This window comes from Trichosurus vulpecula, chromosome 5, assembly GCF_011100635.1.
Source record: "Trichosurus vulpecula isolate mTriVul1 chromosome 5, mTriVul1.pri, whole genome shotgun sequence".
NCBI lineage: Eukaryota > Metazoa > Chordata > Mammalia > Diprotodontia > Phalangeridae > Trichosurus > Trichosurus vulpecula.
In genome coordinates this window covers 62,292,779-62,581,136 of record NC_050577.1, presented here as the reverse complement: position 1 = coordinate 62,581,136, position 288,358 = coordinate 62,292,779, and the positions used below count along the sequence as shown (strand labels likewise).

Here is a 288,358-nt window from a genome sequence, read left to right as displayed (position 1 = left end):
AATAAAATGACGGTTCCTATTCCAGATGAATATTTTATCTACTAGAACCTCCTCACTAACATGAAGTTGGATAGAGATAGTTGTTGACTTGCTAAGGAAGTCCAGCTGTTTGACTTGATATATAGGTGCTGGGGACACCAAGAAAAAGTCCCTTCCCTCAAGGATCTTGTGTCATAGCTGAGAAAACAACATGTACTCATATAATTATAAGTAGAATCATATGGGTGTATTTTTTCCTGCTAGTGAGATAAGAGTGATGACACTTGCAGTACCATTCCACTTCTGTGACAGGGCAACAATTGCCCCTCCACAACTTTTTGTAAGTAACATGAAGAAAACATTCCAAGAGTTAGGAGAGTCAGGCAACATGTGTACACATACACACACACAGACACAGACACACACACACACACACCTAATTCTCCCCCAGGATAATAAGATAATAAGCCTTTTGAGGGCAGGGACAGTTTTGCTTCTGTCTTCATATCCCGAGTAGAACACTACAGAGGGCCTGGCAAAGGACATGACGCATCCCAGATGCTTAATAAACATCTCTTGATCACGTGGTCTTGGTACACATTGTCCTCTGTACTTTACATTATTAGGTTTCTTTTTCTCACACATACTCCCTTCTGAATATATTATTCCATAGGAATACCTTGGTATAGGCTTATTTAGTAAGCTCTCAGATATTGATAGCAAAACTTAAAAACTGCTTGGCTTCCCAAACTCAGGTTCTCAAAGAATTCAAATGAGTAAGTGTGTAGGAAAAACATCTCAGGCCCAAAAACAATTCCCTAAAGAGGTAAAGTAGAGAGTTACTAATCTAGGAACAGATGGATCAGAAATGACCAGCGTAGGGCTTCGGCTATAACTTTCCTTCTTCCAGATTCCATCCACCGTTAAATTGAACTTTGACGTGAAGTAGAAGAGGAAGAACAGTGCAATCTGCTGTTTTATTACCCAAGAGTTTCCAGGAAGATGAATTTAGCCTTGACCACAAAAGGCTAGGGGTTAACTAGAGATAAATATAAACGTAAAGTTAGGCAGAGAATCCACCCACTGCCTAATGTTGGGAATTTTCCTAACTGGGGTCTAGAAGCAATTATGACTGAACTTGTAATTCTTGGTTTAAAATGTGCTCCCTGACGCCAAAGAGAAAGGAACCATGTGGACCTTGAGAGCAAATATGTCATCCCTGGGCGTAAGGTGAGCTGACTGTTGTCACAGGGTGTTGTTGTTGTTGAGTCGTTTCAGTCGCGGCTAACTTTTTGTGACCCCGTCTGGGGTTTTCTTGGCAAAGATACTAGAATGGTTTGTCATTTCCTTCTCCAGCTCATTTTACAGATGAGAAAACTGAGGCAAACAGTGATTTGCCCATGGTCACACAGCTAGTAAGTATCTGAAGCCAGATTTGAATTCAGGAACATAAGTCTTTCTGACTCCAAGCCCAACACTCTATCCACTGTGCTACCTAACTGCCCTAACAGGGCATTACACTTACGTTATTTCTTCTGGTTCTTATAACAATCTTAGAACTGAAACCTGGGAAAGACCCTAATTTAAAAAGGCCAAGATCACCCACTGAATCCTGGGCCAGCACCAGTTGTCTTGACCTTTGTCTTGCCACTGGACTTTGATGACTCTGGAGAAGACAGTGAAGCTGACAACCTTATGCAGCTCTGCCCCACTCCTGTCCAATTCACACATGAGCCAAGATGTCACCCTCATGATGTCATCGGTCCTCTTTGAGAATGAAGAATCGACTACAACAATAAAAACAACCAATGAGACCAGAATTAAAAATATGACTATCTCCTTTTATAAATAAGGAAATGGAGCTTAGAATGGTCACCTAACCAGCAATTTTCTGAGGTACAATTCACATCCAGATCTCCATAATTCTAAGCCCAGCACTCTATACATTCTGTCTTGCTACTCTGAGCAAAAGAAAAGCATCTTTACCTACCATCAAGTTCCCTTCCAACTTATTCTTCCAATCCTCCAAGCTTGAAACTTCAGTGTTACCTTTGGCTCTTTCCTCTTCTACACACCCCACATCCACAATTGATTAATTGCTAAGCACTACTGATTTCATATCCTCAGAATCTCTTCTTGCTGTTATTCAATCATTTTCTAGTCATGTCCATCTCTTTGGGACCCCATTTGGGGTTTTCTTGGCAAAGATACTGGAATGGTTTGCCATTTCCTCCTCCAGATGAGGAAACTGAGTCAAACAGGATCAAATGATTTGCCCAGGGTCACACAGCTAGTAAATATCAGAGGTCAGATTTGAATACAGGAAGATAAGTCTTCCTGACTCCAGGCCCAGCACTCTATCCTCTGGGCCATCTAGCTGCCCCTCAGTATCTCCTATATATTTCCAAAAAGAGAATATATATGTGTGTATGTTGAGGGGAAGGGAGGGTTTTGCTGCAAATATCTTGACAATTGAGATCAAAGTAACTGTGGAAATCAGATTATCCTTTTTTTCCTGGTTCTAATTTCTTCCTCAGTACTATACTTGAGTTTCAAAGCAGTCTCTGGAATGAGGAAGATTTTGAAAAAGTGTAAGGGAAAGGATAGAAGTGTTAAATTACTTTGAATGAATTAGAAAAGGATTAAAAGAGTGCTTGAAGCCAAGGCTGCAGTTGTAGAATACGTATAGTTGGATAGGATACGGACAAAAAATGCTTTTGTGATCCATATCTGATGATTTGTCATGTGCATATTATATATAGTCAGGAGGAAGCTGAAGGAAGTGATGAAAAGGAAATTCCATTTCATTCTGACATTTGATTGTGATTACCATCTGTTCATCTATCTTATATTTTGTGGCAAACAACTAACAAACAACTTTTTTCTCTCCCAAGTTTATCCAGGCACTTTGTGCAAAATCAAAAAGGCTGAGAATTTAAAGCTGACAGTGTCTTCTAAAAAGGGAGAGACTTACACTTATGTTCATCTAAATGAAAGGCACTAAGAAGTAAATCTTAGGGAGACTGAAATGAAGACTTTTCTTTTTTAAATTTATTTTTTATTTTTAGTTTACAACACTCAGTTCCACAAGTTTTTGTGTTCCAAATTTTCTCCCCCTTCCTCTCCTCCCTCGACCCCCCTCCAAGATGGCATGCAATCCATTATAGGTTCTACATATACTTTCACATTAAACTTATTTACACAATAGTCAGGTTGTAAAGAAGAATTATAATCAATGGAATGAACCAAGAGAAAGAAGAAACAAAACCAAAAAAGGAAGAAAAAAAGAGAGATCAAATAGTTTGCCTCAATCTGCATTCAGACTCCACAATTCTTTCTCTGGATGGGGATAGCTTTTTCCATGATGAGTCTTTTGGAGTTGTCTTAGAACCTTATATTGCTGAGAAGAGCCAAGACTATCAAAGTTAGTCATCACAGATACCATGTGTCTGTAATCACGTACAGTGTTCTCCTGGTTCTGCTCCCTTCACTCCACATCAGATCATGAAAGTCTTTCCCAGTTATTATCAAGTCCATCTACTCCTCATGAAATAAGGACTTTTCTAAAAGCAAAAATGAAATTTGTCCCTATTTTAAAGCCTGGTAAGATTTCATGCTGTGGACTTGATCGTTGTAGAATAACACTATAATGAATCAGCAGGAATGTAAACTCCTTAAGGGCAGAGAACACCTCATTTTTGTCTGTATCCCCAGCAGCTAGGATACTGCCTTACACAGAATACAGGCTAACAAATGCCTTTTGAGTTGGATTGAAGGAAGGAAGGATTTTTGGAGAGGGTATCTTTTTTTGTTTAAAATACATTAAATAGGAAGTGATGAAGCAAGGTTACTGACATATTAGGAACTAAAAATATATAAATCACAATTTTTGGTTTGGAGCGAACTTTTATCTTTTGAAATGCTATTTCAAATTCTGTTTTCCTGTTTTTTGAAATCTCGATATCCTCCAACACTTATCTGCCCTTCTCAAAAGCATCTGTTGCAGTACAGATTAAATTCATTAGATTAACATTGAGAATTTCTTCACTGCAGAAGTGCCAAGGTCTGATATACTACTTTCAATTATTTAAGCAGGTTAGATTTTCTTTCAGGTCATGGATACCCAATCAAAAAATTTCAGAACGAGCCCCCTTAACCTTTGCTAAGCGAAAAATAAGAAGATTCCTCTGTCTTGGGATCATGTACTTATTGATGTCCTCCTTTAATGCCGCATCATGGCACGGCCAATTGTCTGGGTCTTTGAGGGCTAATTGCAGTGCAGTTCAAGCTCTGACTAGTTGTACCCAGGTTGAAAAGATTTGACATGTGGTTTGGTATATCTGTTCTCTGAACACCAGCCTAAATAAGTTCTGTACCATGAGAAATTTATCACAAATGGTTCTGTTTTTTCCAACTGAAGAAATATTGAACATGAAATTATTCATAACTTCATTTCCCCCCTTTCTAGAGCTCAGATTTCCCACAAATTTTAACTGCATAGGATAGAGCCATGACCCAAAGTAAGCAGAAAAGAAGTAATAAATCACAAAATTCATACACTTTATAGGAGACATGAAGGCACTGTTAGGCCTAGACAATTGTGTATAAAATAAGACAGCTAATTAGAAATGGAAAGCTGATAGCTGAGGGAAAGACTAGAAGAACTATCAGCATAAAAGGTTGGAGACATTTATTGTGAGGACAAATAGCAAGCGACACCTCTGTAGTCACAGGGGATATCAAAGTATACCACAGGAATGGGTCTAAAATGATGGCCCTTTTTCATCAAGAAAAAGCTTAAACTACGTTTGGTATTAGCTGTTTAGGAAGGTAGCAAAATGTGAGACATTTAAGAAAGATTCCCCCATCAAAACAGAAAAAAATTAAAATTATTTCAGTGTTTATAGTGCTAAATTTTAGTTACTCAGAAAATTACCATGAGAAACACTTTATTCACCAATGAGGCTGAAAAGGTGAGGCATTATTGTAAACCATAATTAGTATAATAAGTGAGCATTTATTGACATTTGTTTTTATAGCTCACCTTTCATTCAAAAACTTAAAGAGCTTGCAAGACATCAGCTAATACACCTGTAAAGAAAGTAGATAATAAGCAGTATTATTTCTCTCTTATTGATAGATAATTCTCTCACTACTTGAGGTTAATGTCTTAAACTAAAGCCCACCAGACTTTTATGCCAGTTAGACAAATGTCAGTGACATTCTAAAGATTTTGAAACTCAAGCATGTACCCCTTTGAATTTTTTGTTTTAGCTTAAAATGCTTTACTTGAGAATTGGGGGCAGTGAAAATCATCATTATGACCCTGGCTATGTAATTCTTTTTTTCTTCCTCAATTAGGTTGAGACCATCACATTTCAAAATTCTGTACATGAATTTGTGTGATACCTAAAGGTTATAGAAAATTTCCTTTGCTAATGGAGGTGGGTAGATTTCTTAAAGGAGAAAATTATCCTGCTTTTAAGGTATGAGTAAAGGTCATTTCAGAAATTTATGCATCCAAGTGTCTATTTTCTACATTTTTGTGGGCATCAAAGTACCTTTTTCTTGGAGTATTACTTGACAGTACACATTCTCAGATTCTTCCAAATGTCATTTCTACAGAGTTATTACTTTTTTCAGTTTGATCTCTCAGTTTTAGGCTTTTCCAAACAAAAAAAAAAAACAAACTTTGAGGTAAGTTAAGGAAGAAGAGCTAGTATTAGAATTCATAAGAACTTGGAAAAGTGACAAAATAATTGAACAGTTTAAATGAAAGTGAAATTGCCTATCTTAAAAGCTATAGATTTTGGAAAATGAGTTCCTGCAAACCCAGAAGTTGTACAATTAGTATACAGAGATTTGGCCCAGGAAATTAAAGATAATGCACAGAATGTTTAGAATACTCTTCTGTATTAGGTTAATGTCTTAAAATCTTTCCAATAGTGCCCTATGTCAAATAGGATTTTGTCATCAGAGAGGTTCTTGAGGAGCTGAGCCCAGCATGAAAACAAACTACTAAGATATTCTGCATCACTTAACAAGTTTGAAATTGCCCGGCAAGCCCTGTGAAAGGAACTAATTAATTCTGACTAGACAATCTGCTTGCACTTTGGATGGCTGCCACCAGGGGATGCCTATTTTCAGATACATACATCTGTGGTTAGGCTATCCATCCTTAGACATAGAAAACCGAAAGAGGCAAACATATAGCTCCAAATCGACTCAATGAATTATCTATGAAATGTAACTATTAAACTATTATGGAGCACAATCTTTTGATTAAACTGTAATTTCTACATTGCCATAATATACAACTTAGAGCAAAGTTCAAAATAGGATAAAAATCCAAGTATAATTTAAGTATACCTGTCATTGAATGTTACTGTTCAACCTTCACTTTTATCCATTTTTATTTAAATGGTTTTTCTCACCTATTGGATTGTCACATAGCTCATTCACATGTCTTTCTTCCTCCTGGCTGCTTATCAGAGTATAGATGATAATTGCCTCCTAAGGGTGTTCTCTTAACTCTGAGCAGCCCCTACTCTATTTGCCTCCTTGTCAGGAATGGAATGCTTTTCTTTCTTTTTTTTCCTGGAGAAGGCAAGACTTTGAGTCTCTCACCTTTTCTATGCTATCTTGTCTAGTAACTCACCCAAGCAATTCCCTCAGGGGAGCCATTTTATATCTTTGCATCAAAGCCATGATTTCCCATTATGATCAACAATTCTCTCAGCTTTTTATAACCTGCATCAGTGAATCTTCTGCAGCTACTTGACAGAAATATGGGATAAATAATTGAGAATTGGAAAGGATTTGAGAAGCCATTGAGTAATAAGATATATACTTAGAAATGAAAGTGATCCAAGAAGAATTCAGAGTCAGTGAACATTTATTAAGCACCTACTATGTGCTAGGCACTATGCTAAGTGCTAGGGATACAAAGAAAGGCATATGACAGTCCTTGCCCTCAAGGAGATCACTGTCTAATTAGGGAAGAAAAATACATTAAAAAGAAGCAGAAAAGTGGGAGGAGGAGGGTAACTAGCTGGGGAGCATGGTAAAATCCTGCAACCAGGGTGGGAAATGATCTGAGGAGGTATGAATTACAGAGGTGAATAGAGCTTGCAGAATGATGAATTTCTGGAGATCATGAAATCCAGGAGAGCAGCTGATAGGAAATGATGAGGTGAATTCCCTGAGAAGCCTCCTTAAAGGATGGAGGATCTGGGTTGAGCTCTCCAAAGTCTACCTTCTACTCTCACCAGTCAGAAGGAGGGAGGGACCCCAGAGGCAGAGCATGTTGAGGACATCGATTTCATCTTGGCAGAATATTGAGTTTCTCAAAATCATGAAATCTAAAAACTGTAGCCAAGATAGGTTATGCCACAGAATCACAAAATTTCAGAATTAGAAGGGACCTCAGAATCCACCTAGCTCAAAGAATACCTGAATTAATGTTCCCTCTACATATGGTCAACAAGTGATCATACAGCCTTTACTACATGCACTCTAGCAAGGGGCAGGGGTGAGGAATTCTGCTCTCTTGCAAGGCAGCCAACTTCATTTTTGGTAAGCTCTAGTGGTTAAGAATTTTTTCCTTATATCAATCCAAAACCTGCTTCTGAACTTCAAATTCAATTTCTGTCTAAGTTTGAATTCATCATCTTCTACCCTCTACCAAACCAAATCAGCTCCCTTTCTGATCTGCCATTTTTGATAGTGGAACAATCATTGTTTTAAAAACTTGTAATTATCTTTGAAATATAATATTCTAAAGAAGTTTATGTTTCCACGAAAATCTATACCAACAGAACTCTTACTCTCAAAGTATTTGTCAAAAATTAATACATAACCATACAAACTTGCCATAAGAATCATAAAGATTGCCAATTTTTCAAGTATTTCAAAGTTTATAAGTCTTTTTATATAGCCCTTCATCCCACAGGGTGAAAAATAAAAACTTTCTAACTCAAGAAAAGGCAGTATAGAATAAAAACAAGTCTCACTGTTATATTATTTTGAACTTAATAATAACATATATTTATATAGAATGTAAAGATTTGGCAAATGTTTTACATTATTTCTTTTTGAATGCAGATCAGCAATAGGAGTAAGAACTACAGCTATTATTATATACTCTTACAGAGAGGGAATCGTGACATGGCAAGGGTTAGTACCTTGCGCAAAGTCATGCCGCTAGTGAAGGCTGGATTCAAAACCACCTTGACTGATAGGACTAGATTTATCACTAGAAGGGAACCTAGACTCCTTCAATTTGAACACCCTCAATTTACAGACAGGGAGATAGTGAAACAGAGTCACAAAGAGGTTAAGTGATTTGCCCAAGGTCACACAGATAGTATCTGAGGCAGAATTTGGATGCGGGTCCTCCTGAATCCAAGTCTATGCTACCTTACTAGCACTCTATCCTTTATGGCATGTTATCACTCAGCCTACATGGAAAAATGAGGAAAGCAGGAATACAATTTCCTCCATAGGAAAACTGAGAAAATGAATTACAAATTCAATTAATTTTTACAGTTCTAAATTAATATGGAGGTGCAATATTATTTCATGGGTGCAGTTATTTTACTTGCAATTATTTTTTGCACTTACACCTTTGGGTCAGTCTTATATAGAATATTTTTGGTGTTCCTCTTTCAAACATCATTATGTCTGTCAGTTAATAATTGTTACTACCATTATTGCATTTTTTCCAGGTTTTGTTGCTTTTATATTTATACATTTCCACATGTCATCAATGTGGATACTCTCTCTGATTAAAGATGGTAAGTTATGCACAACTTCACATTCTGAGCAACTTTTGTCCATGTTCTCCTAACAAATCCTTTATTAAGCACGTAAACAATTGGCTAAGAATATTTTTATTCATTTCTTGACAATTCATATATACCAATAAAGCATCAATCAATCAATACGCATTTATTAAGTGCTTACTATGTGGTAGGTACAACACCACACTCCCCCATACACACACACACATATTCTTCCTACTCTCAAGGAGTTGAATATGTGGGCTATTCATCCATTATCAAGTTATTTCTCTACTCCATCCTATTTTCACCTTAAGCCTATCTGTGTCAGTTGAGTGTTAATCATTAAAATACAACTACAGGTTTTTTATCAGTCTTATTATTGAGATAACTAGCTAATCACAGTTATAAAAATTTGCTACTTAATTTGATGATTCAGTGTTGGCCTCATGCTATTTATTTCAGATATCAAAAGTTACCTTCAGGTTTATTCTACCCTCCACAAATTGCTCAAACTCCCTCAAATGACTATCTTTTGATTTCAGAAAGAATGCTGAGCTTTGCAGGAAAATAGATTTGAAGATAAAGTTCTATGTCTATTAATATTGGATACACCCTATTCTGGCTTTTTAAAAATAAAAAAAAAATCATTGTGCAATTTGAATTTATGTACCTTTTGAAAACATATATGCTTTTTGTCTCGACTGCTTGGTAGTAATCAACTATCATTGAAGTCTTGAAGATAAACAAATGTATCTAGATGAGTTGAATTGGGGTTCATCTCTCTCAGCCCAATCATGTCTCCCCTATCTTGTCCTCATGAAGTTGATTTTTAAAAATCCAAATGTAAAATTTTACTCTGTCTTCCTTTCAAGACTTTATATTTCATCTTATTAAATTCAGTCCAATATTTTAGCCTGTCAAAAGATCTTGATACCTGATTTCTTCCACAATGTTCTCTTCACTTTATTATTAACTAATATATCAAATACACCCTTTTCAGATCATAATGCATAGATTAAAAGTTAATTGGACACTTAGTAATCTAATGCTAAGGAATGAGTGGGTCAAAGAATCATAGAAACAATAATACCATGAAAGAAAATAAGAATGAGACCACATTCCAAAATTTGTGGGATGTAGCCAAAGCAGTACTTAGGGGAAACTTTTTATCTCTAACTGTGTACATCAGGAAGAGAGAAGTAGCTGATCAATGAATTGAGCATATAACTAAAAAGAACTAGGAAAAGAGCAAATTTGAAATCTCCAATTAAACACCAAAATGAAAATCCTGAAAATCAAATGAGTGATTAAGAAAATCGAAAGCTAAAAAAAAAAAGTTGAACTAATGATTAAAATGAGGAGCTCTTATGGAAAAAAATAGATAAACCACTGGTTAATTTGGTTTCTTTAAAAAGAAGAAAACCAAATTACTAGTATCAAAAATGAAAATGGTAAATGTACCACCAATGTAGATGAAATTAAAGCAATTATTAGGAGGTATTTTGCCAGTTATATGACAGTAAAACAAACAATGTAAGCGAAATAGGTGAACAATTGCAAAAATATAAACAGCCCAGATTAACAGAGGAGGAAATAGAATATGTAAATAACCCTATCTTAGTAAAAGAAATTGAACAACACATAAATGAGCTCCCTAAGTAAAAATCACCAAGATCAGATGGATTCACAAATTGATCCTACCAAACATTTAAGGAACAATTAATCCCAATGCTATATAAACTCTTTTAAAAAACAGGTAAAGGAGTCCTACCAAATTCCTTTTATGCCACAAATATGATTTTGATACCTAACCCAGAAAGAGCAGAAAACTGGGAAATAAAACTATAGGCCAATTTCCTTGATGAATACTGATCCAAAATTTTTAAATAAAATACGAGCAAGGTAAATACAGAAATATGCCACAAAGATTATGATTAAGTGGAATTAATACCAGGAATTCAGGACTGCTTCAATATTAGGGAAAACTATCCCCAAAATTAACCATATCAATAGCAATAACAACAAAAATCACATGACCATATTAACAGGTGCACAAAAGGCCTTGACAAAACACTAAATACGTTACTATTAAAAACATTGGAAAGTATAGGAATCAATAGACCCTTCCGTAAAATTATAAATAGTATATCTAAAACCAAGAGCATTATCTGTAACAGGGATAAACTTGAAGCCTTCCCGATAAAATCAGGAGAGAAACAAGGATGTCTATTGTCATCACTATTATTCAGTATGGTTCTAGAAATGCTAACTACAGCAATAAGACAAGAAAAAAAGTTGAAGGAATAAAAGTAGGCAATGAGGAAACAAAACTGTCACTCTTTGCAGATATGATGGTATACTTAAAGAACCCTAGAGAATCAACTAAAAAACTAGTTGAAACAATTAACAACTTCAGTAAATTTGTAATAATAAACCCACACAAATCATCAGCATTTCTATATAGTACCAACAAACCCCATCAAGAAAATATAAATTACATTTAAAATAACTGCAGGTGGCATAAAATACTTGGGAGTCCACTGGCTAAGACAGACCTAGGGATTATATAAATACAATTACAAAACACTTTTCACACAAAGGGAGATCTAAACAATTGGAGAAATATTGTTTATGGGTTGGCTGAGCCAATATAATAAAAATTACTCTTCTATCTAACTTAATTTACTTATTTAATGCCATAACAATCAAACTGGGCAGCTGAGTGGCATAGTGGATACAGTGCCAGCCCTGGAGTCAAACGTACTTGAGTTCAAATCTGACCTCAGACATATACAAGCTGTGTAAGCCTGGGCAAGTCACTTAACCCTGTTTGCCTCAGTTTCCTCATCTTTAAAATGAGCTAGATCAGGAAATGACAAACTTGTCCAGTATTTTTGTTAAGAATACCCCAAATAGAGTCACAATAGGCAGAAACAACTGAACAACAATAGCAAAAAACAACAAAAAAAATAACTACTGAATAGTTCTTTTATAGAGCTAGAAAAATTAGTAACAAAATTCATCTGGAAGAACAAAAGGTCAAGAATACCAGTCAAATCCAGGGAGCAAAAAAAAAGTTAAGGAAGGCAGCCTATCAGTTCCAGATTTCAAACTATATTACATGATAATTGTCACAACAACCTGGTATTAGCTAAGAAATAGTGATAGACCAGTAGAATAAATTAGGTACACAATATACAGTAGTAAAATAACCAAGGAAATACAGTGTTTGATAAACTCAAAAATCCAAACTTTTAGGGTAAGAACTCAACATTTGACAAAAATTGCTGGAAAAAATAGAAAGGAATTTGGCAAAAATGAGGCATAGACCAACATCATCTCACACCATTTACCAACATAAGGTCAAAATGGATAAGCGATTTAGGCATAAAGGGTGACATCATAAATTAGGGGAGCAAAGAAAAATGTACATGTCATATCTATGGATAAGGAAAGAGTTTATGACCAAAAATGACAGAGGATTACAGGAAGTAAAATTGATTGTTCTGATTACATGAAATTAAGAAACTTTTGCATAAACAAAACTAATACAGCCAAAATTAGAAGGAAAACAAAAAATTGGGGAAAAAATTTTGCAGCAAGTTTCTCTGATAGATGCCTCATTTTTCAAGTATATAGCAAACTGAGCCAAATTTTTAAAAATTAAGAGCCCCAATTGATAAATGGTCAAAGGATATGAACAGATAGTTTTCAGAGGAAGAAATCAAAGCTATCAATATTCACATGAAAGAATGCTCTGAATCACTAATGATTAAAGAAATGCAAGTGAAAACAAATATGAGATGTGACCTTATACCTATCACATTGGCTGACATAACAGAAAAGGAAAATCACAAATGCTGGAGGGGATGTGGAAAATTGGAACACTAAAGTACTGTTGGTGGAATTGTGAACTAGTCTGACCATTCTGGAGAACAATTTGGAACTTTGCCCGAAAGGCTATAAAACTGTGTGTATCATTTGACCCAGCATAATACCACTAATAGGTCTGTATCCTAAAGAGGTTAAAAGGGGAGAGGACTTATATGTACTTATAGAAGCTTTTCTGTGGTGACAAAGAATTGGAAATCAAGGGGATACCCATCAATTGGGGAATGGATGAACAAGCTATGGCATATGATTATGATGGAACACTATTTTGCTAGACGAAATGATGAGCAGGACCGTTTAAGAAAAATCTGGGTAGACTTATGCAAAGTGAACTGAACAAAACCAGGAGAACATCATACACTGTAACAGCGATATAGTAAGGATGATCAACTGCAAGATTTAGCTACTCTGATCAAGACAACGATCCAAGACAATTTCAAATCAAAATACTACCCACCTCCAGAAAGAGAACTGATGAATTCTGAGCGCAGACTGAAGCATCCTTTTTTAAGCTTTATTTTTATTGTTTTATTTTGTGTTTTCTTTTGCAACATGCTCATATAAAAATATAAAAATATGTTTTGCATGACTTTACATGCATAGTCGATATCAAAGTGCTTGCCTTTTCAAGAAGGGAGGAGGAAGAGAGAGAATTTGGAACTCAAAGTTGTAAAAATCATTGTTAAAAATTTTACACATATTGGGAAATATTCAATGAAATAAATAAAAATAATTTAAAAAAATTTTAAAAGCACCTATCAGCCATTTCCTGCCCTCAAGGAGCTTCTAGTCTAATGGGGGAATACATATAAAGGGAAAATAGACTAGTAGAGGGGAGAAGGTACCTGGCATGAGGGGATGATTATGATGCAGTCAAATCTGAATAGTGTAGCTGGTGTGAAATGAAGAGTTGCCTGGGTTTCTGAGCCCTCTTTAAATGGAGGCTTTGGGAGGAGTTTTCTGCTCCAATCAAAGGGGAAAGGCAATTCAGGGTACTGATGAGGTTTGAGTACTTAAATAATGGTCCTATTACATTTAGGTGGGTTCAGGCATTCATTTATCCCTTTGGTAATAGGGGCTACATTTGTGAACTTAACAATATTTCTATTTCTGTCCATGTCTCCTCTCTTCCCTTGGGAGAAAGAGATCTGCTCTTCTATGGGCCTACATCAATCAGTAAAATGACCCATGCTTCGAATGATAGAGCATGTTTTATCTGAAATCTAAATAAGAACCATTCATTTCCACTTATATTTTCATATTGGATCTATGGATAACAGGGATTATTTGTCTATTCCCATAGCTGTGGGTACTGCCAGTGTTTTCACAGACCTATATATCAGATCAAGACAGGTAGGGAACACTCGCTGCTGCCATAAAAAAATTAAAATGAAAAAAAAAATAAAGGCTGAGCTTTGAGAGGCAAAAGTCTTTAAATAATTAGCCGACCACCCTTCTGGTGATATCCATCCTGTTCTCCTTATAGAATTCCCTTGCTTGAAAGCGCTTTGCTCTAGTTTCTTGCCTCCTGCTCCTGTCTGGTTTCCTAGAATTTGACAGACCTGAGAAACTCTGGAGGCTGACCTTTCTTTTCTGGTCCTTCATTTGTGCTCACATTTTGAAGCCGTGTCACTCTTTCCCCAGGGCTTCTCCCTCAAGCCTGGAGATTGCCCTAATCACTGGCCAATGGCAGCCACCCCCCACCTTAGGGAAATCCAACATCACCAGGCAAGTGCTGGCACAAGAAAAGTCAAGTAATTGTATGAGAGTGTGAATTATAATATATACATATAAAGTTAACATATACAGGTGATAGATGTGTATGTATATATGTGTATGTGTGTGTGTGTGTTTATACATACACGCCCATAAATACACTTATTAGCAAGATCAGGAATGCAGGCTGAAAAGATAGGGTAGAAGCAACTCATAGTTAACAGAGGAAAGTATTAGCAGTCAAGGTAAGCAAAAAATCCCAAGTCCAGGTAAACAAGCAAAGTCAGATCCAGGACACAGGCTTCTAAGCATCGAGATCTACATCTGTCTCATCAAGGGATTCCCTATATGGAAAAGAGCTTTTATATTCATTACAGAGATGCAGAACTTTTTGTCTTCCTGTTTCTGCTACGTAATAAACAAGACTCAGAGTGGGGATATTGAAAGGGAAAATACATTCTGACAGAGGCATTTCCTGCTACCCTTCAGCTGCTAGCACCACTCCCCCCATTTTATATATATATATATATATATATATATATATATATATATATATATATATATATACATATACATATACATACACACATATGTATGTATGTATATATACACACATATACATATGAATATATACATGCACATATGCACACATATATGTATGTATACATATATATTATATTTATGTATACATATACATGTTCTTTCCCCAATAGATGCTCCTCTGCTCCTTGATGATAAATTCATTTTTGTCTTTGTACACCCAGAATCTAGCGCTATGCCTGTCATTTAGGACAAATTAGTTCCTGGGTAGGTCAGTGGATAGAGTACTGGACCTAGAATACGGAAGACTGGAATTCAAATTCAGCCTGAGACACTTACTATTTGTGTGACCTGGGCTAAGTCACTTAATTGCTATCTGCCTTAGTTTGTTAAAACTGAATGTTAAGGGACACCTAGGTCGTACAGTGAGTAGAGGACAGGCCCTGAGTCAGGAGGACCTGAATTCAAATCCTGCCTCAGATACTTGACACACTTCCTAGCTATGTGACCTCGGGCAAGTCACTTAGCCCCAATTACCCTGCCTTCCCCCCTCCAAAAAACAAACATAAAACCCCAACTGAATATTAAAATTGTTTTTTACATATAATTAGAGAAAAATTAAATATTAAATGTTTTAGCCTCATTTTCTAATCTGTAAAATGAGGGGGTTTGACTCTCAAAGGTCTCTTCCAGCTCTGAATCCAGGGTGCTTTGGGGCTGCTGGAATCTCTAACTAGACCTCCACAGCTAAGTAGGAAGGAAAAAGAAGCTTAACCTCTCAGAGGGTGACCAGAAAGGAAGAAGGTGTGAGAGACATGCTTAGCATAAGCACTAGAGTGTTTTGAGCTACTGAGGGAATCTGGGCAATGAAGGGGCTTTACTTTTGGAGGACGTCCTGCGATCACTGCTGAAAGGAAGAAAAACAGTCCTTATCTCAGGAAGTGAAAGACTGACATACTGTCTTGGCTTCCTTCCCGGGACATATGAAGAATCTGGCCTGGATTTTCTGGGCTCGTCTGTTAAAGTAGGAATTTTATGTGTGCCGAAAGTGTGTTCTTCCTCTGGGCCTGAGGTGACAGACAGTCATATCACATGCCATCTCTCTTTTTTTCTATCCTGGTTCCAAGCTGGCAACAAACAAAATCATCACCCAGTCTGTCTGAGCCATGTGGTTTCCTTAGCCAGCTGAACAAAATATTTTCAGAATGTGGAATGTAAACAAGGTTCCTACTGTTAGCAATCCCATGCAATTTACTTGTGGTTTATTTTATTTTACTTTAAGTCCAATTTAAATCCAAAAGATTGCCAGTCTGCATGTTGCATGTAAACAAATCAGAAATATAGATTAGAATTTGCAAGTGATTAGTTAGCTGTGAAAGCTTCTGTGTAAAAGCAAGGAAGGAAACCTATTATGCTCTTGGGTTATTGCTTCTCCCCAGGAAATTCAATTGTGAAGGTGGTTTTGAGAGCAACAGCTTTAGTCATTTCATGTTTTTGACACACTTGTTACAATAAATGACCAAAGAGAATACTTGGGTAGATCCTCTGTTGTTGCTGAAGTGATAGTACCTCACAAGAGGCCACTACATGGTGAGAAATTCCTGGAAGAAAAAAAATCCCTCCAAAGAGACATTAAACTGTAATCACAATTTATAGGCTGGAAGTCATTGCATTCCTTTTTAGAGACAACACAATTTCCCAGTTCCATCCCTTGCTGTTATTTAAAAGCGTATATCCATAGTGCATGGTGCTGGGTGATCACAATTGTATGAGTACCTGGAGTCCCAAACTAAAACTACATCATCGATCAAATCAGGATCCTACTTTCTAAGTCATCCTGGAAGAGAAAAAAGAAATCTTGCCTCCCCAATTGACAAGAGAGCTAAATGAGGTATGACAATTCTCTAATTTACTGACAGCCTAGTATTGCTACTGTTACTTGCATAATGATAGGATGTTAATATTTCCTAAAATTTAACAGGTCTTTATTCTATCCCCACCTTTCTGTATTGTCTGGAAAGTTATCACATTGGACTAAAATTATCACATTCTCTCTCTCTTTCTCTCCTCCTCCTCCCTCTCTCCCTCTCTCCCCATCTCCTTTCTGAAATGTAAAGTCAACGAGCAGTTCCTAGTGTTACAGACCAGACAACCAGAGGCAGATGTACACCTGTTAGCTGGCTTCATTCTGCCTAGAGTTGCTACTTCCTCCTTCACTCAAGAGTAATTGGGTGCCAGATCAGCCAATTAGTCTCATCACACATTCTGAAGTGATACCAGCTGTATCTTAATTCAAGCAGGAGTCTTCTTTAATAGAAACCCTATGGAATAATGCTCTATGCCCTGCTGGATTAGACACCTGGAGGATGGGAGGAACAATCATCTTGAACCACAAATCACTGGTTGATTTGGCAAAGGAAAAGCAACTTCTTCAACCTGATGAAATTTTTTAAAAATAGGAATAAAAGTGGAGGGGAAAACATCGGAAAAGAAGAAATAGATATCCTAAGAAAAAGTATCTAGGTCAATCTGTGGGTTGGGGAGGGAGGGTAATGCATGTTTTGAGTTCAATTGAGTTTTATGCTTATTCTATACCTATAAGCTTTGGACAAAGAATGATGAAATTTCATACCTAAAAATGCTGAGCCCTTAAATTAGTCGTAAGATGGTCACTGTGTGTGCCAGTGGAAGCTTGCATCTTCTAATACCTTTGCATACCATTTTATAATCACAATAATTATAAAATGTCCATTGAAAATGTTTGGGAAATGGATCATTTATGATCAGCTGAGTTGTTGAAAAAGTTTTTAAGGCTCTCCTTGCTTTTTCTATAGAATCTCAATTATCTGCTTTTGTCCTATCTAGTGCCCCACCTCTACCCTCCCCCCTGCCGTTTTATGCTACCTAATTGAGAGGCAGCAGTGCTGAGTAAAGGACTGACCCTGGAGTCAGAAAGAACTGGGTTCCAGTCCTGTCCCTGACATATAATGGCAATGTTTCCAGGTGCTGTGTGGTTGAGCCAACTCAAATCTGCTCACAAGAAGCATGTTCAGTGTAAGCAGATACCATTGGAAATCAGCACATGTTGCAAATCATGGCATGATTTACACCTTTGTTGACCATCAGGGGTGGGGAACCTGCCTCGAGGTCACAGATTCTCCACCCCTGGTCTAGACTAAAGAACATGATGGAGAAAATGTTAATAGCACATTTAACTTAAAAGTTCTTTTGGCCATTTATTTCAATATCTAAATATGTGTGATGTGTCTCCTGGCTTCACATCAAAAGAATTTTTCCTTGTTCTATTCTTAGGGAAGGATTTTGTCTTCATATATGTCCCTATGTGTAATTGAAAGCTATTTGCTTTCTCCAAAACAATGTCAATGACTCAACCATTTATTTCCCTTGGATCTTATTTTCTGACACTCTAAGTTTCTGTAGCTTATCTCTGAGCTATCTGTAATTTCTAAACTGTGGATATCAGTACTAGACATTGCAGTCTACAAAGATCTCATCAATATAAAATAATTATTCATGATATTACATGATTAATAATTTCCTTTTTATTGTATTTAGAAGACTATGCAGTGCTACAAAATTCTCACCCTCCATCAGTAATCAGCCCATTACATAGCAGCCTGCCCACCATCTATTTTCACACATTGTCTGGTGTAGCCAAGCTGTATGGTAGGAAGCATGGCTACAAAGTAAACATACTGAGGGCATTTCAGTATCCTAATTAACCCTTCTTGCTATTTACTGTTATAAGGATGAGTCACAGGTCACAGCACTGAAAAATATGGAAGAAACCATATTTGATGTTCTTGGCAAGTCAAAGTCTCATAACCATAAAGACCATTGTATCCTACCATTTCTATAGGTTTTTCATTCAATCTCGCTTCAATACGTCTCTGGATGCCATGCTGACACCACACTCTGCCAGCTTCCTGAAAGAGATGCTGGCCTTTGAAATTTGGTCTTCAATTTCTTTTGCCAATTGACCAATTGGAAAGTACGCCACTCAGGGCAAGTGGAAGAAATAAGCTAAAATAGGGTGTGAAAACTCTTTCAAATCCACAAGTTAAATAAGTTTACAATTGCACAAGTGAAAAGCAGCTCATTTTGTGTTTCTCCCCCTTTGGGAAAGAGACAGGGAGAAAAATATTCTACCAATCAAATTTTAAAATTTGAATTATGAAGCATAAAACACTGTAATCCATAATACAACAAATAATTTTCTCTGAGAAAGATGCTCAGAGGAGGAGAAATGAAGGACAAAAAGAATGCAATAGAAAATGAAGAATGAGAGATACACAGAAAAAAGAAGAATGATATGCAGAGAAACAGAGAAAACCAAATGTTCATGGAGTAAAATCTCTATCCTATGGTCATTTAAAACATCGCTTTTAAAGTCATGTTGTGTCTTTGCAACTACAGACATAAGTGGAGATGTGCCATTTGGTGGTTTCTACACAAAGAGCTGCCCACTGTCTTCTGAAACTTATTTTTGATCCTTCACAGACTGGAGAGTTCCAGAACTTATAGAAACAAACTGATAAGTAGATAATTGGTGATAATTGGTGTTAAGATGAGCTGTTGTTTCAGGAAAAAGCTTATGATCATTAAAGGAGCTTTGCAATTTTCTGAAGGTAATCCAGCCCCCTCTGCTCTTCCTGTTTAGTTTTGCACCCAGATCATTGTTGATATATGGTGCCTGTCCCACGTATTTATTTTGGTAAATGGATTGATTCTCTATGTTCTCCATCCAACTGCTTATCACAGTCTGGACCATAAGCATTCATTATCCACTTATTTTTCACTATGTGTTCAGGACAAACTTGAGTGATGCTTCATCTGACTTGGGAAGATCTGTAATGTTCTAGGGTTAGATGGAATGAACACAATGTTGTCCACATACAGGAGCATCAGGAAGATGCTGGGCCTCCTCTGCGACAGTGGCAAATATCTTGTTGAATCTCTATCTCTCTGACGTTTACCTTACTTAATCATAGCAACCAGAATATGTCAAGTGTTGTTACATCCTTCAATATCTTTTATAATAGCTGATTTCTAACATACAAGATTTCTCCTGTTGTGAGTTGCTTTATGGGAATAGGTACCCAAAGGTGGTATGTTGCTATAACATATTTGAATTAATTTTTAGTCAACAAACAGGAAATGTTCTCTACATCTTTCAGTTAATTGCCTGATTGCAAAGATGTTTTCTACTGTGGAATTAAAACTTGCAAGAAGACCTACAATGAAAAGCAAAACGAAATGTAGACTTCACCAGCAGACATACTTGTGTGAGCATTCAGCAGAAATAGATACTTTTAACAATAGAAATTAGGTTAAATATCTTTTATGAAAAACTACATATCATCCAACACTCACACATTTTATAGATAAGAAAACTGATGCACAGAGCAATTATGTAATTGACAAATAGGTTAGAAAAAATTAAAATGTGATAGACTTGGAATTCAAACCCAGTTCACTTGACCTTAAATACAATATTCCTTCCACTATATCTGATTGCTTTCTGGCATGTGTGTGTGTGTGTGTGTGTGTGTGTGTGTGTGTGTGTGTAGGGACTTGCATGCTGGTACGAATGGATAAGGCTGATAGAAGAAATCCTGGAAAAGGCCACATGGTGGGCAAGGGCAGAAGAGGGGTAACCTTTCTAGGTTTACATTAATACTCCTGACTCTTTAAATGGGGAAATCCATCCTTTGGGAAATCAGCATCCTTCTTAAGCATGCTACAAGCAACCATATACCCTTCAGTCTAGCTTAATTTGAACCAGCCTTGTGATGTATAGATGAAATCAAAGTCTTATAATATAGAGAGAAGGTTGAACTTGCCTCATTAAGAAAGTAGACCCCCATGGACCTGAAGGGAACAGCTCAGAATCTTGTTACCATGTAGTCTGACAAAGCAGTTCACTCTGGGCCAACTCCCAGCCAATGAGGTGCCTCTATAAATGCAGGGGAAGTGCAAAGGCCCTTGAGATTATTAGGTTTGGTTCTTGCTGCTCCCTATCTGCCTATCTAAGGGAGAGATACACCCCTCAAAGGGCTCCCTTTGTTCTTTGCAATGCTATAACAGTCAGCACAAGTGAAGTTTCCCATAGGGTAGCGGAGGTGAGAGATGCAATCTTAAATATATGCATACATGCTTCTGCTAAAATTCGGTTCACTTGTTTTTAGGTTTTTAAACATCTCTGCTTTTTCTAATCTGGAGTCACAGGCAAAGGATATATCATCATCCTATTTTGAAAGGCCAGATTTCATTCCCCTCTTTTCCTCCTTTCCTTCCTATCTCCAGTTTTCACAAATCTCTCCCCACCCCTGAACATTGCATCTTGTCTCCTGGAAGTGGCAGCGTTTCATTTTACAGAATTGATTTTTCTTAGAATGTTAGTTTTGGAAGGACGACTATGAAATGTCATTGCACATACAAAGACCAACTCCAAAAGTGAAGAACCACTGTGCCATGAGATTTTAGATCTAGAAGGGAATGTTAAGACATCCTCTAGTCCAGGGATTTCAGAGATAAGGAAGTTGAGGCCCCTGAAGATGTCATGACTTGTTCAAGGTCATACCAGTAGTAAGCAGAGCAGACCTGGGATTCTAACCACAGTCTCCTAAGTGGAGATCCAGTGTTCTCTATCTTACAACAAAAGTTTCATCTGTAATTCTTACAGAGCACCTATGTTTCCCCATTTGTATTTTTTCCATTCTTTCTCTAATTCACAAGTTAACAATAATCCAACTTAGCAAATTAGCCTAAATTCTAAAGAAATAATACTATGGACAAGTAATTTTTTTTTATGGACAAGTAATTTAAAAAAAAATGAAATGTGGACATAATCTCTAATGCCATAGCTTGGTTTTGGTCAGCTCCTGATGCTCACTTTAAATCACTTGGAGGACAGAGATAAATAGGGGAGACACTGAGCTGCTGAGCATTTTGAAGAACAATACATTTTGGCAGGGCCAAAGACTTTCAAAAGCTCTTTGTCAGGTTTAATTCAGTTTAGACAACATTTTAAAGTGTCTTCTACATTCCAGGAAGGCACTTTGCAAGATGCTGAGGAAGCAGAACCAAAAATGGGACCATTATTGTTCCCTCCAGGACTCTATTTTCTATCAAAGGATAGTAAGATGGAGGAATTAATGGGCATTTATTAAATACTATGTTACATACTGGGGATACAAATACAAAGAGACAATGCCTGACCTCAAGGAGCATACAGTCCAACGGGGGAAACAATATATATGGGGAGAGGAAGGATGGCCAGGGAAGTGTATTTGGGTCTGGGAAGTCACAGGAGGGTGTGGAGTCTATGATGTACACACCAAGAGGCATACACTTTCCAGAAGAAACACTAATATTGACTTCATTGCAGTCCCCTGATCAAGAAGAAAGCAAGGCATTGTGGAAGAAATTGGTGGTGGCTATGAGTGTAATGACATGGGAGGAAGATATTTATGGAGCAGAATTGGGTGGCTAGGAAAGCCGAAACATGGGGAACTCTCACCAGTCAAGCAGGATGATGTCAGGGAAGAAGCCAGACCACACCAGGTGGGGGTGGGGTGGAGGAGTGACAAGGTGGGTATGGAAGACATAAGTACAGCAGTAGCAGTGCTCAAATTTATTCAGCTATTTGGAGTTTTATAGTATTTCTAGAAAGGTAAATAAATGCTAACTTCTATTTGAAAAACTAAGGAATGTAACAAGAAGAATTTTTTTTGAAAATGCTTTCTAGCAAACTAAAATTCAGTCACCAATATTTGTGATACTGTGGTCTTGGGATCTGAATATCTATCTGAAACATCTCTGCCACTTCTCTAATTATTGAAATCTTTTTCTTCCTTCAGTGAGGTATCACTTCCTCCATGAATCTTTCCCTAATTATCTCATCCCTATACACACACTAAAAGTGATTCTTCTGCCTTAAATTTCTATTTGGCCTCTTCCATGTCCTTAATAATATTCTATCATGTATTATAATTTTTAACATCCAGAGGTGTATTAGTAAATGTTTAATAACTGTCTCTCCCTCTAGAAAAAAAATGAACAAATGCCGCATTTTAAAATTTGATCTGCTTTATTAACATTTTATATGTCTCTTAAATCTAGACAATCAGCAGAATAATAAATCAAGCCCTGATTTGTAGCATTTGCCAATTTCTGAAATGTAAATGCTCACATTGAAAATTTAACAATCTGCTCCTGAGCCATTTGGAACTAGCTTCAGAACACTTCTATCTGAATCCATCTATCTCTTCACTGCCTAATAAATGATCAGCTCTTTGAGAATAGATTATTTCACTTTTCATCTTTGTCTCTCCCCCAGTGTCTAACTTAAATACTGTGAGTCTTTAGTAAGCATTTGTCACTAATTCTAATGTTCAGGAGAAATCTCTGAAAGTATCAGAACTGCAACTTCTGGTCCCAGAAATATATTGCAAAATGCTGCTTGAAGATAAAAACACACATCTTGTATCCAGAAGCTGATAATATAGCTACATGTGCCAAGTGTGGATGATTTCCTTGATCGTCTTATAAATCCCTAATCATGGAATGTCATTGCTACAGCTGGCTTCCAAGCAGCCTTTGGGTTTGGTGGCCCCAAAGCTAAAACAGGGCCCCAGAAATCAATCTCTAAGTCATCATTTAGGACTCAACTCACAGATCTTCATTCTCTTTGTCACATAACAAGAGACATGGACAACATTATTAGAAACTTTAATGGCTCCAAGAAATAGATTAGAATAGAAACTCCAAGTAGACAATTTGGTTTTCTAAGTCAATATATGGCCCACAGGAATCTATTACTATTTGAGTTTGACCCCACTGAAATAAAGTACACACACATATACACATGTATGTGTGTATATATATATATACACACATTAAATACATACATCTTATAAATGCCTACACATATGTATTATGCATATGTACATACACACATTATGCAGATACATATGTACTTATGAAATGTATGTGTATATGTTCCATCTCTACTCTTCCCTCTCTTGTAGCTTAAGCTCCATTTTCTCCTTTACCAAACTTTCTCTTCTTCTTTGATATCTTTCTAAATGTGTGTATGATTTTATAAGATAACTGGGGTATATGTGTTTTAAGGTAATATTGATAACTTACCCACTGTTTTCCTTAAACTTAATATTCCCTATTCTACATTCCTATGTCATAGTTTTTTCAACAATCCTCCCAATTGATAGGCACCCACTTTTTTTCCTAATTCTTTGCTAAAACAAAGTGCACTGCTCTGAACACCACACTATGTACTGGGTCTTTGTTTCTGTCCCTGATCTCTCTGGGGCATAAGCCCAGTAGTATGATTTTTTTGGTCTAAAGGATGTTGGCAGTTTAGTGATGTTTCTTGTATAATTTCAAATTAATATTCCAAAGAGTCAAACCAATTCACAACTTTCCCAACAGTGTGTTGTAGGCTTGTCTTCCTACGTGATCTCCAACATTGATTGTCTCTGGCTTTTGCCATCTTTGCTAATTTTTAAGATATGATGTAAAATTTCTAAGTCATTTTAGTTTCCTTTTGTCTTACTTTTTGTGATTTGAAGCGTGTTTTCAGATGTCTATCACTTATTTATAATTCTTCTTTTGAAAATAGTTTGTTCATTGTGTCATTTATTTGATTTATATTCTCAGAATCTAGAACAATACCTGGTACATAGTAGGTGCTTATTCACTGACCGATTCATTGATTCACATCCATTGACTATCTTTGGGGATATATATATACACACATATATGTATATATGTGTGTGTGTTTTTATATATATACATACAAACATACATACATATATACATATACACATATAGATATATATGGTTAAAATATAATGCAAGGTATTATGTATGGGTATCAGTTCCCTATATTTCTTAGTTATCACATCAATTTTATGCAAATATTTTATCTATTCTCAAAGTTATATACTTTTCTCTTCATTAATTTTATTCTTTCAAAATATTTTAATTTTATTTAATAAAAACTATACATTCTGTACTATATGATCTCATCTAACCTCCATTTAGTTCAAGATTTTCCTTCTAGCCAAAGTTATGAAAGGTACCTCTTCTTGTTCTCTATTAATTGTTTTTATAAAATAACCAACTATAGTTAGGCTGCAAATTCATTTTGAATACATTATAGTACTTGGTGTAAGATGTTGGAATAAACATAATTTATACCAAACTGCTTTTCAGTTTTCCTAGCAGTTCATGTCCAAAAGGGAGTCTTTAATAATTTATGTTTTGGGTTTATAAAATATTAGTACATGGTTTCTTTATTTAATCTATTTCACTTTCTATCTAATACAAGATAATTTTGACAATTACTGTTTTGTAATACAGCTCGAGGTCTGATAATTTTTATCCTGTCCATTCATGCTTTTTCTCACTATTTTCACTGATTCTAGAACTTTTTATTCTTCAAAGCAAATGTTATTGTTGTTTTTCCAATTAATTGAGTATTAATTGTTTATTGAGTATTCCCCAGGTCAGGGTTCTTAACCTTTTATGTGCTGTGAACCTTTTGGTCGTCTGATGAAGCCAACGAATCCAATGGATCCTTTCTCAGAATGTTTCTAAGTGCATAAAATAAAATGCATAGGATTTAAAAAGAGCCCAATTTTATTGAAATGCCATTATGAAAATAGTTTTTAAAACAAGCTCATCGACCTCATGGTAAAAACCCCTGCCCTCAGTAATTTAATTGGTGGAGCATTGAATCTATTAGTTAATTTGGGGTGCGTTGTCCTATTTTTACGATGATGTGTGGCCAGCCTAATTTTATTCATTTTTAAATCCTCATTAGAATTCTTAAATCATACTGGAAAATGGCTGATGGGTGGGAAGAACTTTGGAGACATATGGAGAATAGTATTCACTAAAGTACTTCAACAGATCTATGATCTCATCAATATGGCTACTCCTTCCACTGGTGCAGATCCCAAATGATCCATGCCTCCTCATTCCATATGGTTCCTGCACCATTTTCTCATAGATTCTTCATGGAGCATCTTGAACATTCCATCCCATTGCCCCCTACCACACATACACACACACACACACACACACACACACACACACACAACATGCTGAAAGACTAATGAAATTCTCCACTTATGCATCTCTTGTCCTTCACTTTCACTACAATACCAGGACATCTTCTTTTATGATGATATGTTTCCTTAAGGCATTGCTTATGCTATATCTTACATCATTGGAAAAATGTTTTAGGCTACTTGTTCTCACCAAGCAAAAATACCATAATAATATTTGCAGAAATGCCAGAAAGAATAAATGTTTATTTCACTGCTGCCATGCAGATACTAAGAGAATAAACACAAAAGACAAAAGTCCATTGTGGCACTCTGGTCATCATGTCATGCTGCTGCAGTCCAGCTTCTGCCCTGGGACCCTGAACTCCTTAGTGGTTAGAGGTCACCTATCTAAACATCCTCAGACCCACTACACTCCACTTCAGCCATCTTCACGTAATGCTGACCTATATACATCCCCCAGTCCCTTCCACCTCCCATTCTGAGAATAGTAATCTACTCAACAATAACACACCTGAGAAGGACATGTGAATCCAATGCCTTTTGACTCCATTCACCACCTCTGGTACTTGCCCAGGCCAAATTATTTCTCCTAGGCAACCTCTCCCACATATATTTCATCTCTGGCTAAAATGTAAGCTCCTGAAGCTGGTTTTATGAGAAAAAACCAATAAAACAGGCAAGCCATTGGTTAATTCGATTTTAAAAAAAAAGAAAGAAGAAAACCACATGACCGGTGTCAAAAATGAAAGGGGTGAATTCACCACCAATGAAGAGGAAATTAAAGCAATTCTCATGAGCTATTTTGCCCAATTATATGTCAATAAATCTGACAATCTAAGTGAAATTGATGAATATTTGAAAAAATACAAATTGCCTAGATTAACAGAGGAGGAAATGAAATACTTAAATAACCTCTTTCAGGAAAAAGAAATTAAACAAGCCCTCAGATGAGTTGGCCAAGAAAAAACCCCCAGGACCAAATGGATTCACTGGTGAATTCTACCAAATATTTAAAGAACAATTAATTATAATACTATGTAAAACTATTTGGGGAAAAATAGGCAAAGAAGGAATTCTTCCATATTCCCTTTACAGCACAAATATGGTGCTGATACCTGAATGATGAAGAGGAAAAACAAAGGAAAACTATAGACCGATTTCCCTAATGAATATTGATGCAAAAATTTTAAATAAAATACTAGCAAGAAAATTACGATAATATATCACAAAGATCATACATTACAACCAGGTAGAATTCATACCAGGAATGCAGGCCTGGTTTGATATTAGGAAAACTATTGGCATGATTGACCATATCAACAACAAAACCAATAGAAATCATACAATTATCTCAATAGATACAGAAAACTTTTTGACCTAGTATGACATCCATTCCTATTAAAAACACTCAAGAGTATAGTAATAAATGAGCTTTCCTTAAAATGATAAGTAGTATCTATCTAAAACCACCAGCAAGCATTATTTGTAATGGGAATAAGCCTATAGAAGCCTCCCCAATAAGATCAGGGGTGAAGCAAAGATACCCGATATCACCTCTATTATTCATTATTGTACTGGAAATGCTACCTATAGCAATGAGGAGAAAAAGAAATTGAAGGAATTAGAATAGGCAGTGAGGAAACAAAACTATCATTCTTTGCAGATGATACGATGGTATACTTAGAGAATCAATCTGAAAACTAGTTGAAATAATTAACAACTTTAGCAAAGTTGCAGGATATAAAATAAATCCACACAAATAATCAGCATTTCTATATATTACCAAAAAGTCCAGTAGCGAGAGATGGAAAGAGAAATTCCATTTAAAATAATTATAGACAATGTAAAATATTTGTGAGTCTACCTGCCAATACAAATCCTGGAACTATGTGAACACAATTACAAAACATTTTTCACCCAAATAAAGTCAGATCTAAACAATTGGAAAAATATTAATTGGTCGTGGGTATGCCAAGCTACAATGACAATTCTACCTAAATTAATTTACTTATTCAATGGCATACCAATCAAACTTTCAAAAAATATTTTATAGAGCTAGAAAACCCCCTAGCAATAACACTATTAGATCTTTATCCCAAAGAGATTTTTTAAAAAAGGAAAAGGACCCATATGTACAAAATATTTATAGCGGCTCTTTTTGAGGTGGCAAAGAATTGTAAATTGAATGGATGCCCATCAATTGAGGAATGACTGAACAAAGTGTGGTATATAATTATAAGGAAATACTATTGTGCTATAAGAAATGATGAGCAGGATACTTTCAGAAAAATCTGGAAAGACTTGAACTGATGCAGAATAAAGTGAGCAGAACCGGGAGAACATTGTACGTAGTAACAGCAATATTGTCCAATGGTTGCTTGTGAATGACTTAGCTATTCTCAGAAATGTAATGATCCAAGACAGTTCCAAAGGACTCAAAATGAAAAATATTATCCACTTCCAGATAAAGAACTGATGGATTCTGGATGCATATCAAAGAATACTATTTTTCACTTTATTTTTTGTGGGGGGTTTTTTGGTCTGTGTTTTCTTTCAGAACATGACCAATATGGAAGGATGTTTTACATAATTGCACATGCATAACCTATATCAAATTACTTGCCATCTTAGGAAGTGGAAAGAAGAGGGAGAGAGGGAGAGAATTTGGAACACAAAATTTTTTTAAATGTCAAAAATTGTTTTACCTGTAATTGGAAAAAATAAAATATTATTCAAAAAGTTTGAAAAGAATAATAAAATGAAGCCAAATGCTGTGCAAAAAAAGAAATTAATGTAAATACAGTTACAAAGGAAATTTTGTTGCTTATATTGATGTTCAATGTTTCTTTTTTTAATTAATTATAAATAACCTAAGTGCTCCCCGGATGGCTTACAATCATCAGGTTTTCCAGGTGTTCAGAAGACAGTAATCTAGAGAGGTTTTAGAGTATAAGTACCACTTGTACCAGGCATTGAAGAAAAGAAGAAACTATATGTTAAGTGGAGAGGAGGAAGAAAGGCTTTCCAGAGAAGGAAGGTGGCATGAGAAAAAGATACATAAGAAGGAACACGCTCCAGTATTTCAGTAGATTTGTTCATTCACTAATGAGGGTTGGATGCTCTGATATAGATGGCAACCCACATACACCCCATCCTATGTTACTCTGATTCACATTTTCCCATCAATTCTCCAAGAGCATCTGCCCAATAGACTAGGGCATCTCAGCATCATGTTCATACTAGCACAGTATAATGGTTGTTCAATTTCTTATCCCCTGATATTATCTGAACTGCCTTCTTCCTTTTCTAAGTCCCTCCTGACTCCCAGTTCAGTGCTCATCAATTTCAAATGAAGGAGCCAAACATGGCAGGTGATTTGCCTGATTCTTAAGCCAAAAGGTTCCTTTGTATCTTTCTAAAATATAACTTATCTCTTCAGTTTTGGGCAGATATTTCAGATAAATATTGGGTTAAGCTGAAATGGAGAGGTCCTAGTAACTCTTCTAGTGCCACATACCAGTCTGTAGTCAACCACAACAAAGTCTAAAAAGGCCTTGCATAGTTACTTTCCTTAGTTTGGTAAGATGTCAACTGCCTGCACCCTAAATTGAACATGACATCCAATGGAAGAAGGATTTTATTTTCCAAGGATTTAAAATGCATTATGGCCTGAGCTTGTCTTGAATGCCCTTGAAGGACATTTCCCCACCAATGCTGACTTCAAAGAGGAATCAAAATAATGAAATTTGCTGCCTCCTGCACCCTGGCTTCTCCCACAAAGTATGGGGCCCAAATACATGATTGCACAACTGTGCAGAAAGTGTTTTACTATTTAATGCAGCTACTGAAATTGTCTCCACAGTAAAAATGTGCTTCCTCTTCAGGATGCAAATTTTGGCAACTGATCCTTTAACTTGTCTTAAAAGGGCAGCTTTGTAGCAAGAGAAAAGGAAGTGGAGGTGGCAACTTTATCTTCATCTGTAGCAACATAGAAATATGCCAAGTGTATTGGAATGGGGAGATGAGGTGTGGCTATTTTTATATTCTGTCTTTGTTATTTGCTCTATGAACTCAATCCAAATTTGAGTATTTATAAATTAACTTCCTTGCATATATATATACTAAGATGTTACAGCTGCAGACACTTTATGACACATAAGAGGGGAATTTTCTGGTACCTAAATACGTTCTCTATGTAAATTTTGTACTTCTCCCTAATCTTCTCACTGATTGTAAGCTTTGCAGTAACTTCGAATGTGACAACTGGAATGTGTACTTCATTGAAATAACATGTAAGCAAATATTCATGAGCTATTTTCAGGGATGATATTTATGAGACTATTAACAATAACTCATTACTTTAGCAATTCCTCTCATAAGTTGACAATTAAAAGAGGTTATTTATATCACTGCCCTCGAGACAGTAATAATTTTGGTTTGGAAAACATTTGCATTTAAGATATATCATGTAACTGGAATCATATTGATTTTTTAAAAGTATACTATACTTCTATAACATCTATGATTAGATCTAATTCTATTAAAGAGCCATATAATGAAGGACCATTATTAGTTTTGTTTTTCTCACGATTAATATGTTTAAAATGTTGTACTTTAAAGAAACAAACATAATATCCATAAGTATTCTCTCCTATAGAGACAGCGTATGCTGAAACTGAAAGAACACAGGATTCAAGCATTGGCTCTGCCACTCAATAAACATGTCATCCCATACAAGTTGCTTCATCTCTCTGAAAGTTTCCTTCCTTTTCCTCATTTATAAAAATGGGACAACAATACTTAACATTCCAATTTTAGAGTATTATTGTGAGAAAATTGCTTTATGAACTGGAAAGTCTTAGAGAAAATTATCATTAATATCACTATCGATAGCTATTGCTTCCATGCTAAAGGCCTAGTCAGACTGGGAAGGAAACGGGTCCAGAATCAAACCGAGTTTGAGAATTCTCTATTCTATATGAGAGAGAAGAGGAGAGAGGAGGGGGAAGCGAGGCTGGTGACTTTGCACAGCCCTCCCTCTCTTAAATCCAGTCCACTTGCATGTCCTTCTTGATGTCATGGTCCTCTTCAAGAACTAAAGACAAACAACAATTCTATAGGAAACCTTAAAACCTGCCTCATTCTCCCCACCCCACCCCCCATTACAGATGAGACTAATTGGGAAAAGGTTAGAATTAACAGGTATGTATAAGACACAGACTTCTCTGTGCTACAAACCTAGTGAGAATCTTCCCAATTGCCCTAGCATTAGTAATTAATTAAAAGCTCTGCAACTATATTGTTCCTGCATTCTTCAAGGTAGGAGCTGTTGGATAGTCATAGTGGATAGAATGCTGGACCTGGAGTCAGAAAGACATAGATTCAATTCAGCTTCAGATTTGGTACTTGTACCTCATCAATACCCCCAATTACCTTTATCCCTCTGATTGGAGGGATGGAGGGTGGAGAAAAACAAACCAACCAACCTCCTCCTAATGCCTCCTCTTAAAGAGAGCCCAGAGGATAGCCAGCTCTTCATTTCCCACCAGCTGAAATGCTTGGTTCTCTCTCCACTATCATTGTGCTCCCCCAGGATAAGCTCATCACCCAGAAATGTGTCACCATAGAGACTGCTTCCCTGTAATCTCAGTGGCTTCTGTCCCACTAATTGGAAGGCTAGAGGGTGAAGTAAAAACTGCTCCCAAAGCCTCCCTTAAAGAGGGCTCAGAAGTTCAGCCAGCTCTTCATTTCCTACCAGCCACACTGTGAAGTTCCAACTCTACTGTCATCCTGGGGTGGGGGATAAGGAGGGAGCGAGGGGAGGAGAAGAGGGAAAGGAGGTGATGGGAGTCTTTCTTCTCCCATCCCACTCTCCAGTTTCTTTTCAGCTTCTTTTTGTGTATTGTCTTGCTTCATTAGATTATAAGCTCCTCAAGGGCAGGGACAATCTTTTTCTTATTTGTATCCCCAGCACTCCTACAGTGCCTAGCACATAGTAGGCTCCTAATAAGTATTCATTATATTACATTGTATTCAAATCCAGCCTCAGATGTTTATTAGTTGTATGACCCATTTAATCTCTCTTTTCTTCCAAATCCTCAAATGTAAAATGGCACCTACCTCTCAGATTTGTTGTGAGGATCAAATGAGATAGTGTTTGTAAAAGCCCTTAGCACATTTATGTTACATAGTAGGCACTATATAAATGCATTCTTTCGCCTTCCCCTTCAAGAAGCCTTTCCCAATCCCATTAATGTTTGTGGGAAATTGTCTTCCATCTACCCTGTGTATTTTTCTATGTATGTAGTTTTTTGCCCATTCCCTCCCTCATCAACTCCTTGAAGGCAAGGGCTGTTTTTGCCTTTCTTTGTATCTCCAGTGCTTAGCACAGTGCCAGAAACATAGCAGGCACTTAATGAATACTTGTTGATTGAATGAATGACTGGTTGCTTTCTATGAGTTGATTTGTAATGATGGCCGATAATTTGCTTTTGCTCTTCAGAAGCTCTGGGCCAATCCACTTAAGATGGCACTAATAACTCATCTGCACCTATCCACACACAAATGTTCCCCCAGTACCTTTAGTGAACAATGGTGCACATTTGTAAGAACGATGATAGGAGCCAAGACTGAACATAGAACATTAGCACAATTCACACCGTCAGCTGTTAGATTAAAAAAAAAAAACAACTGAACTTCTACTGTCATCAAAACCCAGCAAAGAATAAACGACTTCTCGATGCAGAAGAAACAAAAGGAATTTTTAAGCTTTCAGAAAGCAGAATCCCCTAGCTGCACTTCTCATTTTGAGACCCCATTTCCTGTGCTACAGTAAATCATTCCCATGAGACCTTATAGTCCTTTTCAGGGCTAAGTGCTTCTGTAATTCCAGAGTGATGACAAGATTGTACATTAGCTATCTAGGCGACTGCAAAAACACAAGACTTTAGCACTTTCCCCAACAAACAAAAGGTTACAGAAAAGGCAGTGTAGCATCGTGCAGAAAGCCCTGGACTTGGAGGCAGGACACCTGGATTGGCATCCCAGCTTCAATCTTTTTGGCGTTGTGGCTCCACAGACTTAATCACTCTCTGCCTTTGTTTCCTTACCTGTTAAATAAGGATAAAAATACTCTTCCTAGATACTTCCAAAGCTTGTCGTTAGGAGGTAGCTGGTGGCTCAGTAGATAGAGCACTGGGCTTGGAGTCAGGAAGACAGGACTTCAAACCCTTACTGGCTGTGTGACCTTGGACATGTCACTTGACCTCATTATCCTCAACTATAAAATGAGGATAATAATAGCACCTACTTTGCAGCGTTAAGATGAAGATCGAATGAGATAATACTTATTAAAAGTGCTTTGCCCAGTGCCTGGCATGTAGTAAGCACTATCTAAAGGCTACTCCCTCTTGCTTATTTCCCTTTGTTATTAAAAAAAATGCTTTGTAATCTTCAGAATGCTGTATAGACTGGAGTTATTGCTCTCTGCAGGAGAGATGCATTGTGATGTAATGGATAGAGAGCCAAGATTGGAGTCAGAAGACCTGGGTTCAAATCCTGCCTGACATATACAAGTCTTATGGCTTAATCTCTCATAGCCTCAGACTTTAAGTTCTGGAGCAGCTAGGTGGCGCAGTGAGTAGAGCACCGGCCCTGGAGTCAGGCGGACCTGAGTTCAAATCCGGGCTCAGACACTTGACACACTTACTAGCTGTGTGACCTTGGGCAAATCACTTAACCCCAATTGCTTTGTCTTCCCCCCTCCAAAAACAAACCAAAAAAATCCAAAGACTTTAAGTTCCACAGAAGAACATTGTACACAGGAAGAGTAACATCATGCCATGATCAACTGTGATAGACTTAGCTCTTCTGAGTAATACAATGTGCCAAGACAATTCCAAAAGACCCATGATGGAAAATGCTATCCACATGCAGAGAAAGAATTATGGAGTCTGAATGCAGATCAAAGCAGACTACTTTCACTTTTTAAAAGTTCCTTTCTTGTGGTTTTTCCCTTTTGTTCTGATTCTACTCTCATATGACTGATGTGGAAATAAATTTAATTGATTGCATATGTATAACCTATATCAGATTGCTTGCCATCTTGGGGAGGGGAGACAGGAGGGAGGGAAAAATTTTAGAACTCAAAATCTTATAAAAATGAGTGTTGATAACTACCCTTAGATGTAATTGGAAACAATAAAATACTATTTACCAAAACAAAAATTCTTTAGGTTCTAGAATGGTTGAGTAAGTGATATGAATATGATGGTATAATATTGTGCTATAAGAAATGAAAGGACAGTTTCAGAGAAACCTGAAAAGGTTTGCATGGATTGATACAAAGTAAAGTGAGCAGAACCAGAGAACAATTTATACACTAACAATAATATTGTGGGACAGCTAGGCACCGCAGTGGACAAAACACTGAAGGACCTTAGTTCAAATCTGGCATCAAACACTTACTAGCTATGTGACCCTGGGCAAGTCCTTCCAAAAAAGCCACCCCAAAAAACAATAATATTGTAAAGACAAACAACTCTGAAAGATTTAGGAACTCTGATGCAATGACAACTACAATTCCAGAGAATTCCTAATAAAACCTGCTACCCTCCTACTTGACAGTGAGGTCCAGATTGAGACTTGGTTTATTTTGAACATGGCTAATGACCAAAACAAAGCAATTTGTTTTGTTTGACTATACATGTCTGTAACGGGTTGTTTTTCTTTCTTTCTTAATGGATACAGGTATGAGAGAGATAAAAGGAAATTCCATTGACTGAAAAAATAAAGTTTAATTTAAAAATAAGCATTATTATCCTCCCCCAACTAAAACACCACAAGTTTTAGAGGACATTCTGCTCTGAATTGACAGACATTAATGAGATCTTGGGTCCATTGCAAAACAAAAAGTTATATCCTTTATTTATGGCTATACCTACTTCAATGTAGTGTGGAGAGGGCTAAACTTGGATCAAGAATTTCTGAGTTCAAATCCTACCAGTGTGATCCTCAGCAAGTGACTCATTGTCTCTCAGCCTCAATTTCCTAATCTGTACAATGTAGATAATAATAAATACAGGATTATTGTCAAGCTCAAATAATGGCATATATAAAGCCCTTTGCAAACTTTGTGATTAAAGTAGCATACAAAAGCTCTCATTACCATTAAAAAACTATACTACTAATAATAGCTAACATTCATATGGTGTTTACTATGTGTCAGACACTGTGATAAGCACTTTTAGAAATATCTCATTTGATGACTAATAGCAGTTTAATATCTAATCCTCTTTTTCTCTTTGTATATTGAAATATTGCTTGCTGATTAAAAATTTAAAAGTTCAAATGAAAGTTTTAAATATGTACCCAGGCCCTACTACGTCCCAGGGGCAGCTAAGTGGTGCAGTGGATAGAGTGCCAGCCCTAGAGTCAGAACAACCTGAGCTCAAATCTAGCCTCAGACACTTACTAGCTGTGTGACCCTGGGCAAGTCATTTGACCCTGTTTGCCTCAGTTTCCTCAGCTGGAAAATGAGCTGGAAAAGGAAATTGCAAAACACCATAGCATCTTTGCCAGGAAAACCCCAAATGGGGACATGAAGAGCTAGACACAACTGAAACATCTCAACGATAATTATGTCCAAGGTACTATGTTAGGCCCTGACTTGGGTTTCAATATCTCTCCCCTGGATTACTGCAACAACTTCCTAAATGATTGCCTGCTGGTCCCTCTCCTCTGCCCTATCCCCACCCCCATCTCAGAGACCTCTGCCCTTCAAAGTCTCCTGCGCACAGCTGCCAGAGTAACTATCTTAAAGCACAGCTGTGATCATGTTATTTCTGTCATCCTTGCGTCAGAGGCTCTCTCACATGACACAGAGAGTTCTGAGATACTTTGGGAGAACTCATCCCAGTGACTACTCACAGCCACCACCCAGAAAACCTGGGAGTCTCCCTAGATGACCCTATGCCCCTTACAAGAACTCAGTTTGCAAAATGTAAATGAGAAAAGTTTTATCTTAGCATAGTGCCTGGCACAAAGTAAACATTTAATAAATACTTGTTTCCTGCCTTCCTTCCTGTTTATAGGTTGAAGAAAACAAATAGAAGTGACTACAGAAGCTGTGGAAAAGAACACCTGCTGATGAACAAGTGTCCTCCCATAGTCCTGTTCAGCATCAGTCACTTGCTTGCAGTCCTGTGTTAGGTTAGGTGTCCCAATTGGTGGTTTCTCTCATAGGTGCTCAGAGGGTGTCTCCTCCTGCAGTTCTGGGCAGTCTCCAGCAGGTGTTGATGGTGTTACTCTCCTGGATTCTTCTGTTGACCACCTTTCTGTGCCTTGAACCAGAAGAAAACCTTTTGCTGTGCTGGTTCTGGTTCTGGCATTGCATAGGAAAATAATCCCATGTTCCCCAGCCTTGACAGGAGATTAGAGTTCTCACCAATCACAACCTGAATCCAGGGCTGCACAAGAGACTTAAGCTCTAGAGTGGTTCCCTTCTATTATGGTTCTTGCCAAGGTCTGGCCTCACTGAAGCTTGCTCAGGGACTAAGAGCACACCACCCTTCTCAGCTCCTGTCATGGCAGAGTATCTGTCGTGGTTGTTAGGTTCAGACATGGTGACTCCAGACCTGATGTCTTCTCTGCCTCCAGCATTTCAGCTATAGGTTCTCCTCACACTCCAATGAACACTCCCCCAAAAGCCTTAAAATGTTCCCCGGTTGTCTCTAGGATCCCCATGAGTTCCCCTGGCAGCAATTGGGAGGGGTCATTCACCTCAGATGCTGGGGTGGGGCACTCCCACCCACCCATTACCTCATACTGGAAGCTGGATGAGCATAAGCTGGAGAAAGACAGTCTATACTTTTTTGATCAGAAACCTTCAAAGGTATTGACCCTCCCCACCCCAAAAAAATGCAGATTAAGATAATTTTTGTCCTCCACGCTCTGGCACTGACTGCCAGCTACAGTTTTATATCCCAATCTATATGCTTTTTGTTGTTGTTGTTCAGTCAACCCCATTTGGGCTTTTCTTGGCAGAGATATTAGAATAGTTTGCCATTTCCATCCCCAGCTCATTTTCCAGATGAGAAAACTGAGGGAAACAGGGTTAAGTGACTTGCCCGGGGTCACACAGCTAAGGCCAAAGTTGAACTCAGTTCTTCCTGACTCCATGCTTGATGTTGTATCCACAATGTGACCTAGCTGCCCCAGTCTATATCCCTATCCCCCACCCCCTAAACAACCAAAATGAATCATCTTTCCTTAAATGTGCTTTCCTGCCTCCTTGACTCAGGTTTTTCCTCCCTTTAGCTTTCGTCCTTTCCTTTCCTCTCAATTTCCACCTTTTGACATTCTATCCATTCTTCAGTTCTCAGCTGAAATTCTGCCTCCTTCACGAACCGCCCCCCCCCCCTTTTAAAAAACTATCTGGGGATTTATTCCCTTAGAGAATGTCCAAGTTTGGGTTTATTTGCCTTTTCGGGCTTTGATTTTTCTCAGGTAGAACTCAAGCTCTTTGCCCTCGAGCACACAACCCTCTGCTCCGCCGCACTGGCCTGGCCTTGATGCCATGCAGGCCAGGAGCTTGCCCTGCTGGCATTGCTCCTCCACAAGTGAGATGATCTTGGCATTTTTCTTCTGCTCCTCGTACTTCTTCTGGATCTTTTTTGAGCACTTTTTATTTAAAATTTCTTCCTCCTCGGGAGTCAGCTTCGCTCCCTTCTTCCCGCCCAAGGGCAGCACGTACCAGTGGGACTCATCCCACTGGCAAGATAGGGTGCTATCGATGAGTACGTTGCAATTCTTCACCAGCGTCTTGGTTCCGAATAGCTCACTGCTGGATGCGTTGTAGAACACATCAGTGATCCTTGTTTTAAGGTTACGGCACTTGGAGTCCGAGGACAAGTTGCCCACGTCCAGCCTCAATTTGCCTCAGTGGACTCGCACGGTGTGGATGCGGTGGGGCCCGATCTCGGTGTTGGCGGGCGGGGCGGCCCAGCTCATACTTGCATTTCTTGTGGTACGGCTTGCACTTGCCTCCGGTCTTGCGGCGCTTGTGCCAGTTTTTCCGGGAGATTCCCATGGTCGGCATGAGCTGCAAAGAGCCACGAAGCCTACTTGATGCCCTCCTCCCATGCTCCCTGGCCACCTTGTTTGTACCTTTATGGAATTAGAGGTGCCTTAAAGTTATCTATTTCAGTGTCTTGTCCCTACTGTTAGAGTGTATGCTCTCTGAGATTTTTGTTCTCCCCACCCCGCAAAAATAGCTAACATTTACATAGCCTTTAAAAGGTTGTCAGGCATTTTACATACCCCATCTCATTTGAGCCTCAGCATCCCCATGAGATGGGGACTACTGGTGCTATTATCCCCACTTTATAGATGGGGCCACCAAGTCTCAGAGACCTTCTGACCTCAGGGAAGCTAGTTCATGTCAGAAACAGGATTCAAAACCAACTCTCCTCTTAACTCCAAATTCAGCATTCTTTCCAAGGCACCATATCCCTTCCACTTCAGCGCCTAACATGGTGCCTTCCACATAGTGGGTGATGAATATATGTTGGCTGAATTGCATAATTACAAAACATAATTGAATTGTTTACAGATCAGTGCCTTTAAAGAAAAAAGTTACATCTCTCTAATTAAATCAGAGAAATTAAAGAGCTAAAAAGTTAGGCATCTAGAAGGCTGCCTCAGGAAAAAGCCTGCTTGGAAAGGACAGTGAACTCAGATACTTCTAATCCCACTGATTCTTGCCTTCTAAAGAGTACTGTGCAAACCAGGAAAACCTGGTTTAGAATCCTACCTCACATATTTACTAGCTAAATGACCCAAAGCAAATCACATAGCTTTTCTCTCTGCCTCAGTTTCTTAATCTGTAAAATGAGAAAAATAATAGCACCCAGATCACATAGGGTTATTCTAAGAATCAATGAAGATAATATATGCAAGGACCTTTATAAATCTAAAGGCACCATCAAAATGTTAGCTATTATTTTTATGACTTCCTGCTCTGTCAGCTTCCCTCACCCTTCACAGGACTTGACTATGAACTTGGCTCAAACCAATGAAAGAGCAAAGAAAACACAAGGTGGGGGGGGCGGGGAGGAGAAGCCCCTGTGAGAGTTAAACAGGGAGCCAAGTCAGCGCCCAGGGAAACCTCAGATCCCTGAATCTTAGCGGGGCAGGGGGCGGGCAATGGTCAGAGCCAGGAAGTGAGCTCCACTTAAGCATCATTAGAGAGGAATGAGGGTGAAATTGCTTTTTTATCCTACAGTCCCAACCAACTCATCCTTGCAAGTAGCTGCCTGCTCTTTGTCTAGGCGGATTCCACCTGGACCAATCTCTACAACATTGTCATCATTTTGGGGGGATGAGTTTTGTTAAAAAGAAAACATTGTTCCTAATTCTTCTCAATATGTACAGGGTACATGTAAATGAGGAAATACATAAGAAAGTATGGTCATGTTCCTCCCTAAATACCCAGCTCCCTTCAGAGGAATAGAGAAAATATGCTGAATGATTCAGTTTAAGACAAGGGGGGATTTTGGGGAAGTGACAACATTGTGCACCCTGTTTTTCAAACTTTACTGATCTCATGGCATCACTGCCTTATTGATGCATATAATATATAATATAATGGCAGCTAGAAGGCTAGTCCTAGAGACAGGAAGACCTGGGTTCAAGCCCAACCTCTGATACATGCTGATTTTTTTGTGATTTTGGCCAAGTCATTTGAATTCTCAGGGCCCCAGGTGACTCTCAAAGAATCTAAATTTCAGAGGATTAGCAATAGGTGTGGAGGGAGTTCCCAAAACCACCCAAATCACAGGTTAGCACTAAAATAAAGAAAATGGGAACCATCACACAGCAGAACTGATCAATCACCAACATTTGTATCATGCTCATTGTTGTTCAGTTGTGTCCAACTCTTCATGGCCCCATTTGGGGTTTCCTTGGCAAAAATACTAGAGTAGTTTGCCATTTCCTTCTCCCACCCATTTTACAGATTAAGAAACTTAGGCAAACAAGGTCAAGTGACTTACCTAGGGTCGCACAGGTAGTAGATATCTAAGGCTGGATTTGAACTCAGAAAGGTGACTTCCTGACTCCAGGCCTGGCACTCTTATCCACTGAGTCACCTAGCTGCCCAGTTATGCTCTTAAACTGGTATTAGTGTTATGCAGATTTACCAACATTAGGTCCTTCTACCACTTCCCTTATTGTCAAATGATACCTTCTTCCTGATTACCATATCCCTAGGCTTAGAAAACAGAATCATCTGCCCAGATCAGATAAAAATGAAGTTCCCCCATTAAGACAATGAGTTCTCACGAATAACAAGCAAAAAGAAGGAATTTCTCTGTTTCTCAGTCAGCTGCCTGATTGCTCCTGGGGGAGGGTATTACATGTGGATTTTCATGGTTATAGAATATAATTACTATTAATGAACAGCAAGTGATGCTTCATAAAGTGTTTAATTTGTCACTTGACAAACCTAAATCCTGTCACAGGAAGCTTTTAAGTAGCAGATCTATTAACCTCCTTTAAGGACCATTTACATACCAAAGAGAGGAATTAGTCTGTAATGGACAGAGACCTGGCCTCACAGCCTGGAAGATGTCAGCTCAAGTCCATCCTCTGACATGTAAAGGCTGTGTGGCCCTGAGTAAGTCATTTCCCATTGTGCTAGTCAAATCTAAGACTATAAGGTACACACCTTTGTTGGTTGATAAAGTTTCTCCATCTGTGATTTCTATATCCACTAATGAAATAATAGGTCCAAGTCCCTGTCCCAGATTTGTGACAATTTCATCATAACTCATACTAGAATTTTATTAAGCAAAAACTATGGTTCAAAACTCTCATGCATATTAGTGTATAAGATCTCAAAATTGAAACAATATCTTCTTAGTTTAATGATAAGACTATAAAGGTATATATTTTTTAAAATATGCTATTGTACCAGTTTTCTAAAGAAGTGTTTAATAAAACAAATCTATCATTTTATTAGTTAAAGAAATATAAAAATTAAGGCACAAAAACTCAAATGGGAATTCTTGATTTAATCTCCAATAAATCTGTACTTTGTACACTAAGTTTCTGTGTTGTTCTCCCATGAATTCCTAATGTTTCCCCTTATTAAAGACTTGTTAATATTTCTGTTCTGTCTTTATTAAATCTTGATATGTTGGTATAAATTTTTATATACCTGCACACAATGTTAAAAATATTTGTTGGGCACCTATTATGTGCAAGACAAGGTAACACTGTGGAAGTAAAATCAGCAAGATTTCACAATCTATTAAGGAGACAGACACAGAGACAGAAAGAGACAGAGTGACTGTCACTCAAGAGAATAGCCATATCAGTGCAGTGTAGAATAAGACATTCATATTTTAGATGGAGTCAGTGGTTGAGACATTAAAGATGAACAAAAGAAGAGAAATGACCAATAGTGAAGGGTTCTGGAAGAGGTGAAATAGGATAAGATCAAGAACAGGTGTTATCCCTGGAAATGAAAAGGGAGATGTCCAGCCGAGATGGCTGTCTGAATGGGAGGCAAACCACCCAGCTCCCAAACACCTACTCCAGCAAAAACAAGAAACTCATACCAGACTAAAAAATTATCAAGAAAACCAATGAGAAATGAAAGTGAGTGATGTCTTCCACCCTAGAACTGTATAAAACTTCAGGCAGACGTCCATAGGCAATAGGAAAGAGGGCCACCAGCAAGACCAGCACTAGTGGAATGGGCCAGGGACACATATAGCCTGCAAGACCCTCTGACCAGAGGCACAAGTGTATTAGTAAGGCAGTAATAACAATGTAGATGAAAACTGTCAAAATGCCTATGTAGTTCTGTATCGCAAAGTATATGAGATTCTCCACATGGAAGGTAACCATTTATTCAGATACCAGAGAACCGTATCTCACAAGCCATTTATCCAATCTATCAGAGCAGTAAAACATTCAATACACAATATCACAACCTCTCCATCCCAAAACCTCTCTGACTCCCTGCTGGGGTCTTCCCCAAGTACAGTTAAGTCAGGCTGTTCAGTTCTATCATGAGGGTGGCCATTAGCAGTCATAGGTGGCTCTCGGGCGCTCTCTCTCGCTCTCTCTCTCTCTCTCTCAGCATTTCCTGTGACATAACTTCCTTTTCCTGTCAGGAAGCTCCTCCCACCATATGTGACTTAGTCTTCCTGTGATGTAAGCAGGTCATATGGCCTATTAATGGGTGGCAAAGATCTTCAAATCTAAATTGCTACTGCAAGTGGTAATAGTGGAAATCTTTCTCACAAATGCCCTGGAGTGGTCACAAATCCTCAGGGTGGTCAGAAATTTGTAGCTTGAGTGTCAGTAGTTCTGTGCTTTATTTCTCACTGCCACTGCTGGTGGCTTCCCAGGTCCCTGATATTCTTTAGTGGAACAGACTAGTTTTAAGCATTCGTAATGAAAAGAACAAGGCTAAGTGGGAACTTTAAAATGCAAACACAAGAATTAAGAACCTAGAAAAGTCGATGTATTTGAGCAATTTGAAGGGGCTATATAATAGCACGAATTCCAATAAGAGGAGAAGAAATGAGTGCCCCATCAGAACCTGAAGGTATTCAAAGGGTATGGAGAGAGTTAAATAAGAAAAACAGAGAACTTGGGGGTGGACTAGTTCTGAAGAGAGAGAGAAAGGAAGATAATAGGAACACTCTGGTATAGATAGCCAGAAGGAATTATTTTTTATAATTGGGGTGAAGCATGTTACCTTCCTTCTGAGAGAAAGGTAGTGGATATAAGGTATATAAGAGGACATACATATTTGGACATGTCCATTCTGTAAAATCTTTTTGTGTGATCATATATTAAGGATGTTTTTTTTTTCTCTTGAATTTTAAATGGAAGGTTTTTGCAGAGAGGAGAGGTTAACAATGGAACAATGGTGATGCCAATTTTTAAAAAGGGCCATTGAATTTTTTTTTAATGCAGGATTCTGGGAAGATGGCCTAGTACATTAGAAAACTTTCAGCTCTCCAAATTTCCTCCACAAAAAAAGACAGAAAATCACCTCAGAGCAGCAGAAATAAACTCAGGGTAAAGCAGTTGTCCTCCTAAGACAATTTGAGAAGACCCCAGGAAAGGCCCAACGTGGGGGGGAGGGGGAATGTTTGGCCTGAATAGTGCAAACAACTCCAGATTGACTCTGCAGAATCAACAACAAACAGCAAACCTTTGGGGCAGCTGAGTTGAGAGGCAGCCTCAGCCTTAGAAACTTTCATCTCCAAGATAGTATGAGACAGGCAGCTGAGTAGGAGATTGAAGGGTCCTCCATACTGCTGAGCGACACCAAGCACAGCTGTCCTGACCAGACATGACCCAAGCTGTGACTTCGGAGAGAAGGAGCTAGCAAACACCTGGTGAGTGCAGTAGGGAGGGGCAGGGATCCTGTTGGCTATGGGCACTTTTAGGAGAGCAGAGTCCCTGGTTTCAGTTCCAGGGCAGAGAAGACAGCTTATTTTGCAGCCACCTGAAGGACTTCAGGGAGCAAGATCATTTGTGGAACAGTGTGGCTAGGGGCCCTAGCAGTGACTTAAGAGTGGAGAGGAAAGCCCAAGGTTGGGCCCTGAGACAGACCTCAGAAAATAACAGTAAGAAGGACCTGAGGCTTGGGGCATCATTGCCCATACCTCTGGATCACAACTTGATTACACTAATAACTGCTTAAAAAACAAAACAAAACAAAAATAAATAAATAGAGTAAGCAAAGGAGAAAGAACTCAACCATAGATAATTACTATGGGGATAGGGAAGATCTAGGTTCATATTCAGAGGAAGGTAATGGAGCTAAAAAAGCCACTCCTTTTTCAATAAAAAACATCAGAGGGCCCTAAGCACAAAAGGAGTTCTTGGAAGAACTTAAAAAGGACTTTAAAAATCAAATCTGAGATCAAGGAAAAATTAGAAAAAAAAAATAAGAGCAATCCAAGAAAATAAAGAAAATTATAAAAAGAAAGTCAACAACTGGAAATAGAAAATCAAAAACTTAAGGAAGAAAATAATTCCTTAAAAACTAGAATTGGGCAAGGGGAGGCTAATAATATTCTAAGACACCAAGAAATCATAAAACAAAACCAAAAGAATGACAAAAAATAGAAGAGAAAGTGAAATACCTCATCAGAAAAACAAACAATCTGGAGAACAGATAGAAAAGAAATAATGTAAGAATAGTCAGACAACCTGAAATTTACTATTAAAAAAAAGAATCTTGGTACAATATTACAAGAAATTATCAAGGAAAATTTCCCTGAAGAACAAGAAGGCAAAGTAAAAATAGAAAAAATCCATCGATCATCACCTGAAAGAAATCCCAGGAGGAAAACTTAAGGAACATGATAGCCAAGTTTCAAAACTCCCAGGTTAAGAAGAAAATATTGGAAGCAACAAGGGAAAAAAAAAACAATTTATATATCATGGAGCTACAATAAGGATTACACAAGACCTAGTAGCTACTATGTTGAAGGACTGTAGGTTTTAGAATACTATATTCTATAGAGCAAAAAAGCTTGGGTTATGACCAAGGGTAACTTAACCACTAAACTTAACCTAAATGACAAAATGGATATTTAACGAACTCAAAGACTTTAAAGTTTTTGCGACAAAATCGCCAGAACTTAAGGGAAACTTTGACTTATAATATCCAGGAGAAATATAAGGTAAACACTAAATACCAATTTTAAGGCACTCAATAAGGTCAAAATGTTTATTTTGTATATGTGAAAATTTTAGCAGTACTCTTATGATTGTCATAATTATTTGGGTTGCTTGAAAGAAAGGCATGGGCTGAGCTGAGTATGATGGGGTGATTCTAAAAAAAATAGAACTGTGTAGGGAGAGAGAAAAAATTGATACAGAAGTTAGTAGGGGAGAATGTTTAGTGCTGGAACCTTACTCTCATAAGGAATGGGTTAAGATGGGAACAACATATATATCTAGAAAGGTACAAAAGTCTTCTAAATTAAAAAAGAAATAAGAGGCCCAGGTGATAGGGTGGGTGGAGAGGATAAGGGAGGGAATCTTAGAGGGGTGGGTAAGTTAAGAAATAGGAGGGCAAGGTAGCAGGTCAAACTAAAGCAGCATGAGCAGGGATGGAGTAAATAGGGTGAAAAGGATAGTAAGGAAAAATAGGAAGGAGGAAAATACATAATTTGTAAGTATAGCTTAGAATGTGAATGGGACAAATTTACCCATAAAATGGAAACAAATAGCAAATTAAAAATTTGAATTCAATATGTTCTTTCAGGAAACGTTACAAAAATGAGAAATACACACAAAGATAAAATAAAGGACAGGAATAGAATTTAGTATGTTAAAAAAAAAGCAGGGATAGTAATAATGATCTCAGACAAAATTAAAGTTAAAATAAATTTAATCAAAAGTGAAAAATAGAGAAACTACACTATGTGTCAGCACTATTAGTCAATATTGTTTTAGACCATTTAAAATGCCTGAGATATACCTGAGTATATAATACCTGGGTGTATACCTGCCAAAACAGACACAAGAACTATATGAACATAAACAAAACACTTTTTATACAAATGAATGCACATCTAAATAATTGAAGTAATATTTATTGTTTATGGATATGTAAAGTCAATATAATTTTGAAATGACAGTTTTACCTAGCTCTTTACTCAATGTCATCCCAATTAAATTACTAAAAATTTATTTTACTGAGTTAGAAAAAATAATAATAAGGTTCACTTGAAAGAACAAAAGGTCACGAACTTTAAAGAAGCCAGGGAAAAAAGATGTAAAGGAAGCAGATTCGGTAGTATCAGACCTTAAACTATATTATCAGGTGAGAGCATTGTTGAAGTATAAAAAGGATAATTTTGATTATTTTAAATTAAAATTTTCTTGCGTAAATAAAACCTATGTAGCCAAGAATAGGAGGAATGCAGAAAGTTGGGGGCGGGGGGAAGTTTCATAGACAATCTAAGATGTGATTGAGTTGGAATATTGCTGGAGTGTAGAAAACAGTGAGCTGATTGATTTAAAAAACATGGAAAGACTTGACTTGTCAAGATGCTATCCACCTTCAGAGAAACACATGATAGGAGGAAACAAACATACTATGGTTTTACATATATGTGTATAAGGGTATATGCGTATATATATGTGTGTGTTTACAGACATCTTTGTGTGTATATATACATATGTATGTGTGTGTATATGTGTGTGTATGTGTGTATCTCCACACTTAATTGTAGCCTGGTAGGGGGAGGGAGGAGAAAAAAATAAAGTAAAAAATTAAAAGGGTACGGCAGAGAATAAAAGAAAATCAACAAGGAAGCAAAGAAAAGCTGGGTGGCTTTCAAAACAGCATGTAGTACTTATTATATAGGCTTTCCTGAAATGGAAATGTATTGCTTTATGTTGAATACTCTCTTATGGTCTGCTGTGTACATGGCAATGTTTTTTCTTTTTTCATTTTGTATTTAAGTTTAAAATAAAAAAAATATTTAAAAATGCACAGAAGAGAATAGGAGGAAGTTCAGAAGGAAACACAGATAAGCAGGATATTTTGGAAAGCAATATATGGAATCTGTGATATACTTTTAAAAAAGAAAGTGGTATGAGATGGAAATGCATGGTTTCATATACAGTCTTTTTATCCTGCTGTAGATACAGAAATGCTTTTTTGTTATAAAATTAAATAAGAAAGGTATAAAATTAAGTAAAATTAAGACAGGAGAAGGGACATGAGGGAGTAGAAAAAAGTAATAAGACACTGACACATTCTGAGATGGTAAGGAGGGAAATTTCTGGAGCTTCTACTAGATGATCAGGTTTTTTGTTGTTTTTTTTTTTAATTAAAGTAGGAGGTTATTCTACTCTTCTTTGCAGAGATGGGGCATTATGGATGCAGAACCCTACATAAAATGTTGGACTTTGTTGATGTGCTGGCTAGTTTTATTGAATTGATTTTTCCTAATTTTTAAATTCTTTGTTATAAGGAAGAAACATCTCTTTGTAGGGGCGGGGGGAGGAAAGATGTACGCTAGAAAATGTATGTGATATAAAAACAAAATATTTTTAAGAAACAAAAATAATTTAAAGTAAGAGGTGAAAAATTCGGAAATAGCTGCTTCAAGAAATATGAAAAAGAGTTAACTAGACATGAATCGTAGTTAAGACTATTGAAAATAATTGATATTATAATACTTTTTAAAGTGATAATTTTCAGTTACAACACTAATTCTCAAAATGAGTTATAAATGATTACAAAATACACAAGTTTCCTTTATGTTTTGATACCATAGCTTAAAAGTCTAGAGTAAACAAAGTACACCATACTAAAAAAGTCACTTGACCTTAATCAAATACTTCCTGCAGTATTCTGCAGTAGGATAAGGTATGTTGATTCAATGAGGATGTTTCTCCTCTTGCTAGCACCAAGATCAGTCACCTAAATGCTATAGCCATAGAAACACCAGGAAGATCCCACCAGTTTATCTGTCATTTGACATAACTAGGGCAAAAGAAATATTGCCAAGTAATTGAATTTTTGAGGCACAATTCAGGCTTCAAAATTCTACTTTATTATAGGATTTCATTAATATCTTGAAATTTATTGCATTTTCCTAAAATATTACAAATGTCTTCATCCTATTACACAATTTTGGTATGACAGTTTTTTTTAACTTTGTAGAATTCCTGATCATACCTGCTTTAAAAATTTCTTTTAAATATAAATGACAAAAAATTCAGAATGTTCCATAAGTGGACCTGGAAAACGGCTAATAACACTATGCATATTTGTGTGTATGTATACACATATACACACATGCATATATGTATGTATATACACATATCTGTATGTGTATATATTTATTTATATACTTGCTATTATTTTATAGAGATTTTTTCCAGTTTTACTTTTTTTGATGTATTGAGATTTTTCAAGTGATTTATCAATCAACAAATATAAATTAAATACCCTCCATATGCCAAGCACTGTGCTAAGTATTAGAAATAGAAAGACAATAAAGAAACAGTCCTTGTACTCAAGGAGCATGCATTTTTATTAGGGGAGACAATATGTACACATAAAAGTGCATGTCCATATGTAAAATATGCACACATTTCTCATTGAATTAATAAGTATTTTTCCAGGCTTTGCAAACTCTGGCAAAGAGACAGCGTGATGTAGCTGGATTTGTAATCAGGAAGACTGAGAAAAACCAAGGCTCACAACCTCTCTGAGCCTCAGTTTCCTCATCTGTAGAATGAGGGAGCTGGATCAGATGATCTTCCAGCTCTAAATCTATGACGCTATGAAATTCAGAGAGCTGGCTACAAGGGAGAATTGACAGGGTTAAAATAACATTTATTTGGTCAAGATTAAAAAGATTTTCTTCCCTGTCTTATGTCTTTCTTTCTCATTAATATTTGCTGAGTATTCACAGTGAATATATAAGTACAGTAAGCATTTAATTTTGGTTGTATTTTTAACCCAAAAAAGATATGTAACATTCTATGACAAAGAAACTAATCATTTGATTAACAGTTTACCTTTTTCACAGGAACAGCAATGTGCTTAGACTCTTTTGAATGATGGTACAATAATTTATGAGGTTAAATCTGATCAAAATTCAACTATCAGGTAATTGATCCAAGGAAACCTGGTGTTTTGTAGCTCTAGAGAAAAAGCACAGTGCACCGCTTGAAGCATTCTGTCTCCAGGCAGTGATTTCTTGCTTGGTCAGTCATTTTGGGGCAAACTTCCTCAGGGCAAGGTTCAAATCGTAGGGCCTTGACAGTATTAGTGCTCACTTTTTACCACTTTGGATTTTTTGGAGAGGAAGAGTCATCATTTGACTGAAAGTGGCTTGGTCAGTGTTAGCAAGGATTTCTTAACTGCCAGATCTGGTGTCCTTTTCTTGTTCCTTATTCTTTTTGGCCTCTTGGGAATATTTGAGACTACTGATCACTTTCTTCTCCCGGACACTCCCTCCTTTCTGATTTTTTGTGCATCTGTGGTGTCTGATTTCTCTTCTTTGTTTGCTCTTTCTCAGGCTGCATTCCTGGCTTTTCTTTCACATCTCAGCCACTAATCATGGGTCTCTCCCAAGGTTCTGTCCTGAGCCATCTTCTCTTTTCCTTCTGTACCAGGGGTTCTTAACTCCTTTGTGTTTTCTGGACTCCTTTGGTAATCTGTTGAAACCTCTGGGTCTCTTTTCAGAATAATGTTTTTAGAAGCAGAAAATACATAGAATTACAAAGGAAAAAATTATATTGAAATAAATTCATTAAAATATTTTTTAAAACTTCATAGAAGCCATACTAAGAACCTCTGCTCTATACCATCTCACTTGGTGATCTCCTCAGCTCCCATGGGTGCAATAATCATCTTTAGGCAGATGATTCCCAGAGCTACATAAATATCTAGCTCTAGTCTCTCTCCAGAAATAGTCCAATATCACCAACTGCCTTTTGGACATCTCAAAATGAACTAAACCTACCAAAACAGAGCTCATTATCTCTACACCCCCCCTCCAAAAAAAACCCCACCCCTCCTCTCTCCCTTCTCCTCTTTCCAATTAACCATCAAGGGTACTACCATCTTCCTAGTAACAAAGGCTCTAAATGTCAATGTTACCTTCACCTCTTCACTCACATTCACCCTTCACATCCAACTTGCTTTCAAGTCTTGTCAAGTTTTCCTTCACATCATCTCCCATAGTTATTCCCTCCTCTTGACTCACATAACTGCCTCCTGATGTAGACCCTCATCACTGCTCAGCTGGACTATCGTAAGAGACTTTTGGTTGGTTTTCTTGCCTCAGACCTCTCCACACTCTAGTACATCCTGCACTCAGTTATTTAACTGCCAGTGTGATTTGGCTAAACTGTGGGTCTGTTCTTGTCAACCCCCACCCACTCTCCAATTCAAGTCAAATCTACATTCAGGCATGCTTCTTCCTCCTTCATTCTTGAAGAGGACCAATGACATCAGGAGCATGATGTCTTGACTTGTGCATGAGTTGGATTTGAGTAAGGCATAGTTGAGCAAAGTCCTCAGCCTCCCTTTCTCCTCCAGAGTCCCCATTCTGGAGTGCAGACTGGAAAGGAATGAAGACATTCCTGACCTGGGTGTCTGACTTAAAATGGAGGTTCTGGGAGGGATCAGCCAATCAGAGGAAGAAGCTACAGGGGCAGAGGCTACAGTGCAGTGTAATAAGTCCAGGGTGGAGTGAGCTTCTAGGGCAGGGCTGTCCAAAATACAGCCAGTCCGCAGTGCAATTTTATGCAGCCCGCCTATGAGTTTTAATTTTCATGAGTGAAAAAATAAAATGATAATTTGCATGGAATGCCTATTAGATTTTTTAATTCCATCACTAATAAATAATCTTGTTGATGTTAATTTTCTTTGGTGTTTTTAAGCAGTATTATGGATGGAACATATTGCTCGGAATTTTCAATCGATCTGTGGGATGCATCCCGTCTGTACCATGCAGACTAGTCAGTATGCACCCACCTTTATACTGTTATGTTGTCGCTTTGTTGTTTCGTGTTTGCTTTCACGCTTCATGCCTTCGCCTGTCGAATTGATGATGGGCGTTCCCCCACTTTCTATTAGTGTACTGTATTTTTTATTCTGGGTGTGGCCCTCGAGTAAACATTTTATTTTAATGCGGCCCTGAGATAACCTAAGGTTGGACAGCCCTGTTCTAGGGTAAAGAGGTTTCTGTAAGTTCCTTAAGAGCACAGACTGTCTTTTCCCTCTCCAGTGCTTAGCATAATGCCTGGCACATAGTAGGCACTTAATATATGCTTATTGATTGATTGGTAGAGAAAACCCACGAGGAGTTAGGAGTATGGCCTGGAGAGAAATGAAGAAAAGAATATATAATTAACTCTAGTGGCTCCTTATTAGCTCCAAGATGAAATATAAACTCCTCTCTTTGGCATTTAAAAATATTCAAAATGCTACTCCTCTATTCAATAAACTCCAGTGGTTCCCTATTGCCTCCGGGACAAATATAAAATCCTCTGGCTTTTAAAGCCTTTTGTAACTTGGCCCCTTTCTCCCTTAAACCTCCATCCCTCTGTTTACTCTGAGATCCAGGGACCCTGTCTTCCCAACAGTTTCTCATACAGGACATGTCATCTTCCACCTCCACACTTTTTGTCTGGGTCTGCTCAGGCCTGTAATTCGGTCCTCATCACCTCTGCCTTCTGCCTTCTCTACCTCCCTTCAAGTCACAGATAAAGTCTCAACTTCTACAAAAGGCCTCTGCTGGTCCTCTCAATACTAGTGCCTTCTCTCTAAGGTTATCTCTGATTTATCCTGTATAGATCTTATTTGTACATGGTTGTTTGTATGTTGTCTCCCTCCATTAGACTCTGAGGGCAGGGACTGTTTTTGCCTATCTTTGTATCCCAACACTAAACACAGTGCCTAGAGCCTCATAAGTGCTTAATACATGCTTGTCGAAGACCTCAAAACTTGGCTCATTCATAGCTTTTCATTCTTCCTACATGCACTGTACCACCCAGCCCCACTGGCTTACTTGTTGCTCATCTAAAATAACACTTAATCTGGTGTATCTGTTTCTTTGCTTGGCTGTCCCCCAAGCCTGGAATGATCTGCCCCTCACCTCTGCCTCTTAAATTCCTTCACTTCCTTCAAGACTCGGCTGGCATTCCATCTTCAGCAGGGGGTACTTTCCTGGTCCCCCCAGCTGCTACTGCTTTCCTTCTGAGACCACTTTCCACCTACTCTGTAGCTATCTTGTATGTACCTCGTTATTAACATGTTGTCACTTCCCATTAGAATGTGAGCTCCTTGAGGGCATGGACTGTTTTTGTCCCTCCATGTATCCCCGGTGCTAGCATGTAGTAAGCACTTCCTAAATGCTTGTTGACTGATGGGCTGACAAGGAGATTTTCCTGTGGAGAGTGACCAGCATAGGCAGATGCGGATAGGTTTCAATCTACATCACTGACAGGAACGACCACATCAAAAAAGATCCCTACCGTGCTGGAGCGATTGATGTGTGAGCCAGGGCTCAAGTTCATTGTGAATGACTCCTCATTGGTGGAGAATGAGAGCTCAATGCTCTGTGCCTATGTGAGGGGCAGAGTGGACCAGAGCTTGGGAGAGGAGAGATCCTAGTCCTTTGGCTTTAAGAGAGGACAGCCCCAGGCTCTCTTCAGGGTGAGGTCCCTGGAAGGAAAGACTCAAGAGAAGCTAACATGGTGTACAGATACACACTTGCCCACTGGAAGAGGTAGCAGAGGACCAGAAGTTATAGGTAGCATGAAGGAGCAGGCAAATAAATTAGAAGTGGTTATAGATGACAGAAGTTGAAGAAGTCCAAGGAGGCAGCAAAAGAAACATCAATAGTAATAATTCTCCTAAGTTGATGAGAAAAGCTTTTGCTAGTACATTAGCTGCATGGAAGTGGGTAGAAGGCACAGGAGGAAGAGACAAGAGGAGATTCTTTTTGAACCTGAAAACTAAGAAACAATCATTGTGCAAGATTGACTATTACACATGTAAATGCATCTTTACCTAGAAGTAACTTCACCAAATAGTGATAATAATCATAACTTGCATCAAGCTCTATTTTAAAAAGCACTTCCCTAAAAACAACCCTGTGAGGAAGGTAGTGAAAGTATTAAAATCCCCAAATACCAAATGTGGAAACTGAAACCCAGGGGTTAAATGATTTGCTAATGGTCACACAAATCCAACTCATTTGTAAAGGCTGCTTCACGAATATGGCCAAGGAAGTCTCTTGCTTAGCTGTAGCTAATAAACAGCATGTAAACCAACATTTCTTCATCTTTTTGTGTGTGATATAAACCCTTTTGGAAATCTGAGGAAACCTACAGACCGCTTCTCAGTAAAATATTCTTAAATGCATAAAACATATAGGTTTGCAAAGGAAACCAATTATATTGAAATAGTTATCAAAATGTTTTTAAAAAACAAATTCACCGACACAGTGGGTAGAGCACCGGCCCTAAAGTCAGGAGGTCCTGAGTTCAAATCTGGCCTCAGAAACTTAATAACTGTGTGACTCTGGGCAAGTCACTTAACTCCAACTGACTCAAAAAAAAAGTTCACAGATTCCAGGTTATGAATCCCTGTAGGAACTGAGAGGAGAGAACATTCAGGCAGACTAGAGCATCTGACAAAGCTAGACATCATCTAATAAATGGAGAAAAAAACATAACTCACCCAATTTAGTAGAGGTGGAAATTAGCTAGTCAATTCCATGTGGTATATATATATGTATATATATATATATATATGTGTGTGTGTGTGTGTGTGTGTGTGTATGTATATGTGTATATGTATATATACACACATATATATGTATATATGTATATATACACACATATATATGTATATGTGTGTTTATATATATTTTTATATGTAAACATATGTTAAATTTTTAGGTATCCTCAAATATTCTGGAAATGCATTCACTTGAGTTTAAAAGTTACTGATTGTCTGGTTTGGGGGTGAAGAGGTCAGTTTTTTTAAGCATAGCACAGATCCATGAATAAATCTTCCAATATGAAAGGAAAAAGCGTTGAGAGGCAAGCCATATAAGAAAAGGGTATCAGTGACATGTGAGCATGGTAAAAGCTTCTGACAGAATCGCTAAGGCTCTGGTGACTCTAGAGAAGTTCCCCATTGGGATTCTATTTACAAATTTTGCTGGGCACAACAGGCTAATTCCATTTTCATCGCATTTTTAGGCTAATTATAACCTGATATTTTATTTCAATTTTCACATGTTAGGGCAGGCACAGCAGCCTCCAAGTCCCACACTCGCTTATCAAGAGCAGCCACACTCTCTTACATTTAGAGGAAGGAAGCTTGGAGGATAAGAGCCTCCCAGAAAGGGGGAAGCAGAAACATTTAAGAGAATAGGGAAGTGGCAAATTGAGACAAAATTTTCACAAAAGGACAAGAAAGCAAAGGCAGATAAATGAGCACAAAATTAACTATAGACAGACATCCTTGGATTAAAAGAATTTATAGTTTGAGAAAAAAAGCAGACTTATAAAGGCAATTTTATAAATGTTCTTCAACTAAATTAGCTATTTTTGTCCATTCTTATCACCTATTACTTTAGACTTTTAAATCAAATTTTTAAATAGTACTACTACTACTACTACTACTAACAGTTAGTGGGACATTTATGCAACACTTCACTCCAGGTAAATACAAAAAACAAAGGATTTGCCTAGAGTGATGCGGCAGAAAGGGCTTTGGATGCTGAATCAAAAGGCCTGGGTCCTAGTCCTGGCCTTGCTTTCAACTATGTGTCTGTGGGAAAGTCAATGAATTTTTGTGGTTCTCAGTTTCCTCATCAATAAATAAAGGGTTTACGCTACATGATCTCTATTGCCCCTTTTAGCTTCAGCATTTGATGATCTTTTGAAGGAATCCAGATATGTGTATGGTTTACATTCCATTGATATAAACAATGTAGGAGATGGGAAAGTTGTCACCATTGATTCTGCACCACTAAAGCTGGAGACATTTTCTCCTATGTTTGAGTTAAGAGGGTAATAGAACATTTATTTACTTGGAGTATGCCTGGAAAAGTATGCACTAGACTTTTTTCTCCACCTTCTTTTCTTTTTCCTTTTCTACCTCTTACCGCGCCCCCCTCCAAATCTTTAAGTGAGATATAATCTTTAAAGATGGCAATATGTTATTTTATTTTGGAGGCAATGGGGGTTAAGTGACTTGCCCAGGGGTCACAAAGCTAGCAAGTGTCTGAGCTCACATTTGAACTCAGGTCCTCCTGATTTCAAGGCTGTGCCACCTAGCTGCCCCATGGCAATATTTTAAAAACCAACCTGTCCTCCCAGATTTGAGATCAATGACTACTCTCTAAAAATCAAAATTTGTTTTAGGAAACCAAAATAAGATACTCAGAGCATGGCTGTTAGATCCAACTAACTTTTATTTCTTTCCTGCTGATCCTGAAAAAGACAAAGGTGCAAGACCTTGAAAAGAAGAAATAAGGAAGAGAGCTTCCTGTGTCCTGCTTGGTTGAGGATGGATTGTGGATGCAAAAGATGGACACTGGTGAATTGTGGGAAGGTCCATAAGCTGCAGCTGTGGGGAAGCGCTTTCATTTGTTTGTTTTGTAAATGGGCCTCTGTGTCATCCTGACCTTTCTGCAGAAAAGGTTTATAGGTCATGAAAACAGGATCTGCAACTTTCCAGACCCAAGTAAATCATTTCAAGTGGATTGGACTCCAGGCCATGTCCTCAATTACTTAATTTATATCTACTTTTATACTCCTTCAGGATACTATTGTGATCAAAATCTGAAGGGAACCTTGTGTTTATTTCGCATGTAACAACAAATGTACAGGTCATCTTCGCTGATAAAATATAATCTCCTTGAAGGCAGAAATCATTTCATGTCTGTTTTGGTGTCCCTAGTGCCTAGTATAGTACTCAGCACATTGCAAGTGCTTTATAAATGTTGAATTGTGCAACAACTAACTTTGTTAGACTCAGAGCAATGCAATGATCTAAGACAGTTCCAAAAAACTGATGATGGAAAATGCCATCCACATCCATAGAAAGAACTATGGAGTCTGAATGCAGACCGAAGCATACTATTTTATCTTTTTTGTTTGGTTGGTTTTTCTTTCATGTGGATTCTTCTTTCACAACATGACTAATGTGGAAATATATTTAATATGATCATACATATATAGCCTATATCAGATTGCTTGCCATCTTGGGGAGGGAGGAGGGGAAGAAGGAGGGAAATCTTATAAAAGTGAATGTTGAAAATGAAAAAAAAGTAAATTTAAAAAATAAATGTTTGTTGATTCATTGCCTTGATTTTGGTTTTCATATGGAATTACATATGAGATAGAAAAGAAATGAAGTTGTATGGTATCATTGTACTCAGGAGAGCAGTCAGTGTCTAGTGAAGTTTGGAAACAGAAAGCAGGTTAAACACTGAGGCAAAATTAGCGAGTTATCTTCTAAACTTGAGATGAATACTCAGCCTGGGGTAGATATTTTCATAGGAACACAAGGACCAATTACTGCCACAATCACACTCTTGAAAGAATAAAAATTATAACTTTGAAAGTGAACCCTACAATGCTATTTACACCAAATTCAAAAATCGTTACCTAAATGACTGTCAACAAAAAGTAAAAAGTATAAATTACTGTGTCTCTTGATCTAAATTGAGGTCTTATTTATCAAAACAAAACAGCATTTCCTCAGGGTTTAACAAAGGTTATCTTAGCAAAAGACCCTAACAAATAACTAACACATGTGCTTACAAGAGTGTGTATATGTCACAGTCTTATCTAAGGGGTAAGGCTGGATTGTTCAGGAGTCACATTGCTAGTTTGAAGCCTGTCTTTGCAGTGATTCTATAGAAGAGAAGTTCTCTGAGGGCAGGGCCTACTTTTTATAATTTTGTCTCTTCCAGTGATGTTATGTATCTGTGAACCATAGAATACCAGTGTCACAAAGGAATCAAAATTGTCAGTCAAACAAAGGTAATAGGCAGTAGGTATGAACAGTAATCAATGAAGAAACATGTACACAGAATTGCATAGAAGGTATCTCCGGAGAGTTGCATGATCGGAAAAGAAAGGCCAGTCATGTAGCAAGACTGAGTGATAACAGATGGACAAGCTGCATCCTGCATTTTTTAATGATGTGGAGAGAGGTGGAGAAAGGCCCCCAGCATGGGCCACCTGGGGGAGATCTATGAGAAGGGCCAGACAAGAGTTACACAAGATGACGAGGCATGGACAGGTTACAATCTGAACCTTTGGAGGGAGTCCTCGCATTGATCAGATCACAGATAGGTAAGTATTATAATATGCATAGTACTTTGCATGTGTTCTTTGGTCTAGATCTGTGATCAATAATTCCTCTGTAGCTTATGATCTTTGAGAGTTGCCAGGAACCACAGAGTAGTTCAGTGATTTGTTCATGGCCATACAGCTAGGATGAGCCAGAGGCAGAATTTGAACCTGGGGCTTCCTAACTCTGAGGTTGCCCCTCTACTCTCTACACTCCAATGATTTTTAGAGAATAATAAGTGTTGAATTGTTAAAACAGATTCTATGCTTGGATAGAAAAAAAGAACTTCTAGTCTGTGTAGATTCTACTCTTACTGCATGGCTGACATATTTTTTCTCCCACCCAGGGAGAGGATTGAGATATCATCAGAAAAACACATGATTGTTTTAGCTTGAGAGGCAGCATGGCACAGTAGTAACTTCAGTGGCCCAGGAATCAGAGGACTCGGGTTTAAATCCTCGTTCTGATACTTCTTCCACAAAACCTTCCCTGGTCTCCTCCCCCTACACCTACATTGCCACATTGGGAGGAGATCTTTCTTTCTTCTGACCTCACACAGCAATTTGTACTTCTCTCAAAACTTAGTTCTATTCTAGTCTGTTTCGCAGCTATTGTGCATTATATATATATATATATATATATATATATGTATGTATGTATATGTATATGTTTATATATGTGTGTGTGTGTATGTATGTATATATATATGTATATACACACCTCTGGACCACTCCTCCAAGTCACACCCACACTGGTGGGTTGGGTTCCCTAGAAGGCGATTATTACCATGAGTTCTATGCTAGTGAGCTTCCTCTTAACAGTCAACCAGTAGACATAATTAATGGATAGCATAGGCCATTACTAATATGGCACAAGAAGAACAATAGTTATGACACATAAACCTGGGGCACATTCTCCCACAATTACACATACTATCTTTGAGAAGAGTGGGTACAAACTTAGAGTATGATAGTATGGAAGCACACGTAGGGAATATATTAGAGGCAGTGAGGGGGTGCCACAGGGCATTGAGCATGGGACCTGGAGTCAGGAAGACCTGAGTTTAAATACAGCCTCAGGCAGCTTACTAGCTAGAAAAGTCATTTAACATCTGTTTGCCTCAGTTTCCACAACTGTAAAATGGGGCTAATAGTAGCACCTACCTCCCAAGGTTATGGTTAAAAAGGATAAAATGACATAATATTTATAAAGCCTTTAGTACAGTGCCTGGCACATCGTAGGTACTATATAAATACTATCTGATGATGATGATGGTGATGGCAATGACAATGTGGCCAAGTCAACTCCTAAGGTCACATATGGAGCACATTGATATCTTTTCTTTACCTATAGAGTCTTCATAAAGCTCACTCTCAAAGGCATCTTTGCTGGGAAGGCCACACACTGCTGTGTTTCCAGGGTAAGCTCCTTTCTGCAGTTTGACTCTAGCGGCTGAGTCCGTACTTGCTTCTCTTCTTTATATCTAGAATTCACATTCCTTGAAACTGTTTCTGGCCTCGAGTGACTACTTCTCTGTATCTCTGTTTGCCTGGAGAATATGACTCTCCGCGCCTTTAATTGTGTCTCAAAATCTCTTAAACTGACTTTCCAGCTGCTTGGATGGGCTGTTTCCTTCTGTGCTCAGGGCTACATACCATGGCCAGCGGGGGCAGGGTGGAATGAGAGAAAATTCCCATCCCTTCCATACCACACTCTCTTCCCCACCCCACCCAAGAGGTGAAAAGCTACATTCTTCCCTGACTGCTGGCTCTTGACAGAACTGACTGGATTGTTTTCCAAAGGTCAGCCCTGGGTATGGCCAATCATTGTATATCCTATGGCTGTTCGCTTTCTAACTCCCTCGAGGGACTTGTTCATGCCTCATAAGGAGATCATCTAATAGGGCCTTATTTTTACAGTTGTTTGAATGCCTCTGTTAGCCCCTTTTCTGTGTTTAGGTTCTGGGCTTCCAGAGAACAGCTCCATTATATATGGTATTCAAAATGATGAAATCAAAGGTTGTGACAAAAATGGCATATATGTATACATATATACATATACACACATACACATATACACACATGCACATACACACACATATGACATACACTCAAGAATTAATGGGTAAACTATCTTTGAATCTCCCCCAAAACCTGCCTTCTGAGCACTGTGGTCAGTGCTCTGGACATTTGTAGTTGTTCAGTCCTTTCAGTCACTTTCTGACTCTTTGTGACCTCATTTGTGGTTTTCTTGGCAAAGATACTGGAGTGGTTTGCTATTTCCTTCTCCAGCTCATTTTACAAATGAGGAAACTGAGGCAAACAGGGTGAAGTGACTTGCCCAGGGTCACACAACTAATAAGTATCTGAGGCCAGATTTGAACTCAGGTCTTCCTGGCTCCAGGCCCTGTGCTCTATCTACTGAACCACCTATCTGCTCTACTCTGTCCGTGCTTATTAAGTGGTGAAGGAAGACAGGAAGTAAGGAAGGATGAATTATTCACTCAGTGTAATTACAAACAGTGCCTGGTACATAGCAGACACTTAATAAATGCTCATTGACTGATTTTGAACAGTTACCCAATAATCGCATTTTTAAAATGCCATTAATGCTAAAAAACTATTCATAAGAATTATACACTTAGAGCTGGAAGGAACCTCTGAAGACTAGTTCAATCTCCTCTTTTTACAGATAAGGAAACTGAGAGGCTTAGAGAAGTAAAGTAATTCACCAGACATCATACAAGAAGTAAATGGCAAAACCCAGGATCTGAACCCAGGTCCTTTGCCTCCAAATCCATTCCTCTTTTTCAGTGTGCCAGGCTGATTAAGCACTGTGCCTTGTACATTATAATCATATAATAAATATTTGATGAATGAATGGTGTGCTTTGAAGTAGACCAAAAGCCCCATATACCTCAAAATATCATTGGCACCTGAAACTTCAGTCTTTCTACTAACTCTTTGGGGTTAAGACATTAACCACTGGTGGAAAAACAAATATTAAGACAAAATGACAGAGCACATAGTCATTTTCATGTTAGCCCAGACATTAGTTTTAGTTTTTGGTTTTTATTTTTTTTTTCCTGTTCGGCTCCCTAAAAAAGAACACGGCCCTGAAAAGAGAGACCCTGGGGCCAGGAGGCATTAATAATAGGTGTTTGGGCAGGGAAAGGTTCAGAGCAGAAGCTCCTGCTTTGCCCAATGAGACAACACAAGGGAAGACCTTGGGAGGCCAAGGAGGATGAGGCATCGGGCATGTGGGGCAGGAAGACTGGTACCTAACCCTTAGGAAGCAGGAGCACCAAAGACAAATTCCAATTCTGTCCCAATTTTATCAAAATGTCTACACTTGTAAAGGCACTTTGGATTCTCATTAACGTTGCCACTTGATGAAATATACCTGAAGCAGACTGGGAGAGAAAGAATATGGATAGATTTAAAGCACCTCTATAGTAATATAACTTTGAAGTCAAAATCTAGGAAATATGAGCAGCCTCTGTTTTACGCATTGCAATTAGGGTGATTTCCTATCTTTTCCTTGTCCTTCTGAATTGAATTGAATGTAGGGGGCAGCGGCTGTGTGTGTGTGTGTGTGTGTGTGTGCACGCACGCACGCTCGCGCGCACGTGAAATCTTGAAAACTAAGAAAGTGCTTCTTTTGCTGGTGGCAGCATATGCCTGAATAATATGGCCCAAGTTTGCAAAGAGGAACGAAAGAGGGCCAGGGAGGCTCCCACTGCTACCCAGGCTTTTCCCACTTCCTTCTCCTCTCTTTCAGTTCCTGAAACGTACTATTGCAGCACTATTTTCAAACAATGACAGCTCTGGAGCAGCCAGTATGGAAGCCCTTAAAAGATGGTTCTAAACCCCAATGCCTCAAGGTTATACCCTGAAATCTTAAAAATCTATCATTCATTCAACAAACATTAAGTGCAAGGAACTGTTTGAGATGGTTAGGATGGCATGAAGATAATTTAAACATAGCCCCATCTTCAAGAAGTCTATGATCTAAGAGATAATAAGATACACATTGGATAAATATAATACAAATTAGTTAGAGTACGATTATGGATGGGCATAAGCATCTCCAACTCAACACATCCAAAACAGAACTCATTATATCCTTCCCTCAATCCTATCCCTCTTTTGAATTTCCCTGTTATTTTTTAGAGTACCACTCTCATTCCGGTCACACTTGATGGCAATCTCAGAGCCACAGTCAGCTCCTCATTCTCTCGCTTCCCAACATATGTAGGCAGTAGCCAAATCTTGTCATCTCCTTCTCCCCAATACTTCTTGTATACATCACCATCTCCCCATTCCCACAGTCATTATCATACTTGAAACCTTCATCACTTCTCATTTGGATTGTCCCAATGGTCTTCCAAGTGGTCTCCCTGCTGATGAGGTTAGAGTTGGGAGAGCCACTCTTAATATTATTTTTAACTCTTAGGGCACTATTTGTATCCACATCACAGCCTCAAGTCTTTCCCTACTCTGCTCTACTTTGCTCCATTCTCCACCCAGCTGCCAAAATGATTTTCTTTAAGTGCAAGTCTGACCACCTCACACTCCCCAACCCCCACCTAATAAGTTCCAATGACTCTCTTCCAACTCTCGGATCAAAGATCATTCACCAGACATTTTTACTCAGTACCAGGCACAGTGCTAGGAACTGGGGATACAAATACAAAGAATGAAATAATCCCTATGCTTAAGGAATATACATTCTATCAACTCCTCTTTGGCATTCAAAGCTTTCAATAGCCTTGACCCCCTCCTACCTTTCCGGCCTTCTTTCTCATGATTCCTCTCCATGTACTGCACAATCCAGTCATTACTGGCCCACTTGCTATTCTTCACACACAACACATAATTTCTAATCTCCATTTTTATAATCTCTCATCTGTTCCTCACACACAACAAATAATTTCTAATTTCTGTCTGTCTTGTATAAAACAATTAAATTTTAATTTTATTTTACTTTTAATTCATGGAATAAAATAAGCATTTCCATAATAGCATAATTTTTTTAAAAAGATGATTTTAAAAAGATGAAACGGCAAATCTATTATATACAACTTGCCATTCCTTTTAAATATATAATAAAGTTACCATACACATTTCTTTTTTTCTTCCCCCTGCCCCTGACCTAGAGATGGCTACCCTTAGACACAAATATATATAAAATAATTCTATACATATTTCTATTTATCAGTTCTTTCTCTGGATGTAGAAAGTATCTTTCTTCATGTATCGTTGTATCCTAAATGTTCTCGCTCTTCACCTTTGACTCTTGGAATCCTTGGTTCCTTTCAAGATTTGGCTCAAGCCTCACCTTCTGCAGCAGACCTTTCCTGCTCCTGCCTTTGGGGCATGCCTTTTCCTCTAAAGCTACCTTGCCTCTACTTTCTGTGTTTCTTGTATATCTATTTGCATACATATTGGCCATTAGATGTAATCTCCTTGAAGGCAAGGACTGTTACATTTTGTCTTTTTATGATCAAGAATGGTGCCTGGCACATGGCAAATTCTTAGTAAGTGCTTGTTGATTGACAATATAATGTGTTGGAGTAGAGAGAAATCCCCTAATCTTAGACATCTCTAGTGGGAGTCTCCATGTATCTAAGGAGTTTGCTCATTTTTTCATGTATCAAGCCCTAAAAATGAGAGCCCTGACCTTGACTTTTCCTCTAATAATAACAACTCTCTAATAAGGTATTCGACAGGACAGTCTACAGTTCTGGCTCCTGCAGTCACAGCCCTTACAGCACTCCAAGAAATGTTGTCAACGTTGGAGTTATGCCACATCACATCACTGTCTTTTCTGTCACTTCTAAACAAGAACTGGTTGCCATTTTCTCTTGTGTCATGGAATAGTTGTAGACACCTCAGGCTACAAGTTGTCCTTTGGGGACTTTCTTCCCTTTTCAAGGCCCCTTTTTGGTAACCTGATTCCATCGACGTATAATTATTGTGGATTGTGGCTGGGGATGGGAACCACCACATGCTGCAATTTGCCATGGGTGGTGACCTCTATTGTATCAAGTGGGAAACTGTCCAACTTTTTCCATTTTACTGAAGACAAAACTCAGTCTTGGAGAGGTAATTGGCCTAAATTTACATGGTAGCTTATCTGAAGATCTGGTACTAGAATCTCCTACAGATCTGGGGATGGAAAGTCTTTTGGAAGAAAAGGGGCCCCTCTAGGGTTGATTGCAATGTTGCAGAGAAGAGTCTGTTTGGGGCCGGTGGGAGACAGGAGCATTCCTAAGATCTAAAAAAGGGACGTTTTCATAACCTCTCCTCTTGCACTATCTACTTTTCCCCTCATAAATGCAGTAGCTCAGGACCTTTTGAGGTGGGCCTTGTGTTTCAATTTCTTTAAAACCGTAGGGAAACCAAATCACTTCCAGTGTTATTTCAGGCCTTGGTATACTCTCTAGGATTTAAAGATCCAGTTTAGTCTAGGATTTCTAGCACAAATTTAGTCTATATACATATAGATATAAGGCATAAATTGAGGCAAATTAAGGCCGCATAGGAGTGAAACAACACCTTAAAGCAGCTTTAGGGCTGAATTTGGTTTCCTGAAGACCTAGAGCTAGAAATGGACCAGGGACAATTAGGACTATCCGGCCTACAACACAGCTTCTTTGCTGAGACAGAGGGGGGCTATAAACTAAATTCATTCACCATCAAAATCTATTTCAAATCCACCCAAGATTGCTTTCTTGCCCTTAGGAAACTGATGAAAGAGGTTAGCCAAATGCAAACATTTAAAACTATTCCAAGTTGCTAAGACAACTTAACTCTGACAAGCTAAGACCTAAACAACTCCTACCATAAGTGTGTCACATGAGGAGATTGGAATAGACTGTCATTGAAATACAGCTGAAGTTTGACTGGCTCTATCTCCTCAACTGATAAATTATATATTTATCCGGGTATGGGGCAGTTAGCTGGCACAGTAACTATAGTGTCAGGCCTGGAGGCTGAAAGACTTGAGTTCAGATCAGGCCTCAGACACTTATTAACTTGTGATCCTGGGCAAGTCACAACCCTATTTGCCTCAGTTTCCTTATCTGTAAAATAAGCTGGAGAAGGAAATGGCAAATCACTCCAATATCCCTGCCAAGAAATACCCCCTTGCCCCCCAAAAAAGGGTCACAAAGAGTTGAACAAGACTGAAATGACTAAATAACAACAAACTGGGTACACTACATTCCCCAAGAGAATGAAGACTGCTTGAGTCCAAGGACCATTTTTCAGTTTGTCTTTGTCTATCACTAGCTCCTAGAATTTAGAGTTCTTTGAATATTATGGGTACTTAATAAATGTTTGTTGGATTGGAAGCTACCAGATGACCTGAGGGTTGAGCCCCATCCTTTCTGCTGGTATCCAGGGCCTTCATTCCTTTCCCAACTTTCCCTTTCCCCAAAACAAATGCACAATTCTAGTCTCTTCTCCTAAGTGCAAAAATTACTAGTCATGATCCTGAAAATAGTCTCTGCCCTCAAGGAGCTTACATTGTAGTGGGGGAAGAGGTTGGGGGCGGGACAGGTAGCCAACATCAAATGAGAATTGGTTGAAGTAATAGGGCATGTATAGTTTAGTCTTTAGAGAAGACTCAGGAATAAGACATGATACCGATCTTCAATTGCTTGAAGGAATGTCCTGTGGAAGAAGGGTTGAATTTATTCTGTTGGGCTCCAGAGGGCAGAACCAGGATCAATGGGGATCTTGTAAAGAAGTGACCTTGGGTTTAATGTCAGGAAAGGCTTCTGAACAAGGAGGGCTGTCCCAAACCTCTCTGAAAATGAATGATCAGAAGAGGAGATAATGATACTTGTAATAGCTACCTCACGGGGTTGTTGTGAAACACACATGAAATAATGGATTCAAAGTGTTTTGCAAACTTTAAAGAACTATATAAATTGCAGCCATCAATATTATTATGCAGTGAATACAATGACCTTCAACATATTGATCTTGGCTAAAGGAAGCAAGCAGAATGTGGATGGGGAAAGAGATTATCACATGATCCAGGGCATTGGATTCATCAGATGTTCATGCTGACAGAAAGGCAGTGTAACCCAGCAGCAGGGGAGCCCTGACTCAGGTCATTTGTCCTAACACCTTGTTTCCACTCCTATTGAACCCAAGGCTTCTCAAAGAGACTATTTACAGGATGATATAATTTGAGGACTTCTTTGCCTGCAATGTTGGGAGTCCTTCCTTTCTCTGTTTCTATTGGTATTGTTGTTTTGAGGAATTTGCCTATTCAGTCCAGGGCATCTTTTCTTGCTGCTTTCTAAGGGAGCAAGGACCTGGACTGGGATCCTGTTAATCTCATTTTTTCAGGAGTAACCAGAGGAAATAGATTGTGGTTTATCAGTTAGTAAGGCATATCTCCACTAAGGAGAATGGGCCCAGAATACTCTACTTTGCCCCTTGGCTGAAAGTACATTCACATGCAAGTCAAGACATCACCCTTTTGATGTCATTGGTCCTCTTTGAGAACAAAGGGCAAACCACATTTCCCTAGGCTTCCCCTATCTGTATCACATTTGTAGAGGAACCTGAGGAAGAAGAAAGTACCCTTGAAGAGAAGATCTATATAGATATCTTGTAGTTTTGAAATTCTGTGATTCTCAAACAGCTAATTTATTCTGCTTTCTAAGTTATTAACCAAAATTATAATATCTATTTCTAAAGGACATTTTAATGAGTGGTTATTTTGGTTTATTCTGGTTTTGCTAAAGGTAGCTTTGGGTACTTTTCTAGTCATAGATTTCTGAGCAACCCTAAATAATAATAATGAAAAAACCTGACATTCCCAAAGAGCATGGAGTTTTTAAAGGAATAAAAAATGACTAACTCAAAAAGGTTGATCTATACAAGTGAAAGATTTTGCTTACTTGTCTATTATCCACTATTGAAGACTTCCCATCACCTGATAAACACATTGCTAATCAGCAGAACTGGCAAGTATCTAGGAATAAAGGATACAGGAGTCAGATTGTAATGTATCTACACTTCTGTTAGGAGAAGCACATGCCAGCAGCAGGATGAGGGATGTCCACATGCCTGGCCCCTACTGGATCTCTGATAATCAGACTCATTAAATTTACAATACGTCTTATAAACTAGTAAAACCTGGTAGAAGGTAAACTCCACGAGAACACTATCTGGGTCAGCCAAATTGCCCTTCTCGCTTTTCCTCACATGTAACAGTATATCTCCCATCTCTGCCCTTTGTCCTCTCATCTCAATGCTGCCTCTTACAATTGAAAATCTAGAGCTGGAAGGCACCTCACAGAGCAACAAATCCAACTCCATTATTTGAGAAATGGGGAAACTGAGGCCCATTGAGGCAAAATGATTTGCTCAAGGCCACACAGGTAGTAAGTGTCTTAGGTCTAGCTCAAATCCAGGTCCTCTGACTCGAGCCATTGCTTTTTTTTTTTTTTAACTCTACCATGGGTGGCTAAGTGGTACAGTGCCTAGAGTCAGAAATAACAGTTCAAATCTGGCCTCAGACATTTACTAGCTGTGTGACCCTGGGCAAATCACTTAATCTGTTTGCCTCAGTTTTCTCATCTGCAAAGTGGGGATAATAATAGTACCTACCTGCCATGGTTTTAATGAGGATCAAATGAGATAATAAATATAAAGTGCTTGGTAAAGTGCCTAGTACATAGTAAATGGTACACATTATATATACATATACATACATATATGTGTGTATGTATATGTATATATAATTATCTACTGTTACTGTTGTATCATGCTGCCTCTTAAAATCCTTTGTTTCATTCAGATCTCTGGGACATCTCTTACATGAAGCTTTTCCTAATTCTCTCCTAGCTGCTAATATTCTCCCTACCCCCAAATTACCTGGTATCTATTTTGTGTACATATACTTATTAGCATATGTGTTAGTTCTCTCAATAGAGTGTAAGCTCCTTGAGGGAAGTGATGGCTTTATTTTTGTCACTGTAATACCAGTGCCTAGTTCTTCAGTACCTCTCAGATGCCTAATAAATGCTTTTTTGAATATGAGCCTGAAGAATGCTTTATGATTGTGCTTACATTCGTTCCTATGATTTGTACACTGACAACCTCGTGAAGTGGGTCATTCAAGTATTTTTTTGGCAAGGCCTGCATGTATGAGTGCATCAATATTGGAAAAACTCTGTGTAGCAACTCCCTCCACTTATACAGATTGGCAACTTATCAGCAGTTTATCACCTTACAGACTTCTCTGCCACACGGAGAGGGCAGTGTTATGTTATATTCACATACGCTATATTCAGATATGTTATATTCAGATGTTAGGAATTAGAGGAACCCAGTCTTCCTGCCTTCCACTACCTCATGCTGCCTCTGCATCCAAGTATACTATCCCCATTTTACAGTTGAGAAAGCTAAGGATTAGAGATTAAGATCACCAAGCTCAAGGTCACCCAGTTGGTAAGTGGCAGCGCCAACTTTTTGTCATTTAGAGCATTGTAGATATTCATTTGGAATGGTCCATAGGGCTCATCTAATCCAATCCTCTCATTTTACAAATGAGGAATTGAGAAGAGGTAATTTGACCAAGGTCTTTCAGATAGTAAGTAGAAGAACTAGTATTTGAGTCCAGATCTGGGACTCTAGATGCCCAATTCTTTTCACCAAACCACACTGCCTTGGCCAGATAAGTTGGCCCTTCAAAATAGGTGGAAGTGGTTAGGTTTCTATATATGTCATAACATACACATAGAGTGTTTATAAAATCTTGGTACAATTTGTACAATTTTAGTTATACATGTTAAAGCCAACTGCAAACAATGCCCTGAAGCATAATTTGTAACACTGGAACTGAATGAATTGCAGATTTCTAGGCTTTAACACAAACACCATCTTTTGGGAGCCATTTTTCAAGCTTGTTTCCAAGTCACTGGAATCATTTTTCAGTTACTGCTGAGCAATCTCATAAATTACATGCATACTCTTGAACCGACGTTGCTTCAAGTAATGTGGTTTTTAAAAGTAAACAGTATTAGTAGGACCCTCTAAAAGTAGTTCAATGGGACTATGCCAAGTGAAAGAATTTCACTGGGACTTTTAAAAATAACCTATAAAAAAGGTTCAGAACTTTTTGGACCTGACAATTATTTTGTATGTATGGCACTGATAATTTCAAAATCTTCTTTTGAGTGGGTAAATTTGGCAATCATGTTGCTTCAATAAGATTGTTGATATACTTTAAAAAAGCTGTACTAACTATAATATTGCATGTGTTCTATAAAGGAATGACTTTGGATTACTGTTTTAGCCTGAAACAAACATAATGATATGCATATATATAAAACATGTATAAATATAGATATATGTGTATGTGTACACACATATAGCTATTGACATATGATGGATGGAAAGGGACCACATGATTTGTCAAATGCTAATTCTGCACTCTTCACTATGTCTGTGTCTCAAGCATTGTTCTAAAACTATAAATTGCAGAATAGTTTTAGGTATGTGTTGGCAGATACAATTTCTTCACTGGAGTTCTCTATACCTATGAAGTAACAGGCCCAGGTAAAAATGAAATAAAATGAAATTACAAGCAACAATAACATTTATTGGGTTTAATATTTTTCCTGTGTAGTTTGAGGTTCTAGATATAAAAAAGGAAAAGTCTTCTATTGACTGATTAATGACTTAATGAGGTTTTTGGGAGCCTCTTTCTAAAGTTATCTTTGGCTTTTATGGCATACATTCTCCACTTATGCAAGACCATCTGATGACAAGGTGGTTTTAGTTGTCTTCTATGCCTGGCATATGTGCCTTTTTCACCTCTCCCTCTTCCAATCTTTGGTTTCCTTTAAAATTCAGCTCAAGTGCTGCCTTCTACATGAAACCTTTTCTTTCCCTTTAGCTGCTTGTACCCTCTCCCACAGAAATCACCTTGCATGAATTTCATATGTATTTTGTATTTCTTTATATATGTGCATATTATCTCCTGTGATAGAGTCAGGATCTGTTTCATATTTGTATTGGCTCTCCAGCACACAGCACAGAGTCTGTCCCATAGCTGGTCCTTAATAAATGTTTATGATTGGTTACTTAAATTCCTGGTCATAGGATCCAAGGAAAACCTACCTTTTCTACAATCTTCTCAGTAGGTAATAAACAAAGTTCTGAGGCAGAGAGCTCAGCAATGTTAATGAACAGTGTTCCTAGAGTCACAAGACCTATATTGGAGTCAGGGGTTTGAAATTAACTCTGGAATCCTGAGCAAATCATTTAACTGGTCTAAATTATCCTATCTGTAAAATGGGGAAAAAAAACATTTACACTATCTTCAGGATAGGGTTGTTTTGAAGAGGAATGTAATGTGTATACTGTAAAGAAACTTGATTAAATATTTGTTGCATGAATGAATGACTTCAGAATTCCAATGCTAGTTCCATAGCTACATATAATGTACTCCTAAATAGCAAATCCAAAGGAAAGAAGAGAATTATTATGCTTTTTAAAAATGTTAATTTAATTCAACAAACTAGGAGGCAATGTAGTATCTGAAATCATATGACATAGTTTTAAAACCAGCTCTACTTCTTACTATCTGTGTGACTTCAGGAAAGTTATTTAAAACCTCTCTGAACCTCAGACTCTTCATCTGTGAAATGGGTAGGTTTGACTTGATCTCAAGGTTCTATCAAGCTCTAAATCTATGATTTATTTAGTGTGTACTATGTCGAAGGATGAAACCAACTAGAACTTTCATGTTCTTCTGCCTCCTCCTCCTAAAATAGTATAACTTGGCCAACATGAGTCCACTATACTTTAAGTGGAATAATCACCTAGTTTATTTATGGAAAGAAAAAGAAAAACAGAAAATACTGAGTGACTTTCAAATCCTACTAAATACTCCCTGTCTTTTTCTTGGTGAGTGGCTACTGGAGCATTGCTTGTAAGCCTAGCACCCTGGGCATCCTTCTAGGGTGGCAGCATAACACATTTTATGCCAAGAAGTACAATAGCAGGAGGTATAACACCTGCCTTTTTTTGACTCAGTTTCATATCCTTATAGATCTCAGGCTCCCCTACTCTATATTTTCTTCCTTTTGCTTCTCTTTAAAGGAATCCCCTACCCCCGTTTGCCTTTGCATTAAAGAATGTTTGTGCCCTCTAGAAAGGAAATTCAGAAACTTTGTTTGTTATTGACAGTTTTATTCCCCAATCTTTACTTCTTTCATTGCCTGAATAAGTGCCTGAATTAGGATCAGTTCACAGGAATGATTTATCACTTCATGCTCACATAAAATATAGCTAAGAAAGCAGAGAAGACAGTGTGGGGTAGATTGGAATGAGCAGTAGACTTATAGTCCTGGCTGTCACTTAATAGCTATACAGTTTGGAATAACTCACATAATCTATGTGAGCCTCAGTTTCCTCATCTGTAAAATGAAGCTAATAATACTTGGGACTATCTCCCTCCCCACCAGTTCTTACAAAGGGCTTTACAATCAGGAAGTACTAAGTCAATGTTAGTGATTGTGATGACTCAATAGTTAAGCTTAATATATACAGAGGATTCAACCTTCCTGATGAAGTGTCAGACAAAAGAAATCTGGACCCAGTCTAAGTACCCAAGAAAGAGTTTCTTTATTGATAACAGTTCACAAAATGTTTCCATGTGTAGAGAACCTATGTATGTTCCATCAATTCAGGGATTCTTAACACAGTGTTCACGAACTTTTAAAAAGTAGTTTAATAAAAGCATTTCATTATAATTTGTTTCCTTTGTAATCCTATGTGTTTAATTTTAATTTTATGCGGTTAAAAACATTATTCTGAGAAAAGGTCCGTACGTTTCATATAAAGATTCCAAAAAGGTTCATTATATACAATAAGGTTAAGAACTCCTATATTATCAGATTAAATGAGAAACAGTATGTTTGTCTCCTGACCTGTAAGTGAAACAATAACGTAATTACACCGACACTCTTGTTCTAAGGATGCTTTTGTTTCTGTTAACTTCTAAGGATAGTCCTCACCTTTCCCAGCTTCTGCAAATGCTTTGTCTTCCCATCCCCACCCTCACTCTCTGGATCAGAAGTGCAACTAGGAATTCTTGGACCTAGGGCAGAGGGTTTGAAAGAAAGGAATAGGCTTTGACCACACCTATGAGTAAGTGAGAAACTAGAGATAGAGGTCATGGGAGTTGAAGAGGTGGGGGGAGTGTGATATGGATGATAAGCTATCAAAGAAGACTTAGGAGTGGTCAGACAGGTAAAAGATCCAATAGAGAACTGTGACATGAAAACCCAGAGAAAAAGCATCCAGCAGGGAAGGGCACTCGACAGTGTCAAATGCTGCAGAGAGATCAGGAATGACAACTGAGAAAAGATCAGACTTGTCAACTAAGAGATCATTGGTAACTTCATAGGGAGCAGTTTTAGTTGAGTGATGAGGTTGGAAGCCTGGATGCAAAGGGCTGCAGAGCAGGTGGGACTAGAGGAAATGGAAGCACAAAGAGTGTGCTGATAGGCTTTTTCTAGTAGTTTGATGGTGAAAGGAAGGAGAGAGCAGAGATCTCTTGAGAAGATGGTAAAGTCTGGTGAAAGTTTTTAAAGTACTAGATGGAAGGCTCTCTTCTGAATAGCAGGAATACAGTAAGAGTTCTGGTGGTGGTCCGAAGTGGTTGCCCAGTTGGTAAGACCTAGTGAGTTTTGGGATATGGTCGGTAAAGAAGTTCATTTTAGGGTTACTTAGGACAATTCAACAAACATTTATGAAACGTCAACTGTTTGAAAGGGATGGTGTTAGGAACTGGGCATCACAATGACAAAAACTGACACGGTCAGTATCCTAATGAGCTTAAATTTCGTTTTCGTGGATACAACGACCATCCACAAATATAACATATACTACCAAGTTAAGAGAGGCAGTACGGCCTAGTGGACCGGATAGCACACTAACAACTGGGGAGGTTAAAGCTGTCTTTGAGGAGGTTGTGCCTGAAGCTTTGCTTTGAAGGAAGTTAGAAATTCTACCAGGCAGGAGGGAGAAAGGAGTATAACCTAAACATGGGGCATCGTTTGTGCAAAGGCAAAAGAAGTGGGAGGTGGAACACTCTACTTGGTGTAGGGGTACACGTAGGGGTCCAGATCGTCTAGAACGTGGGAGTAGATAAACGGGGAGTAAAATAAAATAGACCGGAAAGGTCAGCGGGAGCCAGCCTGTCTTTGGTCCAGCCAGATGTCAGTAAAACCCCCACCGCTTCGTACTTGCAACGATCCTGGTCTTGGCCACCCTGACATCTTGTGAAGGAGGCAGTGAGGCTTATCTAAAAGGGCAGTGAACTTGGGGTCACGAAAGAGCTGGGCCCGACTCCTGCCTCTGAGTTTTCTCGCGTGTAAAGCGGGGAAGGATGCTCATACCTGTGCCCTGGTCCTCAGAGATGGTGTCAGATAATTATGTAAAGCCCTATAATAAAGGTGCCGGCTGCGATGATTGCGCCCCGTTTCTTCTCCCCTCTCGGGTAGTTTTTCTTCCCCGGACTTAGCCGTGGGGTGGGGGTTTCCTTCGCGTTTCGTCCCCCCCTCCCCCCTAAGCCTCACACCCCCGCCCGGGGCCGCGCGCGCGCTCGCGCCCGCTCTTCTCCCCGCCCCGCCCCGGGGGCGCGCCCCCAGCCAGGAGCGCCACGGATCGGGCCCCCCCTTACTCCCCTCGTTCCCCCCCGCCCCCCCACCCCGCGGCGGCCCCGCTTCCCGCCCGCCTCGTGCGTCATGACGCCAGCGCCCAACGCGGAAGCCGCTCTCGGCGCGCCTGGTCCAGCCGCGGGCTGAGTGAGAAGCGGGCGGGCGGACGCGGACGCAGCGGCGGCGGCGGTTCTTCCTCGGCGGCTGCTGGGGGCCCCCAGTGCGCGCGGGTGCTGGAGCGGGAGTGGGCGTAGGCGGCGGCCGCGGAGAGCGGCGGGGCTCGGGGCCGGCATGCGGCCGCGGCTCCCGGCCGGCGGCGTGTGAGCGAGGGCGGCTCCCCGGCCTCGGCGGCGCGGCGCTGGAGGGGACCGAGGCGGCGGCGGCCATGGCGACCCCCGGCAACCTGGTGTCCTCGGTCATGGCGAGCAAGACCAAGACCAAGAAGAAGCACTTCGTCGCGCAGAAAGTGAAGCTGTTCCGAGCCAGCGATCCGCTGCTCAGCGTCCTCATGTGGGGGGTGAACCACTCGGTAAGGGCTCCGGCCGCGGGGGCGGCGGCTGCCTCCCCCTCCCCCGTCTTCCCTCCGTCCTCCCCCTGCCCCCCCGGCTGCAGGGGGACACCCTTTCCTCCCCTCCCCTCCCCCCGCCTGGCCCGCGCATCCCGGCCCCTGACGCGGCTGCAGATAACGGGGCCGGGATGGCTGCGCCCGCCGCGCCGGACACGCACACTCCCCCGAGCCGGGGCGGGGGGGGTGGTGTCGCGGGGCTGCGTGGAAATGGGGCTGGGGGCTGCTTGGCGCGGGGGAAGTTAGCTGGCGGCGCTTAACCCCCCCTCCCCAGTGTGCGTGTGCGCCCCCACCTCGCAACCCAAGCTGCGGGGGTGGCAGCTTGTGCCCACCCTGCGGGCACTGGTCCTCAGACAGATGGAGAGCCGTCCAGCCTGGGCGCAGTGGAAGCTACTCCAAGGGAAGATAGAGAGATACCTGTCATTGCGCTGGGTGCACTCTGTGGCTTCCTTGCAAGAAGGAAATGCCGAAGTCTAGAAAGACGGGGCTCATTTTTTCAGTTTAAGAGCAGTGCTGTTTAACATAATGCGGTTGGGGGGGGGGGTGCGGGGAAGAGAGGTAAAGAAAAAGAGCATAGGTATGGCAACTGTGTTTTGAGACCCTTCCCATCCTCCACCATCACCCCAAATTACCTTATCCTTCTGTTGACCCAAGACATGCATAGCCAAGCGTTCTCTCTCTCCCCCGACCCTTCCTCTCTCTTCTCCCTCTATGCCCTTCTTTTCTCTTCGGTCTCTCATTTTCTCCTCTTTTTGGCCCCTCTCTTGCTCCCTCCTTTTTCTTTCCTCCTTTCCTCTTTTCCTCTTACCCTCTGCCCTTCCTCAAATAACTAGACCTAAGTCGCGAATTACAGACATCAGCACAGAGGGGTAAGGGTCTTGAGATAATGGCTCCGGGCATACCAGCATCTTGCTTGTTAAATATTTGTTAAATCGTTATCCCTTTAGCAAAATGCTTTAATGTCTCACTTAAAGAGGTAGCCAAGAGAGTAGAAGATGCACTGCTGTGGTCTATGCGGACTGCGGTTTGAGGGTCTGAAATAAGCCTCATACTGATCCTAGAGTGTGAAACTCCTGCAGTTTTAATCTACTTAGAGTGGATCAGGAAACCTGATAGTAGCTGTTGACAGAGCCAGGCAAGTTTAAATGTCTGAATTTTGTTCCTGAGCTAACTGCAGTTAAATAATCTTCTGAGGTGGAAAGTGAAAGAAAGCTCCCCAGAGTTTGAATTTGGGTTGATTTATGTGCATTCCCTTGGATCTAATTGAAGAAAGAAGTAAACAACTTCTTTAGATTGGAAGTCTTTTTAAATGACCCCAAATTACTGAGTTTCTAACTTGCCTTTTTAAGTCGAGGTTAGGGAATATATCCTGAAGCATATATGAATTAATTTCGTGGAATTTGGTGTTAAGGGGTCAAGTAGAATGGTGACTTCTTTTTAGAAGCTGAGGATTTGAGATATGACTAAATGCATTTTAGCCTGACAGCTTTTTGTGTTACAGGTGCGAGATGTCATAGCTTAGAACAGAAAATACACTATTACACAAAAACTCTCGGGTTTCTTCACGAAAAAGTTCCTCCGGGATGAATATAATTCTCTGGGATGATATGTTTTTGGTGGCTGGTCCCTTAATGCCATAGGAGTATCTTGGTAGCTGTGTGGGACTGTGAAGTTTCTACTCATGAGTTTCTAGAGTCTACACAGTAGACTGTATTGTGGTTTCGGTTGTTTGTTGATAGATTTCTCTTTCACAGAGGTTCTATTTTTATGGTTGAGATTGACAGTGTCAATTGGCTTGTTTAACATAGTAAAATTGTAGTAATTTTACTTTGTACTTTGAAGCAATGTTCTTTCATCTCTGAGTCGCCTTCAATTGAAAGGCAACTGTGCCAGGGAAACATTGTAACATTGTAACAATGTTTCTACTAAATGTATTGTAACTATTTATATTGTTACTTTATATTCATATGACTGCTACATTTATTTTGCAGCAAGAGAAATTCACTTGGAGAAAGTTTGACAAGCTTTGAGTTTTCTGGGAAGACAATTTAGCCTGAGGCATTTGATTTTGGGGATCAAATATAGCATGACCTAATTGATGTATAGAAAAATTAATTTTAGTTATGCATTAAACAGCCCCATATTTGTATTTATTACATAAAAATAAAAAATTGCTATGAACGCTAACATTTCTTCATATGTAATACCTTTATTTTGAAAACTTGGCATCGACATAGGAAGAGTTCTTGTGTTTGATTAGGTCTTAGGTTTTTTTTTTTTAAGTGTCAGCCTATTTTCTTTAATTGTTTTAAAAAATGAAAATAGATGAACATACATTTGAAATAGAACCACTCTAATGCCAATTTTATGTCAGTGGATCAAGTAAGTGGTTATTTTGTATTCAAAGTAATTAGTTTTTATAAGCTGGTAAGCATAGAATTGTAGAACATGAGAACTAAGTGGCAAAATGTCAACAGAAGGAATAAAAGAGTAAGAATGGCACTGTCAGTTTGTGGACAATAATGACTGGAAAAGATAGAGCAGGGAAAGACAAATGAGTCTATGAGTAGTCCCTTCTCTACTTTTCCAACATAATTGATATTGATAGAAAATATATTTACTTTAATTGTTTTAATCTGACTGTGTTTTAGCATCCCTGATCCATGTTAATTTGGACTGCTAAAGGAAAATACATGTTTGTTCTTCTGCTCTCATCAGGTGTCAAGTTATAGCAAAAAGTTAAATATACCTGAGCCCTTATGTAGTCTTTGCTAATTTGCTTTGCAGTCTTGCAAATGCCTGGGAAAGTCATTGTGCCTAAATACCCTTATTTATAAATAAGAGGATTGGATTAGATTATTGATAAAGTTCTTTCCAGTTCTAAAATTCTTTGTATAATTTGATAGCTTTAGGTATGTAGTATTATACTAGAAGCCATAGAATACAGATCCCAATCTGTCCTGCTATTTTGAAATGTTGCATGGTTACTTGATATAATCTTGCAGCTACAGTATCTGTAGGAGAATTTGTAAGTCATAAAAAAAAGTTGAACGAAAGCAAGGAAAAACTTGGTGGATTGAGTTAGATGTAACATCAGAGCAGGACAGTGAGTCTATTGACTTAGAAACAATTTGAAATGTAATTGAAATGTAAAAATTGGAATACAAATTTATTTTAGCTTCTTTTAATAGCAAGAATAAACATGGCATTATATTCACTTTGTATGTAACTGCTTTCTAATTTAAAGTATTGGTTAGAGAAAAGATCAGTGCCAACTTTCAAGTATTTTAAGTAGAGAATATAATTAAACATTTAAAGGAAAAGATAACTTGTGGTATTTGTCTTTTTAGATTTAATTTGAAATTAAAGTAAAAATGATCTGGAAATTGAACTTTTGCAAATAAATTTTAATAGTATGTGAAACATGTGAGTGCAGGCAGCAATGTGAATGAAATCTAGGAGCTGTCTTAAAAACAGATTTTAAAATATTTGTATGCAAGGTAATCTGAGGCACTTAGTAATTGGAATTTTAATGAGATTCTTGGTGATTAAACAAAGAGAAGAAATCCATTAGCATGGTAGATATTTTTAAATGTTGACATACAACTTAGAGCAAATATAAACAATGACAATATTTAGAAATCATTAAATAAACAGGGAATTTTTATTTACTAATGTTTGTTTAATTTTTATTGACTAACTGTTCTGTTAGGTCCATTACCTTGCATTGGGCCCTGTAAAAGTATGAGCAGAATGTGAAGACTTTAGAGCATGATAATAACCATTAGCTGTAGTTCATAGGGAAAAAAACAAAACAAAACAAAAACTAGTTATTATGTGAGAGATGGAAGGAAATACACTGAAAAATGGCTATTATAATAAAACATTGGGACTGACTTAATAAAATCTTAACTGGAATATGACTAACCAGAACCCTCAAATAGAACACTTCTGTACTCCATTTTCTCCACTTTGGAAAAAGTGGCACAATACAAAGGAAGTTCTTATAATGGATTTAGTTTAAAAAATAAAATAAAAAAAAATAAGAGTATGTCCTGGTGTCATCACACAATCTCTTCCATATTAGTAATAGAGAAAGATGAAAATTGATGGTCTGAAATATTCTCATCTAGTAGTAATAATAATGATAATAATAATAATAACAACAATAACAACTGGTTTGCAAAGCACTTTATAAACATTATCTCATTTTATCCTCACAACATCCCTGGGAGGTAGGTGCTATTGTTATTATCCTCATTTTGAGGGGAGAATAGATGAAGAAACGGGGGCAGACAGAGTTTGCTTACCCCAAATCATACAACTAGTAAGTGTCTGAGACTGGATTTGAACTCAGGTCTTCCTTTCTCCTAGAGGGCTGCTTCATCAAAAGAAGATCTCCTACAGGGTATTCATATGCTTAGATTAAGAAAAATCTACTTAGCATTTTCAGTGAGTGTCAGGCATTTTCCATGGGTGTCAGGCCTTCAGTTATTTCTGAAAATTCAACGAATCAGAATATCCTAAACCAAACCTTTAATTTGACTGAAGTTTTATGGCCTGTAGTCACTTCCCTAACCACTCAGAGTGCAAAGAAAAAAGGAAAATGATCACTGACCAGACTTTCCTTAGTTACTAGTGGAAAGAGCACAGGATTTGTCATAAGAAGACCTGGGTTGATGTACTGGCTCTGCTGCTGGGTTACCTGTGTGACTGGCCTTGAGCCAGGGAGGCCCTTCATCTCTTAGAGCCTCTGGTTTCCTAATCTTTAACATGAGGTGGCTGAATTACGTGACTTACTAGATGCTTTTCAAGCTCGTGATATTATGAAGTGATGATCATTATTAAAAATTATGAGATGTCATGCAGATTTGAGAATCCTTAGTGAATCTGGGAAAAGACGGACATCTAAGTCCAAATTCAGATGTAGGACATATGATAGAGCATTAACAATAGTTTCTTACAATGCTTATTAATGTGGTGGTGAATGATTTTGACCTAGGACATTTAGTATACCTATGGAAATGGATATTAGAGCTTGAAATGAGATGATAACAGTTTAACCAGATGTAGTGGAAAGAGCATTGGACTTGGAGTAAGATTACTTGATATGACTCCTTTCTCTGCCGATTAGCTAGCTATGTGATCTTGGGCGAGTCTAACCTGTCTGTGCCTCCACCCCCACTCCACCACTCCCTTTTGATCATGGATCTAAAGTGAGAGAGGACATTAGAGACATCTAGTTTAATCCTCTCATTCTGAAGTTGAGGAGACTGAGAAATTAAGAAATAGAAATTAAATGACTTGCCTAAGGCTATATAGGTACTAAGTAGTAGAGGCAGGTTTTGAATCCAGATCCTCTTAGCCAACTGCCTCCCTCTGAAGATAACAATACTTGTACAAAGGAAAACATCGTTAAACTTTTAGTGCTATATAAATACTAATTTGATATAATTTAAATTAATAGTACTGGGAAGTAAAGTCAATTGATCAAAATGAGATTAGGATAAGATGAAAAGTGGAACTTGTGCTGAGCAGTAGTGTGATGTAGTAAAAAGAGCACTCAAAGACTCTGTAATGATAGGACCTGCATTCAGATGCCACCTCTGATACTTCCTATCTAGTGGGTAAGTTACCAAACCTCCTCAGTTTCATCATCTATAACATGAAAAGATTAGATTAGATGTTTTTTAGAGGTCCCTTCCAGTTCTGCATCTATGATTTTATAATCCTATGAAGTTTGGCATTCATTCAACAAGTTTTTATTGAAGGCTTATTAAGGTACTGATACTAGTCGCTGTGTCCAAGTTGCACAGAATTGATCACGGGGAGAATAGTAAGGAAGCAGGGAGACTGGTGTACTACTAATAATTTAGAGATGAAGTGTGAAGACCCTGAATTAGCATAATAGGAATGGGGGAAAGGAAACAGATGCAAAAGAAATTATAAGGAATAATTGACAAATCTGGGTAATTAGAAAAGGGGAGGAGAAGATTTGAGAAGACAAGTCATTTTCATTTTGAATACCAGTGACTAGGAAATGGTGGTGTGATTAACAGAAATGGGGAATTCAGAAGACCCTAGAACCAGGCATTAAGAGGAATGTGGTACTAAATGTTGAATTTGAGGTCATGGTGCATTTGGTTGAAAGTGACTATTAATTGAAGGAATGAAGCACTAGAGAGAGATCAGAGCTGGAGATAAAAATTTAGAAATTTTCTGCATTAGTAATCATATTTGAAGCTGTGGGAGAAAGAAGGCTGGAGATGTCGCGAACACTACTTTCATTCACATTCTTTACCATCACTTATAAATACTACTGCACTACTGTATTTGGAGTCATAAGACCTGGGTTTGAATCCTCCAGCTCTGTCACTATTTTATCAATGTGAATACAGGAAAATTACCTCACCTCTCTGGCCTCCATTTGCTGAAAGAGTGAGAACTAGGGAGTGGGAAAGGCAAGAGTGGCAACTGAGTTGCTGCTCTGTTCACTAAGAAAAACAATATGTAGAAATTGACCTACTACTACTTTGAATAGCTGGGAAGGGAAAAAGAATGGAAGGTGGCATGGGGCATCTTCACTATGACCCTCCAGTATTGCCCATATAGAACTGAAAGCCTGTGTACTTTTTCCCAACTGAAACTGTAATTAATTTTATTTTTTATTTTTTCTAGTCTTCGTAGCCTGTTCCTTCTACTGTGAATTTGAGTTGAATTTTCTGCATTTTAAGCTAAGTGCTAGATTTGAAGTTCATTGGTGGATGTTTGCTCCCCCTCCCCCAAAGAGAAAGGTCAGTTTTTGAAACAGGAAAGTCCTGCTGTTTTTAACAGTTTGCTCAGTTTACAGTTACATGGCTCATAGCTTCCTGTCTTGACACATAGTAAGCATTTAAATGCTTTATCTATCTTTTCTAAGACCTATTATCCTTTTAGAGGTGGTATGTGTGTGTGTGTGTGTGTGTGTGTGTGTGTGTGTGTGTGTGTGTGTATGTGTGTGTGTGTGTGTATTATTATCCACCTCTCTCCACCATTCCAGAAATCTAGAAGGTAAAAGAAGTATCTGTAGATAGTTAGAATATTAGGAACCTCTTAAGAGAATTCAAAGACTGAGCTTTAAGATACCCTTATATTTAGGGTGCAGGAGGAAGAAGAGATCCCAAGTAAGAAGATAAAGGAGGAAGTAGTCCAAAATATGGTAGAAGAATCAGGATGGGTGTCGCACCATAGGCATAACGGAGTTCTAAGAAAGAGTGAGATAGGTAACTGTGCTCCAGAGAGTTGGAACGGATGAGGACTGCTGGGGAAGGCCAGATTTTGTGAAGAGGTCATTGATGAACTCTGAGAGCAGTCTCTGGTGGTCGAGGTGGAAGGGATTAAGGAATCCTTGAGAGATGAGGAAGTGAGGAAGTATTATAAGGAGAGGAAATGAATGCATAGGTGACTTGAAAAAGCTTGATGGTAAAAGGAAGAGACAGAAAAGCAGTAGGTCTTAGGACAGCAGGATTAAAGGAAGAGTTTTTGGTTGGTTTTAGGTTGGGGTGATCTTACAGAGTTGCTTCAATCCTTCCAAAAGCATCAACACCAATATGCAAGCTCTGCTCCTGGACTAATGCAGTATGCTTCCAGCTGATTCTTTGCCTCCATTCTCTGTGTCCCTGCACAACCAACTCCGTAACTGGTGGAGAAAAGAAGTTAGAAAAAATTGTTAAATGCTTTCAACTTGAATCAGGTTTACTCAATGATGTCAGCTACACTTGTGAACTATTTTACCTGTACCCCCAAACTCCCCCATATTGTAATAAAGTTCCATTGTGCATTTGACCACATATCTGTGTCAGATTATAGTAGACAAAAGGATTGTCATAAAAAGTAGGAGGAAAGGCTGAGAACCTGACATAATTTTTGGGAGCAATCTCTATCCTAATTACTCTAACCCTTGCTTTTTTAACCCTTAGGTGGTGGCAACACGAGATCTTCCAGGCTCAAGATAGTTCCGTACCTAGTATTGTTAGAAGCACTAAACTAAAACTGAAGTTCTTTCTCCCTGAAACCTAAATAGTAACAACTATCTTTGTCTAATATTTTTCTTCCCTTGTTTTTAAGAACTATGCTTAAGCAGAATATCTTTAGTTAAAATAGAAGGAAAATATTGTTTGAGCTACTGTTTTTCCTTTTTGACCTGGAGAAAAAACACATTCTCCATTTTTAGTATATGTAGGAAGGAATTACAGAACTATATGATTCATTAATTAGAAATGCTGTAGGGGATTTAAAAACAACATTTTATCATCCACAAGCAAGTCTTTTAAACTCACATTAAAGCTAGCAAACTTTTCATTCATTTATGAGCTTACATGATCCACCTAACATACCTATAAATTATGTAACATGGGAAGTTAATTTATATTTAGAGTCTTCAACATACCAAAAAACAAAATTACTAATACCATTACTTTTTAAGAGTTTAAATTAGTAAGGCTATTACTATAACTGGTATACTTAAATAGCATGAATTGATTAATTATCCAGGACCCTTCTTCCCTCTTTCCTCCCTCATTTGTTCTTTTGTCTTTTTAACTTGTCTTTAGCACCTTCACAAGTATGTTGATTCAACTTATTCATTAGTTTCAGATACCATCAGCATCATATGTGAATTAATGATTCTTTCATCATTCACAATTCTCACTAACTTGCTTAGATTGTCTATTTGGAACGGGAAAAAGATTTCTTTATCGTTATCAGTTGAACTATAAAGTGATTATAGTTTTAAAATAATTTTAAAAGCTATTAGTATATACTTCAAATATGTACAGCTTCTCTCCATTTAAGTGAATATTTCAATAAATTTAAATAATGCATGGTGCCCAGTTTGCAGCTGTATATTTTAAAATAATTCAGAATATGACTTTGCTCCATTGCAGAACTATATGGGACCACTTGGAGGTGGTGTATATATGTGTTTATGTATATTATTTCAGAGGACCTGGGTTCAAATTCTACTTCTGTGTGACTTAATTTGGGCCTCACTTTCCTTGCTTGTAAAATGAGGGAGTTGGTCTGGATGTCTGAGTTCCCTTCCAATTCTAGATCTGTACTCCTAATCCTTCTAAAATAAGAGTCACTTTATAGTTATCCATTTTATTTTTGTTTGTTTTTATTCTAGACCTGTATTTCATTCATGTAAGGAATTCCCATTTGCAAGTTTCCCTCTTTTAACTTATGACTTATTGTCTGAGAAATGAGCTCTCCTGATCATACTGCTACTTTATGTCAGAAGTGTGATTTGAAACTGGATTTTCCTGATTCAAGGTGGCCTCTGTCTCTGCTGTGCCACTGCATGGTGAAAGGCCATATGGCATATGCTGTCTGTTTTCAGAATAAGCCCCGGAAATGTGTTTTGCACATAACACATGATATGTTCAGAGAATTGGTGAGTAACAACAGAATAATATCCAAGAGGAAGACTACAGGGTAGATTGAGATTTCTGATTTGGTGTGTTATCTCTCACAGTTTAATTTGTATAATTCCAGAAGTTGGAGTCCAGAAATAGAGCAAGACAGGAGACAGCAAGGAGGCCGGTATCACTCGATTTCAATATATATTTGGGGGCAGTGAGTTGAGGGGAGTAGGATATAAGAAAACTGAAAAGATAGGAAGGGGCTGGGTTATGAAGGACTTTCAAAGCCATACAGAGGATTTTATATTTGATCCTAGAGGCAATAGGAAGCCACTGGAGGCGACTGAATGTGGAAGCTTGAATGTAGTGACATGGTCAGATTTCCTCTATAGTAAGATCAGTTTGACAGTTGAATTTGGAGGATAGATGAGATTAGAGAGAGACTTGAGGTAGGGAAACCAGCCAGTGGCTTTTGCCAGAGTCCAGGCATGAGGTGTTTGCCTGAACCACAGGGGTGACAGTGTCAGAGGAGAAAAAGGGGCCTGTGTGAGAGAGATTGTGAAGGTAGAATCAACAGGAGAGAAGTTTGGTCTGGACAAATAGATCTGAGGAGTATTTCCACAGAGATGATTGTTGAAACCATGGGAGCACATGAGATCACCCAGCAAAATACTATAGAGGGAGGAAAGAAGAGGGTCCGGAACAGAGCCTTGGGGGATATACTCATAGCTATTGGCTGTGACCTAGATTAACATCTAGTAAAGGAGATTGAGGAGGGGCAGCTAACACACAAGAGGAGAACTAATCCTGGAAAGAATAGTGTCACAACCTAGAGAGAAGAGAGTATCAAGGAGAAGGGTGATGGACCTTGCCAAAAGAAAGCTGCAGAGAGGAAAGAAGGATGAGGATTGAGAAAAGGCCATAGGTTTGGTTATTAAGAGAGCTCTACTAACTTTGGAGAGGGCAGTTTCAGTTGAATGATGAGATCAGAAGTCAGACTGTATAAAGAGTTAAGAGAATGAGAGAAAAGAAAGTGGAAGCATCCATTGTAGATAGTCTTAAGGAATTTAGCCACAAAAGGGAGGAGAGATATGGGATGATAGCTAGCCTGGATGGAAGACAGCTTGGCATGGATAGACAGATCAAGGAAGGGGTTTTTTTTAAGAATGGGGAGACTAGGGCATGTTTCGTAGACAATGGGGATGTAGCCAATAGACGGATTGAAGAGAAATGTCAGAATGATAGAGGATGGAGTTTGTTGAAGAAGATAGAATGGAATGTGACTACGTGTGCGAGTAAAGATGTCTGCCTTGTCTAGGAGAAGGGCCACCCACCTTATTATTTGAGACAGAGTAAAGGCTTCTGGGAGGCAAGCTGAGAAAGGGAGAAGAGGAAGTATTCCTCTGATGACTTCAATTTTTTCAGTAAAATACGAGGCAGTGCTCTAGGCTGAGTGGGTTTGGGATTGCAAGACTAGGAGAAGTGGAATGACAACAGAATGTGAATAGATAAGGGAGTATCCGAATTCATTTATATGGAAATGTTGTTATTTTGGATAATTCTAATCATTAGGAATTTTTTCATTTCTATCAAGTCTAAATCTTTCACCTAGTTCTGCCCTCTGGGCCTATTCAGAATAACTTTAACTTGAAGAATGTAATTTACAGGTCAGAAAGTACTTCCACTATGGGTTAAAAAAAAGTACATTTTTATTCTCCTGTCGAAACTTATTTGCTCCGTAACAAAACTATAGTTATTCTCTGAGAGATATCAAATTCTATGCTTCTTGGAAAACATTCATGTTATTAAATAGTAAATAATAATACATTATCCTTATTTGTGTCATATCTCACCATAAAAAGATCACTCAGGTTTTATAGTAGTTAAGAATTTGCATTCCATCTATCCTTGCCTAGCTAAATCCCAATGGTGGCATGCTATAATGAGGAGTACATACATGCTATGCCAATGGAACAAGGTGAATTTAATTGACCCATATGGGTTTCATACTACCATTTTTAGTACTGTATAATAACCAATTGCAACATTTCTGTTCCAGCGAATTCATAATATGATGTCTATACATTTCATTCGTCTCTGTCTTATGTATAGGAGATGGAAGGGAAAGTGATAAATTAACAATAGTTTAAATCAGGGCTGTTCAAAATGCAGCCTGCAGCAACGTGCGCCCTGCAGTGGCTTATGGAGCCTTATGCAGCTGGCTTACAAGCGTAGAAATTTACATAAATGCTTTAGTAAAGGAAGCTGAGCTACCGCAGAGCTCCCACTAAAATGGCAAATCAAAATAGATAGCCTTGGATAGCCTTGTATGATATAGTCTGCATACCTATCCAGCAAATAGAGTTGTCTGCAGCAAAAATTGCTCAAATAGTAATAGGTCTGTAGGACTGGTCCTAGTAAAGGAGATGGAACTCTGTTACCCTTCTAGATAGAGCTTTATTTTGGTGTGGTATTCAGTGCTACATTGTGAGGCATTTTCTTGTACATGTAAAAAGAACAACCTTTAAAAAGAAAGTACCTCTCCCAATTGTCTTTTTCAGTTTTTCTTTAAAATTTGGTAGAGCTAGATAGATTTTTTGAAATTCACTTGTTCCTTCCATACTTTTAATACTTCTAATTTAAGTAAAACTATTAGTGTCCACTCTGTGTAAGGCACTGTGCTAGAAGCTGAAGGAGATACAAAGATAGACAAGACACAGGCACTACAGTCAAGGACATTATAATCTAGCAAGTAAGATAAGAAAAGTACTCAGATGAGTGGAGTGCAAAGCATAATATAGGTATGAGAGATATATACAGCGTTCTATATATATTCAGAGAGGAAGGTACAGGAGTGTGAATAGGTAGTTTGGAGCATGGAAACCATTGGTAGTTGTCCTTGGATTTTCACGGGTGACATCTTGACTTACATGCGGATTTGGTTTTAAGTGAGACAGAGTTGTCAGCCTCGCTCTCTCTTCCAGAGTCATCAGAGTCCAGTAGCAGGACAAAAGTCAAGACCATACTGGCTATGGCCTGCAGTGCAGTGGATGACCTTGGCATCTTCAATGTCTGAACAAGCTCTAAGCTCCACAGCGCCTGCTTCAGCCACCTTCATGGCCATTGGAACAAATTGTCCTCATCTGCCCATACCACGGGAAATCTTCACATGCTTGATGTTTTCCTATGTCACTTGAAATATTGGTAATGAGGTTCTCGAGAGGGGCAACAAAAAGAGAAGAGGGAAGATAATGCACACCCTACCTGGTTTAAAGTCTGGCTTGGGAATGACCTATATTATGAAGTATCCTGAAAAATATTTTTAACTATTTCATATGGAAAATATGCAGCTTTTTTATTCTGAGAGGTCAAACATCTGCTAGATTTCTGTGGTTCATGAGCAAACATTATTTAGAATAGTTTTTCCTTTCAGCAGGAATCAACTGAGTGATTTTTAGATATTCTTATAATGGAACTAACAGTCTTCATTTATAACCATTTTGAACTATTTTGTGTGTTATAAAAACATGCAAGTTCTCATTCATTGAACAGTGTAACAATTATTTCTTAGCATTCTGGAAGAATCTTAAGAAACAACAGAAAAGGAGCCATAATTCTTTATGAAGATGGGAGAGAGCTTGCTATCTGGCTGAATTCTTCTCCCTTTTTATATGGCAATATTTTATTGTGATAGAAGTAGTTATGGTTGCCAGTTTTTATAAGGCCCAAATTAGTGGTTATTTAAAATGAAAATGAGTTTAAAAGTTAGTCACTTCTTCATGCTCTGAATAACTTTTGATAGAAGTGCAAGGCATGTAGTTCTTCCTCTCATCCATTGTGACCAGGAAATTCAGACTGTTCAAAATTTCCCCTCCACCTCATAGGAGGCTAGGTATAGGTATGTGATTCAAACTATCTGTTTTATCTCCATTTTTCTGTTGAATAGGGTTGATCTTCTACTGCCCGTGAGCCAAATCCAGTGGTTACATCCATTGATTTTTTATTTGTTTGTTTGTTTTTTGTTTTTTTTCCTTAACATCCAAACCCTTCTTAGCTTGAGTGCTTGTGTGCCCTCCTTCCCCTCCCCTCCAGAAGGTTGGGTCTAACTCTAGCCACTTCTTCCATTGTACTCTGACTATTGTTAGTGCTTTGGTCATGTAGTCATTTCTCCTGAGGCCGTATAGTTCCCTGTCACACAGTTGACCATATATCCAGGACCTAGAAATTTCTACCACTGACTCACCCCAGGCACTCCTAGTTGCTGCCATCTCTTTATCGGAGAGATTCTGCCACCGCCTTTTCTACTGCTGCCATCTCTAGGGACCTGGTTGAGGTGAGTGGGCAATGTTCCCTGGGGAGCTATGCCAATGTACGGGCTTTATCCCTGGGGATCAAAGACTGCTCTGGGGTCTTTGATATATATATATATATATGTATCTGACTTGTGGTTTGTTTGTTTTTTTTTTTTTGAAAAGTAGTGGTGATAGCTTTTTCTTTTGATTAAAAATTGTAAGCCAGAATTCTAAAAAATTAAGTCAGAATACTTTTAGTCACAGATTAGAGTAATAGTTTTGTTTTTATATTCCCAAAGCCTAGCCAGGCTCCTTGCACATAATATATAGTGGATTGAATTGCTGACTATGTAGCTACTCCTTATTCTCCCAGACTTGAGCAGAACGGAGCCCCTTCTTGAATCCTCTTATAATGCAAATGATATCCAGAATCTTAGAACCTGAGGTTGAAAAGACCTTATGTATAGTCTAGTCCCATGTTTCTCAAAATGTGGTCTGGGGACCACTGGCAGTCCCTGAAACTCTTTTAGGGGGTCCAGGTGTGCAAGGTCAAAACCATTTTCATAATAATACTTTGTCATTCAGTCATTTCAGTCATGTCTCATCCTTTGTGACCCCGTTTGGGGTTTTCTTGGCAAAGATACTAGAGGGATTTGCTGTTTCCTTCTCAAGCTCATTTTACAGATGAGGGAACTGAGCCAAATTGAGTTAAGTGACTTGCCCAGGGTCACATGGCTAGTAAGCATTTGAGAACACATATGAATTCAGGAAGATGAGTCTTGCTGACTTCAAACCCAGCACTCTATCCACTGTGCCACTTAGGCCACTGTGCCCAAATATTGATGAAACCCACACAACCAAAAGTTCTTTAGGGGAGTGGGGTCTTAAGAGTGTAAAGAGGTCCTGAGATCAAAAAGTTTGACAACCATTGGTCTAGTTAGTCCAGCCTACAACTAAACTGGAATCCTTTCATGCAGATATTTTTAATTCTCTTAAAATGAGAGATTTTTATATCTTACCTTCCTCACTCATTTCCCTTTCTGAAATTCTTCACTACTGCTATTAGCATACTCATACTTTTGCTGCCATGCATATAATCTTGAAATCAGCTTTAACTTTACTCTTTTCCTCTGATTCTAACAATCTATTCATTGCTACATTTTGCCAGTTGTCTCTTTGTAACTTTGACCTTTTTCTTCCTTTGCATTTCCATATCTACTTCTCTAGTCTGGGTGTTAATTACCTTGAAAAATACTCCTTCAGTGACTGCCTGATGGCCCATCTCCTGCTTCCCATTCCTCTAACCTGCTTCAAACAGCACTTAGAATCAATTGCCTCAGTTATGATTGGGGTTGTGCTACTCACTCCCAGCTTTGTAAAATCCTTCGCTGGTTTCCACTTATGTCTTAAATTCAAATGCTGCAGGACATGCTACAGGATGCCCTGACAACCTTTGACCCTTCACAGAGTGGGGGCTGTGGCATGGTAGCCAGGGGCGATGAGAGAGCATTTGTATTCCTTTGGCAGGGAGAAAAACAGGAGTGTAGTACTTGGTTAGCCAGAACAGTTATGAAGGAATTGGCAGCTCATTGCTCTAGCATTACCTTATCCTGGAATTACCTCCTGAGAGCTTGTGTCACAAGAGGTGTCCTACCCCTCCTCTTCTTCCCAGTCCCCCTGCCCCCCCCTCCCACACATAGTGCTTGCCATCAGTTTTGCTAGTTATGCGTCTGTTTCTTATGTTTCAGTTCAGGATTTCTGCTGTAGACTAGCAAACTGAATGGTTTGCTTCAAGAGGAGAATAAAAGTGTGGGTGTATCAGCAAGTAAGTGTTACCTTAGAGCCTATTGTTGGGGGTGGGAGGAGGGGAGCAGCACTACAGTAGGTGGTGAATGCCTTCTAAACCTCTTTATTAAGGCTAGTAATGAAAAGTGGTCTGGTATATTGGCCAAATTAAGCAGATTCATTCTGTAGTTTTATAATCCCAACCTTCAGGTTACCTTTTTTTGTTTGGTTTTTCTTTTTTATCCCAAACTTAAAACCAAAAAAGAGCATTTCTAAACACAGTAGAACACAAAAAGAGGATGTTATATAAATTTCCATTTTACTCCACTTACTTTTAAAAAGTTTGTAATAAATTCTACACGTTACCTTCAAAACCATCCTTCTTATCTGTGCGTCTTCTTGTCCTCTTCTGTGCATTTCAAAAAGTGTTTAATTGGTCTTTTTCTTTTAAATTTTTCATCATTATTGCTACTCTCACCCTAACCAAAAGAAGCCTCCTGAATAGTTGTAGTTAGTTTGAAACTTAATATGATGCATTTTCCCGTATTGATAAGCTCGGAATTGGTGGCAGAGTTTCCAGGCCACTCCTAAAGCCTATTTAACTCAAAATGAATTTGTTTATGATGCCATAGGTTATCTCATTTGAAACTCAGACTGGCTTAGTAGGGCAGGTGGTACTATCATATTTTTCAGATGAGGAAATTTAGGCTGAGGAATTTGTTGAAAGTCTCATAGTTGCTAAGTTGTGAGTTGAGGCTAAAGCTGAGGTTTTTTGATTATGAGTCCAGGATTTTCCTTGCTATTGCTATATTCAGCACTCTAATTATATAACGTAATTGTTAAGTTTGATAAAATTAGTATTAAATTTGGTACGATTAGCATACATATAAACATATAAATATATATAATACATAGACATATAAAACAGTTTTTCTATGGGGAAAATTGTTCGGAGTTCACACTTGGGTTCATAGTAATAGAATGTTGGAGCTAGAAAAGGCATTAAAGACCATTAACTAATTCAAACCAGTGGCAGCCAGAGAGACCAGTAATTTGCCGCTAGTAAAAAAGTTGAGGCTAGAACCTAGATCACTTGACCATTTTCAAATCATTATGATCTTTCTTTTGTAATCATTCAATCAGCAAGCATTTAGTAAGCCCTTCTATGTATCAGACACTGTGATAAGCGTTATGGGATATGAAAACCTTAAAAAACAAGTCTGCCCCCAAGGGACTCACATTCCTATTGGAGAGATAATGTGCAAACCACTGTGTACCTACAAGATATATAGAATATAAATGGAAGGTAATCAGTAATGAGGGGTGGGGAGTGGGAGCATGCCAAGGAAGGGCCCTGGAAAGTTCTGTTACAGAAAGTGGAATTTGAGGTGAGTTTTGAAGGAATCCAAGATACATAGGTGAGGAGGGAGAGAATTCCGGGATTGGGGCAGCCAGCCAGTGTGTAAAACCATAGAATGGGACAATGGAGTGCCATGTGTGAGATTTGGGAAAAAGGCAGGGGCAGAGTATGTAGAAGGGAGTAAAATATAAGAAGACTGGAAAGATAGGAAAGGGCCAGGTTGTGATGGCTTTAAGAGCTAAACAGAATTTTATATTTGTTCTTGTAACAACTAGAGTTTGTTGGGGGTGCTGAACGGAGGATGGATTGGAGTGAGGAGAGAATTGACCCAGAGCTTTGCGAGTGGAAAAAAGGGGACATGTATGAGATATGTTGTGAAGGTAGAAATGACAGGACTTAGAAATGGGTTAGAAAGAGTACTAGACAGAACTTGAGTATGACACCTATGTTCTGAGCCTGGCTGATGGAGGATGATGGCAGCCTCAGCAGTAATAGAAAAGTTGGGGAAAGGGAAGGGTTTTTTGTGTGGGAAAGATGAGTTCTGTTTTGAGCATATTGAGTTTGAGTTATCTATGGGATATTCAGTTTCAGATATTCAAGAAGCGACTGGTAATACTGGATACCTTAGAAGGGGTTAAGGCTGGATATATAGATCTGGGAATTACCTGCATAGAGATAGGTGACCTGGTGAGATCATCAAGTGAGATAGTATAGGGTGGGGAGAGGCTAGGGCCCAGGACTGAGCCTTGGGAAATATCTGAGGTTAGTGGGCATGACCTGGATTAGGAACCATCAAAGAAGACTGAGGAATGGTCAGACAGGTAGAAAGAGAACCCAGAAAGAACCTTATCTTGAAAACCTAGAGGAAAGAGTGCCCAGGAGAAGAGGGTGGTCAACAGTGTCAAAAGTTACAGAAAGATCAACTGGGATGAGAATGGAAAAAAGACAGTCTTCAGCAGTTAAGAGATCATTGGTGACTTTGAAGAGAGCAGTTTGACTTGAATGAGGAGAATGGAAGCCAAACCGAAGAAAGTTTAGAACTGAGTGAGAAGAAAGGAAGTGAAGGGGCAAGTGGCTTTCTTCGAGGAGTTCCACTAAAGAGATGAGGAGACATACAGGATGATAGTTGCAGGGATGGTAGGATTAAATGAGGGCTTTTTTTTTTAAGGCGGGAGGCTGGGTAAGATATATTTAATATTTATAAGCAACTGAGAAGGCTCCAGTAGATAGATTAAAGATTAGAGAGAGAGGGAGATGATAAAAGAGCCAATTTTGTTCATAGGAGGTGAGTATTCTCAAAGCTTTAAACCAGATAAAGCTCCAGGAGATCAAGAAATAGAGCCCCCCAAGCCCAAGTGAAAGGGTCAGGGGCAGTTGGGGCAGTGTAAAGAACTTTAGGATTTGTTTTCTTCTTTGTTTCTCCCATCTTTTAGTTTTCCTTTTTTCTCTTTCTACTTCTGTTCTTAATGAAATGGGAATGGTTATCAATAGGTATTCCTTCCTCAAACCATTTCCCACAAACTGCCTTTGGGGAAGGGTTCTTAACCTTTTTTTTTTTTTTTTGTCTTATGGACTCCTCTGGTAGTCTGATAAAGTTGTGTACTTAGAATGTCTTTAAATGCATAGCATGCATAGAATTTCAAAGGAAACTAATTATTTTGAAATATTTATCAAAATATTAAAAAATAAAAGCAAGTTTGTGGACCTCAGGTTAGGAATTCTTGCTATAGGGTGAGATATGAAGCAGCAAGGATGAGACAGGTAGGCAGGTATGGGATAACTTGAAAGGAGGGAAGAGGAGTTGCTGTGGTCTCCTGGCTGGGCAGCTGTTCATATAAGAGAGGTATATAATAAAATGGAAAGTATGAAAATTTATAGTATTATCTATATCCATTTGCATTACTAATTGGGGAAATTTGGGACCCTGGAAAAATGTGAGGTATATTTTAACAGTTTTTTTAAAACTATGAATGACACTTTCTAGCTAACTACTAAAAAATATCCATTAAAGAGGTTATTTATTAATGTTTTACTTTTTAGACATCTGTAAAGCAGTTGCAGGATAGTGTTTAAATGTGTGGGGTTTCTTGTTTGTTTTGCAAAAACCACCCCAACAAATTCAATTTTTTTGAATATTACTTTTTCATTATATGCTGTATATTAAGAGCATTGTAATAATAAAATCAGCATGATCTTTTCTGATTTAAGACAAGAGACAACATTCCTAAAATATGTTTAAAATGCACACATTTAAAATAAAATATTAGAAGAAAACTTAGCATGACCTTAGGCAAAGAAATTTAGCATGATTCTTCTGGGCCTCTGTTTCCTAACTTATGAGAGTATTGGTCTGGATGATCTCTAAGATCCCTAATTAGCTCTAAATCCAATTATCCTTATCTGATTATAAAGTCTCCCTACTGAGTTGAATTCTTGAAACATCTTGGAAGTGGAACTATATATTTACATGTCTGTATGAAAAAAAATTTACTGTCTTCAATGCTAAAAAATTAAATTTACCAACTCATTAAAAGTAATAACTATGGGAAATTACCAGTATTTAAAAAAGAGAAAATATTTATTGTGACCTTTTAACTAAAAGGATAATAGAAAAAAAGTATAATTAGTCCATATGGAAGATGAGCATTCAAAGTATAGAATAATCTGTTTAAGTCCTGCAAGAGATGGACTTCATTTATTCTGCCTCGGTTTCATGAAAAAAAGAATTTAGATTAGGAAAACGGATTCCTCCCCCACCCCCAGGAATTAGCTGATATTTACTCAAACTTTGGCATTGTATTGACCATATATTTTATATTCAAATCTAGAGGATAATCTGGTCTTTTATATCCTGCCCCTGTTATTACCATGATTTTATATTGTTTCCTAGTAAGGCATGAGTCACTGTATACAGATATTGAAAGGTCATTTGTTAATAAGTGTCATCTCTTGTTAGAAGAGCCTGACTTATTTCATTGATTTCTTTACCTTGTTCGTGAAGAACATTTTTTGCAGTGATTCATTATTATATTAACCTTTTCTGCCTTATTCATTAGTGGTCTTGACATTTGCGGACCCTGATAAATAAGTGCATACCTATTGATAAAGAAGTTCATCTGTCTTCACATGTTGTTAAAGATACTAGTCTTTCAGAAAGAATCCTTTAAAAAGAAGATAGTAGAAATTTAACTTATATGTTATTTTTGTGGGTAGAAAATTTTAACCCAATATCTTTTGGTAAAATATGATTTGATCTTGGTTTGTATTTCCTCTTGGGTTTGCAAAATAGTTATATGTGTAGCATATAATAAAATATTTTTCTATTTTCTGTTTTTCATCAGGCCTATGATTTTATCAATGGAAGTAGTTTGTAGTGAGATACTTCTTCCATGAATGCAAATCTGCACATTTACTGCAATTTATAGTCTTTTGAGGATTGCCTGGGAAGCTGAACTAAGGTTATTTGACCAGGGTCAAATAGTATGCAGTGGAGGCCCAGACCCAGGTTTTCCTGACATGGAGGCCAATTCTTGATCTACTGTGCCACATTCTCTCTCCCTTTTCTGTTAATACTTAGGAAATACAAAGGTGAAAAAGTAGCATCAGGTTTTAATGTGATGCTTTTAAACAGTAATGGGAGGAGATGCGATGTGGTGAAAAGAATTGTGGGCTAGCAGTGCTGAAGCTTGAATTCTAGTCCCAAACCATCTGTGAGACTTTGGACAGTAATTCCTCCATTTCTTCAGGCTTCAGTTTCCTCCCTATAAAATGAGGGTGTTGGCCTCAGCTGGAATTAAGATATTTCTTCACCCTACTCAGCTTTGAAAGTGAAATATCTTATTTGCTATTGTCCATCAGAGGCCTTGAGACTTCCATGTCACACAATCATTGTGATATATTCCAGAGTACCCGTGGCCATATAATGTTGATTTTTCTAGCATTAAACTTGTGTATTTATAAAATATCATGTTGAAAAATTATCCCTAATCTTACCCTTTCCTTCTAGATTTTTCCCTGGTGTTGTGGTACTAGGGGGTTGCGTACTTCCTATACTTGAAGCTCTGGTTCTGGTTGTGTTCAGAGGTTTCTCTATAACTCCTTAAGGGGCAGGGGGGAGAAAGAAAATTGTACTGTAATTTAATTCAAATAAATTCTTTGTTAAAAGTTTAATATCTAACCTTTATATGATCTACATCTTTTGTTTCTCTTGTTTCATTTCCTTTTAGCTCAGTGCTCATTAATGCCTTCACTGAAGGATTGATAAAGGGACTAAAAGGAGATCCAGCTTAAACTATCACTAAAATTATATGTCTTTGGAAGGAGGGAAAGACATGTCTATGCTGAAAAATTATTCCTCACCACCCTGTTTTAGAGACAGTTTTTAGACCCCAGAATTTAAGTAGACTGTTCATGGACAAGTGGATTCCTTTCATACTTTTCTCCCTTTCTGCCTTCTTTCTCCACCTAGGTTGGTACCTGCTCATTTGCAAGCAAGGCACAGTAATCCTCAACTCTGGGGTTCTTACCCTTTTTTGTGTTATGAGTGCCTTTGGCAGTCTTGTGAACATGATTGTCCCCTTCTCAGAATAATGTTTTTAAATGCTTAGAGGAAAAATAAAGTTTAGTGAAAATCAAGATGTAATTATTTTCCCCATTCATTTTCATAGCCACCCTGAAATTGATCCTGGACACTAGTTTAATAACCTCTGCTCTCGTTCATGGGCTTTACCACTGCAGTCTCCCCTCCCCTTGCTTTTGCATTTTGACATTGAGCTTCTTGGAATAGACTTTGCAAGTTGGGAGAAACGGTAGTATCCTGATGAAGCTGTCTCCAAGTGGGAAGCAAAGCTTTAGAGAGGTGGAGGAGGAACTGGGGACAGAATACACACTCTTTGAGGAAAACAGATTGTTGAGGGTCCTTCTGTGTCATTCGGCCTTAATGGTGTGCTCTATCCTTTGGGATCCAAAGGAAGGAGAGAGGCTTGAAAAGGTTTTGTGTCCTTGGGAATTTTAGGGAAGGGGCGGAGGTGAGGAAGGGCCATAGATTTAGAGATGGAAGGAACCTCAGATATCATATAGTATTTCTAGTCTAACTCTTTCATTTCACAGACTAGGAAATGGAGACCCCAGAGGTTAAGTGAATGGCTGGAGTCACATAGGTAGTAAGTGGTAGAGTCAGGATTTGAACCTAGGTCTCTCTTATGTTCAAGTCCAACACTCAGCAGCAAGAGCTCTACCATTGCATGTTAAGGAGAAGGTATTGGTTTGCTGCTGAGGAGACCAGGTAGGCATGAGATAGGTTTTTGGTACTAAGTGTGATCACAAGCCATATTAGATTTTGAAAGTGCAGCCTGTTAAAAGGGTTGGCAAAGATTTTTGTAGGTTTTTAGGTCGAAATGACCCTTATGTTAATCCCTGCTAATGAAGTTAAGGATTGACATAAATAATTAAAAATACAGATTTCTGCTTAGCTGATTAAAGAACATGCCAAAAATTATATCTTGCCCTTTATAGCAGTAAAACTCAGAGGCTCCAACCCACCCTGGGAACCAAAAAAATACTGATACACAGTACAAAGATATTTAAGATGCAGAGAGGTCCTCAGAAAAGCTGGACTAGAGTTGGAGCTTTCTAAGTCAAATTTGTCTGTCACTGGGAGCAAAGCAGCTAACTGGCAGGGGACCATTTAAAAACTTTTCTTTTTCAGTTAACAAGTATTTATTTTTCCCTACTTCTTCTCACCCTAGTAGAAAAGAAAGAAAAGAAAAAAAAGAAGAATCTACCTCACTTCTCTGAAATAAATATACATAGTTAGGCAAAACAAATTCCCGTATTGTCCATGTCTAAAAAAGTGTGTCTCATTCTGCTTATTTAGGCCCATCACCTCTTTGTCAGAGATGGATGACATGCTTGACCATGGGTCTTCTGGAATTATGGTTAGTCATTGCATTTGATCAGTCTTTCAAAATTGTTTGTTTCTACAGTATTTATTACAATAGATATTACTCTCCTGCTTCTGCTTACTTCACTCTTCATTGATTCATATAAATTTTCCCCAGGTTTCTCTGTAGTGATTCCTTTCACCTTTTCTTTTAAACTTCAAAATAGTATTCTATGACATTCCTATACCATACTTTGTTCAGCTGTTTCCAAATTAATGACTCCCCCCATAGTTTCCAGTTATTCATAATTATGAAAAGAGCTGTTATAAATATTTTTGTAAATATGTGCCCTTTCCCTTTTTCTTTGATCTCCATGAGATATAGGACTCATAGTGGTTTAACTGGGTCAAAGGATATGGACAGTTTAGTAACTTTTTGGTTACAGTTTAAATTACTTTCCTGGAAGCTAGCTAGCTCTATCAGTGTGAAAATGTGGCCATTTCTTCTGATCTTCCCAACATTTGTTGTTTTTGTTTTTGACTTTTTAGTCATCTTTGTCCGTTTGATAGGTATGAGGTGAAACCTCTGTTGTTGCTTTAATGTCCATTTCTCTAATTATTTGTGATTTGGAGCCATTTTCCATACGAATATGAATACTTGGGATTTCTTTCTTTGGAAGCTGACTCTTCATATGCTTTGAACATCTATCCATCGAGGAATCAGTTTTATTCTTATAAATTTGAATCAGTTTCTCATATATATGTATACACATATGTACATACATATATATATATACCTACAACACATACATATGTACATATATACACATACATAAATACATACATATATATGAAAGAGGTATGGAAAAAGTGAATATGAAAGAAAATGAAAAAGAATGTGAAAGAAATATATAGACAACTTCCTGCGAAGATTTTTTCCCCCAGATGTTTTCCTTTTCATCTTGGCTTCACTGATTTTGTTTGAACAAAAGCTTCAATTTTACGCGATCAGGATTGTTAATTCTGTCTACCTTGATCCTCTCTTATTTGGTCATAGAACTCTTCCTCTATCCATAGACCTGAAAGGTAATTTCTTCCTTGTTCCTCTAATTAGTTTATGATATGACCTTTTTATCTTGTAAGTTACACAGTCATTTGGAGCTTACCTTGGTATATGGTGTGAGGTGTTTGGTCTACACCTAATGTCTGGCAGATGCTTTTCAGTTTTCCCAGCAGTTTCTGTCAATTATTGAGTTCTTACCCAGGTAGATGAGGACTTTGGTTTATCGAATACTGGTCTGTTGTTGTTTGCTTCTGTATATTGTTTACTAGAGGAAGACCTTTTAAAATACATGGATAATCTGCTATTAATACTTTGGATTTGCACAGTGCCAATCTTCCTGAGAACTCAGATTGCTTTCATGTATATTATTTCAGCCTCAACATCCTTGGTTAATAGGAAAAGACAAATATCCTTACCTCCATCTTATACCTAGATACTAGTCTTTAGAAAACACATTGTTTTTAGGTTGAAACAGAAAATACTGTCCCTAATAACAAAAAGCTTAACAGTTTCATTTAAAGAATTGTAAACTATTTAAAATAAATGGATCGATTATACCAATACATATTTTCAAAAACAGAATATTTGGACTATTTTTAATTGAGAGGGAAGAACTAATTGATTAAATATGATGTGCCATAGTAAGGTGATATGAATAATTACAAAGTGAGACAAACTTTACTATAAGTTTAGAGTAATAGTATTATTAGGATAGCTTAATTAGAAGAAAATATTTTCTCATAAATTAAAAGACATTACAACACTTTTTTTTCTTTCTGCAGGGAATCAACTTTTTTGAAAAGAGTAAGCAAATTCTGGCCTTATAAATTCAGTGATGTACTTACAGTGAACCTGCTTTTGTTCATCAGTCTCTCTTGACATGGAAATGATGTAAAAGAAACAATAAGCATACAGTCAGTGGACCATACCACAGGGTGTAGTAGCTACAGCCAACAGTTTGCAGTATTTTTGTTTAATTAGCTCCTTATTTACTGTTATAGTTTTTCTAAGGTACTTTAAAATATTGTTTAAACTTTCCATATTGGCAGCTTTTTAGTGTTGTTTTCCCATACAGAAGCAATTCTAGTATTTGCTCCCAAACAAGGATCAGTGGTATTATAGATTGATAAACTGCTAAAGAAGAATTCTTTTTAAAGGGACAGTATTTTAAAGTTAGAGATAAATGTACCCTTTAAAGAAAGGTTATGTAGTTTTCTGATCCACTTAATGGTTAGTGTCCACCATTTGTTTAAAAAATGTGGCTAATTGTAATTAGACTGGGCTTATTTATTCCAAGCTCAAAATATTCAGATATTGAAAAGGGAATTCCAGATACTGGAAACTCAACAAGTTTTATAGCATTTAGTTTTCAGTCAGTTGCTGTATTAACCTCAGTTTGTTTAGAGAGCCAGAAAATTATTTTTGTTTTCTGTGAACAAGCATTTTAGCACCTACTGTGTGTCAGGCATTATGCCAAATTCTGGGATCCTTAAAAAGGCATAAAACTAGTCACTGCTCCAAAAGGCTACATTCTAATGGGTGACATGAAAACAACTAGATACAAATTAATGTATATGTGTGTGTGCGCGCACACACACACACATATATATTCACACACATATGTATAGATGCATGCTAAATTGGAGATAAACAACAGAGGGAAGCCACTAGTATTAAGCAGAATTGGAAAAGGCTTCTTGTAGAGAAGTTGGGATTTTTCTGAGACTTGAAGAAACTCAGGGAATCAAGGAGGAAGTGAATTCCAGGCATGGAAGACAGGCAGTGAAAGTATAAGGATTTGCAAGATGGATGTCTTGTATAGGGAACAATAAGGAAGCCAGTGTCATTAGATTACAGAGTACTAGGAGGGGAGAATAAAGTGTAAGGATACTGGAAAGTTAGGATGGGACAAGATTCTGAATGGTTTTCAGAGGCAAACAGAAGATTTTATATTGTAAGGATAGTGGAAAGTTAGGATGGGACAAGATTCTGAACGGTTTTCAGAGGCAAACAGAGGATTTTATATAGGTTCTTGGAAGTAATTGGAAGTCACAGGAGTTTATTGAATATAGGGGGGCAACATGGTCACAGCAGCACTTTAGGAAGATCACTTTGGCAGCTGAGTGGAAGATGGACTAAAATGGGGAGAGAAGTAGGCAGTGAGAAAAAGTGAGGTTTCCAGAAGGGAAAGATAATTTTAAAACACTGAGAGTTTGGAGACTTAACATTATGGTAAATGTTATAACCTCTGTGAATGAAACATGTCACGCTGTGAGGTAAGATGTGGCTTTCTCACAGCGTATTGTAATTACCAACTAAAAAAAAATGTGAGTAAATTCATCTGGGTTATTCTTGGTTATGTGACAAATGTTTAAGCATTATATTTTTGTATTGATTAGGTGTAGTACTTCATTTTGGCTCTGTATAGTGTACTTTATGCTATAACTATTGTGTTATGTCAATCAAATACTGCAGGATTGCTGATTACATGTTTCTGTTTGTACTATCATATTGCTTTCCAACTCCAAAAAGTTCAATTCCCTTAAAATATTTTATACTATTTATGCATTTTGTGAATATTTTGTTAATTTCTAATAAAACATGAACATCAAATTATTCTCAAGTTTACGTATTTTAAATTTTTGCTAAAAGTTCAGGTGTCTTCTTTCCTAAGATTTTCTATAATAAGATTTTCTGGGATTAGGATAGTCTGACATCAGATCATCTGAAATTAACCTTCTCTTAGCCTTTTTATAGATTTAGACAGAGATTTCCTCATCCATTTGAACCTTTTGATTAGCTAGAGTTTTATAGTATTTATGACCTACTCAGGTGTGTCCAGCAAGCTTTTCCTGGGTCTTTCTATTTCAGGTTACCCTTTGAAAGTGCCCCATACTCTTTTTCCCAGAAACTTGGTATTTTAAGTGATTGCTTGATAGTCTTGTGTAAATAAGAAAAGCTAATAGCATATGACATAACAATTAGTAAAATTTTACTACATGAAGTCCCATTGAATCAACAGCTTGAGCTTATAAATGATGAAGCCTCATTAATTCAACCCCACTAAATATAGTTGAGATTTTATGACTATGCTTATGTACCTATATTATGGGATGATCTTAAAATTACTAAAGAGAACAAAGTTTTCCAATATTTTAAAAAATCTCATTACATAAAATGATGCATTATTATGGTAGATTTACCCCCAGTCACTAAGAAAACTCCCTTAAGAACTGCTGTCACCCAACATTTGAATAGTAACACATGATAGTAAGAAAACTGAATTTCCGTAATGATATTATGCACTTCAAACTTCACCAGTCTCTTAGTGATATCTCACCATACTGAGTAGGACAGTTGAAATGCTATTCTCAGTACTTAAATGTGACCTTAGGTAACATGAAATTCAGGAAATAAGATAGTTTCAGAATTACATTTTTAAATAGAATATTTGTTCAGTAATATTTTAAAAATTAATGCAAGTAGCAATTCACATTAATTTTATTGTGTATGTTTAAAAATATGGAGTGATCTTTTAAGTTTTCATATTGTGTCTTGCCAAATGTAGGTTAAAATTGTATTACTCTCTTTTGTCATGAGTCTTTAAAATAGTTAAATTTTAAGTTGGGATAGTCATTTAAATGACCATACTGTGTCTTGCTAAGGATAAGTTAAAATTGTTTCTTTTGTCATATGTCTTTAAATAGTTAAATATGAAATTATAGAAACATTCTGGAAATTTTGAGGGTTTTTTGATGAGCATATTTTATTTCTGCAAATTTATGTCATATTGAAATATAGTTACTGTATTAACTAGCATTTATTGGTATAAATTTTATGTATAAAAACATCTGCTACTTCCAAGTCTATGTGTAAAAAGGTCTTGGAAATCTTTGATAAATAAAATGATTAAGTAAGAAGTCTCCTAACATTTAGTAATAAGTGCAAAGAAGTTTTAAAATTAATCTTTCTGGTCGATGGGAAATTGATATGAATGACTACGATTTAGTATATTCTGTTGTATCTATACTATTATTTTGGGAGCCTGAGATTTAACTTCTTTGAGGATAGTCACCAATTTTGTAATATGCTCCTTGTTTTGTGTTCATCTTAATTCTGTATAAGGCTTCTTCATCTGAGTGTGTCAGGCTGTTTCATTTGCAAGGAAGCAGCCAGAAGTCAGGTGATGATGATAGCAGCCGACATTTATACAGTACACTTTATATACATTACTTCATAGGATCCTCATGACACAACTGTGAAGTAGGTGCTGCAGGTGTCATCTTTGTTTTGAGGCCCAGAGAAGTTAAAGGATCGCCTATAGTCCTGGAGTGTAGGAGGCGGGCTTTGATGGAAGTCAGTTTTTCCTCCAAGCCTAGTGCTCTTTCCATTTTGTCACCAAGTGATGTGTTTACTCTTCACTAGCCACAGCTCTAGTAACTCTATATAGGGATAATTTCCCTCACCAATATTAAAGAACATCCACATTCTTTACAGCCATCAAGTTTTATGACTCCCCTTTCCCTTCCTTCCTTTTTAATATCTTGTTATTAGTTTGCCTGTTTCTGTAAATGCTGCCTTTTTCATCAATTTCTCCTTACCTCATAGCTCTACTTTTGCTCCCTTCTGCTTTCCTTACAATCTGTTTTAAAATGGAAGAAAACCGTCAAAATAATCTGCCCATATCTTTCGGTTTCTCATCTTCTTTGAACTCTTCTTGTTAGCTAAAGTTGGTAGCAAGCTCTATGGGACCAATTCAGTGTAAACCTATTCCATACAGCACAAAAATGTGTTTTGTCTTAATTTTAATTTACGTAAGCCTAGTTCATTTGGTTGCAGAAAAACAGAATAGGAAATGAAGGGGGCATACAGAAGGAAGGCAATTGGCATATTGTCAAGTCATGATAGTGATGGTGATGATAGCTGACATTTATATTGTGTTTTAAAGTGCTTAGTTAATACTTATAGATGAGAAACTCCTCTTTGGTTAGGCTCAGCCCAAGTCAACTCAATATATCTGAAATGTTTCTTAGTTACTTGCCCATTAGCTTGTCACATATCATACTAATTTGTAAATTTTATTATATTATTTCTCCAACAAATTCTACTACAATGCCTCTTTGTTGCATGGAGATGACCCCCAGGTTTTCAAAGGCTATATTTTCTATAGCTGATTGCAAGCTATATAAGACCGATTTGTTGTAACTCCATTTTATACAGCACAAAAATGTGTTTGTCTTGATTTTAATTTGTATAAGGTAAGTTCATCTATTGCAGAGAAATAATATAAGAAATGAAAGGGGCAGACAGAAGTAAGGCATTTGGCATTAATTACTTAGTAAGGCAGTGGAGCCTTGACAAATCCAAATGGATTGTGAGTGAATTCAAAGCTTTTTATTTTTAACAGTTTAGCTATGCTTTTAACTTAAAAAAAGCTTATTATTTGTTGTCAAAGAATTTTTCAAGGGTCAGCGATTTCCTCAATGTGAATTCTCTCTCCACTAATGCAGAACAGTTTCCTCACACCTTGTCTAACCTTCTAGTGGTAAGTCTTTTAGTTGGTATGGTTCTCGAACGACGGGCATGATGTTCTTCTCTAGGTTTTGAGTTCATTCACAATCCATTAGTTTATGTAGATCGATGACAGTAAAAAAATCATTATTAGTTAAAATCATAGTGGAGGAGAGGAGGATCTGAAATATTGTGGAGCTCAAAATGAATTAAAACCATTCTGAAACTTTATTTTTTTTTTTGGAGGGAAAGGCAGGGCATTTGGGATTAAGCGACTTGCCCAAGGTCACACAGCTAGTAGGTGTGTCAAGCATCTGAGGCTGTATTTGAACTCAGGTCCTCCCAACTCCAGAGCCGATGCTCTACTCACTGCACCACCTAGCTGCCCCCTCAGACTTCGTTTTTTTAAAAGACTAAGGTGTATTCAGGGCTTATTTTGAACACTGCAGTGAACAAGTGCTTGAGTGCCTGCTCTATATGTAAGGTAATTTCTTAGGTGATTGACATCAATCCATCAATCATGATAAAGTTCCTTATCAATTCTGTAAGAGTTTATAATTTAGTAGAAGGTAAGACTCATCCCAAAATACTAACCAAACATGGCCCTGAGGAGTAAAGTGGCTTGTCCCAGGTTAGGTCTCCTAGTTTCATCTAGTGCTCTTCCCATCCATGGTATTTGAATGCCTATCCACATTTAAAAAATGAATTTTGGTGTTTAATTTGTTCTAAATTAGTGCAAGAAACTCCTGGGTGAGGAAATTCCCTTTATCAGTACAGTTTGTCTGGAGTGCTGAGAGGTGTGTGACTTGCCTAAGGCAGTAGCCTGTACGTATCAGAAGTGGAACTTGAACCCAGGTCCTCTTGGCTTTGAGGCTCACTCTCTGTTCACTACATATCACTGGTTCTCTGGTGACTAGAAGACTGTGACATCTGAAAGGGTGAGACTACACTGGTAATTTAGTTATGCCTACAAATAAAGATAATTACACTATTAACCAAGCTGTAGAAAGCACTTGGTTGTTCTTGTCCTTCATTTTTTCCACACATTTATGTTATTTTAGTTGACTTTTGATGTTCCCTAAAAGAAGTGAAGGGATGACAGCCATGCTAAATATGAAATCTCAGCTACAAATAACTCTTCCAAAATAGTGATTCAGAATCAGTGCCCAGTTCATGTTTGGTGTGAAAACACGTGGTAAATATGAGATATATTTGTCCGTTTATTTCCAATGTGGCCTGGCGATGAGCATTCTATTATTCTTATTTGCACAATTTCTCCCCCTCAGTGTTGTGAAAAACATTTTTAGTGTACTACCCTAGTTCTCAACCTGATAGGAAAAGAATTAGACAAAAGATACATTTAAATAGTAGAGAGTAGCTAAGATAGCCTAGTTGGAGAACAAACCGAAATGCTGTTATTATTTTGTAATGTGAGACTTAAACTATAGATGTCTGAACTTAGAATAGCTTCTTTAGTCATCTGTGAGAAAGGTAGATTTACTTCAAATCAAAGCAGTTTATATCTTGACAAGAGAAGCATACCTAATGTTTATGTTCGAATTACGTTAATGTTAGCGAGCTCTAATGGTCGTTCTTAGTAGACACTTGTAAATTTTAAAGTACTGCTTTCTTTCACAGTTTTCCAGATTAATTTTACAGCTGCATCACAAAGCACAATTTTGATGCAGTTATTTTATTTGCCAAATTAATTGAAATACATTGAGGCTTGTTGAGTCATTAAGAGGTAAATCATCTCTAATTCAATATGTTAATCTGCTGTTGGTCAGCTCTCAGTGAAAACAAAAGATATGGTTCATATATGCAGGCTTCATTGTAGTTGCTGGAGCCATAACTAGCATTTTGCCCCACTGGGAGGTATTGTGGTACAGCAGAAAGAGCACTGGCTGTTTAGGGAGGAAACCCGGGTTCAGCTCCCACTGGGTTTGCTTGCCCTGGAACCTTGGACAGGTCGTTTAACAGTTTCCACATTTCTAAAATGAGAGCGAGTTGAACTAGATGGCCTCTGAGGATCATTTTAGCTCTTGATCTGTGATCATTTGTATTCTATTTGTTTTTGTCATCTACAAATGTCTACTTCTTGGAGTACACTAGATAAATATATTAAAATTTATTGTGTGTAATTATAGATATGAAATTAAATATATGTTCTAGCCAAATTTACATGATAAACTTAGAATGTTGAAGTATTTAGCTAATTCAATCTTCAACTCCTATCTCCATTCATAGACTAGAAAAGAAAGATGAAATTTCTATTAAAATTCTCCAGTGATTTTCCAATTTGTAATGAAACTGATTTGTTTATTTCTAGAGGAGAAAATCATTCTTCCAACACATGTATAAAAAACTAGTGCTATTTTCAATTCTATAGTTTTCTAACAAATCAAAGTTAACTCTGTCAGTTCATTGGTAAAATTTTGTTTAAGGTTCAATAGCAAACTTATTTTTTGAATGATTCATTTCCATCTGAAATTTTTTATTTTTTATAATTAGCATTATAGTGAAGGAGGAAGGTATTTGCCAGGGCCATAGTTAACTTTGTATTTAGTAGTTAGGGATTGATCATGGTAAGAAGTATTAAGACTATTAGCCATTAAAAGTGAGACAGACTTTGTAAATAATTTATTCATAAAATGTTTACAAACCCATGAATCTCATCTCGCAAGCATTACTTGTGCTAAATTATAAATTATTTGAATATGTCTTATTCGTTTCAGTACTTACCACAGTGCCTGACATTTAGTAGGTGCTATATAAATGTTTTTATTATTTTATTATTATTTCTGTATGTCTAAATTGCCTGGTACATGGAAGGCACTCAAATGTTTGTTGAATGAATATGTGTTATATATGCTATATGTATCTGACTATAAATCATCATAGATCCAGTCGGGGAAGCAGCACCCCTAGTATTTGGAAATTTTGTATTACTTACCTTTGTCTCTTATCTCTGCTACTACTACTATTAGCACAAGTGCCTAATTCCTCTTACCCTGACAGACATTTAGTATACCCAAATAATTGGTATTTTTGTTAGATCAGCAATTGGATTAGATTAGCCAGTACACTATCAGATAAAATAATTGGAGGTAGAATGCTCACTACAGGCATAGTTTATTACTTTTTTATGTTTTCATATATTATTAGCCAGTTTTATGCAGTACTCAAAATTTGGACATGATACCCCTTAGTTATATGTGTCTGATCTCCTGCCCAAGGATCATGTAGCCAGCTCTTATGTTATATCAATTCTGTAGGTATTAATGATAAAAGTGTCTGAAAAGAGAGATTCTATGTTCAGGTGATAGCAAAAGTTTAACTAAAATGTAAGATAATTAATTGCTCTTGATATAAAAGCAAACATAGCAATTTGATGCTGTTGATAAAACAGCTATGTTGTTAAATTTTTAAATATTATTTCTCATGTGTAGAAAATCTGTTAAGCAGATGATCATATTGTAAGTGATTAATGCTATACTGTATATATTTTCACTTGAGGCTTTTTTTCTTTTACCATTTACTTTGATTAAAACATAGGATTTATACTTTGGGTAGTTTTCGAATTACATCAGGAAATTACCATTTCTCTTTTAAGGATGTAATTTGAAAAGTTGTTTCATTCTCAAGGTGATTTTATTTCACAGAAGAGCTGACATTTTCATTAATAGGATGGATCTCTGGTTTGAGAATGGAAAACCATGGGGAAAAAAAGATTCAGTTTACATAGATTTGTTTTATAGGACATTTTACTAACATGCACCCTATACCATCAAGAAAGGGGTTCTTTTACTAGAAAGTTTTGGGTAGCCAAGATGGAATTAATTATTGTGGTAGAGAAAGAGGAAAATCTACTAATCTTAGACAAAATAGTTTTCTTTCTTATACATATACATATTTGTCTGAGTTTTCTTAGTGTTTTTCAAGCACTGTGTGCTTTTGTAAAGTTGAGAGCAGCAGAGTTGTTCCTAATACATATATTCAAATAAAAAATTCAATTAAGCAATATCCATTTGGAATTGAGTGGCTGAATTTATTAAAATTCAGATAACCTAGATAAGCCATTATAGTCTCCAAGTCTAATACAGTCCTGCATGCTAGGGAATGAGCAGAACAACTTTCTTTGTTTAAGAGAGGCTTCTCAAAAACGAACAAACACAAACAAACAAAACAAGAGAGGCTTCTCTCCTCAGTTCTCATTTCATTTAAAAGATTTGTCACGTGAATTGAAAGCTAAACAATTTACCTAACTACTCCGGAAAAAAAGTAGTATGAATCCACAGGAAAAGAGACTTCAAATACAGCAAAAGCTATGCAACAGTTATAGCAAGAGCGACTTGACTTAATCTTCTCATCAGTTTTGTTTTCTTTACTTTCTTCCAGGTGGAAGAATGAGAGGGCTCTATAGGATAGGGAAATGAGAGATTTAGAGAAGGTTTGGGGATGGCTAGTTTTGTTAGCTATGGTTCTGATAAAATTCTGTTTAAAGTCTTATGATATGTGTGTGTATCTGTAATACATATACATATGTACATATGCACACATATATGTTTTTTTTTTCTGTTATACCATACGTGTGACCCTGGGGTTCTCAAAAGCTATGACATCGGAGCTTTGGCAGGTCCTCCTAAACTGGAAAGAATGAGTTTGAGCCCAGTGATGGACCAACTGTGTGTGACCTGTCTCTAGCTAAGTTCAAATAGGTTTATCACTAGGTTGTCCATAATGTGATCGATTGTTTAGCACCCTCCCCCTGCCTCCCCAAGTACTCTACAATCCAGCGACACTGGCCTCCATGTTGTTCCTTGAACAAGACACTCCATCTCCAGACTTGGGGCATTTTTAGTGACTCTCTCCCTTCCCTGGAATGCTTTCCTTCATCTCTACTTCCCGACTCCCCTGGCTTTCAAGTCCCAGCTAAAATCTTTCAACTACATGAAACCTTTCCTGAGCCCTCTTAATTCTGGAGCCTTTCCCTCTACTCTTAACATTTCCAGCTTATCCTGTACAGATCTTGTTTGTACTTAAGTTGTTCATATGTTGTCTCCCCCATCAGACTGTAAGGTTCCCCCAGAGTAGGGACTGTTTTTTTTTGTTTTTTTTTTTTTTTTACCTTTGTATCCCTAGCACTTAGTATAGTGCCTGGTGTATTATAGGTACTTGTTTATTAACTGATTTCTCTGATTTCCTTTCCCAGTGAAATATCTTACCTTCTGCAAGAATTCTCTCCTCATCTCCCTTAATACTAGTGCCTTCCCACTCATTTGTCTTATGTAGATCTTGCTTGTCCATAGCTGTTTGCCCGTTGTCTCCCCTTCATATTGTGAGCTCCTTCAGGGCAGGCTCTGTGCTTTACCTTTCTCTGAGTCCCCAGCACTTAGCATGGTGACTGGACCATAAGGGTCATTTAATGAAGGCCTTTTGACTTGACTACATAAGAAACTCAGTTTGCTAGTAGGGGAGCAGTGGATAGAATTGCTGGACTTGGAGTCAGGAGGACATGTGTTCAAATCCTGCCTCAGACACATATTAGCTGTATGACCCTGGGCAAGTCACTTAAGGTCTGTCATCTATAAAATGGGGGTAACTAACAAGACCACCCACCTCCTCACAGGGCTGTCATGAGGATCAAATGAGATAACGTATTTGCAGTACTTTGTGCACCCTTCAAGCTGTACAAATGCTGCCTCTCATTATTAGTGCTGCCAGCCTGAAGAGGCATAATCGTGCGCATGTTTCATTTAACTTCCATTTATCCACACAGTCAGAGAAAAAGGTTTTTTGTTATGTAAGGGTACAAAAGGCTGAAGAACTCCCAAAGGTATTTTGGACTTAGGTAGTGTAACAGATCATTATAAATGCAATTATAATATAACAATATGATACCTAGCTACATCTTGCTACCAAAACATAGCTTTAAGACAATTTTCTATTGATACAAATGGAATAAAAAAATCGAGGAAAAAAAAAAAACCGGTGTTAGCAGTAGTCTGCAAGGGCTAAGTAAGTCTTCACTCTGTCATACTTTTATTTTCATCTATAAACACTGGTTGCAGCAGATGTGGCAATCAAGGAATTCTCAATTAGCTTTTATCTGTTTTTTTTTTCATAGAATTATCCTCATGCCAGTATTCTATTTATTGCTGTTTGTTGTTGTTCAGAGTATCAGTTTTGTCCAATTCTGTGTGACCCCATTTAGGGTTTTCTTGGTAGAGATACTGGAGTAGTTTGTCATTTCCTTCTTTAGCTCATTTTACTTATGAGGAAACAGAGACAAATGGGTGAAGTGACTTCTTGCCCAGGGCTAAACAGCTAGTAAGTGTCTGAGGCCAGATTTGAACTCTTGAGTTTTCCTGACTCCAGGCCTCCATCCACTAAGAAAATTATCTTAAAGCTGTATTTTGGTAGTAGGATATAGCTAGGTATTATATTATTATATCATAATTACATCCAAAACATAAAATTCAAAGAGATATCCATTCTTGAAGTTGTCTGTTTTTCCTTAATGACTTGTTTGTAAGATGATTCCTCAAATCTTACCTATTTTCCTTGTTAGCTCAGTAAGAACAAAGGTTTGGTTTGATAAAACTTGACTGTAGGTACCATGATAGCAGAGAGGAGTTCCTTAGCTCACTAGTGTTAGTGTAGATGTCATTTTGTATACATTTAGAAAGTCACCTAATCATCATTGCTACTGAAAAAGAAACACTTTTTGAAGTCATTCATTCAATAGTCACTTAGTAATTTAGTGAAAAAATTTTAGTTTTAAATTTAGTGAAAAAATTTTAGTAAAAAAAAATTTAGTATACTCTGTGCTAGTCGGCCCTGTATAAAACTGCTGGGGATTCAAAGAAAGGGTAAAGCAGTCCCTGCCTGCCCACAAGGAGCTTATGTTCTATTTTTTTTTTAGATTTTTTTATTTTTAGTTTACAACACTTGGTTTCCACATAATTTTGAGTTCCAGGTTTTCTTCCCCCTTTCCCCCCTCCCTCCCCAAGACGGCATGGAATCCAATATATCTTCTATGTATAACACACTAGTCAAGTTGTGAAGAAGAATTATGACCAATGGAATGAATCATGAGAAAGAGGAAACAGAACCAAAAAAACCCCCAAAAACAAAAACAAAAGAGAGAAAAAAGGGGGTGGGGGGAAAGGCGAGCATGAAGTGTGCCTCAATCTGCATTCTCCACTGTGAGTCCTTTGGAGTTGTCTTTGCACCTTGTGCTGCTGAGAAGAGCAAAGTCTATCAGGGTTAGTCGTCACAGAATCTATATATCTGTGGTTGTGTATAATGTTCTCCTGGTTCTGCTCCACTCACTCAGCATTATATTGTGTAGGTTTTTCCAGGTTGTTATGAAGTCCCTGTCATCCCCATTTCTTACGGCACAATAGTATCCCATTACCTTCATATACCACAACTTGTTCAGCCATTCCCCAATTGATGGACATCCCCTTGGTTTCCAATTCTTTGCTACTACAAAAAGAGCCACTATAAATATTTTTGTACATATGGGTCCTTTTTCCACTTGTGTGATCTATTTGGGATACAACCCTAGAAGTGGTATTGCTGGGTCAAAGGGTATGAACATTTTTATAACCCTTTGGGCATAGTTCCAAATTGCTCTCCAGAATGGCTGAATCAGTTCACAACTCCACCAGCAATGTAACAATGTTCCAATTTTCCCATATCCTCTCCAGTATTTATCATTTTCCTGTTTTGTCATTTTAGCCAATCTGTGGTACCTAAGAGTTGTTTTGATTTGCATTTCTCTAATCAGTAGTGATTTTGAGCATTTTTTCATATGCCTATAGATATCTTTAATTTCTTCCTCAGAAAACTGCCTGTTCATATCCTTTGACCATTTCTCAATTGGGGAATGACTTGTATTCCTATAAATTTGGCTCAGTTCCCTGTATATTTTAGAGATGAGACCTTTATCAGAGACACTGGTTGTAAAGATTTTCTCCCAATTTTCTGCTTCCCTCCTAATCTTTGTTGCATTGGCTTTTTTTTATGCAAAAACATTTCAATTTAACATAATCAAAATTATCCATTTTGCATTTTGTAATGCTCTTTATCTCTTGTTGTGTCATGAATTCTTTTCTTTTCCATAAATCTGATAGGTAAACTATGAGGAGCTTATGTTCTAACGGGGAACACAACTTGCAAATAACTAGGTACATATAAGATATGTGCAGAGTAGATGGAAAATAACCTCAGAAGAGAAGGTACTGGCATCTGGGGGTGGGGAGAATGGGGAAGGGCCTCCTGTAAAAAGTAGTACTTGAGCTGCCTTAAAAGAAGCCAGTGGAACCAAGTGGTAGAGATGAAGGGGCAGAACATTCTATGCACAGAAAGAAGCCAGTGCCAAGCCTCGGAGAAGGAAGATGGAATGTCCTGTCCAGGAGCTACAAGTAGACCAGTGTAGCTGGATGGCTGAGAACGTGTGGGGGGGCAAAGTATAAGAAGAGGTAAGGGTAGAATGGGATCAGGTTGTGGAGACCTTTAAATGTCAAATAGAGGAGTTTATATTTGATGCTGGAGGTAATGGTAAACCTCTAATTCACTAAGCAGGATGCCACAGCCCAGAGGGGGCTATCCTAGAGCCATATGCCATGGAGGCAGCTTGATGAGCTGTCTTTTAGTACTTGATTTCCTTCTAATGACTCCTGAAACAAAAAATTGAGAAGGTTGACATTAAAACACATACACAAAATTTCCAAGTAGTTAATATCTTTAAAAGTTGGGGGAAAATGTGTAGATATAATGAGAAATTTGGAATTGTAAGGTTCAGAGTACTGATCGCCACTCAGATAAGACTCCAGATGAAAGCATTCTGGGGGTGATGCCAGTTTCAGGACACATTCTCCTTTCTGCTCATAAATACTCTCTGATAATCATGACTTTGTACTTAGTCTAGAGGAAGCCTGGTAGAGATAAGCCATGTGAACAATTGTTTTGGAAAGATGCCATTAACAGACTGTGCGATGAAAAGAAAAGACAACGATCATTGGAAAGGAATAATGGAAGATGGTGAGTCATTTGAACATTTATTGAGCATTCATTGTATGTAGATCTATGCACTAGACCGGAGCACCGAGGAGTCAGGAAGTAGAAGACAGTCTTTGTCCTTAAGACATTGACTGTTGGCAAACAGAGTCAGGGGTATATAAATACATGGAGGGAAAGGGAAGGAGGATAGGGAAAGGAAAGATGGGGGATAGAGAAAATCTTGGGTGGTCAGATACAGAAGCCTTGTCATATTTTGAAAATTCTTGAAGAAAAATATGTTGGTATTTCAGTTGGTAAAATGACTGCTCATTTAGCTGTAATATCCCTTTGGGCTGGCTCTGTGAAATCAATAAAAACAAAGCTAAAGAAAAAGCTATTCTGTTTTAGGCAATATGTAATTAAGCCATAGAAATCAGTGCCATCCAGAATATTACCACACCCCAAAGGATTAAGTACTGGTATGAATAAAAATAGTACCGATTATTGTTCTCACTGGAGTGAAATTATAAGGATTGTCAATCATCCTCTTTCAGGGTAAAGTTGATTATTGGCTAGGTTCAGGAATATCTCTCCTCATTTTCTTATTGCATAAGGTTGGGAGTTTTAGCTTTTTCTCTAAAGGGTGTGTTGGCCTATAATATATAGCATTAGGTTTGTTGCAGCATTTTAAATTAGTCAGCTATCTAGCATTTATTAAGTGCCTACTGTGTGCCAGGCACCATGCTAAGTACTGTGAATATAAAGAAAAATAGAAGATAGTCCCTGCTTTCAAGGAGCTTACAAATGTAATGGGGGAGAGAACACACAATATGATTTATATAGGTTAAATTGGAATTAATCATAAAAGAAAGGCACTGGAATTTAGGAGGATTGGTGAAGGTGAGGTTTTAGTTGGGATTTGAAGGAAGCTGGGGACGCTAGGAGACATTGATGAGGAGGGGTATATTTCAGATCTTAAGGGCCGTTATCCCCCCGGACTTATCTTTCACAGGCATTATGGACAGTCAGTGGAAATGCTCAGAATCTGGGGATGGAGGCCAGTGTCACTGAATAGAGAAGTATGTATGGGGTGGGGTTAAGTGTAAGGTTTAAGGAAACTGCTAAGGTAGGTGGGAGTGATGTTATGAATGGCCTTAAAAGCCAAACAAGGGATTTTAAATTTGATCTTGGAGGCGGTGGGGAGCCATTGGAGTTGATTGAATGAGGGGTAGGGGTGCTATCAATTTGATAGCTGATTAAAAAGATGGAGACTTGTGGCCAGGAGACCAACTAGAAGATTATTGCAGTGGTGGTGGCTGTTTCTGCACCTCTGTACCTTCACTTCTGGTTCTCAGAATTGATGAACTCACAATGGTATATCCAGATAAAGAGAATAAATCATCGAGAAGGTTTGATTGTTATGATGTTGGTCTCCAGTGTTCTCACTGGCTTCAAAATATTAGACACACTTTATAAACCAAGAGTAAAATGTTCAGAATTTTGGAACTTTGGCCATATTTGTCAGATACCAGTTGGAAATTTAGAATCTGTCACAGGTGCTGTATGTAGAGAAATGGTGCATACATAATTTAGAGAAACCACAATATTAGGTTTGTATAAGCTGAAAAAAAGTTGATGCGAAGCAAGGAGTAAGATGGGGATGGAATGAGCCCATTCGCCTGTGTGCCTACCATTGCCTTTTTGAGAAGGATTTTTATCTTTGAATCTTCTTAAATATTTGATCATATATTTACAGATTGATCAAGTTATCAAAACTGTCTCCTTAACTGTGCATGTCAAGGGATTCTTCTCTTGAGTAAAGGGTGTCATCAGTTGAGTAAAGAAGGATGTAAAGCCCTGAGTTTCTCTTCCCTCTTTTGTATATATGCAAACAAACTTCTTACCATGTTGGGTGATTGTCTCCAAAATAGCAATCTGCAATGGGTAAATAACATGATTTAAAGAATTCTTATAGGCCTCAATATTTATATCACAAAGGTCCATTTTATACCCCCTGGGAAATGATGGTGTGATAATGTAAAGGGCAGTAAGTAAATCATTTTTTGTACATATTGTTTCTCCCTGTGTAATTTTAGATTAGCTCTGAATATCACAGAGAGATGAATGTTGTAAGAAGAGTGTAAATGACCTTTACATTTTGTCTATTTTTCATGCACAAGGGACCATCCCAGGGCTTTAAGGCCAGACAAATAGATCTGCACCAATGCAGACCTAACTTGTGAGGGCCCTTGCAAACCCAGGACAGATACAAAATTATGTAGGCTAGAGGGGATAATTACAGAGGAAAAGGAAAGGCAGTCCTTGTGGCATTGAATGTCCATTCTGCTGGCTACCTTTATTCCAGTAGATATGCCAGAATATCCACTCGCTTGTGGATTCTGGAAGGTTTTTGAATCACCCAAGAGGTCAACTAAGTTTAGAGGCTCTTCTTATAGTGTCTAACTTTACTTGTATGTAAATGCACCTTTTAAATAGCTTCTTGTCAATCAATCAATAAACTTTATTAAGTGCCTACTGTGTGCCCGGTACTGTGCTGAGCATTCAGGAGACAATAGGAAGCAAAGTACAATCCTTGTCCTCATAGTCCCCAGGTTCTTAACTTTTTTGGTATGATGGACCCCTTTGACAATCTGTTGAAGCTTATGAATGTCTTCTCAGAATGCTTTTACATGCATAAAATGAAATATAGACAATTATAGTGGAAACTACTTATCGAAATGTGGTTATCAAAATATATATTTTTTGAAAGTTAATGAATCCTAGGACTCAGGGGTGGGGAACCTGTGGGTTTGAAGCCACATGTGGCCTTCTAGGTCCTTGGGTGCAGCCTTTTGACTGAGTCCAAGTTTTACAGAACAAATCCTTTTATTAAGGGGAGGTTTGTTCTGTGAAGTTTGAGTTCAGTCAAAGGGCCACATTTGAGGACCTAGAGGGTCACATGTGGCCTCGAAGCTGCAGGTTCCCCACTCCTGCCCTAGATTAACCTTCCCTCCTTTAACTTGAGACTCAGTTGACTTTGGGAGGCAGGGTAGTAGAGTGTAGAGGACCTTGAACTTGGAATCTGGAAGACCCAGATTGTTGTTCCACCTTGGACACTTACTAGCTGTGTGACCCTATGCAAATCACTTTACCTCTGCCTCAGTTTCCTCATCTCTAAAATGAAAGGGTTAAGCTGGATCACCTCTAAGGTCCTTTCTGGCAACAAGTCCCTGATCCCTAGGATGAAGCAGGTGACTCTACCACAGACCAGGGGGCACAAAACAACAGCCAAGACTGAGTTTGAATATGTCGTTGATTTTCTTTCTAAAGTCATTTCAGATGTGTCTGTTGGAATGCACACAAATATGAAATTGAAGTTACCTTAAAAACTCCTCATAGGACAGCCTTCAAGAGAACTTGTTAGTTATGAAAACATATCAGGCACTGAAGAACTCTATGGCAGCCTTCCTGGGTAGAGGAGCTCGTTGACCATCTGTTCCAACTGTCATCATTGGACAGATGAGGGAAACGGAAGTGTTGGGAAGTAACAGTATTTCTCTGGTCACGAAGGTCATAAGCAGCAGAACGTGGTTCTTTGGTCTCCTGGTCCAACACTCCTTTGTTTTTTTTGTCCTCCATATTGCTGATTGCCATCCCAGTTTGTTAATTTGGGTTAAGGTAGGGGGAGATTTGTAAGCAGAATCCCTGTCCCAAATGGGATATGATTTAGGTGAAGAAGGGTTCCTCTAGAGACTTAACAAAAATGAGTTGTGGTACAGGAAGAGAAAATGAGAATGTTCAGCTGCACCAGGTATGGTGATGCATGCTTGGTTAAGGAAGATGGGATATAGACTCCTCCTTTCCTATCATACGTTGTTGCACATAGCCTGTTAAATAAATGATTGATGAGTGATGGAGTAAATGATTGCTGTAGTCTGGAGCATGAGCATTCTTGAGTATCTGTCTTCATGCTTTACACTTAGGCATTTCAGAAATGGTTTTAATAGTTCTCAGTAGCTTTTTGTACCTGCAGTTTTTCCTTTAGGAATCTTTTGAGTACCTCACAAATTTTGGCAACCCATTTTGGTATCTAACTTAATTTTGTAGGATCCTCTCCAATCTTACATACCTTTTGGTAACAAGGTTACTTCTTTCCTCATTTCCTACAGACTTATTTATTTTCCCATATTTCTAGCTCCAATTGATCTGCCTATTTCCAGTCTTACACCGAGGCAGAGCAAAAATCAGCTTATGGAATATGCCCCTTCCTGCTGAGGTACCTTCAGTGGCTACCAGTTTCCTTTCACTGGCTCCTAAGCAAATGCTTTAAGGCCTCCTCAGTATTTCCCTGCTTTTGATAAGGGTTTTCATTACTCTAAGACTTTCTGTCCCAGCCAAATAAACTATATTTTGTTGTTTTCTTCAAACCTCCTTTCTCTTTTGTACCTGGCATTATGGGATCAAAGATCTCATGTTCAAGAGAGGTGGAAAGAGCCTTAAAGATCATCTAGTTCAACTCCCTTTTTTTTTAGAGGGAACTGTGGCCCATAAAATCAGTTACATAGGTAATAGTAAGTGGCCAGGTGGGGATCGATCAAGCCTTTTCTCCTTTAAGCAAAGCCCGGGTCACATCTTCCTCACCCGCCCCTTCCCCACCCCCTTTCTGCTTTAGGACCAAGTTTAAACTCCAGGAAGGATTCTTCAATGAACCCCACCCATTGATTCTAGTTTTGCAAGTGAATCAATCTCATATGTTTCTTTAAAAGGTTCATAAAATATGCTTTTAAGAAGGCCTGATATATGAAAATCTAAACTTGTAAATCAGATGAATTGCTCTTTTCTGAAGGGGGTGGAAGTCACAGGAAACTGAATAAAAAAAGATCAGAAGACATAAGTGTTCTCTGCTCCAAAGCTGCCTTTCTGAACTCATCAGGCAAAAGAAAATACTTTAGAAGTCATTTTGAAATATTTGATATATTAACTGCAGTCATCAAGGATCATAAAGCTTGGAATGTCACATCTTGTCCCAGCAGCTGTTTGCAAAAGCAATTTGAGACATAGGCCCAACTTACATTGATTCTTTTGTCGTTACTGTTTTTTCATTGTGATCCCATGAGTTGTTTTTTTTGTTTGTTTTTTAAAGAGTAGACCATCAGAACTTGTCATACATAAAATGCTTAAAAAAACAACCACAACACTACACAGGTTTTTAAGCACAGGGATTAGTGAAAATCTAATAAATTATGTCTGTATAATTATTATGTCTATATCCCATCTTCCTTAACCAAGCATATATCACCATACCTGAGTTTTAATAGATTTACAGGGGTGAGGGGAGTGTCTTGGATGGGAAGAAGTTACATTTTTGTTTGCACTAAGCTCTAATTGAAAATGAGCAGCAAATTCAATCATTGAAAAATGTGATTTGGAGAAGGGGTTCATAGGCTTCACCAGACTGCCATAGGGATCTGTTATAGGATTTAACAAAGAAATATTAAAAACCTCTGCTCTAAAGATACCTGTATGAAAGGCTTAACTTTGCCTTTTATTAATATCATAGTCATCAAAATCATCATCATAACCAGTTATTGGGTCAGATAGAGGTCCTCAGCGGAACTGTGCCTTAGGGCTATTGTATAAAGACTTCTTTTTTGGCTATGTTGCACATAGCAGTTTGGTGTCCTTATGTTCATCTATCACAAATCTAGATGAATGAGTTCAGGCACCTCATCTGACTCTGGCATGAGAAAAAGAAAATGGGTTTGGAGAGCTGCATAAAGCTGGATTTTCAGATTATGGTACCACTTTTAATACAGAAGCCCCAAGTCACGATATATTCCTCTGCCTATGGGATCTTTGCTATCCAAGTAGCTATAGCCCTTGCAGAGCCACAAAATAAGGGACATCTGCAAGAGGCTAGTTGCATTACCAAACTCGTAGTTTCTTAAGTCTTTGAGATTTCAGCCCTTCTCTCCTGAATAGTTAGGTAGGGCACATCTCCTTGTTGCCATGGTTGCAGTTGAGTTCTGATATTCATCCCCATTACTGCCTTTCTTGCTTTTGACAGCTTAAATTTATTACCCTTCTTAATTTTTCCATGTATTGACATCTGTTTCACACATGATATTAAAGAAAATGGCCTCAGATTTCTATGCTTCTAATTAAATCTGGTACCAGACCATGGCTGACTCACTGCTAGCAACTGTACTGGAGTTCATATTCCTGAGGCAGTCTGGTTATGTGAAATGCATCAGCTCTTTCTAGGAAACCTTTACTTCCTGAATGCCAGGCTTTCTTCCATTGCAGTCTCAGCCAAAGCTGAGCACATTTGCTTCAGTTTCCTTTTATGCGACAATTGCTTTTTTTAAAATCTAATTAGGAATTTTTTTTTTCTTAAATGGTCTTGTATGGATGTATGACATTTTGCTTGAATTCTTTTCATACCACTTCTTCCAAAATAGAGTAAATCCTTTAAATGTGTACTCCAAGTTCTGAAAAGATCAACAAGGAGAGAACAATTTTTATAAGATTATTTCCAAGGAAAGTGAAGGCTTCTTATACATTATTCATGAGAAATTGCTTAGAAAAAAAGTGTATTTTTATTTTCCTCTCAGCATTTCTGGAAGTATTTCTGAAGGTGGGCATTTCAGAAGGCCAGGCCTTTGAATTGAAAGAAAAAGTTCTTAATATCCTAAATTTCAAGTCAGTTTGAGGATAACTTTGCTTAATGTCCAACCAAAAGAACATTCAGTGAAATCTCAAATTCTTTAGGACAAAGACATGACTAGCAGATTTTCCTCTCTTACCTGTCCCCGGGACAAGTGACAGAAAATATGCCCCCAATTCAGCTGAGATTTCCTAATTATTCTTGTTAATTAAATACTGAGCTCAATTGTTTCAGTGCTGTTATTGTGAAAGTGCTGTCAGTACCCCCTCTAAATTTTGACACCCACGGACTAAGCTCTGGCAGCCCTCCCTAGTTAGGGCTCTGAAGGATCCTCCGATAGGACTGCCATTCACAGGCCAGAGTGGGACTGAAAATAGACTATGTTCTTGTTGGAGGCAGTACAGTGTATAGCAGTGGTTCTTAAACTTTTTGTTTGCAGGATCCCTTTACTGTCTTAAAAATCATTGAGGACTTCCCAAAGAAATTTTATTTGGGTTATTTCAGTTGATATTTACCATATTGTAAATGAAAATGTTTCATAATTATTATGAAAATAGTTTTGATTTCATGGACCCCGCCCCCCCCCAAAAGGGACTTGGAGGGATCTGCAGGGGTCACTGGAGCATACTTTGAGGATTGCCTCTGTGCAGGAAAGAACTTGCCTGTGGACCAAGTATGGAAATCTTGCGTTTGAATCTTGGGTCTGACATTTCCTAGTTTTGTGATCATGGGCCCTGACTCTGTTTCCTGTTTTGTGAAGTAGTGATAATAATCTGACTCTTAGGATTGCTATGGAAAGTGATTTATAAAAATTTAAAGCACCATATTTGTGATGTCATTATCCCCAATGGATCTGTGCTGTTATAGATGTGACTCCTGCCCTCAAAGATGTAGATGCCATTCTATCCATGCTTTTCCGCCCTGTGTAACTCTTATCCATGCCTCCCTATAACTTCACCACAGTATCTCCACATGATTTGCAGGAGACTTTTTTTTGAGCTCACCTGACATCAATTGAACATCCGTTCAACATCTGGGCTGAACACCAGTTACCCCTTGCTTTCATTTCATGACTGGCCCACCTTTTTTTTTTTTCCTGGCAGCATCTTCTTGATGACATCTTTTGGTCTTCGTGCATAATTCTTTGTAATATAGTACAACCTGCTTATGTCCACCATGTGCCTCTTCATTGCCCTTTGATCCTTAACTTAAATTCATTGCTCTTCCAGAGATGTATGGATGCAAGTCATGTAATGCTACATTCTCTGAAAATTTGAGTTCAATATTATTATTATTTTTAGCTCTTTTTCATCCCAAGTGAAGTAATTAAATTTCTTTCTTAGGCACTGGAGTAGGACTGAGCTTAAGATTTTCAGGTGACCTTTTGTCCAACTGAAAGGCTTTCCAGGATTCATATGCAATGAAAAGCACATTTCCTGACTTCTCATTCTGAGCATTGTGTCTTTTCTTTGGCAGTATTCTCTTAGAAGACATTCAGATTAAAAAAGCAAAACAAAACAAATGGAGATGCACAAATGGAATGTTTGCTTTTGTAGCTTTTAAATTTTATTTCAGTGGCTTCGACTTTCACAGCAGAATCTTCCTTCCAACCAAGAGGAGGAGGGAAGATTAAAGTCATGTTACTCAGATCCTCCAGAAGAGATTAAAGCTGAAATTGGTCTTCTAGCTTCAGTTGGCAAGTAATATGCAGCACTCAGGGTAACTGCTTCATAACCACCAAGGGGTTGTATTTCTCCAAGCTAAAAAGCCCTTGAGAAGTTCTTTAAAAAATTAAAAACCCATCTCTTAGACATCAGGATAGTATAAGTAGTGATAAGGAGTAAGGTTTTGAGCTTTATTTCCCAAAGCCATTTATGGCACTACATGATTTTTTTCTCTAGCTATTCCGTCTACTAAATCACTAGTGTTGAGGAAATATGAACTATGGGGTAAGAAGACACCACAATTTCATTAGAATTGCCTTGGCTAATGTGTGAAGGTGATGATAATGAAGGTTATGATTGTTTTGAAATGCTACCAAATGGTATTTCATAGCATACATATGAACCACTTGTTTCATCGGGTAGAGTAATAGAAAGATTAATAGATTTGGAATTAGAAATACCTAATGAAAATCCTGCCACAGATATTTACTAGCCATGTGACCCTGAGCAAATCACTGAAAACTCTGTCTCAGGTTCTTCATTTGTAAAAAGAAGGGATTAGACTCGATGCTTTCTTTTCTTCCCCCCCAAAGATTTGGATTTTTATTTTTGAAGGTAAAAATCCAAGAGCTAACGTGAAGCAAATGAATGGTTTAGCCCATTAAGAAAGCATCTGTTCAGAAGCTAAGAAACAAATCCCACAATAGTAATGAATTTCAATAATGCCTAAGCACACGCATGTGAGCTCACACATGTGTGCGCACGTGCACGCACACATACAATGCTCCTCCCCAAAATAACCTCCCATCCAATTATAATTCTTAAGGCTTCCTTAAATGTTACCTGATCTGTAATTTTCCCCATCATCTAAGAAGGTTGGATGTTAAGTAGATGCCTTAAGTTGTATAGTTTTGTAAATTTTGAACGATACGTACTCTACAGGCATCTCTGGTTCTTCACATTGTTTCTAAGGTTAGACTGTGAGTAGGAAAAAAGGATTGGGAAGGAAGTCGAAAAGAAAACTAATCTCTCTTTTCCCATCAAAAATATTGTCATTTTCCATCATATTCTCCAAATACTGAAACAATCTGAAACCAGAATGCACTAAAAATGAGGTATCTATATGAACACGGATTTTTACATCTTCCTCTTCTCAGTAAGATTTGTAGAAGCATAAACTTGTAGGGTTTTTTCAGTTTCTAACTAAAAGAACACCTTCTGCATCTCTACTTCCCAGCCCCCAAAACTTAATTTTCATGACTTCATCAGATTCGGTGCTTTCTAAAATTGGAAGCCAACTCTAAGTCTATGACGTTGTGATTGATGATTGAATGCCTACTGTATCTTCGGATGGACAGAGGACTGACTCTTGGAGTCAGGAAAACCTGGGTTTAAGTTTTGCCCTTGAAACACATTAATGTTTTAAATTACTCAGTGCTCCAAGGCAACTCTCTTAAGATTTCAAGTGATAGATGAGTTGTTGATCTGTGTGGGCAGAGGGAGTATGTACACCTGGGAATTCCTCACTGACAAATAACAGGTCCAGAATCCTCCCTACTTCCCCAAATACTACATTCTTAGTGCTGCTTTAGGTACTTTGGAGGATGCAAAAGAAATATAATACAGTTTCCTGTATATTACAATATATTTTAGCAGCCAAGACACTACACAAGACTACTACACAGGAGACAACAAGGAAATAAAATATAAGCGCTTAATGGTATTTCTCATTCAGTCATTTCAGTTGTGTCAGACTCTTGGTGACTCCATTTCAAGTTTTCTTGGCAAAGATACTAGAGCAGTTTGCCATTTTCTCCTCCAGCTCATTTACAGATGAGGAAACTGAGGCAAACAGGGATAAGCGGCTTGCCCAGGTCATATAATGTCTGAAGCTGGATTTGAACTCAGGTCTTCCTGATGCTGCACCCATGCTCTATCCACTGCTCCACCTAGTTGCCCTGTTTATTGCATAGTAATGTATGGTATAGTACAGCTAAAAAGTACTAGAAAGTTGCCAGTAGAATGTAAACTCCTTGAGGGCAGGGAACTGTATCATTTTTAATTTTTGTACTGTTAGCATAGATAGGTCTTGCACACTGCAGTTACCTAATGTTTGCTTAATTGGTTGGAATTCAATGGGAAGAGAAATCACTGCAGGATGAAGTGGTCCAGGAAAACTTTTTGGAGCTGATTGGACATAAATAGGATCTGAAGAATGCTTACAGCCTGTTTGGCTATTCTAAGAGTGAATGAATATCCATCTGGTTGTGTCAGATTTCCATCTGACCCATTGTGCTTCTCCAGTGGAATGCTGTTAACATTGTATAATAAGTATTGAGAATGCAACAAGAGACATGGAAGCTGAATTCTCTTAACCTGAACAGGCTGTTAATATCCTTCAAAATTGAAAAAAAAATGGCTATTTGAGAATTATGGTAAGCTGATTACTTTGCTCTTTTATACTCTTCAAACACATGATGTCGAACTACTGCCAATTTAGCACTGTGGTCTGCCACTAAAATGGAAACAATGGAGATGACATCCAGCCCTGTGCCAGGGAAATGCTGCAGCTACCAAACTTTTTATCAGCAAAACAGAACTAAAAGTTGTTACTCAAACCTCCTTCCTGGTGAACCTGCTACTTAGGCTGCATTAGTTGACAAAGACAGAGAAAACTGAACTAAGGACAGCACGTTCTCTGGAGGCTCCTCCTACCCCTCTCCTGCCGGGTGATGTGCTGCAAATACCATGTCACGTACTTTACAAACAATTAAAGCCTGACAAACAGCAATAACGTGCATGTTTGTGACTGGAAGTCCTGGACCTGCCACAGATGTCACATGTCTTCTTGTATTTAGCATCAGCTGTCCGCCTTCTTATCCAACAACAAAAACAAAAAACCCACACACCTCAAATGCTTGATTTTCCAAGCTACCGTATAATAGACACTGCATAAAGACATGATGTAGGCTCAGTACTTATGCTCTTACGTGCAGATAAAGAGCTCATTTTTACATGATACTTTGAGGTTTGCAAACTCTTTTTTGTACCCTTGGAAGTCAGTCATATTAACTGCAGGCTATCTCAAAAGTCTCGGTGCAGTTTAAAGCTACTGACACGTAAGACTTTTGGGATACCTTGTTTTATGCGCATCTTGTTTTATCAGCGTCATTTTACAGCCCAATAAACTGGGGCTTGAGGAGGCTGAGTCACAGCTAGTGTGTAAGAGACCAGACTTGACCCAGTGGGGTTTTTCCTATTACGCCACATGGCTTTTTCCCAGCTTTGACTTTTGTATGCACTTATATTACTGTGATTACTTCATTTGGAGCCTACTTTTCGTACTAGAGAGGTAGCCTGGCACAGTGGACACAACATTGGATTTGGAGTCAAAAGACAAGGATTCAAATGCCGCTCCTGTCACTCGACCACCTGGGCAAGCGATTTGACCTCCCTGGGCTTCCGTCTCCTCATTTTTAAAATGATGGAATTTTATTACACGGCTTCCCACATCTCTTCCAGGTTGAAATCTAAGTGCAGTAAGGGAATAATAATGATAGCAGCTAGTCCCTGTTATATAGTACTGCCATACCAGACACTCTGCTAAGCACTTTACAAATATTATTGCATTTGAGCCTCCCAGCAGCCCTGGGAATTAGGGGCTATTATGATTCCCAATTTACAATTGAGTAAATGGAGGCAAATTGAGGTTCAGTGACTTACCCTAGGGTCACACAGCTAGTAAAGCATCTGATGCCAGATTTGAACTCAATTCTTCCTGACTCTAGGCCTAGCACTCTATCTGCTACTTTACCATCTTCCTTCTGGATATAGAAAGATCTGTGACTTCAGCAGCATGGGACAGGCCTTATGTGGAAATAGCCTCTACCAATATGTATTGAACAACCTTCAAACAACAATTAGGGATCAATACTTTTAATTGCTGTTAAGTTACCGTGTTATGGTGAAAAGGGGGGGCATTTGACATTAGAATGTGTTCTATAACTTGAATAACCTGCCTCCCTAATGGAATCCTTCTCTTCCCTATGTTGACTGTGTTTCCCTGTCCCTTTTAACCTGGGTTGAAAGTGTTCTATTCTCTCTACAGGTGATTTCACCCCCAGCCCCCCTATCCAGTGGGTCTTCAGTGGGAGGTAGTATCCCTTCTGTTTTCAGATTCCAGCCTGGCAGTGGGACCAGAATGTGTCCCTCCCCTCAGCCAAGTCCCAGCTCTGAGCTGCTCATGTTGAGGAGACTAGACTGTTAAACTCCTCTCCACTAGACTGATTTTGTTAAAAATAGCTCTGTATGCCTAGAGGATCTGATAACCAGCGTATTATTATACTGTTTTGAAGGGGGGTTGCTTTAATTTTTGAAATTTCTCTCTTGTTTCAATAGCAAATATATTATTACGTACAGAAGTGAGTCCTGGATGTGGAATCAGGAGAACTTGCTTCAAATCTGGCCTGTTGTACTGTAGCTTAGAGCTATGTGACTGTGGGAAAACCACATAACATCTCTAGGTCTCAGATTCCTGAGCCACAAAATGAGAGTGGCGAAAATAATTGTACTATCTCTCTTGTGGGGTTGTTGTGAGGAAAATACTTTGGAAAGTTAAGTTAATTGGTATGAATTGTTCAGGCATTATTGGGACCACGTTGTCCCTTCACTTCTCTCGACTTGTATTATTTTCCCAAATTTTTCAAGGTTACTCAGCGAATAAGTTTTTGAGATGGGATTTGAACCTGTGTTTTCCTGACTACACTGAGCACATCACATCCATTTCTCATCAATCCTCTCAACCACCTCATTGGATTATCATCCTTATTTTATAGATGAGGAGTCAGAGATGCACAGAGATTAAGCAATTTAGAGCAATGGTGCTTCTCACAGCTAGTAAGTACCAGAGGCAGGATTCTTCTTGCCAACCAACCTGCCTTTTACTTAAAGTATTTCTCATTATTCTGTATTTAAATAGATAGAGTAGTTGTGTTCTGCTTTACTCGCAGTAAAAGCCATTGTGCTGAACCACGAGGGGAATCGATAACGCCTTGTTTTATAGATCACTCTAAACACAGATCATGGAATCATAGATCTAGAGTTGGAAGAGACCACAAAACAAAGTCCAGCATCTTCATTTTACAGATAAGGAAGCTTAGGACCAGAGTGCTTAAAGTTTAAATAGCTGCTTCATAGTTACACAGCTAATATGACTTAGTTTGTACTCAAATTTGTTTTTAGATTCTGAGACCACCCCCTACCCACTGCTTCTCCATTTCTGCTCTTCTCTCTGCCTATATTTTTCACTTATACTTTATTTTCACTTATATTCCTAAATAATGATTGCAATAATTATTTCCTCTCCCCCCGCAGTAGACTATAGACTCTTTGAAAATAGAAGCCATTTCAAGATCTGAATTTTTCTTTTATAGCTGCCTGTAACATGCAGCATGCACACGGTTGGAGTCCAGTAGCTTTGAACTGACTGACTGACCCTTAGGCAAGAAGAGCCTCTGCCCTATTTTTTTCCTTAGCATTTCTGCAAATAATTATGAAATGAAAGCTTCATGATCATGGAAGTGCTTGCTGTCCAAATCTAAGGTGGAAAACATTCCCGATGTCAGACAGCTGCACAATGCTGAAACCTGTTTCCCATTACCTCACCCTAACTTCAAAAATAGCATCAGGCTTTTTCCTATTCAATGCTATTAACTGTATCCACTGTATTATACTGAGGTTTTTTGTTCCTTGCCAACAAATGTTGACTGATCCTCAGAGTCTCCAACTGTTTTATCATCTGTCCGTGTGACCAGGTCCATTAGGCAGTTTGTTTGGTGATGCTATTACTTTCCGGCCTGGAGGCTGTCCTGGATGCAGACGGGTCTTTCCCAAAGCTGGTACTAACTTTAGGACTGAATGATTGATTGGGTAATTTCAGAAATAGCAAGTCAGGGGCTCCCGGCATTATTCTTTAACTAAGCTGAAGAGAATCCTGCTAATGTATTATATTTTCACTCTGACAGCTCTTGAATGAGAATCATTAATGAGAGTAATTACTGAGGAACATCAGTGACTAAGGACAGATGTGATGACTTAGTTGCTAGTGTCACTAGAAGTATGTGTTCCTGTAGTTAAGGTGGACTCTATGGATATGAAAAGGGTTTTGTGTTTTTAGGCAGAAAAAAAGGTTCCATTTTGCAAGGCTAACTGTTGCAAACAAAGCCATTCCTAAGGATTGGTGGATAAGAGCAAGTGGTCCAGACCTGGTGCTTCTCTTCCCTCCACCCACTCCCCTCCCACCTCTTCACCCTCTGCTCTTCCCCTCCCCCCCTCCTCCCTTTACCCTTTTCCCACTGCTGGGCAGTTACTCACGGTGGCTGCAGAGAAAGTAGCTGAGGATGACAGTTAAATAATAATAATAAAAACCATGGGTATGGGCTACCCCTCTCCTTCCCTTGCCCAAAGTAAAGTGATGGGACTGTCTCTCCTCTCTTCTACACACAACCTTCCTTTGAAGACTGCCCTTTTGTTACCTTTTAAAAAAATACCATTTCAAGGCCACTCCTGATGTTCATTTTAAACCTGGTTTCACTTGTATATAAATGTTTGGGGCTCCATACCTCCTAAGAATAGCTATGCTTGAAAAGCAGACTTTTCTCTTGAATAAGGTAACAGGGCAAGGCAGCAAGTCTTTACGATGTGCCAGATGCTGCTAAGGACACAAATCCAAGCAGAGAGAGTTTCTGCCCTAATGAGGCTTAAGTTCATTCTAATGGGAACAGACAACACACAAAAAGAAAATGTAGAGGGATGGTGTGTGTGTGTGTGTGTGTGTGTGTGTGTGTGTGTGTGTGTAAAGATGTATTGTCTTATCCCGTCGATCCCTTTTCACGGTTCTGTTTTGAAGCCCAGAAAGTTAGGAACATTGCTGTGAAGGGTGGCCAGCCTGGGTTCTTCCCCAAAATGGAAACCCCAGGAAGAAGGGGATTAGCATGGCACACAGCCTATGTTCCACTGTGAGAAGGCTAGCTGGGGTGGATGAATGTACCAGGGTAAGGCGGCTCCAGGCACTGAAGGAGGTTCCATCATGAGACTGTAGCTGAGGCATGGTTAAATTGAAGTCCAGAAGGACTTCAGAAGGAGAACCAAGGAGGAGAGTAACATAATATGATCTTGGTCCATAAGTCTCGATGCAGTTTGGGCTGTTAAAGCTTAAAACTGTACCAAGACTTTTGGGACACCCTGTATTTTTAAATCACTTAGCAGACATGCAAGTGTTATGTACATTTTAGTTGTTATTAGTATAATTATTCTCATTAAATCATTGTTGCAGTAGTGAAGGGATTTAAAATTCATCTGTATTTATGAACTGTAAGAATATTTTTCTGATTTATAATATCTTTCACGTTAGTTACCTATTGCATTGTGACCTATAAGAATAGCTTATGAAATCAATACTCTGGAAAGCACCTCTCATCAGTATTAGTTCCCAGAAGAGAATTCACCATACAGTGAATAATGCTTTTTTAGTTTTAATTATATTTGGTGCACTATTTAATTGGCTGCCTTTAAAATGAAATGTTACCCATTCTTCTTGTGTTTAGGCACAGTGATTTTTATTGCAGGTGCACACAACTGTTCTAAGTTTTTAAATAAAGAATAATTATTAATTCTTTAAGTAAAATACAATGTTGGTTGGCATAAAAGATAGTAACCATAGAAACATAATGTTTTTAGGGAAAAAACCCCACAAAATAATATGATAATTTCAGTGGTCTGTAAGATGTAATTACCCTAGCAGATTAGTCTAAAATGTTAGCTGTGTTGTTAGTAGAACAGATGGCTACATTACATGATAACTTGCTTATATAACAGCGTCCTTTTTAAAAGCAGATATTGTACTGCAAAAACAGGGAGGGGAGGAGTTGGGAAGATGAGAAGGAAGATTATTGTTCTAGGTTCCAGTTGTCTTGTAAGTGAGCAAAGAAACCTTGAGGACTTCTTTCTGGAACGAGCAACAAATTCACCCACTGGATCGACTTGCAAAGGCTGGTTTTACCTAATTGACTCAATTAACATCCCTTGAAAATTAAAAGGGAATTTATCTCTAAGGACCTTCTAGATTAGGATTCTTAACCATTTTATTTGTTTGTGGACTCCTTTCACAGCCTGGTAAAGTTTATGGGCCCCTTTGTTTTTAAATGCATAATATACATAGAATTACAATTAAAATAGTTATATCTGTCTATATGATTCACTGACCCTATGTTAACAACCTCTGCTCTAGATTCAGTGATTATTAACCTTTGTGTTTTCTAGGTCCTTACTTCAAAGTTATGTAGTGATTTGCTTCCAAATACCTTGTAAGTGGAAATCAAAATAGTCAAATATTTGGTGTACTGATTTCTAAAGTGTTTCAGCCTTGACCAAATACACCATCTTTGTCATTTTTCAACTTGTAACCAAATCCCTGCCACCCTGTGAACCCTGCCTTCCAACCGAGGCTGCAGAATTTACTCTTTGATTAGGTAATAACTGGAGTCCAGTGGCATTGTAATAGTATGAAGCCGTATTCATCCATATTCATACCTTATTTGTTCAAAACCACCTGTAAACATTTGACTTCAAGTAGTTCCTGAGTCCTCTTGCAGTAAGATTCCTCACCTGTGAAATCAGGGAGTTGGACTCTCTGCATTCTAAGATGCGGCTCTAAATTCATAATCCTAAGTGTTGATAGACAGGCTACTTACATGGTGTAATTTGAGGTAGGTCTCCTCCATTGTTCCTTTAGTCTGAAATTATCACCAGTTTACCCTGTACACGCTTGTATACACATAGTTGTTTGCTATGTTCCTTCTCCCTTAGGCTCTGAGCTCCTGGAGGACAAGGAGGGTTTTTTTTTTTATGACCCCTGACCTTACTTAGCATTGTGCCTTGCACATAATAAATGTTCCTTGACTGACTGTGGTCAACTAACTGTCAAACTGTCTTCTTAATTGATCTGTTATGAAACTTGAAAAAGACTGTCAAAAAGAAAATTCTATCAGAGAAGCATTAACATGGCTTAAGCCATTGGTACCCTTATTAATTTGTTAATAGGATTCATTGAACAGACTAGCTTTCCCCTAGCATGACCTGGAGAGAATGGTTCATGGGATGCTTAGGTTGTTTCATTTTATCATATTTTTTGGAGATAGTGAAAACGTGGGTAGGAAATATGTGGAGTAAGCTAGCAAGATTTCACTGGCACGGATACTTCCTTCACCAGTGTAAACCAACAACCCTGCTACATACCTTAAATGGTTTCAAGAGTTGCTGGAACCAAAAAAGTTTTACCGCCCAGTGGCCAGCTTTCTAGTGATGACCTCCTTGTATTAAGCTTGCCTGGTCCTCAGACAGTGGACACAGAGCTATCAGGTCTGTTCTTGGAGCCTTTCCAGCATGCCTCAGGTTGTACTATGTTAGTGTAGCCTTTGAGAGTTCCTGAACATCTCTGCACAGAAAATATTTGTGTGAAAATCCTTACTGGTACAGGTATTCTCACTTTTGCTACTTCAAAATGTTAAGCCCTGGAGAATTAACCAACAAATACTTACTTAGTCTGCTATGTGCTAGGCACTGTAAGTTTCCTCAGATACAGAGACAAAAATTAAACAGTTCTGCCCTTAAGGAGTTTACATTTTTTTTTTTTTAGAACAGAGACTATAACTCTATCACTCCACATATATTCTATCAACCTGGGATCCGTGACTTTTAAAAAAAAATTTGATAACTGTATTTCAATGTAATTGCTTTCCTTTAAAATCCTATGAATTTTATTTTATGCTTTCAAACACATTATTCTGAGAAGACTGAGCAGGGGCTCATATGCTTCATCAAACTGTACAAGGAGGTCCATGGCCCAGTGAAGTCAGTTAAAACCGTTGCTTTGTAGCCTCTTGTATAGATGCCAGCTAATATTTAATGAATCATTTTGTATAGAAGAGAAATGGATCCTTAAGGCATATTTTCATAGAATCTGAGAGCTGCTAATTAGAGGCTGCCTACTTCAACCCTCTCATTATGAAGATGAGGAAATTCAGGTTTAGAGATGTGAAGTGAATTGTCTAGGGTCATACAAACTAGTAGTAGAAATGGGATTTGAATGGGCCATGCAACTCCAAATCCATTGCCTTTTTGTGTTATTATTCTTCTCCATTCTGTGTACTATCTTAGATTCAGAAGTGCATTGGCCCTTTTTGAGGGAAAAGATTGATTTGACAGCCAGCAGTCAGGTTAAAGTGTGTTAATTTAGAATAATTTTTTTTCAGCTGTGAAAATCATAAGCAAAAGATCACCAGTCTTAGCTTGCAGACTGATTTGATGGTCAATGATAGAGGGGAAAATATTAAATAATTCAAAAGTTACTTGCTAGGTTAATGAATGTATGATGGAACTTTTAGAACCTGGCAAAGACTTCTAGATAATCCATTAAACAAACGCATGTAATGATTATCTGGGAAGATTTTTGGAGAATATTTCATCCTGACCAGATTATAATGTAAAGTATAAACTCAAGTTGCATGGAGGTGAGGAGTGATATATATAGGGCTGAATGATTTGAACTGCATTGACAACATTATTGAATAATTCCTAATAGGGTTTTTCACTTGTGAAATTGGGATTTCAAAAAAAAAAAATAGAGGACCTGCCTCTGAAAATAAGATCCTGTTTGTTAATCACAGCAAGTGTGTGTGGCGGGGTTGGGGGTATGTGTGCGTGCGTGTGCATCTTTAAGGTTGATATGAAGGAATGTGAAAGGAAATGAAGATAGTTACTGCCACCAAGTGCATCAAAGTTTTTCCTGAGTAAACTAGATGCAACTCTTTGGTTCACTTTGTGGATATTTGGGAAAGACATTGGTAACTTGGAGAGCATCTAGAGGAGGGCAGTCAGATTAGTGAAAAGCCTTGAGTTCCTGTCATTTAAAGATTGGTTAAAGGAACTGGGGGTGTTTGCCCAAAGACTTTGGGGGACAGTACAGTAGCCGTCTTCAGGTATTTGAAAGGTGGTCACTTGGAAGATTGGATCTCTTATATTTGGCCCTCGAGAACAGAACTAGCAGCAATGGATGGAAATTTCAAAGGGGGGCAGCTTTAGTCTTGGTATAAGGAAAAATTTTCTGGCAAATGGACCATCCAAAGATGAAAAGGGCTGCCTTGGGTTATAGTGAGTATCCTCTCCCTGGCGTTGTTTCAGAAAGCTTGGATGTGTTGTAAAGGGGCCTCTTCCTTAGGTGTCTGTGCCTCTGCATTGCTGTGCCTCACCATCACCCCACCCCTGCCTTAGAGATGTCACTGTCTCCCAGATCTCCTTCAGGACTCAGCTCAAGCACCATCTCCCTCATGAGGCCTTTCATGGTACCCAGAGCTTGTTCTGCTTACCCAGCCTCCCCTGATTACCCAGTCCTTCCTTTTCAGAAGACTTGTACTAAAATAAAAGATTTTTGCATTACTCTTTGTTTCTTCTTTCCCATTAATGCATCGCGTGTATCCATCCATTATTTGTCAGCTCTTTGTGACATCCATAATGGTTTCTGTTTTAGTGTTAGAATAAAGACATAATAAAGTTAGAAATCCTGATCTTTAGCCAATTATCTAGGATAAAGCAAAGAGAGCTTTGCTCCAGGGCATTGATACCCAGGACTATTCTGTGCCATCCTCCTACCCTTTCCTGCTTTTCAGTTGTTTTTACCCATAGTCCTACCAAATTTCTGGTGTTTCTAGAGAACGACAGCAGTTACTGGTGGATGTCCTTGGGGGAAGGGAAATGAAGAGAGCATGGTGTTGATTTCCAGTCCTGGTTCCACCCACTTCTTATTCTCTATCCCTCTTAATCTTCAAAAATACCATGGCTTCTCCTTGGAATGCTTGTCAACATGGGAGAGAAAGTGGGAGGCTAAATCTCTTTTAACAAGCTGTTTGAAAAACTCCTAGTAACTTCTTTCAGCAACATTTTATTATTTTTTTTGTTAAGTGGTACAATTCTTTAAGCAGATCTCTCCCCTTTTTGAATTGTACCTTAAAAAAAAAAAAACACGCACAAAAACCATTGAGATCCCAAGGGACTACTTGGTAAGATTTTTGCCTCTAGTGAAATCAGGCGAGGAGTAATAGTAATGAAAATAATCATGCAGCCTTGTGTTTATATACTGCTTTTTCTCTGAGAGCAGTAAAAGCCTCTTTCAGAAGGCACTTTTGGATCCTTGTTTGAAAAGAGCGTTCTCAACTGTAAGTGCAAAATGTTATTTATTTTTTATGAGAGAAAATAAACCAGGTCAGATGACTTTTAGGCATGCATTGACTTCTGGATTTCATTAGTTTTTATTTTTTATTTTACTCAGGAATGATGTCACGCAAAAACAAATTTCTCCGTAGAATGATGCCTCTAGACCACCTTTATATTTCTTTAATAAGAGGGTATAAAGCAGAAGACTGTGGATCAAACCTCCGCCTTGTATTTCCAGGAAGCGTTTATCTGCCAGTGAATGTAAACAGAACATAGTCTGTACTGTGCAGATTCAAGTAGGACCCCCTGCTTACCCTACTTAGGGTGGGGGTGGGGAGGGATTTCCTTCATGAGTTATGAACACAGCTTATGTACTATAGCTTTTGCTCCCTGATAAACAGAGCCGGGCATTCCAAACAGTTATTCTGAGAAGAAGTTAGGGGTGGTCTTGATATTTTGCCATCCACACTAGTCTGCTTCCTGTCTCTTAGAGTCTGAAGCTATTTATAAGAAAAATGTGTGTGGTTAAAAAGAACAATTCCTTCTGTCTCAAAACACTCACACATACACACACACACACACACACACACACACACAAACACACACAGATACAACTACTAGATAAGTACAAGATAATATGCAGGAAAATAAAAAATGGTCTTATTAGAAGGAGTCATTCTAAGGTCTTTGTGTAGTAGTACAGGGAAAAATATTTAGCTAAGCTCACATTAGCTAAGTACCTACTACGTGCACAATAGTGTTTGGCACAGAGATACAAAAAGAAATACAAAAAAAATTTCTCACTCAAGGAGATTGTAGGCCCTGGAGTAAATGAAATAACATGTCTAGCTCCTTACTGTCCTTACTGACATTTTATAGAACCTTAAAGTTCTATAAAATGCTGGATTATAATTATTTTCCTTTGGGATATAACATGTATACAAATAAGTTAAAAAATATAATCTGATTTGTTCTTATCACATTTTAAAAGTCCCCTTCATATAGCCTCAATCTACCTATTTTTCACATTATTTCCCATTGTACCAAATTGGACTAAAGTTCTTTGAACTTCGTATTCTGTCTCTGGCCTGTACGCCTTCACACAAGTTGATTCCTCCTGCTGGAATGCATTCATTCTCTCCGTATCAGAAAGGTAGTGTGTTACAGTGGAATGGGGATCCTCTCACTCCTAACAGCTGGAGATGCTGGGGAGCCTCCACTGAAGAAGGAGTGAAGGAGAGAAGAAGGGAAGGAGTGAAGGAAGGAAAGAAAGAAGGGAAGGAGTGAAAGAAGGAAAGAAGAAAGGAAGGGAAGGAATGAAGGAACGAAAGAAAGAAGGGAAGGAGTGAAGGAAGTAAAGAAGGAAGGAAGGAAGGGAAAGAGGAAGGTAAGGAATGAAAGAAGGAAAGAAAGAAGGGAGGGAGGGAGGAAGGAAGGACTTCGTTGATTTTACTCCCCTCATTTTTGTAGAGAGGTTATATGATTCAAGCCCAGATCCTCTGACTCCCAACTCCAGTGTTTTTTTCACTGCATTTTAAAAACCTTTTATTTTCTATTTGAACATTTTCTGATCTTTGTTCCGTGAAAGTAGTTTGCATTATTTACCTTGGGATCATAGATTTAGAAGTGGAAGGGCCTTAGAGGTCATCTACTTTCAACCCTCTTGTTTTGTCGATGAGAAAGCTAAGTCTTCGAAGGCAAAGTGACTTCCTTAAGGTCACAGAGACAAAAGCAAGGATTGGAGCTCAAATTCTTGGTTTCCAAATCCAGTATTCTTTCAGTTGCACTGCCTCGAACTAGAAAAACAATAACGCATATTTATATAACGCATGTTAGTTTACAAAGCCATTGCTTCACAGCCGCCTTGTGAGGTTATCCCTGTTTTACAGGTGAAGGAACTGAGCCTCCGGATCCTGTTCTATGAGGGAAGAATGAAGAGGAGAAAGGAAAATCTGCTTCATGCCTTTGTGACCCTGAGGAAGTCAGCTAAGCTTTCTAGGAATAGGGCTGTAGAGACAGGCTAGGGCTAGAAATGTAGATTTGGGAGATATGGCATAGAAATTATTACTTGACCCATTGTGGCTAATTAGGTTAACTTGTGAAAGAGTGCACAGAACAAAAAGATGACCCAGGACTGAGCCCTGGGAGACTCTGACACTTGGGGGGTGTGGCATAAAATGGATGAAAATTCAGCCGAGGAGGTGCTGAATTCAGGAGACTGAAGCCTGAAAGGTTGGAGACTGGAGGGAGCTGGGGTGACGACAAGACGGAGCAGTCACGAACATCCGATGAGAAGAGAGTGTCCGAGAGAAAATGGTGATGACTGTTTTAACCATGTCAAACATGGTAGAGGATTCAAGGAGGCAGATTTTAAAAAGACCATCAGATTTAGGCAAACTGATCTTTGGTAGATTTGTAGACAGCAGTTTCAGCGGAGTGATTGAGGTCCAAAGGCAGATTGTAGAGAGTTTAGACCAATGAGAGGAGACGAAATGGAGGAACCAATTGTAGACAGCTTTTTTCAAGAAATTTAGCTAAAAAGGAGTGGAGAGATACTGTATCGACAGCTAGTCAATGCCTGAAGAATGGTAATATTTTCTGCCTTATGTTACATTTATTTGTGTACGTGTCTTGTAACTGCAGAATGTAACCTCCCTGAAGGCAGAGCTGGCCTCATTTTTATCTTTGCCTTCAATGCCTAGAGTAGCGCCTAGTATATAGGAGCAAAAAAATCACGGCTTAGTGCCAGATGGAGAGCTTATCTAGTCATGGTCCCTCTTATTAGACACAATAAATATTTGTCTAACTGGATCATTCTCCCTTAGACTGTAAGTTCCTTCAGAGTAGGGTGTGTCTTATTTTGTCTTTGTCTCCCCAGTGCCTAGCCTAGTCACTTAATAAATGTTTTTAAAATTGAATTATATTGAATGGAATTTTGACTCTGAGTCCTCTCCTTTCCTCACAATACTATGTCATGTTGTTTATCAGTTTTTCCATTAAAATTATCATTGAACTGCATTTGAACTTTAGAAAAGTGCTCATTAGGCTTTGTTCTATAATTAAATTGTTAGTGTCCCAAACTACATGAGATCCTCCCTCCACACATTTGCCAGGGAATTGGTGCAAAATGTTTACCAGAAGTTGAGTTTCTACAATGCATGATCCTTGCCTGTGTTTTTTTCCTTGAATATAGTTTGGTTTTGATTAGGTGCTTTTAACAATGAATTGACTAGGAAGTATACACGGTTTTTCTTATCTCCATTTATTCCATAAAACATATTTGCACTTTTATTTCTGCTTAGAATTTTTTTGGCCTCTAAAAAAGATGTTTATGCAACATAAAGCCCAAGTAAATAATTTTCCTTCCCTTTTGTGAATTTTCCATTAAAATATTACTACATAAGGTCAATGCCAGCCAGTTGTGGTGACCTGATTCCATCACATATGATGCACCCTTTTCATTATTTCCTTGAGGGGGAAAAAAGGATGAGTGAGCAAGTGAGCCCCCTTTAAACATAGGTTGTGTGATACTCTATAGGTTTGGGTTTGCAAAGAAAGCCCTCCAGAGCCTGCTTATTTCTTCCTATAAATTTTGCCTGCAATTAGAGTAAACTGCCGCCAGATGAACAGTGGTGACTTGGTTTGGGATTTGTGGTTGGAGCCATTGGCTTGGTTAACAGAAGCAGATTGTTACATTTTCCCACCCAATTATCCTTCTTCTAAAATTAAGAATTATGTTTTTTATTATGATAGCTAAGCCTAAACAACAAAGAATGAAGTAGATACTGTCATAGAACAAAATTTTGGAACTGGGAACACTACTTACAATCTGTTATTTCTGTTTGGTGTAGTGGATAGAGTGTGTTGGACTTGTGGAGTCAGGAAGATCAGGATTTGAATGCTGCCTCACACTTAATATCTGGGTGACTCTTAGGCACTTAACCATTCTTTACCTCAGTTTCCTCATCTAAAGAATGGGGAACAGAGCACCTATCTTTCAAGAAATTGTTGTGAGGATCAGATGGGATAATATGTCATTTTGCAAATCTTAAAGCATTTCAGTGTGAATTTTTCCTTCCTGATGAATACTGAACTGTTATCAGTTTGCATAAGCCTGCTTTCCCTCCCCGCCCCCCAGTTCTAAGTATAATGAATTCACCATCAGTCCCTTGATTTAGAACCCCAAAGCCCTCCCAAGGGCATGCGCATGGGTCTGTGGCTGTATGGGGGCAAAAGGCCTTGCTGCTCCTCACATTTCAGCTCCCTTCTTTTCAGAGCTCATCTTTTCCCTTTAAGGAGGGTGATTACAAAACAAATAGCACATTGCCATAAATCCCAGTGACTGTCAAACCAGTCAGAAAGTTTCTCTCCTACTGTAGATATTTTAGTAGCTTCTTCTTTTATATGATATCAGGAACACATTTTACAGATGAGGAAGCTAAGATGCAGGGAGATTTTTGTGACATGCCCAATGACTTCACATCAGAGGTGGAATTTGAACTCAGGTCTCCTGATTCTAGAGTTAACTGTTTCTGCACTGTAGCAGACTACCAAATTGTAAGCTGAGTGAAGGCAAGTATTTACCTCTCCTGGCGTACAGTACTTTGTATGCAGTATAATAAATATAATGGCTGAATCATTGAGTGAATGAACAATTTACCAGTTGTTATACATTGCTTGAATTTAGCTGTCAAAGTACTATGTGGTTAGACTATTCATTAATTACTCTTTTGGTCAAATTTGATTTTGGATACACACTGACTTCTGGTGAGGGGCAAGTTGCAAAAATCTTAAACTAGAATTTAATGAGTTGGTATCTTTTGTTTTTATATTACAAAATATACATTTCTGAATATATCTCTCCTCTATCTCCATCCCCTTCGTATTGAGCCATTTCTTGTAACAAAGAAGAAAAAAATAGAAAAGAAAAAGGCAGCTCAGCTAAAATCATCAGCACATCTATCAAATCTGACAGTATTTATCCAGTGTCCGGTACGTGATGTGCCCCACCTCTGCAGTGAAGGGAGGGGGGTGCATTTCTCATCTCTTACAGGACAAGCTTCTTCATTATAATTACATAATGTTTTCTTAATTGATTTTGCAGATATATCTTTTAACAACATCTCTAAACAGTTTGATAAGGATTTTTAATGAAGTTAGAATGATTTCCTCACAGACTTTAAAGTTCCTTATGTGATTTCATTAATTACTCTGAAATTTAGAAGCTGTCACATAAAGATGGCTTCTAAATTCCGGATCTGGCACAAAATTTCCAGATCTGTTCCCAGCTCTCATTTTTTAGGCCATGGTGTTTCAGTGCTGATCAATTTCCATCCTCCTGCCATAGTATCATATCTGGTAAAGATTATTTAGGTAAGGAAAAGAGGGAGGTACCAAAAAGACTTCAAATCTATAAAGGGTTTTATATATATAGGATGGTGACTGGTAGTTCTTCCACGTGGAGGATAGGAAAGAGTAAATGTGTTTAAGCTACAGGCTGAGGCATTTGGGTAACATAAAAGGGGGCAGGGAAAAGAAATTTCTTGATTGTGACAATTGCTAAACACAGGCATGAGTTGTCAAGGGAAACCTTGGGGTTATTGGAATTTTTCAAAGGACAATTCAGATCCTCTTCCTGATAGTGTTGGTAGATAGTAGAGTGGATTGCATGATATTTATAGGTCCAGGGGGATCTATTTGTCTCCCCAATAAAATGTTAACTCTTCAAAAACCACAACTATTTATTGTATGTACCCAGAACAGTACGTGTACACTGAGAAGCTAAAAACATTATCTGGAAATAAAATTAAGTTTCTATAAGTTAAAGGTAGTGAAATTACATGCTTATTGCCACAGCCATGTGACCTTGGCCAAGTCACTTTGCTTTTATAAGCCTCAGTTTCCTTTTCTGAAAAATAAGAGAAGACGCCTTTGAGGTCCCTTCCAACTCAAGATCCATGAACCTATGATGTCTCAGTTCCTGACCAGCTTTAACATGCTCAGATTCTTCGATTTTAAATACTTTCAAAGTAAATTATTTAACATGCTGCAAATTCAGAAGGCGAAAGATTTATGGTAGTTTTTTAATTGAACAAAATCTTGTAAAAATACTGTTGGTTGTGGATAACATTTAATAGTATATCTTAAAATATCTGTTGAGATATAGAAGCACATGGGTCATTTATAAAATTATCCATTTTCTAACTGTACTCTGGTTCCCTTAGGATCCCAAGCATCCCTTACTCAGCTGAATCACTTATTCCCCCAGACCTCATTATGCAGCCCTTGCTTCTCTCTTAGAATTTTAAAGATTCTTCTTTCTTCCCCAAAAGAAGATGCATCTTCTGTCTCAGCTGTACCTGGCAACCCAGTCTGCATCAGGGAATGCTGAAGAAAGTGGGTGTGGCTGGCTGCTCCCTAGCCATTGCTGGAGTCCAGGCCTCTGGAGAGTGGAGGGAGTGAGGGAAAAGATAAACAGATTGAAACCAGCCAGAAGCTTGTGTTTGAGGATGACCTTGGAATTGTCTCTTTCAGCCAGACTCCATGAAGAGGGCAGGCAAATCCCTAAGGTGTGGCATAGGTCACTCCATTAGCAGAACCTATGAGCTCTTTCTTTTTTAGGGCAGTGGGCCCTGGACATTTTTGCGGCCCATCCAGCCTGGTCTGCTCTTTATCGGACCTTTACACTTTTCTTACAGCTCATGTAACACTTCATTTCTGGGAACATTATCTATGTCTGTAAGAAGGCCAACTCTCTTTTGGGGAATGAAACCCTTATTTCACATTTCTATAGTAAAATGCTTCCCCTTCCTCCACACAAAGAAACACCATAGACAATATGTTGTCTGTTTATAGAGCACTTGATTCTTGCCAAGGTGTGTGGAGTTTTGGTTTTTTGGTTTTTTGTTTTTTTCTTTAGTAAAAAATGACATGAGATGCAGTAGAGGAGGATATTTAAGATGTGAATTTCCCAGGTGCATCCTAGATACCCTTAGCTCTGTGGTCCCGAGTCCCCATTATGTTAAGCTAAATAAACATTTTCATTCAATATTCTAGAATTAATCAGAAATCCGGTGAACATCATGTCAAGGATTGTGTTTTAATAAAAGTGGTAATTCAAAACACCTGTTTCACTCCCAGCTTTCCATTCCAATCAAAGCCATGCTAATCCTTTACTCGGGACATCCTGAGTATTTTTAGAGAAAGGGAGTAAAAGGGAGGAAAGACAACATACCCATTTGATTGAAATTTGATTCTTCTGATGTGAAACTGCCAGTTTTAATTAAATTTGAAAATTGAAATGAGGCTGGGAATTGGAAGAAAGCTTAAGAATTTTCTTCACACATTCTGCATAAGGTCCTGGGAATTATGCAAATGAAGTCATTCATAGTATTTTAATAGTTCTCACTTCTATGAATTAAGCAAAACTTCCTCATTTTAACCTTTATAAGAATTCTTTTCTGTTTATCATTGTGAAAAGATCACCCATAAGTATATATAAATTTGTATCTTTGGCACTGTGCCTGGCACATAGTAGGCCTTTAATTAATGCTTGTTCACCTGACTTATCTGTTAAGCACTTGTGTGTACAACATGCTGGCTATACAAATGCAAACAGCAAGACAATGCCTGCCCTGAACAAGCTTACATTCTAACAGGGAAAGCCCCACATATAGGAGAGTGGGGAGGTGTGTTTTAGTCCCAGGAATTCACTGGCATGGGGAATGAAGTCACTCACTGATGTCTACAAGCATTTTTATAGTGCTTACTATTTGCCCAGGCTCTACGCTAATAGGCTGAGTAATACCAAGAAGGACCAAAAAAAAAAAAAACAAACCAACCCATCTGCTTTCAAGGAGTATTCATTCTAATGGCATTTGACGTATATTTTCCAAGGAATTGTAGTGTTGATTTGATCATTGTTTGCCAGAGCTTATATTTGGGTGTAATGATTCAGAGATCTAGAGCTGGCAAGAACCTCAGAGGCTACCTAGCCTAACATCCTCATTTTACAAATGAGGAAACAGGCCCAGGGAGGGTTTGTTTTTTTTGTTTTTTTTTTGCTTTTTGGCAGGGCAGTTGGGGTTAAGTGACTTGCCCAAGGCCACATAGCTAGTTCGTGTCAAGTTTCCAAGGCCAAATTTGAACTCAGGTCCTCCGACTCCAGGGGTGATGCTATACTCACTGCACCACTTAGCTGCCTCAAGGCCCAGGGAGTTTTAAGTGGTTTGCCCAAGGTCAGTAATCAGGGTCAGAGACGTCCTAGAATTCAGGTCCTTTGATTCCAGAAGCACACTTGAATGGTAGAGGGAAAGCGTGAGATCATGGTCCATTGAAGCTTCACTTTAATAGAAAATCTCTTTTCCCACTTCTGTCTTACATAGTTATCATAGGTTAAGTAAACTGTTGGGGATCAGATTTACAGTTCCACCTCCACTTGAACCTTGAGCCCCTTTCTTTCTCAGAATTACAAGTAGCAACTTTGAAACTTGAATTATAAAGGTGGGTTGAAATTTGAATCAGAAAGATTATTCAGCCCTATCCTTGCAAGACCACCCCTCCCCCCCAAAAAAATTCTTTTCATAATAAGCAAATTTTGCTGCTAGTAGCCTTTTAGGAATCCTGCAATAAATATCCTAAGGCAGTGAGAGCCACAGATTCCTTCATACAGTGAATTTCTAGCTCCCACATCCCCCATAGGCAAAACCAAACCAAAAAGATCCTCTTTGGCAAGATGTTCATGCTGTGGAGCACAAACAAATTTATGTGCTTTGGACCTTTTTTGGAAATGACCAGAGTCTCATATGAATAACGGTCCTTGGTCATCAAGAGCTCAGAGCACAGACGAAATGAGAGAGTAAGGGACAAACACTATTCCAAAGAGCTGGTGTTCTATTTTGTTGGGGGCTTGAGTGGAAATGGTATGGTCCTTTAGAGAAGGAGGAAATGGGAATAAGAGGGCTTATATTTTTTCCTTCGGTTTCCTGCTTGGCTTAGGGCAAAGGAAGGGTTGGTTGGAGGAAGAGAGGACCCAAGGGGTCAGGGAAAGCAGTTTCTTGAATTCAGTATACTCTCTCCAATTCCCATTAACTGGAATGTTCCTTATCTCTACCTTTTAGAATCTTCCATCTAGTCTTAGTTCAGGGATGCCATCTACTCTGTGTACTCTGTTCTCCATTTCCTGTTCTCTTCCCCCTCCCCCAAATTAGAATTCTCTCCGTTCTCAGACTCTTTGGCTCCTATAAACTCTATATTTTGTATACTTATTCTTTTATATGTCAAATCCGCCTATTGGGTGGTGGGTAAAGATTGTATCCTGCCTTATACTGTACCTTCCTATCCCCAGTGCCTATGGAGTGACATGTACACAGAGGTGCTTAATAGATGTTTATTAGAGAAATGAATGAATGGCTGCAGTACTATAGGAAATTCCACGGAAGGAGATGATGAAAAGCAGAGGTCTAGCATCCTGTACTCTCTATTGCTTCTAGGTTAAAAAACAAATTCCTTTGGCCTTTAAAGACCTTCACAATTTAGATCCTTTCCAGACTTCCTGACTGTTTCTAGACTGGCTTCCCAGTACTCTTCTTCACACAGTCTGCATTCCAGCCAGATAGTCCTATTTGTTCTCTATACAATGCATCCTATTTCTGTAACTTGTGCTCAGGCTCTTGTTCTCCTGTGCCTGGAATGCTTTTCCTCTTCATGACGACTCTTGGAATCCTTAGCTTCCTTCAAGGAACAGTTCAAGGGCCCACATGAGGACCTAATTACTTGATATTTTCTTTATCTGCATTTTGTGAATGCTCCTGCCTAAATCTTCTTTTTCCTCACAAAATGTAAGATCCTTGCAATCAGAGGCTGTTTTATTTTTGTCATTGTATCTACTTTAGACACCTAGTATGTACTTAATAATTCTTTGAGGAAGAGAGTGGTAGCTAATGTTAATGAGCCACCCCTAACTCTTCCTCTTCCCAAAATATAGTTTAACTATATCCATTTATTTTGAACAAGTACAGACAGTCAGGAAGTAGAACCCAGCTCTAAAGAGATTATTACCCAAAATGCAACTCCGTAGGAAGTCCCACTGGGGATCATTAGCAGAAATTCCACTCTAGGTCTTCATTGCTGAGAGGGTGCCCGGGGAGAGGGGTGATCTGAGAGTAAGCAAGCCAAAACACAGAATGGAGGCCTCAGTGGGCCACATTATCCAGAGATTGTGTCCATTTATAGACCCTGACTGTTTTACTTATTTTCAAATTATCCATTTATGAAACCATTATGGGATGTGGAAAAATGCCTCCCAACTACATGGGAGACACGGGAAATAAACAATTCCTGTAGATGCTGTAGATGGAGGCTGGGCATTGGGTAAATGCGTCTTCCTTTTTCCATAGTTGTGCTCTTTACCCTTCCCTAGGCTGTGTTGTTCATCTCACAGGCCACTCTTAGCTGTGACCACAGGCAAACACTGACCTGATATCGTCCGAGGCATGTTGACAAAGGTTTAAAGTGAGGGACTGACACCCTTGATATGCCTCACCTCACCATGTTGCTGCTTTTAAAGCTAACCTGATTGGTACATTCAGCAATTCAGCAGTTCAGGATGAGGGGTTGCACTGGGGCATGTAAGGCATACTTATTCCTTAGCATGGAGAAAAGCAAGACTGTAGAAATGGCCATAGGAGTCGTCAGAAGGCAGCACAGCAGACCTGGACAGCCTGGAAAACTATGCACCTATAGCCAGAGGCAATGCGGTAGGATCGAGGGAGAGCCCTGGACTTGGGATGCATGTCAGTCTAATATCTGCTGAGTGACCTTGCATAAACACTTCTGTTTTCTCATCTGTAAAATGAGGGGCTTGGTGGTTGGATTAAATAGGCCCTGAAGTCTAAAAACGTATCTCAGGATCATAGATTTGGGCTGAAACAGTCCTTAGAGATCATCTGATAGGTGGTGCAGTGCATAGAGTGCTGAGCCAGGAGTCAGGAAGATCTGAATTCAAATCCAACCTCACGCACTTACTAGCTGGGTGACCTTGGGCAAGTCATTTAACCTCTACAATGAGGGTAATAATAGCATCTACCTCCTAGGGTTTCTCTAAGGAACAAATGAAATAATAATTGTAAGGTGCTTAGCACGGTGCCTGGCACATAGTAAGCACTATATTAATGTTAGTTATTACTATTTGACAGATGAGAAAACTGAGACCCAGAGAAGGCATATGACTTACCTAAGGTTACACAAGGAATACAGAGGCAGAGTCAGAATTACAATCCATCTCTTGTGACTCCAGACTTAACCCTTTACATTCAGATTTCTCTTACTGTGGCCTCGCACTGTGCTGATTTGAATAACTGGTGTTTGCAAAGCACTTCGGAGTTGGCAAGGTGCTTCATGTACATTATTTCGTTATAGCCTCACAATCAGTATTTCAACTTTTACTTTTTTACGGATGACATTACTTTCTACTTTTTTACAGATGAGGAAACTGAGGCCGAATGGTTCGGAGGTTTATAGATTTAGAGCTGAGAGGGGCTTTCAAGGTCATCCAGTAGAACCTTTTCCTTTTTGCAGGTGAGGATGCTGAGGCCCATCGAGGTTAAGTGACTTGTGACGTAAGTCAGAGTCACACATAGAGTAAGTAGCAAAGTCAGCATCCTAGGTGCAGTGGTTCCCATGCCGCTTCCTTGCATTGTCTCGTAATACCTCAAAACAATTCGAATACAGCTTGTTTCAGAGGCTGGGTTTGGATTCCCGTGTCTCCCGTTTCCCCTGTACGTGCTACGTGACAAGAGGTAAATACCTTGAGTGCGTAGTATCTAGGTTATGCATTCCTCACATTTCCTTGTATCAAAGGATTTGGTGCTGAAGGAGGCCTTAGTACTCATCTAGGCTTGAGGAGAAAACTGAGCCCCAGAGGAATGGAGGAATTGTCCCAAGTGGGTAGGCCTGCACTTGAACCCACATGCTTCTGTCTCCAAATCCGAGTCTCTTTCCACTAAGCACCCACCGTGAGAACTGGGGTTACATAGAATTCTCTAAAATCAAACATTGAGCATTGAGCATAGATAGGAGAGAATGCTACTCATAGAGAAATGTTGACTGGTCCCGACAGGAAAGAATAAAAACAGCATAAAAAAAAAAAACACAGCAGCTTGAATAGGGAGGATCAATGTAACATGCAGACCCGCCTTGGTTGCCCCGAAGCTCCCTCAGCCTCAAGACTCTGGGACCATTTCCCCACCCCTTCTCCCCCCGCCATTTTTTATTATAGCCTTTCGGTGTCAACAAGGGACTCCCACATCTACTCATAACAGGGCAGATCCAGAGCTAGACCTGGTCCAACCTCATCATTTTACAGAGGAGGAACCTAAGTGATTTTTCCATGATCACATAGCTAGTATGAATCCAGCACATAGTAGACACTTAATATGTGTTTATTAATTACTTGGTTGAAGAATCTGAGGTGAGATTTGAACCCATGTTCTCTGCCTCCAGTTAGTACTCCTTCGCTCCTTCCTGACATATTCTTCATCAAGTAGCCATTTTCCCCTGCTGCCCCTGAAGTGCACTTACTTTCAACTTGTATTCTTAATGAACTTTTCTTCTTTGTGACTTGGTTTAATGTTTCCATTCTATGCCCCATGCATCTACGCACAGCGGTGTGATGTAGTAGAAAGAGGACTTGGTGTCAGGGGCCCTGGGTTTGAATCTTCAATCTCATGCCACCTGTGTAATCACAGGCAAGTGAATCACTGAAGCCTCGGTTTTCTCCTCTGGAAAATGGAGATAAAACTCCTAAACATTTCTAACTCACAGAGCTGTTATGAGGGAAGCATCTTGTAAGTAAATCCTCAGTGCTATCTAAATTAAAAGTTTCCAGAAGGCAGGTACTCTACCGATTTTGTCTTCTTTGTAAGTGTTCATAGTACCACACATGCATGTGCGTGTTTGCTTCGATAATTTTTAATGATAATTAAAGGTAATTTTCTGCCCATTCCTGCCACTGTGAAGTTTCACAGAAAGGGATGGAGCCTCTTCCTTCCCATCTCCATTCAACCAATGAATGCTTAAGAAATACTGGTGGTTGAAAATGATCTCAGAGAAGAAAACACCATAATTGCAAGGGACTTCAGAACCACTCCACCCTGCGTTTGAACAGGAATCCCCGTTGACTTTTCACCCCACCAGTGTGTGTATACAACATGTATAAATAGGTGTTTTCAAGAAAAAATACACCAAGTAAGATGATAAGAAAACTTTGAAATTAAAGTGAACCACTGTGGCTGTTATTAACACTTAATGATTGGAATGGAAATACTTAAAGTGACAAGTGAAAATTTAAATTTCACTTCAGAGCACAAATTGTTCATGCTGCTGGGTCACAGAAATGGTAATAACTTGGTAGATCAGAGGCCCTCAATTGTATAAGAAACATGAGACCTTTTTCCGAGTTAATTTAACTTTATAGTTTCCTAACCAACCTAACAAATGTGTCACAATGTAGGACTTTAAGAATATATATTACATTTTCAAAGATCAAAGAAAATGTAGATCTAATGAAATGGTTGTGCCCATGAGGCATTAAATCATTTTATTAACCAGAAATAATAGAGCTAAAAAAAAGTCTGCTATTACTCAGTTTGAGGGTAATGATTTCCTTCCATAGAAGTTTAAGGTTTCACAGAAAGCTTGAAAACTACTCTTTTTTAGACCTGATGGTCACTTTTAGGACTTGTCGTAGTACTTCTTGATGCATTTGAACTTTGGGAATTATGGGTATCAGTGTTCAGAATACTGGACAGTTCTTAGGTCATAAAATTACAGGCCCCTCTTATTTCATATAGGAAAGGTGTGTGTTTGCTAAACGCACTGTGTAAATCAAACTTTTAGAAGCTGAAACATATAAAGTACTCTAGAGGATCAAACTAATTTTTTAAAGTCTTCAGTGAGATTAAAAAAAATATTATATATGTGAGTAATCACTCTCGAGTTTGTCTTGCAAATTCACATTTTCACTTATCAGTGTTTTATTGTTTTCTTTCTGTGTTGTTGTTTTAACCAAAATGAACATAAACCCAATAATTGTACATTTAAAGTATGTACCTTGCATGAATTATGTCAATGGTGATATGGGGGAAGGGGAAGATAATAGCTCTAGAGTAGGAAGGGATTTCTTGAAGGGGTCAAGGGCTATCTAGTCCATACCTCTCATGTAACATATGAGGAAACTGAGGCCCAATGTGTGACTTGTCTAAGGTCACACAAAGAATAAGGGTCAGAGGTGGGATTTAAGCCCAGGTCCTCCTGCTGCAGAGCTATTGCTTTACCATTTAATCCCTGTGTCACTTTCAGAAATTTCTTCATCTTTCTGGGCCTCAAGTTTCCTCTTCTGGAAAATGAGGATGGTCCAAAAAAAACCAAACAAACTGGGATTCGATACCAAACTACCAAAGAATTATGTTAGCAGAATGGATTAAAAATCAGAACCCAGCAATATGTCGTTTACAAGAAACACATTTGAGAATGAGAGATACACACAGAGTCAAAATGGAGGGTTGGACTAAAATTTATTATGCTTCAGCTGATGCAATAAAGAATTATTCCATAGAACTAGAAAAATAATAACAAAATTCATCTGGAAGAACAAAGGTCAAGAATATCAAGGGAATCAATTTTTTTTAAATGCGAAAGAAGGCAGCCTAGCAGTTCCAGGTTTCAGATGACGTTACAGAATGATAATCATTAAAACAAACCGATGCTGGCTGAGAAACAGAGTAGTGGATGAGTAGAATAGATTGGGTACACAATACACAGTAGTAAATAATCAGAGTAACCTAGTGTTTGATAAACCTAAAGATCCAAGCTTTGGGGGTAAGAACTCATTATTTGACAAAAATTGCTGGAAAAATTGAAAAGCCATTTGGCAGAAACTAAGTACAGACCAACTTCTTATACTATGTACCAAGAAAGAGTCAAAATGAGTACATGAGACATAAAGGATCATATCATAAGCAAATTAGGGGAACATGGAAAATTTGTGGAGATCTGTGACTAAAGAAGGAATTTATGAACAAGAGAAAGAGAGATCATGGGAAGTAAAATGGATGACTTTGATTACATTAAATTCAAAAGGGTTTGCACAAACAAAACCAAATGCAGCCAAGATTGGAAGGAAAGTAGGAAACTAGGGAAACCATTTTATAAGTTTCTCTGATAAAGGCCTCATTTGTCAAACATATAAGGAAAGGAGTAAATTTATAAAATAAGAGCCGTGGTCAAAGCATATGAACAGGCAGTTTTCAGAACAAGAAATCAAAGCTATCAATGGGCACATGAAAAAATGCTCCAAGTCACTACTGATTGGAGAAATGTAAATTAAAATAACTCTGAAGTACCACCTTAAACCTGTTAGGTTGGCTAACATGACAGAAAAAGAAAATGATAAAAATACTGGAGAGGATGTGGCAAAATTGGGAAACTAATGCACTGTTGGTGGAGTTGTGAACTGGTCCAGCCATTCTGGAGAACAATTTGGAGCAATGCCCAAAGTGCTATAAAACTGTGCATACCCTCTGATCCAGAAATACTCTTAATAATTCTGTATCCCAAAGAGATCAAAGAAAAAGGAAAAGGACATATATGTATAAAAATATTTATAGCAGCTCTTTTTGTGGTGAGAGGAATTGCAAATTGAGGGGATGCCCATCAATTGGGAAATGGCTGAATAAGTTGTGGTATATGGTTGTGGTGGAATACTATTGTGCTGTAAGAAATGATGAGCAAAATGTTTTCAGAAAAACCTGCAAAGACTTACATGAGCTGATTCAAAGTATGTTAAGCATATTCCTGGATCAAAGGTTATGCATAGTTTTATACCCCTTAGGGCATAGTTCCAAATTGTTCTCCAGAGTGTTTGGAACTGTTCATAGTTTATAACTCCATCAACAATGCATTAGTGTTCCAATTTTTCCACATCCCTATCCAGTATTTATTTTCCTTTTCTATCGTTAGCCAACCTGATAGGTGTAAGGTAGCACCTCAGAGTTGTTTTAATTTACACTTCTCCAATCAATAGAGATTTAGAGCATTTTTTCATATGCCCATTGAGAGCTTTGATTTCTTCTTCTTGAAGACTGCCTGTTCATATGCTTTGACCATTTATCAATTGGAGCATGGCTCTTACTTTTACAAATTTGACTTTGATGTCTTCTTCTGAAAACTGTTCATATTCTGATATATTTTTGAGGTTGAAATCTATGATTTTATGTTCCTCATTGAATCATGGAGTAGCTTTTTTGTTGTATGTTTTCTCAGTCAGCAGATACTATTGTCTCAGATAGAGATGTCAGACATGCTGCCCGCTAACCACCGTGGCCAGTAAAACTCCCAAATGTGGCCAGAACTAGAATAAAATGTAATTGGGAAATGTTAACAAAATAAGTAAAAATGCAATACAACAACTTTTATATTGTGCTTTTCCTTTCTTTAAAAAAATATTCTTGATGGTAGAACAGTGAATATGTATAGGTGTCTAGATGATGGAAATCAGTAGAGAAGTAATTCTTGTGCCTCCCCTCTGTGGATTATCTCTAATTTATCCTGTCTATATCTTGTTTGTACAGTTGTTTGTATGGTAAACAGGACTGTTTTCCGCCCTTTTTTGTTTCCCCAATGGTTAACACATGGCCTAGAACATAGAAGGGGCTTATTACATGTTTTTCACATTGCCTAGGATACAATAGGTGCTTCATACATATTTTTTGACTGACTACAAAAGAACGGGAAGAAGAAACAAAGAGTATAAAAGGTGAGTTAATACGGGTTAGATAAATTGCAATTTCCATTAATGGCAGCCACGATGAACTGCTCTAGGCCTGACCCACACTGATAATAATACTGAAGGAAGTGAGGAACTGAGAATCCTCCATGATGATTCCAGTTCTCCTTTATCCCATTGGCTGAGTTCTATGAAGGCTTGTGGTTGCACAGGGCCCAGGTTTATAAACCACAAATGTAGAGAACCACCCACTTCAGTGTAAACTAAATAATTTCTCACTTTGCTTTCAGCTGTAAGATTCTGTGATTCCCTAAGATCTGCATCTAAGAAGGATTTCTGAAGTGCTCTTCTCATACGGTTCATCTGGCTGTACATTCAGCCAAGCATTGTGTTGTGGAGCGTATGGTTGTCTTCCCTGACCATAGCCTCTAATGCTAGGGTTGTGTTCCTTACCATCCCAGTTTCCCTTAGTAACAAATTATGAGTCTGTCATACTTGAGTTCATTAAAACTTTTTGTGAAGCTAGTTATGGCTTTTTTTTTTTGATCCTGTAGTACCTCTTGAGGTAACAAGCTCCACAAATTTTCTATTCATTTTTATTTTTCTTAAAAGCATCTCTTTTAAGCATCAAAGGGTCTTGTTGAGATCCAAAAACCTGGAAATTGGTAAACAAGATATTTTAGATTTGTTTAAAAAAATTACATATGTTTAACTTGTTTTTAGATGAACAAATTAGAAGTTTTAGCTATTTTTATGTAAGAAGGGTTAGAAATGTCTTTCTTGGCTATTTGTTTTTTTAATGTGTGTTGACTTTGTATTACCCAATTAGCGTCATTTTATGTGTATGTAAACTTAATAATATATAACTGTGCCAGTGTTCTACAGTTTCTTAGTTGTGTTTTTAATTCCTGGAAAAAAGGGGCTATGAAAATATACAGAGGGTTTTTTTTAACTGGATTTTAGAATTAAGATTCCTCTTTACTTTTTATTTTTTGGGGAAAAACACCCCTGAAAATTATTCTTTTAATTTAGTAAGCTTCCCAGGACAGGGCAAGTACCCTTGTCCCCAAATTCAAGGATTATTAAACAGATTAGTTCAAATTCCATTCAGTTCAGCAGGCATATATATATTAAGTACATTCCTACCATGTGCCAGCTGCTGTCATAGGTGCAAGAGATACAAACACAAATGTGAAAATGATCCATTTGCTCAAGGGACTTTTCTGCTGTGGAAAAACATGTAGACATAGAAAAGTGAAGACAAAATCTATAGAAAATGCTATCAGGGAGTCAGGAGAGCATTGGGATGGATTGAGAAAGGCTCCTTGAACAATTCCAGGAGCGGAATTAAGGGAATGCATGTTTATAATACACTTACCATGTGTCAGGCAATGTGCTAAGCATTTTACAAATATTAACTCACATGATCCTTACAGCCACCCTGGGAGACAGGTGCTATTACCACCCTCATTTTACAGATGAGAAAACTGAGGCGGGCAGAGGTTAATTGAGTTGTCCAGAGACCCACAGTTAATAAGCTGTCTTAGGATGGATTTGAACGTGGGTCTCTGTGAGTCCAGGTCCAGTGCCCTTTCCGCAGTGCCATCTACCCACCTTGAATTAAGGATCCCAGGTTTGAAAGTCTACTTGTGCAAAAGCAAGGGGGAGATAGCAAGAACCAAGCATCATCTTCTCTTTCCTGTGCATGGGAGGCTGCCAGTAAGCCCTGCCCCCTGATTTCTCACAAGCCCTCCCCTCCTAGCCCCAGTCCATTCAAGCACCTATGACATTTTCCCACCCCACAATGTAGTGGTATTTACTGTACTTTAGTAAGTAGGCAAACAGGCCATCACTCGTCAGAGCTGGTAAATCCTTGGAATTAGGGGCCATGGACATTGGGAGGACTCCAGAATGTCTACAAGTACCACTTCAGCTGGTGCCTGGGGCTGCTTTATGAAGGCTGAGTAGTACCTAAAAGTGACAGGTACACACATATACCTTGCATGGCCTTTGTGCTTCAGGTGACTCTTGTGGGACACGGAAAGAAGTCTCTTATTCTAGAGGATGAGAGTGATTCCCATTGCCCATTCTGGCATTGGGGGGATAATCATTCATATCTAATTAAAGGCTCATATTTAGAGCTGGAAGGAAGCTTAGAGGTCTTCTAGTCCATCTGTTTTTCAGACGAGGAAACTGAAGCCCAGAGAGATGAAAAAAATTACCCAAAGTCAGACAGCAAAGCAATGGCTCTGGAACCAGAGTACTCGATATTCTTTTTGTGATGTTGGACAAGGAGAATATTGGGCCTCCTTTTCCTCATTTGTAAAAATGAAGAGGGCTGTATTAGAAGGCCCTGGGTAGCTAGGTGGTGCAGTGGATGGAGCACCACTCTTGGAAGTTCCTGGAAGATCAGAGTTCAAATCCAGCTTCAGATATTTACTAGCTGTGTTATCCTGGGCAAGTCATTTAACTTCGGTCTGCTTTAGTTTTCTAATCTTTAAAATGGGGATCATAATAGCACCTACTCCCAGGATTATTGTGATGAACAAATGAAGTAATAATTGTAAAGCGGTTATCCCTGTGTCTGGCACATGGTAGCTGTCATATAAATGGTAGCGTTTCTATGTCTAGTACTTTTCTCCGGTATGCCAGACTGTGCCTGTGGTATTCTAAAGGAAAACCAATAAGGTTATTTCTGTGCAGCACTGAAGGAATATACAATCTGGCCGGAGCTCCTGGCCTGATGTATTCAAATTGACAAGTGAAAGCAATTCCATTTGCCAAGTGTTGTAAAGACGTATTTTATACTGTTCTAGATTTAAAAGCCATTTAATAATTATCTTTATTTTGAAAGTTGAATCCCTCAAATTGAATGCAGATTCTGTGTGGCTACAACAGTGGGCCCAGGTAGCAGAGTTCTTAACAACCACGTGATTTGCTGAAACCCTGTCAGGAGCCTCAGCTTTAGTGCCTCGGGGCCATGGCATCATAGGCTAGAGAATGAATGACATGATGCAAGGTATCATCATAAACAAGCCAAGTGTAAATCAAGCTGAAAATAGAAACCCAGGAGGAGAAACAATATAGAACCGTCAGCATTGTCACCTCACACATGAAGGACATATTGCAACCTGTATTTGACCCCCTGTTTCAGATGTCCAGATGGATATTACCCAGGTGCAAAGAATCATTTAGGAGTCTTCCAAATCCCCAACGTGTTAGATTTAGGAAGAGGAGCTAGAGAAATGCAAATGCCCCCAAATACCTCTTTTATCACCTAGTTAAGGTAAATTACATTTCCCTCTTAGCTCTCTGGGAAGATATTATTTTCTTAAAATGGAGAAATACTGAACTACACAGAAGACTGTATTTGACTACAGGAAGGAAGTCTATTTCTTGTAGTGAATGGCTATAGTTTTCCATTAGCTAGGTGTAACCACTAGGCTCTGAAGGCTTTGATTACTTCTGAAATAATGATTTCTCAAGGGAGTATGTTCCTTTTAGCCCATTAAAAAGACTTAAGAAAATGAATGTCTAGATATGTTAACACATTATGAAAATGATATACATTTTTAAAAGCTAAATGGGCTAAATTCAGGGGCCATTTACTCAGCAATGAGATTATACCATCCTATATATACATACCTATTTTTTTTACTGCCATGCCCTGGATATTTTTAATATTTACTTCTGAAAAATAAAGCATTTCTTTTCATCTTGAATACTCACAGAAGAGTTATTTTAAATTCACTGTTTGGAATGCATACTTCCGAGACCTTAAGTCTGATAGAGGACCAGTTCAATGTAAATTTGTTTAGTATATACTGAGACACAAGTCAACCATTTAATTCAATTCAACAAACAATTTATTAAGTCTAAGTATTAGGGAGAGGTAACTGGGGCTTTGTCCTCCAGCCTGAAATTCAGAAGGTATAAAAATTTTACAATGATTAAGTCCTTTAGCAGCATAGCATCTAATTTTATTGTAGAATCATAGAATTTAGCACTAACAGGGACCTTAGGGATCTTCTGGTCTAAAGCTGCCCCCCTCCCACTCCCGCAGCTGCCTTTACATATGAGGAAACTGAGGTTCCAGGAAGGGACATCTTTTGCACAAGGTTATTCAGTAAGTATAGATAGCAGAGCTGGGATTATATAAGCCTCAGTTATTTTACTCTAACCCTAGAGGTCTTGTCCCTTTACCATCTACTTAGGGTTTCTGCCATAATCTCTTCCAAAAAAATTTATAGGGAAAAATATTTCTTTGTAATTTATTTCAAGAGCTATATGCTAATAGAAGCAAGTAAATTTCTTGAGAGCATGAGAAACATTCACCCATTTGGAGAATTACTTATTTATTTTGTGAGTTCTGTGTATGGATGTGTGTATGCACATGCATATGCATGTATATGCAAAGATAATATCATTATATGATGATACCATATATGTTACATTACATAGTTTTGTCATAATTACATATATATATATATATATATATATATATATATATTAGTGATTTTAGATTTACAAAGTGTTTTCCAAATATTACCTCATTTTATTACTACCTTTTATGCTCATAACAACTCTGGGAGGTAGGTGTTTTTATTATACCTCTTTTACAAGTGAGGAAACCAAGGCAAACAGGTTGAATAACTTGCCTAGAGACACCCAGCTAGCTAAGTGTCTAAGGCTGAATTTGAACTCAGCTCTTTCTGACTCTAGCTCCATCCAGCACTCTATCCTCGAATAATTCCTAACACCCAACATTCCTCTCCTGGCTGTGCTTCTGAGTATTTGGACTTCATTACCATGCCTCAGTTGTATTCTCACCTTGAAACATCCCTCTGCTGTGCTATCGCTGTTGTCCCATTGGTAAATTCCATTTAGTGTCTCCATTTTGGGGAGGGGCCCATACTGGCCAACCTTCATCCCCTTCTCAGAAGTCCTTCTGACTTTCTGGAGTTCAACACCAGGCTCCCCTTCTTCCCTGTCCCTGCTCCTTCCTGCACCCCTAATTCAGTTCTCTTTTGTGTATTGACTTTCCTTATTAAAATATCAGCTCCTTGGGAGCAAGAACTGTCTTTTTGTTTTTGTGTTTATGCCCAGCACTTAGCATAGTGCCTGTTACACAGTAAGCACTCAATAAATGCTTGGTTTTTTGCCTCGATACCATGAAATAGATACATTAAACAGGGTTGATTTACCAAAGGAACTTTTTTTAGGTAGCAGGATTTGGCTCCCTATATTTACAGAATATTTTATTTTCTCTATTAGTCAGTGTGACTATATTAGGAAGGCAGAATTTATGATTTCAAGGAGAATCTCATATGTGCCTAAAAGGTCCAGAACCGCAGGATATAAGGAATTCTCTAGGCAGAAGGCAGGAGAACTAAAGCATGTATTTACACTCCACAGTAACAAACCCACAAACCAGTGTCCCCATTTTGATATTTTCATCAAAAGCTTCCAGGCCCAATAAGTCCGCCTCACAAGGGTTACCAGGAGGCCACAGAGAAGCGAGATGGTATAAGGCAAAATTGTATACATGCTTCCCCTCTACGGTAAGGAAAAGGAAGAGAGGATCTTCAAGCTGTCCTCTCCCCTCTTATAGAGTTTTTGACATCATCAAGCGCCGCCTGAATGACCAGGGCCGATTGGTTCTTGACTTGGCCCCTCCCCCTAGCGTAGACCAGGTTAACACACCTCCCCTCAGCCAGCCCCATGACTCATCACACAGGAAGTTCTCTGATTCCTGGCATGGTCGCTGGGCTTCCTGCCCTGGAAGAGCAAGCCCCAGTGTCCAGGGAAGCTCAATGAGGTAAGCTGAGTCATTCAAAGAAAACAAAGTCCATTCTGGTTACAATGACTTAGAGGATAGAGCACAGGAAGGCCTGGCACTGCCATTGCTCACCCTTCATCTCTGTGTGACTGGTTAAATTGCCTAACCACCCTTGAGCCTCAGGCAGCTCTCTAAAGAGCAAGGACATCCAGGGATATTATCACCAGCAAGAGCAGGATACTGTAGGACCTCTGGGTGGAGCAGTAAGTATTTCTGGGGCCAATGTAGGTCTTAGGTGAGATGGCCTTGAGACCATGGAGGGAGAAACAAGGAGATTGTGACCATAAAGACATGTTAAGACTCAGGTTAACCCAGATCCACATCCCCCTTCCCAATCCCATACCAAGATCTCTGGGTCAGTTCTACAAAACAAGAGTCCTTAGGAGGTGGAATAGGGCCAGGTGTTTTATGGGAAAGAAAGGGGTCTCCCTCAGATGCCTCTGATTAATTTCCTACCTTCTTTACCATAGAAACATGTAAAGTAGGGAGGTTAGTGAGGGAATTTCTGTTCAATTCTATAAAGTTTTATCTAGCATGGAAAGTTCCAGGAAAATGGTCAGTGTAGGAGTACCAAGCACATAGCCTCTCACTGAAAACAGCAGGTTTTTTTGGATTACCACATCATTCTAGTATTATTAATTTAACTATTGAGTAACCTTACAAAGTAGTGTAATGATTAATCTTCCTGAGTGATTCATATAAATACCAGGATTTGTCTTTGCTAGCCAAATGAACAAATGAATTTGCACTAACAAATACAGGATTTATCTTCACATTCACCATTCATGCAGCCAACATTCATTGAGTATCTGTTTTGTGCAAGACCTTGTATTAGGTTTATAGGATCTTAAATAATAGATTTTTATTAGTTTCTTTTTTTTAAAATGTTGCCTAGATTCCCCCTGTATTCCCTTCATCTTCCCCCCTCTTTGAGAGCCACAAAGACTGATTCAGAAGAGGAAAAGGAGAGGAAAAAAATTCAGTAAAACTGAAGATCAAAGATTTAGAGGTAAAGGAGACTTCACCTAGTCCAAACCCTTTTTTACAGATGAAGAAACTGAGGCCCAGAGAATCTAAATGACTTGCCCAAGATCTCCGATAGTAAGTGGCAGACACAGGATTTGAAACCAGGTCCTCTGGTTTCAGATCTATTCCTCTTTCTCCCGTACCATACTGGATCTGGTACGGGATTGGGGTATGGAGTAGGGGTAGAGTTGTATAGAGAAGTGTAAAAGTGTAGTCCCTGCCCTCACAGAACTTCCAGTCTGATAGAGGCAAATAAGCACAAAAATAATAACATAACACAGGCTTCATCTATTATGAAAATTCAGTTTTTTTCCTACTCTGAGCCTTTCACTTATCTTTTAATATATAGATACTAATGTCCTCAGAAAAGAAGAGAGGGAGCTTTTAAAAACAAAATCACCCACTGCTGGAAAACACAGGCAGGATTTCAAATGAAAAAGATAGCTGCCTCTAGTGAAAGACTGGAATACTTTAGTAGTTTTTGTTTTGTTTTGTTCTTTTAAAGACAATGTTAAAGTAAGTTGTAAAATGTGACTTCCCTTATCTGTCTTTATTTGAGATTTTGGTTGTAGTAACTTCATAGTCTTTCATTTTAGAGATACATTTCTGCCCTTATCTTTGATTAGTAGGAAAAGACACTTCTGCAGTAACAAGCTATTGCCTGTCTCTATTCTGCCAGCACAGGTATTTTTTAATGCTGAGTTAGTGAGGTTAAGCTCTTGGAAGGTTTCCCTCTTTCTTTGGAACAACACAAGTAATTATTGAAAATTGTAATCTCCTGGGATTAAACAAGGGGGAAAAATGATATTACTAAAAAGTGCTCCTAGGATCAATTTGAGATGTAAAATTGAAGAGGGTTTAGTGTTAGAAGAATAGAATTACCTGGTTTTAATTTATTCCAAGAGCTGTTAGAACATGACTCTGAAGCTTGCCAAATGGCATCCTTGTCAATTTCAAACATTTTTCCTAATTTCAGATTACAAATGGCATTTTTCATAGGTTTCCTAGAACAATGTATCTCAAAGGGAAGTCACAGCTGAACTCATTCCTCAGCTTCTGTTAACATAGTCTGTGTGACAGGAGGTCAGAAGGTGTCTGAAAAGAAAAAGAACTGGGATTAATGTGAAAAGAAACTTTCAGCAGAAAGCTTATAATTCAAGAAAGTGTCCTCTTCGTTTATTAATAAGCCTAAATGCAGAATCACTAGATCATACAAGTTTCTGGCTTCATTAGTTAAGAAACCATGTTACTATGTCAGATAACTGTCATTTCATCTGTGGGAAATCCCTCCACCAACCAACTTGTCTAGAACTTTAAGTGTTAGAGGTTAAATGGCTTCCTCCCAAAGAGCATTTGCTGTGGAGTCCGAGGGCCCTGGCCTCCATTTTTTCCTTTGGTGTTTATTACTTCTGTGACACCCTGGGTAAGTTACTTAGCCCCTAGGACTCAGTTTCTTCCTTGCAAAATGAGAGGAGTTAGACTAGGTGGCTGGCCTTTCAGGGCCTTTTCAGCCCTCAAGCAGAAACCTTATGATCTTATTACTTTCTGGGTATTGTTCCGTGGGAGATACTGGATATTAGCCAACTTGTTATCTCCTCTTTAATGAATCTGAAACTGGATTTTTTTACAGGGAAGAGGGGAAATAGTTGGGCATTTTCTTTTGTTTGGGCAGGTTAGATGTGTAAAGATTCTGCTTATAAATTTCAGTTCAAACAACATTTATTATTAAGCTTTTTCTGTGTGTGGGAGGTACAAGGTTTGGACAATAACGTGTCCCTGCCCTCATAGATTTCACAATGTAGCAGTTTATAGCTAGGCATGAAATATACACATGAAATAAAAAAAAAACTCTTAAAACACCAAAAAGGGCAAAAATAACTATTAAAAACAACTATGCTTTATAAAAACAACCATGCTTTACCTTTGGAAAAACAATATAAATCTGTCTCTTATAGAAGGCGTCTGAACACAGTAAAATGTGATGGAAATGCAGTTTTGTTTAAATCTGTAGAGAAATGTTAGAGTCTTCCTGAATTTAATAGTAATCTGTAGCTTTGTGGAACTTTTTTCGGTTAAAAAGGGAAACAGAAAGAATGTGGTCTGGTATGTCTTATAAACAAGATCCCTTTGTTCTGAATAAATTAGCTTTCAACTGTTGTTTGCTAAACAGTTCTGCTTTAGACTGAGTTTAATTTGCTTGTATTAAAAAAAAATGTCCATAAGCTATCTTTGAATGGTCTTTTCAACTGTATTTTTTAATTCCTTGGGTATATATGGTTCTAATGGAAGTGAGTAAATCAGCAGGGCCATAGGCATAGATAGAAGTGTGCCACCCCAAAGCTTCTTCGTGGAGTAGATGTTCGAATTTGAAGAAAGGAATTACTGCATAGGTTGGAGGTCTAGAGGAGCAGTGTGACCCTTTAAACTGGCTTTTCAGCTGTTCTCTGTACATGAAATCTCACCTCTTGCCTTTTGTACAAGTGGTTTCCCTGGTTTGAAAGGTGCTTCCTTCTCACCCGCCTCTAAATTCTTCTTTTCCTCAAAGCACCGTTCTCAACTGCTCTCTTATTATACCAGCCCTTCTTGAGTCCACACCTCCTTCCAGTTATTATTAGCACTCCTCCCGTCTTGAAATGATTTTGTGTGACTTTATACTATTTATTTGTGTGCAAATTGTAGCCCACACCCTCACCCCAGTACAGTAGAAGGTTCTCAAGAGGCAGAGGACTATTTCTTGTTCTTCCTCCACTTTCGTCTGTCCTCCTTGTTCCCTCCTCATTCCTCCTCCTCACTACCCCCCTACACATGATAAATAGGTACTTAACTATTTGTTGAATTTAATTTAATTCTGAATAAACAAGAGCCTGAACTTCACTGGGTCAGTGGCATGTTTGAATTCTGTAGTCCTAAGCAAAACTGACTGAGCCCCCAGCCCACCATCCTTTTGAGACCCTCTCACAATGCCTGTTGAAAGTTCTTTTCCCTTGTTGGTCCTGCCCTCTCCCCAAAGCCCTCATCTCTCCTTGCTTGTTGTGGTGTGCTTCTCACTTTGTCCTAGTCTGTGGAAACTTAATTCCAGGACTGGGAATCGTTGAAGGGTACTGAGAGTTGTAGATGTGTATATGCAGCATAGGCACCATCATTTAATGGTATGGTAATCTTTTCTTTGTTCTTCCCCTAATTAACTGTGTGACTATTAGGAAAGTTGGCCAAGCCCCCTGTACTACTTAACTTCACTTCTGTTATCTGTTCAGTAAAATTTAATCGGCAAACATTTATCACTATGTGCCAACATTCTGCTAAGCACCGGCCAGACAAAGGCGAAAGACAATCCATGCTCTCAAGGGGCTCACAGTCTAATGGGGAAGACAACACGCAAACAGCCATGTACAAATAAGCTACACAGGATCCACTGGAAATAATTAGCAGAGGGAAGCGCTAGAATTAGAGGCGAATGGGATTTTAGCTAGGATGTGAAAGAAGTCTGTTTTGTCTTCCCACAAGATTGTTGTGAAGAAAGATTGACGTCGCTACCTGGTTCAAAACCAAGTCCTTCTACTTATTATCTCTGATCTTATTATCTCCCTTCTCTGGGCCTCATTTGCTTTATCTATAAAATGAAGGAGTTGGACTAGGTTGCAGTAGTCTAGGTTGTTGTTGGGCATGATAAATATTTGAAAGAAGCGTGTGTGTGTGTGTGTGTGTGTGTGTGTGTGTGTGTGTGTGTTAAAGAAAGTCCTGCTCTTGCTATTTGGACTTACCTGCTTTTCAATCAAAAAGAACATAGAAAATATAGGAAACTTGAACTACTTGTATAAGTGCTCAGTCTGTGCTCCTCTTGTGAATTCCATCTCTCTAAGTTCTAGCTACTGATGCCTCAAGTTTCTTGACTTTCAGCCAACTGCTGAGGATGTCAGATGATACCTCATAAAATCCCATAGCCAGGTCCATATGGATTATGAGTAGCTTTCCTAGTAAGCAGAATTCTGAGTTGCTTGGAGTGTATTACTTGTTCTGAGCAATGACTTTTGGCCAAAGATAGAGGGTCCCAACATGTAATTTGATTTTTTGAAAGAGAAAAAAATAACATTCAAGCCAGCCTAAGATCATGGTCAAGATGCTCTCTTTCCCTCAGTGAGCCATGCAGTAATGCCTTCTCCGTCCAGAAGAACTAGGCATAAAGGTGGTGCAGTGGACAGACATTTCCCGCCTCTGACATTGACTAGCTGGCTGACCCTGGGCATATCACTTAACTGCTCCCTGCTTCAGTTTCCTCAACTATAAAATAGTGCTAATGGAAGCACCTACCCTACAAGGTGTTATCTCAAGTAAAACTATAGTTGTACAATGGTTACTTAGCACAGTGCCTGGCACTTAGTAGGCTCTTAATAAATGTTTATTCCCTTCCCCTGATCTAACTTACAGTCATCCATGGAAGCCATCTTTGACAGAGGTCAATAAAGGCTAAAACAGAGTCACCCTTACCAAAATGCCTTTCAATATTTGGCTGGGAACATCTAGAATGAATACTGCCCCTCATTGCCCACACCTGATATGGATGGGAGGCTGTAGAAAACTAGCTCGTGCTCCCTGGTCCCCTTTATGAAAGGTGTCAGTAGTGTTCTGCTTGGAACAATGGAAAACGAAGACCACATTCTTCCAGTTGGAAGCTGACCCACTAAATAAATACTTAAGCTGAAAGGTGCCCTGACGTCAGAGTGAGGAAAACTTGGATTCCAGTCTTTCTTCAAACACTTTCTAGCTCTGAAGCCCTGGAAAAGTAATGTGTCTCAGCCTCAGTTTTCTCTCCTGTAAAATGGAGATCGTCATAGTAATGATGATTACCATTCCTATAACACCTTAGTAAGTTTACCCAATTTGATTTGATCCCAACAGTAACTCTGTGAGTTAGGTGCTATCTGTTATCCCTGTTTTATAGCTGAGTCAGCAGGAGGTAAGTGTTTTGGGGGCAGGGTTTGTATTCATATCATCCTGGTTCCAGACTCAGCATTCTATTCTGTCATCTCTCAGGGTTGTTTTTGAAGATCAAATGAGAATTAGATATAAAACATTTTGTCAACTCTAAAACTGTACATATAGAAGAAATACACAATGGAGTTGTACTTTCATCCAGTTGGAACTCCATAGTGGGGAATTCCTTCCGCCACAGTTGACAGCAGCTGGCTACTATTTATCAGTTCAGTAATAAGGCATTCCCCAAGACACAGTTTCAGTGAATTGCCCAGGGTCACATAGCTACTAAACGTCGGAGGTAGGATTTGAACCAAGGGCTTCCAGATTAAAAATCTGGGGTGGGGAACCTGCTGCCTCAAGGCCACATGTGGCCTTCTAGGTCCTCAAGTACTGAATCCAAACAGTTCAGTCAAAGGGCTACGCTCAAGGACGTAGAGGGCCACATGTGGCCTCAAGGCTGCAGATTCCCCACCCCTGCTTAAACTGAACACTCTATCTGCTACACACAGTTGTCTCGATGATGCTCTATATAAATTTACAGTTAAAAAAAAGCACAGTAAGAGTTATTACATTAGGCGATCTAATTCTAATCACAAATTAATACAGCCTTATCAAGAATTATTTTAAGAAATCATATCTTACCAGTTTTTTTTGTTTTTAATGAAAAGTTCTAATTTCCCATCGTTTAAAAAGAAGCCATGAATACCACTTAAAATGCTACAGGATAGTATTTGTGAATGATTCCCTTTGATTTGTTGGTTTCATGTTAGATTTTTTGGCTCACTGAACATTTTAAAAAATATTGTTCATTTTCCATTTGATTTTGATGAGGCATAGTGTAGTCTAATGAGGCAATATATTGCATTAAAAATCACAACTAATGTGATCATTTGAGCTTCTAAATACTGAAACTGACAAATATTTTGTCATGGCATTTGTATCCACATTGGAAATTAAAATAAGACTTGAAATGGGAGTTGAAACATTTCCAATAACACATTTGTTTTTGCTAGTCATTAATTTAAAGATTGACTAAACGATACTCATTCAACAGAAGAGTCCCTTTAAGTGTATTAATTTGGCCTTTGAATTTATAGTTGCTGAAGTGTAAAACATTTATTGCTTTTCACACAAATCTTACTCTGCTCTGCTTACAGAATAATTACCACTCCATTTGCCCATGCAGAAGAATAATCCAAATGATCCAGGATTTTTTCCTTAGGTATTTTGAATTCATTCATTTCAGGAAAAGGTGATTACTTGAATATACTTGTATATGTTTTATTTAAAGATGTTAACTATGCTTATGATATTATGAAGTTGACTTTTTGCCTTGAAACCAGTGAAAATACATTTTTCAAACATTTTTAACCACCTCTTTCTCCTACCTCTGTGATTGCCTTTTATTTGCTCTGCCTCCCCCACCTAATCCAAACCTCAAAGCCTTCTAATTGCCATTCCATTTACAGCATAAGTTACAATGAAAGACCCACATTCTAATGGTGCAGCTGCAGACTTCTGGGACATCTGGGAATGGGCTTCTGTGAACTTTTCTTTCCTTGTGTGCTCTAACCAATTTTCATTATTATTTGAAATGAAATGAAATACCATAAAATTGCCCCCAAACAGGAACAGGGTCCCCAAATTACTGATTTTTAAAATGAGTTTAGAATATTACAAATGGGTAACACATGGAAGCATTATCAACCAGATTTAAAAAAAAAAATCTTATGCCTAGAATTGCTCTTTCTAAACTTGCTAAAGACATCTAGGGGGAAGCAATACATAGTGGTGGTCCATGTGCTGGGCATTTTCTGTAATACTTTTCTCCAAAGAGCTTGCCTGACATTATCTGTTTTGTCTGTAGGACCTCCCTTCTAGGGTGACGGGGGTGCTATTATCCCCATCATTCCAATAAAGACATAGAGCAATGATAAAATGACCTACTCAGAGTCACAAATCACTGACAACCCCAGGAGTGGAAGCTACATTTCAGATGCCCATTTCTCCCATCTATTTGTTAGATCTTTTTCACTTTCTATAACTGTTTGAAACATGGAGCACTCCCAAGGGCAACTGCATCTAATTTAGACCTTTCTGTGTAATCTGGGTGGTCTCTTCTCTGGCTATTTTTTTACTTAAGATATCATTATTATTATTGTTATCATAATACTTCAGGTTGTCATGTGTCTCTTTAAGTTCTGTTTCTCCTCAGCTGTCTTCTATAATTGACTAGATCTCCCACCAGAAAAGATTGTGTCAAGAGAAGTAAGGGAGCCAGGTTCAAAGCAAATGTGAGGTTTTAGGGAATTTTGCTTGGAGGCTGTCTTTTCCTTTATTTGAGTTGTGGTTTGCACTATTGGAAGGAAGGCCTGTAAAAATTGTGATGCCTGTTGGAATGGCCCTATATCTGTGAGACAGGCTGATCAGGAAGGCAATTCTAATTCAGTCCTCTAGCAAACCTTTGGATTCACAGTCTACTAGAATGAACCTAACAGCTTCTTCTAAGCTTCTAAGTTGCTTTTCCCCCCACATCCCTAAAACGAGTGAATCTAGAGGTTGAAAATTTTTTAAGTATCTTTTTTTTTGCATATGCATTTCATCTCTTGATTAATAAGTCATTTTTCCTATTCAGCATGAACACCCCAATTGTGCATGATTGCACATTTTGTATAGTGTTTTGTACTTTACAGCATACTTAAATAACATCACTCCTGTGAAGCAGGTAGTATATACAGATAAGATTCAATTCACTTCCAAAAGCATGTATTTATAAGACACCAATTATATTCTATCCCCTGTAGCAAGTATTGAGAATACTGATACAAAAAAAGAAGTGGTAGCATAGGAGAATTTATATGAAGAGCAGTAGAGTCCCATAAGGAGTAGTCATGTGTGGTCCCCATTGCCCTTGACTGAGCATAGCAGCACACTGTGGGGTTGCTTTCATTGGGCAGACCATGCTAGCACTGCTCTGGAAGGCCCCAAACCCCTCAGGGATCATATTCCACAGAGAGTTTTAGACTCTCTGGGGCCAGCATGGCATCAGTAGGAGACTGCTGTGTCATCCACAAGAGAAGACAGTGGGACCAGTGAAGCATGAGTATTTTTCTAAAGTAAACAAAGAAATTTTTATTTTACCATTAGACAATAGAGAACCAGCGAAGATTTTTTTGAGTAGGGGATGATCGTCAGATCCCTTTTAGGAATATCAACTTGTTAGCTGTGTGGAAGATAGATTGGAGTGGAGAGAGTTGGGAAGCAAAGAGATCCATTATGAGATTAATGCAGTCATCAAGACTAGAGAGGATGAGGGCTAGACCTGAGACAGGATTGTAAGTAAAGAGATGAGAAGTGTAGGAGTGTTGTGGAGCCATTATGGATAAGGCTTGTCAACTAATTGGATATGGATATTGAAGGAAAGAACTATGGCTGACTCTTAAAATGACAAATGTGGGGCACTAAAAGAGTGGAGAAATTTGGAGGCAAGTTGACTTTGGGAAAAATGTCATGACATTTTTGGTCTTGTCAAGTTTGAGCCATCTCTGAGGCAAACGTGGGGAACCTGCAGCCTCCAGGCCACTTGTGACCTTCTAGGTCCTTTTATTAAGGAGATTTGTTCCGCGAAGTTTGGATTCAGTCAAAGGGCTGCACTTGGGGACCTAGAGGGCCCATGAGACCACAGGTTTTCCATCCCTGCTCTGAGACATTCAGGAGAAGATCTCCAGTAGTGTGTGTCTGGAGGGCTCAAATGCTGGATTTTGGAGTTGTATCATAAAGATACTGATTGGATCCATGGGAACTAGTGATTGTGGCACACCCTGACTTAATAGGTGGATGGATGGTGATGATGATGATGATGGTGGTGGTGGTGGTGATGATGATGATGGTGGTGATGATGATGATGATGATGATGGTGATGGTGGTGAGGATGATGATGGTGATGATGGTGGTGGTGATGATGATGATGGTGGTGATGATGATGATGATGGTGGTGGTGGTGATGATGATGATGATGATGATGGTGGTGGTGGTGATGATGATGATGGTGGTGATGATGATGGTGATGGTGGTGAGGATAATGATGATGGTGATGATAGTGGTGGTGGTGGTGGTGATGATGATGATGATGGTGATGGTGGTGAGGATAATGATGATGGTGATGATAGTGGTGGTGGTGGTGTTGATGATGATGATGGTGGTGGTGATGATGATGATGATGATGGTGGTGGTGGTGGTGGTGGTGGTGGTGATGGTGATGATAGTGGTGGTGATAGTGGTGGTGGTGGTGGTGGTGGTGATGATGATGATGATGATGATGTAGAGCAAGGGAGTGGTTAGTGGTCAGGCTGTCCGGAGGATAACCGAGAGAGAATAGTGCATCACAGAAGCCTCAGCAGAAGTCAGCGCTCTGGGACAGGGAGTTGTAGATCAATGGTATAAAACTCAAGTAGAAAGAGCACCACTAAACCATACATAAGGATCCTTGGGCCACATATTGACTTAGAAAACCACGTATTAATATCATCTACGTTATATTATATTTTAATTTATTTTGTTAAATATTTCTTAATTACATTTTAATCTGGCTCCCAGGCACTCAGCAGTACTGTGGGCCTTGTGACTGACCTCTCTATTTTAGACAGTATCAAAAAGTGTGGATAATTCTAGTAGAATGAGGCCTGAGAATAGACTAGACCTTTGGATTCAGCTGGCAAAGGTAATTTCAGTCAAGTGGTAGACTTTGACGTCAGATTTCTCCTGTTTGATGAGTGAGTAGGAGCTGAGAGGAGTCCCAGCAAGGCTACCTGACTTTTCTCAGGATCACATAGCTAGTAGCATTTATGTAGTGCTTTAAGGTTTGCAAAGTGCTTTGCAATTATCTTATTTGATCCTAACACCGCTGGGAGGTAGCTGTTCTTCTTATCTCCATTTTACAGATGAGGAAACTGAGGCAGAGATTGAGTGACTTTCCCAGGGTGACACTGTCTGAGGTCAAACTTGAACTCAGGTCTTCCTGACACCATTGCTCTATCCAGTGCACTACCCAGCTAGCAAGGAGTCTGAATACAGGTCTTCTGGACCTCTCCGCTATACTGTGCTACCCTTCCCAAACAGTATCCACGCTGGTATTCCTGGAGAGAACAAGCTTTTTCACGGTGCAGGTGAGGGCCAGGAAGAAGGCAGGAAATGTTACACGCTTAAGATTTAGCTCCTGAAGTAAAGGTCTCTGTTGAATCTGGAAACAGAACTGCAGAAGATGTGGAAGGAAGGCTGATGAGTCATATTTGAATAAAGAAGCAGTGGTAGAAACTTAAAGGAAATTGGTTTGTCATTAGTCATTCCAAATAGTACAAAGTCTTTAATTTTTGATTCCCATGAGAGTTGGATTAAAATCATTTATGAAAACATTCCTTTAGGATCCACATCTCCCCATCTATGGCGGTGAGGTTTTGGCCCATTCTCCCCACTCGCCTTCTAGGCCTGCCCTTATGCAGGCCCCCCACCCCCATCTTTGGCTCATCATTCTGCAGCTCACCCCTTTTATTTTTTGTTGTCAAGTTGCTTGTTTTAAGCAAGATCAGGGTGCCTAGCCAGATGTCCATGGCAGGGGCCATTGTTTAAAAGATAACTAAGAATCAGCCCTCCTCAATCTGTTTCTTGTGATGATGAGGTCTGAATGGGGCTCCAAAAGCATCGCTCTTCCCTGGCTTCTTGTGTCTCACACCAATGCAGCTGTACCTGCTGTGACAAAGACAGCTTCTGGCCATGCCCGCACAGAGGGACCAGACGAGGGCTTCGCCTTTGTGCCCAGCCCCCACGTCCTGCAGCCTCCCATGCTGCCCACTTTGTGTTCCATCTCAATATGTCATAATTTGTAGTAAATTGTCTTTATTGTAATCAGATTAAATGTCTCAGTGTCTGCTCTACATGTGAGGCTTTTTTCCCCCTTTCTTACATTCTGACAGAATGAAAATTAATGGCTAATTATGCATTAGCCTGGTAATACAGTGTTTAGGGTGAATATATCTGAATTAAATAAGTGTCATTAATAATGCCTTGCAATTTATGAGTGTATTCGTTGCTTGGCTTAAAATCATATAAATTAGTGAGGTTTATTTAAAAACGTCACAGTGCAAAATGGCTTGGTGAGGACCCCTCTGTGCGCTTTCATTTCTGAGCCTGTTACCAGCTGGGTCTCACTTATTTATTCCTTGTCCAGTAGTCATTTATTGTTCCCATTTTTCCCCCCAGCTTAATTGCAACCTTTGTTTTCTAGCCAGCGTGAGCTCAGTCTTAAATCTGCAGGAGTAATATGAGTTGCAATCAGCAAATCGTACGCACAAAAAACAAACATATGTTTTACAGAGTTGGAGGTAACTTGATTGTAATGTAAATCTGAAGATTAAAACTACAGCTTTGGAACAAACATATCTACTGTGAGTTGGCCTTAACTTTTTATTTAAAAAAAAAAACAGGCCATCATCACAAGTTTGATTGGAAGGAGGCCTAATCATATGTTTACAAACTTCAAATTCTGAACTATTTGCTTTAATAAATACTTCTACTAGATACTATATGTAACATTCTCCAAGGGCACTGATTGTGAATTGCTTGGATTTATGACAAGTGTGCAGCTTGTTCTTGGAGTCATAGACCTTAGAGGTCCCCAAGGCCATATCTCTTCCTTTATTGTTGAGGAAACTGAGGCCTAGAGAAGTTAACAGATTTAGTGGAACAATGATTTAGTGTTATTAAGTTCCAGACCCCAGATTTGAAACCAAGTCAACAGAATGCAAATCCCACGTATTTTCCATTGTATCATTACCTCTTTGGACCAGTTTTAATTAGAAGGAAATAGAAAAGAAAACATTTTTCTCAAGGTAGGCCTTCCTAATTTTAATGTTTTAAATTAAACTTAGATGTGTCTGTCAATCTGTTAGTTGTAGCTATAGTGATATCTCCAAGTAACATTGGTTTGATTTACATCATTTTAGAATGATGTCATTAATACATCATGATTAAACCCCAGCATTGCAAAACCCAACTATGATGGCAGAGCTATTAGTAGGAATTTTTGGACCTGGGGAAGCAACACAAACAGTTACCTTAGAAGAGAGAGAGTGTGTGCATTACCACAAGGTGGGAAGACTTTTGGGCATTGGTATCAAGTTCCTGGGGAGGCAGCTGAAGGGAGAATGAGGACCAGAGCAACCGAGGGAAGGAGCTCACTATAGCACGCCAAAGAAATGCATGTCCTGTTATCAGTGCCCTTTAAATTTTGCACCCTGGACCAAAGCCCCAGTACCCAACTCTTGTTATGGCTTTGTATAATGTAGTTTGGCCATTCACCTGAAATATAGATCAGATAGGTTAGCTATGGATATCATTGTCCCCTTTAAAGTTGTCTTGTTAGTGGATTATGCCTATATTTCTTTTAATTCACTTCATACTATGTGAAAATTATTTTTTTGCATAGCTTCTGTCTTTTGTAACACAATGAACATTATATGAAGTTGTTATGAAACATATAGCTAAAGCAATCAGATTAATCCCAATTCCATAATAATAATAAATAATAAAGATACTTTGAGTGAATCCACAGATGAGTTTATATACTATAAAAGTAATTTTATCCACCTGTAAAACAATATAAAAGACTTAATTAACAACTGTATAATGACTTGCACTCAGATTGTTTCTCACTACTGCGCTAAGGCCTAGGAATACGAATATAAAAAACAAGACAGTTCCTGTCCTCAAGCAGCTTGCCTTCCCATAGGGGAAGACCACACAGAAAGAGCAGCTGGAAAGAAGAGGAAAGCAGAAAACAGTGGTGGGGAAATGACGTGGAGGCCTGGCTCCAGCCAAGGATTCTACCTATCTTCCACTTCCAGCCATTGTCCCACCTGTCAAAGATCCAGAGTGCTCCTAGTTTCTAAAGGGAGGGGGATGAGAATAAAGGCCAGAGTGCAGACAGCATGGTTTAGAAGTGGAGTCTTTCTCCTAATTCAGAATGCAGTGTTCTTTTTACTATCCACATGAAAATGTAATCCAATGGAAAGGACAAACATGTCTTTTGGTTTTTTTCCCTCTTTTCTCTTTGTTTCAAACCTTAAAAAATTGAATTAAAAAGAGCAAGGGAAAATTGATGCACAACCCACATGCTTCTTTGAAATCCATGCACCTTGAAGAGATCATTCCAGTGGAGGTTTCCCTAACACATTGGGTGGATCCCTGTGGTACCTTTATGGGATGACATGGCTGAGGGTTGTACAGAAGGATCAGGCTAGATGGATTGCTATCTGAATCATTGGAGGGAGTACTCGCTCACTGAGGTCACAGATCCCAAAGTATCAAATTGCCAAAGTTATTTCTATTTTATTTAGTAATGATAATAATAACATGTTAAGTATTTGTTGTTGTGGTTGAGTTGTTTCAGTTGCATCTGACTCTCTGTGACCTCATTTAGGGTTTTCTTGGCAAAGATCCTGGAGTAGTTTGCCATTTCCTTCTCCAGCTGATTTTACAGGTGAGAAAACCGAGGCAAACAGTTAAGTGACTTGCCCAGGGTCACTCAGCTAGTAAGTGTCTGAGGCCAGATTTGAGCTCAGAAAGAAGAGTCTTCCTGATTCCAAGTCCAGGGCTCTACTACTGTGCCACCTAGCTGCCCCTATAATAAGCATATTTATTAATTATAATAAATTTGTTATAATTTCTTATACTAATACAACATAATTGCACTAAATTTATTATAATTAATAAATAAAACATTTATTATAATACTGTCTGATGATGATGATGCTTAACATTTACATAGCACCTACTATTTGCCAGGCACTGTGCTAAACACTAGATAAATATTATTTCATTTGATCCTCACGACAACTCTGAGAGGTACTGTTATTATCATCCCCATGTTACAGTTGAGGAGTGGAAGTAGATGGAGGTTAAATGACTTGTTGTAATATTAATGGGTTATGAAAATCTTCCCTGCCCATTAAGGGAAGCTTGCTTAGGGGAGGCTTGTTTGTAGGAAGGCTTCCACACCTTTTGGTATGAAAGCTAATTAGGCACTGAGAGGGTTGTGATGCCTTCTGGTTCCGAGCCTATCAGTCTAAAGAGTATATGTTCTGAGAGGTGAGCTTTTGCTTTGGGGGTTTGCTTATGAGAAGGACCTTTTGATTTCCTGGTCGAGATTGAGTAGCTGTATGTTCAGACCCCTCACTGCTCAGTTGTAAAGTCTCTCTCTCATCCAGTGGTGTATATAAAGTGTATAGCAATATTGCTTTGATTCAGGCAGTCAAAGCATTGTCTTTTGGTCTCTGTGCTAATTTCTCTGCTTGTATTTTCTCTGATGTTCAGGGTGCTGACCTTTCCCCTGAACTAGTGAATGTAATTAAAAGTAAGATTGTTGACCCCTTTAAAGTTGCTTTCCCTTAAAAGCAGATTAAAGAACTTGTGCTAGCAGGACATCCTGGCTATGCTAGGGTGCTTGCTGTTATACTTGCCCAAGGTCATATAAAGCTAGTAAGTGTCTGAGGCTGGATTTGAACTCAGGTCTTTACATTGACTCCCGGCCTAGTGCTCTGTCCACTGAACCACCTAGCTGCCTTTATTTTTAGCTAATTGTAGTTACTCCTTATTTTCATAGTGCATTAATATTTATAAAGCTCTTTCCCCTAAACATGCCTATGAGGTAGCTAGCAACATTATTCCTATTTTAGAGATTAGCAGAGAATGAGTTAAGTGATTTTCCCACAGGCACAGCTAGTAAGTAGGAGTCAAGATTTGAATCCAGTTCTCTGCCAATTCTAAGCCTTCTCACCTTTATTCCATCTGAATATTTCAGTCAGTTCTTAGTCTGTTTTGTAGCGTAGGCTTTCATTTCTTATGCACTTAGAAAAGCTTGGAACTACATTTTTCAGAAACAATTAAGTGCATTGTCAATATTTTTTTGCCCAGTCTGGTATGTTTTAGTTTTGACAACAAAGCTTCTTTATTTTCTATCCTCTTTTGGGCCCCAGCTACATCACTATCAACACTGATGTAAGGATCGTACTTACCCCAGTGCAACAAACAGAAGGTGCTGCTTTGCCCTGATCAATTTCTTTTTAGAAGTGACCAACACCACGTTCTTGAGAAAAGAGAGGGAGCCTTCATGGAATGTTCTGCTAGCAAGCAGCCTTTCAGTATCTCATGGTGCGGTGGGTGTCAGAGCTTCTACCTGATTGTCAGGTTGGATGCCCAGTTTGTTCATTCTCTTTATTTGGGGTTGACATGAATATATCAGTTCAATTACCTTTTAGATTTTTTTTTTTTAGCTTATTAAGTCATTGCTTCAGGACGAATTAATCAATGTGGAATTATAGTCTTTGTGTTTGGTAGGTAATATATTTGCTTACTTTCTTCCTACTGTAATAAGGATTTTAACAGACTTCTAATATATATTTATCACTTTTTATAGGTTGCCAAGGTGTTTATCTTCATCGATTACACTTATTTTGTATTCTATGCACACATACATTTTTATGTGTGTGTGTGTATATGTATCTACATATACATACATACATATGTGCACATATGTGTGTATGTACATATATATTTTGGTCTACTTGAAATCTTCCTTTTCAGGGTTTAAAAATGTACACACTGAGCACAGATGATCTCTGTGTATATTATTTACATACCACATAGAATTACATAGTTTTATAATTGGAAGGGTTCTGAAAGATTATATAGCCTAACTGTCATTTTGTAGGTGAGAAATGGAGGTGCAGAGAGGTGAATTTTTTTTTTTGCCCAAGGTCCAAAAGATTAAGTGGGAAGCTAGCAGTTAGAGTGCTGGGCTTGAAGTCAGGAAGACCCAAGTTCAAATCCAGTCTCAAGACACTTAGTAGCTGTATGACCATGGGCAAGTCACTTAACCTCTGTTTGCCTTAGTTTTCTCGAGGATAACAGAAGCATTGCCCCCCTAGGATTGCTGTAAGAATCTAATGAGTTAATATTTGTAAAGCACTTAGCACAGTGCCTGGCACCTAATAGGTATTTAATAAATGTTTGTGTGTGTGTGTGTGTGTGTGTGTGTGTGTGGTTTTTTTGTTCCTTTAAGTAATTGGCAGATCTGGGCTTCCCTAGATCCTCTACTTCCAAATCTATCAGTCTCTCTGCTCCATCCTGATAACTGTACATATATTTTTCATATGATACAAAGAAAAGCGTATGTGCCTTAATGAAAAACATTGTTGGCAGGGGGTAAATGCTAACAATCACAAGGGTAAAATGGGCCAGAATTAATCTGCTACCTTGTTTGGGAGTAGGATGTATTAATAGGTTGTGTCAGGTAGAAAGCCAAACCATGAAATTAAAATTCTACCAGATACCAAAAAAGGCTTCTCCCAAGCCCCAGAGCTCCATCAAAAGCAAAAATGAACATAAGGGATGGAGAGAAGGGGGAAGAGAAATTCAGAAACTTAAAGCCAAAGTGTTTTTCTGTTAGCCACAACTAATAGAGAGTCAATCAAAATTAATTTTAGAAGCATGAAGGAAATTCGTAGGAAATTTTTATTCATTTTATAAAGATTCGATTTACACATAATTTTTAAGGAGCATATCTGTGATGTAGCCTAAGGTGTTGATGTAATTATTGCTTAGAAAAATAAATTTAGCAACCCACAGGAAATACATGCTTGTGTCTTAGAATAGTCTGATTTACATAGACAGGAGGTTTAATAAAAGTAATTAAGAATGTTCTTACAGAGTTGCCTGCATCGTGAAGTTATTCATTTAGCAAATTATTCTGAAATGGCTCCTTCATCGAACCTGCACAGGGAGGGAGATGACTGTTTAAAAATTCACTAGCATTTATGGAGACAGATAGGTGGCTCAAGGGATACAACACCAGGCTTAGAGTCAGGAAGACTTGAGTTCAAATTTGGCCTCAGATATTCATTAGCTGTGTGACCCTGGGCAAGTCACTTAACCTCTGTTTGCCTTAATTCACCGGAGAAGGAAATGGTAAACCACTCTATTATTTTTGCCAAGGAAAGCCCAGATGGGGTTATGATGGGTATTGCACATGACTGAACAACTTAACAGCAGTAGTATTAATGAGAAGTCATTTAATGATTTTCATGTTGTTGTTGTTGTCGAATCATTTTCAGTTGTGTGCGACTCTCTATAACCCCATTTGGGGTTTTCTTGGCAAAGATACTGGAATGGTTTGCCATTTTCTTCTCCAGCTCATTTTACAGATGAGGAAACTGAGGCAAATGAGGTTAAGTGACTTGCCTAGGGCCACATAGCTAGTAAGTGTCTGAGACCAGATTTGAACTCAGGAAGACGAGTCCAAGGCTGTACCACCTAGCTGCTTATGAGTTTCATATTGCCCTAGAATTTAGACCCTATTTTATTGGCAACTAATGTTTTTTATTATACTTTGTGAAATGCCTCCAAATTGTATAGGAGAGATACTACTAGGAAAAAGTTTGTCTTGGTAAGAATTTAACGATTGGATTATGTGCATTCAACGCTAAAAGGATCACTTTGATTCTTCAGCGTATCTGTGATCTCATCGGTGTGAGCCCTTTTTACACAGGTACAAGTAACAACCCAGTCTCCCATTCAGCTCTTGTCCATGCACTTCCATAATCTACCCAGTTTACCAAAAGGTTTTCTTGTCAGATACCAGTATAATACAGAAGCTGTGCCCTGGTCATACCTGGCTCACATCCATGGCCAGCCCACTTTCTTTTCTGGTCATATGTCACTTGGATGTTAGGCTTTATGCTACGTTTCTCACATACTCCCCTCTTCCAGACTTCCCTATCACTAACTGTCAAGGGCGCAAGCATCTTCCTAGTTGTCCAGGTTTGTCACCTCACTGTCATCCTCAACTACTCACTGTCACCCCACATATCCAACCCTCATCTGATCTTGTCATACCTCTCTTCAGGCAAGTCTGATATGTAATCAGTTCTGTCCACTCACACAGCCACCAACCCAACCCAGGCCCTCATCATCTTTCATCAGAATTGTTGCCTTCTGATTGGTTTCCCTGACCCAAGTCTTTCGCTACTCTACTGCCAAGGTGATCTTAGATCTGACCAGGCCACCTCCCTGCCCAGTGAGTTCTAATGACTCCTTCTTACCTTAAGGAATAAACTCCTCCATAACCTTGCCCTTTCTTCCCTTTCCAATCATCTTACACTTTGCTGCTTTCCAGCTGTACTGGTCTAATGGCCATTCTTTGACAATGACCTGGCATCTCCCACCTCTATACCTTTGAAACTGGCAATCTCCCGTGCATGGAATATTTTCCTCCTCCCCTCATCCCTTGGTTTCTCTGACTTTCTTCAGCATTTAGCTGAAGGCCCACTTTCTGCAGGAGAGTTTTCCTGGTCCCCCACTGGCTAGTGATTTCCCCTCTCAGGTCATCTTCTGTTTACTTTGCTTATAGCTTGTATGTCGCTAGTTATTTGCGTGTTGTCTCCTTCATTCAAATGTGAGCTCCTTGAGAACAGGGACTGTTTTTCTTTTCTTTGTATCCCCAGCATTTAGCACAATATCTGCCTGGCACATAGTCAATAATTAATAAGTATTTGTTGACTAACTACACTTTGTGGTTGGTAATGTTATTACAGACTACTCATATCCACCACGCGTCTCTCCATTGCCCCTTTTCAACTCTTAGAGGCTATAGTATTCTGTGACTTTCACTTTTATGGTATCAGTGAAAGCATATTTTTCTTAGAAAGATGGAGCTTTGTTTCAAAGGTAAGCTTGGGGTAGATAATAACACTGTTCAGCGTCCAAAGCTAAACAATCCTGTTCTCTTCCTGCTCAATTCTAGGCCAGGGGTCATTGTTATCCATAGTGCCTGTGCAAGATAAAGGAACTGAAGAACTGATTTATATGTAATGATATGTATATTTAATATATATTATTGATATATACTGTATGATCATATATGTATATATGCATACATATACATACACATACATACACACACATATAAAATGTATTATCCATCCAATTCCTTATGACAGTGTGGACATTTGACATCCTTTGTTGCCTTCATCTGTGTGTAGTTAGGCCAGACTGTTTTGAGTGACTGATTCTTGTTTAGGATCAGCGTCCCAGGGCTTTATACAATCAATATGATGTCATTTGCTAACTGAAACATCTAACACAGGGGTTCTTAAATTTTGTGTGTGTGTGTGGCTGGTTGGGTGAAGCCTATGAAACTCTTCTCAGAATGTTTTTGAATGTATAAAATAAAATACATAGGAGTAAAAAGGAAACCAATGTGCTCATACAAGATATTAAATAAAGTTCATGAACCCCAGGTTAAGAACCTCTAATCTAGAGAATCTCTGTATTTGGAGGGAGTCTCTTTTCTGTTTGAACTCTGAGCTGGACATCCTCCATGTTTATTGATTGATTGACTATTGTTATTCCTTTGCAAAGAATCTCGTATGATTCTGACATGTGATCTATGCTTATGTACCCAAAGGGATTTAATATTCACTAATCCAGCTGAAAATATCATTATGTATGTGTGGATGTATTATCCAACCAACTCCATAGCAGTGTGGACAACAGACCTCCTTTGTTCATTGGTTTTTTCCTCTGTGGATAGTTTGAGTGATTGATTTTTATTTAGGATCCATGTGCTAATGCATTCCCTTGTATTATAGGGGGACAGACCCTAATGACAGAAAGATGAACTTCCAAAAGTCTTTTGTTAGCTCTTCCATCTCCTTGAGAAGATACCCAGACCTTTCAATGGATGTTCCTAATGTGAAATTTGCTTTATTTTGTAGTTATCTCTGTGTATTTTGTTTTTGCCAGTGGTATCTCAATAAATCTAGAAAAGTATTTACTATGTATTTGTTTATTCAGCTTCTAGGCCTTGTGAGATATTAGTTTGGTATTGACTTTATCTTATCAAGTTAAATAGGTCTGTAGAAAGCAAGTACAGATAGTTGCTGTTGTTCATCTTTTTTTGAAGGGTGCCGATGACATCATGGGGTGATGTATTGACTGGAACACAAATTGGATTTAAGTGAAGCAGAGTTGTACAAAGTTGTCAGCCTCACTCTCTCTTCCAGAGTCATCAAAGTCCAGTGGCAGGACAAAAGTCAAGACACTTGGTGACGGGCCGGGATGTAGCTGATGACCTTGGTGTCTTTGATATCTGACCAAGCTCTAAGTTCTCCACAGTGTCTCCTTCACCCGCCCTCATGGTTGGAATAAATTGTTCTCATCCTCTCATTCTGCTGGTGGAAATCTTCACATGCTTGGAGTAGACATCCCCCTAACTCACCAATGGGCTTGAGGCTTGTTGATTGCCCTCAATCTGGTTTAGCCCATCTACCAAGACAGTTTTTCAGGTTGTGCTGCAGCTTCTTGGAGCCACAGGTGAGAGTTGGGTGACAGGTGGCTACTGAAGGTGGATGAGAAGTCCTGAAAGGGGTTCAGCAAGCCCTCACTCCAGAGGTACTAGTCCTCCCTGAACACCTCATACACTCCAGGTGCAGATTAAATACTTTTGATCGATGGAGGTTTTCTTCCTGACTACTTACCACCTGGGAAGCTTTATCAAGAAGTGATTTTAATGTAATCAGAACACTTGGGCTGGTTCCAAAGTAGAGATAGGGATAGAAACTAGACTTGTGGTTTCATTGATGTGAGGAACACTTGGATGAAGGAACTCCCTCTACTAGTACAGATCGGCACCTTTCCTGCAACTTAGGGTCATAAGAGTAGAGGTTCTGAACATTTTGGGGGCATCATAGATCCCTTTGGCAACCTAGTAAAGCCTTTCCCAGAATAAATGTTTTTAAGTGTATAAAATATATAGGAATTACAAAGGGAACCAATTGAAATATGGTTATCAAAATATTTTAAAACCAAGTTCATGGATCCCAGGGTGAGAGTTCCTGTCTTAAAGACTTGTTTAGAAGTTAAGTGACTTGCCCAAGGTCATAGAGCCAGTTTGTATTAGAGACAGAACTTCAACTCAGGTCTTCCTTGCTCTAAAACCAGCTGTATTCACTCCTGAAGTGGAATGAGTGCTGAATGTGGAGTCACAGGACCTGGGTTAAAATCCTGGTTGCCATTTCCAATCTGTGTGGCCTTGTGCAAGTCCTGTATGGGTCTCAGTTTCCTCATCTGTAAAATGATGGGGTTGGACTAAATGACTTTTAAGATGACTTGCAGCTACGAAAGCCTTCCAGACCCATGATTCAAACCAGAGAATCGAATGAAAAGGAAGAATTAGAAAATAGGAAATGAAATCAAACTGGCCTGATTTATGGTGGTTCATATTAAAGGCTTGACTATTTCCTCAGTCATGAACCTGAAGATATCAGTGCTGATCACTGTGCCAGTATGGTGGAAAGGGCTGGATTGGGAGTTCTAAGAGATGGGTCACAATCTTAGTTCTGTACCAAGCAACTAACTCTGTCAACTCAGGCAGCTCATTTAAGTGTTCTGAACATCAGCTTCCTCATCTGTAGTATTAGGGAGGTAGATGAGAACATCTTATATCCATGAAGGAAGAAAGGAAAGAAGGAAGGAAAGAAAGGATGAAGGAAAGGAATTAAGTGCCTTCTGTGTACCAGACATGGTGCTAAACTCATTCCAAATATCTCGTTTGATTCTCACAACCACCCTGCAAAGTAGGTGTTATTATCCCCATTTTACAGTTGAGGAAACTGAGGCAGGTTAAATGACTTGCCCAGGGTCACATCGCTAGTGAGTGTTGAGGCCAGATTTGACTTCAGGTCTCCCTGACCACAGACCTAGTGCTCTATCCCATGAACCATCTAGCTACCTGTTATTAACATATACACATATGTGGATATGCATGGATACACACACACACCCTATTTTCTCCACCAGATTGTAAGCTCTCATAAAGCTTATCCTTTGTTCTCTGTAACCCCAGCATTTAGCCCAATGCTTTGCATATAGTGTAAGCTCAGTAAATCATGGGAGCATAAATTTAGTTCTTGGAAGTAACCTCAAGGTCTTCTAGTCCAGCATCCTCATTTTAAAGTTGAGGAATCTTAGACCCAAGTGAGTTAAGTGACTTGCCCAAGGTCCCACAAGTAAATCAAACCCAATGAAATTCAGATTTATCCCTGAACTGTATTTAAACCAATACCTTTTAAATCTTTTCCCCTGGATCCTTCACAGAGCTACTAAAAAGAAAGAATTATACTGAATTTTTAGTATTTCAGCATAGTATGGCAGAAAGAGTCCAGGATTTGAAGTCAGAGAACTTGGGTTCAAATCCCAGCTCTACCAGTTTTGACTTGGGTACTTAATGTCTGGGTATTAGCTCTTCTGTAAAATAAAGTGGGTGGACTAGGTGACCATTAAGGTACCTTCCAGGTCTAACTCTTTAATCCTGTGGTCCTTGCTCACCTTCTGGTGGAGAAGCTAATGAACAGAGAGAGGGGAATTAGCTGGGGAAGAAAGAGGAAGCCAGGACCATGGCAAAGCAGAATAGCTAGTCTCTGAATTGTCAAGGTTTAATCCACTTTGAAACTGGGGAAGAGAAGACATCATTAATCACACAGAGCATAATTGTGATTGAAGATAGGACTGTTAAGGAGAGGCACCAGTAAGACTTTCCTGTCATAGGATGATAAATTTTGAGCTGGAAAGGGATCTTACAGGTCACCTGGTCTTAACACTGTTATTTTACAGGTGAGTAAATCTGTATTTACCCAGAGATGGTAACTGGCTAAGCTCATATAGGTTCTAAGTAGCCAAACCAAAATCAGCTCCCAGGTCATCTGGCTCCACATCTAGAGCGCTCTTGTCTGTACTATGTAGCCACCCTAAATTGTTGTAGTGAAATATCCAACGCAGCAGGTACATGCTCCCTTTGTTTTGACACCTTTACTACCCTTATTTTTACATTAAATCCTCCTTTCCAGATCTCCAAACTATTTAAATAATCATCTCTGTAACAGTCTCTTTAATTATAAAGTATATTTTAATTATCTGGCTCCAAGATTTATGTTAACAATTAGCGAGTTCTAATTATGGTTCTTGCGTTGATTTTTTTTAATGTAATCCTTCAAGCTTTTACAGTGCAGTAGTAAAATGAATCTGGAGCAGTATCTATCTGTCTCACAAATTTGCTCTGAGAATTACCCTGTACTGGTAAGGTACTTAAAAGAATAGGGAATGAATCAAAGGAGTTACATAATTTTATATTATTGTTTCAGTTTTTATAAATAGCATCCTTGTGTGTTTAAAGTGGAAAGGAGACTCTGGAGATGCTACACTCAGGCCAAGCTTGTACACTCTCCAGGTGATGTTGGATTAACTTCCCTCTTTGACTTGTGCTGTGATGTTATTTTGGCTTGGGAAGGAGCTGTTGGCACCAGTAAAAGGATCCTCAGAGTAATTTATGGCAGTGAAAAACCAGAGAGCTAATTGTATGGAAAGGTTTTATAAATCAGCAGTCTGTGCAGTGCAAGAATTAATTGGAGAGTTGGCGGTTGTAATTAAGATTGTTTGGGACCGATTTAAGGTTCTGTACAGGTCATCTCCCATTACAGTGAAACCCAAGGCACTGTTCTCATTCTTTTGTTATACTAGAATTTGGTTGTCCCAAATATTGCTTTGACTAGGTCATTGCCAAAGGCTTAGCAATTTTTATGTTTACATTTACATACCTTCATAAAGCTTCTTTGTTAGAATTGTACTTTGTTTTAAATAGGTTTGACCATGCCTAATTTCCAAGCAGCTGTACCTTCAATACTCTGTGCTGAAATGCTTTATAATATGATTTTAAAACAAAGCTTATTGTGGCCAGCAAATTCAGAATTTTTCTCAAACTCTTTACTTCTATCGTTTAAGAATTTGCAGTTTCATTGGTATGACTGTATCCCACACCAATTAATAAATGGCCTAATGAGTTGCTAGGGCCAAAAAAAATTATTCCCTGGTGACCAACCTTCTGGTGATGAGATACTCTGCACTTACCTGTCTTCTACAAGTAAGGTGTCCTCCTACTAAGCCTTCCTGGTATCCTTAGTTGTTAGGACTCTTCCTCCTCTGTTTTACTTTACATATATGTGTCCTGTTTTTACCCCTCATAGCTTCTAAAGCTCTTCACAAAGTGGCCTCTTCCTACATTTCCATTCTGCTAATATACATTATTCCCCTCTATGTTCTCTGTGGTCCTGTCCTGCTGACCTCCTGGTTGTTTCTCTCACAATAAGCTCTATTTTCCATCACTATACTTTTGTGTTGGCCATCCACTATACCTGGAATGCTCTCCTTGCCCACCCCTGCCCCCAAGAATCCCTTGTTTCCTTGGAGACTCTGCCAAAGTGACAGCTGTTGGGGAAACCTTTCCTGGTGCCCTCAGCTTGTATTTGATTTGTACATGCCTTAAGGATGCCTGTACTTGTCTGTGTTGTCTGTTGGAATGTAAGTAGGGACTATTGCATTTTTGTGTTTGCGTCTCCAGTGCTTGGCACCACCTGAGTGCTTGATGATTGATCAAGGGCAGGGACTGTGTAGTTCTTTTGACTTAATGTCCCTTGTACCTATACACATGATATACCTTACATACAAGATCCTTGTACCTTATACATAATATATCCTTGGAGAATTAAATTGCAAGGGTCTATTCTGCATTTTAGAGGAAAGCCCAAGTTGTTCTTTGGGCATCTCCTTTTGTCACCAAAGAAGTCTTTCTTTTTCATTTTGTCCCAGGGTTGGCATGAGGGTGAAGGGCAGTCCTGTGCCATGTGGAAAGGGGAATGGTGAGGAGAGCTGAAATATTGTGAATCAAACCAAGTCAGGTAGTGGGGAGTGGAACGGAGGGAGAGGAAAAGTGGAGTTCCAACTCCCTAGTGAGGAATGGAGCCCACTTAAGCTGGTAATTAGGGACAATTAACAGAAAAAACTCTCTTGGTTTTGGAAATCTTGATTCTAGAGATTAAACTGGGGACTCTTCTGACTCAAGCCAGAGTTCAAAGGGTAACCAAATCTCAGGGGCCAGGCAGAATTTAGAATTTAGCAGTGGTGTTCTTAACAATCCCCAAAATTGGGGAAGTCGAGCCTAGAGCAACTCCATGAGACATTGCACAAGGGGATCCTAAGTGTCAGCCAAACAATTCTTAAGGACAGTGGCTTGTTTGTTTTAGAATGTTAATTTCTTGAGTGGAGGAGTTGCTTCACCTTTTGTTTTTGTATTGTCAGTGCCTAGCACTGTGCCCGGCACACAGTAGGCACTTAATACTTTTTTGATCCATCGGTTAAATAGTGATTACATGCTAGACGTTCCTCCTCATTCTGCCAAAGGGACGATGCCAGGGGTAGCTACTGTGGGGTGGTTTGCCATCTTTTTTTTCCTTCCATTGTCCTTTGCCACTACTAGACCGGTAACCATATCCTGGCATTGATGAGAGAGAGAGGAGAATCAAACACCTGCTTTGGGGAGTGTTAATGTATGGGGCTCAGGAAGTAGCTGTGTGTGTGTGTGTATAGTGGCACCAGGAAAGGAGAACAAGAGAGGAAAACAAGATGTTAAGCGTAGCAGCCGGGGAAAGAGAAGAATTACTGCAGCCCCCTGGCCAATGAGGGACACAGGTGAAGGGAAAATGGGAAGGGGCTTTCCAAGTGATGATGACCACTGTGGAATGTTTATTTTTTTCCCTTCTAGATCAATGAACTGAGCCATGTCCAAATCCCTGTGATGCTCATGCCAGACGATTTCAAAGCATATTCCAAGATAAAGGTGGACAATCACCTTTTTAACAAGTAAGTTCAATTGCCAGTGTTCTCTTGTGCTGGTAGAGTTCCTGGGAGTTCAGTTTTATGAAGTTTTAAAAACTCCATTATTTTTCAATGGGTAGGAGTAAAGTTTTGCTGATTAAGTTAATCCTGTGATAAACACAACCATCTGTTCTGTTCAAAAAAGTAACAGCAGGGCCTACTGGGTAGTATCCTTTTGCCATATGGCATATTGTTCTCTGTGAATATCTTACATGTTAAAAGTCAAATTCTCATTATAATGGGAATTTTTTAAAAGATGCAAATTATTTGGATTTTGGAAGAAATATAAACTTACATTCTACAACGTGCATCCTTAAAAGGGATTCATTTTGGACAAAAATAAAGAGGGTTTATTTTGCCCATGAATAAAGGATGACATGCGTTTTTGTAAAACTTCATAGGAGGCCATATAAAGCACTGAAAATATGACTCCTATCCATGTGAATTTAAATGAAAGAATTTCTAAATAAAACCATTGTCCTGAGTGAAACAGGTGAGTTAGTCCTTATCATGATATATTTTGGAGGCTGGGCTTTCAAGAATTAGAAGGGTAAAAGAAAATCTTAGTCCACTGTTTTGTTTTCTGAATTGAATTTGGAAAGTAGTAAAAAAAAAAAAAGAAGAAGAAGAAGAGGAGGAGGAGGAGCATATTCAGAATTTGAAGTTAGTGTGGGAGGATAGTCTTATTTTTTTTTTGGAGGGCTATAATTCAGTCCTACCACTTGTGAGTAACTGAAAGTGGACCAGGAATGCCCTTCCCACCTTCCTTTCCTGCCCTCCTTTACTTTTCTTCTCCTGTGTTTGTTTCTTTCCTCTTTCCGTCCCACTTCTTCCTTCCCCTTCACTTCTTTTTTTCCCTCCTATTCATGACTTCTCCACTTTCTAAAGCATGAACCAAAAACTGCTAGATGAGCATGGTAGAGATAAGGAAGATCTGCGCTGTCAGAGTGATGAAGGAGGAAAACTATTACTGTTTGTCTCTAAATTACTGCCTGTAAAATATGTACTAGAACAACCCATCAGGAAGTTTTAGTATGATTAGGAGAGGCAGTGGAGAGAGCGTTGAGTTTATAGTTAAGACCTAAATTTGAATCCCAACTCTGACACTCAGCACTCGTGTCTCCTTGGGCAAATTACCCAGCCTCTCAGAGCCTCGGTTCTTTAACTATAGAAGGAAGCTAACGATACCTCTAGTGCCCATGTCATAAAGCTGATGGAACTCTTAAGTGGGATGAATGTGTTGGTAAAATGCCTTACAGACTTTAAAAAGCTACATCAACATTAGCTGTTATATGTGCCTTTGCATCTCATTTTATGGTATTACAATTTCAGAGAAAACATGCCGAGTCATTTCAAATTTAAGGAATATTGCCCAATGGTTTTCCGCAACCTGAGAGAAAGGTTTGGGATTGATGATCAGGATTTTCAGGTGAGTGGAAGCACTTTTAACCTTTGCTTGGGATGGTTATTCTCCAGTCCCTTGGAGCCCCGAGGAGGAAGGAAAAGGTCCTATTTTAAAACATGTTCACAGTTTAGCTCTGGTTCACACCCAGTTGTTAGTTATTAACTGTAAAGAAAGACCTAGCATATACCAGAGATCCAGGCCCATTTGTTTAAATAATTGAGTGTGAAAGAGGTGAAGCTGCCATAGCAAAAACACTGAGTTTTTAGGTACCAGCCACCCCTGGAAATTGCAGTCTGGCATGGTGATAGCAAACTCAGATAGAAACTAGACTGTATGGATCCTTGTGGGCCACATGTTGACTTAAAAATCCATAATATTAACATCATCTGTGTTCTATTGTATTTTTATGTAGTTTGTTAAGTGTTTATTTGTAAATTAAATTTTAATCTGGTTCAGGCCACAATCAGGTGGGCCTTGGGTGTGACAGTTCTGGTCCAGCGCACTAGCTGAGGACTCAGTCACAAAACCAGGTTCTACCGCTGCCTCAATGTTCTTATCTATGAAATGGGTTAGATTGGCCGGGTTTCTAGGTCTGTTCCAGTTCTAGATGTGATCATGCAATCCTGTGTTTATAAAATGGCAATAACAGTACTATCTCATTAGGTTATCTTGAGGAAATGAGTTTATAACCTACCAAGCCCTCTATGAGAAGCCTTATGGAATGGTGGGTAGAGAGCTGTCTTGAACGTCAAGAAGACTTGATTTCAAGTCCTGCTTCTGACACAGACTGGCTTTGTGACAGATCACTTGAATTCTCAGTGCCCCAAATAACTGAAAGTCCCTCCTAAACCCCCTTGTTGTCATTGTTCAGTCTTGTCCTATTCTCTGTGACCCCATTTGGGGTTTTCTTGGCAAAGATACTGGAGGGGTTTGCCGTTTCCTTCTCCAGCTCATTTTACGGATGAGGAAACTGAGGCAAACAGGGTTAAATGACATGCCCAGGAACAAACAGCTAGTAAGTATCTGAGGACAGATTTGAACTCAGGAAGATGAGTCTTCCTGACTCCAGGCCCACATAGCTGCCCCAAGTCCCCTTTCCCCTCCCCAAATCACTGTATACATGTGAACTCATTTTCATAAAAGAAAGTAGAGAGAAGGGGGCATGGTAGAGTGCTGTTCTTGGAGGCAGGAAGTCCTCAAGTCTCTCTGGTGACATGCATTCTGCTAGTTAAACCTCTTATTAAGAGGCTTCATGCTATATTGGAAGGAGCAATAGGTCAAGTCAGAAGATCCATGTTTATTCCCTACCTCTGCCACTTAACTTGAGCAGGAGAGGGAGCCTCTCTGGGCCTCTGTTTCTCATCTATAAAATGAAGGGGTGGCCTAGAGGGACTCTAAGGGTCTTCTGAGTCAGAAAGCCATGACCCCCGTGATCGGTGCGCCAGACCACACTCAAGGGTCATAATCTGCAGGTATGTTACCAGAGGAGGGAGTGTTCCACCTTGGAGTTAAATAGGTGGCCAGGACTCTGCCTCTTCTCCCTCTCCTCTCAGAAGAGGAGGGAACACAAAGACTTTAGAATTAATTAATTTCATTCATAAAGAGGTCATCTTTTCCTTTTAAATAACACACTTGAAGAAATAGATGTAATCTAACCATGTAGCATTAAAGAATCACGATGTAATGGAGCCAGACTCGATGTCTTAGGTATTAAAAGGTTTCACTCGTGTCAGAAGTGAACCCATCAGACCCTTTCAGCTGCTCTTGCTTCAGCCTGGTGTTACTCTCCTGTCCCTACGAAAAGTCCTAGAAATAGCCAGCTCTTTGGCTGCCCTGCCAGCAGCTGAGTCATTTTTATTCTGGTGGTGTGGGGGATGGCCAGTAGGTGCAAACTGACCCTGGAAGGGGGCTGGGCCAGTTGGTGATTCCACAGCCCTGATATCTGGGACTTGCATCCAGTCCTGAGACTTTAAATAATAGAATAGTCCCTTCACTATCAGGAAGCTGGAAATGCAGTAAGAGGATGTCCCAAATGGCTTTGAAGGATGTTTATTTGCAGGATGTTGACAGATATTTAAATTTCCTTTCTAACCTCATTTTGTGAGTAGGTATTTTTGTAGCTACAAGGAATAATGTGAAATTAATCATTGCTTTATACATGAGACCTTTGGTAATCAGAGTGAGGGTTCTGTCACTTCTGTATGTTTCATACACACTGGCTTCACTGTAGAGGTCAGTAAGGAAGTGAGTGTTTTCACTTTGGAGAAAGAGAAATGAAAGGGAATAAAATAATAAACTGTCATGCTGCTTCTTGGACAAATGAACCTTGCTTCCTTAATAAGCAGAGCCACGCTTAGATCTCTGCCTTAAGTGTCACCCATAACTTGTTTGGTTATTTATTGTCCTTTTAACTGCATATTTTCCTTTTATTGAGAACAGCCGTTCAGAATTTGCAAAATGTTTTTTTTTTCTTTGCTGATTTGCTGCTTTCCCATTTGTCAAGCACTTATATTTCTCCTTGTGTTTCTCAGAAAATGGAGATGCTTTGTTGATTGAGGTATTTGTTTGCTGGAGAGTCAGCAGTAGAAAGAGAAGACTCTTGAGTAGGGGACTCTCTCCTTGGTCCTAAGTGCACCACAACAAAATGGATGCTATTCCTCCAGGTGTAGTGGAGAGAACACTGGATTTCTCATTAGAAGGCCTGGATTCTGATAACAGCTCTGTAATCTGCCTACTGCATCATCTTGTTTAAAGTCTCTGGAGTCATGGTTTCCTGATCTGTAAAATGTAAACAGTATCATTGGAAAGTACCTTCTTCCCAGGGTAGTTATGAGTGAAAATGCCCTTTGCAAATTTTGGTGTTATATAAATGTGAGTTCTTATTACTCATTTGTAGTGCTGGGGTCCTGGGTTGAGAGTTTTAAAAAAGTGATGATCATGTTCTGTCCCCAGGGTTGGTTGATGGTTGTTTTTTTCTGATGAAGGGGCCTGGCATTGATTACCACTTTCTCATACTGCCAGCCAAATTCATAAAGATGCCTAAAAGCCAAGTACTTGGGATTACTGCGGAAGCCAAACACCAGACACATTGTCTGCAAGGAGAATGACTGGCTGAAGGCACAAAGTTCTTCAAATCTCATCAGGAGCTTTGCAACTTGAAGCAAAGTTCCTGGATTTCATTGGTATAGGCATTCCCTCCACCAACAGAGGTCCCAACCTCTCAATGCCTTCCTTAGTAAAGAGCCATTATGATTTGCTGTAGCCTCCCAAAATTGTGTCTTGGTGTTTATCCTGGTAAGGAGCCTCTATGATTTTAGCTAGGCCCAGCCCTGGGTGATGGGCCATCCTGGCTGTTGACCTTACTTGAAGCCTTTCCAGCTAGGTAGGACCTGCCAAAGCTTGAGTTCTGCCATCAGAGCCTTTGGGTGCCTGGGGTCGCATCCTTGCCACGATGGAGAAGGAAGGAAAAGATTTTTCTAATATATCCCAAATGGTAAAGCCTGTTTCATCTGAAATTCCTCTCCCTGGTTAATGAACTCTTGTTCAAAATAAAGTACCTTTATTTTGTGCCAGAGACTGTGCCTAGATGCTGAAATAATAAAATTGAAAGTGACCCATTCCTTGCCCTTAAGGAGCTTACATTTGGGGGAGGAAGGGTAAAGGAGGAGGAAAATATAATGTGTTCAGAGATAAATACAGATACATGCAAAACAAATATGTCTATATTGTGATTGGGGTAGCCCTAACAGTTGGGAAAAGGGGAAGGACCTTTTGAAGGTGAAGATAACATGAGCTAAGGCTTGAAGGGAAGAAGGACTTTGGAGAGGTAGATGAGAGAGGAGATTATTCCATTTTCTGATCCTCTATGGCCAGCAGACCCTCCTCACTTATGCTTATTTCACTCAGCTATCTCTCCCCTCCTTACTGTCACACTTTCTGACTTTGTGGATAGGACCAGGAATCATGCTTCCCCTGTGCTGGTTTGATTGCTAGCAGCCTAGCCACACTGGGAGGAAAATATTCCACCCACCAACATTGCCCAGTGATGTCCCTGAAGCAGACCCTTTGCACGAAAAGCTGGTTTTCCTCTCTGTGCCTCAGTGTCAAACTTTGCTCAGATTCTTTAGAAACTGGCTCTTAAATCTCTCAAAACTGTAAAAACAAAAGCAACCACGATAAATATAAGGTTTATACTTTACCTTCAGTCCAGCAAGCAAAATTCATTAAGCACCTTCTGTGTGCAGAGCATTGTGTGGGCAGAGATTCAAAACTTAGAATCAGTTTATAACCTTGTAGAGACAATTAACACAGACAGAAGTAAGCTGCAAAAAAAGGACTCAGAAATGTCCAAGGAAGTCAGTCATGAAGCATTGCTAAACTCTAAAAGTGCCATGTATTATTATGCTCTCAAGATATAAAAAAAAGGCAAAACCAGCCCCTGACCATGCTGGCTATAGGACTGGGTAAAGCATTGTGGAGGAAGTAGGGTTTGAGTTGTGTGGCTCAGATCTAGGGGACAGAGCGAGGTGCCAAGGGTACAAGTTGCCAAGAGACTTATTGGGAAGAAAGACTCCCTTCACAATGAGAGTTTCCTAAAAGTGGAATATGCTGCCTTGGGAGGTATTGGGCTTCCCTGTCTTCGGAGTTCTTCAAGGATTCATTGAGGGCTTTGTCATAGCCATTCTTCTTGTCAAGATGTGGGTGGGAGGCTGGCTTCTGCTTGGGCCTCTTCCAGCTTTGATTCTGATTCATTGAAGGATGGGTAGTAACTTAACTAATTGAAAGAAGGCAGGGCCTTCCAGGCTTAGGAAATTGTAATCAAAGGCATGGAGGTAGGTAAGCACATGATGTATATAAGAGAAGACAAGTAATTTGGTTTTGTGGTAGCACATGGAGAAGAGTATGCAGCAATACTGGAAAGGTTGAACGGTGCCAGACTATGCTAAGGGTAAGAAGCTTGAACTTTACCCACTAGGCAGGTGGGGAGCCATGAAAAGATTTAGGGGCAGGCAAATGACAAGACCAGATATGCAGATCTCAAAGATAGTCTAGTTCTAGTGTTTTTGTTTGTTTGCTTTTGCTTGTTTGTTCATTTGTTTGATTTTTTGAAAAATAATGGGTGTATAAGGAAGTTTTAAAAAGTGAACTGATGAAATCTTAACTTTGTCTGAACTGTGAGGTTAAACGCAGTGGCCATCATGCTCTTAATGACATCTGATAGACTCACTTAGGCTGTTGAAAGAAGGAGATGTTGGCCAAGTTGCCCAGATATCCCTGCTCCATGGACTGGTACCATGATTTTCACTTAGCGCCTCTAGCTTGAATACCATTTAATGTCTCCACAGATGTTTTGCCTCTGCAAAGAGTAAAAGGAAGTGTGCACTCATGAGGATGTGGGCATGTTGGCTTTCTTTCTTCAAGTCTGCAAGAGAGCCAACGTTGAGGTTTGGGCTTTTTGCTCAAAAGAAAACTTTGATCAAAATTTTGAACCTGAAATTTGCAAGGGGGGGAGGGGAAAATTTCCACCAAAACCTTTGAAGTAAAGCATTCCTGAAACAATTGAGAAAGAAAGATTTGCAGGAAGTTGGAAAGAATGACCTCTCTCTTATCCAAACACTTTAATTGCATGTAAGATGTTTTATGAAAATGGCCTCTATGACTTAAAAAGGAGAAACAGAATAAGCAGAAAATGCCTTTGAACTCTGTACAGAATCTATTTGCCTTTTTAAAGGAAATCAGCTTCTCCCCTGCTCACCACCACCACCCACACATTTTCCTACTAAGCCTCCACAGCCCCTAGTTTTAAAAGAATAGCGTTAGAGTCGTATTTTTAACATTGTCTTTGGAGTTCCTGTTGCTTTCAACCCAGTTATAAATAATTAAAATAAAGTCCTTTTCATACTTCCAATAATAACTGCTCTCTTATATGGGGATCAGAATCAGATACCATATAGGTGAATTTCCTAAAATTGCTCAAATTAGTTAGTGAAATAATGAGGTATAGTCCAATTTCCCCTATTTTTAGTAAAAACAAAACTATAGAAGTTGATATTTAAGTAAGAAGTACAAACTGCTGACTAAAAACTTTGGAGGCAAATTAGGCAAATAGAAGAATGATTCACAAGAAACTAATTGGCTTTTCTGTTGAACTCTTGGTATGAGAGATCAGTCTAAGTAGAGTTGAGCCGAAGTGTAATTAATCATTTGTACGCCACTCTTATCTTCTGCTAGCTTCTGACTAGTGCTTTTGGCATTTAAATTGCTGCCTCTCCTTGGAGACTGATTTTTCTATTGTAAAAAGTGTTTAAAGAACTCACTAAGCAGAGATATTTCAGGAACTCCTTTCACCCCACCTCATCTTCTATTTTCTTCGGGCAGTAAGCACAAAAGTTGAGCATATATTGAGAAGAACCCCTGCGTGATCCAGGACAAGATGGTGTCTGTAAACCTTCAACCCATCATGATAAGGCTGGAGGGTGGAAATAGGTGGAAGGCAAAGAGGAGGATTTATAGGTTTCTACAAACATATGTGCACAGAGGCTAATGCTGATGTGAAATAAAAAGGAGAAGACTCACTCTCTGTAAAGAGCTAGCCATCTCCCATCAGACATGCCTCCTTAGTATGAAACAGTTTGAATTTTTTCTTTAGGTCATGCCTCACAAAATGTCAGTTATGTTCACCAGTGTTTTGGGTCCATGTCAAAACCATAAGCTTCTCAAATATAGGGTCCTTGTCTAACTCAAACTTTGGAGTGCCCTGAAAGGCACTTAAATGTTTTTTGTAATAACCCAGCACCAAAACAACCAACCAGCTCATTCATAATCAACTGGTCAGCTTAGGAAGGTGGGAGGTGGCAGGGGTGGGGGAGGAGAGGAAGAGGGAAGGAACCAGTTAAAGGACCAATCTGACAAATAAACCGGATGTTAGATGGAAATGACTGATCCAGTTCCATGGCAGTGATCGGTGTGGGAGCTCCACAGAAGCAAAGTGGAATGACAATCGAGAAAGAATTTGAAGCATGACAGTTTTATCTACCAAAGCCATATGTGTGTATAGGTATACGTATATATACACACACGTACATATATTATTAGAAAACTTTGACAAGTTCATTTGGGGTATGTATTTGTGAATGACAACACCACCAATGATAACTGCAGCTTTGAGGGGTGGCAAAACCAGGAGATAAAGTGGGTGCCCATCAATTAGAGAATGGCTGATCAAATTATGATTGCATTAATGTAGTGGAATACTGTTGTCCTGTAAAATAAAGATGAAGAATTCAGAGAAACATAAGAAGACTTGTATGAATTGGTAAGCCAAACCAGGAAATGATATACATGATAACTAAAATAATGTAAACAGAAACATTAAGAGACAAATAAAGTGATCGATTAATTGTAATGATCAATATCTAGGTGATGAGGGGGTGGCAGGGAGATTACTAATGCAGAATGTTGTATATGCCTTAAGATGTGGTTAATGTTGGTTGTTTTTGCTCATCTGTTTTTGTTCAACTGTTAACTTTGTTCCAAGGGGATTGAGGGGCACATTGAGAAATGACTGGAAGAGTCATCAATAAAACTCTGACAAATAACTGCTTATTAAAAATATAGTTACATTGTCTCATTTGATCCATGCAACCTGGGGGGTAGGTGGGGAGGTACCCAGGGTAATATTCTCATTTTGCAAAGGGAGAAATGAGTGACTTACTATTTTCATATGATTGATAAATGTCAACTGATACATGATAAGTGATTCCTACATCCAGTGCTTTTCTCACTATACCAGGCTATTTCTCACATCCAATTCTTTGATTTCTTTGACCATTTCTGAGTGAGGGAGAAAATGACAATATTGTGTTAGCTGGGTTCACTACGAATTGGTCACATAACCTCAACTGGGTCCTCACTGCTAAAAGGCAATCTTTTTATCCACCTCTAACCATTTTTACTATGGGACACTCAACACAGCAGCTCTTTCAAACCTTTTCTTCCCTTTTGACACCTCCTATTGTTCCCCCTCTCCTTCATGTCTCAGCTGAGAAACTTATTTTTTTTTTACTGAAACTTCTTGTATTTGACTGAAAAAAATTGAGGTTATTTACCAAGAGCTCCTTTTTCTCCACTCCTGTTCACCTCATCTCACTCATATATTCTACTACTATCTGCTCCTTCACCTCTGTGTCATATGAAGAAACGGTCCTTCTCTTTGTCAAGACAAACCTCTCTAAATGCATAAGCAATCCCATTTCATCTTGTCTTCTCCAGCAGATTGCCATGTCTGTCATCCCCACTCTGTTACTTATCTTCAATCTCTCCCTATCTACTGGCTCCTTCCCGACTGCTACAAACATGCCCATGTCTCCCCTATCCTCAAAAACCCTCACTTGATCCATGTATCCCCCCAGGTATCATCCTATATCTCTTCCCTTTGGTGACTAAACTCATTGAGAAAGGATGTCTACAGTAGGTTCCCGTGCTTCCTTTTCTCATTCTCTCAACGCTCTATAGTCTAGCTTTATACATCATCATTCAACTGAAACTGCTATCTCCAAAGTTATTAATGATCTCTTAATTGTTAAGTCTAATGATCTTTCTGTCCATCCTTATCATTCCTGACTTCTCTACAGCTTTTGATATTGTTGATCACCATCTTCTCCCTAGGTTTCCATGACACTACTCTCTCCTGATTCTCCTACCAGCTCCTTCATGGTCTCCTTTGCTGGATCATCATCTACGTCACACTTTCTGACTGTGAGTGTCCCATAGGGTTCTCACCTGTGTCCTCTCCTCTTCTTCCTCTCTATTATTTCACTTAATGGCCAGTTGTCTTGAATAATGTCTTGCCACTGGACTCCAGTGACTCTGGAGAAGAGAGTGAGGCTGATGACTTTACACAGCACCGCCTCACTTAAATCCAGTTCACTCACAAGTCACGACATCACCCTCATGATGTTATTGGTCCTCTTCAAGAATGAAGGACAAACAACAAACAATTTCACTTGATGATTTCATCACCTCCTAAATATTCAATTATCATCTCTATGCTGATGATTCTCACATCTTCTCATTGAGTCCTAACCTCTGTTGACCTTCAGTCTCACATTTTCATGTGCCTATTGGACCTGTCGACCATCTTAAACTCAACGTGTCCAAAAGTGAGAGAATTCTCTTTCCCCGCAAATACACCTTCTTCCTAACTTCCTTTTTACTGTTGAGAGAATCACAATCCTCTCAGTCACACAAATGCATAGCCTAAGTGTCATCATCAGCTCCTCACTCTCTCATTCCTTCATATCCAATCTGTTCCCAAGGCTTGTTGAGTTTACCTTTGTAATATCTCTTGCTTATGCCACCCTTCTCTCTTCTGACACCATCATCACCCTGGTGATGATCACCTCCTACCTTTACTATTGCAGTAGCCTTCTGGTTGGTCTTCCTACCTGAATTCTCTCCCCACTGTAGCCCTTCCTCTACTCACCTGTCAAAATGATTTTCCTAAAGCACAGGTCTAACCTCATCACCTAGCCACTCAAACTCCAATGGCTCCCTAATGCATGCAGAATCAAATTTAAAAATCCCCCTTTTTGCCTTCAAAGCCCTATGTAACTGCCTGTTCCTCCCCCTACCTTTCCAGTCTTCTTACCAATCCCCCTTCCCACTCCTCACCCCAGACATGTACTGTGTGACCTCCTTGCTGTTCCTCTCGACTCAGCTTTTTTCACTGGCTGGGATGCTCTCTCTCCTCTTCTCTACCTCCTGGTTTCTTTAAGTCCCAACTAAAATTCCACCTGCTACAGGAAACCTTCCCAATCCCTTTAAAACTAATGTTTTCCCTCTCTTGACTATACCCTATTTATCATATGTGTATATTTATGTATGTATGTATATACATACAATATGCACATTGTAAAGTATATTGCATACATGTAGATATATAAATTTTGTAGTATATACATGTGTGTATATATATATATACATACATGTGTATATGTGTGTATATGTATATACACAATACACACATTGTAAAATATATGCACACTAATATATATATATATTTTATACTATATACATGTGTATGTGTATATCTATGTGTATATGTATGTATATGTACCTACACAATACACACATTGTATATGTATACATGTATATGTATATGGGGAGAGAGAAAAAGAGTTGTTTGTTTTTACATAATTGTATGTTGTCTCCCTCTTTAGACTGCATTCCTTGAGAACAGGGATTCCTTTTGCCTTCCTTTATAAGACCAGTGCTTAGCACAGTGCCTAGCAAATAGTAGGCACTTAATAAATGGTTATTGACAGGTTGCGACTGGTTTATATATGTATGAACTACCTGTTTAATAAATCGTACATTTAAGTGATTAAATCAGTTATAAGCTCTCCAGCATAAGTTGCTTCAAATGGTCTTTTTTTTCCATTGGATTGTGAAATTAGAGTAACCGGATTGGAGCCTTCTGTCCGTATGTGTATGCTTTGTTTTACTTTGTGGCTTTTTTAAAAAGTGTTTTTTCTTTGTGACTTGGGAGTGGGGGGGGGGCATTGCAAATCAACATGGCTATGAAGTCATCCTATCACCTGGTTTATTTATTATTCAGACCTTTTACATTAAGTTAAAAGGATAAATGGTCCTGATTCTTATTGTTTTTGTTAATGCCTTTTGCTTTACCTGAGAGGAGTCTGTATTGATCCATGGAGACCACTACAATAAAAGTAGAACATGGTAATTAGCCCACTTAATTGACCTTTATCAGAGTAAAGAAACAGTGAATTTAATCGGGCCTCTTAGGCAGAATAGGAAAGACTGCTTCCTGCCCCACTGAATATTTGTGGCTATGCTCTGATGGCTTTTCTCCCTTGTCTTCTGAACGCTTAGATCTCTTTTTTCTTCTTCCTGGCACGGAAAAGCTTTTAAAGACAAATTGAGGTATCGGCTCATCTGCTACTGAGGATTCAGTTTTAAAAACTTCCTCTTAACCATTGTTATCTGCAAAGTGGGTGTCTTTCCTATGCCATTTCCAGCCCTGCTCTGTATTCTTGAACACTCCACAATAGCCGTACCTTCAGGCTGCCTCCGAAGTGGCCCTCGGTATGTCTGTGGGGCTGCTGCTTCAGGATCAGAGACTGAAGTTGTTCCCATCCAACTACATTTCTTTACAGATATATTAAATGCAGAGCCCTGTGCCAGGATGGAGGGATGCAAAGACAAAACAAAACAAAAATAAGTCCCTGACCTCAAGGAGCTTCCATTCTACCATACTTTAAAATGTGGAGATTAATATTCATTTTTTACTTCCATTCTATACGCTTTGATTTAGCACCTGTTTTAAGCAGTGCTGGGCACTGGAGGAAAGTTCAAAGTTTAGATTATACATACTTTCATGGAATTTATACTGTAGCAGGAAGATAAGACACATATATTGAAAATAGTGCCCAGTGAGACATTAGTGCAGTCAGAGAGAGGAAAACAAAATACATTTTCAGGTCCAGGACAAGGAAGATCATCACTAGTAGGAAGGATCGTGGAAAATTTCCTGAGGAAGGTGACATTTTAGTTGAGATTTTAAAGAATAAGTAGGAATGGAATAGGCTTCCTTCCTTTGTAGTCACACTGTGTGGTAACACTGGTATTTAGATCTGGAAGGAACCTTAGAGGTGCTTTTTGGTTGCTGTTCAATCATGTCTGACTGTTCATAACCCCATTTGAGGTTTGTTTGTTTTTTTAAACAAAGATATTGTAGTAGTTTACCATTTCCTTCTCCAGCTCATTTTACAGATAAGGAAACCAAAGCAAACAGGGTAAAGTGACTTACTAAGGTCTCACATAGCTAGTGCATGTCTGAGGCTGGATTTGAACTCACAAAGATGAGTCTTCCTGACCCTGGAGCTGGTGCTCTATCCACTGCACCACCTACCTGCCCCTAGAGGTGGTTAATAGTCCGATGCCCTTATTTTACAGATGAAGAAAGTGATGCCTAGAAATTATATGACTTGCCCAGGGTCATAAACGTGGTATCAAAGGTGGGATTTGAACTGGGAACCTCTGACCCTGAACTGGAGTTGTTAACATTTTTTTTCTGTCATGAACCTCTTCCCAGAATAATGTTTTTAAGTGCATAAAATAAAATACATAGGATCATAAAGGAAACCAATTATACTGAAATCTAGTTGTCCAAATATTAACAACAAAAAACAAAAGTCCAAAGTCCCCCATGTTCTAGAGCCTTTCCAGTATATCACTCTGTAACATAACTATATCTTTTGGTTCTACTGAAGGGATTTTCCTTTTAGTTGTCTCCACTAGACCTTATCTTTAAGGTGTGTGTGTGTGTATAGATGAGAGAGAGATTACTGAACTATTAATCAAAAGAGTATATATGTCTTAGACAGGAAGAAAAGAATCTTTAAGTCCAGTCCCTTTGTATTCCAGGTGCGGAAGCTAAGGCCTAAGTGACTTGCCTGTAGTCAGACAAAGGTAGAGAGGTAAGAAGTAGCAGAGGCAGAATCTGAACCCAGGTCTTGTGATATCAATCACAGGCTGTACCATGTTGCTTCTCAAGTTGAAGGGCTCTTTTGTTGAGCAGAGTCCAGTGCACAGCACTCAGCCTGGTCCTGTAGGGGAACCTTTTCTGAAGCAGCAATAAACTCCTCCTCCAATAAATGACTTCCCACCTGATCAGCAGCCAAGGACAAGGGGCATTAATTAGTAATGCTCTCATGCTTCTCCCTGAGCTGAACTCCAGGCTGGAAGTGATGATGGACTCATGGCTCTTTTCATCTGTAGGCCATCTCCAGCTTACCCTTCTAAAAATAAGCTGCTCAGAATTCCTGCAAGATTGGACTGATCTGGGTAAGCATGAAACTGAATTGCTTGCTACCTGCCACCATTCTTGGAAAGGTCAGAGTGGTCGTTTTAGGGGAAGAAGATGTGGAAACTGTCAGTGAATGGCAGTTATTCTACATCCCAGAAACATATGCGATGCTTGGACCATATGAGCCTATGGGTGCCCTCTTCATACAGAAGTAATACTGGCAGCATGGCACTACAGCAGGAGCCCCGACTTTGGATTCACAGAGCCTGGGTTTGAATTCTGACTGCTGTGGGAAGCTTGGAGGCACTTGGGCAAATCACCTCAGCTTTGTGGGCCTGTTTCCTCTGGACTAGACAACCTCTCAGGGTCCTTTCTAGCTCAAATTCCCATCATCTTCTCAGTGCCCTGAATCTGCTCTTTATGTATCTTCCTGTTCATTTGTCTTATCAAAATAGCTAGAATTGAAACTTGCACCTTTTTAGTCTTGTCCATGTTGGACTGCAGTTCTTTTCTCCCTCTGCAAAGCTAGGTTGACTTTGAGACTCCTGAAATCCACCAAAATCTCTTTTGTCCCTTGGTCCTGTGCTCTGCTGAGGTTCCCCCTCACTCTCTTGCTGGTTTTAGGCAAGGCCCCTCACATCCTGCCTGCGTTGGCTGGGTGCTGCTTCTCTAGCTCCCTCCAACATGTTGAGACCCCTCCCCCTCCAGCTGTCACTCCGAACCCATACTTCCTGGACAGTTAAGTTCCCCAGCTGCTGCCACACTCATCCGACCTAGAAAGTTTGGGCTGTAACACTCATGTTTCCCAAACAAGGGTAGACAGTTGTCCTTGCTACACAGTCCTACAGTCAGGTTGTATGCTGCTTTGCCTAAAGAAAGCTGACTCCTCTGAACTCTAGTAATAATATTCAATGTAAGTTAGGTGACATAATGCTAGACTCAATTCTAAGGTTTCATTCTATAGCAAACTCCCCCCACCCCAATACCCTTCATGATACTGTCACATCTTCCTTATTCACAGATCTGAGCACACCACCCACGTGCTCCGAACCTCTCCGTGGATCCCTGTTGGCTACAGAATAAAGTCCAGACACCTTAGCCATCATCTGAGCCCTTTTACAACATGGCGCCTCCCTATTTTTCTTGCCTTCTATGCACATTGTGCTTTAGCCAGAACGCTCTCCCTGGCTGACATGCACTGCTTTCCCACCTCCATGCCTTTGCTTGTATTTCCCAGTCTTTTTCCACTCTAAGACCCAGGGGCACTTTTTTCTACTTTCTCCTTTTTTCCACACTTCTGTTTTTTGAAATCCTCCCTGACATCCAAGATCAAACTTATTGGATTTGGAGACAGGGAGGACCTGGGTTTAAATTTAGATATCACCCTGAACTCGCTTCTCTCAACCCCCATATCCAGTTGGTGGTCAAGTGCTGTCTTTTCCACCCTTGTCCAGCTCCAAGACACCCCCGCTTCTCTTCTCTGGAGCCACGGCCGTCCTGGTGCCGGCCTTCCTCACCACCGCACTTCTGGACTATGACAACAGTCTGCTGGTTGGTCTTCCTGCCTCAGCCTTCTCCTTGCCCCAGACCATCCTGTACTCAGCCATCAAATTGATCTCCCTAGAACTTGGAAGTTATTTCCCCACCACCCCCATTCAGCTAACTCCAGACTCCCTCTTACCTCTGGGATCAAACATAAAATCCTCTGGCTTTTTAATTCCTTCACAGCTTCGGCCTTTCATGCCTTTCCAGTCTTCTTACACCCTGCTCCCCTCAACGTAGTCTGCAGCCCCATCTCTCTGCTCTAGGCGTTTCTACCAGCTTTCCCCTGTGCCTGCAATGTGCTCCCTCCTCTTCTCCATATTCGGCCTTCCCTGGCCTCACTCAGGTCTCCTGCCTCCTGCAAGAAGCCGTTCTTAGTCATCCCTTAGTCATTAGGGTTTTCCCTCAGAGATCGCCCCCCCCCCAATTTATCCTGTGTTTATTTTGTCATAGCATAATTGTTTCCGAGGTGTCTTTCCTGGTAGACTGAGCTCCTTGAGAGTAGGACCTGGGGTGTTTTTTTTTTTTTTGCCTTTCTTTGTATTTCCAGCTAGGTGGTACAATGAATAGAGTTCTGGGGCTGGAGTCAGGAAGATCTGAGTTCAAATCTAGTGTCAGCACCAACTAGTTGTATGACCCTGGGCTAGCCATTTAACTTCTGTCTGCTTCCGTTTCCTCAGCTGTAAAATAAGGATCATAATAGCACCCACCTCCCAGGTTTATTGTGAGAATCAAAAGACACAATATTTGTACAGTGCTTAGCCCAGTGTCCAGTGCGTAGTATTCACCTAATAAGTGCAAGTTAACTGACTTGGAGTCATGGGTTCAAATCCTACCTCATACATGTACTTACTCTTTAATTTCAACCGTTAACGTGAAGAATTTGGACTCTGTGACTCCGAGGTCCTTTTCAGCTTTAAATCTGTGATCAGTGGTCCAAGGAGTCTTCCTGGGCCCTCCCAGTTAGCTGTAATCTTTCCTTCCTCTGCCCTCGCATAAACACTTTTTAACCTGTTTTGTGCTCTTTTACCATCTCTATTCCAGACTATGGCTTCTGTTTAGTTTTGTGTTTACCATTCAGTATTAGGTCCCTGCTAGATTAAATGCTAGGACAACAGGCACTCTGCCTTCATTTACACTGTATTTCTTTCTGTCACTTTTCACAGTGGTCTCTACATGATAGGGCTTGAGTAATTCATTGTTGAATAAATGAAGACCTTTAGGCCTTGGAGGAGTGAGACACCAGCCCCTCTGCAGCATCTTCCTTCTCCTTGTTGACCATTGTCCTGGATTTTATTTTTGCAACTCATTTTAAAATTATTAAATAGACTGGCGAGTGTGTTTTGTCTTTCCTTTGTGTCGAAAGCCATTCAAGGACAGTGACCACTTTATAGATGTTCCCCGACATTCTGCAAGTGCCCAGTAAAATGTGAATTATACACTTGGTTTTTCTACTTCTGCTCACCAACCAGTCTAACAGACCACATATACTCCCTTAAATGGGATCATTTGGTCATCTCTTTTAAAGCTAGAAGGGATCTTAGATGGCATTGCATTCCTCATTTTACAGAAGAGGAAACTGAGGCTGAAAGAATTGAAGTAATTTGCCCAAGATCACAGCTTATAAGTGTCTGTGGCTAGATTAGAACTCCGGTCTTAGCCCTCTAGCCATTATACCACCTAGTCCCCTACAAAGAAACTTGAACAAAAACATTAATGTTTTGTTATAGTCATGGGCTCATAGATCCAGAATTGGAAAAGGGACTCTTGAGGTCATCTACCTTAGTCCCCTCATAGAGGAAGAAAGTAAGACCCAGGGGCATCAAATAATTCTCCCACAGTCACACAGGGAGTATATGACAGTTAGGATTTGAACCCAGGTCTTCTGACTCCAAATCTACATCCCCATATTTTCAACTGAGAAATTCTGCTTTTCTGGTTTTCAGTACATTTCAGACAGCTTAGTCTTCTGGAAAGAGCGGTTAGCTAAAAGTTAGAAGGCTTGGGTTCTAGTCTTAGTTATTCTACTTACTGAATATGTGGTGTTGGGTAAGTCGTCTTAACTCTGAGATACCCTCAGTTTCTTCATTTGTAAAGTGGTCTTTAAAGACCCAATATCCTCTGATTCAGTGGCCAATGCAGAGGAGCAACATTTAGATTCTTACTTAGAATAAGGAGGCCTGTGTTTTCCCCCCTCCCCAGGCATTTGAAGGAATTATTATTATTATTCTATCAAAGCAGAATCTAAGGGCCTTTTCTTTTATGAGTTGACTCCAGTTAGCAATACTGGAAGCTGTGCAGAAAGGCAGGTTTATTAGAGCAGAGCTTTCTTTTCCTCCCCCTGCCCCAATCATTTTCCATGTAGCTAAAAAAAATACATATTAAAATAGGAGACCAGAATTACTTGGATGGGGAAAACATATGTCTATTAAACATTCAATATACTTAAATGTTCAAAATGATTGGATGTTAAAAATGGGGGGTGAGGGAGTAACAGCCACTAAATCATGACATTTTTATGTGATAGATAAAAGATTAGTGATGAGAATGAACTAATTAAATTGACCTTTCAAATTTCCCCACCCTCCTGGAGGCTCAGCCTAATCTCGGACCTCCCACTGTGGAGATAAACATTCTCACTGTAGACTTAGAGAAGAGAGAGGAAGAATGGCACCATTAATCTCTTTCTTTGAGACAAAGGTAATAAATTTCCAATTATAAATGTCTAAAGACCCATCAAAGAGCAAACCTGGTCTCTCATTCTAAACTGTCATTGGTTGACATGGCCCTTGGGCTCCAAGGGTTGCATCTGGAATTTGAGGTGCATCAGGAAGATCAGCAGTATGTCAGGTTATGAAAATGAGGCTGTGGGACAAGTCCTTACAGACCAAACTTTAAGAATGGGGCCACAACAAATTAGAATGAGCCACACTTTATTTCTGCCAATTCCAGCCTTTTTCAGCTTTGCCCTGGAACCTCAACTGTGGGTCCACTCTATCCCTCTCTGCCCCTTCGTATCCTCTCTCTCCATGTATACCTATAGGTGAACTCTCATTCTCCTCCAGCATTCCAGGGTTCCTTTAAGGGGGATCTGAAACAGATGTCTAAAGTGCCACCAGAGGAGCCCCTGGGACCACTGAGACTATTTTTGAACACTGTAGTTCCTAAGAAAAATCCTTGTTGTTTCCTCAGGTGCCCAGTTAACATTTTGAGGAACTCTGCCACCCTTGATATTGCCTTGTAAGAATTGTTGGGAGGTCAGTCATGGGCATGTGCAAGAATAATGGCAAACATTTATCAGTAAGCGATATCTTTGTCATGGGTTGAGGAGTTGGGGGGATCTGTACTGTGGAGGGCATCACTGAGAGGCAGCATGGGTGATGTGTAGCTTGCTGTACTTGCAGTTAGGAAGCCTGGATTCAAATCCCGTGTCTGACATTTCCTGGCTGTGTGACCATGGACAGCTCACTTATTTTCTCTGAGCCCCAGTAGCCAGCCCCCTCAGTAAAGAGGGGCTAGTAATAATGCCTGTTGTAACTATCTAGCTCACGGGGTTGTTAAGGAGAACAACTGAAATGAGATAATCAAAGTCAAGTGTTACCAGTTCAGGAAAGAATTCAGAGTTTTCTCATTAGCTTTTTTGTGTTGTTGTTTATTTAATAGCATTTTATTTTTTTTCCCCCAATTCTATGTCAAGACAATTTTTAGGATTCATTTTTATGAGATTTTGAGTTCCAAATTTTTCTCCCTTCTTCACTCCCCTCCACTCTTCCTAAAATGGTAGGCAATTTGATATGGGTTATACATGTGCTATCATGTAAAACATATTTCCATATTAGTCACAGTGTGAAAAAGAAACAGATCAAAAGGGGAAAAAAAACTATGAAAAAGAATAAAGTGAAAAAAATATGCTTCAATCTGCATTCAGAGCCTGTCAGTTCTCTGTCTGGATTGTGGTTTGCATTTTCCTTTGTGAGTCCATTGTACTTGTCTTAGATCATTGTGTTGATGAGAAGAGCTGAGTTATCATAGTTGATGTGCACACAGTGCTGCTAATACTATGTACAGTGTTTTCCTGGTTCTGCTCTTTTCATTTTGTATTAATTCATACAAGTCTTTCTAGGTTTTTCAGAAATCTGGCTGATCATCATTTCTTATTGCACAATAGCCATTATATTCATATACCACAACTTGTTTAACTATTACCCAACTGATGGTCATCCCCTCAATTTCCAATATTTTGCTACTAGGAAAGGGGCTGCTCTGAATATTTTTGTACAATGTGGTAATAACGTGATTAAAGATCTTTCCCACCCATTCAGTAGGCCTCAGTGGGGGCCAGTTAAAGGAGGCCTGATTAGAGGCAGGCCTACACCTTTGTGATGCCAGTCAGATTAAAGATCTTTCCCACACCCTTTTGCTAAGTAGATGCTAAGCCTCCACACCCTTTTGCTGATTGGGCAGGAAGTCCTCAGGCCTTAAAAAGAGTATATACACCCAGAAGGTAACCACTGACAACTGAGAATTCAGAAGTCAGAAATCAGAAGTGGACAGTTGAGAATCCAGCTCAAGGAGGAGAAGTAAGAATTCTGAGACGACAGAACTGCAGAAGGAGTGCAGAGTGGAGAGTGGAAACCAGGGAGCTTCAGAGACCAGAGAACTGGGGCGGGGTGGGTGGAGAACACAGGCAAGCAACCAGTTAGGATCCTTGAGTGTTTACAGGGAGGCCCCAGAAGGGGAGAAGGTTACAGGATGACTTGGTTCCTTGCATTGTCTTATAATTTCCTTGTTGCTACATTGAGGTGGGCTTACTGCTTTTGGAATGTAATTACTGCTACATTGAATTGGAGTTATTGGTCTTGGGATTTGATCCTCTGGTATCTAAATAAATGTTATACTTCTTCTGCCTTCTGTCTAGAGAGTTTTTCATACTTTGTGATTCCGAACCATACAGGCATGTTCCTGGTCATCCCTGAGGTCATGAATCTTGCCTTCCTGATACATTTGGTGATGAAAATGGGATCACAGGGTATAAAATCTCTATTTAGAGGCCGAGAGATTTCAGAGGAAGAGATAAATGTTCCAGGGTGGGAGGATTTATCATATTCCTTCCTAGCAAAGGAATGGGCTAAAGGAGCTAGACTCTGTGAAAGCTGGGAACAAAAGCTACAGAGGGGAGACACTAGGAATTTGGGAAAATGTTTGCAAGAGATTAAAATTAAGCCAGGGAAAGAATTGTCAACAGCACTCCTCTTTCTCATCCCTTAATTACGTTTTATGTCATTCCCTCAAATTCACCTTATACCTGTACCCTCTGTCTGTGTATATTCTTTTGAGCTGTACAGTTATTGGTACAATTTTTAAGAATCACAAGCATCATCTTCCCAAGTAGGAATGCAAACAGTTCAGCTCCATTGAATCCCTTATGTTTTCTTTTCCTTTTTTATGCTTCTCTTGGGTCTTGATAATGGAGATCAGTTTTTTTTTTTATTTTGTTCAAATCTGGTCTTCTCTTTATGAAAGCTTGAAATCCTTCCATTTCACTGAATGACCTTTCTCTTAGAGTAATATGCTTAATTTTGCCAGGTAAGGCCAGCTCTTTTAAAGTAGTAACTTTCTTTTTCACCACTTTGATTTTAACTGTTCATCAGTCGTGTCATGTTCTGTCGTGCATAAGCAGTCACTTCATTTTCTTGTAAATCCTATGTTTTTGTTTGCCCAACTTTCCCAGCATGAAGACTTTATTTCACACTGATCATGATTATGAACTACAATGGAAGCAAGATACAAATGGACTCTGCTGGAGGAGTCAGGCAGAATTCTCATTTTTTTAATGCTTGAAAAGAGAATATTCCCTCTTAAAACAAATGCACCTAAAAGATTATCCTGTTCAGTGGAATTATTGGCTGTGTTTTATCCTGACTTGCAAAGGTCTTTTAGTTTATCTCCACATGCTGTGATCCACATGTAGGCACCTTATTCTTTTATCTATCCAGACCTATTGCTTAGAATTTCCCTGGGGAAATAGCCAGATATTATCAATTGAGAAACTCACAAGTATGTCCACTTATTTCCATGGGGACTTTGGATACTTTTTTTTTTTAGCAGTTTTCAAGGTGAAAAGATTACTAGTCATAAAGATGATCATTTCTTAGTTTTTCCTCTTTTTTTCTTGCTTTGCATCTGCCCAGACTAATGGTATCTAGTTAGCTATAATTAAAGAATACATTGAAGGAGGCATTAAATTTAAAGATAAAAAAGACATGTCAAAGCCAAGCCTAAAATAGCCTCTGACTCATAATTTGATGGCTACTAGTAATTGACATATATACATTATTTGTGAATTGGATTCTGGCCTCTGCAAGCCCTATAACAAGTATCTTATATCTGGACTTCTATTATATGAGAATTTGAAAAATAAACCATTCATCAGGCTGGTATCACTTATACAAAACTAGAAGGCATTTGAGGAGAGTCTATAGTCCACAGTGATTTTCTATTAGGGAATCAGCATGTTTGAGTGAATCTAACTTATGAGGAAACAACATGAGGGGGAAGTAACAAATTTTGACTTGTACAAGACAAAGCACACAAATTAGTGCTTTGTACCTGCTTCTGCTGCAAGTAAATGGACAAGTATGGTCATCCATCTTAAGCACTAGGAAACTACACACAGCAGATGGAAGAGGACTCTGAAGAACTGAGAACAAGAAGACAGAATGCATCCTAAAGGTACTGATCTTTTTTCCCCTCAATTTTATTTCCTGTGGTTGTCAATCTTTTTTTTTAATTTAAATATATTTATTTTTAGTTTACAACATTCAATTCCACAAGTTTTTGAGTTTCGAATTTTCTCCCCCTCCCTCTCCTTCTTCCCCACCCAAGACAGCATGTAGTCCGATATAGGTTCTACATATACCTTCGCATTAAACTATTTTCACAATAGTCAAGTTGTAAAGAATAATTATAACTAATTGAATGAACCACAAGGGAGAAGAAACAAAAACAAAAAGAGAGCAAATAATTTGCTTCAATCTGCGTTCAGACTCTGTAATTCTCTCTCTGGATGTGGATAGCTTTTTCCATCATGAGTCTTTTGGAGTTGTCTTAGATCCTTGCATTGCTGAGAAGAGCCAAGGCTATCAGAGTTAGTCATCACAGATACAATGTGTTTGTAATTGTGTGCAGTGTTCTCCTGGTTCTATTGCCCTCACTCAGCATAAGTTCATGTAAGTCTTTGTAGGTTTTTCTGAAGTTCGTCTGCTCCTCATTTCTTATAGCACAATAGTATTCCATTACATTCATATACCACAACTTGTTCAGCCATTCCTCAATTGATGGACATCCATTTGTTTTCTAATTATGTGCCCACAAAAAGAGCTGCTACAAATATTTTTGTTCATATGGGTCCTTTTCCCATTTGTATGATCTCTTTGGGATACAGCCCTAGCAATGGTATTGCTGGGTCAAAGGGTATGCACATTTTTATAGCTCTTTGGGCATAGTTCCAAATTGCTCTCCAGAATGGTTGGATCAGTTCACAACTCCACCAACAATGCATTAGTGTTCCAATTTCCCCACATCTTCTCTAGCATTTATAATTTTCCTGTGAAAATGTCAGGATCTTAAATCTTTTACCTTATTGTTTGTTCTTTGGGAGAAACTATAAAATGATGCCTTTAAACAAGGAGATAGAAGGAAATAGATCCCAGTCCTTCTTTCTAACATAGAGATCTTGATTTTTAAAAATTTTATTAATATAATTTGGTTTATTACCTTTATTTGAAAACCTATCCTTGTCCTTTCCCCTACCCAGGCAGCTATTTTAACAAGGAATAAAAATTAAAGGAGAGGGGAGGCAGTTGAGCAAAACTAGCCAACACATTAAACAAAGTTTGAAAGTATATACAGTAGTGTTGCTCACCCATGGTCTCTCCCACTTCTGTAAGAGGAAAGAGGTGTATTCTCATATATCTTCTTCACAGAAAGGCTTGCTCATTTCTAATTATACTGTGTTCAGTTCCTCTTTCGTTCTTTCCATTTACATCATTTTAGTCACTGTATTTACTGTTTTCATAGTTCTGCTTACCTCCTTTTGTACCATTTCATCATCTTTCTCAGTATTCTTAATATTCATTTTTACTTAATGCAAACTAACATTCCATTACATTCATGTATCAGAGTTTTTCTAGCTGTTCCCCAATTTATGATCATTTATTCTAATTTCTTTGTCTTTTATTATTTTTAGCTTTTCAGTATCATGGAGAGTGACCAGAAGAGCATCATCCCTAGGATTCAAGATGGTGCCTACCCTTAGCTACACCTCTTAAAAGTTTCTATTCTCCACCATCGCCTCCTTAAGCAAAGAAGACATGAGTATGGGTAGTTATCCAGAGGAAGAAGACAGTGACCTGAGGGAAATAGAAATCTTCTGCAAGACCCTCTGCATGTGACTTCATTAAAATAGACATGGAGAAGTGTGCTGCAGTAACCTGGTGATCCATGATGTGGTAGTAGTGCTGAAACTTGAGGCTGCTTTCTAAAGGACCCTTGGGAAAATTGGAAGCCTAGGGAATCCTATAGCCCTACCTATACTACATATGGATCCTATGAATCTAAACCACAGTGCAGCAACATATGGTTGTTTCTCTAAGCCCTTGCTCCACAAACACACATCTGTTTCAACCATATCCTCCAGGGATGACAGCTTCCCACTGCCTTCCCCCCCTTACAGATGAATGAAGAAAAGTGATGAGCACACTTAAAATGATTCACCGATTTATTTGTGTACATGTAAATAAAAGTGTAAATAAAGGAAGGATTCTGTATTTCATTAGCTTTGCTGCCGCCACTGCTATTGTGAATGTTTTTCTGTATGCTTTATTCATCTCTCTTGTAGACATCGAGGTTTGGTTCTCAGCCAGCTGGCAGCTTATCTAAATTGTTATTAAGATGTGTTTGTTGTAACAGAGAAAAAGAAAATCTATATTTAGAAGCCATCGTACACATAAAGACAGGCAGGGCTATGGAACACATAATTATTTACCTGTGGTAGACCTCCATGGCGGTCACTTCTTGACCTTATTTCTGCCGCATATCTCGCCTAAGACTTCCCCTCTTCTCCCCCACCCCTATCCAACCAACCTTGCGTTAATGCTGTAGTTCATGTTTGGCACATAAGAAATGCTTAATAGTTGACTGTTGAATGTCTTTTTCTTTTGTGAGAGAAAAGCAGGCAGTCTTGTAGAAATGTAGCCCTCTGGTCTCAGTGGAGAGTAGGCCATTCTTACAGTGTTCACTAGATAACCATGACTAGATAACCATTCACTGGATAACTATACCCTTCTTCCTTCAGTTTTAAGTAGTTCTTTTTCTTTTTTGCTGCTGTTGTGCTGAACACATCTGGAACCTATGAAATACCATTTTCATTCTGACTTAGGAACTCTTGGCATCTCTCCTCAATTCTTCTTCTAAATGCCCTAAGTCATCACTCTGCCCCTGCTGAGAGGATAGTTAGGTTGTCTTCTGACAGACAGCCTGTGGAAGGAATTCTTTCATCAGCCCTCTCTTGGGAGTGCAGTTCAGTGGTTCCTGAGGCCAACATAAGATGTCTTGGAAGGACAGAATTTTAGGGTTTGAAGGGACTTTAGGCACGAATAACTTCAACAGTCTCATTTTACAAAGAAGGAAATGGAGAGAGAGGCTAAATGCTTTGCCAGTGATTATACTGGTATTGGTGTTTCTGGGTCTTCTGGCTCAGGGTCTTTTTGCCATACCACAGTCTGCTGTGTCTTGCTGTCTCCTACTGAATTAATGATACCATCTTATTTCAAAAGGTCACATTCTAGGATATATGTATTAATGATTATGATTCTGACTGACAGCAAACATTTTGATCTTATTTTGTAAATTGTCTCTTTGTGATCTTCAAAAAATAAACAATGGTCTAGATGGAAGGGGCTTTAGTTAAGAAATAGGGTACCTCAGAACTGCTTATCAACATTGATTGTAACTTTGGGCAAATCACTCAGTTTCTCTGTGCTTTCCTTATTCTTCATCTGCAAAAGAGGCATGATAATACATTCCCCTTCCTTTCTTACAAGGAACTCCTAAAGATCACAATTAAGACATTTTTCCAGTTTATACACACATACACTCACACACACAATCTATCTCTATCTCTATATCTGTATCTATATCTATATCTCTATACATCTCTCTCTACATCTAGATCTATCTATCTATCTATTTCTATATCTTGGATGACAGTCCTGGTGATGGGCTGTTTTCTGAGGTCCAGTCTAAGTCATCAGGAGAGACCCATGTGGTGATTCACTTTTTTTGTCCACCAAAATCCATAAAACAAATGAAAAGTGTGAAGTGGCACCCAGCCCTTTCTACAGTGTGCTGTCAGAGTGTTAAGACTAGGAAGAAGTTGCTGAGAATCATACACTTTTTAGACTATCCATAAACTTAACTACAAATATGAGATCCTTGTTCAGTGACTATAGCTACTCTTGCAAATGAATCATATCATAGAGCTAGAAGGGTCCTTAATTTGGGGCCTCCTCATTTTTATAGGTGGAGAAACTGAAGTTCAAAGTTTAAGTACCTCACCTAACTAGTGTCTAGAGCAGTGGACTTGGATTCGGGAAGACTTGTGTTCGGATTCCACCTCAGATGCTTACTACTTATGTGACCCTGAGTAAGTCACTTACCCCTTGTTTGCCTCAGTTTCCTCACCTGTAAAATGGAGATGATAATAAGAATAGCACCTACATTGCAAGATCAAATGATAAAATAATGGTAAAGCATTTAGCACAGTGCCTGACACCTGTTAAGTGCTCTATAAATGTTAGCTATTGGTATTCCTCAGATTCTGACTTAAAATCTAGTGCTCTTTCTTCTGCATGACGATTCTTATATTCTCATGAAGAATAAAAACAGAAAACAAAGGATGTCTCAGAGTTTCTCTTTGGGAAGGCCAATAAAGGAGTTGGTTTCTCCATGTCCAAAAGGCAGCAAAAAGCATTGAAGAAACAGGGCTCTTGGTTAGTGCTTATGTCAAGCATTTGCAAGTAGACCTAGTGATAATGAGAACGTAACTGAAACATCACTGAGAGTATTTGTTATAGAGGAGCTTTTAGAAGATGACTCTGAAACATTGAACCTAGGGGACAGGAAGAATAATGGTGCCTCCAGTGAAAATAGGGAAGCTTGCAGTTAGGGAGAGTTTAGAAAGTAAGATAATGAATTATTTTAGAGACATATGGGGTTGGAAATGTCTATCTAGAATTCAGTAGAGAAACTGGGGCTGGGTAGAGAGATCTGGAAGTCATTTGCATAGAGATGATCATTCATGGTGGCTGGTGGGCTCACTAAGGGGAAGAATATAGAAAGGAGAGAGCCAGGAGAAAGCCCTGGGAGATTTAGGGAGATTGGGTCATGGATCATGGTCCAACAAAGAGGTCAGACAGGTAGCAGGAGAACCAGTAGAAAACAATGTGAGGAAGACCCAAGGGGTGTGGCGAGAGACAGTATTGTTAACCAAAAACATCAGGGGGCCCCTTAACAGCATTCACTGGTCAGCGGTGTCACTTGCTGCTCAGAATCACTATCACTACCCTTAAGTGAGTATCACTACCCTTAAAATGAGACTTAGCTCACAGGGTTGTTGTGAAGACAAGTACTTTGTAAGCCATCAAGCAATGTGTGGCTATAAGCCACAATAATGATGATAAAGTAAGAGTTAGAAAAGTAACTAGGCAGCTAGGTGGTGCCATAGTGCACAGAGCTCTGGGCAGGGAGTCAGGAAGACTTACCTTCCTGAGTTCAAATCTGCCCTCAGACATTTATTACCTTTGTGACCTTGGGCAAATCACTTAACCCTGTTTGCCTTAGTATCCTCATATATAAAATGAGCTGGAGAAGGAAATGGCAAACTACTCCAGTATCTCTGCCAAGAAAACCCCAAATGGGGTCACGAAGAATCAGACACAATTGAAATGTCTGAACAACAAAGAGAAGTAACTAAACTCAAAAGAAGCATGCATACCTGCTTCTGGAAGGCTTTTTATCTCTCTAGCAGTCGCTGTGCCTGCAAAAGGCATTCTCTGTTGTATTGTCCCTAACAACAGAGGCTTCAAGCTCTGTACACCTCTAAAATGGTTATGGAATGGTTTCAGAATGATGGCTAGCACCCAACAACTGCCGTGATTGAAAGATATGTCCACAGCTAGTCTGCTAAAGCTTTGGGTCACTCATAAAAAAGAGGCCATGTGACTGTGCACTAAATTGTTAATGAATTGCACCTGGCTTCTTTCCTCCAGTGGATGTTTGTTCATAGGCAAACAAAATGAGATTGCTATTCCTCATTTCCCATTCAGTGCTGTTCTGGTCATAAGAAGAATCTGAAAAAAGAAAATGGTGTTTGTCACTTATTGGTTGATGCTTTCAGTGGCATAATGCAGAGAGTATGTTTTGTGCATATCTGAGGTTGCATCTTTGAGAAAGGAACTGAATGCTAAGGGTATTTTAAATGCTATTCTCCTTGGTCAGCAAGGATTGTTCAGCACCCCTGCAGACATATTCACAGTCACAGCTACCTGCCTGAAAACAACCTTGGAAGAGGGACAGTTTTTTGAATTTAGAAATTAATCTGAATGAGGAAACATTTTGTCTAATACTGAGAGATTGGCAAATCCCCTTTGGGAAAATGTTATTTGCACTCCAAATTTAAGGAGTCACATGCTTTTCTCCTACTGACATAAAAGCAATTTTCAAATGCAGGCATGAAGAAGACACACTGTGAATGCCCAATCATCATGTACTATGTAATCTTCAGTTATTGGGCTCTCTTCCCCTTCCCTCCTTCTCTTGCCCCCATGAGCAACTTTTAAGCCTTGACCTTAGTATACTCAATATACCTCAAGAAACCCACAGTTCTTCAAAGGTGTTATCTGACTTCTCTGGCTTTTTTCTTTTTCCCCAAAAGACATACACAAATATTTATGATTTCATCAATTCTTCCCAAGTGTACCTTTTTTTTTTTCTGTAGTGCTGAGCAAGCCTAAAGCAGAATAAGTACAACATTTGTGGTCAAAAGAACAGTTACATATACATATTAAGTTGATATTTGCACATGCATTCATCAGTCAGTCAGCAAGCTTACCATGTACCAAGCAATTTATAATGCACCTGCCTCCATATTAGGTCTGTTGGCATGATAATATTTTTTCTTTGATTTAGGAAAAGAATTGAGTTTGTCAATTGTTTTTTTTTATAAAAGTCCTCTAAGGTATCAGTAGTAGTAGATGAGTTATTTGTTTCTATAAGTTGGTTAGAATAAACCATAGAATATGCAAGTAATCAGAAACTTCAGAAGCGACCCCAGTGATGCATAATTTTTTTTTTGAAAAAGAATGTGTTAACATTGACTGCAATTAGCAGTTGCCTAGTCTTTAATAATCAGCATCAGGAATGTGTCTGGTGCTGGAGATCCAATTCTAACTGCTTGTCTTTGCCCACTTGAGTTTACCTGCAGATCATAGGTGAATTAGTCAAAAGTGATTAGATTGCTGGGCATGCTGCTGATGAAATCTCTACCCAGAGAGAGCAAAGTCGACTGATGTCTGCATATGCATCAAGGCTTTCCCAATTCTACCGTCAAGTAATAATGCCCAAGGGAACCAAATTTTGTTTTAATACAGAGAACATATACTCTCTGTTCTAATTCCATACTCACCAGTCCTGAAATAACTTCATTTTGCATTAACATCTGCAGAGATGCTTTCAACAACAACTTTTTGCAAGTAGAATTTAGCTCAATTGTATTCAGTAAAAGGAATAATAAACCACCTGTCACTATTGCCACTGGAAGCTATTTATTTATGCTCCTTCAAGGAACTATGAAGCTCATAGATATGTGGGAATTTTACGCATTCAGCAATTTTGTTAGATAACATAGATTTTTCTGACTCTGCTCTGAAACATATTCTGATTATCTTTCCCCATTGCTGACCATTTCTTCATCTTATTTCATGAACACATTGCTATATAGATACTTTTTGATGAATAATGTTGTATAAATAATTTCTTCCTTTTGAGATGAAATTTCTAATTTTTAAAACCACTGCCTTGCAAAGAGTAGTTCATGTTATTCCTTTAGAACTCTTTGGCAAAGGTAACTCAAAACTCTTATTAATAATTTGACATAGAGTACTTCAATAAGATCTACCATGGTACTAATGATTCTTGGAACATTGTTCTAGGATACTAACTTAAAATTTGTAGTATTTAAAAAGATAGATGGATGGGATGTGTAACATCAAGGATTTAAGGATAGTCTGTGCTGGTTTATTGTGAACTACCCAAAAAGAGAGTTGCCTTTATTCAGTCCACTGCTTATATTTGACTAAAAGAAAATTGTAGCATTAGGGCACACTCTCTTTTCCATCAATATCACTGCCTAACTGAGCTGTCAGTCAGCATTGGGCCTATGGACCTCAGTATACGTTTGTTGTTAGAACATAGTAGACTAACTGATAGAGAGCCAGTGATAGGGAATATGTTAATTTTGGATGATTCCAGTCATTATTGTTTCTCTGAAGAAGAGACTAGAGCAAAAGCAGACATTTCAGAACCTTCAGAGCACAGCTTTGCTTTCCTTCACTGCCTCATAACTAATTAGGAAGGCAATGGATTTCCAGTTGGGACCAAAAAATTTCCAAATCAGGAAATAGCTTAGTTTGTTCAGTGCCATAGCAGTACACGTTTTACTATCCAGAATTTTTGTTTTGTTTCTGTCACAGATCCATAATATTGAAAAACATTATGTTATAACTTTTGGTATATGTGGTATAAATTATGTATTACATAATGAATTTTTTATTATGTGCTGTATTATAGTTGAGAAATAATAACTCAATACCTTTGGGTTAAGAAAAGCAAGCTTCAGTATCAGCGCAGTTGATGAAACTCAGTTACAGTTACTCTATTCTTTTTTCAAAGAAGTTAGTATTTTAGGTAGTCATGTTTGCAAATTTTTCATTCTAGTTCATATATAATTTGATTGTTCAAGGTTTTAGTTTTCATTTTACAATTCTTAGATTTCTTCAGCAGATTAATATTTGCAAAAATAAGACAGTATTTCCATGGTTCCTTTAACAAAGGCCAATACTTGCGCTAGCTTTTAAATCCCAGTAAATGAATTAAAATGTATACTTTGTCTTCTTTCATTTTGTGTGCATAGGAAGCAATATAAGGGAGATTTACTGAGATAACTAATATAATTGAAAATTAATCTCCCATTAGTATCACCTTTTTTCATACTGAAGTATACCCTACCAAATCAAGTTGATGAATTCCATCCACCTTGAAAATAATTCTAAAATCAGTGGTAGTTACACTGACTTTTTCCTCTTTCTCATTTTGTAATATGATAAAGAAAAGTAACAGACAACATTATTTCTCAGAATTTAACAGGTGTGTCTTACTGTGTTGAAATTGGGAGTCTCTATTTCACAATTGGATTATAATGCCATTACTGCTGCAGTATTTGTCTGAAAGAAATTAGCAGCATGTAGTAATTCATTAGTAAGTACCAAGCCTCTCAGAGCTAAGCCACTGCCCTTTTATCATACATGATAAGCTTTTATCCTATTGATGATATCAAGGAAGGAAAGAGAATAATTGTGAGGATAGAGACTAACATGTAATAGAAAGGGGAAAAATGATCTTTTGTTTAAAATATTTATTATAAAAGAATTCTTACTTCCTGGTGGGAAGGGCTTATCTAGAACGTACATGGTTCTTTAAAGCTTGGTAAGTCAACATTTAATTCAAGTGCCCATTTGGCCCATTGTACCTACAATATAATATGAGGCATGGTAGAGCAATAGAATAAAAGGTTGAAAGAGTGCCTGCCCTTGAGGGGCGTAGGGAGCAGAAAGGACAAAACGAATGCAAATACTCTACAGCAGTAGTGTCAAACTCAAATAGAAAGGAGGCCGCTAAAGTGTGGGCCGTGTATTGACTTACAAAACCACATATTAACATCTATATTCTATGGTATTTTTATTTATTTTGTTAAATATTTTCCCATCACATTTTAATGTGGTTCAGGTTCTGCTTTAGAGTACCAACTTAAGGTAGCCTAATACACACACCTAACCCTAACCCTAAATGCCAAGAGACTATGGAGCCAGACTTGGTGACCAGAATAAGGTGGCATGGGGTAGTTTCATGTAAATGTACTAGGAGGTGAGATAGCAAATTATATGCTGGGGGGGAAATGGTAAAGTTGATTCAGAAGACCTGAATTCAAACCCATGTCAGACATTTTCTACCTGTATAAGTGAGTGAATCATTTAATCTTTTGGGACCTTAGATTCTTCATCTATGAAATGAGGTTGGACTTAATGACCTCTGAAGTTTCTTCCAGCTCAAGGTCAATGATCCTGTAAATTCTGTCTTCGTAGAGTTAAGGATTGTGAGTTGGGTTTTGCCACAAAATGGGGCAAAGGGAAACCTTGGAGTTCTCTGTTCCAGTAGGTTCCAGGATGGTTCTCAGTGCAGCCACTAAGGGAGTCAAAAGGGATAAGGTCCCTCTCATCTCTTGGTCCTGCCCTTATTTCTTCCATCATTTTTACTTCTCTTATGGTACTGACAGTCCACCATTTTGACCGCTGCAGTTCAGCACACACAGGCAGGCCAGTGTGTGGTTAAACTCTGCTGCAATGGGAGGGAATTTCAGAATACAAACTACGTAAATTTGAAGAATATTATCAGCCCAACTTTATGAGATTCAATCAACTTAACTTATGTTTTAAAAGCAGTCAATCGCTTCACCACCAAAGCAGATGACAGACAGTTTAGGTTCATGCCTACTGCAGTTTCTTCTAGATGCCACCTGTTCCTGCCTCTTGTGAAGTCCTTGAGATCTTGTCTGACCTGTGACCAATGTCCCATTCTCAAGCTTCCTCAGGCCTCTATTGTATCTGCCATGCCACTCTTCTTCTCATCCTCCTCTTTCTCTTGTAAATCATAATAATTTGTATGTACAACAGCTCGCTTTTTACAGCACTTTCAAGTTTACAAAGTACTTTCCTCATAGCATCCTGTGAGGAAGCTAGTACAATCACGATGCCCATTTTTGATTTGTTCAAGGTCACAGAGCTGAGGAATCAAAGAATCAGAATTCAGACCCAGGGCTTCTGACTCGAAGTGATAACTTCTTTCCACTACATTGTTTTTCTCCCATTCCCTATGTCCTCAAATCCTGGCTCTGGCACTTGGCATGTAATATATTAACACCTCGAGGCTAGGAATGATTTCATTTTCTCTTGTATCACTCAGCACCTAGCACAGTGCCTAACACCTGGTGGGCACTAAATAAATGCTTATCGACTGATAACTGCCTTGGAACCTTGTGGAGAGCTGCATAGTAAATATGCAGGATGCGGGGTCAGAAAGACTTGGGCTCAAATCCTGTCTCAGATATTTACTAGTAGTTTAACCCCTCTCTGCCCTAGTGTCCTCATCTATAAATTAATGACCTTAAGGTCTCTTCTAGCCCAAATCTATGAACCTTTAAGTCCTGTGGTTCCTTCTCTGTAAATTGAGGGGATCAGACTTGATGTTCTCCAAATCAATGACCACCAAAGTGTGGTGCCTACCCAAGCTACTGATCATTCTGCAAGAATTTATTAAGCACCTACTACCTGCCAGGTGCTGTGCTAAGTACTGGGGACACCAGTCATCTATCAGTGAGTTAGAATGTGTATTAGTTATGTATTTTCCTTTTGACAGAATTTTTCACAGAAAAAAACAAAGAAAAGAAAAATATTAAAATACTCTAAAAAATAATTTGTAGTCTGAGCTAGAAGTTTGAACTCTGAAATTCTGATAATTATTCTACATTTTATAACATGTTGGGGCTTCTCTATCTTAGCCTCTGGAATAGTGCTGTTAAATTGTAAACTCTTAAAGAACCGTGAAAGGAGTTGGGCCCGATGACCTCTAGGGTTCCTTCCAGTTCTTTATCTGTGAACTTGTATTTTGTAGCAAGGTCAAAATAACATAATCATTATTATTATTTGAAAATTGTTAAGATGTTCCATTTTCAAAATACATTACAGTTTTATGTAGTCATCCTCCCCCTGAAAAAAATATCCCACTTAGTAGCATTAACCTCCATTTTGCAACAGAATCAGAACAGAAAAGCAACATCTTCCAAGTTGTAACAGAGCCAGTGGTTAAAAAAAAAAGTATCTGTTTTGGAGGTCTCCATCTGCTGTCTAGACCATAGAATCATGCTATCAAGCATAAGCACTAAGCCATTGCTCAGTGATCGGTATGTAAAAAGGCAATATTGAGAGATGAAAGCGTCAATCACAATTGTTTTGACTACAAATAGAAATTTCAGTAGAACCAGTGAATCTGACCCAGTTTTCCGTATTTGCCACTTCTAACAGAATTCCTTGACAAGAAGTGCACCACTTCCAAATGACTCCCAAGCACGCAGTGGAGCACGATTTCATACTTCCTATGACAAAAGATACATCATCAAAACGATCACAAGTGAAGATGTGGCTGAAATGCATAACATCCTCAAGAAATACCACCAGGTAATTTTTCCTTTCTCTCCCTATCTTTATGTGGAAATCTGAGGGTGGTTATAAATGATGGCTAACTATTATTAAAACTGAAAGCTTAACTGTATATAAATATGTGGCCAGAAAATGATTGTGTAAGGACAGATGTGACATATAAATCTCCTTTCATCAGAAAGTGAATAGGTTTCTTAAGATTAGTGTTAACTTACCCCTATTATTGGCATCTAATATGTGGGATTACTTATACTATAAAAAGTAATGTTTTATATTTATGTAATAGTCTTCAACAGAGTATCTGTTGTACTTTTCAAATGTCAGTAAGACTTCAACAGTTTTATAGTCGCTGCTACTCACCAACCAAAGGGCTTCTGAATCATTAAGGGAGTTTCTGCTAGTGCTCTGTCTCTTTCATTTTCATTGGAATGTTCTCCCAATGTGTCATATGTTCCCCAGTTCTCGTCCTTAGGATGAAATGATCATCCTGAGCTTATGTCATTCCTGATTCAGATGCAGAAAAGGCTGCGGAAGGTTAATTGCTGTTGCCAGAAGTTGAGTTGGCGTTTACAAAATACGTTCTTCTACTCATTCTCCAGATCTTATCTCCTCTATCCTCCCAGTCTTCTCCTATCCCTAAACCACAAGAAGTATAACTTGTTTCCCACTGCAGAGGTTTTTGGGGTAGGGAAAGTAAACCTGTGCATCACATTCTCTGTCTCTTTGAATATCCAGTGTCCCCCTCCCATCCCTTAGTGACTCTTCTCTGAAAGAACCTAGGATGCATCAACTCAGGAGCACTCATCTTTGCTTCTCTGGACACAAACGAAATATGGTAGATTGCACAAAAGCATTGAATAGGGTTACAAGATGGAATGTCACTTACCAGACCCTGATTTGAAGAGTGTCAATCTTTTGCAGATAGAACACTTAACACCCTTCAAATAAAACATAGCTTGAGTCTCAAAGTGTCATGTTGACACTTTGAGTTTAAAACCTTTTCTCCTTGTGATTTTCATAATACTGTAGCTTTGTCTGGTTCATGACATGTCTAGATTAGAAGAAAATAACTAAGTGTTTGGTCTAAAAGGCTTTCTCTTAAAATTCCTATAAATTCTAGTGACTAAGGCTTTGTCTATTCAATGTCGAAACAGTAGTCGAAGAGGGAAAATTTGGGTCAGTCATTCAGTTTTGCCCACAGCCTTTTTGGTGACTTTTTCCCCTGAATTGATTGATTTTTTTCCTACTTAATTGAATGAATCCCCTGGATGCTCTGGTGTCATGTAAACACAAGCTTCATTAAGGGGCACTAAAAGCAGTGTCAATAAGAACTTGAAAGCCTATTTTTGAGGGCAAGTCACAGTGTGCATAATCAAGAGTCGGCTATGTTTTGAAACCATTTTTAAAAATTATCCTATAAGCTTTATGAAGTTTAAATCTTAAATGTGCCCTTCCTTTCAGAGTTTTCAGATTGACAAGACTTTTTGATAGCATAAAAATCTTTTCTCATCGTAAGTTATTTGTCTGGGAAATAAATAATGTTTTGGCTATCCTTTGAATCTAGAAAGTAGAAATTTCTTTTAAAAAAAATGTTGAGTTAATACACCGCTCTTTGAAGATATACCTATAATAAGAATACAACATGGCACAACACAATAGACATTTATTAAAGGTCTGCTCTTGGAGAAGCACTTCAGTGATGCAAAGACAAAAACAAGAGAGTCCCTGCCCTCATGGAAGGCATGCAATATTCATAAATAAGCACATTAGGGAAGGAAAGATCTAGACCTTGTTATAAAGAACTCCTTGTAAGGAAACCCAGTCTACCAATGCAAATCCATCCCCATTCTGTAACTTAAAGTCCTAGAGAATTGCCTGGGACTCTGAGACGTTAAGTAATTTGTGTAGGTCACAAATTTGTGTCTGGGATGGAACCAGAATGCAGGCCTTCCTGACTGAGGCCAGTTCTCTATCTAGTATGCCGTGCTGCCTCTCACAGATGCCCCAGTAAATCCATTAATGTGGAGACTCTCTCCACTTGTAGAGATTGCAGTGCACCTGTGCCTTTTTATCCTTTGAAACTATTGTCTGTTTCAGACTTGCTTCACAGAGCATCCAAAGAGCTGGAAGCCTTTTTCTAGATCTCTTACATTTCATACTTGTCAGTATAGCATTCTGATTGTCTTTCTGCTCTCCCAGACTCTCTCCTATGACTAATCTTCATCCCTTTTCCAATCATGTTTCCTCGGTTATATCTCATACATTGCTCCTTGTGGGCACGTCATTCCTGGGAGTTGATTAGTCAGCTTGTATTCCCCAGCCATCTCTTCATTGCCTTTTGACCCACACACAACTCCGATTGCTCATTGATCATGACACCTCAGAATTTGCAGCCATATGGCATTGCCGGGAGAATATTTATTTTGAAAAGATGAGTTTCTGTGACAGGTCACAGCCCAAGTTTATTAAAAATATTGTGTTATTTCCCAAATGCCTTCCAAAATTTTTTTCTATGTATTAGACCTTGTGGCAAATACTGTTTCATGGGTTTCCATGAGTCTTCCTGGGCCACACCAGGCCAGTGCATGCCTCCCTCCATCTTCAGCCAAGGTGGGAAATGCCTCTCTAAGGAATGAGGCAACTTTGAGGCCATCATTCTCTCATTTTACAGGGGAGATACTTGAGGGCCCAGGAGGATGAACAGGAGATATAACACTTGAGCAGGGAAGAAGGAAGACCCAATAGACCTAGGAGGAGCTAATGAAGGGACTAGACAGCATTTGGGTTGAACTGGGGCAGGAAAAAATAGGAATCCAGGAGGAGTCTTAACAGACCTCTAGGATGGCTTCTGAAGTCATTTATGGTTCTCTTTCTCCTGTTCAGTTCTGGGCCCAACTTGTGGTTCATCCGTAGGGGATATTCCAGATATACGTATAGAACCTATTTTTTATGTCATAGCCAAGACAACATCTTTTCAACTGTTTACCCTTTGGATTGCTCAGATCTCTTTTGAATGATCAGAGATTTCATTAAGGATCTCAGCTGTCAAGATGTGACCATGCTGGAGTTTGATGTAATCCATACAATATCCTTCTCAAACAGGAGTTTTGGAATACCTTACTGTCAATAAGGAATCCTTTGTCATTATTAGACCCTACATGAGAGTTAGACACAGCGTGGTAGAGTGGGAAAAGCTCTGCTTATGTAATCAAAGGATCCTGCCTCTGATCCTTGTTATCTATGTGACTTTAGACAAGTCACTCTCCTCTGTAAAATGAGGGGGTTGTGCTAGATGGCTTCTAAAGTCCCTTAGAGCTCTCTGTCTTTAATCCTGTAGGTTATGGGGAAGCAGTACCCTTAACAGGAGACATTTTCAGGAAAAGTGGTGGCTGTCTCTGGGAAGCACCTATCTCCTTCTTGGAATCCTTGCTTAGCGTGAATAATCCATCATTGAAAAAAAATGACATATAATTACATTTATCAAGGAATCTTATTTGATCCTAATATTTACATGGCAGATTTCTTGTTGGAGGAGAGTCTTTACAGCTGGCTTTTGGCCTAATGTAGTGCTGAAAACCTGTAATCTCTGCTAGATCCCTTGAGTTTGGTAGTTGAGTTGCAGCAGAATAAGCCTAAAAAGATGTTAAATTGCCCAGGTTGGAAACAGAGCAGGTCAAAGTTTCCTGGCTGATCAGTAGTAGGATCAATACTGTGAGTGGCCATTGTACTTCCAGCCTGAGTGAGTCTCAAAAAAGAAAATGTGAAATAAAATAAGATAAAACTGGCCTAGACTACAGAGCCCTTTTTTTAAAAAATAAAAAACTCAAAACCCAATAAATACAGCAAGATCTTGTCATCATTGCCACTTTCAGCATTTACATTATTTTATTTAAAAAAACTTTTAGATATTAAATTTCTTTTTAAAAATATTTCTATTTATTTCATTAAATATTTCCCAATTAGATGTTAAAAAAATTTAGCAATCATTTTTCAAACTTGAGTTCCAGATTCTCTCCCTCCCTCCTGCTCCTTCCCCCTCCTTCAGAAGACAAGTACTTTGATTTCAGTTATACATATGAGGTCATGCAAAATATATTTCCATATTAGCCATATTGTAAAAGAAAACACAAACAAAACAATAAGAATAAAATTTTTTGAAAAGTATGTTTCAATCTGCATTCAGAGTTCATCAGTTCTCTTGGAAAGGAATAGCATTTTTCATTATGGATCCTTTGGAATTGTCTTGGATCATTATCTCGATCAGAGGTCTTTCACAGTTGATCATCTTTCCAGTATTGCTGCTATTATGTACAATGTTCTCCTGGTTCTGTTCACTTCACTTTGCCTGAGTTTGTATAAGTCTTCACAGGTTTTTCTGAAACTATCCTGCTTGTCACTTCTAACATAACAGTATTCCATCAAAATCATATATAACAACATGTTCAGCCATTGCCCAGTTGATGGGCATCCACTCTGTTTGCAATTCTTTGCCACCACAAAGAGAACTGCTATAAATATGGGTCCTTTCCCATTTTCTTTGGTCTCTTTGGGATGCAGACCTAGTAGTGGTATTGCTAGGTCAGAGGGTATGAAGGGTATGAACAATTTTATAGCCCCTTGGGCATAATTTGAAATTGTTCTCTAGAATGGTTGAACTAGTTCACATCTGTACCAACAGTGCATCAGTGTCCCAATTTTTCCAGATCCCCTCTAGCATTTGTCATTTTCTTTTTCTGTCATGTTAACCAATCTGTAGCGTTTCTCTAATCAGTAGTGACTTAGAGCATTTTCTCACATGGCTATCAATAGCTTTGATTTCTTCTTCTGAAAACTGCCTGTTCATATCCTTTGACCATTTATCAATTGGGGAATGGCTCTTATTTTCATAAATTTTGTTCAGTTCTCTATATATTTGAGAAATTAGACCTTTCTCAGAGAAACTTGTTGCAAAGATTTTTTTTCCCAGTTTCTTGTTTTCCTTTATTTTTGACTGCCTTAGTTTTGATTGTGCAAAAGCTTTTAAATTTCATGTAATCATAATTATCTATTTTACTTCCTGTAACCTCTATCTTTTGTTTGGTCATAAACTCTTTTCTTATCCATAGATCTGACAGGAACATTTTTCCATGCTCTTTTAACTTGCTCTTTATGTTTAAATCGTTTATCCATTTTGACCTTATCTTGGTATATGGTGTGAGATAGCACCCATGTTACTGTAAAAATATGATCTGCTGTGAAAAATTGTTTGCCAAAGCTTGTTTCCTTCTTACATTTTCATCAAAAATACCCTCAGTACTCACATAGGTCATTGTCAGATTTTATAAAGATGAGGAAGTAGGACATGAGTAGTGTTTTATATTCTCTTTGTTATTTTTCTTGTACGTTAATAGCACCCTTGATTTTTTTCGTTATTTGAGTATTTTCCCCTATCTCAAATATTTTATATTTTTCTGTTTTATGAAAAGAGAGATCTTGTCCTGGAATTTGAGTTTTGGATTTTTTTTTAATTTTGATAACTGAATTTCAGTGTAATTCATTTCTTTTTTATCCTATTTATTTTACTTTATTCTTTTAAAAATTTTATTCTGAAAAAAGTTCCTGAGGCTTCACTAAGATTGCCAGAGGAGATCATGATACCAAAAGAGATTAAGAACCCCTGATAATCAGGGCTTTCAAGGTTTTGTTGACTCAGCATAGTTTTCCTCAGCATGTACTTGGTCTCCTCCAGTTGTTCTTCTCAATATTATCTTCCTAAGCTCCAATTTTACTTCTTTTCACGTAGCACATCAAGTACTAACTTGTTAGGGTTCAAATGTTGCTACTGATGAAAGAAAAGTTGTAATAGAGATGCTGGTAGATTTATTTGATTTTACATCTTTCCCTGTAGCCACCTTAGCATCGAAGTTACTAAGTAGCACACTATTATTTTAACTTGGTTTTGAATACATTGTTACATTCTTCATAGCATTCCTCTTCATCTTCTATGACAGATATTGGCCGGTAAACTGCAGTTCTCTCCAGAGCGATCTTTTTGCTTATGTTCAATAAAATCAAGTCTCAAGAAGCAATCTGGTTTAGGGGATAGAGAACCAGCTTTGGAGCCAGGAAGGTTTGGGTTCAAGTTCCCTTTCTGACACCTTTTGGCTACTTTGGGCAAACATGAGGTGCGCAAATTTAGAGACATCTCCACTCCAAATGTTCATGTGGACTATTTGTGCCCAACCTGTGGTTGAGTCTTCTGAGCTTATGTCAGTCAGCCACAATAAGACACACTAAACCTCGACCCCAAAATAGTGATGTCATTTTGGTCTTCTTCAAGCACGAAGGACAACATAACCACATAACTCTGGCAAAACATATGTAACCATCCAGTGCTCAAAGCCTAACCTGTCAAATTTAAATAGAAATGGGGGACACTAATCTGTATATATATATCCCAGTGGACTGTATATTGACTTCGTTTTCCAATACAATATTATCTGTTTTATTGTATTTATATTGTAAAACATTTCCCAATTACTTTTTAATCTGTATCAGGCTATACTAGGGAGTATTACCTATCTAGGCAACTTTAGGACTATTAAGTCGTAGAAAAGGTGCTATCCTGAATTGGTACAGGAAGTTTCCTTACCAGGGAACTCCCTATATCAATAAAATCATAGGTCCAGGCCCTAAGCCCTGTCTCTGTCAATAGGAACACTATAACACACAAAGATTGTGTCCCATGAAATGTGACACCTTGTTTCCTTTGGGTGCCTGATGAAACCAATGCTTACTCCCTTGTTTTGTACCCTAAGGAGAACCTGTTAGTTTTCCTTCCATTTAACTGCACTCTGCTTTCGTCTTCTGGGTCTGTTATAAATATTAATGTAGTTCAGGTCCTCCAGTAGTGTGACAATTCACTGGTAATTGGATAAAAAGACCTCACGCTTCGATTGTCTAGAGTTAAATATACAGGTAAACTAAAAACTTGAATTCTTGGTAACCTCTGATCCTTTTCAGCCAGTCCATCACCATCACTATGGAATACCAAAGAGTACATGGGACCATGGAGCACTTTGTATTTTTGTTTTTTTCATGGGTTTCCTGAGAGTCAATGGGGCATAGAACGCAGCAAGACCTGGGTCCAAATACTGCCTATGACCCATACTGGCTGCGTGACCCATGAGTAAATAACTTTACCATTCAGTGCTCAAGGCAGCTCTCTAAGACCCCGAGCCTCAGAGGTATCACCCTACATTGGTAGAGGGCATTTCCTCATCCAAGAGTTCCCTCATCCAAAAGCCATCACTATCTGTCCTGGGTTGCCATGGCCAAAGAAGTCATCACCTAGCGACCAAAGTTTTGAAAATGTGCCTCTCTGTCCTAAGCCTTTGCAAAAAGACTGCCATGAAGACAATTGCAGCTTCTATGCCAACAGCCATTTCAGAGGCTAAGAAGTAGAGAAATCCAATGAAGAATTCAGCAACACCCTTTCAAATTAAATCACTTTAAGAGTATGATCAAACACTTAGGGATGTCAATGCAAAGATGATCATAGAGAGGACAGTGAAAAATATATTGGACAGTATGGTTTAGGAGTGAGAAATGAGAGAGGGCAGAAGTCTTAGACCTATACATCGAAAGTATTTTCTTCATATATAAAGAATTAGACTGGCCGTGCATCAAAATTGGGAGAATGCCAATGGGCAGACCATAATCTTCTTTGGAATTCACACAATGCCAAGAAGAAAGCCCTCACCATGTTAGGTTACCCTCATGAAGAATTTATGAGAGGAAAAGAAGAGTCACATAGAATAAGATGTGGGTGGTTGTGATTATCATCACTGAATTGATGAGATTACAGAACCATAGAAGAGTGTGTATGTGTGTGTGTATCTGTCTTCACATGCACAAATGTGTGTGTATGTGTGTATACATGCACATGTGTGTGTGTGTGTGTGTGTACACACACACATTTTTAAGCTCCTGAGATTTAAAACTACACTAAGATCATTGTGTTCTCCTTTCTATAGTACAAGGATGCTTACCCTTTTTATGTTATACACCCCTTTGGCAATCTGTTGAAGCCTATGAACCTCTTCTCAGACTAATGTCCTTAAATGCATAAAAGAAAATACATGGAATTACAAAGGATATTACATAGGATATTACATATTACATATTACATAGGCCCCCAGGCTAAGAACTCCCAATCTGAAAAAAAAAATTTTTTTTTAAAGATCTTTTGCTCTAGAATTTTTGGTTAAAGGAACATTTTGACCACTCTTTGAAGACTGATCATTGGTGGCTTCCTTTGTAATTTACTTTGTCAAAGTATGTAGGGACAGCCCAGCACAGTGGATATAGAGCCAGAAAGGCTTGGATTTAAGTTTCTGATATACTGGTCATATGACTCTAGGCAAGTCACTAAACCTGTCTCTGCTCTAACAATTTTCTAAGACTAAGTTTGAGAAAAGTTACTGACCTAGCTTGATAGAGAATGTTTCTTAACAAGAACACTTTACACCAATGAAATCACAGGTCTTACCTCTATTTTTACCATAGAGATCCTCCCACAAAGTGTAGTGAGGTAACAAATTGAGATGTGTCAAATGAAAGGTTAGTTTATACTGAGCTTTATTCTGTTGCCAAATCCTTCAGTCACCTTTTTAGAATGGGGAACAGATCAGCTGCTTATGTCAAAAGGTCTTTGATATAGGAGGTATCCCAAAAGTCTTAGCGCAGCGTAAAACTTCGATAACTTATAAACTATCCGATAGCTATTAAAGCTTATAGCTATACTAAGATTTTTGGAACACCCTGCATAGTAGTGGGAATTAGCACAGCCAGCAGTGCTGAATGCCCTTTACAGTCTACCCATTCAGGACCAAAAGGGCATTTGAACCTAGATACAGATGTGTTGTGAGTTCAGAGATTCAGCAGGCCCATCCTGAGGAAGGTAATCAGTACAAGCAATATGAGGAAGTCAGACAGCCATTTGGCATCGGGGAGGTCAGGTAGTAGAAGACAGGTGGATAGCTCAGCGAGAGGGAACCAGACAGAAAGCAACAGATGGAGACCTGACAGCGGGTAGTAAGAATCTAGTTACAGGGACTGGGCAGGGAACCAAGGCAAGGGCTGGGACACAGAAAACAGGACAGACACTCAGTTACTGGGACTGCATTACAGGGCAGGTGTATGGTCACAAGAAACAAGGTAAGACACCAATGACTAGAATTGTGGTATAACCTACGAGCCAAACCAGCAACAAAGCATACTTGTTCCTTTTATCATCTCACTTCCCCTGCCTGGGAGATAGATCTGTCCCAGAGCCTGAGCTGAACAGGAGGTAAAGAAGGTGTATGATGAGTGAGGCAATATGGAAAAATGGAGGGAACATGGGATTAGGAGTCAGAAGACTTGTGTTCCGGTTCCAACTCAGCAAATACTACAAGGTTTGTGAACTTAGACTAATCATAGCTTTCTGCAGTGTAAAGAGTACTAGATTGGAGTCCAGAGGGACCTGGAGTTTGCATTCTTACTCCAATGCTTACTTGCTCTGTGATCATCAGCAAGGCATTTAGCCTCCCTTGGTTTGATTCCTCATCTGTAAAATAAGGATAACATACTAGTAGAACCTACCTTACAGAGTTGTTGAGAATCTAGTGAGATACAACATATAAAGTATTTTATAAACTTCAAAGCCCTATCTAAATGTCATCTATTATTCTTTTTTTTTTTTTTTACTGTTCTATGTAAAATGAGGTGTTTGAGATTAGACAATCTTTAAGGACCTTTCCAACTCTTAAATTCTAGGATTCCATAAATAACCTCAGTTCTGGGCACTGGAGGGATTCTTGCCAAGTTGGTCCTTCACAGAAGGAAAAGGAAAAAGTAGAAAAACAAACCCAGAAAACCATTTACCTGGGAAAAAGATTTGGAAGCATTGAAGACAAAAGTGACAGATCTGAAGGAATGAACAAGGAAAGACTTTAAGAATTATTGGGCCTCCAAAATATAGTGAAGAAAAAAAAGACCCTGACTGGCATATTTCAGGAAACAGCAAAAAAAACATTTTCCAGTTTATCAGTATATCAAAAATGAGAAAGTACAAATTGACCAAATTCACTGGATGCCAAAAGGAGTGAGCACAAAATTCAACTAACTTAGACAAATCATTGTCAAAACTGTAATGACAAGGAAATTGATTTCTCATCTCCGTAGATGATGGTCCTAATCTCTTCCAGTCTTTAGTATGCCATCACCAAATGTCTATTGAACATCTCTACTGGAAGTTCCATTGGCATACCAAATTAAACATATCCAAAGTAAAACTCAGTCTCTTCCACCCTCAAACCTGTTGTTCCTTCTTCAGACTTCCCTCTTCCTTTTGAGGTCATCACCATCCTTCCAATCAGACAAGTGTATGACTTCAGTCATCCTTAACAACTCTGTGGTGGTGGTGGTGATGTCATTTCATTTGTATCTGATTCTTTGGACCCCATTTGGGATTTTCTTAGCAAAGCTTTTAGAATGGTTTGCTCCTTCTCCAGTTCATTTTACAGATGAGGAAACTGAGGTAAACAGGGTTCAGTGACTTGCCCAGGATCACACAGCTAGGAAGCGTCAGAGGCCAGATTAGAACTCTGACACCAAAGCTGGTGCTCTATCCACTGTACTCCCTAGCTGCCCATCACAACTCTACCACTTCTGACCTTGAGAAAATCACTTAACTCCTCTGGGCCTCAGCTTTCTCAGCTGTAAAATTAACAGGTTAGACTCAGTTACCTCTAATATCCCTTCCACTTCAAAACCAATAATCTTATAAGTCCATGACCCACATACTCAATCAATTGTGAAGTCTTATTGATTCTGTCATGACAATATCTCTCCCATCTGTTCTCTCCTTAACTTTATTTTTAAAAATTGGTCCCTTTACATCAAAGTAATTGTACAGTATGCTTCCCTACTTTATTGAATATTCCCTGTAATAAGGGGGGAAAGTTAAGTATAATCAACAAAGGAACTAAGTATGACTAACATTATTATAATCTGTACATGTCCCCCAGCTATCGTCCAAAAGGAGAAATATGTTACCTCATCTGTTCTCCGAACTGGTGAAATCACAAATCCAACCACCTTTTAGTTATATTTCCATCTACATCCTGGCAGTCAGTGTTTATGCTGGCTTTTGAGATTTGTTTTATTTGTTCTCCATAACCCCATACAAATCTTCCTGTTTCTCTCAATTCCTCATGTATATTGTTTCTTAAAGCACAATGATGTTCTGTTACCTTCAAACACAACAGTTTGGTTAGCGCTTCCCAAATTGATAGGCACACTATTTATTTCTAGGTTTTTCCCCCATCACACTAATGCTGTCGAGATGTTGTTATATATGGGGCCCTTGTTTCAGTGATTGGCCTCTTTGAACAAAAATGCACATTAGTCTTCACCTTTAATGGCCTTCATTAGTATCACCTTTCTTATAGTCTATATCCCAGGTCTCTGAATTGGTTTCCCCACTTCCAGTCTTACTTCTCTAGTCCATCCTCCATATAACTGCCAGCATTTTCTTCCCAAGACAAAAGTCTTCCTTGGACACCTCAGTGGTTCCCTATTTCTTCTAGGATAAAATGCAAATTCCTCAGTCTAGTGTTTAAGGTATTCTACAGTCTAGCTCCATCTGAGCCTTGTTTTATATTAATCCCCTTCACAGAATCCATGTTTCCACCCAGAATGGACTGCTAGCAGTTTCCTGAACTTGGCATCCCATCTCTTGACTCCCTGCTTTTACACAAGCTATTTTATATGCCCAGAATGCATTCCCTTTTTATCTTCACCTCTCAGAATCCTTATAGTTCTTTAAAGTTCATCTGGATGAACACCTTGGTTCCTTCCCCTGTGCATTGTGCATATCTATATATGTGCTCACACACATATACATAACACTTACTTGTTAGTGCTCTGAGCCTTTCTTTGTATTTATCTGTGCACATGCACACCTCCACCTCCACCCCTTCTGCTTCAGACAGACAGACAGACAGACACACACACACACACACACACACACACACATTCTTCAAGTTTCTTAAGGGCAGAAATTGTCTAAGTTTGGTCTTCTCATCCCCACAGTCTAGTACCATGCCTTCAGTGTAGTTGGTATCTAATAGATGTTCACTGAATTGAATTACAAGCAGTCGAGGACAAAGGTATCACAGTCAGAAAATGGATTCCAGTTTCACAAGATTTTTGTATAAAAACAAGAAAGGGCAGAAGAAGCTGGAATGTGATGTAGTAGAAAGAACATTGTTAGTTGGGAACCGTTTTTTGCATTAATTCCTTACCTACTTCCATTGTGTTTTAAAGATACCTCTAAAAGATCCTGTCTCTTACCCACTTAAATGTATACTTTCTATGGAATTCTTCCATAGCTCAACGTTAACACTATAATTTTCTTTACCGGCCCATCCTAGCACATCATTATGCTGTTATTCTTGCTATTTATTATTATTATAAAAATATTATGTTGACATATAATATATAAGCTTATGTAGAATAATGATACCTTATATGTAGCACATTTAAGTTTATAAAGTATTTTATATACTTTTTTTTCAACCACCCTGGAAGTTAGGTATTTCAGGTATTATCAACACTGCTTTAAATATGAAGAAACTGAGGTTCACAGGTTAAATTATTTGTCCATGGTCATGCAGCTAGTAGACAGGATCCTGACAAAGGCAGAATTTGAACTCAAGTCTTTCTGACTCAGTCTGGTGCTTTATCTACTTCACCAGAGGGAGCGCCCTGCCCCCACTCTAAGTGTGGCCTGAACCATACCTTCAGTTTGGTAGGCAGCATAATACTACTGCTTCTCTCCCATACTTTCCTTCAGAGCCTTCCAAACACTCAGCTAGCTGTGTCAATGTATGCATCAACCTCATTATCTATGTGTAATCCTTGGATAGTATACTGCCAATATAAGTGAACTTATCTACATCAATCAATATTTCTCCTTTTGCTGTAACCAGTGGTTCCATGTATGGATGGTGTAGTACTGGGTGGTGGAGAACCTGTGTTCTCTTGGTCTTAACTATTAGGCCAAAATTAGCACAAGCAGCAGAGAATTGATCCATACTTTGTTGCATATCTGCCTCAGAGGCTGCATTAAGTGCGTAATCATCTGTGAACAAAATATCATGCATCAACTCTCCCTCCATTTTAGTCTTGGCTTGTAGCCTTTTCAAGCTAAATAATTTACCGTCAGTTCAGTAGTTGACCTTCATGCCATTTTTGTCCTTGTTGAAGGCATCTAACGACATTGCTGAAAACATCATGCTAAAAATTGAGTATGGGAGCAACACACAGCCTTGCTCCACTCCATTGGTGACAGGGAAAACTCAAGAGCATTGCCCTTTACCCAGGACCTGGGCGAGCGTGCTGCCATGAAGCTTAAAGGCTTACGTAGACTGCTTGGCAAGCTACCAGCATCAGCTCTCCTGAGGACAGCAGGAGCGCCTGGTGCAGAGAGAAGCTGACTTCTGAAGAGCTCCCCGACAGCCTTTTCTCTGAATCACTGAGAGTGCTCTACAGAGCGGAAAAGAGCTTTGGAAGCCAAATCAGTAAAGCACCATCACTCTTGGTCATGCTACAGACACAGGAGGGGAATAGCCTAGTTGTTACACTGTTTTCTTCCTTATAGTGCAGAATCGTGAGAGGGAGCCCAATTTAGGGATTAGAGGACCAGCCTTGCAGTTAGGAAGTTCTCGGTTCAAGTCCTACCTCAGACGTGTGCTAGCTGTGTGACTCCATATGACCAAATCATTTAACTTTTCATAGATTAGAATGCTGGGCCTGTAGTCAGGAAGACCCAGATCCAATCTGACCACAGACACTTACTAGCTGTGTGACCATGGGCAAGTCACTTAACCTCTATCTGCTTCAGTTTCCTCAGCTATAAAAGGAGGATAATACTAGCACCTACTTCCCAGGGTTATTATGAGGATCAAATGATATTTGTCAGGTTCTTAGCACAGTACCTGGTACACAGCAGGCACTTAATAAATGCTTCTTTCTTTCCATTCAGTGCCCTTAGGCAACTCTTAATATTGTTAGTTATAAGACAGTGCCAATCTGCATTAGCTATGGGAGTTTCCACACTGGGAATTCCCCATGAATGATATTACAGATGTGGACTCCCCCTTCCCCTGTCAAAGAAAAAAATGTGAAGTCTCATGAACCTCAGCCACTCTTACAAGACATTGCAGCTCTTTGTTGATTAATTTACATGGCTGATGCAATACTATCAAGGTAAAGATAGATACAATTTGGTTAAAAGCATTTCCTTAGACTGTTTTTAAGATTCTATTAGGAGTAACAATCTATGCACACCATAGAATACCAGAACTCCATTTTACATTTTAATTGTAAAAAAATAAATGCCATTTGCATTTATTAAAAACCTTATTTTAAACCAAATCAACTCCTTTTTTTAAAAAAATGAAGATGTTTATTTGGCCTCATCAGAATTTATTTGGCCTTGTAGAATTAGCTTAGTCTGTAGTTTCATTTGGAGAATCATAAGCATTTTAGGGGAGCCTGGTACAGTAGAAAGATCTCTGAATTTGGAGTCAGAGGACCTGGGAGTTCTGATGCCATCTTTATTACTTTGCATTCTCTGACACCTTGGGCAAATCACTTAACTTATTTGAGCCTCAGTTTCTTCATCTGTAAAACAAAAGGGTTGGACTAGATGATTTTTAATATCCCCCCCAGCTCTAGATTGATGATCCCATGATTATCCCAGCACCAGCATTTGTTGATAATTACAGGGAATATGTATCTCAAGCCTGATTTCATTAAGCTGAAGAAAAAGAATAAATTGTTCTATAAATATCAGGCTGAGTAAAAGTTTTCTAAGTATGCTAATAACTCTTAATTAGCTTCAGAAATATTTGAGATAAATGTTGAGTGCTTTTAAGCCTTATACTAGAGACCATGTGTATTCTGTGACTCCATTATGCCAAATACCTCATTGATTGAGCACAAGCGAATTCAATGTGGGTTTGTTAGCTGGAGAGGGAGAAGAGAAAGAAGAGCTGGTCAGTCACAGCAATTAAAAGTTTTCCCTTTTTAACTGGTAGTGGTGGCTATGTATAGACATGGAGCAATTGGTAGTGGTGGCGATATGTAGACACAGAGCCAATGAGTCATTCTAAACACTGAAAGTGATTTAATCTTTTAAAAAATCAAATGAAGCACACATAGGAAGTATTACCTGGATGTGATTCTCCAGTAGTCTGGATGGACTAAGCATGAGAACAGTAATTGCCTATTAGCCAAAATCCACATTCATAATATCACAGAGAAATATTGATAATTCTATATTTTGGTGTATCATTTAAAGTTGGGCTCAATTTAAAGCTCATTTGGCTTTGAATCTTTGAAAGTCCATAAATAGCAAGTTATTGGTTTGTAATGTTGGTCATTTTTGAATGACTGTGGGCTGAAGAGCAAAAGGAAACTGAAGTCGTGAAACGTTGCTGTTTATCTACTTGAAACAACTGCACTTAGCACAGTGCCTGGAACATAGTGGGCACTTAATAAGTGTTTATCGATTAATTGATTGAACTGTGGCATCGACCCTCCACCCAAAGAACTTGTTGCTGCTTTGGTGTCCTACCAGGGAAAACATTCCCCCCTGAGGCCCCTGAAGAAATAAAATCTGCTTTTCTTGATGATTATGAAATCACAAATGAGTTTGAAAAAGAATAAAATGCAGAAAATGTTACCGTTGGAAATTCAGAGATTTGGATCAATTACTTCAGACAAACATTAAGGTGCTCATCCTGGAGAATAGTACAGAAAGAGGCACATGAATCAAGGGAAAGGATCCTGGGATTGTTGTGAGCTGGTGGGAGTCATAGAAATCATGCCATCCAACCTTCTTGTTTTATAGATTAAGCTGAGACTCTGAAAGGGAAAGTAACAATTGACAGAATTAGGATTTGAATCCAAGTCTCCTGGCTCCATATCTAAATACTTTCCTACACACTACTGTGTGGTAGTCTAGTAAGATGCAAAAACAGATCATATGTTACTGACAAATGGGATTTATAGAAATAGACCAAGGAATTATTTCCAATTTATTTGACTAAAGGTATAATAAATGTAGTGAGAATTAAGTAAGGATAAATTCCATTTGAAATAGTGCCTACTCAAAGCCTGCTCAGAGGCTTTAATGATGGAAGAAATTGTTAATTCTTGTTGATCAGTGACCACCTGAAAAGGAGGCCCATACATACCAAGTGGAAGAACTTGGCCGTAGGTCATTCAGTGAGCCTGTGGAGGGTAGAAGTAACAAGCAATCACTGAACTATGAGTGGAAATGTCCTATACTGTGAAAAATGTGGTTTTTTGAATGGTTTTCCTTCATTTAAAAAAAAAACCAAACCTGTTGTGTATTGTCCATATGCTGTGTTTGCTCTCCAAAGAGACTGATTTATCACGGCTGATTTGTGACCCAGAGTTCTGGGCCCTGTTCTCGTCTAGACGATGGACTTTCCTGTGCATTTGGTCCATTTGCTTCCCAGGCTCCTGTGGGACCACCAAGCAGCAATGAACATGATCCAGCAGCCTTGTCTGGGGTCCAGGAAGGAGTCTGCTAGACTGCATTCTGTCACTGCACCTGTTAAGTCTTTAAACTGAGATGTTAATAGAGCCCTGCTTTGCTTCCAACGCCTGCCATCGTGGAATTCATTTGGAAAGAAGCAGCTGGGGAATGCTTGGGATGGCTCTGTCCTCACCGCCGACTGTAAAGAATCCCTCTGCAGCCAAGTCCGGACACTAGCTCAAAGCGGATGTAATATTTGCACTGTTCCTTCAGACCAGAATCCAAGAGGTGACACAAGGGAATGAGTATTGTCCTTTTGTGTGCTGCCATTCAGAAGTGAATCTAAGCTAGTGGAAGAAGAAGTCTCCTTAGTTTGCATGTTCAGAGGCTGCATCCACTGTAGGTGACTGAATCAATGTTTATCAGCCTGCTTTGGGAACCTCCTCCCTTCACCTTCTGTGACTTCGTAGATAAGACCTTGGGAGCTGCCTTTAGGTATAGAGAGGTTAAGGGTCACACAGTAAATGTCAAAGGCTAGATTCGAGCATAGCTCTTTCTGACTGAATGCCCAACAGCACCTCTTTCATTATGCCATGGGCATTTTCATTGGCTGTCCCTTAGCATAAAATGCTCTCCTCCTCATCTTCCTCTTTGGGCTAAAATCCTACCTTCTACAAGAAGCCTTTCTCAATCCCACCTGCCTTCCATCTGTTGCTCATCTCCTGCTTTTCCTGTATATAGCTTGTTGGTACATAGCTGTTTGCGTGTTAGATCTCCCATTAGACTGTGAACTCCTTGAAGGCAGGGACTGTCTTTGCCTTTCTTTGTATCCATAGCACGTAGTACAATACCTGGCACATAGAAGCCACTTTTTTTTAATTGATTCTCTCAGTCATTTAAAATAAAATTGCCTAGGGTATTTTAAAATAATGGATTGTACTGATATAAGTTGTTATAGTTAGTATGGAATGACTTCAGTTTTCTCATCTGTAAAATGGGAAGGTTAATAGATCAGGGTTCTTAACCTGAGATTTATGAATTTTAAAAAATTGATAACTATATTTCACTATGTTTGGTTTACTTTGAAATCCAATTTTATTTTATATAGTTAAAAAAAACATTATTCTGAGAAGGGATCCATAGGCTTCACCAGACAGTGGCTTCCAGAAGGGCCTATGACCCAACAAGTTTAAGAACCTCTGAACTTTATGATGTCTAAATACTATGACTATGTGATTTTATGACTCATTTTCTAAACCTCTTCCTGTTACATCTGGAAACTGTTTATTCATAAGTCGATTCTTAATTTCATTCCATTACTTCTCTGTTTAAGTATATGGAAGAAGGTAGACATCATTTGATCTTACAAACCATGTAAACCAAAAAGGATTTAAGGTGTTTAGCTACAAAATTGGACAGGGTCCCAGGTTTGGTATTAGTGTGACTTGCCGTAAGGAAATCAAGCAAACAAAAATTCAAAGTTTTGCCACAAATAAACTGGGAAGCTGTTCTTGACATTACAGAAGGGCACTGCAAACCTATTGACATAAACATTTTCAAGACCTCATCGATTGCATGAAGTGAAGCATACCTGTGTATACGGGATAAGGATTTAGAAGGGTTTGGGCAGGTTTGGGAAGTGACAAAAAGCAAGTAGAATGAAGTTTAGTAAAAATTCGTGGGTGGGGGGCAGGGGGAAACTACAGATGGGACCTGGCACTCTAAAATGCAGCTAAGAGGAATAGTGCCTAACAAAGTAACCCCAAGTCAGCCAAGGTAGCAGTGAAATTTATCAAGCAAATACTACATGGGGAACTGTGTGTATGTGTGTGTCTGTGTCGGTGTAGCACTGAGATTTACCAAGCAAACACAGTGTGTGTATGGGGGGGAGGCGGGGCTGGGTGTCGGGGCGGATATGTCTGCTTGCCAAGGAGATAGCAAATGGTATTCTCATCATATCAGTACTGCTTAGATCCTGACTCTGAGGACTATGTTCGGTTCTAGACACCACAACTAAATTTGATTCAATTAAATAAATATTAACTTGTCCATCAGTGGGAATACAAAAACAAAAATGAAACAATTCCCTCAAAAGGAGGAATAAATTTAGGGGGTGGGGATGATGATCATTCCATTTTGGACATGGTGAAGTTGGGATCATAAACACCTACCATGTGTCTTGCAATGGAAATACAATGGCAAAGATGAAACTAACAGTTCCTTCCCTCAACAAACTTATATTATTGTGGGAAGACAAAATATGTAGATTAAAAAAAATCAAAAGTTATTGAAGAGAGAGGAGACTAGTAACTGGGGGTATCAGGAAAGGCCTCACGTAGGGACGTGGCACTTGTCAGCAGGGTAACCCGATGGAAACATCCAGCAGGCAAATGATATCATGAAATCGAAGAAGGATTAAAGCTGGGGGTGGAGGTGGGGAGGGGAGAGGGGGAGGAAGAGAGAGAGAGACAGACAGAGAGGAAGAAAGAGGGGAGGGAGGGAGGGGGTGTATTGGGAATCAAGATGGGCTCTTAGCATTTATTCAGCCAAGTGCCCTTGAAGAGTTTGGCCTTTGTTTCCTTGATTAAATTCGGAGTCCTTGATGGCCTCCTTCCCTCAAGGGACAGCCTAGTTTACATGGGTTTGAGTGACACGTTTGTGACATCAGAGGCTTTTAGACCACGTGGGTTTAAGTTGCATTTTTGTGATGATTTTAGGTCACGTGGGTGAGTTGCATGTGTGACTCACCATTGACCCTGAACAAGATATGTAAACACAGAGGCTGGCTTTCTCTTTTTGGAGCTCTGAGCCACAGCAGGAGTGGCACCTGACTCTGAACCAGCTTTGTTGAGCTCCCAGATGAACTCAGATGTTGATGGTTCCTTGCTAACTATGAATTGTATTTGGTCTGTTCATAAATGTATGTTTGTAATTTGTTTGTGTTTGCCCTGAAGTTCAGAGTGCTGGCTTTTTCCCCTGAACTAAGTGAACCTGGGCTTGCAGTGTTCTTGTTGTTGGGCTTGTGTTGGTTTTTCACCCCCACAGCAGCCATTAGCCGAACTGTTGCAATGGGGCGGCAGTGGGGAGAAAGAGAGAGAAACATATAGCTGTATGTAGTGGAAATAATTGAACATGTGGAAGTTGATAAGATCACCTTAGGAGAGAAAGTATAGAGAATAAAAGAGGACATACAGTTGGGAGTTAGGAGATGAATGATGAATCAGCCAAGGAAATTGAGGTCTCCCTAGGCTGGCCAGAGAGACAACAGAGAACCAAGGTCACAGTACCCAAGGGAGGAGAAAATACTTAGGAGGACGGAGGTGGTCAGCAGGAGCCACAAAGAAGGATGAGGATTCAGAAAATGACCCAGGATGGATCAGCTCAGCTTTGGAGAGAGCGGTTCCATTAGAGTTGTAGAGTAGAAAGCCAGACTGTAAGGAGTCAAGAAGCAAATCATGCCAAAGAAATGGAAACAGGAAGAGTGCACGACTCTTTCCAGGGACCTGGCAGTGAAACGATAATGGCCAGCATTTATTTGAAAGCGTGGAAGAAGATGGCTTGAGAAAGGATGGCAGGATTAAGGGTTGTTAGGTCTTTGAAGAGGGACGACATTTAGGAAGGACAAAAGGAAGGACTTGCTTCCTTTTCTAAACTAGAAGCTCAAGTAATTGTGTTAGAATACCCATCCCTAATGACTCCTCTCCTTCACAGACCCCATGCTGTGGTCAAACTGGACTTCTCATTGCTCATAAACATGACTCATGTTTTTCTATCTTAATGTCTTGGCTTCTCCCATTCTTATACTTAGAGTTCCCGCCTGTCCTTTGCCCTCACTGAAATCCTTACCAGCTTAAATACTAGCCCTGCAAATACCCTCCCCGAGCTCCCTAGACAGAAATTCTTTATCTTTTTGGACCCAGCCGTGGTCCTGTCTTTCTTTGGCACTTGTGTTTTACTTTGTATTATAATGATTTGTTTACATGTTTTTGTAATCTCCTTGAAGTCAAGGACTATGTCTTATCTTTGTATCCTCAGTACCTAGTGCAGTGCTTTGCACACCAGATGCTTAATAAATGTGTGTTGAAAATATTGTTGATGAATATTTCTAAGACAATATGTGACCTTCGGTGCCCTAATATTCATTTGGCTTCCAGGTTTATATTCTAAAAACTACATATTCACTAAGCAATTACTTCTTTAATAATATAGTGAAAAAGTTGGTCACCATTTATCTATTTTATGAGCCCAAATGCACTTTTGGATTTTAGAGTTTAGGAGCCAAATTAAATTTAGAGCTAATTGCCCAATTTGGATGAATTTTAAGTCCCTTTTAGAGATGCAATGTTTCTCCCACCCTGTTCTCGCTCCCCCAACCCCATTGTCCCCATCACCACTCACCTGCCCAACCCTTGCCTCATTCCAAAGTAGTACTTTGAATAGTTTAACTTTTTACACCTTACATTATAATTTTTCTATGCTGGGGGAAAAGTAATTTAATGATAAGTCACATAAATTAATCATTTTAGATTTGTATAAAATTTACCAATATTTGTATGGTACTTTAGCATCATTTAGAAGTAGGAAAATGTCTTAAAAATACAACTTCCAGAATGTTTAAAATAAACTAAATCTTTTCAGCACTCCCTAAGTTGACCTTAACTTCACCACACCATTAACAGCAATTTTTCTAACAGGAAAAGGCATTATTCAACAATCATTTCACTGTAGCAACTTTTTCTTTTTTCCCCCCCAATGGCAGATATGTGTCATCTTTTTTACTTCCATAAATATTCTGCATTTATTATGACCAGCCTGAGAAAAAATCTTAGCCTTCTTTTTCATATAAATCATATACCTTTCCATTTTTTCTCTCTCAAGAGGCCAGAATTCTCATATTTAAATTACCTGGAGGCTCTAGGCATTAGCTGACAGTGGTGCTTAGAGGCGTGGGTGGCCATGGAGTATATTTTGAAATTTGTGTTGAAGATATGTGTGTGTGTATATGTTATGAAAATCCCCACCTGGGGCTTAAAGCACAGGCAGAACATTTCCTTGAATAACATGTGATGACATCTGAGAGGACTCAGTCACATTTGAACAGGATGTATTTAAGCAGCTATATGAAGCTGCTTGACATGTTACAGTGTGTGATAACTTACTTGATGACTTACATAGGACATAACTCAGCTCAGTTATTTTTTATATTGTTTCGTTTTAAGCTGTGATATATAATCAGTGAAGTTTGAGTGTGTTATGTTACTGTTCTCTGAAAAAATAATAGCCTGGCTGTTTTTCGTGCAATTTTTGGAGGTTTTCTCCATTGTCATCATCCATAACTAATCTTCATTGAATGTCCAATCTGTGGGATGTTGTACAGAATGTGCTTAAAAATGGATTTCAGTAAAAAGAATCTTTCTGTAGCATCAGGGAATTTGGTTCTAGCATGAATAACACATTGTTTAGGATACACTGATTGGAGCTGCCCAACTAGAAATTTGATGTTTTCTTCAAACATGAGATAATTAAGTCTAACATTTGCAATTTTAAGAGTTTTATGTGTGTGCGGAGAGTCTGCAATTATTGTTACTTTAATGGATCCCCATACATATCTATTACCAATGCATTCTTTATGTCTTTAGGGTGGAGATGAGAAACCTTTTTTTTAAGTGAGAGACTCTACTAATAGAAAAAAATAAACAAAGCCCACATCAAACAAAATTCAATTTAATTTACTTTTTTCTTTTGAGACAAAGAGAAAATGCCCTCCTTGCTTGCTTTATAAATTTATAAATTAGATTGTCCAATAAATACATCTTGCTTCACTAGTTCAAGAATATGTGATTTTTTTTCATGTCATTACTTCCTGTGGCCATGCAGACTCAAATTATCCATGCTTAGTTGAGGAGCCTTGTGAATTCTCATCACCTAAAAAACACATCACCTTGTGGTCAACTTTCTGGTGATGTCTCTCTGAACTTGCTGAGCTGATCATTGGATGATGTACTTTGTATGCTCTGTTACCAGAATCCTGCTCAAAACCTTTATCACATGGTAGGATCTACCAGAGCTTGACATCATGCCCTTCAAGAATGCAGCAATCCAGTGAAGCATCAGAATAGGGTTTTAAGAAAAGTTTGAATAAATAACAGATTTGTTAAAAATTCAGTTCTGTATTATGGCCACTTAAGGGATAAACCGAGACAAAGCTTCAATGTTTGCTAAAGATCTAAGGGGGTGAGAGAGATCAAAGTCATTCTATTTTAGGGGATGGGTGGAGAGCGGAAAAGAGGAATCAAGACTAAAGATTTCTTAAGTGGCTAAACACTGACAGCATTTGCTGTTCCTAAGGTTTAAAGCAGCTTTATTCTTGAAGTCTTTTCCTCATTTTCATTTGGCGGAAAAAAACAACGACCAAGCTCTCTGTTCCAGGGAGTGTAGCAGTTCGCTTTGCAGCAGAAAAGATCTAATTGCATAGAGTGGTATCTGGTGGTCTTTTAGGATATTAACAATAAAACAATTTTAGTTATTGGGGTGTGGGGGGCAACTGTTTGCATAATTTGAATCATCTCTTGATATTTATCCTAAAGACTAGATGAAATGAAATAGAAGGCTGGAGATTCCATTCCCCTGCTTTAGAGTGTGCAGAAGGAAGAGATAGCCGAATTAAGAGCTGGTCTTACCCTCTATCCTCTACCTCAAAGAAATTCTGTCTTTGGCTTTTTACATCCAGAGCCGGCCTATTCAACAGTATTTCTAAGAGTTAGCCACTTTTCCCAGTTTGACCAAGTTCTAGCTCAGAAGCTAGAACCAGAAGTGAGCCTTTTTAATGTTGAGTGTTATAGACTCTTTCCACAAAGTGACCTTCATTTCATCTACTTTAGTCATTGAACCAGGTGTCACTGAAAGCCTCTTAGCTCAGTTTTTAAAAAGGACATTTTAGTGGCATGGTAGGTAGATAAGGTACAATTAAAGTTAATATCTAGTTTAGAGTTGGTACATGGAGAAAGCAAGTAAAGGGGAATTACTTTAAAAGAATTATGGAAAGGACACCATCATTTATGTGTTTGGTAGTTACCTTGTCTTCTGTACAAGATTTGTAACTCTACAAAGCAGTTTGGACATTTTCCACTAAGATAAAACTTCTCTGTTTGGGTGAAAAGGAGTGTAGCTTATTATGTGCTTGTTGTGTGTGTCACAAATTTAACCTAGACCTGGTTTTCAATAACACAAATATAGCTATTTTCTGTAAATAAGCCTTAAGGAAGTCTTTCTGTGTATACACATCAGATGAAAGGGTGTTACACCTTTGATTTTCATGAATATCTGCTGTTTGAATAATTTCTCTTCTCTCTCTCCCCTTTCTCTCCAATAACAGTACATTGTGGAATGCCATGGGGTTACCCTCCTTCCTCAGTTTTTGGGGATGTACCGGCTTAATGTTGATGGAGTGGAAATATACGTGATCGTTACAAGAAATGTGTTCAGCCACCGTTTATCTGTTTATAGGAAATATGATTTAAAGGTGAGAACCATCTTGTGATTCAAGGGTAGTCGTCATTCACTGCTATTCAATTTCACATTTATTAGACACTCGAATGTATGCATTAGACACATGTATAAGTCACAGTGCCAATCTCTGGAGATGCAAAGACAAAACCACCCTTTGTCTGTCCTCAAAGGGGTTATATTCTCTGTCACTTCATCTCCTGAGTCCAAATTGTCAAAATCAAAAATAAATCAGCAAGCATTTGTTAAACACCTGTTATATACAAAGCACTGTGCTCCGTATTGGAAAAGGCAAAACATAGTCCCTGCTCTCAAGAAGCTGACGGTCCAATAGGGGAGAAAACATTCAAACAGCCACGTCCAAACAAGATAGATACAGGATAATTTGAGGCTTATGTCAGAGTGAAGACGCTATCCAGTCTAGGAAAAGGAGAATAACCAATCCTTGTGGGCTCTACCTAAAGACATTTCTACCAGTTATTCATGTGTGAACAAAGGACAGTATTGATTGAAGGGGAAGGCCACAAGCATTTATTTAGCACCTACTGTGTGTCCGACACTGTACTGAGCACTTTACACATACCACCTCATTTGATCCTCCCAACAACCTGGGGGGCAGGTGCTATGGTTATGCCTATTTTATAGTTGAGGAAACCGAGGCAGGAAAATCTTAAATGACTTATCAAGGGCCACACAACTATTAAGAGCCTAATGCTGGATTTGAATTCACATCTTCTTAACTCCAGGCCCAGCAGCCTACCTATCTGTCTACTACCTTGCTGCCTGGGTGGGGAAAAGAAGCTCGCTAAATTAGAGTAGATGCTAACAGATGGAAATGAAGCCACATCTCAATTTTTAAAAAATGAATATTTCACCAAGGTGAAGGGCTGGCAGGTAATGGGGGCTTAATTGTATCTTAATCTTTTAGCTATGGAAAGCCAGGTGGTACGGTGGAGAGTCAGGAAAGACTCACGTTCCTGAGTTCAAAATCTGGCCTCAGACGTGTACCAGGCACCACCAGGGCAAGGCTCTTAATCTTGTCTGCCTTGGTTTCCTCATCTGTAAAAGGAGCTGGAGAAGGAAATGGCAAACCACTCCAGTATCTTTGTCAAGAAAATCCCAAATGGGGTCATGAAGAGTCAGACACAACTGAACAACAACAGATGGAAAGCTAATGTCCATTTTCACTGGCTTCTTGCTATATATAGATTTTAAAAAAAGACTAAGATTCCTAATTCCAGCATCCCTTTTTGTAGGTAGCATAGCTGTGTTGTTTATTTAGTTTCTGGAAATACTTAGTTCTGGCAAAGTTTTCTTAAATGGGATAGAGTTCTCACAGCTCGCACCATTTTCATGACCCAGACATATGATGGAAACCTTTAATTTTACTTGTTTCCTTTCATCATTTTGCATTGTACATTCATTAAAACTTGGCTGAGTTCTCTTCCAGGCACATGATTTGCAGCTTCTTGGAAATGAGGCTTCAGTGAGAATCAAAAACTGGGTATATCTAACCAAAAACATTTGGTTAGATAGCTTGGGATATAGACTGTGATAAAACATGTTTCCCTGTGCCTAACATTATCAGCTTTGTTCAGCTGTTAAAAGCACCCATTAAAAACGTTCAGCTTAGAAATATTAGTTGTTGGGAATTAGAGTGTAAAAGGAGACATTCATGACATATGTAGAAATCTCTAAAGGGAAAAGAAGTGCTACACCATTGCATCTGGATTTTTGGCGTATGTGGAAAGGCAGCCTGATGTTGCAACAGTTGCATTGGTTGCCAAGCAGTCTTTGTTTCCCCCTCTCCTCCCTCTCCTTCCCTGCATAAACACCAGGCCCTTGGACCATTACATGGTTCTTTCAGATGACCGGCGGTCCCAGGAAGCTGAGAATCACTAGGCTAGAGACTTGACCGTGGGTAGCTTCATAATCACATTGCTCCAGCCTACTCTTATGTGAATTATGACGGATCTTAGCTTCCTTATCTGAAATGGAACACAAGGCACTTTACTCCTTTCTTATCAGGTGGGCGCAACTGTTTAAATGGTAGCTGGTAGTTATGTGAACGTTAAAATTAGTCTGAAAAGTCATCGTGGGTTAGTGGACAGAGAGATAGCGTCCGTAGTCAGGAAGACCTGAGTCTAAGACCTATCTCTGAAATAGACAAGCTGTGTGTCACTTGACGAGTCATTCAACTTATTAATGCTCCGGGCAGTTCCCAGTGGAAGGGCAAATGTCCGTGGTGTGGGTTTTAAATTTGCTTCTCTATAAAATGTGGCGTGTGTGCCGATCTTCATGGAAATCACAGGTCAGGTTTAAAAAAAAAGGAGGCCCAAACTGGATTCCCACTCTGATATCTTCTTGATAAACTTCTTGAACAATAATGAAGTTTTCCATGGCAACAAGTTTAGAATTAAGAGAAAGGTGAGAAATCAACTCTCCTCCCCAGTATGTTGGATATCCTCTTAGCTGTCCTGGGATGTATATAGCAAGTGATATGACATCATTATGATCATAATTAGCATTTAGGTAGTGCATTAAGGTTTACAAAGCTCTTTACATATGTGTAAACCACCCTGGGAGATGGCTGTTATTACTACTTCCACTTTACAGATGAGGAAACTAAGTCGAAGAAACTAGATTGGATTTAAGCTCAAGTCTTCCCATTTCCTGTTCCAGCAGTCTATCCGCTGCTCTCTTTAGCTGCCTTTTCTCTGTCATGACCTAGATTCTTTCCTCCAGTCCTCGATAATCTCAAGCTCACCCTTGGCCCCTCAGGAAATAGACCAGAGGTCCAAACCCCTCCTGGCCGCATCATTTCATTTTCATGGCTATTGGCGGCTTATGGGAGCAAGGGAAGCGTTGTCTGAGCGCGTGCCAATTTTCTCCAGCCGGGAATTTCTAATGCCCTATAGCCACTTAGAAACAAAGCATAATCAGTGCCAATTGCAATAAAAGCAAATGAGGGGCTGAGTTACTTTTACCAAAGGAAACAAGGAAGAAAAACTAGCAGATGCTTTTAACTCACCTGGAAAGAAAGAAAGATCAGAGGAAGATAAGGGATAAGCCCACGTAAGGGAGGGTGGTGGCGGACCTGAGTGTGCAACCACAAATGCCAGGCCTTTCTGAAAACTGGTCCATATGTGGCTCCTGGAGTACCAGGGAAAAGCTTCACGGCAGAGTATTGCTGTTGTCCAGTCATATCTGACTCTTTGTGACCCCACTTGGGGTTAATAGAGTGATTTGCCATTTCCTTCCCCAGCTCATTTTACAGATGAGGAAATTGAGGCAAAGAGGGTTAAGTGACTTGCCCAGGGTCACGCAGGTAATAAGTGTCTGAGACCAGATTTGAACTTGCGGAGATGAGTCTTCCTGACTCCAGGCCCAGTGCTCTGTGCACTGTGGCGCCACCTAGCGGCCCCTCATGGCAGAGTATTCGGGCAGTAATTCAGAATCCCTCAGAACCACCTTCTGTGCCTGGGGCATGTTGTACAGGGTAGACCAGAAGAGCAGAGAGCATTGGCTCTGGTCTGATGTTACTACCTATGCAACCTGGGGCAAGTCCCTTAACTGCCGCAACTTCCTCACCGCTAGAATGAGGGGTTTGAGGGGCAGCTAGGTGGCTCAGTGAGTACAGCACCAGCCCTGGAGTCAGGAGGACCTGAGTTTAAATCTGGCCTCAGACACATGACACACTTACTAGCTGTGTGACCTTGGGCAAGTCACTTAAACCCAATTGCCCTGCCTTCCCCCCTGCAAAAAGAAAAAAAATCTAAAAAAAAAAAAAAAAAGAATAAGGGGTTTGAAGGAGAAGGGCCTCCAACGTCCCTTCTGGATCTGTGGGCCTCTGACACACAGCACCCAGGGTCCTCAGAGAATTCAGTGAATGATTCAAGTCCACACAGACAGTGGCCTGTTCGAGACTCGAAATCATGTTTCCCAACTCCCAATTCATTCTTCTCTTCACCATACCATGTGCCCCCACCAAACAGAGATGTCCAAGGCATGAGAAGAGAAGCCAGCAGGAATCAGAAAACACTTGCCCATCAGCTCAGGCTTTCCTCTGGCCCAAGGTCCAACATGAGGTCAGAGAGGAGTTAGTATGCACCAGGCCCTTTTAACTGGCCAATGAACTGTCTTTCATCCAGCACCTCCCCTTCAAAATAGATTTCAGCCCTTATTGGTAGGTGAGGACATTCTGTGCCTCACCCACACCGAGGTTTCCCCTGGATTACCTCTGTGCCTTGCTTGGCCTATGGAAAAATTTTTCTTCTACTATGATGATATCAGGGAATATTACCCTGTCTTAAAATGTGGCCATTGCTTCCCATTGAACATATTTTCATATAATCTTTCTTTTTCAGGGGTCTACTGTGGCTAGAGAAGCCAGTGACAAAGAGAAGGTACAGTAATGTTAAATTTTTTTTTTCCTCCAGTTCCTACCTGGTAGTATGTCTGAAATCGGGTGAAATTGTTCATTATGGTCATCTGACCAATTTCCTTCAATTCCCTTAGCCTTTATCCTTTCTCTTTCTTTTTTCCTTCCCCTTTTCCTTCTCTTTCTCTTTATCTCTTTCCTTCCTACCTTCCTTCTTTGCCCCTCTTCCTTCTTCCCTTTCTCCCTTCTTCCTTCTTTATCTCCCTTCCTGCCTTGCTTCCTTCCTTTTTCTTTTTTTCTTTCTCTCCCTTTCTCTTCTTTCTTCTCTGTCTCTCTCTTCCATCATCATACTTTTTCTTCCCCCCTTCAGCTGTCAGTAGTAAAAACCATTTTATGGAACTGAGCTGGCATCTCATTCCATCACTGCATTACTGAGTAATGAGATTGGTATTAACTTGTAGGTTGTTGGAAGAGCAGGATTTCATATTTAACATACAATGTGCTGATGAAAGCATAATCCCTCCTCACTAGACTTGGGAACCTCATGGACAGGCACAACCCAGCACAATGTGATGAAGAGTCAAATGTCCAGAGGTCCAGCCTTAACACCACTGTGGCAGATCCCTTCTCTCCGGGTGTCACTTTTCTGTAAAATAAAGAAATTGGACTTGATGTTCTCTAACACCCTTCGAACTTGCATCTTCCATAATTCTGTAACATTAAAATAAATGCCTTTTTGTTTGTTTAAAAAATTGGAGGGATACAGACATCTTTTGTTTGTTTTTCCTGGAACATTTGATATTAGATAGCCTAATAATAATAACCACTGACATTTATATAGCAGTTACTGTGTGCCAGGCACTGTATTAAGAGCTTTACAATTACTGTCTCATTTGACAATATGGAAAGGACATCCCTGGAAAGTGGGTGCTGTTATTATCCCTATTTTACAAATGAGGAAACTGAGGCAAACAGATTTTTTTTAAGTGACTTACCCAGGGTCACATAGCTAGTAAGGCTGGATTTGAACTCGGGTTTTCCTGACTCCAGACCTGGAGCTCTCTCCACTGAGCCACTTAATTGCTTTCTACCGTTTTCATTTTGGGATATGTTGCAGCACTATCTTTTCAATACTTCATACAAATGCTAGGCATAAAGTTGTGTTTTCCTTAATAAATCCCTTTTGAACAATATCAGTCATCCATGATCTTAGAGTCTAAATTCACCATTCCTGTGACTTTCCAGTAGGGACCCCTCTTTGGCATTGTATTTCAGTGAGTGCCTCTGCCACTGTGTGTTTGCCCTTGAATCTGCTTGCGTAAATCATATTGACAGCGCTGACATGCCCAAGAGAAACAAACTTGATTGCCCACAGGTTCCCATGCTCCTCTGAGCAAATGTTGCTTACAGGTCCCTCCTGACTCAAGATTTTGATTTTAAACCCATAAGAAATCCAGGAGGATTGGTGGAGTTTTTCCCCCTCTCCCTTTTTCCCAGGGGGAACTGCCTGGACAGTTAAGATCCATAAACACTTTTCAACCTTCTGACAAAATGCCAACCTGACTAGCAGCTCCTGAAGAATTGGGTCCATATTGACACCTGATTGTCTGCATCATTTCCCCTTTTTCTACACTTTATCAAGTCCCTCAAAATCGCAGCTGGAACTGCCATCGCTTGTCTCTGGCCCATTTGTTTTGGTTTCTTAGGTTCTATTAACAGAGGAATGTCTTAGACCGCAGGGAGTGGTGCTCCTTTGCTTTGAAAGGGGGAACAGATGCCGAGGAAAGAGAGTTTACTTGGTAATTAATATGAAAGCTAAAACCAAATGAACAACGTAGAGTAGTGGAGGAGAGAAAGGAGCAAACATTTGTCATTCAGCATAGTTTAAAATTTTCATCTCAAGCAGGATGTCCAAAGATAAAATTACCACTTTTTAGGTCAGGAGATTTTTTTAAGTCCTAATGCCGTATGTGTGCTTTGGATAGGAGAGGGGTATAGGTGGAGCACTGAGTAGTGTGATTAAAAGCTAGCCTTAGAGTTCAGAAGAAGGGTTCAAATCTTGCCTCTTCTTACTATGTGCCCCCCCGGCAAGTCACTTAACTTCCCTTGCTTAACATTGAAAGTGGCAGAGCAGAGGCCCCAGAGTTTTCTTTGCCAATAAAATCACCAGTCTGATCCAAAATACAAATACAGCAAGTGTTCAAATGTAGCACCATTCACATGTGAAATAATGAAGACTACAGCTCTCTCCATCATGCTATTATTGTAAACTTTAAAAAATTCTTAATCTAGAGAACTCATGCCTTAGTGCGTTAAGTCACTGGAGGAAAGGATTTCCCCTCTCCCATTAGTTCCCTTGTCTCCATAGAGAGTAAAAGATAATTGCTAAGATATTCCCAAGAAAAATCCCAGATTTGTAGGAATTAGGTCCAGTACTGCCATCAAGTTCCTTCCATTTTGTTTTCATGTTAAAACAGAGTATTCTGAGTTTTACAGGGAGTGGCAATATTTATCAAAAGGACTGCCTTTCAGGCTTTAAAATCACTACCGCTGACCTGGCAGTAGACTTTAAGATTTCAAAGTACAGGTGCCAGAAGATACGTGGTCTTGAGATTCTCGTTCTGTCCTTCTTTGGCTTGGAAACTTCAAAACCTTCTCTCCAGGACCTCTTACGTTGGGCTGCTGTTTCTCATCATTTTTCCAAGGACTGAAGGGAGATCCCTATTCTGACCATCCTCTTCTAAGGCTCAGCCAAAAGAACAATGGCTGATGGGGGTTATGCTATTGAGGCTAGGGTTCCATCTTTGGTCTGCCAAGAACCAAAGTCTCTTTCTAGCCTTCCTGTCCCAATGTGATCCTGGTTGAACTGTATATGCCAGGATATCCTAGGACTAGCCTCCATTGTAGTGCCCTCCTTACCAGACATTTTGGCATCCTCTTGTGAGAACATGTCGGATTTTATGGAGTTCCATAACAGTTCACTTTGCAGCCAACTTAGCTAGTCTGTTCTAAGTGAGGGCAGCCAGACAAGACATCTCTCTTTGGCTATTTTCAGTGCGGAGCTAATCTATCTTTCTAAACTAACGTCTCCTTGTAATTTCTTATGAAACTCCTTTGCGATGGCTGTTTGTGTACATGTCTTATCTCCCTGACTAGTCTGCAGGCTCCATGAAAGCAAGTACCAGGTTTATTCTGCTCACTTTGTGTCTCCCACAGCCTGTAATGCTCCACCTGGAGCCTCTCTGACGCTGACAGCTTTTTGAATGAAATCTCAATCTTAGAGAACGTCAGAAACCACCTGCTAGTTACTGTGTGGTGGGGGAAGGTTGTTTTTTTTTTCAGCAGTTAAGCCTCACATTTTACAGATGAGGAAGCAGAGCACCAAAGGTTTCAATAGTATTTTGTCCAGTGTAAAAAAGCTATTGTTTTTCAATGGTTAGGCCATACTTGCATTATTGAAAATACATTTATTCCAATATTGTAGTGTAGATAAAAACTACATGATTTATCATTTTCAAATTTGCCAAGTGCTTTCCAAATACAGTCTCATTTAGGTGTTATTATCATCCCCATTTTTAGACATGGGGAAACTGAAGCAGGTAGAGATTAAATGATTTCTCTAGGTTCACACGAGTCGTGGATAATAATAGCAATAGTAGTAGAAGCAGCAGTAGCAGTAGTAGTAATAGTAGTAGTAGTAACATTGATATAGCCATTTAACGTTTTCAAAAGCAATTTGCATAAATGAACTCATTCGATCCTCACAAGATCTCCATGAGCTACATACTGGGAAACTGAAGTGCACTGAGAGAGGTAAGTGATATGTCACAGAATTAGTAATGACAGGGCTAAAACCTTACTTTCACTTGATTTTTCCTTTTTAAGATTTAGTTGCAAATAGTGGGAAATACACTGATAGAACTTTGTAAAAAGTAGTCAAAATAGTGAAATGATTGATTAAAAAGTTGTAAACATTACAAATTTGAAAATAAATGGAAAAATGTTTTGTACCAAAAACACTATTAGTTTAGTGAGAATGATGATGCCCCCCCTCAAAAAAAAAAACCATCCAGAGGGAAAAGGTTAATCAAATCAAGCTTGTTTTAGAAAAAAACTCTAAATTTGGGAGTTTTTAAACAGTAAACAAGCGTTTTGGTACAGTGTAGGTGAAACAGCTGGTTTGTAGGTGAGAGAGGAAAAAACTAAATTTGATTTTTTTCTAAGTGAAAATTTTTTTTTACACATTAATATGGATGTCACTTTGTACATGCAAAAATTCTAAATTTGAAAGGCAGAGGATAAATGTTTTGAAGGTCACAAGTATACAACTTTTTTTCCTTTTTTATTAATGGAGTTTGATAAGATATAGCACTACATGCTTTGGTAATAAAGCCATATTGTTTTAATGATACAGTCATTTGTTTGCAATCTTGAAATAAACATATCTTCACTAATGCGAGCATGACCAAAACACTTAAAAGTAGCAGCTGAAACATTCTTGATACTAAATGATTAATAGTGATATTGAGATGTGAACCTTTATGTTTTAAATTACATTTGAAAACGATTGACAATGTCTTTTACTTTCCTTCTGCATGCTAATTTTCAGGTTAATCTAGCAGCCATTCATTCAAGTGTGTTTATGAAGCACCTACTTTGTGTTAAGTGTTACGTTTAGGGGGAGACAAAGATTAATGAGACACTGTCCTTATTCTGTTCTTCTCTCCTGATCAGTATTCTTGACCTCTAAAGCATCATCATGTTCTCTGTCCTCATGAATAAGATAGAAAACTCACCAAAATGTGTGTTGCTGACTTCGATTTGTTTATCTGAATCATCTTTTCCCTTTTTGCTTTGAGGCTGCTTACAAACAAAATAAAGCCCTCCTCAAGAAAACCAGGCTCCGTTTTAATTACTGTCCCACCATAGACTCCACTGAATTTATTGTCATGAATTTTTCATGGCAAGCCTCTGTGGCAGTGACTTAATTAGTCCTTGGAATTCTCCTTCTTGCTTCTCATTTCTTTCCAATCATTACAACTGTTTCATGACCCAGTACTTTTAGCTTGTTGATGACAAGTTCTGAAACTGTCATTTCAAATATTTGGTGATACCGGTGCAGACAAGCCCCGTCCCAGCCATTTCCACTTGACACGTCATTAGTGTGATTTGCATTAGCATAATAATAAAAGGGAAGCTGATGAAAATAAAGAAATGATATTTCAGCAATGCAGGGATCGCTTTCGTGGCAACAAGTATCAGAACTTGCATGTACAGATGTCTTGTATTAAATTTTTTTTTAAAAGGCAAGTGTAGGGTGTTTTTTTTTTAACAGTTGTCAAATTCTGACAGCTGCTTTGACTTGTTTTATTCTTTTAATTCTTTTCTTTTTAATGGAAGGGCATCTTCCATTCATGGCTCCAGCAGTTCAGCCCCCTCTAAATGAGACAGGGAAATGCGTTGCTCCCCGGTGGTCGATCTTTTCACAGTTGTGCTGCCATTCCAATGTGACATCAAATTAGTAATTATAGCTGAGCGGACTTCTTTTTACAAATGACAGTCTTAGCATGCTGCCAGCCAGCTAGCAGCTCAGCAGGGGAGCCAGGCAAGTAAAAAAGAAAACATAACTGGACTCACTTGATTTCTGGGAGATTTGACCTGCTGCTTTAAAATAAAAAAAAAAGCCATGTTCTCAGGGGTTTAGACAAACAAGCTTTCTCTTCACCCTCTACTGTGGCTTTTCTCAAAATAATATCTGATTTTATTAGGTAAAATAAAAGCCATAATAAAACCCTAGGGTCGCATTAAGAAAGTTCTTTTGAACGGATAACCAACAACCTAGAACCCATTTGAAAGAAGCCAGCTGCCCCGAAATTGGCATATATCAGCAATAATCATTGTTGACACTTTACGAATAGGTTTAAAAAATGCCTCGTCAATTCTTATGCATTGTAAATTGTGCCAGCGATTAAAGGACTGTCACAGCCTCTGACACTTTACCTATTACTGTCTGAAGGTTACAGGAGAATTAGTGGCTAATAGCATTACAGCTAACAACACTTTCCTAAACCAGTTTTCAGCATTTCTTTTGTGCTCCTTAAATTGTAACAAATTATAATTAATTACTACCTTAATCTGATTCTTTGGACTGCCACTGAAGCCAAGGTAACAAGGATGGCAGCCTCCAGGGCACAATAGCACAGCAGTGGATCCTTGGGATCTTTCTTTCTCTATCAGTTAAAAAGCATTTCACATTTCCCTGTCAGTAGATGATTAGTTAAAGGGAAACTGTCAAGTTTCATAGTCCTAAATCCAACCTAAACCTTTTCTCCCCCCCTTCTTATTCTCTGGCGTTACATTCCTGCAAAGACAGAACTTGCCAGCTGGTCAATAAAAGCACCTATCACACTGTTCGGAGTTCTCAGAAACCTTCCCAGAATTCCCCGCCTAACCCAGTCATTCATTCAGCAAAGATTAGTTAAGCTTGTATTATGGACAGGGCACTGTGCTAGGGAGGGAGGATATGAAGACAAAAATTGTGGAAAAAGTCCCTGCCCTCAAGGAGTTTAAATTCTATTGGAATCATGAACCCCGCCTGTCTTGCTGTCACTAAGTTGGAGACACACACTAGTAATATTTGTCAGTAGCTTGAGACTGTTAAGATTCAGTTCATGTTTTTGAAGGACGATCCCTGGAAGGCTGTTATTAATTGGGGGGATGGGTGGGGGGTGGAAAGGCCCTTTATCAGCAGTCTAGCCCATGATGTGAACTTCATAGACAAGGCAGAGTTGACATATAATCAATTAATCCACAAGCGTTTATTAAGTGCTTACTATGTAGACGCAAAGGAATTATCAGAAGGTGAGAGGAAACTCTATGGTCTTCCATTTTCAGATTTTCAAGACTGACTTCCAGAATTTTTACTTATGTAACACAAGGGGCCAGAATGAGGAGTGAAGTGTAAGGAATGTTGGACGTATCTCCTAGTTTTGTGTCCAGATGGTACTGCATCTAAACAGCATTCATCAAACTAGCCAGCATTGTTGTAAGGTCCCATTGCTAAACAGGAAAACTGTTGTCATTAAGAACTACACAACCAGAGGTATCTTACACTTGGTAACTTTACAGCTCACAAAACTAAATAACTGATAGATCTCTTTTTGCTAGCTCTTCCTTATTGTCCCTAAAACAAATCCAGTTAATAATGTAGAGGCGTGTCCTCCCAGACTAGTTGAATTAACACTGGGCCTTTATCACTAGCCACTTGTTACATCATAGGCACTTAATAAAGGTTGGTTGATTGATTGATATTTAATTTGCTACCCAATCATACCCTTCCAGTGAGCCAGTCAGGCCGATTCAGATGGACAGCCCCAGGCTGTCTCCAGCATCTTGGCAGTGGCATCCAGTGCAGTAGGATAGACTGCCCCTTGGCTCGGACACTGGTGTGTGTGTGTGGGAGGGCTTTTGTTTTTGCTGTTTAAAGCCTAACCACTTTCACAGACTTGTTCCAGCAACAGCAAGGATAGAGAAGTTATTGAGGAAGTTTAAGTACGGGGTACCAAGGGCCAGAATTATTTTTAGAAAAGTTGGCCAAGCAGTTACAGACCATTGTCGTTTCTTTTTCTTCTCCTTCACAAATTTAGGATTAACCCATGATCCGTAAGGCAGTAACAGAAGCAGACTTCCTTAGTCATCAGGCATGATGTTGCCTAGATTTTCTTTCTGTGCACTAGTATAACAAAAAATCTTCAGAAATGATAATAATGAACCTATTTTGTGTGTTTTAGTTGCAGCTCAACTTGTCCCAAGAAATGCTTATCCCAGGAGCCCAAACAGTGATGTTACCTCTTAGAATGAGGCAGTCATCTCCTTAAAAGCCTGACAGTGTTGGCATGGAAGGCTATTAATTGTAAACATTAATCCCCATAACTGACATTTCTATAGTGCTTTAAGTTTTGCAAAGTACTTTACATACATTATCTCAGCAATAGCCCCATAAATTATTATCCCCATTTTTATTATTGGGGTAAATGAAGCAACTCACCCAAGGTGACACTCTGAGTAAGTGTTTGAAGCAGGAGTCAAAGCCAGCTCTGCTGGACTCCAAGCCTAGCATCGGCCTACCATGCCATACTGCCCCTCATAGTTAGATTAATTAGGGATGACAAGGAGCTAACATATAGTTCCACCAGATGTAACTATAGCAAGTTGTAAGATTACAGGAAGCTCTCAGCTGTTTTGTGTTTCTCAATGATATCATGTTGGAACCAACATTTAGGAGGGGGTTTACGTTATTTCTATAGTTGTACCTGAAGAGACTTAGGAAAGACCTGAATTAAGAGGCTCTGGGTCCCCGATGCCAGTCGACAAAGGACATGCACTTATTCTTTTGTGAAAATTAGGATGAATCAGTGAACTGTCGGGCTGTTGCCCAAGTCATCATTTTGCCTGTTTAGGCATGCTTTGCTTCTATTGTGAAAGGAGGGTGTCATGAGCATTTTCTTTGGGGAAACACCTGTTATCCCTAGTGCTTCAGTATGAACTTTCTCCTGCTTTGCCAGTTTCCCACTTTATGAATTAGGCTTGTGGCTGGGATTTTTTTTTTGGAGCTCATTATTGTAAACCTTTAGCAATCCATACTGCCTTCCAATAGCCCCTATGTGTATGACGCTGTTAAATCAGATCCTCTTTGTACCAGGTCCAGAATAAGTTACCTAAATGTGCTCCATTATGTGAATAATTCCACATTATATTTTAAGTGCAGCAGATTCTGATTTTTATAAAGACTCTTGGCAAGTCTTCTGAATGGCTGCATTCCAATTTCACATTTGATTTATCCTCTTTTATAAGTTTATTTTCATTTGCGTGAGCTTGGAAAAACACTTAGATCGGGAACATGAGCCATACCTAACATCAGACAATAATTAACACATATTTTATATGTTGTGCATGCAGCTCAATCTGTCACAATAACAGCCCATCAAAGGGACACTAACCAGTGATCTTTGACATCGTGGCTTACAATGAGACTTTTCAGAAATGGGTTGCCAAGTGAACACATGGAACAAAAATTCATTTCTTTCTGAAATCTGAGTCCTTTAATCACAATGCATCATGATATGTATTATCCTTTGCATTGAAACCTTCTGGTGGCAAAATCTTGTTTGCATTAAACACTTGAGTGTGACAGGAATGAGGCTCATTTTCCATTTAGGTTCCCTTCCCAACTGCAGGCCAACTGGGCCTTGCATTCTAGGGTTATATGCATGTCACAAGCACATCCTTATATATTTTCAAACTGATTTTTTTTCCTACTAGTCCTTTTGCATTCTTCAGCACAAGATTAAAATAGTGAAAATTCAAAACAAAGTCAATTATTAATTTAGTAGAATGCTGGTACGTTGGGATTTTCTGATGCTTTTCAATGATAAACTGTTTTGCACTTATGCAATTGGAATATTCTCATTTTATAGTGAGAATTATGCTATTTTAAAATATTTGGGGCTTATCCAAAAGTTACTGAAGGCACTAGCCTCTCCAAATTTGGATCCCTTTATAATTTCCTATTGATCTTTCTCTTTATTCTAAACTGAACCTTAAAACATGCAGCATAAATTCAATGCAAATAGGTGTTTAGGTAATACATGCCAACTAATAGTAATTTGAAGTTTTAAAATTTTATTTTCTTTAAATCCCAAATAAGCTGGTTCCTATAACTAAACACATCTGTTATCTTTTTTCCCACTTTTAAAATCTATTAATAATTTCAGTGGTAGTAATTTTTCCGCATATAGGCAGTAAAATGACAACGATAATTAGTATACTCAATATAGGAAGGAAGGGCACATTTTAATGCACAGTTTCTTTCATCTTATTACTTTACACCCATTTCGAATAGACAGACTGTGGGGTTCTCCTGTCTCTTTTCTGGAAACAGCCCACTCAATGGATTCCATGACTTTCGCTTGGCAACTGCCTTCCATCTACAGGCCCTGCTTTGCTGACTCAGCCCACAGAGCCGCATGGTCATTTCAGAAATGAGAGCAATAAATTTCACAGCTGTTCCTTTGAAAGTGTGTGTGTGTGTGTGTGTGTGTGTGTGTGTGTGTGTATGTGTGTGTGTCCTGTTCTACCCCAAGCCCGGTCCTCTGGATAATTTATATCTGCTCTTGAGCTCAGAAAAGTAACCATTCAGTGTCTGGCTGTGCCCGAAAACATTTTTACCTCTCTTTAAATCATCCTCATTAGTTCTCTTCAGGCCCTGAGACGGTTTGAATCCCATATCCAGTTTTCTCAGGAAGCCACATCTATGTTCACTTCTGTTCCCATCACATGCATCTGCGATTCTCCTTAAGCTACAATCGACAGTGTCATGTGGTTTTCAGTTTAATAATGACAAGACATACAGTGCTTCCAAGTTTGCAAAACACCTCTCATAAATATCTCATCAGTCCTTCTGGCAGCCCCTGGACATGGCGGGAAGGGAAGGAGGCAGGCAGAAAGGATGGAGGAGGAGCACTACAGGTGTTGGTGTTGGTGCTGTTGCCACCACCACAGTTTACAGAAAAAGAAACTAGGGCTTAAGGGGGCTGTAATGACTGTCGCAGTCACACAGCTAGTTAGTGTTGAAGGTGTGATTTGAACTTAGTAGTCCAGTACTCCTTCCATCACACAAACCCATTCTCCCTGTTTCCCATATGCTATGAACAATGGCCTTCTTTGGTACTTGAAAACGTTTCTGTATCTCTCTCAACCCTTTGCCTCATTTCTTACCTGGCCTCAATCACGGAATGGGAGTTGCCTCAGACAAACTGAGACCTGGGAAAGACCTTAGCTTAAAGAGCCCAAGGCTTCCCACAGCATCTAATCTTACTCCAAATGATTAAATTCAAGCAACCTTCCTCATCACTTGTAATATTAATATGTGCATAATTAAATTGAAAATATGCCCAGGGATTGGTGGTGATGCTTTTTGTTCCTTCAGTGCTGTGGTCTCTCTTCAGGACACGTACAGTCTGTGGAGTACAGGATGAAGGAATCAACCAAGCATATTGCTTAGGCCAAAGTACACACCCCGAGGGGCATTTATCCGATACACTAAGAATTATGCTTGGTTGCTTCCTTCATTCTCCTATAGAGGAAATATGGGATTTTAGAGCTGAAAGGGAGAAAATCAAGGCCCAGAAAAGTTGAGCCTGCCCAAGATCAAAAGGATTCAAAGAGTAGAATGTGACAGAATCAGAATTTGAACCCAGATCTGCTGACCCCAAACTCATTGTTCTTCCCACTGCACCATGAAGTTCCTGAAACCTCGAAGGGAAAAAGCAACAGCCTGAGCTGTGGCCCTGGAATAGCACATGCCATGCAAGAGGGAGGGAGAGGAAGAAGAGTTTTCGTCTCCTTTTTTGCTTGTCTCTTCCAAGGAACAGATCAACCCATTTTCCAGATCCTATTTTTTTTTCTCTTCCAGTAAAGTCCTACATTAATGCCTTATCATGGCACGCAGGTGCCCTTGGATTATTAATCGCTTTGCCAGTTGATCACAAGGTCTGCTGGGTCCTACCAAGTTGTAAAGATTTTGAGTATCTACCTGGCAATGAACTCTCTGTCTTTCATATGATGACCCAGTCTACCTGAGTTTGGAGAAGCCTATGACCAGAAAGCTGATGACCATGTGGGTTTATTTCTAGCTCCAGCAATTAATGGTGATCAACTACTAAGGCATGGAGGGAGTGCCCTCACTGATGAGATCACCAATTCTTCTAGTATTGTCTTCTCCATAGAACTATACTCAGACATTGACACACTTACTAACTGTGTGACCTTGGGCAAATCACTTAACCCCAATTGCCTTGCCTTCCCCCCTCCAAAAAAAAAAGAAATGTAAGCATGTTACATTTCAGTTCTCCTAATCCTAGAGTTTCTCACCTAGCTGCCAAATCTTAGAAGCCTAAGGATACCCTGAATTTGCCCTGTATTTACTTTGTACATAATTTGTGTCTTCCTTGATGTGTGTTTGTTGTTTCTCCCTCTTGCATGAAGTACTTCTGCTGGTCTAGCGCCCCAAATGGCATTGGTTTAATCTTTATGAATTTGAGTTAATTGTATTGCAAGCACAGATCTAATTTGTAACTTGCCGTCTGTCTTCCCTACATCCCAGCATTCATATTTCCAGGTTTCTTTAGCTGACCAAAAACCAGATCCTACCACTTTCCCTACTCAGTGGCATATTTTCTTATGTAGACAACATAAAAGGGAAAATTGCAGCAATTTTCCCAATAATTCAAGTCCCACCTGCCCCTTTCCCCCTCTTCCCTTCCCCAAGAATCACTTGAACAAAAGTGTCTAAATTATCTGGACTAAGAATGACCTCACTTCATTCCTCTTTCTGAGTGGCCATGTGTTTGTAAACATAGCTTGTGGGCTTTCTAATGAGTTTATTCTCATTTTTAATTTTTTGTTTGTCATCTTTTGGATCCTCTCTGGTTGCTTTCCTTAAATTTCAAATGCTGCACTCCATTCATTGTAAATCTTCACTGTTGATTTAGACCAGGGAGGGAGTTTTCTTGTTCAAGTACTTTATGGAGGAGGAAACTGAAAAACTAAAGGTGAATCATTCACTGTTTGCAGTTCTTTAAAAAAAAAAAAACCACAAAATTCATTTTTTTTGTAAACTTGGCTCTTAACCACTGTGAGCTTAGTCATTCTCTGACTGTTTAAATTATGTTTATCTTCTCTACATAGTTTTACAAGTATTCATGGCCAAATTTTAGAGGTTAAGTTGGCCTGGCCCACCTTCACGCTCTGTGCTTCCAGTATCTCCCCATTTCTCTTTCTTTGCTGTGTCTCTGACACTGCATAAATGTGTTGCAGAAGCAGGTCTATGTTGGGTTTTTTTTTTCATCAAAATCTCCCTGTTGTCCATCTTTGAATGTCCCTGGCTTTGCAAGGATAATTATTTTGGCAAGATCTTTAATATAATCAAGAATATAATACCATTTCAGACTTTTCTCCTCAGTAAATTTAAACCCAATTAGTAGGGTTTACCAAAAGTCAGAAGTGTATTTTTTTTAATTAGCAGCCCAGGATTTAGGGAAATGATTTAGTGAATCCATCCAGTGAGTTTTCTTTTGTCCCTTTAAGTGTTTTTATTTATTTATTTTTAAATTTGATGTCACTTTCTTGGAGAAGGAAATCTTTTCAGGAGCAATTGTTTTCCTTCAATTTATGTGTCTGAAAAAAGAACAATGTTCAAGGGTTCCTTAACAATACTATCCAAGGTCACCGACAGTGTACTGAGTTGGATTCCTTCCAACTAAAGGGAACAGGCGATGGCCAGCTAAGTTGTTTGAATTTTAATTTATTTATTTATTTTGCTGTTTCACTCCCCTGGAATGCTTGTTACATTCAGTGAAATGGAATACTCCAAACAGGTGTTTTAAAAGATAGGACTGTTGCACAATGCTTTCATATATGTGCATGTGCTCATCATTAATTATTCTACTCACCGTTAGCCTCACTTTTCCAAGCAGGTTATGACAGTCATCCTTAGCCATGCATTAGTTTGCTTGAGTGGAATCGAATTGCATTCTGAATCCCTTATTTATTTGTGGGGCTGGACTTCTGCCATCTTGAAATGTTTCCATCTTTCAAAAGATGCCGTTTTCTCGAACACTGTCCAAATCGAATTAAAATTGCCTTCTGGGTGAGTTCTACCAAGACCTGTAAGAGTTGTATAAATCATCCCAAACTGTGCATGTTGGCTCTGACTCAGGCAGCTGATTTTTGGCACCAGGCAGTAATGCTCGTGGATGAGTTTGTTGTAGCTGTTACTCATTTCTTGCACATAGAAACATGTTTGTGAGATGTACCCAGCGAGAAGGGAGTGAGGTAATAGAACATTTCTGGGGCGCTGCTTCGGTGCCAATAAGAAAATGTGATGATTCCAGATGTCCTCGCGGTCCTCCAGCTAGAAGGCTACCCTGGCAACTGGAAAGGAACCTAGGACAACAATCAGCTCCATTTCTATGAAAAAGTTAACAAAGAGGAGGGAATATTTCCATGATGTTCATTATGTAGTGGGGCCCGTCCTCCATTCCAAGAGGTTATACTTCCAGTCCTTGTAGCTCACTGGTGCCCCCTTGCGGTCTCCAAGACACTTTGCTACCTTTGTGTTCTGCTGTTAGCAGGATAAGCTTAATTTTTCTGTGGAATCGAATCAAGGAGGAATGCATTTTTTTTTAAAAGCCCCTGACCCATATTTTTGCTTCTTTGTCTTAGGCCAAAGAACTGCCAACTTTAAAGGACAATGATTTCATCAACGATGGCCAAAAAATATATATCGATGACAACAACAAAAAGATGTTTCTTGAGAAACTTAAAAAGGATGTGGAGGTAAGAGGAATCAGCCTTGTAGGTGGCTTAATTTTATTTGCAGGAACATTGCTGAACTCTGAAAGATCTTTTTAACTCTCTGGGACAAAAGTCTGACTAAACCTTTACCAGAACTGTATGTTTTGCAACTTCATGGAAAATGAAATGTGCTGCTGCTTTTGTGCTCTTGAAATTAGATAACCAACAACAGTTAGAAACTAATAGCATCAGAGGACCTGGGTTCAAATCTCCCCTCTGACACTTAGTACCTGCATGACTTCAGCATCTACTTTGGTCTCAGTTTTCTCATCTGTAAAATGAAAATGTTAAACCAGAGGGCTTCTAAGCTCTGGATCCAAGATCCTATAAATTGCCTTTTCTAAGTTAAGGAGATTTATCAGGGCACTATTCTCTACCCTCATTTGCCTATATATTATTTATTATTTTAGGAGCATGGCCACCTAGTAAGTCAGGGTAGGCAATCTGATGAAGGCTGCGGTTACTTTACTGGAATAATGTTTTTAAACACACAAAATAAAGTACATACAAATATAAAGGAAACCGATTTTATTGAACTACAGTTAGTGAAAAACATTGAAGTTCACAGAACCCAGATTATGAATCCCCGTATTGAGGGTAAGTCAGGCTAGCTGTACTCACAGAAACCAGTGTGTGTGGTTGAATAAGGGAAATTGAGTTCAGTCAAACAATTGTTTCAAAAGGAAATGATTGGCTACTTCTTTGAATCAATTCTGCCTTTGTTTTGTTTTGTTTGCTCAGCCAAGTACTGTAAATTTGGCATTTAAATGGCCTTGGTATATATTCTGTTCCCTTAATTCCAATATACTCAGTTCCTCAAATGGTCCAGGCCAGCCTCAAGTACATTTTTCATGTGAGTCCATGTGAGCTGCCTGAGAGAAATCTGCAGAGGAAAACAAAGGACATTTTGGAAAGCAGGGAAAAGGGAGGCCAAGAAGGAAGCAGCATATCAAAATGGGGTCTTTTTTCTTTCTGTCTGCTTTTATTTGAGTGCTTAGTAGACATGGCAAACCTTCAGACTGCCGAACTGAGAGAGAAAATGTCTGTGTTAAGGCAGAAACCTCTTTCCAAAGAGAGTTGGGGTTAGTTTTTTGGTTTTTGGTTTGCTTTTTTTTCCCTCTGACCTTTTCTCTTCTTTAGCCCTACTCCCGACACGTCCCTACTACATCTGGCAATTAATACATATTTGAAGAATCCTCTTTCAAAACCTTCCTTATTTTCAAGAAAACTCAGAAGTGTTTTGTTTACTTCTGTATCATTTTGTTGGTTGGGGAGGTGGTGGATATCGTAGCTTCTCTTTTCTACTCCCTTTTGAAAAACAGGTGGAAAATATTTAAGAAGTAAACTGGGACATTGTTCAGAGCATGCATTTTCTTCTATTTTGATGTGTTCCAAGATAATTCAGAGAGAGTTCCAATTGAGATGATCATTATGCCAAGTTGTCCTCAGCTGAGTTTACATATTCTCTTATTAAACAACTTTTTGGAATAATCTTTGGTTCTGAAATAATCTTTCTTAGACCAGAAAGCATAGTTGTACTTAGAGGTAGGTAAGTCTAAATTAGGCTCTGCTTTTGAAGGTCTAAGAGGTAGGTAGCTTACATTCCATTTCTTAAGACAGAGAGATAGTTATATGCACACACATATGTATATGTATGTGTGTATGTCTATATGCATACATATCTTCATATGTGTATACATATACACACACCTCCTCTAAGCAAACAAACCAAGAAATAATAAAGCCCGATTCTTTTAAGCCCTAAAGAAAAAGTCAAGCGATTCACTTGGAAAGGCACAAGGCCTTGGTATATTAGACTTTAAACTCCACAAAGCCAGGAGCAGTGCCTGGTATTTGTTGTTGTTCAGTGTATCCAACTCTTCGTGACCACATTTGGGGTTTTCTCAGCAAAGATACTGGAATGATTGGCCTTTTCCTTCTCTAACTCATTTTACAGAAAAGGACACTGAGGCAAAGAGTTATTTGCTTTCTCCCAATTACCTCCCTATCATCCCAGCACCTCATAATATATCCATATAGAGATGGTCATTTCATAAGTATTGAATGATTAATAATTTCATAAGTATTGATTAATAGAGGTTTATAAATACACTTAGAGCATAATTATTTTTCATGTTATTTTGTTTATATCCTTGAAATAGTTTGAATAGTTACTTTGGATGAATTTTGTTGAATAATATTAGCTAACATGTATATAGCACTTTAAGGTTTACAAAGTGCTTTACAAACATGATCTCATTGGATCCTCAGAACAACCCTGGGAAGTGCTGTTATTATAAGCGCTATTATTATCCCCATTTCACAGAGGCCAAAGAGGTTAACCGACGACTAGTTCAGGGTCACTGAGCTAAGTGACTGAGGTAGAATTAGACCTCGGGTCTTCCTTTCTCCAGGCCCAGTGCTCTCTCCCCACTGGGCCACCTTGCTGCTAAAGACTTTTAGTTGTCAGTTATTGGCAAAGGGCAAATGTGTTTACTTAAAAAACTCAGTGCTATATGTTTTCTCAGCCTCTCTTTAGTGGAAATCAATCTTCATGTTTTCAATGGCTTATTATCAACTATGTCTATCCGATTATGTGTCATTTTCAAATACTTGTGTTCCACTATGATGACCAACTTTCCCTAAGAGAGGCAGCAAGGCATGGTAGACAAAGGGCAGAATGGGCCGAGAGCCAGGAAGGCCTGATTCAAAGACCACTTCCAACATTGACCAGTTTAGCTTTATCCTCTGGACATAACCTCCCTTGCCTTCAGTTTCCTTATCTGTAAAATGCGGGTTAATAATACCTTCTACTCACAAGATTGTGAGGATCAAGTGCTTTGAAAACCTTAAAAGCTCTGTACAAATAACCTATTAGTCATATGCCATTTATTGTTTAATAAAAAAGTTTCACATACGTTATCTCATTATATTGCCATAATCAGCAGAAAACTAAGAACTTTGGGGATAAAGTGATCTTTTTTTGGTTGGGTTTAATGGCAAATTTCTGGATCTCCCACATGAGTTTCTTGCCAAATGAAATTGTACCAACAACAGTAACAAAGATAGTAACAATAATATCCTTTTGTATTTATAAAGAACTTTAAGGCTTACAAAGTACTTTACATCCATCATCTCTTTTGATCCTAGGCAAAACCCCACGAGATAAATGAGTGTAGGTATTATCCCCATTTTACAGATTAAGGAAACTGAAGCCCAGAGAGACAAGGACTTGACCAAGGTCACTGGGCTAGCAAATATCAGAATAAGGATTGAAACCCAAGACTTCTGACAAGACCAGTGCTTTTTCTCTAATGCTGTTCATCCCCTCTGTTAGAATAAATTTGTAGTTTAATTTCATGAGTATCTTTTGATACTTTCAACAGGATCTAGCTCTGTATTTGGTTGGTTGAGTTGGGTATTTTTAATACAAAATATGACTACTATATTATTGTTAAAAAATTAAGGCCAGGTTTATAAAGAGTTCCATCAAAAACATCCTAAAGGACAAAGCATCTACTGGGTTTTGAAATTCATAGGGCAGAAACATTAAATTTGTATGCAGACAATTAGAGTGAAAGAGTCTGTCATTCAGTCCTGATAATGAGGGGTCAGAAGTGAAGGTTCATATAAGAAGGAGGAGTTCTTATACTAGGGGCCATGAACTTTAAAATATACATACATACATACATACATACTATATTTCACTAAAATTTAGTTTCCTTTGTAATCCTCTATATTTTATTTTGTACTGTTAAAAGCATTTTTCTTAGAAGGAGTCCATAGGCTTTACCAGACTGTTTCCAAAGTGATCCATGACTCAGAAAAGGTTAAGAATCTCTGCCCTAGAAAAAGATATAACAGTCAGGTAAAAAGTAATAATATTTGAAATTAGCTCAATGATAACTTTTACTCCATTTTAAGAGTAAATAAATTATACTAACATGTATTAGGTATGTATTAAATATCCACTATGTACAAGGCTCTGTGCTAAATGTGTAATTAGACAGCCTTTAAAAAGCAAATGAAGAAAGCCTAGACATTAAATTTAAAAAAAAAAACAAAAACCTGTAGTATAAAAGGAGAAACTGCACAGTGAAAACTGGAGTGGGTGGACCTGTGTAGGAAAGACTCAGGTATTGGAGGGGCTGAGGAGGTCACAGTCGAATCTCATTTTTTCAGGTAAATTTTCTAAAGGATGATTATTTTAATTTTTAGCAAATCTCAATCAGATTGATTGCCACTTTCATTCCAGACCCCAGATGTGCTTCCAGGAAGGCAGCACTAAGCAACATATTATAAATCAGTAAATAAACTTTCAAATTAAGTCTCTTCTAAAAGGTAACCCTTCAGCTGCTCTCCTGCCTTGTACTTCTCTGCTCATGACCTTGGCAACAGTCTCCTCAAATAGGCCCTTCTGGGGTTCAACTGTGATCTTTAGGACTGGACCTTCTAAGAGATTTGGGATTAAAAGGAATTAGAGTAGGGGTCCTTAAGCTTTTTTTCATATTTTAATAAGCACATTTCAATAAAACTGGTTTCCTTTGTAATTCTATGTATTTTATTTTATGCATTTGAGAACCCTATTCTGAAGAATGTATAAACTTCACCAGATTCCCAAAGGATTCCACAACACATCAGAAGGTTAAATACCCCTGAATCAGAGGGTAAATGGGGACTAGGCGGGATAGTAAGAAGGAAAGGCTTGACAAATAATTGTTAAGAAGATGAAGAGGGAGAAAAGGAGACTAGAAAATTCTGAAAGAAAACAACAACCCCAAACTAGTGTGTCTTTAAAAACAAACAAACAAAAAGATGCCATAAAGTCGAGGCCATTACTTCAAGGGGTCAACTGAAAAACAGTTAGATTTTATTAGACATCCCTGGCTAGAAGCAGAGCTCCACTGGGCCGAATCAGCCTCCCAGCAGCTCTTATAAGCTGCCTTTGTCCTGCCTTTCTTCCTTGTCCCCTTGTAAGCTCCCTAAACTTAAGCTTTCAATGTGCTGTGGTTTGGGGATACCAAAGTTTTAACCGAAATCTTCAATTTACTAACAGCATATTCATTTTAATGAGATCCAGAAAGGGTTTTGCTTTCTTTTTTTAAGTTGACAGGAAAAGAGCTATCAAGCCAACCAACCCCCTTGGCTATGTTCTTCTTCCTATACCTTTGGTTTAACGTTTTAAATGTAGATGTTTGTTGTAACATTAGAGCCTCCTTTGGAGTCAGGAGACCCCGAATCCCTTCCTGCTTCAGACACTTCTTAGCTGTGTGGCCCTGAACAAGTCATTAATTTCTCAGGGTCTCACTATCTCCCTCACTTTTTCTTGGGCTCATAGATATCTCCAGAGGGGTCCACACCACACCAAACGGTTAAATACCCCTGAATTAGAGGGTAAATAGGGACTAGCTGGAAGTAAACCTAGAAGCCACCTAGACCAAGCTTCTCATTTGACAGAGGAGGAGGCTGAGCCCCAGGTAGGTTAAGTGATTGCCCCAAGGCGATGAGTGACCGAGGGAGGATTATTTGAAGGAAAGCCCTTCTCAGAACCTTAAAGTGATAGATGTAAATGGGAGTTATTATCATTTCTATCCAAATGCTGGGTAAAAAACAGCTCTCATGTTTACACTGGCATGTTTTATTGCTGTTTTCCTTATGACCATATTGGAAAAAATGCCATGTTTTACCCTGTTGAGAACAAGGAAATACTGGATTTTCTACCTATCCTGCTGATATCCGAAGTGAGTCGTGGGGCACCAGAGAAAGAGCCAGAAGGGACCTCAAAGAACTAATAATTATAATATCATCCAGTTTCACCCCCTCATTTTACAGGGAAGGAAACGTTACATAGGTAGTAAGTGATTATGGCATGATCTGAATCCAGGTCTTCTAACATGAAATCCATTACTTTTTCTCCTCCACCAAAAGTGTTTTTCATTCCTTTAGTGGTTTAGTGGATGTGCCTAGGAGGTAACTACACTTTTATTAATTAGGTTACATTTTCTTGCCAAAAGAGGCTGTCCAGAAGTGGTCCAAGCACAGGCCTGAAAGCGGGGAATGAAACTTCCAGACACATGTTACTAAAGTAGTGACAGATTTTTTCTGTTCCTAGCACCAGGTAGTGGTAAATGTCCCCAGTTGGGGGTCCAGACATAGGACATACCACCACCATGGTACCACTGTCTTTGTTTGAGCCCAGTCCCAGACATATTGCCCTGAAAGGGGCTGGAGGCAAGGTGGGGCCAGGAATGAGTAATAATAACAGTAATAGCCAGTATTTACCTAGAACTCTGTGGTTGACAAAACATGTCGCATATATTATCTCATTTAACCCTCACAGCAGTCCTGCAAGCAGGCGCTGTTATTACCTCCATTTTACAGATGGGAAACTAAGATGGAGAGAAGACAGGCAGCTATTGTCTTCTGGACAGAGCAGATGCTAAAATGCCCTCTCTCCCTTTAAGGCGACTTTGAGAGAGGTGCCACTATTTAGCATTGTATAGACTCAGCGGTTCATAGCAAGGTGAAAGCAGTTCTGTGATTTAAAGCTAGAAGCCAGCTTGTCTCCTGCTCTTTTACATTTTGCAGGTTTACTGAGGCCCATGGAGGTCAAATTATCTCTCCAGTATTATACAAGTAATTTAGAATTTGGACCGATTTGGTCTCTGTCTTCAAACCCAGTGTTCTCTCCACTTCATGATTCTGCCTTTACTGTAGACTGAAGGTTCTTAACCCTTTTTGAGGGTGGGGATCTTGTACCCCTTGGGTAGTCTGGTAAAACCTGTGGACCTCTTCTCAGAATAATGTTTTTAAATGTATAAATTACAGTAGATAGGATTACCAAGGAAACCAATTACATTAAAATAACAGTTATCAAAACATTCCTTAAAAACTTAAATTCACAGACCCCAGGTTAAGAACCTTGGAATAATTGGGTTCAAGTTCCTCATCTGCCACTGATGAGCAGTGTGATCTTGGGCAAGTTTCTCTGAACCTGATTCCTCATCATATTATAAAATCAAGGCATCATAGAATTGGAAGGAATATAAGAAGTTATCTAGCCCAACTCAAGCCTAACCAGGAATCCCCTCTGCCAGGGGATCTACCTCTACATCCCCAACCAGCTGTCCTGCAGCCGCCATTTGAAGATCTCTAGTATTGGAGAGCACATACCTACCAAGTTCATCCATCCCGGTTTTGGACAGTTTTGGTTGATAAAAAGTTATATTGATCTGAAATCTTAGTCTCTGAAACTTCAATAAATAGTTATTAAGTGTTCCTTGTGTTCATTTACACTTAGTTCTGCCCTCTGGCAAAACAAGTGTAATCCCCACAAGCAAAACAAGCGTAGTGCTTTTTCCACATGACAGCCCTTCACATACCTAGAGGCAGCAATCATGTCCCTGGTAAATAGTTCATTCAACCAGTTCTTACATGACATAGTTTCAGGTCCCCTCTCCATCTGGTCTTCCACTAGGCTTGCTCAAGATTGTGCCATTCTAAAATGGCCTTCCCTTAATAGGCAAGACTTTAGACATAGTCAGAACATGGCAGAGTACAAAGACACTATCACCTCCCCTTCATTATGGACATTATGCCTCCATCAGTGTAGTTAATTATAGTGCTCGCATGATCTACTCACATGGGTTGTTGTAATCATTGAATGAGATAATGTATGTAAAGCACTTTGTTAACCTTCAAGTACTAAGTAAATGGCAGTGATGATGAGGATTAGGATGATAATTAATTTTCTACTTTTCAGGGGGATATTTTAGCTTTGTTTAGACCCAGCTCCAGATTTTTCATCTAGCTGGGTCTCTGTGCCTGCTCCATCTTGGACAAGGCAGTCCACATAGATATGTGCAGAAGATCCATGAAGGACCTATGATTTCATCAGTGGGGACAAGAATGAATCCTGTCACTCTGGGCAGTGGTATCAAAACCCAATTGAAGTGGGACCCATTACACCCTACATAAGGATCTCCATGGGCCACATATTGACTTAGAAAAGCCACGTGTTCACATTATCTCTGTTCTGTTGTGTTTTATTTATTTTGTTAAATATTTCCCAATTTACATTTTAATCTCGTTCTGTTGTACTTCCCTGAATGATGGACATGTCTGATTTAAGGCATGTAGAAAGATTGACTTTCCCACAGCCAGCGAGCATCAGGTTTACCTGACTCCCAAGTCCAGCACAGTACAACACAAATATATGTATTCCTAAATTGATCCCACAGGGGAAATGCTCTTAAGATTTCTAGGTGGGTATGTAGCAAAGTGGATCGAGCACTGGGCCTGGAGTCAGGAAGATGTGAATTCAAATATGACCTCAGATAACTTCCCAGCTGTGTGACCCTGGGCAAGTCACTTAAGCCCTGCCTTAGTTTCCCCATCTGTAAAATGTGGTTCATCGTAGCCCCTACCTTCCAGGCTAGTTGTGAGAATGAAATGAGATGCTAGTTATAGAGTGCTTGGCACAGTGCCTGGCATGTGGCTGTTCAGCTGTGTCTGACTCTTCCTGACCCTGTAGACCATAGATACCAATGCTGTATATGTGAGGTTTTCTTGGCAAAGATACTGGGGTGATTTGCCATTTGCTTCTCCAGTGGATTAAGGCAAATGAGGTTAAGTGGCTTGCCTAGAGTCACACAGCTAGTAAGTGTCTGAGGCAGTATTTGAATTCAGGTCCTCCTGACTCCAGGGCCAATTTTCTATCCACTGAGTCTCCTCACTGCCTGACACATAGCAGATGGTATATACATACTTATTCTCTTCCCTTCCCACCCCCACCCCCCATTTCATTCAAGAGTGAATCAGATAAACTGGGTTCAAATCCTAGCTTTGCTACTTTTTCTCACTGTGACCTTGGACACATCACTTAACCTCAGATTCTTCATTTGTGAAATGAGAGGATTGTACTGAGTGATCTCCAAGATCCCTCTCAGTTCTAATTTTATTATCTTAGGAATAAATAAATCAGCCAGTAAAAATATTGGGTAAGGGAGAAGGAGGTCATCAGAGCATAAATATAGAACTGAATGTGTTACTTCTTGTAATTCTGCAAATGTTGTTGTTCAGTCATTCTCAGTCACATCTGACTCTTCACGCCTCCATTTGGGGTTTTCATGGCAGAGATACTGGTTTGCCATTTCCTTCTCCAGCTCATTCTACAGATGAGGAAACTGAGGCAAACAGGGTTAAGTTACTTAAGTCACACAGCTAGTAAGTGTCTAAGGCCAGATTTTTAACTCCAGATCCAACACTTTATCCACTGTACCACGCAGCTGCTTAATTTGCTAATATGGTAGCCTAGAAAAGATGAAGGGAAGAGAAGCCAACTTCACCTCTTCTTAGGAGAAAGAAATCGGACAAATTAAATTTGTGTGGTCTTTGCTTGAATATGCTTTATCTGTGTCATCATGTTAAATGCTCTTCATTCTTGGTAATAGACAAATGCTTTTATCTGTTAAAAAATAGACTTCCACTTGGTTTCAATTAATCACTTTTATAAAATTTGTGTATTCTATTTCTTTCCCTCCTCCCAAAAGCATTTAAAATGATAATGTGGGATTTCATGGTTGAAGGGCAAAAGTATTAAATAGAAGCTAAAATAAGAATTAAGAGAGGAGAGAAGAGGAGAGGGTTTCTAGGGAACAATTTGTGGGATCTGTTCTCCCTTCTAAGAGTGAGGAAAGAAGATGAGAATCGATATGGCCTTTGAGTTCCTCTCCTAACCTTCTTAAGTTAGGCTACTAGGTTAGGTGGGAGTGGTTAGAGCACCTCACTTGAAGTCAGGAAGATGAGGGCAAATCCTGCCTTAACCTCTTGTATTTTTAGTTTCCTTCTCTGTAAAATGAGGGTAATAACAGCGCCCACCTCCCAGAGTTGTTTTGAGGATCAAATGAGATAACACATGGAAGCCCTTTGCAAATTTTACAGCGCTGAATAAATGTTAACTCATATTATTAGCTTTTATCATCTTTAGATTATAAGGTGGGTCTTGCTTTCAGTTCCAAGGCTGAGCTTCCTCAGTATTCAGGGAATTCCAAAAAAAAAAACAATACAAAAACCAAAAAACACCCAAGAAATAAAAGGCTGTTCATTCCTTCTCTCCTCTTAGCTTTCTCCCAGAGTCCCAAGCCTTGAAAGCTCATCCCTGTACCTTTACTAAGAAAGTCAATTTTATTTTTCAACTTCTAACAGTAGAAACCTGAGGACAGTCAGCTATTGTGTGTCAGCCTAATGGGGTGAACAGTCAGTTCTTCAAGGTCTGGGTCAAGTCCCGTGTAGGGCCATGTGCATAATGGTCAGAACCTGAGTTGGAACCCGTAAGCAGCCAGCCACCAGAGGATAGAACAGAGGCTTGAGTGATGTAGCCTAGATGTTCACCTTCAACCAGCAGGTAGGCAGCTGTACCTTCGTTGTTCTGTGTTATTTTTTAGAATTATCAACCTATGCCTAAGACCAAGTACATCTACCAGAACAAGTAATGTAATTCCAGCAAATCCGGATGAATTAAATAGTGAGGAACTACATGGCCAGACTTGGATCTCTTTCTCCAAAGTCACTTCCATTTCCCTCCGTTCACCACACTTGGCCTTTGTCAGATTGCTGGATGAGGATTGGACTGGGAGGGAAAGAAGGGGTATGGTAGAGCTGCAGTCCTCAGAAGAAGCAAACCACTTTCAAATCTGAAGGGAAACCATCAGAATAACTGCTTAAAACCACATGTTTGCACTATAATTTAGGACATTTGGGCTTTTACTTATTTGCAGGGAGTATGTGGGGGAGGATCTTAACCAACAGCATAAGGATCTGTCCTCACTGGGGTTTGCGATTGCGATTAAAAGTAGTTTCAAGTGTAAATGGTGCAAGCCATATCAAGAGACTCCTGGCCCAAGCTACTTGGGAGGTCCAAGTTCAGTTGCCATTAGTAATTCTTCACTAAGAAGAAGGAGGGGAAAAAAATCTCATAAGGGGGAAAAAATCGCATCTCTTAATGTTTCTTCTGTGGCAGCCTGGCCTTCTGGGCATTGTTGTAATCCAGCCTACATGTGACAAATGTATACATTGCAGTGCCCAGGTTTTCATTTTGGAGGAAAAAACACCAGCTCTGAGCCAGCCGGAAGTGTGAGGCAACATTCTTGGCCAGTGAGACAACCTCAGAAGCTAAGAGCTCTCATAAATCAAAACATGTTCAGAGGCTACTCACCACCTTCTAGGGAAACACTCATTTTGCCTCAGGAACTGCTGTATTCTCACCTACTCCCACCCTCTTTAAAGTAGTTTTTCCTCAGCTATTGGGTTTTGTTTTGTTTTGTTTTTCAGTCTTGATTTTTTAAGTTTTTAAAAGCCCTTTTTGTTCATACTTGGGTAACTCACAATGGCGTAACATCGCCTTTCACTCCTTCTAGTTTCTTGCCCAGCTCAAGCTCATGGACTATAGCTTGCTGGTTGGAATCCATGATGTTGAGAGAGCAGAACAGGAAGAGGTAGAGTGTGAGGAAAATGATGGTGAAGAGGAAGGGGAAAGCGATGGGACCCACCCTATTGGAACTCCTCCAGACAGTCCAGGAAATACACTCAACAGCTCACCGCCTTTGGCTCCTGGGGAATTTGATCCAAACATCGATGTCTATGGGATAAAATGCCATGAAAGTAAGCTGAGTTCCTAAAACTATTTGTTTCTTTGCATATGAAATGTGATTTTTGCATGGTAATCTAAAAAAAATCCAGAAATTGACTAAACAAATATGAATTACACACTTTATCATATTCTTCAGAGATCTGAACAAGGTGATTTCAGTTCATGGGAATGCTGAGAGTATCTATAATCCCAGATTTTTTAATTTAACAGGTTGAATTTTTTGGATATTGTGAAATCTGGAAATAGAATGATACCACAGCTTGCTTATTGGGCAGATTTATGCTGCCAGTACCATGGGATTCTAGGATGCTTCCCACCTTATCCCACAGACAATGAGGATGTAGTCAGTTCTGATGAGAACTTTTCTCCTTGGAAGACCCAAGGCTGCTATGCATAACTTAGTAGCAGATTCTCTTTCCTTCATATGAGTATTGAAAGAGTTGAAAGACTCTGTTGTGGCAAATGTCCATATTTTAGGTGATTTTTTTTATAGGATCCCAATGCACTTTTCTTTAGGATAGTGGTAATGAATCCAGCATATTGGTGGATTCCATCTTGGCTAATTCCAGCTTTTCCAGCTGACTGTGATCTTCCTTACTTCCCAATCTCGAAAGCTTGATAAGTTTGCCAACTGTTACTAAGATGATTCTGTTTACTACCTCAGAGGCAATATATCTAACATTACATACACAAATGGATCTGTGCTCTCACTGGCTGTGGGTTTTTCCCTCCCACAATGCAGATTGTGCTCCATTCATTCCTTCCTATCCTGTGTGATTCTTGTCCATAGCATATTATTGGTCGTTACAATGGTGCCTGAGTGGGATCTCTTCTAGGAGTCTTTCAGATAAAATATAAAATCGTGATCTAGCTTGATTCATTTATTTTTTGAAAAATTATCATTTTAACTTCACTTAAATTACACGAAACAAATCAGAAGTTTTTTGCGAAGTGCGGCAAAAGTAAAGTGTCTTCTTTTGCTCAAATTGTTGTAAAAACCACATCCAAACGGACATATCAAAGGAAGTTGGCTTTGTTTTGATTCTGTTTGTCAAGTTGCTTTAGTAACAGAAAACTGTGTGTGGCCAAATACTCCTTTTGTTCATTAGTGAAACAATTTCATTTGAGACGATGAATTGAAAATAGGCATCATCTAGGCTGGTTCCCTTGTCTCCTCTTTTATAATATTATTTCTGTGAGATTGTTGATAAACTAGAATGAATCCCTTGATGGTATGCAGATTCTAAAAAGCATAACTACTCAACACTTATTTGAGAGACTTTAAATTTTTATCACTGATGTAGTTTATTTAGAGACAGTATTAGGCATTTGGGACAGTTTTGGGAATTTGGACTTCTTCTTAGGCTATAAATGTACACACATGTGTGTGTACAAGTACATGTTTATGCAAGCACATATACACATACATGTATGTGTACACATGTGTATTTTTGGAAATTAAAAATATATACATTATTTATAGTGGTAGTTTAAACTTTTTTTTAAAGGCTAGAACCTCTGTTTTCTGATCCCTTCCGATGTTCCTATTCTGTTAAGATGCTTTATGTGCCACTTTACTGTCTGTTCCTCTCAACCAATCTTTTTTTCCTGCCATTTTCCCCCTGAAAAATTCTGCTCTTTTATGAGAAGCTCTGCTCTTCATTGCCTGCTCTGTACTATGGAAGGGATATTGCTTAAAGCTCACGTGATAATAGTTCTTGCTACCATTTTGTTGTCATTCTTTTTCAGATGCACCTAGGAAAGAGGTCTATTTTATGGCTATTATTGACATTCTTACTCATTATGATGCAAAAAAGAAAGCTGCCCATGCCGCAAAAACTGTTAAGCATGGTGTAAGTCTCTTTTTTTTTTCTTTTCCGTCTCTTCTGATCTCATAGAATTGCTTATACCTTGGTAAAAGGTGATCTCCTCCACGTTCCTTTTATGGAGATGTAAAGCAATGTGGTGATATTGATTGCCAGTAAGGCCTCACATTCTCAGCACCATATTATGAACCTACAAGTACCAGTTTCTAATCCCAGGTCTAATATCCCCTTTTGGCAAGTCACTTAAAGTCCCTGCCTTACATTGTTCACTCTGCAGACTAGGTCTATTAATAGGTATGTGCATTATATGAATACATTAACTCCTATTGGGAAAATGCTTTAAAAATGAAAAGTGCTGAGGATGTGTTAAGAATTCTAATATTAAATGTTCAGAATTAAGATGCTATTGCTTTCTTAATTATGATATTCCCTGCCCAAGACTGTGCCAACATGTGGCAGTATACTTTTCAAGGAATTTCATTGTAATGGAGCCTTTTAAAGTGCTAGGCCAACAGGTTCCTGTGTGATGAAATTCTTCTTCATAATTTGACAGCTGTTGAATGATGCTTGCATTATAGGACCCCTTTTTTGGCACTGTGAGTGAACTAAAAAGCCACACAGCCCAACCCATACAGATGAACTTAAGTGCAGCAACACCCACAATGAACAGGGGTGTTTTACGTGGAGTCTGTAAACTTGGTTTGTTGGTTGTTTTTTTTTTTTAATTTGGATAACTATATTTTGACATAATTTATTTCCTTTGCAATCCTATGTATTTCATTTTATTTGTTGATTCTGAGAAAGGGAGCATTGGTTTCAGCAGACTGCCCAAGTAGTCCATGACACACAAAAAATTAAGAATCCCTGGGCTATAAAAAGAGGTGCTTTCCCAATAGAGTATGAGGATCCAGCCAGATCAGCCAGAACCATCAAATACTAAAGATCCTAATTCCTTCCCTGAGAGAACAGACTGGCATTCCCAAAACAGAATCATCCTAAGTCAGTATTCTTTTCACCAAGGTAATCCTTTCATTCATCCATCCATCCATCCATCCGTTCATTCAACAAATATTTATTGTGTGCCCATTACGTAGGGAAGGAGCTGACTAGGAAATCACTCACCCCAAAGAAATGCATTTTAAATTCCTTATGAGCGTAGAGGACTCTCCTTGTAAATTTTTAATAGCAAGTGCGTTCTAAACCTCATTCATCACTTCTAGTTTCCAATAGAGTTCTTATGACATATATTCCATTTTTTTCTCCCCAGTCAACCATCCGTTCAGCTCTATCAGAGAATCAAAAATTTAGAACTAGAAGGAGCCCTACACATCATCCAGTCCAACCCCTTCATTATACATATTGGGAAACTGAGTCCCCAAGAGACTGTTACTCACCCATTGTCACAGAGATAATATGCGGCTGCAAGAGAATTCAAGCCTAGGTCGTAAAATCATCTAGCTGAAGGTGGAGGGGACTTCAGAGGCCATCTCGTCCAAACCCTTCATGTAACAGTGGAGGAAACTGAGGCCCAGAAAAGTTGAATGACTTCTCGAAATCACACAGGGAGTGACCATCAGAGTGAGGCTTTGAAACCAGATCCTTTGACCTGAGATCCAGCGCCTTTTCCATTCTGCTGCCATGTGATATAATGTTATGTATGTTATATAATGTAGCCTAAAAAATTTGCATTTTGCAAGACATAGAATTTAATGGCACCATTGGTTTTTAGCTCTATTGGGAACTTCTACCCTTTGTCTTAATCCTTGAACTTCTGAGGTAAAGCCTTGCATATTAAGCCAGACATGAGAAATAACAGGTTACTCAGTCAATATAGGTGACTAAAAATATCATTTGGTGACTCACTCAAAGCCTGAGTTACCCTTTACAGTCAGGAAATTAATGAGCTCGCCAGTAGTTGCTTGACAACTGATTAGCAGTGCTATGGACCTAAAAATAGAGACCCCCTGACTGATCCCCTGGCTCTAGGCACAGCTTGAGAAGGGCAGTGGCGAATGCATCCCCTCTCCTCCCTGATGGCCTGCTCCTAAGGAAATCCAGCCCCCTCTGGTTCTGATGGGGTTAGCCTAGAGAGAGAAGGAGCAAATATGATAGTTAGGAATTCATTTCTACCAGGCCATATTAAGCATCTGCTTTTTAGCAAATCACTGCTCTGGGCAACAACCCAGGCCCTTCTTTCAAGGAATTGTAGAGAGAGACAGAGACACCCAGAGAGAGTATGTGTGAGTGAGAGAGAGAGAGAGAGAGAGAGAGAGAGAGAGAGAGAGAGAGAGAGAGAGTGTGTGTGTGTGTGTGAAAGATCTGAGCAAAATGCTATGAGAAATTTGAGGAAGAAAAGCTCAAAAGAGAGAAACTGATCTGGAGCTACCCCCAGAATGTGTTCTAACTGGCTTCATTAGGCCAGCTGGTCTTTAAATCTGCTGCTGCGCCTATTGTCTGTCCCTATTGTAAAGGACTCAGCCACTTAAGCCACTCATATGCTAAAAGAGCCATGGACAATTAAGGCAGTCCTTATGCAATCATCTGGCTGAAGTGTTATTCTGCCAGATGTTTGGCAGTGTCCATTCTCCTCAATACACTACACTTAGATTTAATCCAAATGTAGCTGATTTCTTTTTCCCAAGTTACGAAAAATCACATTACTGTCCATTGTTTTCCATCATCACTAGAAAGACCTTGGTTATTAAAACCCCTCCTGCTAATATATTAATAAATGGGACAGTAAAGTGGAGGACTGAGTAGATATGGCAGCTGAGTTTGCAATCAGGTATGACTACAGTTGGAAGGAGCCATTGAGTAGTGTGGGTTTGGTTTTTTGTTTGTTTGATTTAGAAATTGAAAGAATCATAGCAGTATCCATTTCCCCGTCTTTATTTTTTTTCTTTTAAATTGGCACAGGCTGGTGCAGAGATCTCAACCGTGAACCCTGAACAGTATTCAAAGCGCTTCTTGGACTTTATCGGCCACATTTTGACGTAACCTCCCATATTGCCCAGGGGATGGACAGACAGGGAACACAGCAGAGCTGGCTTCAGTTAAGGAAAAAAGAAAAAAAGGAAATGGAACTCAGTGACATGCTCTTCTTGCAGAAAAGCAAGCCTCCTCACGTTTACCTCCTCAGGCCAAGATGGTGGACTAGGGGGCGATTTGCTCTAACAGCTACCTGATATTTCCCAGCATAGCTCTAGCTACTTCTGACTTTTTTTGTGTGTGTGCATTAAAAAAAAATTAAAATATAATTAATTAATTAAAATAGATTAGCTTTACTCAGAGCAGGTTGCATTAGCGACTCTCTGATACAGCTAGCTGTGGTGGAGTGAATGAATGAATGAACAAGTGGGGGGAGGGAAGAATCAGATGCATGTCATACCAGCCATGTTGGCATCAAACTGTAAACTGTGGATCGGTTTATTTTTTGAGTTGAAAGACATGAGACAGTATTCATAATAATAATGATAATAATAATAATGATGATGATGATGATTTTAAAAAAACATACCGCGAATGTTACACTTCTATTCCGCACGCTGGCGCACTCCTTAATAACTGTAACATTAACCCCTTGGCACCAGACGGCGGGTTAGCTTCCCCCGTCTTCGCCTTTGCACTGGTTTGTCTCAAGTACACCATGTCAGAACTTCCAGCGTCAAGGAGTTTTCTTTCTCTCTTCTAAGGGGAGGCTGATGTCGTAAGTTACTCTGTCAGTTACATTTTCACCTCAGTAAATTATGTCAAGGAAAAAATGCTTATTCTCTTTTATTGCCTGGAGCTTCTCCATTGTTACACTCTTGTATTGCAACATAGGAATTAATGCTACATGGGGGAAAATAGCTTTTGGGGGGAAAAACTGCATAGTTTTGGGCAATAGTATCATCTTCCAACTTGAGGGGATGAGCAAAGTAATAGAAATCTCAATTCTCCTGCTACAGAAGGAAAACAAATCTAAAATTTTAAAATGCTTCTGTTTTTGACCACTGTTTAAGCAGTGGTATTTTGTTATAAATTATCCCTTTCATGGAAACCTTCAATTTTACTGTTTACATTATTAGGAAAACAGGGATACTTTTGAATCTAAAATTTTATGTACAGTATGTGATTTTTTGAAGTTTACATGTAAAGTTATTTTGCAGCATAGATGAAGCAATGTTTGCATTTCTTGAGGTGTATCATGCAGCAATGTACCAGAATGGCTACTTCTTCCAAGTCCACGGTAGATAAGTCTTTTACAATAAACTAAAAAAAGGCCATTTTGTTTTTGTTTCCTCTCCAAATGTTCTTTTATCAACTCAGTGGTTTTTTTTTCCAAGTGTTTATCCCAGATCTGGTTGTACAAATTCATTGCCTAAAACTGTGCTGATTGCATTTAATCATGTTAAAAATTTTTCAACATTGATCATGTTTCTACCAGCTTCCCTACATCCTCTGAAAGGCGCCAAGCCAAAAAGAATTAGGTTTGCTTAGAGTATGTTATTAACTCATACACTGTGTTGAAGCTGTGCCTTTAAAACTCTTTGTTTAAGTCATGAGATGATTTTTTTTTTGTAGGCATTTTCAGAGGGAAAAAAATCACACCCTCCCATGATTACTTAGAACGAAAACAAACCCCAGCCTGGCAGGATGCCTCTTCCAGTAATGTTAACATCAGTGGTGTTCAGACTGCAACTGGGAATGGTATGAGCAGGGTTTACTTCAGAGAAACACCGAACAGGCTGAAATCACAGTATCTCCAGGAGCCAAAGGCTGCATCATCCCCATTGCTTTGTACTGAGTTTACATAGTTTTGTTACCCTCAATGGAAGAAGTTAACACCACTGTAATATAATTGTACAAATCTGTATTTTATGTATTTAAATGAATGGATACTGTGATTAGATTCTTAATCTGGCATCATACCTGTTTCATTTTTTTTAGCCTGCCATGGTTTCCCATGCTAGGAGACTGCAAAGAGAGAAACCCTGAAGTTAAGATGTGGTACCTGGACATCATTTGAATAGCTTTTCTTCATTGTGGCCACTATGTTTATGCTTTTTAGAAATTTACAAAAATGCTTTTTTTTGGTCTATAACAGTCTTTGTCCTTCATTGCTGTCAATAAACTGTTTATTTGGATAGGGGAAGGAAGTGCACATTGTGTCTCCTAGTGCTAAAACTCCACTCCAGACGTGAGCAAGGCTTTATACAATAAAGCAGTTGATGACTCCCAAGGTAAAGCCTCTGCCCCCTCTGTTCCAACTGGGCTTCTCTCCTCCGCAGATGAATTTACAAATGTGGTTGGACTGGAAAGCCTTTGGGGATCCTTCCCACTCATCAGAATCTGTGGTTCTGTGAAGCTCCATATATAAATAAGCCTTAAACTTTGAAGAAGCAAAATCAAATGAAATCGACCATTTTCTTTTCCTGGAACATTTTGTTTAACCTGTGCTGAAAAATAGGTTTTCTGTGGAGAAATATTTGTCAGTGACTGAAACTCCTACAGCAAAGTTAACTTAATGAAAGGGGAAAAGAAAATCCATTGATATTCATCTAGCAAGGGAAAGAAATAGAAATAGTACCAGATTTCAAAAATGTAGTTCACTAATAACTACTATAGGAAAAAATGCCCTTTCCTTTCTGTGGTATAGCATTCTGAAAATTTCTAGAGATAGGGATCCTAGTCATAGGAAAGAATGTTCGTAAAATTCTAAAGTATTATGCGGGATGGCAGATGGCTATAGGTCCCAGGCAACTTTCTAAACAGCTAATGGTGGTGAGAGGAAATTAACCCTTGCTGAAAAATAAGTTTCTCATGCCAGGAGTTCCTTCACAGATGAAATCATAGATCCAAACCAAAAAATAAAGTAGCAGCAACAAACAATTAAACATTTGTTAAAACACTAGTAGGAATTGGATGCCTTGAACACTAATTTGAAGAAATAGTTTTTTGGTTAATTTATTGGCATTTATTAAGTTCTTAGTATGTGTACCAGGCACAAAGGATAAGGAGAAAGTGAAACCATTCTTGTCCTCAGGAAGCTTACATTCTAAAGGAGAAATATATAGGAGTTATTTTGGGAAGGAAGGGGACTAGCTGCTGATAATTAAGAAGGCAATAAATAATAGAAAGCTAGGAAAAGAGGCAGAAAAGGGACATGGAACAAAATTATTTTTTCCAGAGTTTCTCTATTGACTTCTTGTTGGTAAAAGTCTGACCATCTAGAAACCATTACATGGGAAACAGTTCAGGTGACTTTTCAAAGTTCTCAAGATGGCAACTCCATCTCTTCTCTCCCTCCTTGAACAGAGCACAACAGCTTGGTTCAGCAAATCATTTAGTGGTAGATGCAGCTGTACTTGATTCAATTCTAGCATTTACCGAGCTTGACACTGTGTTTGGCATTAGGGATACAGAGAGAAGATAACACTTAAGGAAATCATTACTCAAACAACAAATATTTATTAAATGCCTGTCAAATTCCAGGTACTAAGAATACAAAGGCAGTACAAAGGCAAAATGATGCCCTGAAAGAGCTTACATTCTGTATACAGGATATAGACAAAATGAATACAGGATGGTTGAAAGAGAGAGAACTCTAGCTGGTGATTATTGATAATAAAACAACATATGACAGGGGAAACAGGTATGTAAACAAGTAAATATAAAATATATGCACTGACGATTAGCTCTGTTTTCCTTAGTTTTAGCAGAAAATGTGGCAGGGGCTGAAATCTTCTAAGGTCCATCATTCCCTTCGATTAGATTCATCTGCAGGATAAAATCCACCTGTCCAACGTGCTCTCCATCCCCGAGCCTCTTTCCTACTCAGAACTGAGGTTTTTTTTAAAGACATGACATCATATTGTAAAGTGGTCCAGAACACCAACTGAGAATGATGGGAAAGGTGCTGAAGGAAGAGCGATTAATGAATTACCAAGGGAGATGGTGGAAGCTGCTTTTCTACAGCCATTGAAGAATAGGATGAATACCCATTTGCCCTGAAAAGGCTTAAGTGAACGTGCCCCAAGGACTCAATGACCTTCTTTGTTTATGATTTAGTAAAAACCCTACAAGGGGGAGTTGAAAAAGCATTGTAGCTTCCCCTTTTCCCTCACACACTTTTAAACACTTGAATTCAATGTGTTTAAATATCAGTGGTGAAAATGAGTTAGGTTATCTCAGAATAAACTAATATCTGTACTGTACTTAGAAAAATCCTGTAGGTGTAAGTGAAACAGATTTTAAAAATCTAAGACACAGCTAGTATGTATCAGAAACACATATGTGTGTATGTACACACAATTAACAAAATATATGAGTTTTCAGATAAATGAACCGTTTATGACAAAATACTCTTGTGATTTTTCTCTTGTAGACCCTGATTTTAAACTCCCACCTCCTATCACTTTATGATTAGCATCTCTAGAGACAGAAGGGAGGCTACTGGTAGATTTAGAGCCAATGCTAGGCAAGAAAGGGGAAAATATCCATGAGTATGGCCTAAACTCGGAGTCTGGCAGAGTAATGAGATAGCCTTACAGCATGTCCCTGTTTATAGAATCCAAGAAGGACTGGAGGACTGACAAATGGTTTGGAAATTGACCGAGAGTGATTGATGAAAATATTTTTAGGAAAAAAAGGTAGTGAGGGTCTGTGCACAATCCTAGATATACACACAGGTAAACACATACATATGTACACACATACTTATTAAACCTCCTATTCTTTCATTGTAATATGGCAAATCTATAAAATATAAAATGTATGCAGGTATTTTCACTTCACAGTCTTGGAAAATTGCCTAGATCATTGCAAGATTAAATAACTTACCCAGGATCACACAGCTAGGATGTGTAAGAAGCAGACTTGAACTCAGGTCTTCCTAATTACAAAGCCATTGTGTCACCACGGCACAGAGGAGACAGTGTGGTATAGGGGACAGAGAACTGGCCTCAGAACCAGGAAGACCAGATTCAAGACTTCCTCTGATACATGCTAGCTCTGTGACCCTAGCCAAGTTGCTTAACCTCTCAGCCCAGTTACAGAGAAGGTGCAGACCTGTACTGATTGATGTTGGGTATCTCTCCTCTTTGAGAGCTCTCTATGCCAGTGAAGTCAAAGGTCCAAGTCTAGTCTCTATTTGTAATTAAAAAGGATGCAGGCTCTCTCTGTCTCTGTCTCTCTTTTTCTCAGTCTCTCTCCCCCCTCCTTTGATCTAGATGTATATATGCACATACATATACATATATTTGTACATGCTACATGTGTATGCATACACACAAAGGAGAGATATGCATATATCTATTTTCTGTATATACACATATTTCTGTGTATGTATGTACACTTGTGGAAATAGAAATGGATGTACAATTTTCCCAAGGAGAGGACAGTATTAATACCTATTGGAAAGAAATTCCTTTTAGGTCATCTGGCCCCTTGCAAAGGGCCAAATAAAATTCTATTCTCTTTATTTTCCTAGCAAAGTCTTTGACCAGTGCAGTCTCAAAGAGGCTTCCCCCCGCCTTGAAAAATTACCATAAATTCGTTTGCTCCTTTTGGGGAAAGAAAATCTATATCATCTCTCTGGAGCTTCTTTAATGCTCTGACTTTTCAGAAATAATTAATGATTGCAAAAAAATGGATTTGCTAATTGCCTTGGTACCCAAAGATGCAGAATGTCCAGGCACACAGATTAATTAATAGATTAATATTTTCAAGTATTCCTTCAGCAATTATTCACTTTGGTAATTAATGCTTCTCTGTAGTGCTCGTTGCCTTCTAATTATTCCCTCGTGGAATGGAGCTGGGGACCCCACTCCAACCCTGATCTAAGCTGAGTCACAACTTCAGTTACTTTTTAAGGCTTGTCTTGTATTTTCTTCCTTCCTCACCCTAGCTTAGAGCAAGTTGTGATCAAAATCAACTGAGATAACCCTTTTAAGACCTTCAAAAGTGACAGCATCATTTCAAGGTGTTATGATCCTGAATAATACTGTTCCCAAAGGAGGAAAAACATAGAGTGACTCTCTAGCTTTGCCATATTTAAATTATTATTAATTCACTGTCATTTTACATGCATTAATCTTTTTTTGGTTGAATAAGCTTTTTCATCTTTTCGTGGATGTAAGTCATTTTTCTATTGATTTTTTTTTGGCCTGGGCAAATTTTTATGTAACTCTACATACGTGTGTGTGTGTGTGTATGTGTGTGTGTGTGTGTGTGTGTATGGCTGCCTTTCTATTTTCCCTACAAGCCTCATGCTACCCGATCTATATTTATTTTCCTCTTAATTATCTGTATAGGCTGCCATCTTTAGCTGTGGGTTTTTTATTCTGATGGTACTATCTGTATGTCCAATTAGATTATTCAATCTCTTTTTCTTAACTAGTTGCTAGCCCCTAGTTTGAAGGCTCACCGATCTCATCCTTTCTGTAAGACCATTCTAAGCACCTACTGTGCTCCTGGCATGGTCCAGGCTCCCTAAATGCTTATAGACTAGTTGGCTAATTATTTGAAGGCTCTACTCAATAATAATAATATACATTTACATATCACTGCTAGTACTCTCATACACATCTCAGTCCAACAACTATATAAGGAAAGAAATACCATTATCATTACCCTCACTTTATGGATCAAGAAACTGGACAGTTAATAAAATGGACAAGGCATGATTTGAACCCAGGCCTTCTAACTCCAAGTCAAGGACACCTTCCAATACATGTTACTCATGGGAATCAACAGTCTTTCCCAATATTTCTTAAATTTATCCTGTTTCCATGGTAAATACACAAATTCTATGAAAGTGTTTTTTGAGATGAATACATTTGATTTTGAGAGGATTAATTATACCAATTCCTCATGACAAATCTATTAAAACTTTCCCATGAATCTCTTGTTACCACGTCCTCTCCCATCAGGTTTGCTCTAACACACTCTAGCTGGATAGAATTTCTCTTTGGAACATTACTAATTTCTTTTTCTTGCACTATTGCCACATAGTAACCAATGAATAATAACACTTAAAGCAACTGCCACCAGGAGGTGTTTTTTAGTTGTCCTTTTTAGTGACGTTGAAAAATAATTCTAGATGAACCCCAAAATGGCTCTACTTGCCATCTAGAAAATCTTTAAAAAAATCAGGAAGGAAACAAGGCTGTCCATTGTCTCTATTTCTATTTCATGTGGCACTAGAAATGTTGGCCGTAGCTCTAAGATAAAAAAAGTGAGGAGATAAGCATAGGTAAAGAAGAAACAAAATTATCAGGTTTTCCAGGTGATTTGATGGTATACTTGAAGAATTCTCAGAAGTCAACTAAAAAATTAATTGAGATAATTGATAACCAGTAAAATTGCAGGACAAGAAATTGATCCGAACATAATGGAAGTTACTAATGGTGAATCCTAAAATTTTAGGATAGACTAAGTAATCCTAATGGAAGTTACTAATGTGCCAAAGACAAAGGGAACATATCACCATAGAATAAATACTGGGCTTTGAGGCAGAAAGACTTGGATTCAAATCTCTCCAGTGATATCATATCACATATCACTTCATCTCTAAAATAAAGCCAAAAATAAAGCCACTTCAAAGTATTGTCTTGAGACTCAAAAAAAGATAACATAGGCATCAGGGCATAAAGTACATTCAGGGAAGCTAGGTGGTACAGTGAATAGAGTCCCAGGCCTGGAGTCAGGAAGACCTGAGTTCAAATGTGACCTTACTACAGGGTATGCCTAAAGTCTGGACATATAGGCAAAATGCATATTTTCAAGAAATGAAATGAATGAAATTTTCAGCAACATTTAATTAGAATATCAACAAAAACATCTTCAATATCATTTCCATCATTTGTGATGCAAAGGTTGATATGCTTTGCAAGATTCATGTGAACTCAATACAATAACTCCACATTGCTATCAGTTTTAGTACATTCACTCTTTATGCATTTAATCAAGTGTGTTACACCTGTGATTTTCATTGAGAACACCTCCTTTAGCATACCCCAGAAAAAGAAGTCAAAGGGGCTAAGGTCTGTTAATATTCCAGATATTTCAAAATATGCATTTTTTCCTATGTGTGCAGACTTCAGGGACACCTGGTAGTTGTGTGACCCTGGGCAAATCGCTTTACCCTGTTTGCCTCAGTTTCCTCATCTGTAAAATGAGCTGGAGAAGAAAATGGTCAGTCAGATATGACTAAACAGCAAAAGGCTTCAGGACTGGAAAAAAATGGAACCTGGCAAAGTTCATGTTTCACTTAGAGAGCTAAATAATTGATTTAAATTTCCAATAAATTTTTTTAAACTAGATAATGTATGCAAGCTTGAAAGGGCTATATAAAGATCCATGATTCTTCCTACTATATGTTGCTTTGAAAACATAGGACACCAATTGTCCAAAGCTCTCAGTTCCCTATTTGGAGGAGAGAGATGGCAGTATGTTGCCTGTGACTCTCTCACATACAGCTTGACATTTGGGAATTTTGTTTGAACATAAAACAGGATCCCCACCTTTTGTGATTTGTGTCTTTTTGTGCCTGACCTGTGTCCGTAGAAACCTAGCACCATAAACCTATAGGTGGAAGGCATCTCCGAGACCATCAAGGGCAACTCTCCCATTTTACAGATGAGGAAATTGAGACCAAGAGAGGTTAGGGGACTTACCCAATGTCACACAGGTAAGAAGCAACAGAGATGTGATTTGAAGTCATAAACCTTAACAAATTCTGGAAGTGTGTTAACCATGCTTGTATTTCACTAAGAGCATCTGCTCCTTCCACTTGATGCCTTTGACATTCCTTTACCATACTCAGTTTTCCTCTGTCAGTACAGTAACCGTTGAGGCCTGAGGGCTTCTCCTAGGATGTAGTGGAGATTTTGTGACTTTCAACAGCTTTTGGTCCCACAAATCTCCGTGATCACCTTTATTTTAATCAAAGCTGAGTGACACATGTGACAAATCAACAAGCCCTATGTGTAGAGGGTAGCAGTCTTAATTAACAATAGTATACTGCATCTGAGAGAAGAGAACTTGTAGCCTGAGGACCAGAGTCTGAATTCAGGCTCAGATACTTCCTGACTGGGCAAATCCTTTCACCCTCTGGGCCTGTTTCTTCTAGAAAATGAGAGGGTTGGGCTGGATTCCCCATCTGCTCCCTTTTGGCTCTACATTTAAGATCCTATCATTAGATTTTTTTCTTGATGAAGGCATGTGAGGTGTACGGGAGGACTAGCACCTCTGGTGTGAGGGCCAGCGGAGTGCTGCTCATCCGCTTTTGGTGTCCATCTGATTCACCCAATTCTCATCTGTGGCTACAAGAATCTATAGCACGTAGCCACATCCCGGCAAAACCATTTGGGCAAACAGGCTAAACAGGCAGAAGGTAACCAATAGGCCTCGACCCTATTGGTGAGTTAAGGGGATGTCTACCCCAAGCATGTGAAGGCTTTCCCAGGCAGAATGGGCTGATGAGAACAATTTGTTCCAACAACCATGCAGGCTGAAGCAGGTGCTGTGGAGCACTTAGAGCTTGGTCAGACATTGAGGATGCCAAGGTCACCCACTACATCCCGGGCCATTGCCGATCATCTTGACTTTTGTCTTGACACTGGACTTTGACGACTCTGGAAGAGTGAGGCTGAGGACTTTGTGCAACTGTGCCTCACTTAAATCCAATTCACATGTGAGTCAAAACACCACCCTCTTTGAAAATGAAAACAGATTTGATTAATTCAACAACTGACGGATGAATTTTCCTATACTAAGCATTGTCTTTCCCTAGGGCACTGTCCCTGGTATCTTACCTCTCTTTGTGGAACTGGAATCCTTCCTTCTCTTTCCAGCCTGAGGTATCAGAAGACAAAATTATAATGTAACCAAAATATGATGGAACTGGCATTAATTCTGTCATTGGCCGTTCCCAATGACTTTTTAGCTAGTTTGACCAAAAGGAAAAAAAAATCAAATTTCCAAAGTACAACAACAAACATTGGTCATTCAGCACCCTTTGAGGAGCAAAATTGACAATCTCTGTGCTGTTACCTAGAAATCTGGTTACCAGACGCATCGGGTTACCAGTGACCAGAGCCCAAACAAGTCACCCATACACCTGAGTGTAGGTCTGAATATTAAATTTTCTGTATGTCAGTGCTTGTCTTTGAATCTTCCTATAGCCTAGGCATAGGCAACTTGACATTATAAAATACCTATGTGTAAGGAAGGGTATTCTGACATTAAAAAATGCTGGGGCAGCTAGGTGGCACAGTGAGTAGAGTACCACCAGCCCTGGAGTCAGGAGGACCTAAGTTCAAATCCGGCCTCAGACGCTTGACACATGTACTAGATGTGTGACCTTGGGCAAGTCACTTAACCCCAATTGCCCTGCCCCCCCCAAAAAAAAACAACAAAAAATACCCCTATAAAAATAATATTTAAAATTGTCCCTTTTTGCACATGTATGTACACACAGTATCCGCCATACATGTTGATCCCTGAGTGGCCACCCACCCTTTCTACAACTGTTCATTACACACTGTCCTGCATGTTCTAATTATTTTCTTAAATTCCCAAAAGGAACATCTTTCTGCAATGGTCTTAGCTACCCTCCTGTAAACCAAAGATTCAAAAAATGGAAAGTAGAGTTCTCTTCCTTCATGACTATAGAGCTCATCCCTTTATCTTTTCTTTCCCCTTTTGGAGGTTGGTCAAGGAGATTTAGAAGGGCAAAGGGGAATTAAGATGAATAACTAATCACATAGTAAGGAGAGGATGTTATAATCTCAAATGCAAATAATGATCCTTACTGTGCTAAGTGGAATAAAGATACCCAAATTCTCAGAAATGACCTTCCAAAGATGGAAAACAAAAAGTGATTGATCTCTTATCTAAATTCTAAAGTTCAATATTCAACTGAATTCAAACTTAATTTTAAACTCTGAATTTTTTTTTTTTACCTTCAACTCTTTTCCTGAGAGGCAATATAGCATAGTGGGTGTTGGGAAAATGGGTTCAGATCTTGCCTCTGAAATTTACTAGCTTTATCACCATGGAGAGAAGCCACTTAACTCTCTGAGCCTCAGGCAATTCCCTAAAATAAACAAAAAATAAATAAATAAATTAGAGAGGGAGTTTAAGCTGTCTCCTCAGTGACAGGTTTTCCACAAGGACAAAATCACAGGTCATCGATGTAAATTTTTGCTTACTTACGTTTACTTTGTGTGATATTCTGATGGACCTGGAAAGATCCTCGATGATAGCAAGCTACCACTTATAACCAATGGGGAACATCGACAGTGTGCTAAACACTATACAGAGACCATACCAGGTTTGGATAAATAATTAGGGCTTCCCTGAAGCTACACAATTAAAGCTATTCCCAGACAACCTGACATTATTCTTTTCCAGAGGCAGCTAGGTGGTAACAGTGAATAGCACCCTGGGCCTGAAGTCAGGAAGACCTGAGTTCAAATCTAGCCTCAGAAACTTATTAACTGTGTGTCCTCCGTCTCTCCCAGTTGTCTCAACTATAAAGTGGAAATGCTGATAGCATCAGGGCTGTTATGAGGATCAAGCGGGAGATAATGCTTAATGTGTATTTCCTTCTCACCTTCCATGGCCTAGTATATATTTCCTGGAGGAATAAGGTCCTATGATATCCTTAGAGAAGTCTTTTCACTAAAATAGACAGCTTTAACTGAACTGTCTGAAAGAGAGGGAAAAAACTGAGAGGGATTTATAATCTGAACCTGGAAACAAGACTGGTCTGTCTGGGCTCTTGGATTCACCAGAAATTACTTCCTCATGCCAGATCCCCATTCACTTCCTAACCAGACAGCTTCCTTATTTAGAAACTCCTACCGCCTTAAAACCAGCAGTGTTACCACCTTTAATCTGTAGAAACACCTGAACTGTGAAGAGAAGGAGAACAAAATTAGCCCCCTATTCGCTTCCCAAATCCAACTGACAGTCTGGGCCTTGCTTAGAGAGACAGCACCACCCCAGTAAGCTGAGTTCTTGAGACCATTCTGAGCACAGAAGGGGGTGCACATGCCTACTGCCAGCCTTCCCTGCAACCAGGCTCTCTGAGGGCTCCTGCTTACTTAGTAGGCCCGCTGGAGCTGTCCCTGCAAGGCCTGCTTACAAATCCAGCCAGGCAGAGCAGGCTCCAGGAAAAATATCATGAGGTAAGAAGCAATTTGGCAACTGGGATTCGATCCAGCTTCCAGGTAAGACATTATTTAATCCATGTTTCTAAAGACAAATTCTCCAGCTTAGTTTTTTTTTTCCCTAGCTATATATATATATATATATTCAACCTGAAAACTAAAGTAACAAATTTCTAGCTATGAGGGATTTCTCAGATTGTAGATCATATCTCACAACTCAATCATAATTTTTAAAAGGTATAGGAAAGATTGTCAGATTATTAATAATGATGTCACTTTTACAAGAGGAAAAAAGTGAGCCTCTTTACACAGTAGGAAAAGGAATTAAAATAATGTGTGTTTAAGACAGGCTATAATAGTCCCATGCCTCCATAATTCATAGCTTTAGCTGAAATAATAATATTCAATCTTTCCCTCCTTCTCCCTAAGAGTATCTCAGAATAAGTAGAAATGAGTTCTGTACTTAGTATTTATTCGTCCTAATGTCAAGATTCTCTCAATTTTCTTCTTTTCCCATTTAATATTTAATTTTTTAAATTATGTGTAAAAATCATTTTCAACACTTGCTTTTATAAGATTTTGGGTTCCAAATTTTTTTCTCCCTCCCTACCTCCCCTCCCCCCTCCTCGAGATGGCAGCAATCTGATGTAGGTTATACATGTACAATCATATTAAACGTATTTCCACATTAGTCATGTTGTGAGAGAAGAATCAGGATAAAAGGGAAAAACCACGGATTTTCTTAATTTTCATGATCAAGATACCTTATTTTTATTTGTTAGCCATGTGGTAGACATTACGTAGAGTCACTTACTCAGTCAATATGCATTTATTGAGAGTCTACTATGTGCCAGGCAATCAATTAAGGAGAATGCCCCCTAAAAGTTTATAATTAAAAATTCATATAATGTAA

At 38.9% G+C, this 288,358-nt stretch overlaps 1 protein-coding gene and 1 pseudogene across 1 annotated transcript; one reads left to right on the top strand and one right to left on the bottom strand.

Annotated features, from left to right (window-relative positions):
- Positions 1-37,501: 37,501 nt before the first annotated feature.
- On the bottom strand, positions 37,502-38,117 carry LOC118852337 (annotated as a pseudogene).
- A 34,815-nt stretch (positions 38,118-72,932) lies between these two features.
- Positions 72,933-277,508, top strand: PIP4K2A (phosphatidylinositol-5-phosphate 4-kinase type 2 alpha). The gene is made up of 10 exons (XM_036761152.1): positions 72,933-73,153; positions 181,413-181,510; positions 182,858-182,954; positions 215,778-215,930; positions 239,885-240,031; positions 244,383-244,421; positions 258,680-258,793; positions 270,229-270,472; positions 272,211-272,314; positions 275,204-277,508. The coding sequence occupies exons 1-10, from the start codon at positions 73,010-73,012 to the stop codon at positions 275,282-275,284; spliced, it is 1,221 nt and encodes a 406-aa protein (XP_036617047.1). The 5' UTR covers positions 72,933-73,009; the 3' UTR covers positions 275,285-277,508.
- Positions 277,509-288,358: the final 10,850 nt, after the last annotated feature.

What these genes read in the sequence shown, in the direction of transcription:
- PIP4K2A (XM_036761152.1), top strand. Translation starts at nt 73,010, where the DNA reads ATGGCGACCCCCGGCAACCTGGTGTCCTCGGTCATGGCGAGCAAGACC. An exon ending in TGTGGGGGGTGAACCACTCG is followed by an intron (nt 73,154 to 181,412) that starts GTAAGGGCTCCG and finishes TTTCCCTTCTAG; the next exon opens with ATCAATGAACTGAGCCATGT. An exon ending in TCCTCAAGAAATACCACCAG is followed by an intron (nt 215,931 to 239,884) that starts GTAATTTTTCCT and finishes CTCCAATAACAG; the next exon opens with TACATTGTGGAATGCCATGG.